This window comes from Synchiropus splendidus, chromosome 8 (genome assembly GCF_027744825.2).
Source record: "Synchiropus splendidus isolate RoL2022-P1 chromosome 8, RoL_Sspl_1.0, whole genome shotgun sequence".
Classification (NCBI taxonomy): Eukaryota; Metazoa; Chordata; class Actinopteri; order Syngnathiformes; family Callionymidae; genus Synchiropus; species Synchiropus splendidus.
In genome coordinates this window covers 21,420,001-21,624,268 of record NC_071341.1, presented here as the reverse complement: position 1 = coordinate 21,624,268, position 204,268 = coordinate 21,420,001, and the positions used below count along the sequence as shown (strand labels likewise).

The following is a 204,268-nucleotide window of genomic DNA, read 5'->3' as shown; positions in this document are numbered from 1 at the left end:
TTGGGGAGCGGCGAGACCCTGCCCACTTGGGTGAGGCTGCAGTGTGACTTGTGTAGCACATGGACAGTAAGTACACTCTAATATCTGATTCACTTCTTTTTAAACGCAAAGATGAACACAATTTTGTCATGAAACTACATAAAAAAAACATAAATATGCAATAAAAATTACAAACAAAAATGGCACATTTGTTTTTTCCCTTTCTTTTTCTTTTGACAAACTTATCCACAGTTTTTTAACAATTGTTTTTCTCCTTGAATGACTCCTTGAAATGGACTGCTCACCTTTCCAGTGTGTCCCAACACACATCAGCTCAGCCACAGCAAAGTAAGATAAGCTTCAATATGTTGATGTTTATTTACACAATGAACTTAAAAAAGGTTCACATGTAAAGAAATGTAATTATATACAGTGTCACATTCCTGGTAACTAAAAGGTCAGACTCCAACACCCCATAGTTACCGGTGTTTTGAGTTGACCTTACAATGTCAGACCATTAAACTTACTGCCGCATTTATGCTTTCAACTATGACATTTCTAGGGAAAGATATTTGACTGACAGACCAACTTTATGTATTTGTTATTGTAAGAGTTCCGTTAATGTTGCCCATCTATATATTTATCTATTTCAATATAAATGTATGGTCGGTGGTACATCACTCTCACACTGCTCTTGTCATCTCTTTCATCCCTGGAGTTGCATGTAAAGCTTCTCGAGGCTGAAGATGCTGCTCCTGCTGAGTGTGTGTGTGTGTGTGTGGTGTTACAGAAGCCTCTTGTGTTGTCGCTCCATCATCATGTTGTCCTGGAATGGCAGAACAAATTAAATCCCTGATGCCCCCCTTCTTCTCTTTGTACCCCCCAGTAATCCCTCTGTGGAGCGTTTATGAAGTCTGAACCCCCTCAACCCCCCACTGTTACCCCCAGATCTCCCCCCCCTTCTTCCCTCGTCTCTTCTTCTAGAAGTACTGAATCAAAGGAATGTGTGACTTTGTTTATTTATTTATTTTTAAAGAGAAAATGTTTTCAGCCCAGTCTAGTTTCCTTGATCTCAGTGTGAGGAAAAAAGTAGTATTTTTCAATGCATGAAAAATGACTTGACTAATATTTATATAAAATATTTGTATAAAAATGATTTGAATATTTATATATATTTGGAATTTTCCCTCACACACTGTTAATTGTGTCTCAATTGTTCTCTCAGTATGTATTAAATAAATAAGTACAAAATATTCATAATAAAAACATTATGATTGATAGTGATTACAAAGATTTCATTTTTTATATATTTTTTGATCATGTTTGCTTAATATTATGTTCTTTCCTTTTTCAATGTAATCAGTAATGACACAAATAATACGACATTTATGTATAAGACGAAAATCAGGAGGTGGAATATGAGACTAAATAAAAAAACGTTTTCTTCAGAAATAAACTGTAACATGGTGATTTATTTTACACCAAGGAATGTTGCTTTCACCACATTGATGTATTTTATTTGTGAGAGCATCACGGTGCAGTTCAAGTGAAGAACAAAAAAGACGTGGAGTAACAATGTTTAGTACAAAATGTGGGGTAAAAAAACACGCTCTCCGATTGGCTTTTCTTCCAGTGACATCATAACGTGGCGATGGTCTGTAACAAGGTGTTTTATTCATCAAATAAATTACTAGCAGGTGTAAACATGAAGCTGTCTAGTTGTACTACAGGGTATTCTGAGCGTAAGGTTTTGATGTTGTCGTCCCCGGCAACAGTTTTCATCTTAATTTAAGTAAAATTCAACTTCACCAACTCAACTGGCCGAGGCAGCAACTGTGTTCATTTTATAGCCGTCACTGTTTCACCGCTAAAATCAGTTCGCAGCAACTTTGACATCGGCGCCATCACTCTTCCGCCCCCCACCCCCGCGCCGCTCCGCCAATCCCAGCAGCGTGTTAATCTGGTGCGGCTCTGTCGGTCAGCACTTTGGGCAGCAGACAGACAGATTGGCTGTTAATCCCCTGAGCGCCACAGATGGAGCACAGGAACACAGACCTTGGGGAAGGTGAACACGCCCTCTCACGCCTGCGCGCGCACACGCACGCAGCGATTTGGAAAGATGATTGATAGTCAAGGAACTTTTGCGGTTTCATGCCAACATATTGTTAGCATCGCATCTGCTGTGTCAAGAAATAAAACAAAACTGTGAAGTCAAAACTCAACATAAAAGTTTGACGATCAATGGTGGTTTTTTTTTCATGCATAAAAACAATTTCACAGTTTTACAATGTGTTATTTTTGGTTGTTGTATTGCTGTTAGACTATCCATAAAGTTTTGTTTACAGGTTGATAACCCAATCGGCGTTGGTTATTTGCAGGGATGCTGCGATCGATCGCTCACCAACAATTATCGGCCGTTATCAGTGTGATCGGTGGATGATGATCGCAACCTGTCACTGATCACGTGTGACAGTAGCGCTCTGAAAAAGCCCTGCTGGTAGTGATGCGTCCGCTCCTCCCGACTCGCTGCTCACTCAGCAGTAGCATGTCTGCTGTGGAGCTTCTTTCAATATGTCATATAAAGTTTGCATCCTGCAACACATGCACGGGACAATGCTGCGCAGGGAAGCGCCTCCAAATGAAACACACCATTTAAAGCTCCAGCACCTGGCGGTGCACAGAGAGTTTTCTGGGCTCATGAAAGTGAGACCGCCGGTTCCTCAGCACCAGTTAGCGCAGCTGATGCTTAACAACACCTGGGGTCCGAGCGTGACATTCGGAACGCTAAGAAACAACCATTAATTTCACCAAGCTAGATGAGCAGGTGTCTCGGAAACGACCGGACCCGTCGCCGTTTTGGAGTCAGGTGGAGCATTTGTCAGCCACCTGAATCTGAAACTTCTGAAAACGTCCAGAGTGGAAACTTCCATAAATACAGTGCTCTCTGTCTCGGAGTCCCGCTACAAGCGGCCAGGATGTATTTTTGTCTCAAGAGACTCACCGAACTGTGACGTCTCACATCGAACTTTAAGTTTTTCAGTTGTCCTTTTGACAGAATAGTGGCGGCATTCTGCAAGGTGTTTCTACTGTTGTACATTTCTACTCTGCTTCCTTGAAGAGGTCTTTTAAAACGTGTCTCATCGTTTCGATTGCACATTCATTGTCAGTTCATGTGATCGGCATCAGTGATCGGCAGCAAAAACCCTGATCGCAGCATCCCCAGTTATCGGCGTTTGTGATACATTTGTTAAACCTTATTTGTGCACTTTGAAAGCTTCCACTTCCTCCAGGACTGTAGTGTAGAAGGCGGAAGTGACTTCAAAATAAGATATATTTTTAAGTCATAATCCATGCTGTACAAAAACAAATGAAGCATTGATGTTGATTCACACAGGAATTATGCCAAACACCTCCGGATTGTTAGCATGAGTGTGTATGTGTGTGTGTTACTCATTCAAAACAACAGGATTAACAACTGCTGGTTGATTAGATGTTTGTTTGCGCGTCGATTTAATGGCTGTCGAGAGTTTTGATCACGATCTGGAAAGACTAACTAATATCATAAGTAAATAAACTATAATGATGGGCTTGACATGCGTAATAATTTAAGATTTACATGCGCGGAACACAATTTTTTTTACACTTCAAAACGGGAATCTGCAATTATTTCTGCTGCAAGTAAAGGCCACCCAGCGTCACTGTGTGATGTCGCCACCTAGTGGCGTCACCTGTGGAAAAGCCCTTACATTTGCGCGACTGTCAAATGTACAACTCCAGATTTAGAAGTGAGCGCTACAAAACACGAGTGCGTAAAACTTCAATGGAGGCTGAACGTCCTCCACTGAAGTTATCAAAAGGTTTGAATGTTCAAATAATTCTCCTTTACAAGCCATAAACCCTGAAGATTTAAAACAACAAAATACTGTGCCTTCAAATAGAAATGTTTAACAATAAAATAGCAATGCTATTGTAGTAATTCATAATGAATTTCAATGAATAAAGTACCACATAAATCTGGAGCCATCAGAAATAATGACAGCATCGCTCTAAACGACATGAATCAAGTCTTTGACTTGAGTTTTTAGTGCTGCTATTTTAAGGCCTCTTCAAAGATCCAGTATATTTTTTGGCATGATATTTGCTCCATACTGGAGCTTCTTCAGGGTAAACAGTTTGCTGGTGAAGTGAAGCCTTTATTATTTGCAGAGCGGTTACAATGAACTTGAAGTGACAGAGGAAGAATCATCAGCGAAAGTGAAGCCACGCGGGTGAAAAGTTGCGTCACCCTTCATGAGGCACCTTAAACTCCCAGCAGGTCCTTTGTCACGCTGCAGCCCAGCAGTTGGTTCCCGGCTGCCACACACTGGTCCAAGCTTGGAGCTGCAGACAGCACGTAAACAGAGCGGCCGTTGAAGAACACGACAGGAGCCAAAATAACCGGCGAGGCTCACCGTTCTGAGCCTTCAGCCAAGACACCGCCTTCATGGACAGGAGCTCCCACTCCTCTCTGTCATCAGACTTGAAGCCGTGGAGCCAGATGAGAGCCAACATGGTGGCCCAGACCTGCGGCGTTACCTGTGCAGAGCAACCTTGAATGACTATTTCCATGCACCAGTCAAAGCATTTACACATGGGAACATAAGCAAGTCCGTTTTTACTGTCGGGAGTGAAGAGAAAATATGTGATGAAAGGTAAAAAAGATGAACTACTAAACTACTCTGTAGTGTATCTCAGTCAAAGTTTGCTTTGTGGTTTAAAAGTTGGCGAAAAACTAAATGCAAAACATAATAAATGCCCTCCAAAATGTAAAATAGAGAAAAATCAATTGTTTTTATGAAGCAAGTTCAGGCAAAGAATGCTAAGGATTTGTCTGGAAACTCAAAACTACAATAAAATCATGTAAAAAAAATCGAAACAGTTATTTTTACCATGATATGTTTTGCCATATTGCCACCCATTTCTGGACACATTCGAAACAAATATATTTGTTTCAGAAAATAGCCTGGCAAAATAACAAGCGAGTGTCAGTTTTTCCACAAATGAATAGGGATTTTCTATAGGACTTTAAGCACAAGTTTGGCCTAGGTTCCTTTGGTGGTGAGACCAGGGATTTTTTCAATGAACCAAGGGTGGTGTGGCTTGAAAAAAGGTTGAAAAACGCTGGTGGATCTGATACGTGGTTCATGCTTCTATAGTGCCCCCTGCTGGAGCTCCACAGTGCACACTACTACTCACTTCCTGAGGTTTTGGTTTTTCCACCTCTGACACAGACTTGGAGAACACAGCTGCCAGGTTGGAGTCCAGCTCCCAGCAGCCGGATGCTTTCTGTAGGGTCACCACCTGCAACAGCAGGTCTTTGGGTGGTGGGCTGTCACGGCTGCTTTCTAGGAAAAATAGTTACAATCATTTGAGATGACAGTCAGATGATGATTCAGTGAAATTTAATGGTGGATTATCAATACCTTATAACTGTGTGTAGGTAGCATAGGCATCACTATAGTTACAGTTTTCATCTTAAAACACAACATAGCTTCATAAAACCCTCCAAGTATAAGTTATTTTTTGATAGTGATGGGCCAATGAGGCTTCATGAAACAGTGTCCTTATTTTTAGAGCTCAGTAGGTTGATTTGAAAATAAGGTGAATTTTTATTGAATCCAGAGCTTTTAGAGCAGAGAGCGCCATCTAGTGGTCTCTGAAAATGAGGACACTGTTTCACGAAGCCTCCGCCCATCACTATTCTGCCAGCTGATGCCACAGGCGATGCACTTGGTTGGAATAGCTTGAAGTTGTTAGTGTTGGTGTTTCTCTCAGTAGTGCAGCTTCCAGTGAGTGTAGTACATGGCAGTTATATTCAAAGCAGCTGGCGAGAGAGGTCTGCCAAACCCGTAACAAAGCGCATTACAGTAGTCCAGGCGTGGAGTCATAGAAGCAGGGATGAGTTTTCATGGTCCACCCGAGATAAGACACTTCTTATTTCTGCTAAGTGCTTGAGATGGAAGAAACGCTATGTTAAAACTGAGCTAATTTGCTGTTCACAAGTAACAAATGGATCCATTAAAACACCAAGATTGGTGACAGAGGGTTTTAAAACTGGAGACTCTGTGACCAAGTAGAATCACTGTGTTTTCCCGTTGTTTAAACTGTGCAGTGAGGTCATTAAAACTTGGCTTGATGATTGAATGTTGTGACAAGGGAAAGTACTTATGGGAGTCATTAGCATAAAAGTGGAACCGATGTCCATGTTTCCTGAAAATGTGGCCCAAGGGGAGCAGGTACAAAGAAAACAGTGAGGGTCCCAGACTGGAGCCTTGTGGCACTCCACGGGAAAGTGACGCTGTGCATGAGGTCGGCTTCCCTATAGTTCTGAGAAGCTTCTGTCAGGAAGGCAAGATGGGTTTTACCTCTCATAGACACCCACCCACCCACAGTCACGGTCACAGTTCACATGATGACTTACCTTCCACCAGGTCATCTGCGAAACAAGAAGAGCAAAAACACATTCAGTGAACAATATGGATGTCAGGCATCTTACACTTGGTGAAACTGCGTCGAAAAGGTGCCACTCATTGTCATGGTAACTGTGACTGCTTGTTGAGTGGAAGTTCGGTAGACGGAGGTAATATCCAGCCTCTAGGTGTCGCTGTGTCACTGTGTCTACTCCACCAGCTTTCAGGATTAGAACTACTGGCCTGTGAACCATCGACTGCGGAACAGGCACCCGAGTTGTGAAAATCATCGTTTCATTGAAACGGGAGTTGAATCCAACGAATGTTTTCTACTTTCAGACTCCAGAGAACCATCAGCATCTGAAGGGTTCGAATAAGGATTCCAGCAAGCCCCATTTGGTTACAGTGTTACGTTTGCTGCCTTCTTTCAACAGCCCAGTGCACTGGTCTGCCAGCAGGCCAGCCGTTTTTCAACCCTTTTGCAGTCGTAGCTTGGCACCATATTTGTTTACCGGCGTAATCTTGCGGTTACCCATCTGATGCTGATGATAGGCAGAAACTGCAGATCAGTTCTGCACTTTAAACAATCATTTGCAAAACTAACTCATAGTTTTGTAATCGGAGGAGCATTTTGGCAGGAAGCTCGCTCCTCCTGCTCCCCAGTGCAGTTCGCTGCACGGCACACAGCGCTTGCAAGCAAAATAGTTAAACAGGGATCAGAATTCATTTGTCTGTAGACCTCCGAGACAGGACTGTCTCGAGGCACAAATCTGGGGAAGGTGACAGAAAAATTTGAAGGTCCCAATGAGTGGCCAGTGAACAGGGGCCTCCATCATCCATAAATGCAAGAAGATGGGAAGCACCAGAACTCTTCCTAGAGCTGAGCCATCGGGGGAGAAGGACATTAGTCAGGGAGGTGACTAAGAACCTGATGGTCACTCTGTCAGAGCTCCAGAGGAGAACCTTCCAGGTGGACAACCATCTCAGCAGCAATCCACCAATAAGGCCTGTTTGGTAGAGTGGCCAGACGGAAGCCACTCCTCAGTGAAAGGCACATGGCAGCCCACCTGGAGTTTGCACCTGAAGTACTCTCAGACCATGAGAAAGAAAATTCTCTGGTCTGATGAGACAAAGATTGAAGTCTTTGGCGTGAATGCCAGGCGTCATGTTTTGAGGAAACCAGGCACTGCTTATCAGCAGGCCAATACCATCCCAGCAGTGAAGCATGGTGGTGGCAGCATCGTGCTGTGGAGATGTTTTCAGCAGCAGGAACTGGGAGACTCGGCAATGTACAGAGACATCCTGGATGAAAACCTGCTCCAGAGTGCTCTTGACCTCAGACTGGGGCGACTGATTGAAACCGATGAATGTTTTCTACTTTCAGCCTCCAGAGAACCATCAGAAGGGAATGAGGATTCCAGCGATTCCCATTTGGTTAGCTGTAGAGTTAAGATCTGACGTCAGGATCAGATCCCAGCTACTTTCATGTCACCCATTCTTCAGTGATATGAAAGTCTCTAAAACTCAAATCATTTTATAATAGTTTGTTGGTACACAATTTGTACACATTGTTGATGAGCTGATTAGAATTTACGTTTATTGTTTCCCACAAAGTCCCTAAGTCTGAGCCACCGCATGCAGAAATGGTCTGGGAAAATGCAGTTTCCACACCAGACAGACTAATGTTTCACTCAGTTCAACACCAAAGTATTGCAGTGATGGCAGCCTACCGTTCGGTGCTGAACACATTTTCATCATGCGTGGGGCTGCTGAGAGAAGAAGACATTCCAGGTCAATCATTCGTGAAACAACTAAACACAGAAATGTCGACGGCGCTATGTTTGCTGCCTTATTTCAAAACAGCCTGCTAGCATGTTTTTAGCTAGCATTTGCAAAACTAACTCATAGTTTTGTAATCGGAGGAGCATTTTGGCAGGAAGCTCGCTCCTCCTGCTCCCCAGTGCAGTTCGCTGCACGGCACACAGCGCTTGCAAGCAGAATAGTTAAACAGGGATCAGAATTCACGTGGTGGAGTCATAAAAGCATGGATGAGTATTTCATGGTCTGCCTGAGATAAGACACTTTTTATTTTTGCTAGCAGGCTGAGGTGGAAGAAACTCTACTTTAAAAGTCCCCAAGTCTGAGCCACCGCATGCAGAAAACGTCTGGGAAACTAGTTTCCACACCAGACAGACTAATGTTTCACTCAGTTCAACACCAAAGTATTGCAGTGATGGCAGCCTACCATTCGGTGCTGAACATATGTTGACTTGGGCTGCAGAGAGAAGAAGACATTCCAGGTCAATCATTCGTGAAACAACTAAACACAGAAATGTCGACGGTGTTATATTTGCTGCCCTATTTCAAAACAGCCCACTGCACTGGCCTGCTGCCAGTCATTTCCAAGCTACTATAGCACTATGCTTTTGTCTGTGATATTCACACTGTGAAAACTAAGACAATGGTAAACTAAATTAGGAAGTTATGAGATTTTGGCACAGAATGGTTCCATTAAGACTGCTGAAAATGACATTTCTATTCGTTATCGCTCTCTGAACAGGAGCCTTCTACTTCTTGTAAACTCTCAAGTGTGGTTCTCTCCGGGCAGCAGCCAGGGTCTGTGGCAGAACTGCAGGAGACTACACTCGTGTCAGTTAGCTGAGTGCAAAGCCCTGGTTCTCTTCTATTGGATGGTGTTTGAATTCTTGCCAATGGACTTAAAACGTACACGTCAATTTTCCAAACACGTCAGCAGCAACCTGAGCGTTTTGAATCGGACTTAAGGTCTGATTTCCTGTTCTGATCCCCATCCTGATTTCATGAATCCTCCATTGACAGTGATCCCAGTTGGTGTGTTGAAAGCAAAATCTTCTGACCCGTCGTTTAACAGAAGCGTCAATGCAGAACACAGCAAGGCCTGAGTATAGTTCCCATTATTTGGATCAGATTTGATCAGATCTTTGGCCTCCACGTCTCTTAGCAAGTCAAACTGCACAGAGGTATTGTTATGTTACTGGCCTACCTCTTGGTTTTAATCTCAGTTTTTGAAGAAAACCAAAGCCGAAACTTTTGCTTCTTGTTGGCGCACCGCCTGCAGAGAGAACAAGATAACTTTGTCTTGGTCATGCACTGTACTTCAAACAGACCCAGACACTGCTGAGACCATTGCACTGCAGAGAGTTATGATGCGTCACCTGCTATACATGAATCCTGAGGCCTGGAAGTAACAGGTAATGAAAGCAACTGCCAAACTCACTCGTAAAAAAATCCCACTTTGAAACCAAATCCAGTAAGTGACGTCTTCAAGGTTGTGATGGAGAAAAAGGAAAAGTCTCGATAGATTTGTCACTTACCAAGTTGTACGAAGTTCTTGGAGCACATGTCTGCAGCTGAAAACAACATTTTATGATAATTGAGTTAAATTCAAAAACAAGTGTTGCAATCTAGGGATGGGTGATATGGACAAAATTAATGAAATTGAGCCGTCGGTCTGCTGTATCTCATGTCTCTGAACACTTGACTTGAACTGTGGACCAGTCTGGACACATTTCCTAGATGCTATTGAAGAAATATTAGAAATCATGTGAAGAAATGATCATTTAGTCATATTCTATTCTCCAAATCATTATACAAACTGTGAGTCCTTTGTCTTGTGGGATGAAAAACAAACAATTCTCTCTCCTAAAATGGTTGTTTTTCATTGCCTTATTGAAGAGTTCACTAATACTTTAGAATTTGTTGATTGTCCCTAACTGATGGTGCCGCCGCCATTACCGGAGCTCTGCTCCGTCCAATATCCAATATGTCCAATATGTTGATGTGAACCAAGGCAGGCGAGGGCGTCAGAGAACCTATCCTATGAGGACCACTCCATCTCATCAAATAAACAGGTGTCCAGAGACTCAGAGTTGAATAAGGATTCCAGCGATCCCCATTTGGTTAGCTGTAGAGTTACGATGGATCAGGATCAGATCCCAGCTGCTTTCATGTCACCCATTCTTCAGCGATATGAAAGTCTCTAAAACTCAAATCGTTTTATAATAGTTTGTTTGTACACAATTTGTACACATTGTTGATGAGCTGATTAGAATTTACGTTTATTGTTTCCCACGAAGTCCCTAAGTCTGAGCCACCGCGTCCAGAAAACGTCTGGGAAACTGCAGTTTCCACACCAGACACTCAGTTCAACACCAAAGTATTGCAGTGATGGGAGCCTACCTTTCGGTATCGAACACATCAAGGCTTGGGCTGCAGAGAGAAGAAGACATTCCAGGTCAATCATTCGTGAAACAACAAAACACAGAAATGTCAACGGTGTTATGTTTGCTGCCTTATTTCAAAACAGCCTGCTAGCATGTTTTTAGCTAGCAGGGCGTCTGGGTGTTCGGAGGACGCCCTCAACTGCAATGAGGACCACTGTATCTCATCAAATAAACAGGGATCCAGAGACTCCGAGTCGACCAGTGCACCACACTCTCCACAACTGTCACACGCCGTGGAGCTGGAGCCGTCACGGTCTCGTCACGTGCATGTGCGCAAGTCCACGTGTTTATCGAATTTATGGTGAGATGCAGAGTTGTCATCGTGGAGATTGTGTTTGGTGGTATATTGTGTACGATAAGTGATCGCCCGTCCCTGTAGCATACCATTTCATTTTTCAATGAAAAAAAAATCTCTTTGACTGACCTACTTCCATCAACCATGTCTCAGTTTATATTACATTTGTCACTTACCATATTGGCCGGAGTCCATGGAGCACGTCTCTGCGGCTGAAAACAACATTTTATGATAATTGAGTTAAATTCAAAAGCAAGTGTTGCAATCTAGGGATGGGTGATATGTCACCCATTCTTCAGCGATATGAAAGTCTCTAAAACTGAAATCATTTTATAATAGTTGTTGTACACAATTTCTACACATTGTTGATGAGCTGATTAGAATTTACGTTTATTGTTTCCCACAAAGTCCCTAAGTCTGAGCCACCGCATGCAGAAATGGTCTGGGAAACTAGTTTCCACACCAGACAGACTAATGTTTCACTCAGTTCAACACCAAAGTATTGCAGTGATGGCAGCCTACCGCTCAGTGCTGAACACATTTTCATCATGCGTGGGGCTGCTGAGAGAAGAAGACATTCCAGGTCAATCATTCGTGAAACAACTAAACACAGAAATGTCGACGGCGCTATGTTTGCTGCCTTATTTCAAAACAGCCTGCTAGCATGTTTTTAGCTAGCATTTGCAAAACTAACTCATAGTTTTGTAATCGGAGGAGCATTTTGGCAGGAAGCTCGCTCCTCCTGCTCCCCAGTGCAGTTCGCTGCACGGCACACAGCGCTTGCAACAGAATAGTTAAACAGGGATCAGAATTCATGTGGTGGAGTCATAAAAGCATGGATGAGTTTTTCATGGTCTGCCTGAGATAAGACACTTTTTATTTTTGCTAGCAGGCTGAGGTGGAAGAAACTCTACTTTAAAAGTCCCCAAGTCTGAGCCACCGCGTCCAGAAAAGGTCTGGGAAACTAGTTTCCACACCAGACAGACTAATGTTTCACTCAGTTCAACACCAAAGTATTGCAGTGATGGCAGCCTACCGCTCCGTGCCGAACATATGTTGACTTGGGCTGCAGAGAGAAGAAGACATTCCAGGTCAATCATTCGTGAAACAATTAAACACAGAAATGTCGACGGTGTTGTGTTTGCTGCCTTATTTCAAAATTGCCTGCTAGCATGTTTTTAGCTAGCAGGGCGTCTGGGTGTTCGGAGGACGCCCTGAACTGCAAAACATAAAAAAATGGATGTGAAGTTTTTCTCAGCAGGACGTAGCCCAATCATTAGTGCCTGTGTAACGTCCTACTTGTACTCGGTATTTTCGCCAAACATGATGTAAATTTGCCGTTTTTCAACCATTTTGCAGTCGTAGCTTGGCCATTTGTTTACCGGCGTAATCTTGCGGTTACCCATCTGATGCTGATGACAGGCAGAAACTGCGCATCAGTTCTGCACTTTAAACAATCATTTGCAAAACTAACTCATAGTTTTGTAATCGGAGGAGCATTTTGGCAGGAAGCTCGCTCCTCCTGCTCCCCAGTGCAGTTCGCTGCACGGCACACAGCGCTTGCAAGCAAAATAGTTAAACAGGGATCAGAATTCATGTGGTGGAGTCATAAAAGCATGGATGAGTATTTCATGGTCTGCCTGAGATAAGACACTTTTTATTTTTGCTAGCAGGCTGAGGTGGAAGAAACTCTACTTTAAAAGTCCCCAAGTCTGAGCCACCGCATCCAGAAAAGGTCTGGGAAACTAGTTTCCACACCAGACAGACTAATGTTTCACTCAGTTCAACACCAAAGTATTGCAGCGATGGCAGCCTACCGATCAGTGCCGAACATATGTCGACTTGGGCTGCAGAGAGAAGAAGACATTCCAGGTCAATCATTCGTGAAACAACTAAACACAGAAATGTCGACGGCGCTATGTTTGCTGCCTTATTTCAAAACAGCCTGCTAGCATCTGGGTGTTTGAATGACCTACTTCCATCAACCATGTCCCTGCAACCAACGACTTGATCAAGCCGGAAGACTGTGTATAACAACAGTTCAGTGGAAGGACTCCTCTCTACTTACCTGCCATCAGAACATTCCGTTGCAACAGAGGGCCCTTGACAGCTTCATTGCTGCTTTTGTTGACAGCAATGAATGAGGTGAAGGAGCTGCTCACTCCTGACTGGACGCTGAGATCCACCACCTCTGGTTTCACTTCATCCTGCTTCCTGCTTTCCTGCGTCTCCAGAGAGCGGATGAGAGTGCGAGCAGCCAATCTGTGGACTGTCAGTCTGCAGCGGTGAAGAAGGCATCGCATCAGCCCCGCCCCCCTGCTGGAGAAGAGAGCGACGTCATGGACTCACCCTGTGTCCCCTGTGGGCGCCAGACTGAAGCGGAGCTGGTTCTGGGATGGCTGACCTGCGAGGGAGTACTTCACTGTCACGCCTCCCTCGGCTTCTGTGGTCTGAGGACACAAAGAGAATTCAAAATAGGAGGAGACATTGTTTAACCAACAATCTGTTTGGCAGGAGAGGGATCCAACATGGGAGACGTGAACCTAAGTTGTGCAACACTGACAAGTTAACAGCTCTCTGATGCTCCGGACTTACCTCCCCCGACAGTTGAGCGTAAATAATTGACCTCTGACCCTGGAAGAGCGTTGTGATGGGGGGAGACAATGTGGTGACGGACGGCATGTCCCATGTGACTGAGATGTCCACCACCGCAGGCTGCAGGGAGAATCTCAGCGACTGCATCACCTGAGGGGTGAACAAGAGACTGGTCTTATGACGGTCGGGATTGGGTGATGAAGTTTCCCACCTTTGGCTGCATCCGCTCGGCTCCAGTGATGAACTGAGCGTGGCCTCCTCCTTCTTTAGCCAGCCCGTTGATGAGAGCGGTGCTGGCTCCTTCCCCGATCCCGAAAGAGAAACACCTGCAACCAGATATTCTGGGAATCTTTTCTGGCCTCCTTCATAAATATATCATTCAAACCGTCATGGACAAGGTATTATTGACATCACTCATTGACTGTTGAGCTGAGAACACATGACACTTCTACAATATTAATAAACCTCATTCAATTTGCCTTCTCTCTGCAGTTCTCACGTTCTCCACGAGATGGGACACCTGAGACACAGTGGCCACACATACCACAGAACCAAAGCCAGTAATCAGAGTAAAGTTACTTGTAACTTGTTGCCATTGGCGGGAAGTGAAATATTAACATTTGTTTCTGAAACTGCGTCTTTGAGCATGGCGTCATGTGCCGGACACGCGGGCAGCTTACGTGTCAAGCTGCCGGCAACACGGCAGTAAGTGACGGAGTGAGAGAGATAATAATTGGCCATTCCCTACATGCCTATTATAAAGATGTCAATATATCACTTTGTTTCATACTTGTACCTTTTGGTGTGTGTGACTTTTTCTCCAATGGGTTAGAGTGTGTCAAAATAAAACATTCATTCATATAATATAATTCATATAATTCATTCATATAAAAAGATTGTGCTGACAAAAAGGAAAAACGATCAAATGTGACATAAAAATCTTGTTTAGGCAATGAGAGCTGTCATCAGCTGCTAAATGTAACTTGACAAGTACCTTGTAATCTGTCTTAGTTACTTAGTTACAAGTAATCTGTAATGTAACTAAGTTTTTGAGGGAGTAACCAGTAGTCGGATTACTTTTTCAAAGTAACTGTGACAACACTGTAAATGATGGATGAGATCTCAGGGTTTCTTGGCTTGGACTGCTGCCCCTGCGACCCAGCTGCAGATATTTTCATGCTGACCAGATGGATATCTCATATCGGGTGTTGTGTTGCGAAGCTGCTGTGTCACCTGTGAGAGCCAGCATTGCTCTTCACCAGATCAATGACTGCTTTGGTGTTTGACACTCCACCGTCTGTGAAGACAAATAGCTGGGAGGAGAGTTGGCACAGTATTAGTTGTGATGATTACTGTCAGAGCTGCAGTTTAAAATAGCTTCAGTGGCAGGAAAAGGTGTGGTGAGAGAGATGAACTGCTAACTCATGAGGAATCTACACAAACAGGTGAAGCAGCTTTTCTGGGAGAACTACTGTACATTCTTAGTTTTCTTTTTTTCTTTGACATCAACAAATCAATAAAGACCGTATGAGTGAGTTCTTACTTGTCTGGGATGTTTGGGGATGCAGCTCTGCTTGTAAATGCTTTTGAGAGGTTCCAAAATCTCAGTTCCTCCAAGGTCAGCGCCCATTTTGCCCACTTTCTTCAAGGCCTCATCCATGGTCTTCTGGCTGTATTCCACACTCTTGCTGTTGTCAAAATAAAACACTGTTATGCAGGACTTGTTCAGAGTAACCGGGCTGAGTCACTTACGGGAAAACGTGTTCGAATGCCGTGCCAAAACTGTAGATGTTGAAGTAGCAGCCCATCGGCAAACTCTTCAGCAGAAACACCAGAGTGTCCTGTGAGGACAGAGTCATCAGTGTCAGAGCAGTCAAAGGTCAGAAACTCGCTAATAATTTGGTGAAATACATTACAAATTATTTTGTAGACGTAGCCTGTTTAACATTGTTGTAATCACCAGTGCCATTTTTAAATCCTTGACCTTGACATTTTATAGTCAGTAAGTTTGGGTGAAGTGAGCCTATTGTCGAGGGTCTCCCCACATACTGGCGTTGTGTCGGACTGTTGAAGGTTCACCCACAGCGTCTGGGGTGGGTTTAACATGAGAGTTGGAGGATTTCATTGTCAGGGACTGCGGCGTGTCTTCAAAGGTTTGGCAGCCAAAGAATGCATGCGTCATGAGTTATGACAAATCTTTCAGGCTGCCTTGTAAAAATGAAAACATCTGACTGAAGTGTGAATTTTGGAGCATCTAAAACATCCTCATTGGGATCCGTGTTTGTTGTCGGCTGTGGTGACCGCTGTAATGGTTTACAGGGAATCTTGACATACATTCAGTGAACGGACACTGTCCCGTCTTGATATTGAAGTCACGATACACATAGTTGAAAGCGCTGGATATCAAAGAACTTCTACGAATATTCTTTCCCAAACCGATTGCTGAAGCTCAAAAATCGGTCTGTTGTGAGACGGAGGCCAGCAGAGTCTGAGACTGCTGGAGGAGCAGTGTGTGTTGAATTAAGATTCTCGTGTCACAAAATTCTTGAGTCTCAAAAATAAACACGGAAATAGACTGCCTTCACCTGACCAGCCTCTGAAACCTGTTGTGCAACAGTCTTGTTCCTCTCTCTTCTGAGCACACACACACCTCTTTCTCCATCATTTCCCAACATACACGGACAATGATGAGCGACTTCAGCATAAAGAAAAATCAAAACACACAGAAGTTGCCAACATTAGCCAGCTCCAACAGTTCACTTCGCTCATCTATTGGCTTTACATTCCATTGTCACTACTAGATGGACCTTGATCTTACGCATGAGACACGGACGATCAATGAGCAGTCTCCTGCACACATTCCATTCCAGGCTGCAACAACTACTCGATAAAGTCGACTCAAATCGACTCTTAAATTTGTCGCCGACGGTTCCATGAGTTGACTAGTCGTGATGACATCACTCTCTGCGCAGTAGACTGCGACCGCAGGACCATTGTGGGACCACTTCATTAGAAGATCAAAGGACACACACCTTTCACTCCACATTTTGAGCAATGAGAACTGAAATATAACAAAGCAATATTTGAAACCACAATCCACAATCCACATATATCCCTTTCTTTTTTCATCAACCTGTACGAATCGTTAAGTTAGTCGGTGACTAGTCAACAACCAAAACAGCTAGTTGGGTAGTTGCAGCCCAAATACAAAATACAAAAGAATATATATATATATATATATATATATATATATATATATGTGTGTGTGTGTGTGTTATATAAATAAAGAAAATACAATTATATAACTATATATACATATACACTAATATATATATACAGGGGAGTTGTGGTTTTCTTTTGTATTTTTCAACAAACAACAAACAACTTCACAGGACAAATGCACCTCTGCTGCTTCTACAAACCACAGTGTAGTTACAGATGACATGAAACTCCACTCAGACCAAGACGTCTCTTTTCTTTCTTTTTTTTGTTAGATTAAGCGCATATGATCCTCGCCAGTGTTTAGTGTGATTGGTTTCATCAAAGGAAGCAGTCAACATACCCGAGCACTTTGGATGCGCATCTCAGTCTTGCTGCTGCTCACGCAACGACCCATACTTCCTGATCGATCCAGAAGAAAGACAAACTCTCCACATGAAGACATGGATGACATCACATCCTTAGGGAACTCTGGGTACAAGCTGACCATCACCACTGGGTCGGCCATCATGGAGCCTGGGAGAGCAGGGAGACGCTGCACCAGCAGAGTGACAGGAACTCAGGCACCTGCTGCCATGTGGCATTGGCCCCTACCAGGTTTGGCAGAGGCTTGTCCGGCCTCCACCACAGCAGACGGCTGGTGAGCGTCTTCGTAATAAATCAGCAGTTCGATGTCCCTGTCGAACTTGTGTCCGTCAGCCAACTTGACCTGCACACACACGCTTCCCCTAAACATCATGAGCATGAGGAGAGAGTGCAGCAGCACGTACGGTGGCCTGCGTCTTGCCAGTGTTCAGGTACTGCAGCGGCTCCAGGGACGAGTTGGACTCCACCCTGGCGACGGGGCGGGAGGAAGACATCCGTGCAGAGAAGGACAGCGTGTAAGAAATCTGGGAGGCTGGCGCAGACATCACCTGGATGGTCTCGCCTTGGCTTTCTGGGAACCACGTGATGGTTAGAGTCCCGTCCAAGGAATGAGGGCAGAATTTGGGTGGGTTCACCTCGAGGTTCGTAGCGGGGGTTGAGCACACCCGGCAGACAAAACCTCAGCCCGTCATCTGCCTGCACTGCCAGCTCAGTGACATACTCCAGCCTGATGGAGGCGCTCTCTCCTGGAGGCAGACTCCCCACACTCAGCGAGAAGATGTCCGGACTTTGCTCGCTCTCCTCCAGCAGGAAGGCCTGCTGACCGGAGCTCAGGGCGTCGTCGTACTCCTCGCGAGCCTGAAGACAACACTCTCGTTTGACCTGGCTTGACCTTGTGACTCTCCTGCCTCAGACCTCACCTGCTCTTTCTCTTTCACCTGGGCTACAATCTCAGTCTGTCCAATCTTGGCGCTGAAGTGACACACGGCCGCATCTCCAGGCAGAGGGAAGACGAAACACGCCTCGACGGGATTTTCTTCCTTGTTCTCGTAGAGCAGGGTGGAGACCACGGTGGCCACATGGTCCTGGACCTCCAGCTCTACTGCGATGCTCTTCAGAGGAACTGACAACCCAACGAAAAGGTTACTGTTGTCCACAAGCGGGCCTTTTCCACATGTTTATTTGGCCCGATCAAGTCACCGCAAAAGCAAACAATTTCCCCCTTTTCCTCAATTTTCTCTTTCTCCATTTCATGTATTTTATTTGATTTAGTAGGATGGTTTGAAATGCAACCAGCACACACATCTGCAATCTGCAAAAGTCAGGAAGATAATATGAGGATATATATTTAGCACATAACTTGATCCGTGTTGATCTTTACCTTTTCATTAGTGACACAGTTACTGAGCCATTTGGTGCACCCTTTCGTAACAAATATCAAAACTACCACAGTGTTTGGCCTTTGACTTGGATCATTGGACTGCTGTCAGATTTATTTTCCCTCAAAATGATGATTTAGTTGAGCAGTATCACTGGATTTCCGTGTAAACACGACACTTACCTGGCTCATTCTTCAGCGTCACGAGTCCACAGCAGTTCACCATTGTGACCGGTGAGTTGGCAGGTGTCAGTTGGATTCTGCATCATGTGCAACACATGCAAACAAGAGTCACACATTCAGATTTTGCAGGCAATATATTCCATTTCAGGCATTGAAATACTGCTAAGATTTCACATCTCTCTATCTCTAGGTGTGGCAGAAAGAAACACATTTTCTCTCACTCTCTATGATGACGTATTTTTTCTAGTCATTTAAGTTCATTAGTACATTTTCTCAAATACAAATATGCCGGAAGTGCTTGTGAAACTGAAAGCATCTGTTCGGACCACAACTATGATAAACCTTTCACAAGTTAAGTCTCTCGTAAAGACATGATTTTGAGAGGCACCGACGAATCTTTTTTTTATCAAATACGCAGCGTTATGTAGCACTTTGATGGCGTCTAATGCAACCCCAAAGACAACGACAGAGCCAGATCAAACAGTTGGAGTAAAAACAACAAAATAATGAATAAAACAGGATGAGTTTACACTTCTCGGTCATGTTAATAAAACAGTTTCGGTTAGGACGGGTTGGGGGGCGGTGTTCCTACCTGAGTCAGCGATGATGCGCGAGACTGTCAGGAAGTCACGCCGCTTATAACCAGACAGAGCCACGCCCACCAGGCGCTCAGCGGAACAAGTTTGGCTCGAAGCATTTCTGCTAGAAAAACTGCTCCTCTTCTACCTGTAGTGAACACATACATACAGTACATCCAGTCATCGTGTATTTTATGTGGAGATTCCTGTGAAGATCAGTATTATTATTAATTCATTATTAGTAATATCTAATATATATATATATTATATGAAATAATAATACTGTGACAAAGATGCGTCACTCAACCACACTCGAGTCCACGTCATCTCACACAACGCAGGAGTATTATTTAAATGATTTTTGTTGTTGCTGTTTATCCCCTTTTTAAACGAAATGACTCAGAAAAACCTCTGTGACATTTCAAAAGAAGCGTAGGTTGTTCAAGCGGTTGAGCCAAACTGGGTCATAGCAAGTTCATTTTCTTCACAAACAGGAAGCGAAAAAAAAAAAAAAAAAAAAAACCATCTGCAACTAAATCAATACATTGTCACTCAGCATAGATTTTCACAAATAATTCCATGCACTCCATTTTACAATACATTTTCCAAAAGTTTTTATGTATAAATTTCATTTTACAGAGTCTCAAACACTAGCTTTAAAGAGTTGAGTGGTGCGATGGGTGGAATTTTTTCCCCCTTTCCACAATGCGCATGCAACAGTCCCTTGTGTATTGACAACCACATTTAGTGTTTTAAAGTTAAAGTGTATTCATCAGTGTGATAATGGCGTGAGAAAACGTAAAAAAAACAAGTTCTACAATAATCTAAATCACAATAATAATGATAATAACAATGATGTAATACTTCTACAACTACTAGTATAAACAACAACAACAACAACAACAACAACAACAACAACAACAACAACAACAACAACAATAACAATAATAATAATATAAAGATTATGTGGGATAATAATATAGAGATTATGTGGGAAAACAAAAACAATTTTCAGGAAACAGACAGAGCAAATCTTCCTAAATGAAATATACAGTATACATGGTGGTGGGCATGGAGCCCCAGGACACTTTGCTCAAGTCTGATCCAGTGTAACCGCCCCTCAAAATATAGAAAATCTTCAATTTGACAGTCAGTGCAGCCAAGTCATTACATTTGTTTCGTTGAACTGAATAAGGCTATTGAATGAACTGTGGTACAAATCTTCTCTGGCACGTCATCTGAAGACCACATGGGCAGGAGTTCAGACCCTCCCTCAGCACTGTCATAAAAAGAGGGGTAACCAGGGAGTAGAGGAAGGATGTTTGAGGTGGTGGGAAGCAGTGGCTGTTGGTTTGCTGAGGAAAAGCAAGAGTGATGGGTGGCTGACAGGGAAAGAAGGGTGGGGGGGGGGTCTTCAGTTGAACCCCCTGGCTGCTAATATATTCACCCCTATTGTGGCGGGTCATTGCACCATGCACTAATGGAGGGAGGAGCTGCGGGGCAGCAGTGACAGGCAAAGTCTTGGAGCATCTCAAGCCAAAAGACTTTCCCTCTCTACCAGACATGGACAAGATTCTGAAGTTGCCGCTGCACTGACGTAACCTTCCTCAAACCTGCGGTCTCCATGGAAACAGGATGAGTCAGGTAAGCATTGTATCCGGTCGAAATGCTTCCATTGCCTCTGGTGGCGCAGAATTACGAGGGCGAAATCCAGTTGGAATAACATTCAACTTTAAATCCCAAATGCATGAGGTCAACTGTCGCGCATTCTGAAACAATCTTCTCCCTCATTTATTGTTTTATTTAATGTTTATAATTGCTCATTCCTGCTTTATATTGTTATTATTTGATGGGCCCATAACTTCCTTCCTAACAAAGGTGAGAACCTTTAACAACCCTTTCCATCTTTTAGATGTTTAAAACTAAGTTCTTGTGCAGGGGCTGTGCTCTTGATACTAGAGACACCCTGGATTGGCTGAGCGCAAAGTGAGGGACCTCTTGTTTATAGGCCACGTCTTTGTTGTAGCCCCTCCCTTGTCATAGCTTTGAGAACAAAACCGGAGTTTTCTGTGTGAATAAGACGACACAGAACAATAGTGGCCTCTGTGGTGACGGAGCTGACTCAAATGCCAGCGTGGGGTTGGGAAGACAGGGAGGGCCACGTGAGCGAGTCACCTAAAACAATAACAGGCTTCGGTCAATATGGTGTTCAGCTCATGAAAAGTTTGATTCTTATATTCTCAGTGACTAGTGATGGGCTGATGAGGCTTCATGAAACAGTGTCCTCATTTTGGAGCCTACTAGATGGAGCTCTCTGCTCTAAACTATTGGGATTTGAACAATCAATAAAACTTCTCCTTATTTTTAAACCAACAGCGCCACCTACTGGGCTCTGAAAATTAGGTCACAGTTCCATGAAGCCTCACTGACCCTTCACTACGAGTGCCCCTCAAGAGGCTGTGGCATCAGGAGGCTTGGAAAGATGCAGTGGTGTTTCCTCTGCAACCTGCTTCTTCTGGCTCTGCCATGCTGGGGTTTCCTGCCCAACTTCTGGTCCCAAGTCTTGACGCTCGCCTGGGACTCACGCACACACCAGTACCTCACAGAGAGAGCCATTCTTAATGTCACCCTGGAGACTCTGAGAGCATCCGGGACACCAGAGAACCAGGCAGGTGAACACACAACCTTTTTTTTTTTTTTTTTTAAACTAAAAACATTGTTGCATGGTTTCCTCAGGCCAGAATGGGTCGGGGTTTCTGGAGAGCGGTTGGGGAGGTGGCCAAGTCCAACGCAGCCATGGACTTTCTGAGTTCCACCAGATCCGATCCGGTCTACCACTTTGACTCTGAACAAGTGGAGAGTGCCACTGTCATGCTGCGGCAGTTTTGGGCTCACACGCTGCTGTCGGTGCGGGCCAACCAGTACGCTCGGGCCCGCTCCAGTCTGGGCCAGCTGTTTCACTCTCTGCAGGTACCAGGCCCAGACAAATGTCCCTCTGCTATCCACACCCTTAAAAATCATGTTGACTTTGACCCCAGGATTTCTACAGCCACAGCAACTGGGTGGAGATGGGCCAGCGCTTTATCTACCTCCACCTGCTGCATCCTGAGGAGGCGGCTGTTCCTCTCGCTGAAAGTGAGAATATGAGCCTCAACATGTCTTCAATGGGATTCAAACTCAGCAAGTTCTGAACCTCATTGTCAGAGTGCTTTGTGTTTAACTGAGGTTTCTCAAGTCTATGTTTAGAAGACCTTTGCGTTCAAATTTCAGGGATTCACGATGGTTGGTTACTCTAGTGTTGAGATCAATCCAGCAACACTAACAGTAGTGCAGGGAATAGGTGCCAAGACCAGGTCAAAACCAGGACTTGGAGAGGGCGAGACCAAATCCAAGATGGAAATCCAAGAATACATTGGATTCTTACCCAAGAATCCAATGTATTCTTGGGTAAGAATACATTGTCCAAGAATGGACAATGTATTCTTACCCAACTTGTCGGCAATAGAGGTTACTGTCCTTGAAAAAAGGGTTGAAAAGTTCTCACATGAATCTGATGAGAGCTTAAAGAACTTACATTGCATCAATGTATTTTGTATTTAGACCGCCCCTTTTGATCTGATCTCTGTGGGGTTCATTCAGACCGTGCTTGTACATTGATAGGTTGCATGGTACTTTGGGATTTTCACCCATTTCATCCAGTATAACGGCTTTGAATACCGAGACCGTGACCTTAGGAATGTGGACGAGCAGTGGGTCTGCTCATTTGGAAGCGCAGTAGTTCTTAATGGGAGGTCAGGCAAGAGGGAAGGTTGAAGAACTGAGTTGACATAACAGGCGTGTCTCGGTGAAGTGAACAGAAAACATTTGCAGCACTGAGGGTCAGAGGTGGATTATCAGGTCCTGGTTCTTTGGAGTCTAGAATCCCCAGAGTTCACGCCTCAGTCACTGTTGTTAGCCCAGAAGGAGCAGCAGAAATAGCCAAGTTTCCTTCCCACTCAAACTCACCAGTTCTGTCACATGGTGGATTGATATTCTGGATGTTCTTTAATGGTATTTTTATGAATTGTGAAATGATGACATGAAATCATGACAGTTAGAAGGTGTTGAGGAGCAACCAAGGTGAGGAGATGATCACATGGATTGGCTGCCATTCTTTCTCTCCACTCTACTGTAGAGCTCCAGTGTGTTGATGCGCTGGTCTGTCCATCAGTCAACGCAGCGCTGCTGTGGTGCGCTGTGCTCCTCTTCCCACACACTCACAGCCAAGAAGCTTCTCACATGCTTCAACAACATCCAGCTGTTTTTAAAGCTGATGCGCCTCTAACTGGACCACACACTTTCACCACAGAACCATGGAGGGAGGGAGGGAGGGATCCTTGTCGGAGCCGCCACCATGCCAAAGACTGTCTGCACCGCAGAGCTAACAGAGCTAACGTGACGTCTTACTTCAAAACTTAATTGATACTTGTGGACTGTCAAAGTTTGCTTTGTGGTTTAAAAACTGGCGAAAAACTAAATGCACAGCAAAATATATGCGCTCCAAAATGTGAAGAGAGAAAGTGTCATTGTTTTTATGAAGCAAGTTCAGGCAGAGAATGCTAAGGATTTGTGTCTGGAAACTACAATACAATCATGCAAAAGAGAAGTGACAAAATCCAAACTGTTATTTAAAGTAAGTAAATAAATAAATAAATCATGATATATTTTGCCATATCGCCCGCCTCTTTCTGGACACATTTGAAACAAATACATTTTCTGCAATTTGTTTCTGCAACTAGCCTAAAAGCTCTGCAAACACGGAGCTGCGGCTGCAACGTACGCACAGTCGTGAGCCTTGAAAGATAAGTAATGTCATGTAAGCAAAAGTGGCTCTCCACAGGGGACACTCCCACTTGTATGGAATGTTTTAGCGCCACCTGCCGGAACAACCTCCACCCAGGTCTGACCAACAGGGAACAAGGCTACCCCCTGCTGACCACGGGCTACTTCAGCTCCTCCCCGCCCAAACCTGAAGGTAGGAGCCAGACTGATGAAATGGTTTGCGCAGTCTTTAAAGGCAGAGTTGCTTTCAGGTAAATGTAGTCACGGAGGGGTCCTGGACGGAAGTCGCACCATGGGAGCCAGAGGCGGCATCAATAAGGACAGCACCGCCCCGCTCTTCTCGCCTCACCACTACCTTCACCAGGTCGCTGCCGGCCTGGCTGAGGAGGCCACGGCGGCGGTGCTGAGGGACCTCCGGGACACAGTTGGGGTTCAACCCTTTCTCAGGTGTGGCTCACCGTGTCAGGCTCTTCCTCAGCTCTGCCCTGGCGCTCAGTCAGGTGACTGCTCTGTCTGTCACTTAGGCTCTTCAGTGTGAAGCAGGTCCCGGCCCTGGTTTTCGTGCTGGACACCACCGGCAGCATGTTCGAAGAGATCACAGCCGCTCGCCTCAGGGCCCATTCCATCATCCAGAGTCGAGCCAGTGGACCTGAGCGACTTGGCACCTTCCTGCTGGTCCCCTTTCATGACCCGGGTGAGTCTTCGATGCCAACTGGAACTGGGCCACAAATGCAGACTTAGAATCCAACCATATCCATCGGCAGAGGTGGGACCAGTGTACGAAACCGAGGACCCCTCACAGTTCATGGAGTACATGGAGAATCTGATGGCACTGGGAGGAGGAGACGAACCAGAGATGTGTCTCTCTGCCATCCAGGTGAGGAGCCTTTCAAAGAAGAGACCCCAGTGTTGAGAACAATTACGATGGCTTTTTTGGTGGGGGCGTTGCAGTTGGCGCTCACTCACAGCCCGCCGTTGTCGGAGATCTTCGTGTTCACAGATGCGTCACCCAAAGACGCTCACTTGTTCGACGTGGTGAAGGCTCTGGCTCTGGACAAGCAGAGCAAGGTGAGACAAACTGCACCACTTGGAACCTTCAGGAACTCAAGTGTCTTCCGTTTTATTTTCCAACAAGGTGACGTTCCTTTTAACGGAAGACCCCAAATACACCACAGAATCCCGAGGGAGGAGGAGGAGGAGGAAGAAGAGAGGCCTTTCCCCAAATCGCTTCGACCTCTATTCCTCTCTGTCCGCTGCTTCAGGAGGACTGACCATCTTCACCAGCAACTCAGACATCCACAGAGTCTCCAGCATCGTGGAGGACAACACAGCTGCTGACAAGGTGCTTCTGCCCTTCAGTCAGAGCAGAGTTCCTTATAAATGACTAGATCAGTTCCAGGCCAATACAAGCTCGATAAAAGTGACCAATGGGAACAGTTTGGAAAATTCACGAGCACATCATGCGCACAAAGCTCAGCGCTTTACTAGAGAGCGAATGAGATGAAGAGAAGCAGCGAAAGCACATTGGTGCTATGACGCTTATGTCATGTCTACAAAGAAACATATTCCTTGTTTATTACTTGATCTTGATCGACACTCATGTCAAAGTTTCCTTTGTGGTTTAAAAGTTGGAGAAAAACTAAATGCACAACAAAATAATTGTGCTCCAAAATGTGAAGAGAGAAAGAGTGCTAGGGATGAAAAAGGTTGAAAAACACTGTTGTAAAGGAACAGTGACAGAATCAAGAAAAGCTCCTGTGATTCCTCAGGTCACTCTCCTTCACGTGGAATCTGAGGAGGATTCAACGTCGCTCCACTCCTTCAGAGTTGACAGCTCAGTAACGGACGTCACCCTGCACATCGCTGGTGTCCTCAGAGAAAGTGTCCTGACTGATCCGTCAGGTAAACACTGCGACGCTCAACTTGTCTTTCGTCACACATTTCACTCTGGCTGTCCTCTCTGATCCAGGCCAGACTCAGTCACTGCTGAGCCCAGGAGGCACCCTGGCTGTCTGTCAGCAGTTTGAAGGTTTGCACCGCATTCATCTGCTTCCTCCCATCCAGCCAGGGCCGTGGAGTCTGAGGGCCAAGTCTGACGGACGCATCACATTCAGCGTGATCGGTAACACCACAGTGAGACGGCGCATGATCAGCACATTCTTGTCACCAAGCTTTGTTCCCTTGCAGCCAACAGCAGTGTGGATTTCTTCTACTACTTCGCCACTGTGACCAATGAGACTCATCCTGGACTAGCAAGGGTGGAGGGCAGCCCTATAGCAGGTGGATGGTGATGGTTGAAAACACCACTGTTTGAATAGTGACCTCATGCTTTTCCCTTAGGTACGTCTGCCTTCCTGGTTCTGTCAGTGACAGGCCTGAATCGGGACACGACCTTCAGTCACGTGACGCTGCTGGGCTCCGAGGAGCAGAGCCTCGAGCAGGTCTTTTTAAACTCCTCGTCCATGGCGTCGCCATCGGTGGAGGAGCTTGTGGGCTGGGTGGAATCTATCCCAAGAGTGCCCTTCAGTGTCCGACTGACCGGGCGTGACGGCCGAGGGAACAGGCTGGAGCGGGTGGCCGCTGAGATGATACACCCCACGCATGTGCAGATACAGGTAGGCATCCTCTGGACTCATGTTTGGTCCCGAGCTCCAGTCCTGAAGAGTACAAACCCGGCAGTTGACTATCAGTCCGACTTCTGATAAGCTCTACTTCTCTTCTGAAGGTATCGTCCGTCCCTCTTTTGGTACCTGGTCACAGTACCACAGTGGACTTTGACATCACGAACCACGGACCGGAACGACTTTTCAGTCTGACCGCGGACGACGACTGCGGATATTTACACACCACAGGTCCTCACAGGTACTTCCCAAACCACAGCAACTTCTGCCTGTCAAAACGGAAGAACAGGGTGCTTTTTGGGGAACCACAGGTGATGCGCAGCACCTGAGCATGACGCCACATGGAGCAATAATGCCATGCTGTGCTCAGCAGTCCATATTGTCTGTGGTTATTAAGCTGAGGGAGGCTCGCCGTGGTATCTAAAGTGGCCCTGATGTGTGTTTGTCCTTCTGCTTCAGTCGTCTCACACATACTCACACTGCAGTCTGGCATCAGATGAGAATGAGAAATGTCTATCCAGTAACAGCCAGAAAAACTTTACAAAATGGCCACCTTGGTCAAAAACAAACAAACAAAAATTTGACCAGGAAATACAGTTTAAAAGAAGATACATTGAAATAACTTAAATTTTCAAAGCAACCCTTTGCAGTAAGATTTTTTAATTGTGTCAACGACGTATTCTGACATTTCATTGTTGTAGCAACTACATTTCTGCTGTTCTGTGAATTACTATTGCTATTATTTCTTCATTTTGCCAATATTACTATGTTTATTTGCTCAATAGCATGATTCATATAATTAGCAAAAGCTAATTAACTGCATAATATATTTTAGTTACCTGAATTCAAATAAATACAAAATTCCAACTCAGCATTTCTACACTTTCATTTTGCTCTGTAAAAAACTGTCAAGAAAAGCACATGTGCTTAATAATATACAAAAAAAAAAGTGACATCAGTTTACTGTTACGGCTATGTAAGTGTCCACTTTAATAGAAAAAAAAAAGATTTGAAATGAAATAATGTGCCAACTTAGTTGTTAACCACCATAGGTATATAGGCATCAATGACATGGTAGAATAAAGAAGGAAACAATGAAGCCGCACTTGAGGAGACTGCAGCATGAGCTACGCTCCAATCTTTCCCTCGACGGCAGCGTTTCTGCATCAACTTTTTGTTTGTTGAAAGCAGCCAAATGACTTGTGGGCTTGTATCGAACCCCAAACTTGGCTGTTCACGACATCAACATGTAGCGCTGGTTCTCTTCACTATAGTCGTGAGCGACAGTATGGATATGTGAAGGACTGAAGGGCCGTGGCTGAGGCAGGACTCCCCTTCACCAAGCGTCACTTCCTGTGTCTGACCACCAGGTTTCCTGTTGGGGAGCGCGAGCAGTTCCACGGCCAGGTGGGGCTCCACACTCCAGCTGGCGCTCGCGCCGGCGCCACCGTCACGCTCACCCTGACAGTTCAAGCTCTCAACTCAGCGGACGGCAACTACGCAGTGGTCTACCTGCCTGTGGTTCCACCGGTGAGCATGAAGGAGCCGTGCACTGGTGTCGGTGGTGCCGGACTGATCTGTCTGTCCCCTCCAGGACCCTGACACCTCCCCTCCCTCCTGCACTGCTGCTCTGCTGGACTCCTCGTGCGCCGCCTCTTGCACCAACTCTACATGGAGTGTATCAGTGGCTCTGTCAGACAGGGGGCGCTCTGGTCTGGCTGCCCTCCAGCTCCAGAGAGGTGACGGGGTGCTCACCCGCTTCAGCGGCCTTGCTCCCACCCGGCAGGAGGGAGGGACTGAGGAACGTGAGGTGCGACTGGAGAGCGGAGACCCCCCCCTGAACCTCTCGCAGTGGGCCTCCTCTCAGCCCCTGTGGCTCACCTACACCTCCAGCTGCTGCTCCCGTCGGGCGGAGCTGCTGGTTTGGGACTCGGCCGGGAACATGAAGCGCTGCCATCTGACATCGGAGCAGCTGAGCGACAGAGGAACTGACGCCAACAGAGCCCGGCCCGTCAGCACCACCAGAGCGCTCTTGTTTATAATACTGTTCTTCTTTGATAAAGATTGAAATTCTTCCTCCTCCTCCTTCTTGGTTTTTGACGTCAGGTGTTGCCATAGCAAGTCCTCCACCTTCTCCTGTGCATCCTCCCGAGCAAAGGGGGGCGGAGTCATGACTGGAGACGCACACAATGTTTACAAAGAAGGGTTTGTCTGAGGGTGTACACACCATCCCCTCTTTTGACACAATAAGTACAAAATATTTGTATTGCAATTATATTGATTTCATAGAAAAGCATAGTGTGGTGTTTTTTTTCTGGAGAGAATGACAACAGGGCTCAAATGCTCAGCACGTGGACCAACAAAGGAAAAGAAACTGATGCTGAGATTGTTGCACTTTTCTAAGAGGTGTGACTGAAAGAATTTGAAGAGCCAACACAGTACACCAGTGTTTTTCAACCTTTTTCGTGCCACTACACCCTTGGCGCCAAAGCGCACTAGTGCTTAAAGTCCTATAGAAAATCCCTATTCATTTTTGAAAAACTGTAGCTACTCGACACTCGGTTGTTATTTTGCCAGAAAGCGATGGGCAATATAGCAAAATATATCATGATCTATTTATTTATTTACTTGCTTTAAATAACTGTTGTGGTGTTATCACTTCTCTTTTTGCATGATTTGATTGTAGTTTTGAGTTTCCAGACACAAATCCTTAGCATTCTTTGCCTGAACTTGCTTCATAAAAACAATGATTCTTTCTCTCTTCACATTTTGGAGCGCGTTTATTTTGTTGTGCATTTTGTTTTTAGCCAACTTTTAAACCACAAAGCAAACTTTGACCATGAGTATCAATAAAGTATTGAAGTGAGACGTCACGTTAGCTCTGTTAGCTCTGCGGTGCAGACAGTCTTTGGCATGGTGGCGGCTCCGACAAGGATACCTCCCTCCCTCCCTCCATGGTTCTGTGGTGAAAGTGTGTGGTCCAGTTAGAGGCGCATCAGCTTTAAAAACAGCTGGAAGTTGTGCAGGCTTCTTGGCTGTGAGCGTGTGGGAAGAGGAGCGCGGCGCACCACAGCAGCGCTGCTTTGACTGAGGGACAGATCAGCGCATCAACACACTGGAGCTCTACAGTAGAGTGGAGAGAAAGAATGGCAGCCAATCCAGGTGATCATCTCCTCACCTTGGTTGCTCCTCAACACCTTCTCATTGTCATGATTTAATGGCATCATATCTCCCATCATTTTCCCACCGTTCACCTGACAGCGGCACCCGGTTGGAAAAACCCGCTGCAGTAGATGATTGACATCTTCCCTCAGGTTAAACTGACCAGGAGACTCAGGAGTTGCTCATTACTCTGCACGCACGGAACTGACTTTGCACTCTGCTTCAATGTGAAGACAAGCCACGGAGAGTCAGGATGTGGAGGAGAATATGTGGCTCTGATGGAGGGAAGGTGGAGGAACGAGGACAGTGGGGCAGCAAAGTGGAGTTTCTCCTGGCGGTGGCAGGAAATGTTGTGGGTCTGGGGAACGTGTGGAGGTTTCCCTACCTCTGCTACAAGAACGGCGGAGGTGAGATGGTTTAAAGATGAATCCCCGAGAGGGAACTCATTCGTGTTCTTCTAGGGGCCTTCTTGGTGCCGTACATGGTGTTCGTGCTGACATGTGGGGTCCCTCTCTTCTTGCTTGAGACCACCATCGGCCAGTACTCTCAGGAGGGAAGTGTGACCTGCTGGAAGAAGCTGTGTCCACTGGCAGAAGGTAGGTTCACAAGGTTTTCATGTCTTCAAGATTAAACAAACCTTCTGTTATCAAATCGCTCAAGCATTAGCTGGAGATTTAAAACCAATATTTAGATAAAGCATGTCACAAGTTTCACAGGAAGTCACTGAACAGCTATTTATTATGGTAAAACATTTGTGTTTGAGAGTTTTTTTTTTCATAGAAGTTGCAAGCATTCTCTCATTATAAGAGATAATAATATTAATAATAATAAAAATTTTTGACTGAACATTTCAACAGTTTTGACTGTAGTTATCAACAGGAAAAAAGAAAACTCACTTTCCAATGATATTGCAATATTCTAAGCAGAACTGTTACTTAAATTGACAAGGACATTAAGTGTCAGAGTCAGAACACGATGGAACGATGGAAGGTTGCTGCCTCCGTTTGTTGGTCAGTTTGACCACTGATGAAAAATGTTCTGCCATGTTTGATGGGAGATATAAGCAGGACTGAAAGAACAAACTCAGAAGGCAGCTGCTGGTTCACTTGCGGTTACCAGCTACTTGGTAACCAGGAGAGGAGTGTCCACCAAAGTTTGGAAATTGAGTTTTTGAAACATTTATCAAAGTTAAACATTAAAATCACACAGACACATTAACATGTCATACAAATACCGTGTGTTATTTGGATGTGAACCACTTGACCTGTGGCACAGACTCATGTTCTCACGCATCTGATCTGTCACTCACTTCCTAACCTACCGACAGAAGCCTCTCTCTTTCTGTCAGTGCCTCTGCATGAACTTCCATCAAGTGTCTTTATCGACCATGTTCCAAAATGATTGTGGGCAGGGATTGGCTACGGTGGTCTGCTGATCCTCCTCTACAGCTGCATGACCTACATCATCATACTGTCCTGGTCCTTGCTCTACCTGATCTTCTCCTTCAGCCCTCAGCTGCCTTGGTCCAGCTGCTTTAATGACTGGAACACAGGTCGGTCTGAGCTACCAGTTTGGGATGTGAATCCTCATGACGCAACATCTGCATAATCTATCACTTACATGCAGTGATGGGCCCAGTGAGGCTTCATGAAACAGTGTCTTTATTTTTTAGAGCTCAGCAGGTGGCGCTGTTGGTTTAAAGATGAGATGAAGTTTCATGGAAATAGTTGGTTACATCCAAAGATTTTAGAGCAGAGAGTGCCATCTAGTGGGCTCTGAGAACGGGGCGCTGTATCATGAAGCCTCATCTGCACATCATATATACCAGGTTTAGTATATACATGTCCATATTGAGTATTGTAGGCAGCTCAACTACTGGAAGTGCTGCGTCGACTTCAACCGTGTAATTCTAATAAAGTCTGTCTTCAGGTCCAGACAAAGTACCAGGTAACAGGTTGATGTTGGGGTCCCTTTGAACCTTTGTTGTTATGTCAGTTTTGATAATAAATTCCAAATGGTGTCACAGTGCTAACAGATATTCCCTCATGTCGTTTCACGCTGCTCGTAAATTCCTTTTCTAAGAACGCAGTTTACAGACCGATAAATATAAGTTGTCTGTCAAACAATTTTGGCCCCGCATGACGGAATCTGACGCCACGCTCTAAGGGCCCTGTATAATAAAGTAGACATCTGGCTCCCTCTAGTGGCTGACAGGCTTCACAACGCCAACATTAAGTGATAGTCCTGTCAAACTTGCTGAGTAGGTCCGCCAGTGCCCTGAAGGAGCTGCTAACGGGCCGGTGTTTCCTATCTTTGAGAAAGAAATCTGATCATTTTCAATCCTGTTAGAGGACTGCGTAGACTTTTCCCCGGGCAATAAGACACTGGACTGGAGAAACAGGACCAACACCACCTCTGCTGCCACTGAATTCTGGGAGTAAGTCACAAACTGTAAATTCAAACTTGGATCACGAGAAGCTTCATGAAATTGTCGTTGAACGTTGCAGGCGGCGGGTGCTGAAGCTCTCAGGGGGTATTGAGGAGGTGGGCCACATCAGGTGGGAGATACTGCTCTGTCTCATGCTGATGTGGGTCATCTGCTACTTTTGCATCTGGAAAGGCGTCAGATCCACAGGAAAGGTATGTTTTCCTGACGTCGCTGGTCTGTAAAGCCACACGTGAGGTGCTAACGTGGAGGTGGCCCAGGTGGTGTACTTCACCGCCACCTTCCCGTACGTGACGCTGGTGGTTCTGCTCATCCGTGGGCTCACACTCCCAGGAGCCAAGCAAGGGGTCTTGTACTATCTCCTTCCTGAGCCCTCCAAGCTCCTGGACGCGCAGGTCTGGATGGAGGCCGTGGCGCAGATCTTCTTCTCCTACAGTGTGGGAGTGGGCTCCCTCATAGTCCTGGGCAGCTACAACCCTCGCCACAACAACTGCTACAAGTACGGGGACCTGGGTGGCGCGAGCTGTGGGCGCGAGCTGTGTTTGACGCGTCGTGCGTGTTTTTCAGGGACTGTTTCTGGCTGTGCCTGCTGAACAGTGGCACCAGCGTGGTGGCTGGATTTGCCGTCTTCTCTGTTCTTGGATTCATGGCACACGAGCAAGGCGTCCCCATCGATGAGGTGGCAGAGTCCGGTAAGAACAGCTAGAGAAACAAGAGGGTGCCAGGGTTGTTTCAGGCAACTTTGGGTGCTGTACTTGAGGGCAAACTGAGTCAAGCTAGTCATATTAGCTGCTGTGAGGGTCCAGTTCCATCAGGTGTGGAAAGTTTGTTGCTAATCCACCACACAAACACCTGCAGCTGAATACGAGTGGCGATAAAACGGCTGCAAAAATGACAAATACCTGTAACCAAGAGTTGCACAAGGACTGTGCCCTGTTGCCGCGAGAAGGTCCAGACTATTTCACCGAACATTTTCAGATTAACCAATAGACCAAAACGCACCAGTGTTCCCCGGGGTCCACCCTCTAACATGAACATGCCTGGTGGTAGAGATGGGTCAATGAGGCTTCATGAAACAGTATGCTGATTTTTAGAGCTCAGTTGGTGGCACAGTTGGTTTAAAAATGAGGTGAAGTTTCATTAAAATGGCTGTTCAAATCAATAGACTTTAGAACATAGATCGGAGGACACTGTTTCATGAAACCTCGCCGGCCCATCACTTCCTGGTGGTATCCTGGCTGGATGGCTGAGCCCCTGTAGTCTCTGACAAGAGATTAAAAAAAGGGCATCATAGGAAGCCCAGTTCTCACTTGTAGCAGGTCAGACAGCCTTTACTTAGTGATGGGCTGGCGAGGCTTCATGAAACAATGTCCTTATTTTCAGAGCCCACTCGACGGCGCTCTCTGCTCAAAAATTTGACCAACCATTACGATGAAACTTCACCTCATTTTTAAACCAACAGTGCCACCTACTGAGCTTTAAAAATAAGGACAATGTTTCACGAAGCCTCACTAGCCCATCACAAAGTTTCATTTAAATTGTTGGTCAAATGCAAAGATTTTAGAGCCGAGAGCGCCACCTTGAGAGCTCTGAAGATGAGGACACTGTTTCATGAGGCCTCATTGGCCCATCACCACCGCACCCCATACCTTCTTCAGCTCTGACAGAACTCCCACAGGAACCTGATGAAGTCCCTTCTTCGGCTTCACAAAACTGCACTGCTCCTCCTATACTATCAAGAGCAAGAGTGTTTTCTTTCTGTTGTGTGGCAGGTCCAGGCCTGGCCTTCATCGCCTACCCTCAGGCGGTGGCCATGATGCCGCTGCCTCAGTTGTGGTCCATCTGTTTCTTCGTCATGCTGATCCTCCTGGGCCTGGACACAGAAGTGAGCCGACACTTCGTCCACAGACGTCCCACAAACACGTCACCGTGTCTGTGTCTTGAGCAGTTTGTTGCCATGGAAGTGGTGATGACTTCCATCATCGACTTGTTTCCCACCGTGATGCGACGGCCGGGTCGGCGGGAACGTTTCCTCTTGCTGTTCTGCCTCACATGCTTCGTCCTCCAGCTCATCATGGTCACAGAGGTCCGTACGGGAGGGGTAAACGATACACATTGTTTCTGTCAGAACAATAAAGCTCTGGCCCACAGGGAGGGATGTACGCATTTCAGCTCTTCGACTACTACGCTTGCAACGGCGCCTGCATCCTCTTCCTCTGTGTGTTTGAGAGCTTGGCCATGGGCTGGATTTTTGGTAGGTTCCAGTCACCTCCACGATAGAATCACAGCACATTTCAAATGGTGCAGTTTAGGTCAGGGGTCCTTGACCTTTTTGATCTCGGGGGGACCGGGGCCCATTAAATTGAACCACGTTTAATCTACTTACTCGTAAACAAACCACAACCTTGTGAAATGACATGAAACCATGTGATCGTCGCAAACATATATATATTTGTCATTGAAAAGTCCAACCCACAGCAGAACCAGGTCAAATATATTAAAGAAAAAAGACAAAAATATACACTTGATGCAAACTATTGAGAAAATTGTACATCATGAATGAAATTCTGAATTAAATAAATATAATAAAAAATGTCAAAATATCATAAAATATAATATTCAATTTTCAAAATAAACTCTAACTAAGATATAAGAAAAGTCAAAATGAAAATATCGCCATAAAATTTTCGAATTAATTTTGAAAGGTGCCTCCATGAACAGTTTTTACTCTTGTGGAGGTGGCATCGCTTTCTTTATCATTTTTCTCATCAAAACTTCTCCATGCTTGGTAACTATCACAGATTTGCAGCAGCCAAATCAATATAATGACTCACTACTGCCACCATATGTGGCAAAGGTATTAAACTGAGCGTCTCGTGGCCCAAAGGTGTCAAACAAAAAACTTTTAGTAGCCCTCTAGGAGGCGCTCGCGGCTCTATGGTTAAGAATGACAGGTTTATGCTGTTGGATTAAAGAATTCAATGTCATTTTTTTAAGACTTTCAAAGCAGGTTCTCTGTCCTGTGACGGCAGGAGCTGATAAGATCTACGGCATCATCCGAGACATGACTGGTGAACGCGCCAATGCCTACTTCAAAATCTGCTGGCTCTATGTCACGCCCGCCGTCTCTCTGGTCAGTTGCTCAGGAGCAGACCATCGTCCACCTCACCCCACACCATCACACGTTTCTGCTCCATGTTCCCCCAGGCATCCTTCATATGTTCTCTGGTGGAGTACCAGCCGCTCACCTTCAACCGCTGGTACGTGTATCCAGACTGGGCCTACGTGATAGGCTGGATTGCGGCGCTCTCCTCCATCCTGCTGGTACCAGGCTGGGCTCTGTACAGACTCGGCACCGGGACCGGACCACTCAAAAAGGTAGGTGCTGCACACGCTTTTGCTTCTGCTCCAAAAAGGAGAATAAGAGAAAATGATTCAATTGTAAGATGAAGCTGGAAAAAAGAGGAGAAGAAAAAGGCCCCTCACTCCCTGTGGTCTGCAGCCCAGCCCTCCCAAGACTTTGCCTCTAGTGGCCCCTGACCGACTGAGTATGAGACATTTTATGTATGATATAGATCAGAGGTGAGCAATAACATTTCCTAAAGGGCCACATTAGAAACTGTAACAGGTGTGAGGGGCCATCATGGAGAGAAAGACAGAGATGACTGCAAAACATAACGGAAAAATATCCAAAATATACACGTAAATAACAAGGACAAAATGAACCTAAGAAGATGAAATGTAAGTAAGGATATTAAGAAGTGTAAATAGGCCATGAAACCTATGGAAATATTGCATTTTATATCCACTTAATTTGAATATAAATCAACTATGGACTAGGTGTTCAAGATAAAAAGCCAATTTATTTCAAAATATATTTTCAGTATAACTTCAATGTATTTTGAGGAACAAGAAAAAAAATCTTGAAGCTAGAACATGCTATATTTACTGCTGAAGTGGTGGCGGTGACTAAAAGAGAGAACAAAAAAGGCACATATTAGTTATGGTTTTAGTCTGATGTCAAATGGGCCACAAAAATACAGGCATTGGGCCGCATATGGCCCCCAGGCCGCACTTTTTCCCGGTCTGATGTGAACTGATGTGAGATGTTTTTATATTAAATATTATTATAGTTTACATTAACATTTATTTGTGCATTGGAATACTACCAGTAATAGTAATAATAATAACAATAATAATAAATAGATTAAATGTACTTTTTTTCTGTGTGGAGTAATGGTTTTGAAAACGGAAAAATGCAACTAAGTAGTAATAGTTGTCAACTGTGAATCAAAATGTTTCCAAATCTGTATGATAACTTAATAAAAAATACATTTTAATTTCATTTATCCATAAAAACCCGCCATATAATTCAGACAATAGGTGACACTGAACAAACTGGTGTCTCGATGAGAAGGCCACGATAACAAAACACTGCCTGATAGAGAGTTTTGGTTTTGTTTTAACATTTGGAATGTGTTTTTGTTTGTCAGCGTCTACATCAGCTGTGCAGGCCAGCGCCTTCTGAGAGCGCCCACTCACTGACCTGCCGGACGGAGGAGGCCCTGATGGATGACGCAGCCTGTTCTCGGGTGACACAGGACTTGTACTGACCACTGCCAGACCAGATTCACATTTAATCCGTCTCATTCTAAATGAGTGTCGCCACCTTTTCTGGCTGATGCTGTCTTCTCACCAAAGCCCAAATTATTTATACCTGTTTTTACGTCAATTCCACTTTGTTTGCGGAAGAGCAATAAACCAATAGAGAGTTGATGGTCTTGTTGAAGTATGCTGGTGTTTAACCCTTCTTAAAGCAAGTATTGAGTCCAGTAGTCTGGAAGATCACGTCAGTGAGCAAAAATATTACGATGCCATAAAGCAGATTTATGCATTTTTTATTAAAACTCCAAACCAAAAATGGTAGAAATCAAGTGGCATTTCATACATGATATTCGTATTATCGTCACCAATGAGCACGCAGACAGGAGAGATCAGAGCTTCAGTGATTCAGGCCACATGACAGGAGGCTCCTCTGTTTCATATGTTGATGTTGCGGCTTGATCCCTGACAACTGCGTTGCAACGTCAGGTGTCTGTCGACTCAGAGGCAGATTTCCAGCTCTGAAATATTCACGCTGGTATGTGGAGACATTCCTCATTACCTAAGGCCACTGTGGATCAACGGCACTGAGAGCCAGCGTCTCCTCGAGGCGATGGAGGCGTCATTTGTCAGACACCTGGAGTAGAGCAGCTGTGTTCGGCACACAGATAGCGAGCGTCTTGTGAGTATGTGCTGGTGGCTTCAGCATGGATGGTTTACAGGTCAGTGCTGAGGAAACTGGACAGAGTTTTGGTTTCCACTTTGGCTTCCGTTTATATGAAGAGCAGGAGCTGCTGATGAAACCTTCCCTGACCTTGGCACAGTGTGAAATAGTGATGGGCCTGTGACGCTTCACGAAACAGTGTCCTTATTTTTAGAGATCAGGAGGTGGCGCTGTTGGTTTCAAAATGAGATGATGTTTCATTGAAATGGTTGCTCAAATCCGAAGATTTTACAGCAGAGAGTGCCATCTAGTGGGCTCTGAAGATGGGGCACTGTTTCATGAAGCCTCACCAGCCCATCTTTAGTATAAACTGTGTGCTCTCACTGGTTTAGCATCAATGAGGCATTTTAAATGAAGACAAGCTTGAATTTTGTGACTAATCTCACCAAGCATTAACTGTGTCGACGCTGCATTCAGTGCCTCCGGGTCACTAAACCGGAATTGACTTACAAACTTCCCAACTTGATTATTTGGGGCAGACAAAAGTGAGGCATCACCAGCCCCGCGGATTTCAAATGTCAGAGCTCTTCAAAACAAGAGCGGCTGTCGTGCACTTCAGTGGCACTTGCTCCGCGACTCGCCCTTCGAATGTTACAAGTCTGTTTTAGCTGGTGGAACTATCAGGACTCATGACAGCCACCTTGGAAGAAGCTGCCTTGAGTTCCTGCTCCTGGACGCGGTTCAACTGAGGCGGCTCACGGTTTCCGTTTGGCTCGAGTATTTCAGAGGCAGGATGCGTGTCACAGTGCGTGGCCGCCTTCAGCTCAGCTTTCCTCGGCTGACTGGTCTGCTCCTGCAGAGGGCTGAGGTCGGGGTAGCAGCCCGATTCCTGCATCATCCTGTGCAGGCTCTCCCAGGCAGGTCTGCCACCAGGGGGCGTGCTGCTGCCGCTGCAGGCGGCCTGGCACAGCAGCTCGGTGTGCTGCCGCAGCAGAGCGATGTCTCGGTCGGTGGCCATGCTCTGGTGCAGCAGCTCTTTGGTCTGCACGGTGATGTCCAGCAGCCCCGACTGACTCAGGATCCCCACGGTGTTGAGGAAGCGACGGTGGCGCGAGCTGCTCTGCGGGACTTTTTCAGGCTGCGCCGGAACATTCTGCTTGGGCCCCGCCACTGGCTCGGTGCAGACCCTCTTGATGAGGTTCTGCGCTTCGCTGACGGCCTTGTCAGGCGGCTGCTTCTTGCAGGGGTGCGGCGCGATGCGAGGGTAAGAGTTCAGTATCGGCAAGTACGTGGCGCTCGCCTTCCTCCCGGCGGCGTTGGCTTTCCGTGTCACAGACTTGTGGCTCTGGAAGGAGGTGGGCATCAAGATGGGCTGCTGCAGGAGGATCAGGTGAGGAGCAGGAAGCGGGTCACTACTGCCACCATGCATCTGCTGGGTTGAGTCAGGCTGCAGGCGACAGGACCGTCAGAATCAAGGGGAAGTAGAACCTGATGAGATCTATCCAGCTACATACTGCTACGATGATGGGGAGGGTCGGCTCAGCCACGCTGGGCTCAGCCTTGTCGCCCTGTGTGGTGAGACAAACACGTCACATCAGGAGCGGCTCAGTCCGGGAATGAGTGAAATATATGAGCGACCTGGTTCACAACAATGTTCTTGATGATGTAGAGGGGCTGGATCGGGGGTCCAGCAGCGGCCACAGCAGGCTTCCCTGAGTCCCGCCCATCTTTTTGGTGGGTCTTTGCTTCCGCTGAAGACTGACTCTTCAAGCTTTGCTGCTCCTCCGAATCTGTCTGCTGCCATTCCGATCCGTTGTCTGATAATATGATAAAGGTTAAGAGAGAGGACTCTCATGCTGAGGTGGGACGGCAGTGCACACAAATGTTTGCCATTCAGAAGTACTTTTCTGAAAGGTACGGAGCCCTGGAAGTGACATGCATGTGTTTATTTGTTTGCATGTCACATGTATGACTTGATTGTTTTTATCCCGAGATAACAGTTATCCCGAGATATCAGTTATCTCAGGATGACTGTTATCTCGGGATCTCTATCAATCTCAAGATTATTTTTATCTCAAGATACAATCGTAAATGTCAGCGCACGCGTAACTGCCTCTCTGCTAAAAGCGCACAGACTTTGCCGTCTGCAATATTCTGACTCGCATTGTAGTGACAGGTGGATGTATACAAAGTGCTTCCATGCATGACTTTATTTTTTTATCCCGAGGTATAATTTTTATCTCGGGATAAAAAAAATAAAGTCATGCATGTCCTTCCAGGGACGCGTAATACGTATTAGCCACACATGGTATTATTCTGAGCATAAAGCACTTTATCAGGGTGTTAAACGCGCACCGACTTGCAGACAGTGACTGACAACGTTGACGAACAGTTACGAAGCCATGGGAGACACTGTGGTTACAGGAGGATGCATACAACACACTTTGCCAGAGAGGCAGTTACGCATGCGCTGACATTTACGATTGTATCTTGAGATAACAATTATCTTGAGATAACAGTTATCTCGGGATAAAAAAAAAATAAAGTCACAGCCAAAAAAATGAACACATGCATGTCACTTCCAGGGCTCCGTAGAAAGGCCTTTACATGTATTTAAAAAAAGTGCCATCCCAATGTTGTCCTGTGGTTTAGGAGCAGGTCAAATCAGCACATGAGCTGCAAAACAAACACTGCTGAGTCAGCGCAGCGGCACATGCTGTTCCCATTACGCTTGTTTATAAGGGCTGCAGCCTGCGTCGACTTGTGCAGCTGGATGGACGCGACAGGAAGCAACTCACCAGAGAAGCCCGAGTCATTCTCTGAGCTGTAGCAGGAGCCTCGTCCGCTGGAGACGTTCGAGTGCTTGGCGTCGCGCATGGCCAGCAGGGTCGAACTGTTGCTCTTGTCTTTGGCACACTTGGTGGACGTGACCTGACTCAGGCACGGCTTTTCCTTCGGCATGCTGGAGCCTGACAGCCACACACACATCATTTCAACCACATATTTACTGCTCCTTCTTCTCCCTGGGTTCTTTCTGCCGCTGTAAAGTTCAACTTTTTAAAGGTTTCATATGAAGTGACCAGACTTTTTAAGGGCAAGAATGAACCTTGACCCGCTGACACTGAGAGAAGAGTCTTGGTGTTGTTGTTACTGGGAGTCTAAAAGCATACGTGCGGTGCGTTCAAGGAACTTCAATACAGTATATTGGTCCAACGCGATGTCAATTCACGGCTCGGTGTGGCGTCATACTATTAGCAAAACCAAATGAGACACACCACATGCTGTTAGACTGACTCTTATGAAAGAATACCACTTGTTTATTTTATTTTAATTCACTATTATCGGCGTGTGTTTCTAACAATGGAGGACATGACAGCTTGGCCGCTCATTTGACTTCAGCGCAAAGTCACTGGTGATGAATGTTTTCCCGTCGTAAACCGTTCAGTGTTTACGTAGAAACACCGTCACGTGAATTAGAGGTCTCAAACTTCCGCAGGATTTTTCCCCAACACAAGTTCATTGGCTGCTTCTCCTTCCAACAAACTACACACTTAAATAACGGCAGAATGTGCTCAAAAGAAAGATCATTTAAATGAACAAAGAACGGGTAAAAAAAAAGTTCGAACTGAACCTAAATCCACTTCCTGTTTGCTTGAACGTTCACACAAAGCTTGGCGTTCACAAAGCACAAACACTATTAGACGTTCGGGCACTTTTTAAAAGACAGATTTAGAGTAAAACGTGCCTGAATATTTGACTGTACACGGCAAGCGTAAACGCATCTTTTCCGCTGGTTCCTTAAACGCCTCAGCGCAGCGCTCGACCCGCCTACATTATGTAACACTGAGTGTCCCGGCTTCGTACACGGTGTCCTCGACACTTGGGGTGAAAACGGTGAAATGTGGAACTATACACCCCGAACTGCGACGATATTACAGACGGGAAAGCGATAAGACATGTCAAACTGTAGTTTTGAGCAATATTACGAGGGAACTCAGGAACAAACTTGTGAATCCAAAGACGTAAATCTATCAAAAAGGCAACTACAATCCGTCGTTAGACATGTATTTAACTCACATTTGTCGACGACAGCTACTTCTCCCTGTCAACGTCGCGAGTGTACGGCAGCGAAACACCGGGAGATTTCAAAATAATATACACAACGCGGACTGAAATACGCTAAAACTTGGTCGTTTCTCTTTATTAACGATGTAAGTAACTTATTTGACATCAGTTAATCTTCACTCACCTCTCGATAAATCCCGCGGTGAGTGAAAAATCACATGGCGACACAGCCCGGCGGCTTGTTGCTGCTACCTTGACCGCTCCATTTGAGGCGGTCCTGAGCTACATCCGCGGCTCCCGACGTCCGAGCAAAGTAGACGCGAGGCGTGGTGGACTGGACAGCGAGGCGGGAGAGGACGCGCGGGTCCGGGTTACCTAGCATGAACTCGGGGCCGCCTGTTGGACCAGACCACCGACCAGACACAATACCAGTTCCTCCGCGAACCCTGCGCTCATTGGTCCGTCAGGCAAATTCGTCGGCCAATCAGAGACGGGTGCACGTGAGGTTAGGTAAGGAACAGCTGAGAGACGAGCTGGAGGTTGACGCCAAACTCGAGTCCGCTCTACCGTGTTTCAGTCAGGTGATGCGCGACACTAACGGGGGTGTATATTCTGACTAGTGCAGCATGTGCTGCGGGGAAAGCATCAGGCTGGGTACAGTTACACCGACTCCATTCATCAACACGGAGGCTTGTTTTGGTCCAGTGCGTGAAAACAAGAACAAAACACCAAAATATAAAACTTTTTTTTGCAGCAGACACTTTATTTTACATTTAAAAGAAATATGAAACATGACAGCCCACAGCTCTTGACAAGACGGACACTAATACAATTGAAATATTTTCTACAGCGGCTGCAAGATTACAGTAAAACAAGACGTCCCACCACATCACTGGGAATGTGCACCTCTTCCTCCTTGACAGGGCTCAAGTTATGCGTTTCGAGTCGCATTCACAAGGTCAGCAGGGCAGAGATGTCATCAAGTCCCGGGTGTCTGCTGACTTGCATGGTGTCGGGGGAGGAGAACTTGTTAAAAGTGGCAGACATCTCCCTGGTCTTGGCTTTGGCTGCAGCGGAGGCCAGGACGTGCATGATCCTGAGCAGGGTGGCCTCGCTTCAACAGACAAGACGCACCTGAGAGGTCAGAAGCCACCACAGTGCTCGTTAATACACACCTGCCGACGTGGATGCTGGAGGCCAGACACCAGGCTGCCTCACCCTCCGGGGTGGGAGGCTCCTGCACCACCTGCCGGGCTAAACACAGCGCCGCGCCGGCCAAGTGCACCGGCAGAACCACCACACACTGGTTCTCCAGCAGAGACAGCTGGAGCAGGTAGCGGGCCATCCACACCACCTGGAGACGTCAGGAACTCCTCAGTTCAGACGCAGCGCCCGTGATCCACGTGTCCTACCTTGGCACTGCAGCGGGCCAGGGACGCCAGGATGTGCAGGAAATGAAGAGGCGAACAGTAGGACAAGTCGAACTTGAGCCCACAGAGGACCTTGCGCTCCATCCTCAGCAGCTGGTGTTTGGTGTAGGTGTGGTCCATCAAGTAGCAGAGTCCAGACACCTGAGCGTGGAGAGGGGAGCGTCAGCCGCAGATGGGTCTCACCCCACTGACCCAACACACCTCAGGAAGAAGGCTTTCCTCCTTCTTTGCAGCGATGAAGAGACACACCATGCCCAGGAGCTGCAGGTTGGCGGTGGACACCTTGACCTGCCGCAGGGCTCGGTTCAGGAGGTGTATGGACAGGTACAAAGTGTCGTCCTGGAAATTCATTATCTCCTGCCAAAAATATATAAAATAAAGAACTTTAATAACGTCCGGCAGGTTGGAAGCGCTCTGTGGCAAATCCCACAATGCATTGCAATCCAACTGTACTGCATCTATTAAGACCACAACATCATAAAAATGTTTGTCTTTTTTCAATCCAAAAGGACAACACAAGCATTACCAATTGATGAAACTGATATAAAAAGGCAACAGCTAAGACGCCAGCTGCTGAAGCAAAGCGGTCGACTCACATGAACCTGCATCAGCCAGTCCACAAGGACCGCCCTGGTGCTGTCTGTGAAATGCCGGGGCAAGTCAGCGTTGGGGAAACAACTTCGCCCTTGAGATTTCTGCCAAAGATATGAAAGAGTTGCGTCTGTGGGTATGTCACATCACCATATATCACGATACTTTCAGTACCACAATGTGCTGGTATTTGAGATCTGCCAACATGGGAGGGATGGGAAAATTACAATATCATGTAAAATATATATATATATATATATATATATATATATGTGCATAAGACAAGTTCAGAAAGGCTTTCAGTTACATTCCAGTTGCCTTAAAACTCATGTTAAATTGTTTGCATTGTATATAACATATACTACAATATTGTATTGTTTTAACTATCACAAATGCAGCAGCATATGGAAGTATTACATGTTGATACAGCAATGCAATATTGCACAATACCAGTGTAGATATTTTCTTACAGCCCGAGGCAGCAGGGTCCTCAGGGCCCCCCCAAGCAAGGAACACAAATAAACTGCAGGTCAGCTTGAGTTGGTCATTTCACCCCTTTCTGTGGTAGAAAAACCTGATCTGCAACAACCCAGGACTCTGAAGAAACGCAGCATTAGAGCCAAAACTTCCACCACTCACTCGTAACACCAACTTTATCCCCATGTTCAAAAGGTGTCTGACAGCTCTGCAGTCACGTCACCAGCAAGTTAAACCTGTGATGGAGTCCACTGTTGCTACACTCACCATCATGTCCAGAAACATCTCCCAGGCGTAGGTGCGATCCAAAATCAGGTCCAGTTTCTGAAGCGTGGTTTCCACCTCGTGCCGCAGCAGGCTGGGCATCAGCGAGAGCAAACTCTCAAACCCCGGCAGAAGCACGGCTTGCTCCACACACCCTTCTGTGACATGGGAAGAAAGGAAAGGAAAAGAATGAGCCGGTCCTGGCGTCACATCCGAGCCCTGCAGAACACTGCACCTTTGGTTCCACCACCCACTGTCAGGCCGTCCTCGTGGAGCCCCATGATTCTTCCATCGGCTGCTCGCCCCGGAAACTTCCGCTCCTGTTGACACATTAATAAAGCTGTGATGAGTTGTTTATAGCTCAACTACAGTAGCCATATGCTAGTGATGGGCCAGTGAGGCTTCATGAAACAGTGACCTTATTTTTAGAGCCAAGTAGGTGGCGCTTAGTTTAAGAAAGGGTTGATATTTCATTAAAACGGTTGTTCAAATCCAAAGATTTTAGTGCCGAGAGCAACATCTAGTGGGCACTGGAAACGACACTGTTTCATGAGGTCTCAACAGGGCATCACTAGCACAGGTGTGTGTGACTCAAGAGCTACCCATTTGTGCTCAGACTCCATTTTGATGAGGCCCATCCTGGACTCCTCCATGTCGACAGGCTGCCATTGATCCAGGGGCCCACAGGTGTTGGCCCAAGCTCTGAAAGGGGCTCGCCGCTCCTCCGCCTGCAGGGGACACACACTCCTCTCCTTCAGGTAAACAAGCCCAATCGAAATAGTTGAACAAGAAATTAGCTCCTATGACTTTACTGTCCGCTTCTATCTGGGACTGGTGCTCCACTAAGCTAGTAAAAAAACAGTTTAAAATAAAGTTGAGGAGCAACAGCACTCGATTAGCATTCGCTCGGCTCCACGTGCAGGCGCCAGGTGAACGCAATCAACGCCATTATGAAGTTCGACATCAACACTACAGTTTTACATCGTCGCTTAAATGGCATTTTTTAAATCAAACATTCACTGTGAAGTCACTGAGCACCGCACTGTGAGTTTTCATGCGGTTTGGCGGCCGTGAGTCTGCAGTAGAAAGGCGGTCACCTTCATGTGTAAGTCCAACAGAGGCTTGGAGTCGCAGACGCCGGTCCTGGCCATGTTCATAGCCGCAGACGGAGCAACCTGCCGGGCCACTGCAGCTACTTATCCACGAGTGGCAGCGGACACCTGAGGCTGAGAGAACCGCCAGGACGCGCGCACCTGCGCCACTATAAATACAGCCGGGAGGGGGCGGGGCTTCCTCCGCCGGTGGTCGCGGGACAGAACATGCGGTGTTTTTCGTCTTCTTTGTTTACGGTTTTGACTCCACGAGACCAAACGCGTTTATATAGAAGATTAGACTGAAGAATTTAGCGACGGAACCTAAATGTTTTTTTGAAAATGAATACATTTTTTGCCTTTAAGTTTAATGTCATTGATATGAAATTATTAAAAGAGTCGGCTCGCAATTCAGTTGTTTCATTTTCGTCATCTAAATACCAGCAGAAACTTTTACATGATCTACCCAGCCAACTGAAATATTATTCTGTTTCCTCCGTTTTGTTTTATGGCCTGTTCTTAGATGAAATGTTCTTTACTTGTCCCACAAGGTCATTTACTTGTAGGCCAAAGTAGCTTGCGTTTCCATACAAAAGCAAAGCACGATTGGCATCAAACAGAATATGGAAGTCAAATCCGACAAGCTCGCATTGGCCATAACTTGATCTCTCATATCAGGAGAAAAAGCACGTATTGAAAAAAGATGTTCAACTCAGACATGGCCTACTTTAATGGCACACGTTTATCAAATGAAAAATAATTTTCACTTTACAATTCATGCTTTTTTTTGTTGCAGTATTTCAACTAATTCTCATAATTGGACAACAATAAAATAGAACTTACTGTTTATAAGTCTAATTTCCCACATTTTCCCGTTTTTTTAATTTTTATTTTTTGAAGGATTCTGTTCACCTTACACTGTATTTCCCCTCATGTGGTCTCTGTCGGACTAAGTAATCATTTATTTAGCCATCATTGCCTCATTGAATACACAATATATTCAGCAATATATTTCTGACCAGTGAAACTGCCGGAAAAAAAAAATCCACACATTGAATTTCAGTAAAAAATGTTTACTGGCACATTCTAGTTGCAAACGTTATAAGCTACCGTATTGTAGCAGGAGTCGCCCGTTACATTGTAAAGTCTTTCAAAATTGGGGGTTGAAACTTCCAAACTGGACAATATTTCCCCTCAACGATTGCTTTTTCATTGCCATTCCAGCCTCAACAGCACAAATAAGGAAAAGAAAAAGAAGAATCGGACACCTAACAGTTGGTGTGACATTCGTTACTGTTGATCACATCTACACGGAAAAGGCAAAGGAACCATTTTAAAGCTGCAAATCAAAGACTACAAAGCTGCAGGCCCCTTCCACAAATGCTTGCATTCTCCATTTTACTTTTTTTTTTGGTATTTACACAATAGTGAGGAGGCACTTCTTGTGCCCATGTTGCTTACAGGAGATTTGGATGAGCGGTGAACAAAGCGTGGTCAGCAGAGAGGTTCATTCAGTGTTATGGCTTCACAACCATTTTTTTTCCAAGTTCAGCAGCAACCCCTAGTGGCCATGGTAGCAATGAAGGCAAATCCACAGTGGAGACCATCTGTGCGGTGGTTCAGGTATTTGGTTCTGCCGTGAGGGGAGCAGAACACTAGGCTAGATTGTGATGACAGTGCCTGAGCAAGTGAGAAAAGGCGATCCAGGAAGGAACTTATTTGACTCAGAACTGTCCCAAAACCCAGGGCGGCCACTCGCTCCATCTCATTTTCTGTGTCGCCCCTGAACACTGAAACGCCACAGTCAGTCACACAAAACATGGCACGATGGACGAGGAAGCTGGCTTCATGATCCACTAGCGTTTACAACTTAAAAGATTTGACTTGCCCAATTTCATGGACAGGTTTTGGTAAAACCAGCGTTCCTCTGGAAGAAATGAAGAAAAGTAAAAGAATCACTTGGAAAACTTTTAATCCATATATTTTATAGCGTATACTTAGACATGACAAGGTTTACAAAAAAAAAAAAAGTAGAAATAGATGGACAAAATTAGAAAACAGAGACAATGGAAAACTTTAGGGAAGCTCCAAATTCAGCGAGCGTGATTTCCAGCAATTAGAAAAATTACATGCTCATGTCAATATGAGCAATTTTTAAATATGCCATTGAGAATGTGTCGATCTTGAAAACAATCTTGAACAAAGAGAACAGGTGGGTTGAAGCTAAAGCCTGCGGGACTCTCCTCTGAAAGCAACATCTATGACACAAAGACTAGACATGGAACAGGGACTCATCGGACGCCAGACCGTTTCAGCCACGCCAGACGCGAACGATGATCCCACATTGGTTTTTTTTTTTTTTCTTTTTTTTTCCTTTTTTAAATATGTGAACATTCAGAGGCTTATTAATAAAAGGTTAAAACGAGATTGGTGCATATCAGCAACTAGGAAGTGAGAATTACTGGACCTAGGAAAGCACACGGTTGTAGTCATTACTCATGAATCGAGTCACTGGCCTCGATGAGAACAGATCTGTGACGGTTAGTCGTTGAAATGTGAACGCGCCAAAGCAAAACGTGATGAAGACTCTTGGAGCTTTTCGAACGCCAGACAGAGGTCAGGGTTCCTAATTTTAACGCAGCAAGCAGGCCACAAGTTTCCCTTTAAGAAGGCCATTGCATGTAGTGTCCTTTCTCGCCAGCTTTGCAGCCACTTTCTAAAAGGATGAATAAAAACAAATGGATGGTTGTGAATAAAAATGCTGTGCATACATTCATTCACACATACACACGCAGACAGTGCAAACACAGAAACAGCAAATTGGCAAACCTCCCGTACCCCCTCCACCCCCGTCTCCCACTGCAGGGGGCGCCATCTCGCACCTGATTTGTAACAGCAAGTTCCAGAAAGAGCACTTCTTAAAATAAAAAAAAGAAAGAAAGAAGTTTTAAGAAATAAAGATGAAATATGGCTTTACATTGAAAACCACAACAATCAACAAAAAGAAAGATTTCCCCCCAAATGGTTGTCTCATCGAGAAGGTGTGGGTGGTCTTGGTGTGTGGGTTTGTCGTGTGCAGCTGGTAAACAGGTGATACTTGCTGGCATAACCTGGTTTGAAAGTGTCAAGGCCTTGCTGTGGTGCCCAGTGTAGTGCAGCAGAGTGCCCAGCAGGGGGACTCAAGCCTGAGAGGATGAACAGAGACAAAGCTGCCAGTCTGTCCACACACGTCTGAGGTCCGTCGTTTCAAAGCCCACGTGTTCACACCTATCTTGATTGCGGATGTGAAAATGAAAGGGTTTTCTGTGCCGGTTTGTGTTCGTCTTCGGATTTCTCTGCAGTGGTGCCTGTGTGTTGGTGTGGGTTTGGGGTCATGTGTTCGCCTGCCTGCTTCGTTCAGCGTCTGTGCAATCATTCCCGTATGCTGGCAGAGTAGGAGAACTGAGGGAAGTGCGTGCGTTGATCGGAGTCTTCAGCATCTAAGCTGTCATCTGTGGAGCACACGGGGTGGAGGGGGAGAGACACCATTAGCACAGACTTATGTGAGAGCCACACAGATATCTGCAGGAGTCCAAACTCACACCTGTAACCAACACTTGAAACACACTTCACTCCAAGTTTAAAGAGGACCAATTCCATTTTAGTCATGACTGCAGAAATACCACTTAAAGTCCAGAATGGTTAAAGACTTCCTGGTCCACTGATCACACTGATGCACAAGACAAGTAGCAGATGGGATGATGATAACAACAGCAACAAACATGGAGGAATCCCTGAACAAAAGCAAACAAAAGCATCTGTTTGCTTTTGTTCAGGGATGTTTTTCACAACACAATGGCCAGGGTTTCCACTACTCTGAATGGACTTGACATTCTTATAAAATTGAAATTCTTATACAAATATTTTCAAGACATGAAAAGAGCTTCAGTTTAAATCAGGTGATATAAAAACTTGAATATTGCCACCATCGTGATTTATTGTGCTACTGTCAAACTGATGCAAAATAAACACTATTTTGTTGTTTAAATGTATGTATGGATCCATCATTTGATTCAGTCATGTACCACATTCATTCACATTGAAAAATGTGGCTTCTTGTGGCAAATATTCTAATCACCAATTCTCTAATTAACTAGATTATTAATTATCAAATCCCACCCCTAATAATTTCACCTGACATTTCTCACAGGCCGATACCTACATGGAAAAAGATAGGAACATCCCAATAGCAAAATGACCGGGACACTAGCTTCAGTGTGCCAGTGGCCTGGACACCTGAGGGGATAGACTAAGGGCGGCTGCAGATGAGTGATATTTATTTACTTCTCATGATTAAAAACAACTTTTTTTTTTTACTGTCACCAGTTCAACAACTGTAAAAAAAAAATCCCCTCCTTTGCTTCCTTGTTTCTCAGTTTCACTTCTTGGCTACATTCCGTCCCATGCTAAAGTTGGAAGCCATGACTATGAATGCGGGAGGACATTCGTGGTGCTATCGCTTTACACAACAGATTTTGTAAATCAAGCTCCCGATTTATAACCCAGTATGACGGGCATATGGATGACAAGCCACCCCACCCAAACACGGCTCGCTCTGCTGCGGCACACATGCTGTGAGGAACTTACACTTATCTGGAGGGGTAATAGTGATGGACTGTGCTGTGAACTCATCATCAAAGTAGCGCGTGTCCGTCTCAGATGTCACCTGGGGCTTGAAGGGTGGAATGAGCTGACAGAGACAGAGAAAGAGAGAGACATTGTTACATCACCTACAACTGCGGTCACAAAGGGCCACACTGTAGCCAATGGGGCTGATGCCTCACCTTCTTTTCCAGAACATCCTGCCAGTTAATGGAGATGAAGAACTTGTGGCTCATCACATCTTTGGCATCGTCAGGTCCACCTCCGAGCCTGGGAGGAAAACATCACCATTAAGCCCTTTGGATGACCCTTTTTTTAGACTAACAAACACTATCATGGCAAAATCTGCACAACACAAATTGATTTTGGTGCCAGCAATTGTGGACACATCTATTTCCTGTATGCTGCTAGCACTGTGAGTGTGTGTGTGGGTGAGATGGCCTGCAGGCAGAACGACACTCTGTGTCTCTGTTCCAGAAAACATCACATCTAGCGCAAAACAACAATCAATTACATCCTTGTTCACGGCCATTACCTTGTGAATTACTTATCAAAAAGCAACAATAACGTGGTTTGCTGATGTCACTGAGCCCCGAGCAAACTTGCCAGAAACACATCAGGGTCTCAGGACGACTTGTTAAAAGACAGAAACGCCAAGTGTCTTCCTATCACGTAAGCAGGACAGACGCCGCTGGTAAAGGCACTTTTTGTTTGTGAACAGTCAAACTGGAACACATGCTCATGGTTTTCTGACACCATTTCCATTTGAAAAACTCGTCTTTACACAATGCTGAACAGTGTTGACCATCTTAATAGTTATTCATTACTTTAGTCTTATTTTACGGTTCTATATTACACAGAACAGGAATTTGAATTTGTTCAGAGTTCCTTTAGCACTTAGTTCACATGTTGATTTCATTTTGAGCCCCATCCAGGGCACATTGTCAACCTGCATCAACTTAATAAAGATGGTATGGCACAGTGATATTGATGCCAAGTCCTTCAAAGTTTTTCAGTTTTATTTTTCAAATTAAATTATAAATATTCACAAGTGTTTTTCTTACTGGATGGGATTGTATTATCTGCACAGGCACAAGACACAGATGGTTTCATCACAAACATATACCGAATGAAAAAGCATCAGAGGAGGAGAACATGTTCACACACCAACACCAAGACCCTTGCCAACTCAGCTGGGATGAGACTTTCAGTCACCAACAGGCGACGGAAACAACTTACTGCTATATTCAAAAGTATTTGGACCTTGCACCCTCTTCATGACACCAGACCATGTCACTCACAAACTCCCAAACATTCTATCATTGGCAGTGTTTTTTTTTAATCATTATATTTTCCTCATCACACGAGTCAAACCAATTTTATATGTATATTTAGTTACGTATATTTAGCTCCTGTCCACGTCATAACGCTCATTCATTTCCCTTTCTTGTCATCATTGTGTAATTTAGAATTTACTGCTAGAAAACCTGTCTTCAATGTTGCCGTTGATGCAACAACGTTCTGTTGGCGTTAGCTTCTGTTTTCTTTCTTCCTTTTTTTCTGCTTCATGTTTTACTATGCACAGTACATTCATTTGCAATGAATGAAAAGTGCACTGTAGTAGAATCAATTGAACGACTGTTGTGAACCGTTATGACCGCCAGCTTGATTTTGCTGCTTACGTATTTTTTTGACCCAGTCTGAGTGAGTCCCTCCTACCTTTGCTTGGGATCCTTTTTTAACAGGCCAGCAAGCAGGGCTTTAGCCTCAGGGGCTAAGTTCTTAGGAAAACGGATCTCCTCCATGAGGATGAGCTCAAAGAGACGCTCGTGGTCCTGGTTGTAAAAAGGCAATCGTCCGCACATCATTTCATACATGACCACACCGAGGCCCCACCAGTCCACCGCTCTGCCGTAGTCGTTGTCTTCTAGTACCTGGAGCCATAAGAGACAAGGACTTTGTCAAAATGAGCAAGAGTAACATTTTCCCCAGAAAATCGTATTCCATTTAGCATGGCACACAAACTCACCACTCTTAAGCAGTAACGTGGCATTACTTTAAAAGTATTCCCTGCTAGATCCATGAATGGTTGACTTTCTCTGATCTAAAATGTCTAGTTGTCACAGCTGTCATTTCTTTAAGGCACAATTCCCCTCAAGTACCTTCAGATGAGTCAGCATGTTTTGTGGAACCAGTTTACAGTTTGCATACATTACTGCTTTAACGGAGCCGAGTTAAACATTTTCCTGAAAGACCAAAAGGCAAACTCACGACTACCATCTTTGACCTCCCTGGTTAAACTAAGGTTGTGAAGAAGGGAAAAAAATGACTAAGTCTTGGTATTCTAGTGATTATTTTCTATGCGTACACTTTGGGACCATTTTTTAATTTACATTTATAATTCGATACACACGAGGAGGGCTCCCGCCCTGGGGATGTGGTGCAGTGTATACCTCAGGTGCCAGGTACTCCGGAGTTCCACAGAAGGTTTTCATGGTGGCACCATCTGTGATCCCCTCTTTACACAGTCCGAAATCTGTAATCTTTATGTGGCCATCTTTGTCTAACATGAGATTCTCCAGCTGTGCACACAGAAACATGCAGTTACTCAACAGCCACGAGCGAAACACACTTGCGGTTTCCATTATGAATCCTACACGTTGTTTTTTACCTTTAAATCCCTGTATACTACATTACGTGAGTGGAGGTACTCCAGTGCCGACACTATTTCTGCACCATAGAAGCGAGCCCGGTCTTCAGTGAACACCCGGTCCCGGGATAAATGGAAAAATAGCTGTGACATAGAAAAAAAAACACTTCATACTTAATATCTGGACTTCTAAAATAATTTGCAAATGGAGAAGGCATGGCACTACACATCGCCAGTAGTTATAATGAGAGACAGAAATGATACAACAGGAATTAACCCGCCATACATAGGAGAAGAGCCAATGTAAGTTGGACTTCCAATGACCATGAAAGCAAACATTTAAAAAAAGGCCAACTCACTTCACCACCATTTGCATATTCCATCACAAAGCATAACCGGTCGTGTGTTTGAAATGCATATTTTAGTGTCTGCAGAGAGAGGAACAGAAGTAAATATGAGCACAATAATTCTAAATAAATTTAGAACCGATTTTTTGTAAACTGAAACCTACTGTCAAAAAGGGATGCCGCGTATTTTGCAGAACTCTGCTCTCCGTAACTGTGTGTGCCACCTCATCCTAGAGAAAAAGAGATAAACATGCACCCATATTGGTAAAGGAATCAACACTGGAACCAATTGGGACACTGCAAAGTGCGGTTGCACTTAAATTAAAGGAAACCAACTTTAGCAATGATGACTTCTTTGCGGAGGATTTTCATGGCGTAATACATCCCAGTAGCCTTCTCTTTGACCAGAATAACTTTCCCAAATGTCCCCTTGCCGAGCAGCTTCAGGTAGTCGAAATCACTCATGGTCTGCAGGGGCGATGATGAAAGACAGCAAATGATTAAAATATATAGTGAACATCCCACAGCAGGCCAAAATTAGTCATTGGAATGTATCACCACTTCACAATCTTTCTGCTCCACTTTCAATCACTAAGCACAATCTTCAGCGTGTAAACCAACTTTCATTTAAGGTGCCTGAAGGCCACGTATGTGGGTAGACATGCGACATGTTTTTGCCGAGTAAGCAAGCACAGTGAATATTGTTTTACAGAGCAAAGGTACTTGTCGGCACAGCGAAGGAGAACATAATATTAAAACCACTGACCACTTTGGAGCGAGACTTGCACACGGCAATCTCCATCTCTTCCGCACCACTGCTGTCACTCGGTGAACCAAATTTGATCTCCATGGGCTCCTCATCCTGCTGCTGACTCTTCAGGCTATTTGCGACGGACTGGATCGATCGCATCCATTCCTCCCTGAAGCAACACAAAACACTGGCTTTATTGAATCGATCCACCATAAAAAAGAAAATGCACTTCACCCTTCTGAAGGACAAGAAAAAGTAAAGTCGAGAATGAAAAAGTTCATAATCTGTCTGAGAGGTCACCATGTATATATATATATATATATATATATATATATATATATATATATGTATATATATATATATAAAGATTATACTGTATATGGTGTTATGAAATTAATTATGTTCAGTTAACGAATTCGAAAGTAAACTACAAGTATTGGATGCCAGGTTTTGAGAATATTGAGGATTATCTGTGGACTTTTCACCCGTGTGCTGATGCGATTTACTTGGTTGCGTTCTGTGATGGATGGTTTGATCGTGTTGGCAAAAAGATGGTTTAATCTGACCTTCAATTGTATTTTAGTAGTAATACATGTGCAGAGACTAAAACACATTTCACCATCACTAAATTTACAGTAACCATTTTCTGTTCAAGACCTATTGATTTTTCTTTTCAACCCCTTTAACCCCTCTCTTATGTAAGAATTATATCCCCTTGACTTGTGTCAACTCAATTTGAGACACGTTTTCCATTATGCAACAGCCAAGAATTACATTTCAATATAATTGTGACATTAATTTAATACAATTTAAGTTAGTAAGGTAATTTTTGGCAAAATAGACAATGATAGAAGAAAACAAACAGATCAAAGGACAAAAAAACTTCAGCAGCAAGTATTATCTGCTTTGGGCATTTCATGCAGAGGACAGTCTATTAGCTTCTCTTGTATTCAGTGTTTAGTTAACACAAAAAAATACCAAACACAACAAGTAGAAGTATAAGTAAAGCACAAATGATAACATTTGAAGAAAATGGGAAAATAGACTCTTGTCCAGAAAAATGTTTTACACCATAGATGGTTATTTTGTACAGTAATGAAAAGACTTGTTACCTTTCTTCATTGCTGTCTACATGAAAGGTGCGCTCAATAACAGAGGTCCACTGCAGGCAACGAATGACAAATGTGTTGGGCCGAGGTCGCTCTGTCTTCATCAGTTGACATTCTATCGAGCAGAAATCCATATTTAAGTTTTTAACACATGAGACACTCAAACAGTGGAAGACAGCAGTAGACTGACCTGCGACAGAGAAGTTGTTGAGAGGCGGAAGGCTGTGATCACTGGCCACTTCAGGCTTTTCTTTGTAGCCAATGAAGGAGCCGTCACTCTTCAGGATGAAGTAGCGAGGCCTCCATGTTTTGATATATTCCCCTATGAGATTAGATTATATGCAATCAATAGTTCAGAAAAAATAATCTGAAAATACAGCTTCATGTAATAAATGTTTTTAAACATGTTGATGGAAGGGTAAAATGCGTTCAGTTCAGTTCCAAAAAAGTGACTCAAGAACACAGGCTTTCCAGTGATTTAGAAGGTAAGAAAAACTTTGTTTGACGCATTTCCCATGGATGTACGACAATCTGCTAAAGGGAGGTCACCATATAGTATTAAACACATTTTAAAGGCTGCCTCATTAAAACATACCTCTCTTATGGAGCCATCCTTCTCTAACAACACTGACGTCATTCATGCTGAGGCAGAAGACAGTGTGGGTCGGAAAAGGGCTGCAAGACGGCACAAACGTTCACACCTCCTGTTTGGCCAGAAGTAAGCCCAAGACTCCGATAAACCCTTGAATGCTGTAAAAAAAATATAGATGTATAGAATGTGAACACTGGTCATAGCCAGCACAGCGACGATCCCACAGATCCAGACTCCATCACTTTCAGTTAACCTCTATTATAACATACAACAGAGCAACGGCGGAGCATGAGAAAAGGTGCTGTCATCAATATCAGAGATAAGAGCAACCGTATATCATAAAGGCATTTCCCAACTTAACGTGTGTGCGGCTTGTTTGCAGGGAGGCCTTCGAGATCAGGGTCAGTGCTGAATCAACAGCTTATGTTAGATAATACGTTTACAAGACGTCCACAGGATTTCAAGGAAAAATTAATGGACTTGAATATTACGGTGACCAAAGTTATCAAAAGATGATAAGCACGCTTGTTTGCGCAGATATTCATAAAACCAAAATAATTTGAGACGCATTTAATGTCCACAGGGATCGAGAAACGCCGAATATAACAGGTTACGTTGCCACCGCTGCAAAGGGTCTTCATAAGGCGAATGTTTTTGAGACTGTCAGTAGCATATATTTTTCAAACAAATCATTAACCCCGTTTTAATTTGGAGGTATCGTACGCACCAAACGTGACTAACGTAAACATCACAAGATGCTAGGCTAACAGATGCAAAGTCAACAAACAATATAATCCAAGAGTTGAAAATTACAAACTCCTGACATCTATTTCAAAGAGAACATTAGGCTAAATCGTTAATGTCGCTTTTTTAAGAGTACAGGTGCGATGTTAAGTCCCTCGGAAAAGTGACATTAACTCGTGAACCCTCGAAGCTAACCAGGCTAGTTTGGAAGCTAAGTGCTAGTTAGCTCGCTGCGGTTGCCCACCTCCCGGCTTTATCTTACCTGGACCTTGGATGAGAAAAGAATCCCAATTGGTAGTGTTTGAATGAGCTCGGAAAAGCACTGGTCAGATATCCCGGCAGTTATCGCGAAAAGCGTGTGTGTATTGAACTCTGTCAATGATCACACAGCTTAGCGGACTCTCACCGGGCTTGTTTTTCTTCTCAAAACAACAGACGCGGCGGCGGCGGCGGCGTGCTCTGCTGCAGTGGATCACCGGAGCATGTGAGAACCAGCGTGAGAACTAGTCCGCCAGGCTCCGTCTCGCTCGGTGAGCTTGTTGACTGTAAATAACACACAAGTTCCGGGCATACAACTCCGTCTTCAGCATTCAGATGCGCACAGCCGTCTGGTGTGTTCTGCGTGCGAGCTCTCTCCGTCCCCCCCCGAGCCAGACTCCACCACCGCCACTCCGCACGCGCACGCACGTAGGCGGATGTGACGTACGGGGCCATCGAGGGTCCACTGCACCTGAACACCCGCGTCAAAGAACATCGAGTACCCTTCCCTCACCCTCGCACACGTGGAACGCACGCCTTCTCCCCCGCAATAAAGTCGCGTAGAAGCACCTTCAGTTCCACTCACCATGCAGACGTTTACGCCAGATTTCCTTTAATCGTGTCACTGTCACCATGGTGAACAAAGTTTATATATATATATATATATATATATATATATATATATATATATATATATATATATATATATATATATATATATATATATATATATATATATATATATATATATATGAGACAGCCTTATTTTATTTCAGAATTTTATTTATTTAACTGAATCGCTGTATTTGTATTACATTTTTTAAAACAACCATATTTTTATTTATTTCACTGTATTGCTGTATTTGTTTTACATTTTTTAATAATGCACCTGGCCTACCTGGTTTGCAGATGTGCTTGACCTTTACTTTTGGATTTCATTTTCTCCAGTGATCCACGGTTCACCAATAAAAAATTGGATTTCAAATCTTCTCTTCTTGCTGTTTTCAATTGATTAGTCATGCACTACGATTTTTTAATACCCTAGAACTCAAATTCTTTATCAGGAGGCCTTTAGCAGATATGACATAAAAATGCGATTCATTCGTTTAATTAATTACAAAATCCTGTAATTTTATTAATTTTTTAAATCAACTGACAGCACTAATATATACATATATACACACATATATACACACACACATATATGTATATATATATATGTATATATATATATCTGTCGCTGCCACATTTTGACACACATAGTGACATATTTGTGACAAAGAAAAGGGCATATGAATTGATACAAATAAACTAAAAGGTGCAGTGTGCAAAAATATTCAGCCCCCTTGAGGCAATGCTATGTGGAACCACCTTTTTGGAAAGTCTTTTGGGGTCCCTCCCAGCTTCCAGACACTGAAACTTTCAGCCATTCTTCATGGCCTCGCAGCTCAAGATCAGCCAGATTACATGGAGAGTGGTGGTTTTCTGATCTAGCCTCAGATTCTGGATTGGATTTAGGTCTGGACTTTGACTGGGTCGTTCTATCACATGAATATGTTACGTTTTAAACCATTCCCTTGTTGCCCTGACTTCATGTTTAGAGTCGTCGTCCTGCTGAAGGAGTGACTCTCCACCCTAGTCTCACGTCTCTTGCGGATTTCTACAGGTTTTCTTCCATGTGCTCCACAGGGATGGCATTTTCAGAGTGTGTATTCGTAGTTTTCCTGCCTCCACACACACAACATTCTGCATTCTTCTTCCACAGGTTTGCTGCATCCCACACATAGCGTCTTGTGTTCGAGGCTTTGGGAAACGGTTTTATAGCCAAACCTTGCTTGAAATTGTTCTTTATCCCAGACCTGCCTGGTGGGTTCCTCAGACTTTCTGATGCTCTTGCTCCCCAATATTCTCTTAACAAGCCACAGAGGCTGTCACGGAACAGCTTCATTTGTACTGAGATTAAATTACACACAGGTGGACTCTATTCAGTCCATAGATCAGCATTCGATCATTCAGCGAGCAGGAGGAAACATCTGAAGGAGATTGGATGCACTCAGAGAAAAGGCGGCTGAAACCTTTGGCACGACACACTTCAATTTTATTTTTCATAATTTTAAAATCATGCATAATGTTCTTTCTACTCCACAATTGAATGTGTTGGCCTTTCACACACATACACACACCTGTTTGTCTTCCTATCTTAGCGAGGACTGTCATTGACATACATTGCTATAATGCTTTCCCCAGCCTCGCACCCTAAACCTAACCATCTAAAACAAATGGCTAAACTTAACCTTTACGCTTAACCAAACTAAAACCAAGTCAAAATAACTGAGCTATTTTATAGTTTTCACCCTCAGAATGAGACTTGATGCAGTGAGGACCAGCAAAAATGCCTTCACTCTGTTGATCAAAAACCTCATACAGGTTCTCACAAGGATAGACGTACAAGAACACACACACAGATATATACAATACAGTACATGTTTCGCACAAAAAAACTCACACTTTCAGTATGTTTACAATATAGCCGACAAACAGCAAGCTTGGAAACTCTTGGCATCCTTAACGGTTTGTTGAGGTCATCTGATGACACTTCACCCCACTGGGCACCTCTTATGTGCGTCACAGTCGCTGGATAAAGCTGAGATCTGGTGACTCGGCTAGTTATGCCGTCGCAGACAGCACACCAGCTGACTGATTCTACCCTTGGGTTGTTCTGTTGTAGGACGAAAACTGCATTCTATCAAGCGCTGTCCACAGGGTATGGCATGTCATTGGAGAATGGAGTGATAGACTCACTTATTCAAAATCTCTTCTACCCTGTACAAATCTCCACCTCTGTTACATGAAGTGTTAAACAAGATTTTTTTTGTAGAGAGCACCATTTAGTGAGCTCTGAAAACGAGGTCACTGTTTCATGAAGCTTCATCAGTCCGCCAGGTCCTACTCCAGCATCTGTTCTTCGTCTCACAAAGTTCTCCTTAAATACTTCCACCCATAACACCATCGTCCAGTCTTCCTTTACCCTGGTTAGAACCCGTTCGTGCTGTTCTCTGAAGGGACTACAACACACCATTACAGGGAATCTACTGTTTCTTGGCAATTTCTTGCCTGGAATAAGCTATATTTCTTAGAATAATATTAAGAAAGTCCACATCTGTTTTGAAGAAGCAATTTTTATTGTATGAAGTATTGAAAATATGAAGTCATGTAACAAGATTTGTTTAAAAACACATCAAAATATGTTATTTACAGGGGATGACAAATGAAGACACTAGTTAGCCACCACATGTATTTATAGAGGGATGTCATAGAGCATTATTCTGCTTTTGTCTCTGCTGCTTTCGTTGAAGGTAGCGTGCGCGTGCATCATTCACTGAGCCTTCATCATTTCGCTTCTCCAACTTCTTCAGGAATTCTTCTGTCGAAACTTCTGTAAAACCAAAACACAACGCCATGAGCAATATGTTTTTTTGCTGTTCATCACACAAATACACAATAAATTCATGGTCAACATTTGGGAGCTGACTGTGGGATTCCAACAACCTGCCGGTCGCTTTGCAGCCTCCCTGCTCTCCCACTTCATCATCTCCTCTTCAGTCACTTCTTCTCTTGCCACGCTGCTCAGCTCGTAGACGTCCACCTCATGTAGTTTAGGCAGCAGGTCCTTCACCCACTCATATCGAATGGGACACACTGTCCTGACGTACACACGTGAGGTCACCAGCACATCGTGAAAAATGATCCAGTTCAGATCGATCTCCTGGTCGAACAGCTGAACAGAAGAAACACGAATAAGCAAGAAAAGAAACGCTACCATTCCAGCAAGTAAAACTCCTGTAATACCGTGGAAGATGGATGGATATGAATCATCGACCCGTGGCCGTCCATTGTGCAGAACACCTTTCCAATAGACCTACATGAGGCCATAAGTGCTGTATTAAAATGAACCCACAAATCAATTGATCACAACTTGCCTTCTTGCGACATTGGTAAAGTATCCAGTGCACAAGCAGCGTCTGAAGAGTTCACTTTTATTGCCATCAAATGTTTCAACGGGAAAATCTTTCTTCTGGAAAATGAACAGAAAGGAATATGTTCGAGACAAGTCAACAAAAGTTTTTTTCTTTTTAACTTATATTTTTAATAAATAAACCTATGAACGGAAATGACTCCTTGCGCTACTCTACCTGCTGCAGGCGGAGGAGAATCTCCCGCAATTGAGTCTCCACACTAAAGGCAGACTTCAGCGCCCTCCAGTGGATCCAATTGTCTCTACACCAAACTGAGGGCCTTTCACTAGGCGCCAATGAAAAAAAACCAAACTGAAATTAACGCAACCGAAAGCGCCAAACTGGCTGTCAGCAATCTTACCTTGATTTACATAATTGATAAACACTAAGAAGTGTAGCGAAGTCGTTTGTGCCACCAGTCTTGGCTGCCAGCGCCCGGTGAATTTCATCGGCCTCCTTCTGCCTGTCAGGGTGACCTGCAAGGAACCGTTCATAGCATACAATCACAACACTGTTGCATTATTATTTCCACTTGTTTATACTGTGGAGGTTGAGCCAATCCTTGTTAACCCACCAGGTCTAATGAAGATGTTCTCTACAGACAACATGGCAGCGACTGGGAGCAGCAGGTCCTCACAGCCGAGAGCTGCAGCTTTGAGCAGAGTCCTGGTGAGGCCTGGCTGAAGTGGGAACTCCACCATCAGCTCCCCGAGGCTCGTCACCTGCCCTCGCCTGCACATGAAGCATTCAGTTAAGACGTTCACCAAAAATGCTGCCAGCAAGCACGAACGAAGAGTCACCGGTCGATGGCATCAAACTGATAGAGCTGCTTCAGTGCTTCCAGGATGAACCTCTCCTCAGGACAGTCCAGATACGGAAACCTTATTTAAAAAAAAAAAATCATGAGCGACAAGAGGACTTTTTAGAAGGAGCAGTAGTGGGGAGCTGCGTACCGAATAACATCATGAACACCAAGGCACTTGAGCGTCAGTATCACTGAAGTCAGACTTGTCCTCTGGATTTCTGGGATGGTGTATTCCGGCATGCACTCCTCCCAGAACTCCTTGTTATAAATCCGAAAACACTTTCCAGCAGAGGTGCGTCCCGCTCTGCCCGCTCTCTGCTGAGCTTCACTCCTTATCAAGGAACAGTTCAATTGGAATCAATTGGAAATATTTGGATTTGCCTCATGAGGAAAGAAGATGCTGACCTTGAAATGGGCACCACCTCCAAGATATCCATGCCCACCCTGGAATTGTGGTTGAGCTGCTTGACAAAGCCGCTGTCGATGATGTACCTGTTTCATGAAACAATATCAGGCTCTCATTCCGTCTCGACTTGATGTGAGTGTTCCTACTTTATTCCATTGATGGTGAGTGACGTGGCAGCAATATTAGTTGCTACGACACACTTCCTTATCCCTGGAGGTGGAGGCTGAAAGATTTGCCTCTGCTGCTCTGCTCAAACATAAAATAAAAGAAGGATGAATCCACGACAATAGTGAACGTATAACATGATAAGGGTGGCGGTGATGTGGTCTCACCAGTAGGCATGGATCCGTAGAGGGGCAAGATGAGCAGACCTTCCACGGTTTCATCATGTACATCATAGCGGTAGTCGATCTTCTCAGCTTTTTCATACAGCAAGTCACACGCACGCTCAATCTCCGACTGACCTGCCAGACAAGGACTGATGAACAGGCCAAGCATCGACAGTGGCTCAGGATATTTGATCGCACCTGTTAGGAAGACGAGGATGTCTCCAGCCACCTCGCTGGTGTGCACATCAAGCGCCACTGATACCACCTTCAAATACGCACAAATATCACTAGAAATTTCTTCACACAGTGCAAACTGACATGCTACCTCTTTCACATAGCCAGTGCTCTCGAGGTCTTTAGGTCCCACCGCTGAACCGAAGGAGCACGTGACTGGAAAGGTCCTCCCCGGTATGGCAAAGACAGGGCAGTCCCCGAGAAACGCTGACAGCTTTTCTGTCTCCAAGGTGGCCGACATCACCACCACCTTCAGCGGGGACGATCGCCCTCGGGCCGCTCTCCCTGCTCCACAGAAGACCTTCTTCATTAAACCCAGGAGGATGTCCTGCAGCCGAAAAAAAAGATACGAGCTGGCATTACACATGCAAGCAGGTCCTTGTCACTGGTAAATGTGTTACACTACTGTATTGTATGTGAACCTCAACTAACTATATTCAACATTTTGGTCAGAAAATTAGACTTATATTCTACAGCGAAGGTGCTGTGATGCGTACAGTGTTTAGGCTTCTCTCATGGACTTCATCCAAAATGATGACACTGTACTGAGATAGACTGGGATCGGCCAGGACTTCTCTGAGCAAGCAGCCATCTGTCATGTATTTCACAGCTGTGTCCTGAGGAGGGGAAGAAACACATCCACATTAGGTTGACTTGAGAAAGCTGCGGGGTGGGTTTCTGCAGGTTTGCATGAGTGGTTGAGGCTCACTTGCGTGGTGCAATCATCGAAGCGCACTTGATAGCCGACCTCTCTACCCAGAGTGTAGTCCATTTCCTGAGCCACCCGCTGGGCCACTGTAATGGCTGCAACCCTGCGGGGCTGAGTGATTCCAATTTTGCCATCTTTGCAAAAACCTCAAGAGAGGAAAAAAGACACAAATGAAAGGAAAACTAATACGTTTGAAAAGACAACACGTGAGGATGATACTAATTGCTATTTATAAATGCGCAAAACACGAAACCGCATTTAAGCATCAGTTGTGCTGTTAGACATGAAAACTGTATCAGAATCGAAATGAACAGAAATATTTTGTTGTTGTTATGATAGGCATATTATTGTGTTTTGTTGCTCAGGATCTGAGGACAGCTGCGGTGGTTGTGTGTCAAAAGGGAAGAGGATGCTGCTGCGTTTTACCTTTGCCCTGACTTACTTGGCATTTGCAAAGAAATCAAACTGAAACTGTATTAATTACATTTTATATACTTTACCTTTTCAAAAGGCCTGCTGTTTTATTTTTATAAATGCAGGCTGTGTTTCATTGCACTTGTTTTCTCGAATCCTCAAAATAAAAATGACATAAAAAAATCGGATTTATTTATTGCATTTCTTTAATTTCTTCAAAGCAATGAAACATAATTCATTAATACTGCAATGAAGTTAAACTTAAGGCGGCATCGTACAACAGAGTAGTCATTCTCTACAGGACGCACTGCAGGGGAAATAAACATTTAATCATGTATTATGTATTTGTTATGCATTTGTAGCCAACTTGGTCATTTTGATAGGAGGCTAATATAGCTACATACAGCATGTGTTGCCTTCATTATAAGGCTTATATAGGCTTATAGTTTTTGGCAGCTCCAGACATACTTGTTTTGTTGGTCCAATATGGCGCTTGCAACATTTTGGGTTGCCGATACCTGTTATAGATTTATTCACTAAACTGCGAAGGAGCCACTCGCTCACCGTCAATTGTGTCTAACAAATGAATAACTAACCAGCACTCACACAAGTACCAAAACAAACCAACAACAAACAAGTCTTGACGGCGTTTTACCTGCTCGGTGCAGATACTGCGGTAGCTGTGTGGTCTTCCCACTGCCAGTCTCTCCGGTGACCAGCAGGAAAGCGTTGTCTCTGACCGCCTGCACCAGGCGGGACTTGTGCTGGGAGATGGGCAACTCTTCTGACTCCGCTCGTTTGGAGCATTTGCGCGCTGATTCTTTCGACATGCTCGCTAAGGAAACTCTACATATACTTTATACACCGGAGGAGCACTGAGTTTATCGATTATGTAACAGGAACCCGCCTGAAAACATTTTGTTTCACGTCCCTCACGTTTAGTGAACGACACAAAGAGCAACTTCCGCAAACTCTCACCAAATGTGTTGGTATTGGTTTGTTCTAATCACGTGACTTTAAATCGCATCGCCTTTTTTTATCCGGCAGGGGGCACCATCTCAATGTTGAAACGTTGCTCCGATATGAAACAAATCATTATTATTGACGTATATTATTCGACGACCAGTACGATAAAGCTAGTATTTTATTTGTATTTGTTTTTTAAACGATTAGACTTCCAACATGTTAATGAGCTAAAATAAATAAATAAATACTACTACTACTACTAATAATAACTATTAGGGTCCACAATGTAAGTAAACTAATTGGGGGAAAAAGTGAGATGGTTCATAGTCAAAACAAAGCAAAGATTTGGCCTAATAATTTTGCAATGTAAATTTTAAATAATAAAATATTCATTTATTACAGTGTTGTCTGTTGTATTTTGTTATTTATTGTATACACACATTTATTTGTCCACAAATCTGAAGACCTCCTTACTAGCTAAATGATCACATTTGATTCCATTTCTGCATAGAGATAAATTGGGGGGTGTTGCCAGGTCCAGATGGCATTCTGGAGCTGTACTAAGCTTCTCCAAGTCCAAAGCAAAATCCCATTTAAATCATGTTTGAAAACACATAGGACATTTTGGATGGAGAACGTTAGGACGCACTGGACTGAAGAAGAAGAGGCAGACAACCATTGACAGGTGATCAAGGTGGGCATGAAGAGGAGCAGTGAGATAGGTGGGGGAGGCTGACTTTCCATGACAGGAAATGCAGAAAGACAAATGAAACGAAGAAAAAAAAAGATTGGGTCATGATGCCTTGTCTCTTCCGGAGAATGAATAATACGAATCGTGACTGTGTTTCATGGTTATTACAAATGCTGCTTGCCACTTTGTTTACATGCTGCTTCTCACATTGACATTTGTCATGTTATCGGATAAATATTGATTCTGCACTGCTCCAGATGATGTATGAGGCGCGCTTGTGATGCCGACAGTTGGAGCTGTCTGATATTTGAGTTTTTTTTTCCTTCTTCAGTAAAAATATTCACCCTTGATTCTTCAAACGCTTCTCTCTGTTAAACCACGTTGTGTTATCTTTTGTTTTCTGATGCTTTCTATAAAACCATTGTGTGTGAAATTATTAATGTTGTGAACAGTAATAAAAAACTGTGTGAACTGAACACAAAATATAAGAATTTATTTCTGTAACAATTATCCATGACGGGTCTGTATTATAATTATTATTATTTTCTTAAAACTCGAATTAATTTAAGATAGTCCAGTGAACCTTTATGCTGGTTTAATTCAAGATATTTGATTGTCACAAATATTGCTTGCTTTCATGACACAAACTATAGCTGTCAGGTGCGTTTTATTGAAACATTATGGAAGAGACATGCAACAGGTGTAAGAAAATAAAAATCGAATCATATATCCTTAATGAAATCCAGAAAACAACATTAAATGTGAGCGAAAAAAAAAAAAAGATAAACAGCAGGCTGTAATATATGACCTGAATATATTGAAACTGTTTGGTTGATGATGACCCAGATCTTTGCTCTCTATGGTCCGCCGCGAGAGAAACCGTTTCGGTTGTAAACAAAGTCGTTTGTATCTAAACAAAGCAGACAACAGTTCAGTCAGCAGAACCATCACATGATGAACTCCTACTATGAGAACTCACTTTTCGGGGGAAGGTTTGGTGTAAGATTGCAGCCTGTAGAAAAAAAAATCAATTATAAAGTTAAAATAGTAGTAATAATAATAAAAAAAGAACTAAATCCACTCACCCTTCATGTGACCTGCCATTGGAGAAGGCGGGGCTGCCAGCTTGTGGCCGGCACGCTGTTGCCCTGTGGGGAGAATCAAAATGTCAGTTGGCTTTGATTCAGTGACATGGACTCTTGAAAGTTACCTGGAGTGGCTTTCATTTCAAACATGGCAGGTTGGTTCAGGTTTAAGTTGCTGACAGAAGCGCCCCAGTTCATGTGGGTGTCGTTGTCTGATGTGAAATAAGAGTTTAAGACATGATGGAACGATCACCATAGAGAAGGAGAACTGAACCCACCGTAGACAAGATTGTTTGCTTGAGGAGGAAAGGTGTGACAGATATGAGTGCACTGTGTTTTTCTTAAAAGCTGTCGTGACATTGTGACTATTACCTCGCTGTTGTCCGCCTGCAGTTTCAGCTGTCGGAGAGAAGAGCAAGAAATCCAATCCACATCATGTGCATTCATTTTATTCATATTATTCCAGACTATCTGGAAGCTGAAGTTGTGGTCAAGACCCCACGACCGGAGCATACAGAGACCAATGAGGAGCGCAAGGCATACAGAGGCAGAACTCTATTGGTCACACAGACACACAAAATATTTGTTTTTACCGCTAAAGACACAGTAGTCATTTTATGCAAAAGAAATTCAAGAAATAAAATGCCTCCATTGGAACGATGATAGTTTCTTTTGTATTCAGTTTGGTCTCGATCTGGACTCAGTCTTTCTGATCTACATAGGGCACATGGCAGCAAATCCATGGCCGCCTTACCAGTGCATTGCATGGTGCGTATAAACCAGACACGTCCAGCTGGACTTTGTATGTTTGGGAGGAAACCAGAGTGGCCAGAGAAAAAAGTAGAGCTATTTTGAGGGACATGAAAAGAAGCCTTTGTAAAGTGAGTTCAAGTAAACAGGCTTGTAGGTTTCAATTGTCGTTTACGGCCAAACCGCACATCAAACTTCTGATGCTTTTGTTGAGGCTGCACGTGTGATAAGAAGCACGGTGGTTTGAATCGTACACGGTCTTCCTCCATATGATCGAATCGCTCAGGAAACATTGCTGTCTGTGGTTTGGAAACTCTGAAGAGCTCATATTGACCAAAAATAAACTTGCAGGTTGAGTTTCCAACTAAAACAGCTCCGTCATTTTCGGTTGAATTACTTTGTTGCTCTTGAAAGTAGCAGAGGTTCACAGCAAGTGAAGACATTAAACCTGCACTACGAGACTGAGGAAATGTTATTTTGAATATAGTTGTATATTTTCTAACATACCTTACATACCTAATCACACTTCCTTTTATCCCAGTAAGTGAGGAGCATCCTTCCATGAGAGGTAACATAACCTACGGTATTTTCTATACGTCTTCTTCATGACTATTTTTCCTCTTCATTCTTTTGAACTAAAGATTCATACTGACCTCCACTTGATGGACCCAAACCATTGTTTATTCTGTATATCTGACTGCTGGTTTTGTTCCCTAAAACAGGAGAAAAAAAACACCATTTAGTTTGATCAGTCATGAGATGAATGTTAAGCTAATGCTGGCACTACTTACAGACGCAGTAGCCGCCGGCACCCAGAAGGATGAGAAGTCCCCCGCTAACAAAGAAGTACACCAGAAACCGCTCATCTTGGCTCAGGCCTGCAACTTGAGCTGTGGGGAAGCAAACGTGACCACAGGTCTGCACCAACCTTTTCAACATTTTCTACTCACGCACCTGTTTGATTGCTGAGCTCCACCAGGAAACACTCTTGTCTGTACACACAGTAGTACTGGCCCAGGTCAGATTCCTGCAGGTTGTCGATGGAGATGGAGAAGTCTCCGGCGAACGACTGAATGTAGTAGGCCTTGACTCGACCGTTTCTGGGATCAGAGAAACGGATCCTGCCTTTACGTGTCAGTCTGACCACTGTATGTGACTCGGTACCGTGTTGCCAGAACACACAGTCGTCGGCATCGCTATTAAAGTGACACGGCAGGTGCACAGAGGAGCCAAGCACCACGTTCAGCGTGTTGTAACGCACTATTTCACATGGCTTCTCCTCGGAAAAGTCACCTGCAAAGGGAAGGGGAAACAACAACTAAATCCTAAATGTGAAATTAAAAATACACAACATAGTTTTGAATCACTGAGGTTTAAAATGGTTGAACTGAGAAAACATGACAGTAGAGAGGCTTCGGGTTGCCACAACTTTTGTTTGCTAAAATGGCATTTCACTGTACTGTAATAAAACACTAATGGACTGTTGACACTAAAACGACATAAATAGTGAATAAACAGTGCATTGTGTCTAAAATAATGGACAGGTTTTACCTAACATTAAAGCACCACCACAGTACTGAGTCCCTTCTGTCAAAACTTCTGATGGAAATTTTACGTTTGAATTTCCAAATAGTCTGCTCAAGAGCAGCGAGGGGATTTTGGCACCGTGTCATTTCACACAGAAACCTTCATTTTATCGTACAATTCAGTTCAGTTTTCCTCACTGTTTTCAGTTGTTTCTTCTGTAAATGTAAATTACTGCTCGCGGGTCAACAAACGGATTAAAAGGCTTAATAAACAGCTACACAACATTGTTAAAGCTCAAACGTGATCCAAGAAAAGTGCCATGTGATGACGTGTGATCAGCAGGTGTGCGACTATAAAAGTAATTTCTAATTTGGTCTGTTGCTGCCCAGAAATAAACCAAATAAGAAACAAAGCAGAAACTACATACGTTGTGACATGGACATAAGCTCCATATCCAGGTTTTCTCTCCAAACACTTACCAATGGTGAAGATGGACAGACAGCAGAGAATGAGGACGGGGCTCCACCATGAAGAGCTCAGCATCTTGATCAGTGCCCTGATCTGTTCTGCAGCCTGTTATAACTTTGCAAGCATCAGCCGACCACAGCTCGAGAGCTAGTGTCTTTATATTTTGGCTTCATGAACTTTCATTCTAAAATGTCTCAGACCGATGGAGGGGTCTGACGTGACTTCAGCCTGTAGACCACTTCCTGTTCTGCTCTTTAAAGTACAGCATTTAGTCTTCATCGAGCAAGTGTGACCCACTTGCTGTCTCTTCTAACAAACACTGAGCACAGAGGTGCAGTGCACATCCACTGTATACCAGCAAGTTCAGATCAATTCCTCTCATTTAAGGTTTTTCACACCCTGAACTTTCACTTTGCAATGTACTCGTTTCCTGTGAGAATAATAGCGTCATTGTGTAAGAAATGCAAATGTGGTGGTGAAAAGGAGCTTCTGTTGGTGACACAGACACAGTGTATCTGCCTTCTACACACTATTCAACTCTGGACCGACTCTGGAAGCCGCTCATCTTGACTCAGGCCTGCAACTTGAGCTGTGGGGAAGCAAACGTGACCACAGGTCTGCACCAACCTTTTCACCATTTTTTACTCACGCACCTGTTTTAATGGTGAGCTCCACCACGAAACACTCTTGTCTGTACACACAGTAGTACTGGCCCAGGTCAGATTCCTGCAGGTTGTCGATGGAGATGGAGTAGTTTCCAGAGAACGACTGAATGTAGTAGGCCTTGACTCGACCGTTTCTGGGATCAGAGAAACGGATCCTGCCTTTACATGTCAGTCTGACCACTGTATGTGACTCGGTACCGTGTTGCCAGAACACACAGTCGTCGGCATCGCTATTAAAGTGACACGGCAGGTGCACAGAGGAGCCAAGCACCACGTTCAGCGTGTTGTGACGCACTATTTCACATGGCTTCTCCTCGGAAGAGTCACCTGCAAAGGGAAGGGGAAACAATGACTAAACTGCTCACTCAGCTGAAGCTCCATATAGCAACTAAGTGCTATCTAATTTTATATTTATTACAACGCTTTTTGCTCTTATTTGTCTTCATCTGACATGAACTTAACTATTTGTGGGATGCATTTTCCAGAGAGGAAATTTCCAGCTTTTCCAGGGATTCTACAGCAGTTGATCAGGATAATGAATGAATCAATTAGCAGATAATACATTATCTATTATACAAGGCAAATGAGGCATTGTTGAAATGTGTACATGAACAATAGTGAATTCTGTTAAAAAAAAAAAAACTGCTTGGCTTGAGTAGAAGCAACACTGCACCAGGTTTCTGATGGAGGACTGAAAGCTTTCATCCATTATTGTTCAGTATTTTTTACAAGTGTCTGACCTTTGGATGAGGCCTGATACTTTATGTAAAGATAAAGAACTTTTCCCACTACATAAACGCTCTTCAATTACAGTAGTCTTACAGAGAAAAGTGATTGCATTATATTATTATTATTATTATCAATAATAATAATAATAATAATAATAATAATAATAATAATAATAATAATAATAATAATAATAATAATAATAATAATAATGTTATTATTATTAACCATGAGTTTTGTCTAAATGTGAAATGAAAAATACACAACATAGTTTTGAATCACTGAGGTTTGAAATGGTTGAACTGAGAAAGTAGCGAAGTAGCAAAGCTCTGGGCTGCCAGAACTTTTGTCTGACAGACAGGTATTAATAAACAGCTACACAACATTGTTAAAGCTCAAACGTGATGCAAGAAAAGTGCAATGTGATGACGTGTGATCAGCAGGTGTGCGACTACAAAAGTAATTTCCAATTTGGTCTGTTGCTGCCCAGAAATAAACCAAATAAGAAACAAAGCAGAAACTATGGACAAAAGCTCCATATCCAGGTTTTCTCTCCAAACACTTACCAATGGTGAAGATGGACAGACAGCAGAAAATGAGGACGGGGCTCAACCATGAAGAGCTCAGCATCTTGATCAGTGCCCTGATCTGTTCTGCAGCCTGTTATAACTTTGCAAGCATCATCCGACCACAGCTCAAGAGCTTCTGTCTATGTTTTGGCTTCATGAACTTTCATTCTAAAATGTCTCAGACCGATGGAGGGGTCTGACGTGACTTCAGCCTGTAGACCACTTCCTGTTCTGCTCTTTAAAGTACAGCATTTAGTCTTCATCGAGCAAGTGTGACCCACTTGCTGTCTCTTCTAACAAACACTGAGCACAGAGGTGCAGTGCACGTCCACTGCATACCAGCAAGTTCAGATCAATTCCTCTCATTTAAGGTTTTTCACACCCTGAACTTTCACTTTGCACTGTATTCATTTCCTGTGACAATAATAGTTTCACCGTGTAAGAAATGCAAATGTGGTGGTGAAAAGGAGCTTCTGTTTGTGACTCAGACACAGTGTATCTGCCTTCTACACACTATTCAACTCTGGACCTCTGGATTCCTCAGAGGAGATGAGAAGCTTGGTCATGGAGTGGAGGCTGGAAGTATCACGTTAAGTTGACCTTCCTGGTCGGGTGTTTCAGGCTTGTTTACCTGGGAGTCAGAGGCAGTCAGATCACAGAGAACAACAAGAATGAAAGCTATTAAGCTGAATCAAGCTGAGCAATACTGCGATGCAAGAAGTTTATTTTTCACTCAAGTCAAGGCTTATTCTGTGTCGACTGGAAGATGTTTACTTACAAGGACGTACTACTTCAGTGAACTCTAAACGTCATAAAGAAATGTCAAAATGAACCTGGGTCTTGAAACGCCAATTTCACTTGATAGTCTTCTGCTCAAACTGCAAATTTGGAATGGTGCGTCTGGTGGAGGTTGGCAGAGGACACTTGATAGCTTGTTCCACTATAAGGCTACTGGAGGAGTTGGCTGAGGCTGAAGTGGAAGATTATAGTATGGGCTGCTCATGGAACCACAAGTGCAACACACATCTAGATCTCATCACCGGCTGTCACCCTGATGATGAGTCACACTGGAGCCTTGAGCACCACTAGACTACCCCCCTCCCCCCAACCTACCTGATAGTAAAGCTAGCTTTAAACCCCAGTCTTTGTATGTACGGTACAATGAAACCTCAAAAAAATAATAATGCTTGTTATTCTTCAAATCACACACATCAAAATACATGATCCTAGAAAAACAACTGGCCAGCTAACGGCGACTATTTGTAGTACGCCTGAAACCACAACTAACAAAACCAGTACGTATGTCATACGGAAAGATTGTGGTTATCTATTACTTATGAACCATTAAATATTCAAGTCATTCATTCATTCATTCAGTTAGATATTCATTACGATAGAATGATTTATTACTTAAATGAGAAATGGTCCAAAATAAGCCACATTGATAATGCAACTGTTGTAAACTGAGACGTGTTTGTGCATTTAAATATTTGTATACTATTTACATGAAAATTTGAGAACTTCTATTTAGAAGTATAGAACTCTATATGGAAATATTTATCTTATTTGACATGTTCATGCTATAAAATGTTATAATTAAGAAGAGTATATAATTAAGAAAAAAAACGCATATACTTTTGAGGCAGTTACATTAATCAATTCCACGTAGAAATTTTTCAAAAGAAAACAATACAAACACGGCAGGAGCAAAATTGAAATAGAAAGGCCCAACATTACAATGAATAAATGAAAAAAAAAAAAAGCAAATAAGAAAAAGGCCGCAATACCGTGTGATCTATTTTAGTGCGTCATTCTTAGAGCTCTCAGATAAAAGTACGCAGTATTATGTCCCCCACGATTCAAATAATACATGTGTTGTATATCATGAAATAGCATGATAATGAAAATAATGAAATGTCTTACACAGTGTCTAATATTTTGTAAAACGCTCACACAGTCGGACCGACTTCTGAATTTAAGTAAAATGCCGTATAGTTTTGGAGTGATCCCTTATTTCTGTTTTCAGTTTTACGACAGTCCCTAACGCGTCACGTGGGTCAACACACGCCACCCTTCTCGTTCACGAAGGCGTGTCTCTACGCAAGTTTGTCAAGTTCATCATCGATTTTGTGAGAAAATACCTTCCCCGGAGGCAAGTGTTTTAGTGGTAAATCATCCGATTCTGCGTTAAAACCCGAAGTTATGTCGCAAGATTGAGCTTTCTGTGACTGTTCGTATTTTGGTTCATTTCTCTGAGGGACTTCTGTGCAGACATTTCCTTCCACGTCTCCACGAACTCCTGCAATCTTCTTCAATCTGGTCCATGCACAAGCGGCGATATTTGTGGCTGCTCTGTGTTGCGCTCGGTGCCATTATAGTTTATCAGTTCACCAGGTAAGACGGCGCTTGACACACACCCATGGAACTCCATGTTTGCTGCGGAGTCTCCGGCTCCATTCCTCATGCTGTGACTGACGACAGGCGTCATTACGAGTCCACAGTTACTCATCAGAAGCGTGGTCAAATTGGCTCAACTGCAGCAGGCTTACATTTGAATAAGTATAGCTTATTACTTCCGGTGTGGTTACGTGTGGACAGACTAAAGTAATGTGTTTTTTTTCTCTATGAAACACATTGGCAATACTACGGCTACCTCTTGGGCTCATAAAGAGTTTCATCATAACTGCTGGTCCTTGAACCTTGAACTGTTATTAGTTATGGGGCTTGAGTTTCCAAGATAATCCTTATGCAGTTATTTAAATGTGGTGCTCCACTTATTTTCCGCCTGCCAGGTAATGCATCTTCCTGCGAGGGAGTTTAACTCAGGGGGATCCTTCCACTGCCTCTGAATCTGTGGTTTATTTATCTTTTTGCTGCTAAATCCATGCTGTTTTTTCCCTGAAGGAAGCCGCCCCAAGCCAGGAGGATGCAGCGCACTGAGGGTCTGAAGGCTGATGCGTCTCAGTTTAGTCTTGAGGGAGAGCCCTTCCGCATCTTGGGGGGCTCCATCCATTACTTCCGTGTCCCCAGGGCGTACTGGGAGGACCGGCTGCTGAAGATGAAGGCCTGTGGACTCAATACCCTCACAACGTATGCTTCCTACTCAGCTCCCCATGTTGAATGAACTGTTCTGAGTGACCTTGAGATAATCTGGGTTTGTAGTTTTGCTCTTTTAGTCATCTTTTTTTCCCCTTTTTTTTCTTGCTTAGTGCTGTAATTCTGATGTTATTTTGGAGCTGGCTTGAATAAAAGTATTGTTTCAGATACGTGCCGTGGAACCTTCATGAGCCGGAGCGAGGAGTGTTCAACTTTGAAGATGAGCTGGACTTGGTGTGAGTGAAACATTGTTGAGTCACGGGTTGAGTCAGTCACTGTAGAATTTCCGATGATATCAATGTAAAGATAATCACCCTTTTAAGGTGGCAGACGAGGTTATATTGCTGCAACATTTTCATGCATTTCAAGCAGAGGATGGCTCACTTCAATGATGAAGTCAAGCAGTGGCGAAACCTGTCAAAGAGAGGGCGGGGCATATTATTTCATATTTAAACTCATCACTATGAGTCATGACAACGGTCTGTCACTGAAGTGAAGGCCAAAATTAAACACATAAGCTGTTGTAAAACAGTTCAGTACATATTGGTACCAACAGATGGCGGTGTTGTTTAAGACTCATATTTATATATAAAACCAATTAGCGTTTGCTTTTGGTCAACAAGCTTTTTTTCTTTCTCTGCTAATATTGAAAATAACGAGCACATTAACAAAAATGAATTATTCATTAATTTTTTAAATTTAATTTTAAGTGCGTTTTTCTTTCAGAGCCTACCTGCAGCTTGCCTCCAGGTTGGGCTTGTGGGTGATTCTCCGACCAGGACCATATATCTGTGCTGAGTGGGATTTAGGAGGACTACCCAGGTTAAGCTTCCCTAACTCCTTTGTCTTTGTGTATTTCCCAGCGTGGGCCATTGCCACTGCAAGTTAGCCTCCTCCACCTTAACCTATCATGATCATTCACTCTTACCTTCATTCACCACATCCAGTCTTCCTGTTCTCCTTTTACCTGGCTCATGTCCACTGTCTCCTTGTCTGATCCACCTCAGTCACTCCAATGAAAACCTATGCTTCCTCTTCTCTGTCGCTTCTTACTCTGCTTCCTGTTACGTTGTCCGTCTGCCTGAACCGTGCACCATGCCAGGTGTCAGAAATGCCCTTCACTCTTGCTGCTAGTCATCTGTCACAGATCACCCCTGCCTGTTGCCTCCACCTACTCCTTTCTTCACTTGAATTGGCCTTTGATCATTTAGATGGTGAGAAATGTTGACCTTTTTTCTGCTTGTTGTTGCTGAGATCAAACAAATGTCCTTACCTAAAGCAAAGTTTATCTTGTCTTTACAGAGATATAATAAATTCTTCATCACGGAACTAAAAATTAAAATCTTTCGTTCTGTTGCTGTAAGAAACAGTCATGCATATTTTAAAATTTGGGTCTGTTTAAGCCATTGAATTTAAAATAAATAATAATTTAATAATTTTTATTCAACCCATGTTAAGTTCCACTTCGTTTTTCCATCAAAATTCATGTGTATTTTCATTCATTTTCTTTGTTAAGTAAAAAATAGCTGGATGAGAGATTTTGAGCGACAGTCTTCACATTATCAGATGAATTTAATTTGTCCCCAGTATTCTCACAAATGCAGTTGATTTGATGTCAACTCAATGCAACTCAATGATTGGCTTGTGTTGTGGCATCTTTATGGTCACATGTTAAGCAATGATGAATGAGTGGTATCTTGAGAGTGAAAGGCTGTGATTATAGACCCAGTGTTTACAGTCATTTATGTGTATTATCAAATCTCAAATGTGCCTAAATATGTCGTCGCCGACTGAAACGACAGGCTTGCGCTGCATATTAAAGAAGTTTTTCACGTGCTGTCTTTTGAGGACATCAAGGCTTCACATCTCCATAAATCAAGATAAGCGTTGAGGGCTTTCGGTGTCGTGTAAATGAGCCAAAAATGATATGAAGATGGAAGTTATTGTGGATTCTTCACATATTGGAGGAAGTGCTAATTAAATCTGGCAGGCGTATCTGCCCGAAACCAGTTGTATAATCCTGTAATCAAAATAGATGTGGACAGATAATGGGTAGAAGTAAGAAGGGGGAGATAGGAGGGAGATATTTTTATAGTAGTTTGCCTGAAGTGACAGCGAGTTTAAGGTGATATGTATTCATTTGATTATCATCTCAGCCATTTCCCGGGGTAGTTGGTGCTGCTGTCTGCCTCGGCATCTTGTGATCGTCATGCTGAAGTTTGTGAAGATACATCTGATACCCTGTAATGGAGCTCCAGTGAGACTGAGGGCTTCATGTCTAACATTTTGTGTCTTTTCAGCTGGTTGTTGCGAGATAAAAACATGAAACTAAGGACCACTTATCCTGGGTTCACCGACGCAGTGGACTCCTACTTTAACCAACTCATCAAAACAGTGGTGCCTTTTCAGGTGGACTTTTTATTTGTCGCTGTTAAAATGAAAATGAATAATCAACCTAGCATATTACATACAACATACATGCAACATACATGAAATTTGAACTCTTGATCGTTCTAGGATTCCTCTCAAATCGATTGTGAATGTGACACTTATTTAAATAATTTAATGCAGTGCTTCTCGATTATTTTCTTTTGCGCCCCCCCAGGAAGAATTAAACGTTTCGCACCCCCCCAACTGTTCGCCGCCTCTGAAAAGAGCATCATTTGTCGAAAAAATGACTATAAGCACACCTCTGCATAACATTGTATCCTTGTAAACATTAAAGAAAAGAAAAAAGAAAGTATGTAGATCAGCTTTGAAAAAGAGTACATTAATTAACATTGTTCTTGTCTGTAACAGAAAAGACTTAAAGTGCATCAATTTGCCTGAAATAAAAAAAGCCGCGAGTGGATGTGCAATTACGCTTTATTCTATTACAGCAAAACATTAAATTAAAGCAACAGGTGATAAATACTGATGAGGCTTCACGAAACTGTGTCCTTGTTTCCAGAGCCCAGCAGGTGGCGCTGGTTTAAAAATGATGTGAGGGTTCATTCAAATAGTTGTTCAAATCCCAAGGTTCTCAGCAGTGAGTGGCATCTGCTGGGCACTGAAAATGAGGACAGTGTTTCATGAAGCCTCATCACTACAGAAGGAATGGTTACCTAATGTAACCACCTTTCTCTGAGGTGTGCTCAGCCCCCTAAGAGGCTTTAATCCAATAACAAAGCCCCCTCAGGGGGTGGAGAAAAGTGAATTATTCAATGAGTGTGGGAAGAAGTAAAATTAGGTAAAAAGCACAGGATGCCTTCTACAGGACAAAGTTTAAAATCTTCTGGAAAATTGAATTTAAATATGGCTATATTTGAGTCATGGCACAGTTGTAAGCTTTATTTTTCAAGCTTTGTCGGGACCAAATTATGAAAGAATATATGTGTTGAATTGTCTGCCCATCATCGCGCTGGCTTAGTCTCCTTCATCGTAGATGTTTTGGTGATGACATCACATTGTATAATGTCAACACAATGGAGCCGAAACGTGAGCGCGGCTTTTACTCTTCAGCGTGGGACTGTCTGTTTTAGCTGTGCAACATTTCAAAAAGGTGCATTTTTGTGTTTGTATGTAAACTCTGGTGAGGCAAAGTGGGTGTGCGTGAGACTATTTTAAAACCCCTCGCCCACATCGATAAGTGTTTACTGACATGAAACCAACCCATTATTCTCATATTTCACCAAATGAGATGTTGGTTCCCACATCATGCTACTGAAAGCAACAAAGCACTGTTCACTTATGCTGTTAATTTCGCATCTTTGCCATCCACTTTTTTTTTTCATCTCAGTGCACCATTGAGCAATTTTTGATTCCCATTTCACAGTGTTTTTGAAATGCAGCTGTATTGAGCGGCGAGCCGGTCAGGAGGAAGTGCACAGCCCTAATGTGTGTGTCATCTATTCACTGGCTTCTGCAGTACTCCAAGGGTGGCCCAATTATCGCTGTTCAAGTGGAGAATGAATATGGAGACTATGCTAAAGATGAGGACTACATGGCTTTCATCAAAGAGGCGAGGAGTTCGTTCACATGTGTGTGCGCAATCACATACACACCGGACTGAAAATGTTTTTTTCTTTTCGCAGGCTTTATTGTCGAGAGGCATCACAGAGCTGCTGCTGACCTCAGATGACAAAGACGGGCTGAAGCCTGGACGAGTTAATGGAGGTATTGTCCAACAAACAAACGCGCTTGTCCATTGTGCCGGTGAGCAGGAGAGTGGGCATCAATGCCAGGCAGCACAATTCGACACCCATTTCCTTTTGTTTTCCAGAGGTTAGGAAGGGCGCAAATGTAGACAAACGTTACATCATCAGATGAGGTGTGAGGAAACTGAGCTTATTTAAGGAGCAGGATTCTCCAGGGTGCACCAGAAAATAATCTCTTCATGGGTTTCGTCTTTTTTTATTGGTGTTTTTGTAATGAAAGTTTCCTGTTCCTGCAGTGATGACTATTGTTGTTTGGGGGATTTGCGTTGCAATTATCAGTACATTGTAGCCCACAGAGCAACATTAACAGAGGAAATCAAGAAATTGCTCTATTAAATCTTAAATGCAGCACAAAACCGCGAGAGAGAGATGATCATCCTCCGACGCAAAGTCCGCATTTTTCAGTAGTTTGAATCAAGAAATTCGTTTCAAATTCAAGTTTAAGCTTCTACAATATGGCACAGGATTTTCTTACTAAATTTGGAACGTCTGATGTACAGTCGATAATTCAGTTTACAGTATCTTGAAAACATGTTTACGCTTAACACATAATATTTGTAGTCATTGTTTTAACAAATATTGCATACAACTTTAAGAAAAGCAGACAAAAAACATCACTTTGCACCTGCTGATTAAGAAACAGGATGTGAATGGTACCAGTTATAGTTATGATGGTTATTGTTATGATTATTTTAGAAGGAAATCTTGGAGTAAAATCAGTGTACACAACTAAAACACATGAAAAGTATCTCCAGGAATTAGAGTTAAAACACATTTAAATGGATCCTCCACTGCTGGGACTTTAATGCATTCATTTAAATGTATTCATTACAAAAAAAATAAACATAAATAACCCTGATTAACCACACATATAATTACCCTATTAATATAGATATTCACCTGCTTGCCAATTGTTTGTTTGTTTAGTTTAACTGGGGATTTGGGTCTCTCTGAACCCTTTTTCTTTCTTTCTTAAGCTTTAGAAACCTTGAATTTTCAGAAACTGGATCTGGGCGACATCAAATATTTGGAAGAACTACATGTGAGTTACTTCATATTATCGTATTTTTCTTGTTCATGTGAGCCTGCATAGATAAAAACAATCTGTTTTCTGACTTGCTTAATCATATAAATACTGACAGCCTTTTGCTCTGTTAACATCAAAGCTTGACGTTTTCCTTCTCTGTGTCGTGCAGCCACAGAAGCCGAAGATGGTGACGGAGTATTGGACGGGCTGGTTTGATCTTTGGGGGGACCTTCACCACGTGTACCCGGCTGAGGGTGAGCAAGCCTAATCCACACCCAGGACTAAAAAGAACTGCAGAACCGCAGTTAGATCAGGTGTTGAAACGGTGATGGCACTTTGCTTAGGCTGATAAATTCTTTGTTGGGAGGGAAAGGTCTTTCTCTGCACCGGGGGTCGATATTACTGCCTCATTTGTGTCGACCACGAGACAGCTTTTGTGCCTGAAGCCAATACAGAGTCTTCCAAGGTAAATCTCCCGTGTCTCGAGGCTTTCAGAGCCCTGCGGATAAATAAGAGTCAAGACAAAAACCTTAGCAGGGATTAAAATAGTTTGTGTCCCCAGGAAACGAGAGTAAGGACAAGAACATTGCCGTGGGGGAAGTGTGAGATAAAGTCTCCATGCTGCAAACCAGTCCCACTCACAGTGAAGCGCAGTAGTGGTGGCTGAGCAGATGGTCACTTCTTCTCTCACCAACCAATCTATGAAAACAGCATCAAAGGATGCACTTACTGTAAACCGTGATTCAGAATGAAAGCAAAAGCATTCCAGTGTATTTGTTATTTGCCGTTGTGTTCTTGACTAGCTTGTTTTTTTGGTTCACATAGCAAGAGAGCCTTCATGAATATGATTTTTTTTTAACCCAGACTGATCCCTGCTGCAGAAAATAGAAGGGAAATTATCTGCATCTGCACAAGTTTTGCATACAGGAGCGAAAAGCTTTTTATGGTGAACAATCCTGCACCAGCATGTCCTTTATCTGGACAGCGTTATGAAAATGGCTTGAGGAAAACGGCCTCTTCTGTCCCAGATCTTCCCCATCTTCTCCCCTAAGGCTTCAGGGAGAGAGCTATATCCTTCAGAGCCCCCTTATTCTGCACATCTATGCTAAGAATGAGCACCAGTGACACCCACTAATGACCCGAAAACACTGCATATTCGACACATATCTCACAAAGAAAGAAAAATGAAAACTCCTAGAGCAGCTGTACAGTTTCACACAAGTGGCCCTGAGGCTGCACTTGCTCTAAAGAGTGGGTCATGAAAATGTAATGATTTCAATCCTAGTCTTACATATTATCAAACACCACACACAAAATATATCATATCAAACTGAGTCTTCTGAGAGACTGCAGAATCAACAGCAGGTTGCAGAGGCCTATTTTGGTGTTCTACTTTTCGTTTTTAGGCGCTTTCCTCACCCGCAGTTAGTTGCACAAAAACTTCTTTGTACGATTCTGCTTTTGTCACTGCGTTTCTATATTCCACAGCCATCCATACTGCAGGTTCCTCTAAGCTCTCTCCCTCGCAGCAGCCTTCACATCCTCACCAAGACTCCTCTGAACAGGAGACATCTGACTTCCCGCTGAAATTGAGCTCACTGAGCAAGTGAAGTTGTGAAAAAACAGACTGTCACCATGTAGTGCGACACTGTGGGGAGTGAACACAGGACTATTCAGAGGAAATTCTTGCCCTTGATAGCTCCGCAGACTGAGATACGTGTGGGGTCGGCCACTACCCTGAAACATGCGTGCTTCATGTCTGTGGCTCACACAGCTAATTTGGGATTCACCAGGCCCCATGTCCTTCACTCTTATCAGTGAAGTCTGATATGCATTTTTAATTACTAGCCAGGAGTTATAACAAGCTTCTTACTGCAGGGAAATTAATGGGTTGAGGCTTTGCCCCGTAACCAGTCCTTGTACGTTTCCTTTGCGTCTAGCCATGCATCAGAATAGAAACTGATTTGAATCGATTTTCCCTGTTGTTGTCAGACATGGTGGAGGTGGTCAAACAAATTCTCAAGCTCGGCATGTCCATCAATCTCTACATGTTCCATGGAGGCACCAACTTTGGGTTCATGAATGGAGCGTACGCTATTGATCTGCCGGCGCCGAAGCCAATGGTCACAAGCTACGGTGAGTGAAACCAGCTGTTTGTTTGTTGACATCCATCTGACGAGACACAAATGATTCCCTGCAAGATCATTTCATGATGACAGTTATTCATTATTGATGCAGGTGCTTGTGAATCAGTTAAGGTTTTGCCGTCTGGCATATCGAAATGATGCCCACTGACACAACTATAATCACAATTTATTTTTCACAGAAAGAGTTGTTAAAAGACATTAAGACATTAAGGTAAATACATTGCAAACTAGCTCGGTCAACCGGGAGGAGCTCGGGGTGGAGCCGCTGCTCCTCCACATCGAGAGGAACCAGTTAAGGTGGCTCGGCCATCTGATCCGGATGCCCCCTGGACGCCTCCCTGGGGAGGTGTTCTGGGCATGTCCTACCGGGAGGAGACCCCGGAGAATACCCAGGACTCGCTGGAGAGATGATGTCTCCACTCTGGCCTGGGAACGCCTCAGGATCCCCCGGGAAGAGCTGGAGGAGGTTTGTGCGGATCGGGAAGTTTGGGCTTCCTTGCTCCAAATGCTGCCTCCTCGACCCGACCCCAGATAAGCGGCAGAAGAAGAAGAAGAAGACATTGCAAACTAAAACTTTACTTACAGTTAACATTAGATTAAGGCAAATTTCAGGTTCAGCAAATCAGCAAATAAAAAACCAAAGCCAAAACAAACAGACACTACGCATGCATTCCATTAGACTAGATATCCTTGACATATGCAATAATCCCATATGGCCATTGTCGTGGTGAAGCAAAAATGATTATCTGTTACATCTTCCACGAAAGAATTCAACCCATTATAACCATTTATTTTCAACTGTTATACCCACATACGATATGGTTAACTCGGTAGCAAACCTCAAATATGCTCAACAGTATGGGATCTGCTCACCCGGTCTGTGAAATGTTGGCAGGGTTTGGAAATATGAGGTGGAAATAAAGCTACCTGGGCTGTATGACGATCCGTATTTTCCGCTACGAGTTGAAATGACCCTTTATTACATAGTAAAATGTGAACGAACCATGCCTATGCATTTCCCGGTCATGCAGTTTTTAACATAAGTCTGCATGAAACGTTTTGTTCTGCCATGATTCGTTCGATGTCAGGAAAATTGCACAGCAAGGCCTCTTTAAAGAATGGTTAAAATGGTTCTTCATCAGGTCCTGAATTGGGAGCATCCTCCTCCTCTGCGACCTCTTGCTTCTGCTGTATTTTGTTTTCATTTACTGTGTGAAAATAATTTAGAAATGTGAAAATTTAAACTAAATTAAAAAAGAAAATCTCAAGGATGCTATAGTTGAGTCGCCGTGATGTTTAGGAGTAAAAATCAAAAATTGTAACTTCCAATGTTGATTTTTATTTTTGTTCTTGTGAATATAATACACCTGAAGTGCCTCACTTATTCCAGATCAGTCTTGGCCAAGGCAGACAGATCTAGAGGAGAAATAAAGGAAAAATAGAAGACGCAGTATATTGTGCAATTCACACTCAAAAGCCTCTGACCTTCACCTGATTACCTTATAAAATACAAAAGGATTCTAAATTAGTGGGGCCTCAGTGGTTTTTATTCCCTCCTTGGGGCACATGGTAACAACCTTGTTTTAGCAGTGTGAAGGTGAGAATTTTAAACCTCGGCAGTAGGGAAAACCACCTCCCACCCCCAGCATTATCCGGTCTTATCGGCCGATTCCTACCTATATCCCTCTGTAGGTCTGTATTCAAAGTGAAACTGCGACAGGAGATGTGTGCTAAGACAGCCTTGGTATTCCGTGCCTCTCTGGTTCCTGAGCCCGCTGCTCTGATCGTACATTATCTTTCAGATTACGATGCTCCATTATCCGAGGCCGGGGATTATACCACCAAATACCATCTTCTGAGGGATTTATTCACCCAGTACCACAGTAAGTGTTATGTGTTGCTGCTTTGCATCTCATGTCCCTTTTCTCTCTCGTGCATGTCCCGTACACCACACTTGGAGTAATTCTCCTTGTCGGACCCTCCTCTGTTGGCTAAAGGGGGATAACACTGCATGTTATTATTACAAAGAGGGATTAGACGTGTGAGCTCTGCACGAGCCGGAGACCTACAGCGACTGCTCTTACTTCATGTTGTGTCATATGTAAGTCCGTCTTTGTCCGAGGGCTTTACTGTGCCACATCACATCTTTCACATCAGTCACATTGACATCACAAATGTGAGCTGAGCTTTGAAAATGAGGACACTGTTTCATGATGCCTCACTGGCCCATCACGAGAGGTTGGGATTCCTCAGTCCAAACTAAGCAAGGCAGACCCACAACCTTCTAGCCACTAGGTTGTAGTGTCATTATTTCTGTTTTTAGTAAGTAATAAATAAAAAACGTAATTTCCGGACTATAGAGCGCACTGCAACATTAGCTGCACCCACTCAATTTAAGAAGGAAAATAGAACTTGTTCATACATAAGCTGCAGGTCCACTGGTGCTGTCTGCGCTGTGGACAGGTCAGTGGTGTATCGGCTTAAAAACGCTTTTCAAAACTAGTTTAAAAATGGGCTCCAGCATCGAGAGTGAGGAAATAGTGGAAACAAGCTGCGTAATATGGTGCGTCTTGATTTATCCATGCTGCTCTCACAATAGACAAAGTGCAGCTCTCCAGCCAGGACCAAGTCAGCGGCCAAAACCCGACTCGCTTGTGTTCACGTCGGACTTTAGAGCCAAACGCACTTTGTCTGGAGACAGCGTTGCACAACTTTTATTCACATTAAAGCCCTCAAAATGCGCAGTTTAAAAAGCCTCTGATTTCATCGCTTTCATCATCTCTCATTTAATCAGATTTCAGCCTGTAAAAATCTATATATTACAGTAGTGGATTCTGGAAATTACGGTCAATATATAATAAATAAATGTTCGCTGAACATTTACAATCATTTCTAAATTCTAACTTGTTTATTTCAAGACTCAATTTCAGTATTAACCACTTCCAAAACCCAAATGACCGAAAATGTCCGCTGCACATGTACAGTTGAAGGACGTGCAGTCCAGTATGGACGGATGCAGTTTTTCTTTCACGTCCAGTTTATGTCCTTATTTATACGTCACTAAAGGCTTGTGAGGTTTACAAGGTTTCGCTAACCCTTAAGCTTCCATTATCCCCAAAGAAGTGTTCCAGCTGATACTACTTGGTGATAAGAGAGTGGAAATGTTTTTGCTATTATTTCCTCGGGGAGTGGGAGTGTCTGTGCCTACAAAAGCTGTCAGAGGGACGGAGCCTCGCCTTTTAATCATTGCCACTTTGCTCATAAAAAACTCAATTTGGACGACTGAAGTGAGGAAGAAATAGTTCCCAAGGATCAGGAGGACTTAAATCCTCGCAGAGTGACACCAGCTTTTAAATACAGAGTTGAACTGAAGAACATGGTCGCCTTTCAGCTCACTACATTCATCACGCTAATAAATCAGAAATATGAGTTCTGCTCTATTTAGACATTGATATTGTTCCCTTCAATTTGAGATTATGGATTTACAAAATCTGAGGAAAAAGTCACACTGTCAAACAGTAGAAAGCGGGTTGTCAAAATGTCTCACAACAAAATCTATTACTGACAACATTTTACCTTTTTTTTTTAATGGAGACAACTTCATAATAGCTTTTTGAGAGGAGGTTGTATTTTAAAAAAATTAAATAAAATTAAAATGCCAAATGAATATGGTCACAGTTTCAAAAACAGAACAAAAACAAACAGAAATGTACATTTTCTAGTGCCATTTTTTGGCTCGTATTGGAAAATTGGTCTCTGTCCAAAGTTGCCTCTCCCAGCTCTCATCAGAGGGATCCAAGATGTCTCAGGTCCAAAAGTGAAAGTCTCCATGTAATCAGGTGTTTACTGATAGGGAGATGAAGATGTCAGACTCACAGTCTGTGCACTGTTTTCAGCCAAGCCTCTGCCAGAGCCGCCAAGTCTTCAGGAGAGGAGAGCGTACCAGCCTGTGGTCATCCAGCAACATCTGTCGCTGTGGGACACTCTGCACTTCACTGACAAGGTGAGAGCGTATCCCTCACTCTGGCAGGAGCGTTGGAGTGAGTCCCTGTGATTGTCTGCACAACACTTTACAGCTCAGAGCGAAGCCAAACATATACAGTGGAAGCAAAAGCACTGGTCCTGTGGCTAGCAAGTGCTTTCAGGCAGCTAGGTCAGTACTTGACACGGTGTTTCCACTGGTCCACATTTTCTTTTTTTTTTTGTTTTGCCACCCATTTAGCATTTTCAAGGTGTTGTTCTAGAGTTGATGATGATGTCACCAGCTGAATGGCACATCTTCATATGAACCAGTTAAATCCATAAAATGATGATGTGGTGGAGTGTACATTTTTGTGTACAAGTGTATTGTAAAAGTAGTACTAGGAGAAACATTTTTGTGTTAGAATTATATACCCATTGTAAAAGTAGTACTAGGAGAAAATCGATCCATTAAAAGCTTAACAGCCACATTATTGATGTTATTTTTTTTTGTTTCTTTTTTTAAAGTACATCATGTTTCTGTGTGAAAAGGGTTACAGTACTATGAATTGTCCCCTTTATGATCTGACCTCAAAACAAGTGCGTCTTATTCGCAGTAGTACTACACCCAACCGACACCGAATCTGACATGGTAACAGTACAGTAAGTCTGGAAGGCAACAATATGGAGTTCTGTAGAGGAGGGTGTCGTTCCAGTTAAAAGCCAACTCATGCTGTGAAAACAATGCCTTGGCTGCCTACCACACTGGTTCTCTGCCTCTGTCCTAATAATTTGTTTCCCTCTGAGAGGACGATTACATTCCTCCTGACCAGACATGAACAATAGCTCTTATAAAGAGTGTTTAGTGGAAGAAAGACGTCTGGGTTGCAGGCTGCATTTGTTTGTGTGGAGGCGGTTTATCACTTCCACGCAGGGAGTGTTTATTATGTTGGAAATAACTGTGCACCTCCCAAAGGTACGGCAGGAAAATGCTGCTGACGGAAAGAGTTGCTCTGCACTTTGATGTATCATTTATTCCAGACTCAGCCTGGTGAATAACTCTTGTCCCTTTCACGTGCAGCCGACCAAGTCGGAGACCCCGGTCAACATGGAGAACCTTCCTGTTAACCACAACAACGGCCAGTCGTACGGCTATACGCTGTACCAGACCCTCATCACCAGTGGAGGACGGCTCCACTCCAGAAACAGTGTCAGAGACAGAGCGCTGGTGAGATCGGCACTCCCTATTTTTAGGCCTGCGAAATTGCACCTTTACACATTGGCTTGATGGAATCTGCGAACTATAAATCACACATTCAATCTGTGTTGTGGTGGAGTTGTGACATTCTCATTGAGCGTTTGATGAATCTGGTATTAGTGTCACTGTTATGTCCTATTCTCCGTCTGTGACTGTAATTGAAGCATATTGGATCTTATTGACTTTGCTCAGATGAGTTTTGGAATTAACAAAACTGCGAAACGTCCCCTCTGAAAATATCATAACAGCAAATATTCAAGAAATAAAATTTAAAAAAATGTTGGAGTCACTTAGCCAGCCAGTGAAAATAGGTTAAAGGACGTTGCGTCCCAAACTAAAAACTGAATGTCATTTCACCAATTTTCCAATGAGCCCCTTAGGAACTAACCGCTTTTAGAGCGCTTTAAAGTCAATAAAACGCCTGTGATGTCATGGGTGTGATGTTACAAGGCTCAATATTTTGGCAGCGTGAGGCTCTTTAACCTGTAAAAATCCATACATTATCCACGTCTCTGTATAAGTGGCAGGGTTCAGACCACGAGGAAGAAGTAGCTGCTTATAGTCTGGAAATTACAGGACATGTTTATATAGCACTAATAATCGCCTGGTATTCTCTTTACCAAACTGTCATGTTTTAATCTACAAACATTCATTGTTTGATGGAAATCACAACATTGGAAAACTATTTACAGTTTTCATAAAAATAAGAGCCGCCAGCAAGTTCAATTTCTTCAGGGTGAAATCTGCTCAGAAAAACTGGCTCTCACTGATTCAGCAGGAAAACTGACTTATTTTTCTCATAATTTTCCAAAGAAAGAAGTGTTAAGCACTTGTGCCTTTGCTCCTGAACCTTTTGTGTAATTAGTTAAACCGAGAAAAACTGTTTCTTTGTTGTTATTCTCTTGCAGGTCTTTGTGGACCGACTCTTTATTGGTGTTTTGGATTATAAAACCCAAGAACTCCCGATCCCTGATGCAAAGGTTGAGTCACTGTGTTTCTATTAACATTTTCAATGTGAGAATATTTGACCGAAAGTTAAAGAAAACATTTCTTTTTAAAACACAAATGAAGGAAGAAAGAGCTCTACGTTTGTTGGTGGAGAACTGGGGAAGGGTGAATTTTGGCGAGACCCTGGATGAGCAGCGCAAAGGTTCAACGCAGAAAAAGTTTTGTTTTGTCCTGAAAAGAATTAATGTGAGCTCCTCGGATTGATTTCTCAGGGCTTGTTGGAGATGTGGAGCTGAATAAGAGGCCACTGAGAGATTTTGTCATTTACAGTTTGGAAATGAAGCCAGACTTTATTCACAGGTGAGTTCTTTCAGAAGTACTGCACTATATGATGCGCAAAAAATACTAATAGGTTTAGCAACAACAACTACACCTGTGCACTAAGAATCTTGTATATATGAAACGCAGTATCCCAATATGGTTAAAAAGAAATACAGTGTATGACAAGTCTTAGTCAGATGTTGTGTGTTAAACTGATGTATTTCTGTTGTATGTATGAGGAATCTCAAAGCATATTACACTCTAGAAATCACGCATCAATTCAGGGCTTCATTTGCATTTCATTTGTGATCCAAAGAACTTTAGAACAGATGAATGTATTTCATGAAAAATTACTACAGCTAACAGAGAACGTTCCAGATTCCCCTCATTGTTTTGTGTTGGTCTGACATGAAGAGCTGCTTTTAAAACAGCCAGGAATTGAACTATTTGACTCATTAATATACAACATACAATCCAATAACTGTTATCAATAAACTATGGTGACTTACCGCCGTCTACTGATTCATTTCCTGAGCGCAGCTTCTTCTTCACCTCTCCTGTGTGTTATAAACAGGCCGTCGTGCTACTGCCACCTAATGTCCGGTTGTGCTCATTGCTCCTCAGAATATTGTAAACTCTATGTGTGGGTCAATAAGAGAGTGGTGTGTGGTGTCCCATCTTGTTTTAATGTCAGGATTAATTCATGAATTCATTCTCAATTTGGATGGATAAAGTCAAAATAAAAAATAAATCGAAGGTGACCAGAGGTGATTTATTTATGACGATTTTAATCTTCCATTTGCAGATAAAAAACAAACATGTTTAAAAGCCTCCATTTCTTTCAGAAGCAGCTCGAGTTTAAGCCATTTTTAATCAGTAGCTGCCGAGCACATGATGTGAAATTAGATAAAGAACTAAATACCAATAAGTGAATCATGATTAAATTTGCTGATGGGAATCTTCGGGAAGATAAATCCGCTTCAGCGCGGGAGCGTCAGAGGCGGCGGTGGTGCCGAGCTACAAGCTATAGATTTCTCTCTTTTAATGCTCTGTAAAACTTTATTGAGGGATAAAACAGGTGTCTCTTTACAGACTGGTGGCGTCTGGACAGTGGAGGCAGCAGCAGCAGCAGCCACCGCCGCCGCCGCCGCCCTCCTACCCCAGCTTCTTCCTGGGGCGGCTGCATGTGGACGAAACCCCTCAAGACACATTCATCAAACTGCCTGTGAGTGGCGCTTCATAAACATGCCACTGGTGACTGATCCTCCTGTAAACAGCACAGTGAAATATATATATATATATATATACTGTGTATAAAGTCTTGTTAAAGAGAGTCCTCTAGTTAAAAGCAGACGTTCATAAGGATTTATTCAAAGATAATGTTTTTGTTTTTTATACCCTTTCATCTGGTGATTTATGATGTGCAGCTGACAGATCGATCCATGACATTTGTGTCCGTTTAACTGAAATTGATTTTACGTTCTCTTATTACAGGGTTGGTCCAAGGGGGTTGTGTTCATAAACGGGAGGAATCTGGGCCGGTACTGGTCCGTCGGACCCCAGCAGACTCTCTACCTCCCGGCACCGTGGCTTCACAGTGGAGACAACCAGGTGAACTTCTTGTTTCAATGACTCGGCGTATGAATATCTAATGTGAATACCTCAGATCATTACTAGTGCTTCAGCATCAGGGTTTTACTTTCATACTGAGAGGCCTACACACAATATGTCAGTGAAAATCTGCCATTTAAGCCGGTTTAATTTAGAAAAAACAAATCCATCTTTTAGTTCATCTTGTCCATCACTTGACTGACCATGTGACGGTAGCTTGCAAAGATGTTTGAGCCAACCAACCAGGATGATGGCTGACTTGAGGAGGTTTTAAGCTGTTTTTTTCACCTCTGGCTCTGGAGTTCTGAAAAAGGCCTGCTCTCCTGCCGCTTCCTGTTTGCTGCTGGTGTCTGGCTGTGTGTAGCTTTGAAGTTGTGGAGAATCTATTGACCCCAGAGTTCAGCCTCCCACACTGCTTTCTGACAGGTCATGGTGCTTGAAGAGCAGGAATCAGATGGGAAGATCCAGTTCACCAGCAGCCCGGACTACGGGTCCACTGTGGCGGTCCAGTGAGGACTGGAGCAGGATTGGAAGCTGACAGAGGTCAAACTTGAGAGAATCCAACTGGAGTCATCAAATGGAGCTTTCCTTGTCAGAAGACTTGAACCTTCGTTCGGCTTCTCCCTCCGGGGACTCCTCCTTCATCTGCTGGTCCTCCACTTCCTTCCTTTCTGCCCTCGTCCTGTCCATCAACCTCTTTTGTTTTGTTCACTCATCTCTCAATATACCTTATAATAACTCCTCAAACCAGTCCCTCCAGCTGTCGATGATTCCAGTTGAGAACAGTGTGTTTCATGAGTCAGTCTCCATGCTGGAGCCCATTTTTGAAACTAGTTTAGAAGTCATCCTCATGCATTTTGAAGCCTTTCTCCAGTGCAGACAGCACCACTGCACCAGCGGCTTATAGACCGCTGCAGCTTATGTATGAACAAGACCTATTTTCCTTCTTACATTTAGTGGGTGGGGCTAATTCACACGGTACAGTTCTAAAATTGTAATTTGCGGTGGTTTGAAAAAAAGTTGAGGTGGAGGAAATGTTTTCTTTTTGCTGTCGAAAAAGAACCACACTACATCACACAATGTAATTTCATATTTTCCTTATCTTAAAATGTAATGATAAATAAAGATATATGCTAGGAAAAACTCTTCAGTCTTATGTGAAATGTTTCACCCGCCATGAATTCAATGTTTATTTAGTGGTTATTAATTTCATTTATCAGAATCATGTTCACGCTTTTAGGTTCTCTATGGCCTTCTCTGTTAAACCATCTCACATTGGAAAAAGTGGGAGTGTCCTGTAGGAGCCACACCCATGATCACCCAGTGGTGGGCCGCAGAACTGCATCCTTAGGGCCGCAAATGGCCCACAGGTGGTGAGTTTACCACCTCTGTTTTGAAGGATTTGACTCTTGGTTGTGACTTTGTGGTGGTGAGTCTGGGCCGCTACTGCCACCTACTGTCTCTTGACTGCCATGATGGAATTGAGAGTTCCAGTTTAAGTCAGTTACTTTCGGTGTCTTTTCTAAGTTGGAATTCTCTCCTGATTTTCCCAGCATCTTCACGCGACGGAAGAATTGCCAGCACTCGCTCCTTCTTCTCAGCTGTTTATTTCACTTGCTAACATCGCTCTCGGAGAACACATCCACTGTGTCAAATAAACACCCAAAGAGTCACATGCAGAGAAAATGTGATTGACATGGCAGATGGCGCTGAAGGGGAGCGTGTGGTTTTTGTGCCTTCGAGCTTCTAGTGGCCTCTCGCGGTATTGCTTGATCCTTCATCGACCTTCAAGGTGAAGCCCTTGGAATAGTTCATCACTTCACTATTGAAGACGTGAAATAAAAAATAGCTTTTTTTTTTTTAAATTTGTGACACTCTTGAATACAGATTTGCTAATATGCTGCTGTTAGACGTTTAGATCTCATTTTGAAATAAATACATAAATAAATACATTTCCCTCTTTTGTCTTAATAAATATTAATACACCCCATTAGGGGAGGAAGTGGCAGAAGGTGAATGAATACAGTGACAAGACAGGATGGAGATGTTGGCGCGAAGATTATATCGTGTTTGTGTAGTTGCTGCGGAGCTGGGTGTCTGGTGGCTTCAGGTTTGAGCCAAATGGAAGGTTCGGCTTCAGCAAGGCGTCTTGTTCATGAGGATGGAGTTAGATAGACTATCAAGACTGGACAGGTCTGGGTCTCGTGATAAGTCGTGATGTGCTGGTGAGGCTTCGTGAAACAGTGTCCCCATTTACAGAGCCCACTAGATGGAATTCTCTACTCTAAAATCTATGGATATGAACAACTATTTCAATGAATCTTCACCTTATCTTTAAACCAACAGCGCCACCTACTGATCCCTGAAAGGAGGGCACACTGTTTCATGAAGCCTCACTGCCCCATCACTAGTGATACGACTTTCCTTTTTGAAGTTTGTTGAAGATTGCACATCTAAAATGAGAAATTCTCGTAGAAGTAGCGATCCAACTGTTGCAGCACATTATGAGAGCGGTCTGATGCGTCGTTCATGGCATGATGGCTTCAAGATGAGCAGTGAGAAAAGCGACGCAGAAGCAAATCCGAACCCTGCAGGCTAAATTGGCCCGACGTTGTGACTGGCGACATTATCAAAACATACTTATTCTTTGTGCTTTTTCTCACCCGCCTGCTTCAATATCTGGTCACGAGCGGCGGTGGCCGCCCGTTTGATGGAGAACAAAACATTTTCCGCCGTGCATTCATGAATTCAATCTATTATTTATCACTCGCACCAGCTGGTGTTTTCGTCTCCAAATTCATATTTCATGCGACGCCTTGATGGCATTTTGTTAGGAAGAGATTTAGTGCAACATTTGGGAGATGTATCTCGCTTCTATCTGCTCGGCTGCACAAAAGTGACCAGCGGCGTCTGGTAGGTATCATACGGATCGCGGCCCGGACGAAAGACAGCCATGCCACGCTCTTATGTTTCGCTGGTGGCCCAGTGCACGTGGCTTCCATGGGCTTTGACAAGTGATGGATGGTGGGATCACAATTTTACACACGTGGAATCCTCCGTCAGTCTCCAGTGAGGAAGTGAAGTGTGGTGACAATGAATGAGTCAGTAGTACTAGCAAGTCAAGTGCTCGTAAAACACCCAGAAACAGTTAAATAAACACTTCATAGTTATCAAAAAGAACATTCCTTTCTTCGCCAAAATCTACAAGTGAGTCCTGGTGGCTGTTTGGTCATCCATGCTGATGACCGAGGCCACGCCCCCCTGTCTCCCTCCGGCTCTTCAGTCTTTGTTCAAGTGAAGCCGTTCAGAGTCTGCTGGCTGTGTTGTGGTTGTGCTGTCTCTCTGCTCCCGTCCACACTGACACGTCTCCGTCATGCTGTGCTTTAATATGATACATTAAGATTGACTCCGTCAGAAGGTCCGACTGAGGCTCACGTCCACGGCGAGCGCTGCTGGCTGCTTCGTCTTCCTCCGTCCAGGGTCCGAGGCAGAGCACCTGCAACAGAGGGGATTAAGAAACGCAGGAGATTCATTGACTTGATCCTGTTTATTTCACCGCTGGCAGCGATTAAAGGCGGCTGTACTTAGCAAGCTCTGCAGGCGACACAGAGGACACGCTCCCGATACAGTGAGCTCATTTTTTAAATCAGCGGTTAAGTGGTATGCTCCACTTACCACAGCGGTGGTCAGATTTCCACGTTGGGGTCTGTGAATCCCTTCTTCCCCTCGTTGACCAGGACAGGCTTCTCCGTTCTCGTGTGCCAAACCAGGATCTGTCGCGACAGACACACTCATGAAACCATGGATGTTCCAAAGCCTCAAGTCACAGTTCTCTAGTTCAGTACTGCCATGTCAAACCCAAGACCCAAGTATCATCACCTGAGGCCAGCTACCTATTCTGTTTGTATAGTGAAGAGTTAGTGAGGCTTCACGAAACAGTGTCATCATCTTCAGAGCCCACTAGATGGCGCTCTCTGCTCTAAAATGTTTGGACCTGAACAACCATTTCAAAGGAACCTCACCCCATTTTTAAACCAACAGAGCTCTAAAAATAAAAACACTGTTTCATGAAGCCTCACTGGCTACCCATTATATACTGCAACAGCTCAAAATCTTACAGCAGCTGATGCAAAGTACAGACCTAGTTTGTGTCTGTGGCTGTGTATTTCAGTTTAGATTCATTTAGGCGACAAACACCATTGCTGGGCCCCAAAGTGACCTTTGTTTTACATCAAGTCTTCTTGTCACAGAGTATTTTTAATCTATAATCCACTTTATTTTAGTTACAGTGATGGGATGATGAAGCTTCATGAAACAGTGTCCCCATTTTCAGAGCCCGCCAGATGGCGCTCTCTGGTGTATTATCTGGATGTAAGAGCCATTTTTAAACCAACAGCGCCACCAACTGAGATCTAAAAATGAGGACACTGTTTCATGAAGCCTCACCTAGTTACATGCCATGTCCTGTAATGGTGATGTTTGTTGTAACTTTCTGTGTCCCTCCCACTGTTTGGTACGGTGATAGCAACAGAAAACCTCAACATGAAACTATTATATCTATCAGTGAAGGGTTAATAAAGTTTCATGAAACACTGCCCTGATTTCCAATGTCTCCAGATGGCACTGTCTGCTGCAAAATGTTTGGACTTGAACAACTAATTCAATGAAACCTCACTTCATTTCTAAACCAAGCGCGCCATCTCGTGGCCTCTGAAATTTGGTGCAGTGTTTCATCCACCCTGCAATACTGTTTCATGATACCTCATCTAGCTATATATCATACAGAGAAGAAGTCAAATAAAGCTTAATTTAAGATGAAAAAATATAATGAAAAACAAAAAATGAACAGCTGTTAAGTTACTCTAGTTTGAAATATTGTACAATCTAGTTAATGCACCAAAACACAAAGTATTGAAGCCTCTTCTCGTACTGTTTCCTCCATCGTGACTTTGTCGTTGCCTGATCTAGCACCTTCCCTTAATGCAGTTCTGTGCGAGAAAAGCTGCGCGAGTGTGAACCCAGATGAAAGAGTGAAGGCGGATCAGACCAGTGCGTTATCTATGGAATCGGCACAAGCCTCTCAGCTCGGCCGAGCGCGGCCCAGTCCTGACCCAAAGATAATAGCCAACATTAAATGACCACCACGCCGTGTCCCGGTGGTTCCTCCGCTGCTCTGCGGTTCCAGACCATTTGCTCCCAAAGTTTGGTCGAAGAATGATGGCGAAGTCGGAGAGAAAATGAGTGTCAAGCTCATTTTCTCTCCTGCCATGTGTCGGATCTCACCTTCCTTTCATCTGAGCCAGCATGAATTATTCACTAGGCGTGTTGGAGCTCCCACTCCCACTTTGCTCAGGTGTTAGAGGGAGGTTAACAGTCACGCTTGCATCTGAAGTGGAGCATTATGAGGAGCAGAGATGTCCATGCACGGCTCCTCATTTCTCCTTCCTCTTCCCATCCTGCTCCACGCCGCCGTCACCGCGCTCATCTGTAATCACGATGACGTCCCGCACCCCTCCCCCACAAACCCGCCCTCTTTTCAATTCCGCTCTCTTGTCCTCCTCTTGAATCCCCTCTTTTCATTTAACCTCCTGAATGGCTCAGGATGAGCAGGAGCGAGGACTGGCTGGAAATATCTTCGCCTCTCATCCTTCTCCCTTCACTCCCTGCCATTCTTTCCCGCGGCCTCTTTTCTCTGGGTTTGAGGCTGAATGTGTGTCTAAGTGTGAGCGTGTTGTGGAGCGAGGATGAAGCCTAGAGAGGGGGTTACTGACGTGACCCTGGGGCTGTGAGGAGGTGGGCTACAGTGAGTGTGATCAGAAAACAAATGAAAGAGGAAGAATATTGTGCTGCTATAGTATAGTATTTTTACTGCATCTCAATGTATACTTGTAACATTAGAGGACTTAGGACTTGAAAAGTTATGGACAGATTTGAACAAACAAAAAAAAAAAGATTTGAAATATGTGAAACGAAAGAGGGAACAAATAATTCAATTTAGGGGTTGAACCAGAGTTTTTTAAGGATTCTTTGACATGCTTCTGCTTAACACATTTAAAGTCACTGTAGCGGCGCCATTATGTGCGATCAAGTGTCGCGGAACAATTTGGAAGCTGGTGATGCCACATGTCACATGAAGACGAAGAAGTGCAATGGAAGAGAAGCTGATTCTATTGGTCCTATCACCGTAAATAAAGGGGTAGAATTCATCCTCTCCCATCTGCCTTTCAAATTGATGGACAGACTTTTTAAAATGAAGAAGCTACTTTGGTGGTGTGAGACAAGTGTCAAGTTGTGTTTGGTGTGAATGTACTTATACAGAAGAACTTTTACGAGACCAGCATGAAACAAAATCAGATTTCTGTACACACAAGGGTCAATGAGGCTTCATGAAACACTGTCCTTATTTCAGAGCTCAGTAGGTGGCGCTGTAGGTTCAAAAACTGAGGTGAATTTTCATTGAATCGGTTGTTCAGATCCATAGATTTTTGAGCAGAGAGCGCCATCTAGTGGGCTCTGAAAATGAGGACACCGTTTCATGAAGCCTCAGCAGCCCATCACTAACACTGAGGTGGCAATATAAACTTTACGTAACCACAGATTTCTCAACCAGTCGACACACAGCTGAGCAGCAGTGTGAAAGCAAGAGCCTTACCTTGGTGCAGTTTGCTGCCTTGGGCTCCAAGTCATTGAGTGTGACCAGTTCGCGGAGCAAGCTGCTCTCCTGGTAACCCCCTTTCACCCCGCGGAGTTTGAAATACGCCTGCGGCTTGAAGAGGATGAGCCTCAGGTTGATGGCGAAGCCGGCCATGTCGATGGCAAAGGGTCGATGCGGGTCGAAGACCGTCTTCCAGCCGTAGACCTTTCCAGCTGCGTTGACCTTGGGAGACTCGTACCTCAGTCCTCCCACGAAGGCTACAGGCCACACCGAAACTTTCCGAGTGGACCTCATCTGGACGGTCGGGAGAGAAACATACGAGTCACGTGAGAAGGTGTTCGTGACAGGTGGGCACTGAACGGGTGAGACAGGCAGGGAACCCAAAAGAGCTCAGGGTTTCAGAAAGGTAAAGGGAGAATTCACTTCACATCAAATGATCCTGCCGCACTTTTCTCCTTTGCAACACAAGTCACGAAAGGCAAGCCTATAACAAGGGAAGCAAAAGAGCCGAGTCATTTAATCAAACTGGCTGCTGCCGGAATAATGATGCCGGAGATCATTCAAAGAGGATCTGGGAAAATAAAGGCCTGTGCATGCATGAGGACGCACAAACAGCCCTTTCAGTTTCGCAAACTCCTCAGGAATATAATAGGATCAGCCAGCGTAGACAGGTCCTTGTCTGAGAAGAACACTCCAGGTGCTGTTGTTTATAAGAGAGTGTTCTCGGCGCTGGAGAGTTCGCTCGGCTAGAAAATGCTCTTTCAGGGAGACAGAATGGGCCATTTCCAAGGCTGCTGCTCATGTGTGGGAGAGTGTTTCAGTGATGAGCAGCACTCAGGGAGCGCAGACCTCTGCCAGGCTGCTCATTTCCACGCATGTTGTGACCTCTATTATCATGATGTTTGCACCCAATATGTAAGTCATGCCTTTTACATTTGCTAAGGCAGCAATGAGCTCAATAGGCCAGCAGGAGGCAGTGACATCATTTTATCGATAGCTCCTCAAAAATGTACACTAAATAAAGGCGAGTTGGTCAGCAACTTCCACTATTATTATTTTTCTTTTAGTTCAAACAAAGACTCTTACAAGGATATCCATTAGTACACTAGCGGAGGAGAGAGCGGAGGTGATGCTAGGTTCTCCTCAGTCTCCAGCAAGCTCGGAACTCTGAGTCCAAATGATGTCACCTTCAGAGAGATGTATTTTTAAGATGAAATCTCACCTGATCAAACATATTAAAAGGAAGTGGAAACTGATCGCACACAACACAGAGGTGGAGATGAACATCACGGTTTTCACCCTGTTATTCAGGGAAATATCCGTACAGAAACATGATACTGACTGAAGTCTGTTGCTCCTGGGACTCAAGTCTGGAGATTGGGCCAAGAACTTTTTTTATCTCCTCAGAAACAATGACCACATGAGTGAGAGCCTCTGTGGTCAGCCAGGTCCATCGCCAGCAGGAGGCAGTTGAAGGTCATGGCAGTGTTCCTCGGCAGCTCTTACATTCTCTGTTACAGCAGGGTTGTGCCATCACAACCTCACACCCAAGGTATGGAGCATATTGATGATAGTCACATGGCATTGCACCCCAGGGTGCAGCAGCTGTCACCTTCCTTGTTGCAAGTCGTGTTGGCACTTCAGTTCAGCCCCGCTGCATATCCTTGCCCTGTAGGCAGCGCTTCACCGTCCAACACGCTAAAATGAAGCAAGCGGCTGGTGCGAGGTTAAGCCATTAGGTGGCGCTATTTAAGGATGACTTCATGTGCTCATAAGCTTCTCACAAAGTCCAAACTTTTCGGCATCGTGAGTCAAGCTCACGGGCACATCAGGGGCTATATACCAGCGTTTTTCAACCGGGGTGCCACGGCACACTAGTGTGCCATGAGAGAGTGTCAGGTGTGTTGTGGGAAAATGATCCAGTTTCACCTCATGTGTCCGGAGATAGAGGTGGGCGATATGATGACATTAAATGGTGAACAATGAGAAGGTGTTGAGGAGCAACCAAGGTGAGGAGATCACATGGATTGGCTGCGATCCAGTGTGTTGATGCGCTGGTCTGTCCATCAGTCAACGCAGCGCTGCTGTGGTGCGCCGCGCTCCTCTTCCCACACGCTCACAGCCAAGAAGCCGCTCACATGCGCAACAACATCCAGCTGTTTTTAAAGCTGATGCGCCTCTAACTGGACCACACACTTTCACCACAGAACCATGGAGGGAGGGAGGGAGGGATCCTTGTCGGAGCCGCCACCATGCCAAAGACTGTCTGCACCGCAGAGCTAACAGAGCTAGCAGTTGTTTAAAGTAAGTAAATAAATAGATAAATCACGATATATATATTTGCCATAATGCCCAAATACAAATACATTTTCTGCAATTTGATTCTGCAAATAGCCTGGCAAAATAACAAGCGAGTGTCAGTAGGTACAGTTTTTCACAAATGAATAGAGAGTTTCTATAGGACTTTAAGCACAAGTGAACTTTGGCCCAGGATCCTTGATGGTGGTGATGAGCCCTTGTTTTTTTCAATGAACCAAGGGTGCCGTGGCTTGAAAAACGGTTTAAAAACACTGCTATATACATCAAGTAGCATCAGAATTGCAGGACCGGTGCGCCTAAGACCAGTGACTCATTTTGAACGTCAGGCGATGCCTCACTGGAGTCATTTCAAACGCCTAATCCATCAACTTGCAATGGCAGTACTTAGTAGTATGTGAGGCTTCATGAGGCTTCATGAAACAGTGTCCCTATTTTTAGAGCTCGGTAGGTGGCGCTGTTGGTTTCAAAATGTTTCATTGAAATGGCTGTTCAAATCCAAAGTTGTTTGCCAAGTGCCATCTAGTGGGCTCTGAAAATGAGGAGACTGTTTTGTGAAGCTTCATCAACACACCTCTACTCAGTAGGCTTTTTGACTAACCAATCCTGATGTAATAAAGTGATAATGTAGTGATCAAGATACAATGCTGAGCGTGAGCACGTTGGCGCCCCCCAATGGTAAAATGCTGAGTCAGGCCCCTTCAACATCACAATACTGTAAATAAGTGTGGCAAAATGAAGGAATGCTGAATGAAACTGTAGCAAATGCCATTAAAGGATGAGCGTAAAATGATGGTGTGGCATCCATCATTTAACCTCATCCTCCTTCCACCCACCTGCTCCCAGCAGGGTCAGATGGTGCTGGAGCCAATCCCGGCCTCACACACAGAACACTCCTGCCATCTTGGAGTCAACACACTCAATGTCCTTTTGTTTTTCCCCCGGACGAATTAAGCGTGAAAATGTAAGTTTAATAGCAAGAGCCGAGACAGTTGAAGCTGCCGAGAAAGTACAGTGTTGTTGTCTGGGTAAATCTGCTGAGGACTGATGCAGCTGCAGGAAGAAAAAGCCAAACAGGTGGTGATTTGAAGCGAAAGTAGATCATGAGCTTGGAACATCCACAGAGCAACACAGAGGAGCTGGAGTCCAAGCGGGGAGGAATCATGGCTCCGTAGATATGATCTGGCAGGATGATTTATTCAGAAGCTTTGGGCTGGATTAGTCATTTTTCAGCACTGGTGAGACCCGTCTTCATACCTGGCAGCGCCTCACCGCACTGCTGCTGGACAGTGAGGTGACCCACTCAGCACTCGGCCCAAGGTTATCTGGACCTGCTCCTGCCCACCTGCCGCTCTCCCTCATAGATATGCATGTAGGGCTCAAATGAAGAGGCACGCCTCCGCAGGCCTGTCGCTTTCCTGTCTCCACACGTGAGAATGAGTGTGAACCCTGCCTCTGTGCCACTGTATAATTCCCTCCACTGGTGATGTGCGGATCGATCCTGAAATATCAACACCTCCGATACCGGATCTTGATTCTCTAAAATCGATTCTCAAACAGAAATATTGATACTTTCGAAACTCATGTATATTGAGGTGATGTATATTCTAGTGGTGGGACTTATATATAAATATTTTTATCACATTTAATCGTTTTAATTTAATTTAAATAAACCGTTTTCTCTCCAGACAACAGGGAACCTTTGTAAGTGCAGAGTTCCTGGTCCAATGATCCCACTGATGCACAAGACACGAAGCAGCTAGGATGAGAACAACAACAACAAACATGGAGGAATCCCTGAACAAAAGCATCTGTTTGATTTGGTTCAGGGATGTTTTTCACTACACAACGTCCTGGGTTTCCACTACTCTGAATGGACTTGAAATTCTTATAACATTATACAAGTATTTTCAAGACATGAAAAGAGCTTTAGTTTCAATAAGGCGATATCAAAACTTGAATATAGCCACCATCGTGATTTATTGTGCTACTGTCAAACTGATGCAAAATAAACACTATTTTGTTGTTTAAATGTATGTATGGATCCATCATTTGATTCAGTCATATACCACATTCATTCCCATTGAAAACTGTGGCTTCTTGTGGCAAATATTCTTCATTGAGATTAATTAATAACAAATTCTCCAATTATTATATTCATTTTTTAAATCAAATCGAAAAGTAACTATTGAGATCCTGTCTAGACACGTGGTTGGTGGGAACTACTTTTCTTCCGCCCGTGCTCCGCGCCAATCACAGTCAAGACTCGATGGCAGTATATTAGTTGTTTGTACTGCCGTTTTGTAGATAGTTGAGCCGAATAAGTATTAAGTATTCAGTGCCTAGTAGTCCCATCATTTGTATTTCAGTGAGAAACCTGGGAATTACTGCCGCTTCTGTACCGGCAGAGAGAGTCTTTTCAGAGACAAGAGAGGTTCTGAGCAAAAAACGGAGCAGACTAAAGGAGGAGACGGAAAATATGCTACTGTTCCTGAACAAAAACCTGTGACTGAGGGCACAATGTTGGATGCTGTGTCTACATCTTCAGTGTTTTCATGTTAACATGTTCATGATGAATGACATTTATAGTGGTTGGTAATAATTAAATGCATGAAAAAATACTGTTTTATTTTTTTCAGTGAAAATGAATTCAATAAATAAACAAGTTACTCATCCTTATATTGAAGGAAGCTATGATTATGTGTAGTCACATACATGTAGGTCTCAGTATCGGTATAGCCGATACCACCCTGAATATTACTTAGTATCGGATCGGAAAGGAAATCGGTGCAATGGAACATCACTACCCTCCGCCACTGTTGGCCAAGCCCGTGCTAATGCAACAAACTTCCTCCTGTCCTTGTTTGCGGCGTTGGTGCCGTGCGAACACTGACGGAGCGAGCGTGTGCACTTAAGACTTCAGAGAAAATCTGCTCCGCCGTCACAACACAAAGGAAGCAGCGTGTGAAACTGCGGAAGCGCAAGCACGGCATGCATCCAGGTGCACGAGTCAGCCTCCGTGATACACGCGTCCAGATGAAACGCAGCTAAACTGTCGAGTGCTTCGTACACCGGGGGATCCTGTCCTAACAATGAGGCCGTTCGCATATTAGCTCGACTTTCATTCACGTGTTCAGACGGTCTGGATTGAAATGCATTTATACAGACCATAATAAGCTGATAGCACCATTTGCATTGCTAATGTCGCCGGTTGTTTATCTCAAATTCAAATGAAGCATCTTTGGAACACATGACGGAGGCGAGCTCTTATCGCCACAGTTTTAATGAGCTCAGTTGTGTGTTTTTCAGTGTGAAGATCGGCTTGGAATTAGCAAAACATTGTAAAGGGAGAGAGCCTTCAATTATTAATGGCACCCTTTACACGGCGCTTTAAGTTTGGGCGATGTATTTTTCATGAGGTTTTTCTCTTTTCGTCAAGCGGTGACCCAAAAAGTTTTGACTCAAAAATTTCGGCCGTTGTCATTGGCGATCGTGGGCGTCCATGTTTGAAGCAACAACAGAAATGTGGCCTGAAAGATGGGGCTGAAGTGACGCTGGAACAGTTACGATGATTCAGGTCGCTGTTGCTTTTGCCTCTGCAGATGGTTTGCAGACGTGATCAGAAGTCTCAAGCGCGTGTGTGTGTGTCAGCTGAGCTAAATTTGTGCTTCTCTCTCCCGGCTCCTGTCAGAAGAAAAAAAGTGTGGGCAAGTGTGGTCAGATGTTAAACACCATAGTCTGACTCATTATTCGATTATTCAAGTGTTAATTAAAGTGTCAGCTGCAATAATGTTTTATTCATCAGTGAAAAATTAATCTTTCTGCACCGCTGATGGAACTTATTTGTTCAAACAAGAGGGACGTTGAGAGACACTGTTCCTCCATGTAAACGCGGCGAGGGGTGAAAATATGTTGCAGTTATCATCACTCCTGAAGAGATGCGCGAGATATTTCAGGATGAGATGATCACAATTTCAATTCTTCAACTGTGCATATATCTATATAAGCTCACTAAGAAGGCAGAGGGTCTGCAGCGGTGCCACCAGCTGCTCTGACTCATCTAAAATGTGAAACATATTTAGAGTTTTTCAACAAGTTCTTTCTTTGCTACATAATTTCATATATCCTGCTTCATATATCTGATGTCTTCTGTATGTATCTACAACGCAGAGAGGAGTAAAAATAAAGAAAAAAACACTGAATCACACGGTGGGTCCAAACTTATTTGCACTTAAATATATAAATATCCGTAATATCGGTATATTATACTGTAATATCCAGACTATAAGCTGCTACTTTTTTCTCGCAGTCTGAACCCTGCGGCTTATAACAACAGCGCAGCTAATATATGGATTTTTACAGGCTGAAATCAGATTAAATCTGAAGCAATGAAACCGATGAAATCCAAGGCGTTTTATTCAGACAAGCGTTCAAAATGTGCTGTTTTCACCAGCGTGTCTGCAGCTGGAGGTCTGGAATCGAAAAGCAGCTGCTGAGACCGGCTGTGGTGTCGGAAGTTGTGAATGAAAGATGTGCGGAGTTCATGATTCAAGGTCAGAACATTGTTGTTTGTTTGAGGAGTCAGTATCGATGATGGAGCAGGTTTTTAAAACTAGTTTTGAAAAGTGTTTTTGACCTTTCTACGGCACAGACAGCACCACTGCACCCGCGGCTTATAGACTGCTGAGGCTTATGCATGAACAAGATAAAGGGCTAGATTTACTGGGTGGGACTCACATTCCGGTGCTGCTTCACCACAGTCACCAGTTTCAAGCACAAATGATGAACGTTCTCACTGAAAAACTGTCAACACAGTGGACTTTCCTTGTGATACAGTGGAATTGAAAAGACGTCTTAAGACTCATCACCACTCTCATCACCACCTTCACCGAAGATGTTTGAAAGCAACATCTGATTCATTTGTTCACACTAAAAGTTTTCCCATCCGCAGCGTGACACTGACCCATCACCCGGCAGCAGGTGATGGAGGGTCTCGGAGGGAGGCTGAGCACTTGGGCTGATTCCCAGAGGAAGGTACTGACAGCACCCGTCAATAACCACCATGCACTTACTGCGGAGGCTGTCCGCGCCACTTACACAAGCCGGGGCTCATGCTGGGGCTGGTGGAGCGTGTCCACTCAGGTAATTCCACTGATGCCAAGACGGATGGCCTGCGCTTTACTGATTTCACGCCAAACCCCTCTGCTCCAGCTGCAGATCCACAGCTTGTTAAGAGGCGGGAAGATGCTGCGAGTAACTGAAAATTTATTGTCCAATTCCAGAAGACAGATCGGCAGCAGGGCATGTGGCTGCAGTGGAACAGTGGACGTCTATGTGGATCTTATATCCCTTCACCAATGATGGCCTTGTTTATTGTCACACACAAACAGCAGCCGGCGCGCGGTGAGTTTGTCTTCTCTGACCACCACAGCCCCTCCCCGTCGTGCTGACCGACATATTCAGCTCTGCTTCAGACAAAGCTTCGCTGACTCTCGCCTCCATCACCGAGCAGCTCCATCTTCTGGATTAGGGTTTTCAGCAGCCGTCAGCACTCGAGGTGGACCGAGCCTTCGCTGCCAGCAGGACCGGCAAAACCTCCCGCATGTGTGTGAGATGAAGTGGAAAATAAAGGTATTTATTCTTCACTATCGACATTTTCTTTGAAAGCCAGTGACAATTTAAACTTGCTTCCCAACTCTCATGAATGGACTCTTTTGTTTGTTAATGTCCCGTCTGAGTGAGGCTTTTGCTTTTCAGGCAGGTTAATCATTCACCCAGCGGTGTCAGCGGGAACGTTGTTTTTCTCCTCAAAAATGTCACAGAATATTTTGGTACTCGCTCTTCCTCGGTCTGGAGCAATGAATAGTTACAGAGCAGTATGTTAAGGTTTGGATTAACACCTCAAGCCAATGTGTTTTACAATATATAGAGATAGATAGAATCGATGAAGCTTCACGAAACAGTGTCCTTATTTTCAGAACCCACTAGATGGCGCTCTAAAATATTTGCATAAAAGCCATTTCAATGAAACCTCACCTCATTTTTAAACCAACAGCGCCACCTACAGAGCTCTAGAAATGAGGACCCTGTTCCATGAAGCCTCATCTGCCCATCACTACTATTCATTCATATCACGCAGATCAAGGTCACACCCAGCAGCACTCACCTCCTCGAACAGCTCCAGGCTGTACGTGTTGTCGTCATCGGCAAAGTACACGATTCCAGTCTGACTGCTGTTGGCGTTGAAGGTCTCCCTCAGCCACCTCAGCGCCAGATTCCTCTGCATGGTCCCCCTGGGGATCCTGGGGTCTCGGGTGTCCCCCCTCAACTTATAGTTCCTTGGCGTCTCCACGTTGAGGTGGGTGTAGTTCAGCCCTGTCTCCCGCAGGAGCCGCGTCACCAAAGGAGTCCTCCTCTGCGAGTCCTCCACCAGGATCCAGTGCAGGTTTGGCACATGCAGGAAGGTGTTGGCCAGTCGCGTCAGCTCCGCCTTCTGCACCGGCCGACTGTACGTGGGAGTGATGATGTGGATGGTGGGCAGCACGTCTGACCACAGCGGTGGTCTGGTGTAGACGTACTCCGTCCTCACCACCTCCACAATGTCTTTGTCCGAGGCGCAGTATTCCTTGGAGTCCTGCCCTTGTCCGCCGGCGTCCTTCTTGCCGTCGATGCCGTCATCTGCAGGTAGACAGCGAGGCATTAGCGCGACCTTGGGCTGCAGAGTGGCCTCAGGTGACTCGAGGTGTACCTGAGAGTCGGTGATGGTGGACAGCAAGTCTCTCTGGCATGATAAAGATCTCTTTTACTAGGTGGTGACAGGCTGCAAAGAGTGAAAGCAGGCACCGTGAGAGGATGACGCAGCTGATGGACAGAGAGACAGCGCCACGATAAGAGCCCAGAGAAGAGCCCTTTACTCTCCCCTCTGGGCTGCCTTTTATGAAGGGCTCTCCCTTCCACATGTCTAGATAACAGGCAGTCGGACATTGAACCAGACACATCTGCAGATAAAATGGGTTGAGCTGTACTAACCTTCAGTTTTGCTATTGAAATGACAAGATGATTTTAATTCAAGGGGTTGAACCGCAGGACGTAAATAAAGATTTCTTTTCGGAATGCTGTCCAAATATTGCAGTTACTTTTTCAGTTCATTTTCCGATTCATCATTCTTATGCTGCCAGTCAAAGACAGCCTCCTCCTTCTCTCCCTCATCATGGCTTCCTTCACTGTGACCTCATTGGTTGTCTTCCGCTCCGTCTTTCATGTGGCTCGGGGGCCACACGTGGCCCTTTTCCTGCATTTATAGGGCCCTCATGAGCTCAGACTGATATCGACATGCTATAAGAGACAGTAAAATATTGCCTTCATATCTTACGTTTACATGTTATTTCCATCGTCACCAAGACAGTCACCACTTCCTGTATTTGATGTATTTCGACAAAGTAGTACATAAAGTAAAACTATCAAAACATTCTAATGTCACGGCATGCTTAGCCTGTTCTCATTTCCCCCTTGCTTTATATGTTTAAAGCAACAAAGATCAAGTTCAACTGTTTCTTCTGCCATGTGTTTTGACTTGACCAAATGTCATTACCCACCCTGAAACAGGGGGGCGCTCTCAAGCCTTTCAAAGAATACTTGCTCAGTAGTGATGGCTTTATGAGGCTTCATGAAACAGGGTCCTCATTTTCAGAGCCCACTAGATGGCGCTCTGTGGTAAACTATTGGGACAATCATTTCAATGAAACTTCATGTCATCTCCAAGCCTAGAGCGCCACCTGCTGAGCTCTGAATATGAGGCTTCATGAAGCCGCTCTCCTACTGCGGGGTTTCTAACTTGGGGGAGGAGGACGGTTTCTCTCATCTTCAATCGGGTTATTTGTGTTATAATTCTCATTTTATCGCAGGAAAATGTTTTCGACTTCCATAAAAGTGAGGTGTCTGAAAATGCAAATGAAGGCAGCCACCATTCAGCCTCTGACAGTTATGGAGGCGGCTGCTGTGGTTCGAGTCTGCGGTGTTGTAGCTCAACTGTGATGGATAGAATATTACAATACAGCCATGATAGTGCATCACCATTGAGCTGCATTCTATGTCAGAACTCTGACGTGAGACAGATCATCATCACCAGTATCTGCAGATAACCAGATGATAAACTGCCACTGACCTGCCAAAACATATCTGAAAATGTGTCTGACTTGGTGTTAAAGCTGCCAAGAGAAACCTTTCAGTCATTTTAAAGGGCCCAAGAGTTCAACTGTTTAAGCTCAATGTGCCATGTAGCAGGTCTCTCTGTTTGCATGTTGAGGAGTTAGTGACAAGGAGGTGGAACTCCTCAACCTGCACCAAGCGCAGGTCATCGCTTCCAGAATCATGTGGTTTGAATAAGAACAAATCTTTTGCTTACTTGAATGTGCTTAAAAAACGGTCACAAATCTTCGCTGTTATTGCTCGCGACTTCCTCTGTTTCCGTACTGCAGAGTATGAGGCTTCATGAAACAGTGTCCTCATTTTCAGAGCCCACTAGATGGCACTCTAAACTCACTGGATTTGAACAGCCATTTCACCGAACCATCACAACAGCGCCACCTACTGAGCCCTAAAAACAAGGACAGTGTTTCATGAAGCCTCGTCAGCCCATCACTAGTTGGTACCACCAGTAACTGAGCATCATGGTGTAATTTATGGTAGTGTAACATTGTTTTTTTGAGATACACAGAATGAAAGCAGCATGTCTTCTATCTCTCAGTGGTGACAGTGCATGAGCCCATTTGGTTTGCTAAAGGTCGGCACTGAACAGTGAGCCGAGCAGGACCAGCCAAACCCAATGAGCTTATTAAATATATTAATTTAAAAAAATCTTTTTTCTATAATTGATGACATTTAAGTATTTGACTCCAGAATAATCAAATTTAAGTTGCTTAAACATCAGTGGAAGAAATGCTCCAGTGATGAGGGAACTTTTTTGCTGCAAAAAAGTGGACAAAGAATGTGTTTTTTTTGAAAACCAAAATTCCTGCACTTCATCGTGGATGTTTCAGTATACAATCTGGTGCACTTGAAAAATGTTCCCAGCGAAGTGAAGTTTACTTAGAAGTCTGTAAGTAATGAAACAAAATCAATCTGTCAAATAAAATGAAATAAAATGAAATAAAATAAAATGAAATAAAGATTGATGTGTTAAACTAAGAGCGTTTGTCAAGTTATTCAAATCGGATTATGGAATGAACAGATGTGTCTAAGTGACTCATTAAAACAGATGGTTCCCACATAACGCTGCTAATGGCTACATAATACTGTCATTCATTTCCATCCAATTGTGCTGAATATGACAGCAGTGGTTATTGATCATAAATGATAATTTGTTCGATCCAGTCCTAGAGCCAGTTCATCGATGAAGCCAGAACCAACTGTTGTGACGTCCTGAGCGAAGGACAGAGAGACCTATTGATAAACTGTCAATCTTGTGTCCGTTTACCCTGAAGCATCGGTGACATTTGGTCTCAGGCCTGAGGAGCACTTCCTCAAGTCTCCTGAGGCATCATTACGGTGCCTGGACAAGTGATGCTGGGCCTGTTAGACTCTGCTCACCTGGACTTGGTTTGCTTATAGTTTGGAGTAGGAACTGAAATTTGAACATTTTGTGTGTGTACTGACATCTAATGATAGTCAACATGAGTTTCGGGGACCACTAGATGGCGCTCTCTGCTCTAAAATCTTGGATTGGAACAGCCATTTCAATAAAACATTTTTAAACCCACAGCGCCACCTAGTGAGCTCTTAAAATAAGGACACTGTTTCATGAAGCCTCACTGACGAAAAGTGCTTTCGTGAAATAAATGTGTGTTTTTTCCTCCCATATCTGTGTATTTGGCCTCAAATATCAGACTGACTGTCCTGTGTGTGGATCAAGTGACAGCAGATGCTGACGCTGCTGTCGTGCTTGTGATGACTCCCCAAGACTCCCTCACACCCCCAGTCTGAGTGACACACTCAGCATTTTCCATTCAACGTTTCCATTCTTCACTCACCTGATTGTCTTGTCCTGTAATGTAACTCTATTTAGTTCAAACTGACTGAAACAGTCCAGGTTTTTACAAAGGTCACATGAGCATTGCAAGAGTGTCCTCTCAGTCAGCCATTATCTAATAAATGACCCATCGATCCAGAACAAGTGGACAACTGAGCTGATGACAGAGGCAGCATGAGTGTTGTGAAATATCCGGAAGAGCTGTGTGAGGTTCAAGGACCCACTTTAGCAGTGAAGTAGTGCCCTGTCCCCATGTGATGCGTCAGTCTATTGCTTTGTACGACCAGATGAGATTGAAATGAACAGTATGCCGCTTCACGCAGGAAGCCGGAGCGATCTTCGCAATCTTTCTCGCAACTTTTATTGTGAAAAATCTAGCGACAAATCCTGGTTTCCATGAGAAGCAGTGTGTTCTGTGGCGCTGCTCCTGCTGCGGCCAGAGAGCGACAACTGAGTCGCACTTGTGCAAAGCCATTATGCAGATGATGACATCACTGAGCAACTTCTAAAAACATCCAGGACAGTCAGTCTCTGTTTAAAATCTATTTGAAAATATAATGTTGAGAGTTTCATTTGCGCATATTGATTTTGGGAAATTTTTAATCATCTTTAGATATTGTTTTCATATATTTATTTCATCTCATGTCATTTCATGTCTTTTCCCAGTTCTCCCAACAGTTTATATCAAGTGAAATTTTTTTCTGTTTCTTTTTCTTTTTTTTCCCCTCAATAGTAAATTTGATAAATCTGACTCAGGCCTTGTTCTGCTGCTGGTTGGATCTTTATGATGATCATTTCTTAAGGCTTCGGTTTGTTTGAGCAGATTAAATATGGTTATAGAATACAAATAAAATGCAGAGTAGCATTACGAATTCAGCTCTGTTAGTTGAATGAGATCAAAAAAGTTATGAGGCCCTGGTCTGGACAACAGCCAGGCTATAGGCTGTTATTGTCAGCAGGGGGCCTGACGTGAATGAGTGTGGCTCTAGGGTCCGGGCCGGGGGTCCGATCCGACACAGACCTCGTGCAGGTAGTACAGTCTTCCACACCAAAAGCATGCTGCGTGCACACGCCTGTGGTACCTACCCTTGCGGATGGCGAGAAGTGGAGCAATTGCACTTTGGTGCCAGACGGTGATGAGCAGAGTCCAGGGGAACACGATCAACACAATGGCAAGAATATCTCTTCTCTTCGGCATCTCCAGGATTGGTTTTTTTGGCTTGGTATTACCTGACAGGGACAAGTCACTTGAATCAGTCAGAGTGACACATGAAAAGTGATTTTCTGAGCGTGAGCTCCCCGAGCCCACAAGTTCACGCGACCCCACGGAATAAACGGAACCTTCCCTGATACCTTGGCACTTCACTGTTTCAGCATTGAAATTGTGAATTTTTGTCTAATCTTGTAGAGAAGCTTCGTTTTATGGCAGCTACACTCTTTCACCAATGGTGGCGCCACAATGAAAACTTCTTAGAGGATGCGGTTCAGCTTTAATGATGCAACACAAGAGGCTGATGTTTGCTGTTCTGGCTTCCGTTGGTTTACTTGTCAGCTTTGGTGGCCAATAAGTGGCTGGACGGACAGACAGACACCTTAACTCAAGGCACATGAGCGCTGCTGAATGAAAGAGGACAGACCTCCCCCTGGCTTTGTGTGTCCTCCTGCGTCGCAGGCTGCTGGCACCCGGCCTTAACTGGTAAAACGCAGGGGTATCTGCTCAATTAAGCGCGTGATAAAAAGAGACGTAATGTTTGCACAGGTGTTTGGAGCGCTGGCGTCGTCGTCACGCTTCAGGAGACAGGCTCGCTCTATTTTCAGCGCTCTGCGGCGGAGGAAGGTGATCCGTGCCTCAGTCATCGCTCTTATCCAAAACCTCATTAGCAGCAAAATTGTGTCTCCAGACCAAACCTTTGTTTTCAGCTCAGCGTTTTACCAAACTGACGGAATGATTAGGATCTGTTGGGGAATGATAGTGTTTTATTCAACATCATATTTCAAGGATGCAGACATGAACAGATGTTTAAGGTCATTTTATTGTATACACTTCAGCCCAAAATGATTCAAAAATAAGGTATTCCTTGTTTTTTTCCAGTTACACATGAGTATTTCACCTGAGATTTGACATAAATAGTATATGTGGGCCAGTCTGGAACCATGACCAGTCACGTCATGTGAGGTAACACTGTGCAAGGTGTTAAATTACGCTTCAACAACAAAGCCAGCATGTCCAAAATTATTCATACCCCAGTGATACGAAGACTCATATCCACAGGATATTCAAACAAACTGTCGTGTCTGAGGAGATTGCATTTTGTTTTTTCACCAGTTTTTAACAGTTAATATTTCAACAGTATATATATATATATATATATATATATATATATATATATATATATATATATAATCTCACCTCAGCTTGCTAGAAAGATCAAGTGGGATGTTGAAAACAATCCAACGACTACTACTAAGGCTGTTCTGAGGGAACTGCATTCGAGTGCTGTGACTCTATCAAGGCAGACAGCTCAAAGTGGCCTCAATGGAAAAAAATAAGAAACTGCTTGTTTTTGACAGGTGTATGAATCATTTTGGGCATATATGTTGAGTAAAATAATTGAGTAAAAAAAAATTAAAAAACATATTGTTACTCTGAAAAAAAAAAAAAAATATATATATATATATATAATTTTACTCAACATAAAGTTACTCTGAAAAAAAAAATGTATATGTACTTTTACACAATATAAGGTTACTCTGAAAAACAAACAAACAAACAAATATATAAAATAGATATAAAAGATAAAATGACATTAAACGTGCACTCATATCTGCACTTAAGACAGCGATGGTATCATCTGTACCTGGAGAGATCACAGTACTCACCCACAGTTATAACTGGATCACTGCACCACTGCTGATGCACAGTTTGGAAGGCCACACTGCATTCTGGACCTGCTCCACGTCACGGCAGCCGACCATCTCTCTCAGCCGCGGCCACTCACGCCGACACCCGGACCTGTGAGATAAGAGGAGTTCAGAGTGATTCATGAGTGACAGATTGTGAGAGATTCTCTCCGTGGTGTCTCTTTTTTCGGTGCAGCATGTTGTCACATTCAAAGGACGACCGTTTCGGTTGAAACGCCTGGGACGGAGTCAAGTTGTGCTGAGAGAGTTTCGGCCATGAGCACCTCTGAGAGAGACGGCGACTGCCATTACTTCATATCAAAGAGGGAGTTTGGAAGGGAGCGACACGTCTGCCAGGATAATGGGATTATCTGGAGCTCAACACTCACTCACCGGCGTCCACATTCATCACGTTACTCTTTTTGCGTCAAATGTATTGACTCTTTTGGGAGGTCCTTCATATTTATGAGTTTCTGATTCACTGCTTTATGGCCTACGATGAGTGAAGCTCAGTCACAACTGAGAGTTGTGCAGAATTTGCTACCAGTAAAAAAACGTTTCTTATTCCAGTACAATATATCCAGGGGAACATTTCCAACGTGAAGAATCATTCTTCACTCGGTGTACGCGGCTTTGACTCTGAACCAGGATGATCGAGGAGAAAGTCAGTTCAGTTCATCAGTTGTGCTACAGAAACAAAGCCCAGCAGAGCGCAGGGAGTCGGCAGACTAGGGACGGGCGATATGGACAATAAAAAATACTGTGATAAATCTTTTCATATCAGCCATAATTATGTATTACATTCATATGTGTATGATAAATACATTTTCATTCTATTCCATGTGTTAGCCACACTACAGTTTCTTCTGAAACTGCTTTTTTTGTGATGAAACTTATTAGTGGAGTTTGTCTCTAACATCATTATTTGTTTATGTTTAGATACAATAGTTAACTAAGTGTTGAAAGGAGAAATTCAATGTCTCTGGTAGAACCCGCTCGTGCCTGCCAGTTTTATTCAGGGTTAAATTAAGCCGTCTGTCTGCTGTCTTGAATGTATCTCATGTCTCTTAACACTTTACTTTGGACCCATCTGGACATAGTTCTAGATGCTATTGAAGAAATATTAGAAATCATGTGAATAAATGATCATTTCACATTCTGTTCTCAAACTCAACAAACTGTCAGTCCTTTGTCTAGTGTGATGAAAAACCTTTCACACAATTGCCTCTTGAAATGGTTGTTCGAAATGAAAGATTTCAATGAGTTTCAGAGAGCGCCATCTAGTGGGCTCTGAAAAAGAGGACACTGTTTCATAAAGCCTCTTCATGACATCATTTAAACAAGGAAAAGCATAAAACGGCTCCTTTCAATACAACTCCATGGAAAGTCTTTCATCTCATCTCACTTTTTTGTTGGTAAAAATGGTCATTAATAAATTAAATGTATTAAAAACAGCTTTCTTTCCATCCACTCAGTGGTGATGCCGTTGACAGTGGGACCTGTCCAAGCTCAACAGGCTGTCAAGGCTTGACATCCTTGTTCAGTGCTGAGAAGCAGGCGAGCCACAGAATCGACCACAGAGTCCACTGTGGCCACACGCAGAGCTTATAAATACAATAAATATCAAGGCTTGTTATGCAGAAACGCTAATCGATATGGGATCAATAGGTTTGTGCCCAGCAGCCACTGGAGTGCTTCACTGTCATGGAGGACGCTCGTGTGCGGTCGAACAGCTGTGGACAAGATAGAGCGCGTCTCTATAATCTCAGCAGCTCAGCCTCTCCAGGTCTGAGGAGCAGCGCTGCTGAGAAAATCCTTTCAGGTGCTCTTCCTTTTGATCATAACCCACTTTATTACTATATTTCAGCTTCAGAGTGTCGGCCGGCCGCTGCCCCATTTCTTCACTCTCCCTATTTCCAAGTCTATCTCAAATCAAAAGTGAGCTAAAATGAACCTTTTTCAGTTTGGAAGGTTTGATCTGGACGTGCAAACTGCATGTGGAGAATCACAGTAACAACACAGCCACTCCAAGTTACAGGGAAAAAGGTGGGGAGCAGCTGAAGCTCAACATCTTGGCTGGGAGGAAAATGGCAGAAGATAAAGGTGAGAACACCTGCTCATGATCGCATTCATCTGCAGAAATAGACTGCTCACATAGTCCCTATCACTCACCTTGAATAAGGCCTCACATTGTCACAGTGCTGGGAAATATAACGTAGCTTGAATTGGCTAGACTGCCCCCTGCTGGCTGGGAGGGACATCACACAGTGAGCGCAGGGTCGATCCCACAAACCGGGCCGGTCACTGTACGATCGCCATTCATGACCGAGGAAAACGTCAGGGGGAGCTCGATTATCGGACCAAGGAGCATGAAGACTGAACGCGTGAGTTCAAAATGTGAGTTTACAGGACTCAGCTCTCACTGTGTGTCTCAAAGCAAATTCACTGAATTTATTCAACTAATCTGCGTCTGAGTTTTCGGCCACTTTCTCTGAGGGAATGTGGAGTCTGTTTGTAATAAGCCACCAAGCTTACTTTATCATGACAGTTAATTTGCTCTATTGTGACAATAAATACTGTTATTTATGATTATTATGCTCTTGTATTGTTTCTATATTTTCAAAAAGAGTTTTCTTTGCTTTGCTGTGTGTTGTTAATGTCAATAAAACTGTCTAAATAACTATAGCTCCAGTAGTATTCATGGCAGATGCTTCCAAAACTGGCATCAAATATATATATTGAGAATAGTCGAACAATATGACACAAAACAAGTGATGTTATAAATCACAACTTTAGGTGCAGATCAGTCATCATCCTTTGGTATTTGAGAGGTGGTTAACCTGCCAGATGAGACCTATTGAAGTACTTTGTGTTAAGTTTGAACAAACAGGATGTCAACGGTTACTCCACTTAACGAATGTGATTTTCAAAAACGAGAGGTGCATATTTCTGGCTGTGATCAGCACAACTGATAACTAACAACTAATAACTAATAACTAACAACTAATAACTCATCATTCACTCATCATTACGAATTTGTTGACGTCATACCTGTTTGGCTAACTTGAAATGCTGTTGACACCAGAGAGAAGTCACATTACCATTTGTTTGCCTGCAGGGAGAGCAGATGCAGTCAACAGCATCTCTTCCTTCCACTGCCTCTAAACAAGCGCAGGAAGTCCGGAGTTCTGCACCTTACAGCTCCGCTCACACGACAGCACTGTGGAAGACCAGAGCATCACTCTTGAATATGAAGAGCAAACCATTATTGAGATGGGCCTGGACACAAGACGAGACCCTCCGCCGCTGCTCCCCCGCACAGAAGCATCTTCCTTGACCTGTCACAGGAGCTGGTACAAGTCTACACTGACACTCTCTTCCCTGTCGGTTCGACTCAGCCACCAAACACAACACACTACATCTGGCGACGAAGACGCTGAAGTAACATGTCCAAACCTGAAGGAGCGTCCGTCACCTTGGAGCTGACTAGTGTAGTGTTACCATGATTTATGACGCACAATCTCTTGCAGTCGGAACTATCAGATCAGCACTGGCCAAGGAACACCCCCCCCTCAGCTTCACACCGACGCCTCAGAGAAGACGTGCAGGCAAGTTTCCAAGTCTCTAATCTAGTCTGTCTGTGACACGTGGGCAGCCGAGGCTCCTATTTCCAAAGGACCCACAGCAATAACATCTATTCTTTGCAGGCCATGATTTTTAATGGACTCTGCAGTCTGCCGGCCACTGGAGCTTTTCGCAGTGAGTCCGGGCATCCATTTTCTCTGGGAATTGAATTAAGTGACCCGGTGACAGGATCCAGGTGTAGAAGCTGAGCTGGACATGGCCAGGCACTGTTATTGATTATTAATAATGTGACCGCTGAGCTCCACTGTAACCTGACATGGTGTGACTTGGTCCTGTACTGTAGCTAGAAAGCTTGAAAACTATATATTCACCATCAATAGACCACTCACTCGGATGTGAATTAGAAGCACATCAGGCTGTCACTCATCATTACGAAGCACTTCCTTCAGCATGGCTGTATTCTTCCCAGGTTTGTGTTCGCAGTAAACAACACTGTATCATGAGCTTATTCAGCGTAAATAAAGATTGAATTTGTTTACTTTAGAATGTGTTTCCTCATCTAAAGTGATGCAGGCATACAACATGGATGTACAACAGTAGGTTTTTACTTCTTCTTAACAAGCAAAAGTAGGCTAGCATCCAAGCTAACGTTAGCATCCTCACACCTCTGACACATCTATCGCCGCAACATAGGCTCCGCCCATTTCTTCTCCATTGGTTCACCAAACCAGGTGAGATGATCAGCGCCGATGCAAGAGGCTGCAGAAACGTTGGAGCTGGCGTTTCCAACACTGGATTTGCAGGAAACAAAACTCAGCATGGAAGCCAATGACACGCTGTCTTTACGCGTGACATCATCAAGTGTTGTCCCAGTTCTGAGGGACGTCAGTCACTTCACTTGGTCATCGGAGGGCGCTTCATAGCGGAGGGCGCTCACAACCAAGTGCTAGTGTTCAGTGCTGGTGTTAGGGGGAGACATGGGACACAGCCTTTGCCACAGTGTCGGTAACTGAACTCGGCTCTGACGTAACACCCAGCTCTACTTCCCAATTCCCAGCTAACTGGAACGCAGCCCATGTAGCTAAAATAAAGCTCTTTGGCCGATGTATGTGAGGAAGTAGGTTCCCGGACCAGCTGTGCTGCCAGTCAGGGTTCAGTATCAGGTCACCTTCTTGCTCAAGTCACATTCACACCAACCCAAGAGCAACTGTCCTTAAAACATAATCCTCTGACAGAGCATCAATGTCGCTAATAATAGCAGCGCAGGGCAGGCTGCGACTGTGACAGCCAGTTCCTTATCGCCTCACCTTTTCAAATCACTGTATGTTTCCCATTCACTCCTGCAAGGACCTGGATGTTTGACACAATCCGTGGTTATTTATGCCGCTGTGAAGAAGAACTCTTCCTGCGGGAGACTGGAATAAGCCATTAGCTTTGCATACTGGCCCTGATTGGAAGTCCACGGCTGCCTCAGCAACAATCATGCAAGATTTAAGAGCACCAACCTTCAGGCTGCATCTCCTCTGCAGATAACTGTGGGGGATTGCCCAGCGCCGGCCGCCCTTAACTTATCCTGTTTAATTTATGCTCTGCCTCACCCAGGGCACGTTTCCAGCGCCGGACCCGGCAGCTCCGTGAAGCCTCTCACAGCTGGCTGAGCAGACTGAGGGAGGACGGCGGCGGCTGCCGCTGAGACCTGTCATGTCAGGTCAGCGCCGCTCGCCTCTCATCGCAGTACAGTCAGGGAGCAAGGTAGAAATGGATTTCTTTATCATCAGACTTATTTATAGTCAGCCATATGTCAGCAGAAATGAGAGAGAAGTGTTTGGTTTGAACTTGCGCGTGACGTAATCCTGAAGCCAAAAGCAGACACTTATTGTGAAACCGATTAGTGCAGCTTCCTCACCAGATTTAGAATAATGCCTGAAAGGATCCATCCAACAAAGAATAATTCTTCTGATGGAGGAGTGTGCTATCGACAGGGAGGGAAAGTCGCTGTAAACTACTTTTTAATGTTGATTCTTTCTCTTTTTAGTCTTGAATTTTAGAGACGAAGGCAAATTTCTTTTTCACGGCAACAACGGTATCATGGTATCACTCACTTCCACTTTGTTCCCTCAAAGGAGAAGTGTGGGGAGAGGGGCAGGAACAACATTGACTGGTATTACTAGTGATGGGCCAGTGAGGCTTCGTGAAACACTGACCGTGTTTGTAGAGCTCAGGAGGTGGCGCTGTTGCTTTAAAAATGAGGTCAAGTTTCATTGAAATGGTTGTTCAAATCCAAAATATTTTAGAGCAGAGCGTGCCATCAAGTGGGCTCTGAAAATGAGGACACTGTTTCATGAAGCCTCATGAACCCTTCACTAGTTGTTACACTAGTTTCAGATAAAGTGAAAAATGACATTCTGCCATCAACACAGGCAACACATGCTCCCAAACAGCGAGTATCTGAACCTGACTTTTTCTATATTTATTATTTCTGAAACACTCACCTTTGTGTTTCTTGTTTTGGAATGAAAACAAATCATTCAAAGAGGACTTCATCCCCACTTTCTTGTATTTCACAGGGCTGAATTGAGTCCCACCTTCCTGATAAATGATTTGCATCTGGTAAAAGTGTATCACTTTAAACAAGATGAAGCACATCCTTCAGATCTTTCTCAGCCATGAGTGATGGCAGTTCTCAAGCAGAACCAGTATTTATCTCATTAAAACAGGTTTTATGATCCCAGGCATTGATTTCAGACACAAGTGGCATGTCTAACACGGCAGACGTGCTGATTATGGCTGGCTACAAGGTCAAAGGTCGGCAGAAGGAGCGGGCAGATTTATTAGCGAATGAACGGCTGTTTCCTTTAGCAGGAGTTTCAGCGTTTGGTCTCTGCGCTGCACCTTCTCAGGCCGTAACTTTCTCTTTAATGAGGGTGTGAGCGCCGATTTCTCCGAGACAAGATTCCCTGGCGTCAAACGTCCACCAATTATCTGCCCTTGTGGAGGCAAAATATATATAATTATGAATCTGATGACGGCTAATTAAGCCTGCGGGACTTAGCGCGGTATAGTGACAGCAGGCTGATAAATAATTGTTCTGAAGGAAAAATGTGGAAAAGGAAGTTCCTTCAACAGAAACATTGGAGGAAACATAATTGCATTGCGCACATTTCCAGGGTCGAAAAATAAGGTCATTGAAGACTGGAAAAATAGACCACATTATTCAAAAAAATATTCAAAATAAATACATTTTTTATTAGTAAAGAAAAGTCCCTCTTGCATATACTGTGTGCCTTTCTATTGTGGATCCAAACGTGTATTTTCCCCTTCATTACTGTAAAAAAATCCCGAGAAAAAGCGAGGAGTGACTGAATGAGAAGTGACATATGGGGACAACAGTGGCCTCGGGTCGGAGAAACAGGCCGTCAGGCAGCAGCGTGGAGCTTCTATAAGCAAAACCGGGTCGCTTTGGTGTCAAGTGTGTTTATCAGCATGTGAAAGAGGATTAAGGATCCACGCAGGAGCTCCGGCAGCCAACACTCAACGGAGGGGCGAAACAACAAATCCACTTCATGTACATCGCTGCTTTCTTGATAGCATCATTAGTTCGCCTGTTGATGTGTGTGATTTGGGTGGGTGACACGTTGTCATCAGCTTTGAACCTGTCGGGGAAGCACAGACCCCAGAGGAAGCTCATTTGTGCTGCAGTTGCGTTTAATAGCTTTGGTAATGAGCGGCTACATCATTATTATTATTTCCCGCGTGACTGCTGGTGGGAAGTCGATTCCTTTTTCCACTGTTTCATGTTCACTGCTGACACGGATGAAGTTGATATAGTTGAATTATGTATAGCGTTCTCTGAGCCGGATTTATTCCGTTCTAGATTGGGCTTCTTCACCGCGTCACCTTGGATTTAGAGCAGCCTGTTTCTTTGGAAGCATATTTTATATATGAATATATATATATTTTAAATCTTGCAACGATTCGCATGGAAAAAGTGTGTTAATTCATTTTTTTTCAGCAGCAATAGTGTCTCTAATGTGGGGGCCACATTATATGCTGTAAGTGTAAGTATCAGACATAAATAAAATAAAATAAAGTAAAACGTTTCTTCAATTTTGTTATTTTTCTTAGATGGTAAAAAGGGGAAATTGTAACATTTTATGGCTGAAACATTTTTTTGATGATGTACAATTTCATTTTATGCACACTTATAAATACCTATCAGTGATATTGGATTATCTTGGGAACAAAACTATGGGATCAACATGTGAACATGACACACAGGCTCTGAATAACAAGGTATTTCAAGCATTACTCCACAAAGTAATGTAATTGAAAATGAAAAAAGAAGAGCAAAAATCGTTTAGAGCTGTTTTACAATTCATTGATGAACTAATTTATCTATCTATTCCAAATGCATGAGATATGAAAAAAGCATAATGAGTGCTCTGACCTCTCTTTGCCAGTCTCTGGTATGACAAGAGAATTAAATGACTTGCATCCAGAGATTATTATAGCATCAGTTTGTTTCCTAATGTTGAGCCTAGGTCACGCCCATCTACTTCCTCCTCATGAGAAGAAAAAAAAAATGAACAGGAGTCACTGGAGAGATGATAGTCATTTTCTGATCAAGCTTGAAATATGCCGTAGATCTCACATGTGATGTCTGTGAATTTGTGAGATACATGCTGAAGCCGTGAGATTGCTGCTTTTCCACCGGAGTCAGAGGTTTCTCTAGGTTTTGTGTGACCGACAATGCTGGTCGCAGGCTCTCGGTCGATAGTCGGTGGAGTGAGAGCCAGCAGGCGGGACAAGCTCTACACGCTCACTGTTTAACCATGTTTGCAAATGTTTGCTAGCTTCTACCTTCAGCATCTGCTTTAGTGCAGTCTGCTATGACATCATAAAAGCTACGTTTGATTTGTCGTCCAAATAAAACGTGTTTTCACGAGCAAATAAAACATAAAATACATGACAAACATAGTTGAAACTCACATAATTTAAACTGAGGTATAGCATGTGAGTCAGACCAGCACAGAACTTTGATTTCCCTTAGACTTTCATTCATTTTCTGTCCGATCTTAGTCTTAGTCTCCCTATATTGTAGTACAAGAGGCAGCAGTGATTTCAACTAGTGTATTGTTGCTACTCATAGCTATATTGTACTTTTATTTGCCAGTTAATTTGGCATAAAATTAATTTCACACAACATGCTTTAAGTGAGAGTTGTTTCTTTCAGGATAAAAGCGCTGACATTTGGGAATTTCCGCATGAATGTCATGGAAGTGATGGTGTTAAGTTCAGGCCTAATGAAGTGAGCAGTTTCCAACACTGTGTGCCGACAAGAGCCCTTTGACATTTCCAGCCAGGCTCCCATCATTTCATCTGCCTCAGAAATCACCGCTGATCACAGCCTGGCCATTAGTATTTGTCCTTCCGCTTCACATAACACTTAATGCCGTGGCGTTTCAAAACACCTGGGGCGGCGCGAGTGACACCCACTCAGGAGTGTTGACACAGCAGCCGTGTGTCTGCTCATGCTACATTAGTGAGGTGTCACTGGCTCCGGAGTCATGACTTTGCTGAGCCACGCGCCGCCCGCACTCGCCTCTACCGCTCTCTCTCTCTCTCTAATAACTGTGGCTGACAGAGGACAGGATCCTCCAGCCAGATTTACATACAATCATTAACAGAGCAGTCGTGACACGTACTTGTCTTACACTCAATAAGCACAGAGGGGTTGTTCCCTGGAGTCAGAGGTTTTATGTTCCGCAGCTCTTTGTAAAGCAATAACAGTCCGTGGGTGTTGCACATTTAGATGCCCCATGTTGACTCCTGTCTACATCTGAACTTAGTTAATAACCTCCGTAATAAAAAAAGCACTTATACATTATGTTACTTTTATGTCTTGTGCGTGTCCCTGTTTATTTCAGTCGAACAGTTATTCGTTTTCAGCTGTCATTTGCTTCGGTTCAAAGTTGTACGCGACAGAAAAGTGGCAAGAGGTGGCAGCAGCTATGGCTCCAGTGGGAGGTGGTGAGGAGAGAGTGCTCACTAGCCGGTGGAAACACCCTTGCCTAGTTTGACTGAGCGTTGGTTTGAGGGTTCACCGCAGCGGAGGAGGCGAGGAAGAGAGCTCCCACCATCTGATCCTGATCTCTGTCATTCAAAAGCACATTCAACCGGTGACCCCTGGGTGGTCAGAAGCCGAGCATGGATGATGGAAAATCGAACTTTGTGGAGAAGACGGAGGCAGGCACCGCTGTTGTTGCTGCTGTTTTGATGGATCTGATGCATGCAGATTACTTTCTACTTGACAAGGTCCTGCTCATCTGAACCGGCACAGTCCCATCTGTGGCTTTGGAGGCCAGTTTCAGTCGGCCACGACGGCATGTAAACAGGGTTCAGTCGGCGTAGGTGTAGGTACCAAATGTGTCCTACCTGCCACGGAGTGATAACGTCACATCCGGCATATATGATATATATATATATATATATATATATATTTCTAAATGTTTTAATGCGCCAGAGGAAATAGAAATAAAGGATTTCAAGGCACTTTCTGCCTCATGCGTAACATTTAAAATACAATGTTTGTCATCGAATCGTACAGAGCTTAGTTTTTCTTTGATATCGCGCAAATAGATTACACAGTAGGCAGTTAAACACAACCAGATACATTTTTGTTCATTTGCCAGGGGGAAATATGCATCTAGGAAGGAGTTTTCACCCCTGCCAAATCGGTCCACACCTACCACTCCACACCAATCACGACATGTTGTTCGGCAGACAGAAGAACGGACATAAACTTCGCAAACGATTCGATGACAAACATCGTATTTTTATGGAAATAAATGCTACGCATGTGGTAGAAAGCACCTGTAAATCCTTTATTTCAAGTTCCTCTGGCTCATTAAAACATAAAAAAAGATACCATATATGCCGGATGTGACCTCATCACTCCGCGGTTTGCTGTTTGTCACGGTAAAACACCTGATTCCTGCCGCAGCCATTAGACGCGATCTTTGGTTTGGTTTACTCTCGCCACCGCAGAGGCCTCCTCTCTCATAACAGCGATCAATGGACCGTCCGCAGAGCGGCGCGAGTCTGGAGCTGCTGCTGTAGGTGCGGGACCGAACCAAGCGACAGCAGTGCGGGGGTGGCTTCAGAGCGGGTAACTGGGCCGGCCCAGCGTCTGCGCTCTATAATGAGACCCCTCGGGGGCAGCCACATAATACGTGGAAATGGCTGCAATTAGGCGCTGCAGCTGTAAAGTCAGGAGGGCTGAACAATAACAGGGTTAGACGCAAGGTTTTGGATGGAGCCGAGCTACAATCAGCAGCCATCAGAGTCATATTCAATCTGACTCTCCCTCGCTTCGAGGAAGCGAGGAAATATCACAAGATTAGTTTTCTCCCCACGATTGTCTCAGCTTATGAGCTAGTTTCACCCCCCCCCCAAAAAAGAAACCTTTAAAATGGGACTGAATGTCGGTGGTGATTTGAACCCAGCCGCTACAGAAGCCCCAGTGGGGGCCAACATTTTCCTCCATTGTGATGAATGCGACCCTGAAGTTTGACCGACCCCTCTGGCTTTTTGACCTTTTCAGCACATTTCTCTTCTGTTAGATTACACGGATTGAAAGGTCAGTAGCTTGGCACAACATTTATCCATCTGCATTGATTTAATGAGGTCAGGAGTGGTAATTTAATAAGAATGAGCCTTAGCATAAAAATAAAAGTCAAGCACTGGCTTGATTTGTATGAGGCCTGTATATTTCCATATTTTTTGCAGTGTAGACTTCAGAGCAAAGTCCAATTTTGATGACAAATATACTGCAATGAAAGACAAGTGACAAATGCTGCTTTTAAAGTCAGAGGTAAATAGAAATGTTTTCATTTGGATTCAGTTTATGGGGGAGGCTATTGATAAGAACAGTAATTTCCGGACTATAAGCCGCTACTTTTTTCTCGCGGTCTGAACCCTGCAGCTTATACAAGGCCATGGCTAATGCATGGATTTTTACAAGCTGAAATCAGAGGCTTTTTATTGACCTTAAAGTGCTGAAAATGTTCTGCTTTCGCTTTTTAGCTCCGCCACCAGAGCCGATCTACTAGAGGACCAGCGACGAGAAGCAGCAGCTGAGACCGGCTGTGGTGTCTGAACTTCAGACACGCAGGCGAAAACAGTGCATTTTCAGCGCTTTAATGTCAATAACAGGTGTGAAGAGTTTGTGATGCAAGTTCAGAACATTGCCCAGTTTGTTTCATGAGTCAGTCTCATGCTGGACCCTGTTTTCAAAACTAGTTTTTAAAACTTGTTTTGAAAACCACTGACCTTTTTACGGCGCAGACAGCACCGGTGGCTTATAGACCTATTTTCTTTCTTAAATTTAGTGAGTGGGTATAACATTCCAGTGCGCTCTATAGTCCGGACATTACGGTACATAAATGCAACATTTATATATATTTACATATATGTATTACTAGCAATCATGTGATTAATTCTACAAAAATAAGAGCAACTCAAATTATAAATGTGTGTGTGAATGTGGAGGCTCGCATACTAACACAGTGCGTAAGGGAATAAACCAACACACTTCCTCCAAATCACAAATACATGCATTAAAACTAGTTACAGTTGGAGTTCTCCCAGTGCTGGATTCAATCTGAATTTTTCATTGCCTCTATTATTCCTACTCAACCTGTATTCAAATTTAAAGTGAGAAAAGTTGCATCCTCTTTGCCCTCTGACACCAATTAGCTCCAACTCGGCAGAGTGAGGTTCCAGAATACTGAAGGTAAACTGAAGCCAGACTCAAGCAGCCGCGGGATTTACGTCTTAGCAAGTGAATAACCCACATTTTCATATGATATGGACGGATTTGGATACATACAGAAAAGAGACCGGGCGTTGTGTGACATCTGTTCCATTAAAGTGATGCAGAAGGAGCAAGTCAAAGGTGCGCCATTAAAGCTGCTGGCCTTTCTGTGAAGGACATTGATAAGTGGTCTGAAAACAAGAGGGAAGGAAAACATTCCAGACAAATATTTTAAAAGGATTCTCTTCATGGAACCCAAAGCTGCAATTACGGCTTGTTGTCTTGACATTTCACTCTCCAGATTTAACAGTGACAATGTAATGGGAGTTTGGTAAGCATCAGCGGCGGCGCCTCATTTTTGAGACACATGAAGATGATCTTCTGAAGTCGTTCAATGCAGGCACCAGAAATAAGGCCGTGCTAAATGTGTTGCCACATCAGAAGAGCCCTCGCTCCATCAATCATGCCACTTCAGTGTGAGCGCCGTTGTTTGTGCCACTGCCGTGTCGGGGGCTTTTTTCATAAAGATATTGTGATGGACTGAATTAATGGCATCCTTTTATCAGCGTGAGATCATCACGCGTCCTTCAGGTGACCGAGAAGAGCCTTCACAGCCGGCTGGTCTTCTCTTCACCCTCCCCTCACTTGGTGTTCACGTTTGCTTCCCAGGTTAGGTCTGATTTATGCGTCTGAAATGATGGAAAGTTTGAAAGCACCTTCAGAATGAATCCTGCAAACATGCAGCCAAGGATAATGACTCCAGACCAATCTTCCCTGGGAAAGTCATGTCCGTCTAATTGGCTCTGTCACTCACACGGATGCTTTGACTGACAGTTCATTCAACTGACAGCTGGTAATTGGAGGGAACGTTTAAGGTTTCCGTGACGTATTGGTATCATGACTCCTCACAATGGATATTGACCCTTTATTACTTTGCTATATGTTAGAGGTTATGAGAGAACCGCGAATACACGGGCGCACAGCGAAACATGAGGGTGACTGGAGCCCAGGCTAGAACGCAGGTATGCAAGGTGTAGAAAAAGTGCTGAGTATGCAGAACACATGCTCGCGCTTCAGATGTCAACATAAGACAAGTTAGCATTCAAGCTACAGAGAGAAACATGGAAGCTGAAAAACTATAGTCAGATGTACAGGAGGCAAAGTAGACTAGCTAAATGTGTTGGATCTAAATCAAACGACCAAGGAATTAAGTTAAAAAGCCAGGTCACAAAAAGAAAAGGTAAAAGTATTAGCAAAAAGCTGAACTGAAAGGCTAAAAGACTAAAGCTACGAGAAAAGCGTGAAAGCTAAACAACTATAGTCAGATATAGCCAAAGTAGAAAAACTAAATGTGTTGGATTAAAATCAAAACAAGTGAGGAATTAAGCTAAAAAGCCAAGTCACAAAAAGCTAAATGCAAAAAAGATAAATGCAAAAGCTACGAGAAAAGCGTGAAAGCTAAACAACTATAGTCAGATATTAGTAAAGTAGAAAAGCTGAATGTGTTGGATTAAAATCAAACAAGTGAGGAATTAAGTTAAAAAGCCAAGTCACAAAAAGCTAAATGGAAAAAAGATAAATGCAAAAGCTACGAGAAAAGCGTGAAAGCTAAATAACTATAGTCAGATATAGGTAAAGTAGAAAAGCTGAATGTGTTGGATTTGAATCAAACAACCAAAGAATTAAGTTAAAAACCCTAGACAAATAAACAAAAAGTCAAAGTACTAGCAAAAAACTGAACTGACAGGATAAACAATGGTGACTTTCAAAGGAGCTGCAAGCTAAATGCTAAAGCTACAGAGAAAAGCGTGAAAGCTAAATAACTATAGTCAGATATAGGTAAAGTAGAAAAGCTGAATGTGATGGATTTGAATCAAACAACCAAAGAATTAAGCTAAAAAGCCAAGTCACAAAAAGAAAAAGTGAGAGTACTAGCAAAAAACAGAATTGAAAGGCCAAACAATGGGGACTTTCAAAGGAGGTACGAGCTAAATGCTCAAGCTAAAGAGAAAAGCGTGAAAGTTAAACAACTAGAGTCAGATATTAGTAAAGTAGAAAAGCTGAATGTGTTGGATTAAAATCAAACAAGTGAGGAATTAAGTTAAAAAGCCAAGTCACAAAAAGACAAAGTGAAAGTACTAGGAAAAAGCTTAACTGAAAGGCTAAACAGAACTGACTTTCAAAGGAGGTACGAGCTAAATGCTCAAGCTACAGAGAAACATGGATGAGAAAGTCAACTATAGACAGATGTAGAATGCAAATGCTCACTGACAAAAACATGATTTAGTCTGAAGCTACATGCGGATGATCACTCACATTTTATAAGTGGGGTTAAGCATCTCTACCATGGCGATTTAAATCACACCCATGTGACCAGATCACCCTGCGGATGAACAGAAAACCTCATTCATTCTGAGCATAAATACCTGCCTAACGACAAATTGTTAATTCAGAAGCTGAAAATCACCACTTTTTAAATTGTTAAATGATGCTTTGTGTGTATTCCCACACAAAAAAAACTGCACTGGAGGGTTGTCATGGCATCTGGGATTAAGCCTGAGCCAATTATGCAGACACTGTAAGTTCATTTGCTTTGAAACCCTGTCGACAAGATCCAAAAAAATGCTGCAATTACTCCCAGTTTGCTGAGGCTTTAGCGTCAGCAGGGAGCTCCAACAACCCCTAATGGCCACATTGTCCAGCAGCAAATGAGAGATCCCAAATATTAGCCAAGAGTCCTGGACGTGCAGAAAGAGCCTGCACTCACAGGCAGGTTGGACTTACTCAAAACTGTCTGGAAGATACAGTCACTTATAACAAGTATTATACTTAGCTATTGGCAACCAATGCATCAACAATTGGTTGTAATGTTCAATGACATGCTACACGCTTCAGCCAAGACAAGTGTGTTCAATCCAACTGACTTTGACAAAACATATTTTTATCTTCAGTCTCAAACACACTCAAACAAATTCATGAGAAACATTCAAATAAAAAACCCCATTCACCTTATTTCTCTCAACACCGGCTTCAAGCCGTCCAATAACACACATATTTGCAGGCGTGTTTCACGCCTTTAAAGGTCCCACATCCGGCTTGTCTTTATGTACAGGGTGAGGACGGTGAAATGAGAGCGCCAGCGTGTGCGGCACATCACAGAAGGATGTGTTTGATTTCAAGTCATTTTCCCGCAGGATGACACAATCCAATTAAAGCAGGATAACTGGAGTCTCTCTGAACATGCTTGAAATTGACTCAACATATGGGGTCTATAGGATATCCACGCATATTTGGGCACCTGCTATTGTACTACCTGAGAAAGCGAACACATTTTCCAGACAAGTTTGTGGCGGATTGATCTGAGATATATCCAGGACGTCGCTGTAGAACATCAACTCCTCCGGGACTGATACCATCTCAGCCGCGCCGCTTGAAATATAGTCGTCCAAATACAGCGTCTCCAGTGGTGCTCAGTGCGGCCTTGTACATACTAAAACAAGCAGCGACTGGCAGCACAGGAGCAGTTGTTTGCACGAGCCAAGTAAAAATAATTTGTTCTAATGACAACTTGTACACACAGAAGGTACATTGTGATTCACACCACACTCGCGCCTTAGCTACCATCCCAAATGTTAAGTGCTCCATATGGAAACATTCAGAAAACATTTCTCAAGATAACAATGGGATTGCAAACAGTTGCGTCATGACAAAATAAAAAATACTTCAATGTCTCTCACAGACACAACAAGCTTGTCTGAGAAACTCTTTCTTCACTCTTTAATGATTTTCCTTTCACTGATACATGGAAGCCAGTAGATAATGCTACTATTGCTCGTGAAAACATGACAGTTTGAATAGAAATATACACATGTCATAACAGGCTACAACTATCACACCATGAGGGGCACTGTGTGGAAGTCGCAGAAATACTGTTACGATATGTAAGGCTTGGTAGGTGATTTCATCGGTTGCATTTTCTGCATTTGAGAGGGGACAATTTTTAAAATGTGTTAGAGGGAGCAACTGGGATTCTGGGAGATATTATACAAAGGGACAAACAAACAAAAATTTTTGATTAAAATGTAAAAATTGGAATCTCATTTTATCACACTAGAGCTGAGTTATGTGCTGAGTATCTGTAAACTCAGTACTTAGAGGAAAAAAACACACAAGAGTGGTCAATAACATATACAATGTGGTGCTTGTAGCGTGACTTTCAACCTCTTCAGTGCATCTCAGTGGTTATTATGAAGAATGTTCTTGACTGTATCTGTTATTTGTTTGGCCAATAAAGCCCAACAAACATTTGTTTATTAGCCACTCTTGCGTTGATGAAATCTTCCTTTAAGTGACCAATAGAAAATATGTATGCCATTGATCGTGGGGTAACTCATTTTAAATGTGATTCATTGAAAATTTTAATCAATCCATTATAGACATTATTATAATATTTCATTTACTAATGTATTATTTTCTCTTTCTCTTTGTGTATATATATATATATATATATATATATATATATACAAAGAGAAAGAGAAAGAGAGAGAGAGTGTGTATATAGATTATATTATATATTATTTAGATTACTCTGATGGGTGGAAAATATGAGGGTAAAATCACAAAAAAAGGTTCTGTGCACTTCATGCAGCAGATAGTTTCCTCTTCAATGGAACCCTGATACTTTTAAATACTACTGTTAAACACTGTTTTTTTTTTTTTTTTGCCTATGCCGTAAAGGACACCGACGTAGCAGAGAAACCATGGTCCAACCCTATATGCCGACATGCCACTGTATAAGAGTCAATCCAGCCCTTGGAAGCGGAGCAGCGTCAGTAAATTGACTCATAATTGGCACAAATGATGTTGTCATTTCAATGACAAAGCCCTAGAAGTGTTTCATCACCTCCCTGTGGAGCTGGTTCTGGTGTGAGATGTTTCTGTCCTTAATCTGAAAGAGGCTCATAACCTGATATTAAATTGAGGAGATGTCGCCTGCAGGATTTCTGCAAAGCTGGTTTGTGTCACCGCTAAACAAAGAGCTTATGAGAAAAAGGGCAGCAGGAAAAATATGTTGGAGGCAGTGAAGCGGCGTGATCAGCCACGTCTCCTCTGCATTTCAAGCAGCAACCGCACCTCAGTGCTCAACTTGTGGGATTTACCTGCCTCTCTGCTCTGCAGCACCTTGATGTTTTCTCCTTCGCTATGTTTCTAAAACAGAAAGGGGGGTGGAGATGTGCTCGGAGTTAATAATACGCCTGAAGATGGGAGGCGGAATAAGATGACCTACTCTCAATCTACAGCAGCCTCCGGTCAGGATGTACACAGCTATTGTAAGCAGACAAAGCAGAGCTGTGAAGATGCTGCGAGGGGCGTCTTTGTCACATCAACTCCCATTTTGAACATCAATTTTCACCAGTTCAACCAACAACTCTGACGCCACATTGGCAACACATCATCACTCCCCATCAATTTACTGTTATAGATGAACTTTTGAGTTCAGTGTTGATGCAGAGGTGGCATTCACTACTTCAGCTAATTCATGGACATGCAACACAGAGGGGTGACTTTGGCAGGTGAGGCTTCATGAAACAGTGTCCTCATTTTCAGCGCCCACAAAATGGAACTTTCTGCTCTAAAGTCTCTGGAGGATTTGAACATCAATTTCAATGAAACCTCACCTTATTTTTAAGCTAACCGCACCACCAACTGAGCTCTAAAAATAAGGACACTGTTTCATGAAGCCTCATCGTCCCATCACTTCTTTTGCCACATTCTGGGATGCACGCATCCACTTGAGAAGAGCCACTATGTGACATCTGAGGAGAAGAAGATAGTGATGGATGACCTATTATCTTGTGTAGTGATGGGTCAATGAGGCTTCATAAAACAGTGTCCTTATTTTCAGAGCTCAGTAGGTGGTGCTGTTGGTTTAAAAATTAGAGTTTTTAAAATTTACGTTTTATTGAAATGGTTGTACAAATCCAAAGATTTCCTGTGGGCTCTGAAATAAGGACACTGATTCATGAAGCCTCATCAGCCCATCACTACTCTCATGACATCGTGTGAAGAAAATAACTTCATCCACTAATTTTTCACTCGTTTTTTTTCTTAAGAGTTTTGTGTGGTGTTAATGATGGATTAGCTTGATTTCTCCACCACAACAGCAAATAAAGTTCAGGTTTTCATATCCCGTCGTCCAATTTGAAAAGGATTATTTATGCTCCGACAAAGATGATGTTCATTGGTGATGGGCAGATGAGGCTTCATGAAACAGCGTCTTTATATTTATAGTTCAGTAGGTGGTGCTGCTGTAAAAATGAGGTGATGTTTCAGGTGAAAAGCGCCATCTAGTGTGCTCTGAAAATGAGGACAGTGTTTCATGAAGCCTCATAAGCCCAACACTAAAGATCATGCATCACGTGCGTGTGTGTGAGAGGTACAAATCAAACATACCTACAACAGCGTACAGTTAAAACCGACACCAGAAGATCTCACACTGGACCCAGTTTTCAAAACTGATCAGACGAAGGAGTCAACAATGTTGCCTTTCTGTTACTGCAGTGTATCTCTCCTACACACCCACAAACCCTTTTGAAATTCTCCATTCCTCCTACTCTCCTTCCCTTTTCTTTACATGAACTTCCTCCCTTTTGTCTGTCCATTCACCGCAGCGCCTCACTCGCTCTGTCTCGCTGACTCCTCTCCTGGGCCAGAATGGGACCCCAGAGATGCAGAGAGGACTTCCTCTCAGTTTAATTCAAGTCAACCTCAGTCACTGGTGCTCTGAGGAGCAGCATGTGTGACAGCTCTGCAGAGACCGAGAGAGCTGCAGGGAAGAGCCACGGCTCATCTGCATACATGTGGGAGAGTGTGTTTAATACCCATCGCTCCTCTCTTTCCTGAGCCCTGAGAGGGTTAGGGTCTTGCTGCTAGTGCTCACGCTCCAAAAATCTATGTGGAGCTCTCGCTATGTTCATTAGTCAGTGCTAATTGAGTGGAAAAGGGGGCGGTAACTTAATGATGACACGGCATATGCCTCTTGATTCAGTGTGTAAATCAAACTTCATAAACACATTATTGATTTGCATGCGGCGCAGACGTAAGAGCAGACAGTTCCTGGCAGATGGAGAGAGAAGATCTGAATCTCACCCTGGAAGGCTCACAGTTCCTCTGCTTATTGCGGATTCTCATAATACCCTCTGTCTCAATGCTATCGATTCAAGCTTCTTCTCCTCTAAGGCACCTTATTTTCTACCTATATACTTCAAGTGGTTCTCTCTGCTTCTAACTTTACTTTTAAAAAAGTGAATTTTGCCTTGAAGGCAATTCTGAAGAAAGACGAGCATCAATTATTCATATCTGAGGTTAACGCTGAAGGAGGCAATACTGTCAGTGTCTAATGATACGTTGGAAAATGTATTAAATCGCCCTATTCGTTCCATATTTATAATTGTGAATGCAAATCTAATGGACTGCAGTTCTCCTGCTTCACCAGAGGGGGAAGTGGCCCTGGAGATCAAAGTAAGACTGCCTTGCAATTCCTTCCTTAACCCTCAACCTCAACCTCAATCCTCCAAAATGCGCGAGGAGCAAGGACTGTCCCAATTCTTAGGAAGTTCTCAGCTTCCTCAATCTGGAGGAGCTCCGTGACCTCCCAGGGTATTGAGGAATACCCAGAATCCTTTGCGTAGTATCACCGATGCCGTCGAAAACAAAGAGACCGAGCTACAAATGTAAGAGCGATGGCATTGTCACTGATCCCGTCGTTGCTTCTTGCTTCTCCACCCTCTTCTTCTTCTACTTCTTCTCATTTCTAAGGAACATAATCTTCCTTAACCCTCGGTTTTGAGGAGTTGAGGGTTAAAGATTGAGGGCTGAGGTTGAGGTTTGAAGTTGAGGTTGAAGTTGTTGGAGGCTTATGTCCCCAAGAATCACCAGTCCCTTGTCCCACCACCGTCAGGTGTTTTTCTTCCTCGCTTTTCATTTGTCTGTCCAGTGCTGTGAAAACACTTGAACCTATTCTTTGCAAGAAAAATGCTTTCACTGACAGGTAACAACTTAGTTAAAGGCAGTTTCAAGAGTGGCCTCCAACAGTCTTTTTTTTCTTTGGGCTTCTCCCTTCTCACCCTTCTCACCCTGTCCTCTGCTTCCTCAAACCTACAAACCTCATGTCATATTCATGACGTACAATTTGATCAATTTTCTCATCAGTTTGCATCAAGTGTTTTTTTTTTTTTTGCTTTTTGTCTCTAGTAAATTTGATGAATATGACTTGCACCTGCTTCTGCTGATGGTTGGACTTCTCAAGGACAAATAAATGATGACATATTTTCATGTCATTTCACAAGGTTTGAATTTAATTATGCGCATCACTGTGCGTGAACGGGCACCGGGTCCATTTATTCTGCAAAAGGTTGACCCCGAGATCAAAAAGCTTTAAGAACCCCTGCTCTAGGTGATGTTTCAAGCGATGTCACAAGCTGCCCGGCATTGTCTACAGTCACAACACACAAAACTGGGAGTAAATTCAGAGAATCTAAAGCCAGACTCTCAAGGAAAGAACTCATCCTTGTCACCATTTCAGGCGCTGACAATACAGAGTCAGTATTTGACCATATTCCTGTCGGAGGAAAGCCACAGTGGAAGGTCACAAATCTTTTTGGTGTGTCCGCATTGAACCGTGACCTGTGTTGCTAGGTTACTTTGATAACTTACACATACAGAGCACTTCTTTTATTAACTGGGGAGTCGTTGCCACCGATATGATGCAAGAGGGAAGTGTTTATTGAGAATTAAGGACTTAATCTTATTAGGGTGTTACAACCCAGTAAGCTCAGCAGACAACAATGCTCACGAATAATAATATTATGAAGCTCTAAGCCCTTAAAAAGCCAAGGATTCTACTGTACACTTGGGTCCCAATCCAATATGCAGCATCTATAAATAGATTCTTCCACTCTTTAATTTCCATCCCACTACCTCTGTAGCCCCACGTTTTCCACCTCGCACCTTCTGATTACCTCCTGAGTTTTTTCATTATCTGCTCTCACACCTCACCAAGCGCCTTTTCTCACGCTGAGATGCACCAGAGCCACATATAGAGACGTCGAGCTGCAACAGTATCTGGTGACGCAGATCGTCCCGGAAGATTCCGCCTCTCTCCAGTGTGGAAAAGAGAAAGCAAAGACCTGATCCGTATTCAGAGGATGAAGTCCAGTTCATCGTTTTATCATGGCAAAGTACAAAAACAAAACTGTTGAGAATTTTCTTTCAAGAGTGGACAGCTACTCCAAGTTACAGTGAAAGAAAGTCAACCGCCAAGTTTTAATGGGACGATAAATGACGTTAAAAGGGTGTTGATCTTCTTCTCTCAGCACTTTCCAGCAGCATCAGCGGGTGCCAGAGCAAGTCAGCATCCCCCTTCTTAACCTTTCTTGAGCATCCTCCATCACGTCCTCCTTCACTGCATCCACAAACCTTGTCGCTTGCCTCCCTCTTCTCCCAATGTCTCTGCTCTCTATCTGAGTGCGGCCTCCTAATCTCTGTTTCCAAACTTGGGCCTTGGATCTTCTCATGATCTCACCTTCTCTAGTCTACTCCCAATGAACACCTCAGCATCCCTTAGTTCAGACCTGGGGCCATATGTGGCCCTTTTCCTGTTTGTGCGGCCCCTCATGAGGTCAGACTAAAACTATGCAATTGTCATTTTTATGGTTTTAACCCGCACTAGTTCAACAGTAAATACAACTCATTCATGACTACATTTTTGTTTCTTAGTTTTGTTTGTCATTTTAGTATTTTCCTCAAAATTTGTTGAAAAAAAATTCAAAACATATTTGGAAATAAACTGCCTTTTTTTATCTTTGATGGTCCATAGTTTTATTATGATTCCTAAAAATGATTTTTTTCATAGGTTTCATGGTGTAATGACACTGTAATATCCTTTCTTCCATTCAACCTTTTATGGTTCATTTCGTTCTTGTTATTTGAGATTTTATTCTGTCATATTTTGTCGTCATAGCAACTTTCTTTTGGCCCCTCACGACAGTCACAGTTTATAATGTGGTCCAGTCTAACTGCCCACCTCTGCCTTAGTTTATATCAGTGAATGACACCATAACATTCTTTGTGTATTTCTGAAGGCTTCAGTAGATTTATGCAGAAGCCCGGTCTAGATAGCTCCGACATGCACAGGTGATCAATATGATCCACCAAGTGAAGCACTTGTTCTTGTGAGTCTAAAATAAAGTGGCTGGATCCTTACGGCAGGTTTTTCAGATGACTCCGACCCTGAAAGAGAATCATGGCGAAGCGCGTGGAGGCATCACCATCATCGTAATTGCGATTGATTTTGCGATCAACTTTTGCCGACAAAAGCAATTCATCACGGACGGCGAGTCCAAAGGCAGTGAATTCACATCATATATCCATTTGAGTTACAGCAGAAAAGAAGGAGGAAAGTCTAGCAGCATGTTTCGCCGCGACTGAGAGAACAATGAGACACTCACCAGCAGTCCTCTCCAGACCCCTCCTCCACCGTGTCGGAGTTGGTGTCGTCTGTTTCTGTCACCACGCCGAGTCTGGAGCTGTCCCTAATTGGTGTCCTCCGGGGAGCTAAATCGTGTGCACCTCAAGGCGGTGGAAAGGAGAAGACGCCGGGTTTGTGGTCACATCCAGACTCCCTGTAGAAAACAGAGCACGAGAGTCGTGAGTAAGAAGGGGCCACCTCCTCGCTGAAACAATGCGAGCCATTGAGGACGGGAATGATCAGGATCTGCCAATAGTGCGACAGTGTCTGTGACAAGACCCGCGTTCACATCTGGGACGCTGCCGTCGCTACTGCTGCTGCTGATCGGACAAACCGGTGGTTATGTCTGAGGGTGCAGGGGCCCAAACACGTCTTCAAAGCCATGCGAGTCAGAGTAGTGTTTGCATGCTCAGCAAGGCTTCCATTTGAGCCGCAGCCTAATAAATATTAACTTGTGTTTTTCTGTGACTCATAACACCAGTGATGGCGATACAAAAGGGGAGGCGTGAAAACCCGGCGCCAGCACTTTCCCAAACAAGTGTCAAGGTTTCAGCTTTACCACAAGAGGGTTGCAAAAATAAGAGTCTGCTTTGCTGTTCTGCCTGGGTGGCATTTTAAAGTCCGTCCTTCTCTGTTTTTGTATCTACAACTCTCCCAAAAACAATGGATATCAGCGGGAAGGTTTTGATGGCGTCCAATTTTTCCACACAATGCAACAACCACCCACGAGGCCCGGACAGCGGAGCGAGGGAAAGTGTGTGTGTAAATGATTAATCGTAACCAGGCACATATCTGAACATCAATTCCAGCAAGCTTTCAGCCCATCAGCTAATAATAGTTGCCGCGCATGTATGCGCGCTCTCTGGGGAGAGGCATTTTAAAATCTCCATTTAGAAGCGATGAGACAAACACACGAGCTGCGTATCTCGACCACAACAATTCCTCTGCACAAATCCCTCAGCCAGCGCTCTCCATTATTGATGGGACTTCCTCTGGCAGCCTCAGCTGCCACAGCGTCGGCTCAGCCGCAGGCAGCCTGTGGTGCGAGAGCGACAACCGGCTGATGCCACGTGAGAACAATGCCGATCTGGCGCTTGACCAGACGCTGTTATTCAGCGTGCGGTTCAATGACATGATCATTAGATTCAGTAGTTATCATGTACAACCCTATAATGCACCAAGCAGATGTGCGACTGAAAGCGCTCTGCCACGCAACCCAACGCCACTGGCCTCAATTGATCTTATCTATATAATCCAGCACCTTTTTAACATCGTAAATATTGAGTTTTGAAAACTGCAGTTCAGCCTGGCTGCAGTTTAAATAAACTTCACCTGGAGGAATTGAACACAAACACAGATATTTTTCTTTTTCGCTCATCCATTGCAAAAAAAACCCCAACAAAATATTGTTGTTGTTTGGTCAGTTTTGATGTACAAACCATCTAAAGTTCGACATTTTCAAGCTCAAAATGTGATTGAATTTCTAGAATAATCTACTTTTATGTGGCTATTGTGGGGTTGACAAAAAACAGGGCTCCAGAAGGGGCACCTTTCTCATGCAGGGAAAAAGGGCTGATGCTTGAGCTCCATTTGTCTGTTCACATGCCCAGCTATATTTACTCATTATTCTCATTTCACTCATAAATAAATCAATATATGATGTACATTAGTGATGGGCTGATGAGGCTTCATGAAACAGTGTCCTCATTTTCAGAGCCCACTCGATGGCGCTCTCTGCTCTAAAGTCTTTGGTTTTGAACAGGTGAGGTTTCAGCATCATATCATTTTTATACCAACAGCGCCATCTACTGAGCTCTAAACACTGTTTCATGAAGCATCATTGGCCCATCACTAGTGTATGTGAAACTTTATTATAGTTACCATGAAAATAAATCTCCCGAGTTGTGTCTGTGGGTGCATCGTTGTTTACACGGTGGAATAAGGCCAAGGTTGGTTTTATAGGAAGCTGGTGGCTCGAGGCTAGAGTGATGTCCTTGACATGCTTGCTCCATATGAGTAGTGCAGTGTGTCTTCCTCTGCAAAGATTCATATTATGTAGGCGTGAGAGACGCCTTATGTCCTCCTGGGGCCACCGTTGTTGGGAGAAGCGCTTGAGATGAAGAATATTTTGTGTTACTAGCAAACATTGTAATAATAATAATAATAATAATAATAATATATATAGTTCAAGTACAAATAGTTTCATGAAGTCAATGGAACAACAGGTGGAGGTAGCGCTCTGGAACTCGCTTTCACAACAGACACAGTAGACAAACAAGAACGTGAGCTCATGCTGTTGCTCCCTCTGCGCCACAGACAGTGAATCTTCAGAAGGATCCAGATGGTAATGAGGAACATAACCATAACGTCAATATTTCCTGAAGACTTTCATGGATCAGTTTTGGAATAATTTTCCAAGAGAGCAGGATGAACGCAGACAAAACAAAAATCTAACTTTACCTTCAAAGTAAAATCTAAAATCTACTCCACTATTCAAGCAGCCACCATTTTGTTTTTTACGTTTTTTTTCCCCTGACTTCCTTGTTTTTGCGTTCAACCACTATGGAACAGACCACAGCTCCAAGACCTCTATTTATCCAAGTCCTCTCACCCAAAACACACTCCTATTCATTTATAGGTGGCTGTGAAGAACAAATGCAGCTTCCCTCTCCTGTAAACTAATGGAGTCATAAGGAGTCATGTACAGGGGAAGAAAAAGGTTCCACACAATGTAGGATTCGTTGCCTCAAGCAAGTGAGATGGAAGTGGCAGAAATCACTATGGCAACTATGTGCAAGAAACTTAACACTAAATGATGGGTTGGTTTCATAAAGTTTTCAGACAGAAAGGCAATATGTTTAATGCATTACATAAACTAGCGGACCCCCGGACATCTTCCATCAGGTCGCTTCACATGACTTCATAAAACAGTGATGGGTCGATGAGGCTTCATGAAACACTGTGTTTATTTTTAGAGCACAATAGGTGGCGCTGTTGTTTTAATAATGAGGTGAGGTTTCATTGAAATGGGTGTTCAAATCCAAAGATTTTTGAGCAGAGAGCGCCATCTAGTGGGCTCTGAAGATGGAGACACTGTTTCATGAAGCTTCATGAGCCCATCACTATAAAACAGCAACCAATCCGGTTGTGAAAACTGGCAATCTGGTGACACGTAGCGTCATCACACTCACAGGAATATTGCTATGTTTTGGCAATTTCTGTTTATGTCATTGAATAACAACTTCTTCAAAACATGGAATTCTGGTTCCAGAAAAGACAAATGTTGACAAAACCATTGGCTCCGTGGCGACTAAGATGTGCAGAAGAAATTCAATAACATAAAAATGAAACATGTATTTGTGTTTAAATGCAGGCAATTCAGTTTGTTGTGAAAAACAAATGAGAGTTAAAAGTTAATTGTACGGAGACACTGAAGGGCAGAAAACACAATCACATTTCCCGAAACAAAATTGGAATTAAAATTATTGGGAGTCACACTTTCATTTTTGTGATTCTGTATCTTGCTCTCTAATCTGCCGTCGTGTAATTCCAGGTCAAATGTTAAAGAACATAAAAAAAAAAACAGTGAGATGAACAAAACAGAATCCATCAGTCTTTAATTTACAGTGCGACTTCACACACAGTGTGATGAATATATTCCCTTTTTCCAAGGGACTGCCTACTGTCTCCACAGCCCAAACACAAAGCCTCTTCTTCCAGCACTGGCTGGTCCGAGCACGTCAAAGAAAATAGCTTATTTTGTCGACGGCTGTCATCTGAAGGGCATGATATGAGAGAGTGGCCTCTTCATTGAATGTATGTCACTCACTAAGCAACTGCCTTGCGTAAGTGGAGCGTGTCAATAATGCACGAGCATGTCCATGCTCTGCTCACGTCTTGGCAAAGTTTACCAGTGACACTTGTCAGCACTTCCCTTCTTATTGCAGCTCTTTATTTTCATACCTGAAAGGCACCGCATGACTCCGAACCAAGCCTGGTAGGAAGATGTGGCCTATTAGCAGTAATTGGAGAAGAGGCAGCGGTAGGGTTTCTCAGTGGCGGCGGTTGGATCGATGCACTGGAAGGTAGAAGCGGGCAGGAAGGCTGACAACATCCCCCCAACAAGGGCCGCGCTATGGAGCACAGCATATTCTCTTCCAAGAACAATCATCACGGACAGGATCCTTCTCAACTCAGAAGCTGTAGATTTAACGTTCCAATCTTTCATTACTGAATAAAGGACTTGTCAAAGGCTTGAAACCAGCTACGACAGGTAACGATCTCCATGGTCACAGGAAGAACATCGTATAAACGCGCAGCGCTTCCTCCTCCGACGGACCGGAGTGAGATGTGGGTGATGTTCGCCGCAGGGATTGGAGGTGGTTTGCATACTTTTGACAAAGGACGGGCGGATTTCAATATCAGTAGCGAGCGAGATCAGTCTTGTTTTGTACTTGTGTCTCTAAACTGTTCACAGTGCTGGGCGCACTGCTGACACCGGTTGTCGTAGCAACGGGCAGCGGGAAGAACTGACATGGACTGGCTCATGTAACTATTCCAAGATTGCTGGGATTGTCTTTTGTTTATCAGAAGCGGGAGATGGGAAGAAAAGTATGCGCCATTGTTCAAGTATTTCTGTTTGAGCGTCAGTTTCATTCACTTGTTCCGAGGCGTTGGGGCCTGTCCCATCTGAGAGGCGGGGGCCACCCAAGCTGTCACAGGACACACGTGGAAGAACAAGCCTTCATGGAGATAAGTGTCTCCTTCAATACTCCACTTTATTGAACTCCCCCTGCACGTATTTCTCTTTCCCTTCACCTCACCATTTCATACTGAAGTATCACGCCATTTCTATTTTGGCCTCCTGTGAAAAATGACTCACGTAATTACTCTTTAGTTCAAGAACATTCTTTGAAGCGGCTAAATTTCCCCCTATTCTTTCTAATTCAAATAGATCTTTGACGTGCCGCAGCAGGTGCTCCAGGTCTCATGGTGGACACGTTGGCATCATCCGACTTCAGGTAGGAGTTTAACAAGAAAACGATCCAACATTTAGGCAGCAACGTGGTTGAAATTTCTGTGAAGCCATTTTAGATGTGTTTGGTGGTTTATTTGTCTTCAGTTGAAATGGATTTGAGGCAGAATGGAATGAGGCTTCATGAAACAGTGTCCTTATCTTTAGAGCTCAGCAGGTGGCGATGTTAGTTTAAAAATGAGGAGAATTTTTCTTAAAATGGTTGTTCAAATCCAACCATTTTACCGCAGACCGGGTGTCATCTCGTGGGCTCTGAAATGAGGATACTGTTTCATGAAGCCTCATGAGCCCATCACTTGGCAGAGTGGATGAGTGGGGAGTTGGAAGGGGCGGGGTTTGAACTGTGCCTGCATGTAATTTGCATATTAGTGTAACGTTCAGTGTTCGACTGCGTTTGGTGAAGCTCAACGCCAATGTTAGCTGGCCCCATTCTAGCCACATACCACTTGCTGCCTCCACTTCACATTTTATCCAGGTCGGCCCCAGGATGACCGAAACTTAACACTTATTTGCAGCAGGAAAGACCAAGTATGAAGGAAGGTTTTGACATCAGAACATCACTGACACCTCACTATAATGGTGCTAACTAACCACACTGCTGTGACTGACTTTGAGGTGTATTGTTTCTACACTTGTCTCATGAATTCTGCATTTCCTTTGATACACATGTTTCACCTGCCTTTGAAGCTGTGTGTTCTGAAGACAATAATAGGGAATTGCCAGCGTAGGTGGATTAAACTCTTCTCCAGTTTTCACCAAGGTTGTGAATAAAATCACCCGGGCGTGTATTTTGAAAGATTAACAGTGAAGAGATCATTTAATTTCCATACCGTATAGCATGGCTGGCTCACACTTATTAGCATAAACACAAGAATGCCTTGTTCACAGGAGGAAACATCCCTGTCGTCCATCAACGGCAGATCCATACCACGTGCGGCGCCGCAAAATAACGACGAATTCTGTCACGATTTTAATTACTCAAGCTTTCACGAACAGCACGCTCCCCCTGCGGCTGAAGAGCGGCGCCCCCCTTTTCTGCAGTCGCCCGCCAGGAACAACTTCAAACGGAGCAAGAGGGCAGGAGGAGGACTTAAAGGAAATCCCCCTCGAATATTACACCTCTGTGCAGAGCCACACGCCGCCATTACTGACACCAGTTCTGATTTAAACTGATACGAGGGAAGAATTCCCTCCTGATCCAGAGCTGCTGAGCAGCACAGAAATAACATCCAAGCAGCAGAGGGAGGGTTGTATAAATAGAGGAACCGCATCCTGGCGATAACTATACCTGCCAATGTCTGTAGTTTTCTAATGTTCATCTGTGACTGAAGTGGAAATCACTGTGCACAGTCTATACACCTGACAGACAGAAGGAGTTTCAAACAAGGAAAACACTGTAACAGACAATACTTTTGGGTAATTTTTAAAGAAATTTTAGCAGATTAAATTCGCCTATTGGGGGACAAAGATATTTAGTTAAAATATATATATATATCAACACTATATTAAGGTGAGTTATTGCACATTCTTTGGCATCTGGAGGTAGCTACATGTGTTGTGATCAAATATATTCTGCACTAATGTATTTTATACTGACTGAACAAACAATTTCAAGACATACTACTATAGTCATATTTTTCAAGATAATATCTCCACTTTTTCTATCAAAACATGGCCAATGTTTTTATTTTTAAATTAGTTTAGCGATCGTTTTCATAGCACAGGTGGGCCGCAGTACTGGGCCAAAATATATACCATATATTTTCTGTGAGGGGCTGGAGTGGCTTCATGAAGCAGTGTCCCCATTTTTATTGCTTTCTAGATGGCGCTCTCAGCTCTAAAATCTTTGGATTTGAACAACCAGTTGAATGAAACCTCGCCTCATTTCAAACCAACGGCACCAGCTACTGAGCCCTAAAAATGCCACTGTTTCATGAAGCCTCATTGACCCATCAGTAATAAAATTTAAAAGTTTCAGTCTAAATTGAGGGTCAAAAATGGTCAACACTTACAGAATTTTCAGTCAAAAACTATGAAATAGTGTGGCATAATATTTGAATTCATGAAAATGTCAACTGTTGAAGTGCAACATGGGACCTTAAATTACGGTGGACATTATGGAATGGGTGGTATGTGAACATTTCTCAGGCAGGAGTTTGGTTGGTCCTACAGAGAAATAGAGAAAAGGAATCGTTATACACTTTCCACTCCTTTATTGTGATATGAAACAGAGTATCGTGCACTCAATAAAAAAGTATTACAATTTAAATTGACACACACCATCTCAGTATTGGTGATAATGCGACGATATAAATGGTATTTTTATGCCAGTCTGATTCCCACCTCAGGTTTCAGCCTCCATTTTATTTTATATCATTCATAAACTACATAAACTGAGTGAGAATCCAGCCTTTACTGTCTGAGTGCTCCAGGTGATGGAACAGTTCTGATGGTTTGAGTACCATTACGCTAACAGCGCACACGCTTCTAAATTGAAGCTCCTTCTATGCGCCTTTTATCTTCCCAGCTGCCGCGGCTGTACTCAGGGTCATTTCCAGCTCCTTGAATTGATCCCGAAATGACAGTTAAGGAAGAGAGGAGGAGACATATTTGCTCCCTGATGGGCAGGTAACTGCTGCTGTGACTCATGTTCAGCTCAGAACATCACTTCGTCTGAGGTGTCAACAAGCGTCGGCAGATGCTGGTTAGAGGTGCTGCGGGGCTGGAATCCAGTCGCCTGCGTGCTGAACGGTCGTGAGCCGCCGTTATATAACTGTAGTAACCATGAGCTGAAAGTGTGGGATTATAAGTCACCTCTGCCACCAGAGTGTCTGCGTGAATAATGACTCAAAGCCCTGGTCATCCAAACACGACCTCTCTCTGTTTAAAGTGATTTAAAGTATCATCTTTTAAGACTCAAAGCTCAAAAAATACATTTGCTGTGATAAAGATTTGACTGGATATTTTTATTAGCGCCAATGGCCGCGCTCACTCCGCGCTAATCTACCAGCCGCTGAATATATTTTCACAGGCCTGACGCCTGATCTGGGGCCAAAGAAATATAAGCTTATTATTAGGAGCATTATGAGCATGTTATGTTTATGTTATTGAATAACTGTTTTTCATTTATTAGATATATAGTTATTTATAAATAAATAACAAAATACTTTTTTTCAATGAAGGAATCATTATAAGGTCTCTTTTTAGATGTTATTTTCTTTTTCCTTTCATTTTTTCACTTTGACTCCTTTAATAAGAAATGCTCAGTTTAACAATTGACAATTGAAAAGTCAGTGAATGATGCTAAGCATTTTTTCGCCCCTCACATTTTACCATTTTACATAATTCTGTTATCAAATTCTCAAAAAGAACTTCCAATTTATATTATTTATATTGTGATTTAAAGAAAATTATATAAACTTATTTAAAGATATTATACATTATGTATTGAATTATTATGCTTTTTTCTGAAGTATTTTTCACTATATATTAGAGATGGGCCAGTGAGGCTTCATGAAACAGTGTCATTTTTAGAGCTTAGTAGGTGGCGCTGTTCATGAAGAATGAAGAGAGGTTTCATTGAAATGTCCATTAAAATCTAAGATTTTAGAGTAGAGAGTGCCACCTACCCAGCTCTGAAAATGAGGACATTGTTTCATGAAGCCTCATATCTTATATTATATTGCCCATCGACCAAAAAACACATGCCATTGTGAAAAATAACAACTACATTCTGTCAGGAGTTCAAAATACTTGATCAAGACCTTGTCATTTTCCAATGAAAACTGAGGCACTTTGAGGCACGTTATTTAAAAATCTGAAGTTTTATTTTAATAAAAAATTGGTAATGTTTACTCATATAAACTAGATATAATAGCTATGGAAAATAACACAGTGAAATACTGCTTCATGACCCAATTCAAAGGGACACAAAAACATTTTTTGTTTTTGTGGAATCAGCGACAATTCCTGCCGTCCCCTTGCTGCACATTTAAACTTTGCGTAGTGATCATATTCAATATTGCATGAAGCCCTCGTGGAATATTTCATTTCTCTCCTCCACTGGGTATTTCATTATTAGAGTTCAACCTTAATAAGGTCGCTTTATTCTGGAAGTCAAAAATCAGGCTGCAAAAAAAGAGAGAAAGTTTCCTTGGTTTTCCTTATCACGTTCTATAAGGTCCAGTGCAGAAGACAGTCTCTTGTCGGCGTAATTACCAGGGATTGTCTATATTGCCGTAAAGGTGGGTGTAAGAGATTGTGAATGCAGCGCGGTGTTAAGAGCAACATGAATGTCAGAGGCGTGTTGCTTCACTGGCGTGTGTGATCGCAGGCCATATTAACAGTTTGCTCACAGCCTGGCCAGACAGCGGCATGGCGACTCCTGCTCCCGCTTTCACCCAGCTGAATCTTAAGAGACGCCAAGGGGACGCTGAGAGATGCAATCACTTACTTCAACACGAGAGAAAAAAAATCAATCCTATCGTCCTACTTTCACTCAAGCGAAGTTTAGAGAAGGAAGACATGGTCGGCATCTCTCACTTGATGAATCCCCGCTGACAGGTCCGATCAGAACGGAGACAAATGACAAGCCATCTGTCCTCATCTGCAACGCTGTCGGCTTTACTCAGCGCTGTTTCAGGAGCGGCTTCACATTTCGTCAGGAGGTTTGACCTCTGGTTACGCGATGCTTCCTCCACAGTCACAACAACACCAGTCAGTCAGTGGGGACGAGCAGCCCGTGCCACTGAAGCGCAGACTCACAGACACTACTGTTGTTCAACCACGGAAGAGAGGGGAGCGGGAACGGGTCAATTCAAAGAATCTGGATGTGAAAAATATCATTTAGGGATGCTCCGATCGACCGGTCCACCGATCATGATCGACCGATGTCAGTGTGATCGGTGAATGCCGAATTGTTAGCCACCTGAATTTGAAACGTTTGAAAAGGAAGCGGAAACTTAGTAGTGTTCTCTGTCCCGCTACAAGTGGCCAGTATGTCAATATTTCACTGACATAGCAAAGTCTCTAGAGCAGTGGTTCTTAACCTTGTTGGAGGCACCCAACCCCACCAGTTTCATATGCTCATTCACCGAACCCTTCTTTAGTAAAAAATAAAATATGATACACTAACTGCAGACTAGACTGAGGGGTGGACCTCTGCGCGGAGGCTCCACCGAACCCCTGAGACCGACTCACCGGACCCCTAGGGTTCGATCGAACCCAAGTTAAGAACCACTGCTCTAGAGACTCACCAAACTGCGACGTCTCACATCGAATTCAAAGTTTTTAAGTTGTTCTTTTGACAGAATAATTGCTGAATTCTGCAAGGTTTTGAAGAGTCTTGAAGAGCTAGATAAAAACATGTCTGAATTAAAAGAATGTACACAGAAGGTCTCATCGTTTTGATGAAAAATTCATTGTCAATCCATGTGACTGGTATCGGTGATCGGAGCGTCCATAATATCATTCTAATTTTGACTATGCAGAAGTTCCACGCATGCGTTTTTTTGATCACAAATGTGAGAAACGTGTATTTAGTTTTAACAGCCATTACTGCTGAACAGGGGCCTTGGAATGGAAATGATGGTGGGCATATTTTTGAAAGTGAAGGGGTGGAATAAAATTACTTCTTTAGACCATTTATTTCCACCCATATGTCCACGCTCATCCTGGCCATGCAAAGTACGCTAACAGACTCAACAAATAAAGCTTCAAACAGTCAATAACTCTGGACTGAGTTTTATGTCTTTTCTCTTTGTTGAAACTTCTTCTTGAAGGTCTGTGTCTTCATCCGTTGTCTTCCAATTTCCTTAATCCTTGTTTTTTTTTTTCCTCCTCAGTCTAGTGGAAACAGATTTTTCCTCCTCAACAAATCAGCAATGATACATTTTTTTTCCCCAGCTAATAATCTCTCATGAAGCTCCACTTGTGTCAAGGTGACTCTGGATGAACCTGGAGGAAACCATTAAAGAGCAGACTCAGGTCACATGCTTGCCAGACATTTGGACCAGACAAATATAACAATAAATGTCTCTCAGGTTTATTTTGGATTTATTATTAGTGATGGGCTGCTGAGGCTTCATGAAACAGTGTCCTCATTTTCTGAGCCCACTCGATGGCGCTCTCTGCTCAAAAATCTATGGATTTGAACAGTGATTTCAATGAAACCTCACCTCATTTTTAAACCAACAGCGCCACCTACTGAGCTCTAAAAGTAAGGGCACTGTTTCATGAAGCCTCACTGGCCCATCACCTTCTATTCTATATTTTGCATTGACAATTGACGCCCTCAGGTTTTCGGTACGCACAACATATTTCTGACTTGTTCCAGTAGCAGCTCACAAGCTCAATGCAGATGGGAGAACCATCAAACACAGCAGATCCTGATCTGTCGCTGTAGCAGCCTCTCCAAATTAATTGCACTGAAACAATGCATCTGCTCAGCGCTCAGACAGAATCGGCTATTACCCTCTGGCCTGTTGGCACCGCGAAGAAAACATCCTCATTCTACGCTTAATTGCAGCTGTTTCATGAGACTGCAGCTGTAATAACAGCAGGAAGAGAAGGCAGGGCTAAATGAGGGGCACTGTTGTGCAAAACTTCTCTTTGGATTCACGTTTTAATTCCAACAACAGAGGCTGCTGAATGCGTCGCCATACGAGAGCACATGTGAGTGATGGGGCTGTCGGGGCTGTGGCTCCCCACCATGCTGGACACTCCCTCAAGGGGGGAAACTTGAGAGAAGGACAGATAGGAAACACTGCTGCAGTGAGTTTGAGAAGTCTAATTCTCCACAGTGTTGCTGGAGAAAAGTGGGTGAGAGAAACTGACATTGGATTGGAGGGCACCGAGGTCTAAAAGCTTACTCTTTTATCTGATCTCAAGGGGGCGACTCGGCCGGACCGACCAGATTGCCGATGTTTCTGCGCCCTCAGCTCTGAGCTGCAACATTTATCAGCTGGAAAACAGCTCAAACTTTAACATTTACTGTTGTATATAAACTCTGAAAAATCCCAACTGAGTGCTGCGACGCCGGGCAGAAATGAGGCAGGGCATTCTTGTGGGATGGATTATGCTATTGCCAACATGATGGCTGTCATCTTTAAGGCACCTAGTTTGCACACATTTTCAGCACTCGCATCACGTATACGTCATCATCTGAAGGGATTTACTGTGAGAATAAGTAGTTCCATCGCAGTTGTCTAGAAGCATGAATGATTTCCCTTCATTTTGAAAAGACTCTGCAAAGCTCTGTATTCATGCACTTTAATCTGCATCCTAGTGATTAAATAAAGCCCAGTTACTGGTTAACTGAGTCGTATGGAACCATCGGTAAAAAGATTTGGGTCAGGAAGTGAAACAATGCTACGCTCCTCACGCCCCTCAGGAGACACTGTAACCTGCGTGGTTTGATGTCATCTGAGAGGAGGATAAATAAAAGATGTATTTAATTGGCCAAAATATGGGCAGCAAAAAAGATATTGAAAATATAGTCTGCGTACAGAGGTAGCTGGCTTTGTTCTGTATAAAAAGGTGGACTTGAAAAAATACACATCAGTAAAGCCATTTGATTTTATTTCATAAATATATGTGATGGGCTGATGGTGCTTCATGAAACAGTGTCCCTATTTTTAGAGCTCTGTAGGTGGCGCTGTTGGTTTATAAACAAAGTGAGGTTTCATTGAAATGGCTGTTAAAATCCAAATATTTTAGAGCAGTGCCATCTAGTGGGCTCTGAGAGGACACTGTTTCATGAAGCCTCATCAGCCCATCACTAATTTCAATGATACCTCACCTCATTTTTAAGCCAACGGCGCCATCTACAGAGCTTTAAAAGTAAGTTTCATGAAGCCTCACTGGCCCATCACGAAGAAATATGTTGAACCTGGGCGTCCTGGGTTTTATATCAGCATCATGTTTCAAAAGTGTCCTTTGTCATTGTAGCTGTTACTAAAAAATGGATCAAAATAACTCTCTCTCACACCATGGTGTCAAATAGTGACTATTTTCAAGTCCAATGTTGAGTCAGCCGTCTGCATTGCATTTGGCGCATCACTCCATTGAAGCACACTTCATGCTCTTCACCATGCTGTTGATGCTAAGTAACCTCTAACTGCTCGGACCCTTCAGCACTGTGCGGGAGGGGCCACACTTGATTCCACTGAAACACACATACGTTGCGGAAGGCTGAGCTCGGCATCAACACTAGACGCCTAAGTCACTGGAAGACAGTCGCGATTTGAGTCATGAGGATGAGTCACTTCTCTCTGTTGGAAAATGTGCAATGCCAATGATGTGATGCAAAGCATCACCGTGGTTGTTATTATCGTGCAACAATGTCACTCAAACATGAAACTGAAGGTAGTTTGTATACAAGCGTGACGTATGTAGCTTAGCAACCACGAACCATCCCTGTGAATAACAGCTCAGAATGAGGCTTCATTTTCAGAGGCCACTAGGTGGCATTCTCAGCTGTAAAATCTTTGAATTTGAGCGAAATTAAACATCATAGTACTATTTCTACTGAATGCCTTCTCCTGAGCTTTGAAAATAAAGACACTGTTTCATGAAGCCTCATCAGCCTGTCAGTGTCGTCATATTCAGAGCCCACTAGATGGCGCTTTGAACAGTCACTTCAATGAAACCGCACTTCATTTTAAACCAACAGCGCCACCTACTGACCTCTAAAAATAAGGACACTGTTTCATGAAGCCTCACCATGAGTGAGTACAAAGGAGAAGAAAATGGGTTGTAAAACAGTATTTATATGCAGATTTTCTATACCCTGAGAATCAAACAGAACTGAGCGAGACTATAGCGCCACCTACAGGGGTAATCCATAATCACAGTTCAAGTCCGGCTCCCTCATCATCTTCCGAGACAACACAGATCCAATCATGGACCGAAATTATTCAGAGCAAACGTCTTCAATCCAATAAACTTGCAGGCGCGGCCGCTCCGAACACAATTAAACAGCGCTGCCTGGGTAAACAAAGCTCGACCATATCCTCTGTGATTATTTACCACCCTGAGCACTCAGCAAGAATCAATAGCACGAGCAAACATCAAACCAGAGTAGATCTGCCGCTCGTCACAGTGGCACTGCTGCGGACTATTGTCCTGGCCTCCATGGATTCCTTTGCATTTGGAGCACCAGCGGTCGGCGCTGGAAAATGAAAGTCAGTCGATGGTGGAAACACCAAGGCAGGGCACGCGCTGTGTTCACGGTGAAGTTTGTGGAGGCCTGTCAGGAGCCGCAGGAATTCATTGTTCTGCATCTGAAGCACAGTTAGTGAGGGAACAGGTCGAGCTGCGTTTTAAATATGTAAAGACTTTTAGCCGGCAGCTCGCCTGAACCTTGTTCTGTGCCTCGTCGGATGAATCATTTAGGCTTCACGGTAACGTAAATGGTTATTGGGATCCGTGTGACAGCAACGCAGCGACCTTCCGGACCAGATCGCACGCACTTCTAAACGTCTTTATGTTGGCATTTCATGTTTAATATTTCATTCCAAAGGTTGACAGCCGGCTCAAATGCATGTCATGTATATTCACTCATTTCAAACTAGAGATACAGTTGTAACTATAGCTTGGCTCCAGTCAGAGTGAAAATAGAAGCCTGTTTAAAAAAAATAAAAATGAAAAAAAGGAAGGGTTAAGTTTTATCATAATGAATAAATAAATAAAACTTCTATCACCCCACTGAGTTTCACAGAAAAGAAGTCACCAGGAAGTGTGATGACACTTTCAAGACAAACAGCTTTTGGATGGGATTTTCACCGGATTAAAGTTGAGATCCAATTTACAGTTTTGATATATTATTCTAGTTTGAAAATTACAATTCAACATTCGTTCGATCTTCTAGAAAACAAATCATCTGCTGCAGTTGCTCTGAACTGCCGTCGTGTGAGGAAAACCGTTTAATAGAAAATGTGATTTTTTAAATTTACATTGTCATTGTTTATTATTTTTGGACTTAGTTATTGTCATGACAATTACTTCTTTATTGAGTTTTTGTATTTGTAGTGTTCCTTACTTTTTTTTTTTTTTTTTTTTAAAGCCTTTTTATACATTTCATATATTTATACATATGTATTTATCATGAGGGTTATAGAAAACAATTAACAATAAAAAGAAAACTAACATTGAAAACTAAAATTAAAAAATTAACTAAAATAAATAAAAATGAAAGCTTTTCATAAAATAACTAAACAAACAAACTAAAATTATAGCGAAACTGTCCTTCGTTTTCATCTTCATTGATTTCATGAAGAAGCATTATGAGACGATTTAAAAATATATTTATTTTGTCTCACCTGGTTTTACCAGGTGCGGCACATCGAGTCCGTGATGTCACTGGTGTTGACAACCTAACCTGGTGCGATGGTTTTAGTTGGGCATCTTTCCAAACGTAATGTGTTTTTTTTCATTGTTGAGTTTTTATTACTGACTATTTTTGCAGCCCATTTCAACCTTCAATCTTGTTCCAGTACCCAATATTGAAGAAAAAAAAAAGAACTGAAACCTATTAGAACTAAACTGAAACAAAGCATTTTTCAAAAACTGATTAAAAACTAATTAAAACTGAATTTGAAAGACACAAATTCAAAACTAAATAAAAACAAAAACGGATGAAAAATCCCAAACTACGATAACCTTGCTAACCATGTGACTCATCTTTAAACAACAATATTTTTCATTTTTTATTTATTTATTTTTTGCAAGTTTAAAACCGGCAAAAAGAAAATGCAGTCAAATACTGAATAAGGTGCTTTTTTTTAATGTTTCTTTTATGAAGTGCTTAAATCTCAGTCGGCCCCTCTGACTGTGTGTCACTCAGCCTGGCAGCTCATGTAATTATAAATATGAAATAGCAACACCTTATTAATAGTTATCTAGCATAACAAAGACGCGCTGGCTTTGAACAAATACTGAGGCATAAATGAAACAACACAGAACGTTTCAGGAAAACAAAACTAGAGCGGATTGCTGCCGTCAACAGGGAGGCAGAGAAACAAACAGGCTGCTTCTTCATCAGCCACAAACAACGTGCCCTTCAATTAACTATGAACAGGAAAGCGATAACGGCCGCTGTCTCCCTCTCGCTCGGTCTCTGTCTCGCTCCAACCCGCCGCTTCTCCACCTAATATTGGAGAACAAGATGCGATAAGACACGTCGACTTCCTTCAAACCTCTTTGAGCCCGGACAGCCAGGGAGCACACGCTACACTTCTCATTCGGTGTGAGCGCGGCTCCAAACTTTCATCATTTCCACAGTCGGTAAACAACCAAACTGCCGTTTCCCGCCGCCGCGTCTCGCTCGCACAGCGTTTTGTTCTGCATGGAAAAATTCGTCAAGTCTGTTGAACGGTGACCTTTATTTTTACGAGCTTTGTGAGGCTCTTATATAAATCTTCAGAATGCTGCATGTGATAAGCTTCAGCGGCCGAATGTGTGAATATGGAAATATTGTCAGAATGACTTCATAAGTCTGAGGGCGCTGTAGGGAGAGCAAGACGGCCGTGCTAAAGGTTTCCTCATTCAAGCACACGACTGATTGACAGGACTATGGATCATGTTTACGACGTGTGAACCTTGCATTTCTACATCTTCTGTACCAGGTATGTGAATTTCAACCCCTGTAAGAGAGTTTTTTTTCTAAAAAGTATCATCATAAATAATGCCTCAGTCCATTTCTAATTTTACAAAGGCCATATATGGCCCAAGGGCCTTCTGTTGGATAAAGGCGTCTCTTTTTTCCCTTCTTTGTTTTTAAGAACGTGATGGCAGATGACAGATGAATAGATTCTGTTTTCTTCTTGTTAACGGCATAAGGAACAGATGGCGACATTCTGGTGGGATTCCGAACAACCACCTGGACCAAGGTGGATCCTGTGGTGCAGAATGAGCTTAACATTTATATGTTAAATACAAAAAAATGTGTAATGGGTAATATCTGTCAAACAGGCAATAATATTGAGTGGGGAAAAAAATGCTCATGATATATAAACAGAAAAGCAGTGGTGGGCTGATGAGGCTTCGTGAAACAGTGTCCTTATTTTTAGACCTCACTTGGGGATGCAGTGGGTTTAAAAATGAGTTACGGTTCCAATGAAATCGTGGTTCAAATCCAAAGATTTCATGGCAGATAGTGCCATCTACTGGACTGTGAAAATAAGGACACTGTTTCATGAAGCCTCATTAGCCTGTCTGCTCCTTCTGACCCCACTAGAAGGCGCTCTCTACTCTGAAATTTTTGGAACTGAACAATCATTTTAATGGAACCTCACATTACTTTTAAACCGTGAGCGCCACCTACTGAGCTTTAATAATGAAGACACTGTTTCATGAAGCCTCATCAGCCCATCACTACACAAACTAGCTTCTCCAGAGATGCAGGTGATTTATTTATTCATAAAGAACTTGTTCCAAATGAAATGTGCTGTGCGGTGTTGTTGTTTTGTCTCCATGCCTTAGCGGCCCCTGCGTCCTCTAACAATATGGTTTGAAGCCTTCACTTGTTCCGGGACTTCAAATGAAATCCCTTCTCCCTGCTGTCTGAGTCCTGGTGCTCCAGAATGCAGACTGTGATTTAGATGCCCACCGTCGCCTTCTGCAGCATCTGTCTCACCGCACGCGTTTTAAGGAGCAATTTGGGGTTTTTATTGAAGCCGGCCCGAAGCACACAGCGCCATTTGTCATGCAATTTCTCGCTCCAGACAGAAGTCTGACAATATCCGAGGCAGCGCTGTTTTAATGGGGGGCCTTCTTTGGGCAGAAGGATACGGAAGAGCTCTCTGTGCTCTGCGACCAGGCTGGGAATCCTCCAAAACTCCGACCCCTCTGAAACCTCAGCGGGGGCTCCGCCGGTCGTTTGTCACCGAGGCCACCAGGCCTGAAGAGCTTGTCTGTTTTTGATGAATGAATCGGGGGCCTCGGTTCTCCGACTGCCATCCATCAGCTTGTTCTGATGTACGGCATAAAAGATGAATAAGTCTTACTTCTTCTGCTCAGGAGGAGACTTGATCCTTCACATTTGTCACACCTCAGTTGTGACACGTTGTTTGGACAGAATTGCAATTTAAGCTGATAAAATCTACGAGGAGAAGCGAGGCGTCGTGGCCATTTCACTTTCACACTTAAACAGGTGGCAGTTCACTGTTCATCACTTAGTTCCCAACTCAACACCTCACTTCCGCGTCAGTTGAAGTAGTAAGACGTCCGCTAACCAACCATGACATTATAACCACTACATTCATATGAGTCAAAGCTGGAGCAGAAGAGTGCGATGTGGTGTCGACCTCTGAAATAACTTAAAATGGAGCATAACTACACAAGTAATGAAAATACTTTAGCGATAAATGCTGCGCAGAAAGAACTGCCAAAGCTACAAGAAGGAAGAGGCTTCCTGTATTTTTGCTTTGGTTTTTAACTTGTAATGGGCTGGTGAGGCTTCACGAAACAGTGCCCCTATTTTCAGTGCCCACTAGAAGCCGCTCTCTGCACAAAAATCTTTGGATTTGAACCATTTCAATGGAACCTCACCTGATTTTTAAAGCAACACCGCCACCTACTGAGCTCCAAAAACAAGGACACTGTTTCATGAAACCTCATTGGCCCATCTCTAGCTTTAACTTGGGGTCGATATTTAATCGCTTCTCATACATTACACTTGGTTTCACATTTCTAAAAGCCCCTTTCACCACAATTGTCAATCGTTTGAGGTTATTTTAAATAATATATCAACAAAGAAGAATTAAATAGTAGCAACATTCTCTATTAAAATGTTCTTTTACTTATGTTTTCGTCTGCTGCTGAAAACCTGCTTTAACTGGGCTAATGGCCTGAGTTTCTTTCATCCTGTTTCCATATTTAACTTTACCATCTGGATACGTGGTGCGAGGCACCGACCGAGCTTTTAAACAGCTAAACTTTCTCTCTTGTGTGGTTCAGTGTGTCCCACTTGTGATGCCATTTCCATGTTCCTGTTGTTTAAAGACAAGATAGCGCTGTTGCGATCTTATTTATGTGGTCTTATTTCTGATACTAAACACATTTTTAAATTTATAAAAAAATATTTTAAACAAGAACAATCTGAACTATATTAGTTTGCTCTCCGAAGAAGTTGTCCAACGTTTCCTTTCAGGAGCCAGACGTTTTCATCTTCTGTGAAAAGCGTTTGAGGGCATCTGACCCGGACACCATGGTGGGATTTATCCTTCAGCAGCTCTTAAGGTGTCAAGTCTCCAATGCAATTGATTTTCTCCGGATATGTCACTCAAATAAAGCCACAGAGGGTTTAACCAAGTCTCTCACAGACCGGCTGAATGAGCTGGAGTGAAGCTCCCTTTCACAAAGGGAGTGGGATGAAATGAATTTCTGTATTCCACGCAAAGGTGCAGATCTATGTTAAAGCCAAGTGGGTGAGAACGAGAAGGGTGCCTTCATGCCCCAGGCACTGAAACTTACCAGCTAGACACAGACACAACCTTTAAACACTTTTTTTCAATGTTCTGATAATGGATACTGAAAAACTATTCATAGAAATCTGAACTGGAGATCTTCTTGTTATTGATAATAATATTTTTATATTAGTAGTAGTAGTACTGTTGTAGTTTATGTTTTATCCGTTTGTTTTGATCTACAAATGTTCCATAGGTCTGTATTCATTTCTAGTACTTCCGGTCACATGAAGGACAGTGGCTAAAAACAAGCAATAACGAAAAAAAATTGACTATTAAATACCACATATCATTGAATCACTTAAATAAACTAACTTTCACAAGTCTATAGTGACAATACGGTGACCTATTTGATTTATACTTGCGTTAAGTTCTGTAACGTCAGTGTTTTCAGCTATGCTAATGTGGCTAATTTATCTCTTAGCAACATCAGGAGTTAGCACAAACTAAACAAAAATGTTGTCGCGATTGTTGGTATAAATGCCCACATTTTTCAAGAATAAACTGCTAACTGGGTCATATATAGATTTTACATATGAGCAAGTCTTCCATTACGCAGATACAGCACTGAGTTTGCTGTACAGCATCAGCAGTGCCACATGTAGAAATGATGTCAATCGATTCCTTATGTCAAGAGGTGACGACAACTCACACGTATTGAGCTAGAAAACACTGTAATGCGGTGGCTACATTCCCGTCTCCTCCGTTCAGTCTGTACTGCAGAGTATCGATATGAGGGAGAGTCGCCAGTATTATGGTCGTAGGTGTGATGTAACAGACCAGCTTGCAGAAGCGAGATCTGAACAAACTCTTCATCCTTTGGTCTCCTCACTCACCATCTGTGCTCACACTCTGCAAGTGCCACATAAGTCAAGACTACAATCGCATGCTGCACAGATTTCTACAGTGCAATTACAATTGAAATAGAAAGAAAAAAAGAAAAAAAAAATCATCACTCCAGATGTGTTTGCAGCTGCAGCGTTCGCAGTCCCACTCACACTTTAAAGCTCCATTTCAACAGAGGAAGGAACAAATGAGGCTTTCACTTCATAGCTGAGGTTTTTGAGCATCACAGCTCGAGTAGCTTATGTCTTGTACCATGGGGAAATGGTTGTCTGTGCGGAAATTTAATTTGGATTAACATGCAATATACAGCATAGTCAGGGCAATCCCTTAAAAAAGGGTGTTCGTATTCAAACTGTTTTGAGTCTAGAGCCCTTCATAATTCACTCTCGCTGTCCAACATGCTCAGCAGTCTCCTCATGAGCCCAGTGCTTTTAAGAAACCGCCATCTTCCCAGTAACACTGAGCAGACCCACGAGCAATGAGAAATATATTTATAATATATATATATATATATATATTTTATTGTTACTTGGAATGTCTGTATTAGATGTAGATTTATTGGACAGTGGGATAAAACCTGAGCAGCACTTTAATTACAACGCGATCTCTCTCTCTTTCAACCGTCCATCGATGTGAGATGACTTCAGAGTGATCTCCACCATATCAGCAGAGGTTCATGTGTTCGGGAGATAAGGTGACTCGCACGTCTCTCTGGCGGTGTGAAAGCGTCTTCCGTTATGACCGTCTCTATCTCCTCCTGCCCACAGGTTTCTCCAGTTCGATTAACAGCGTCTCTTGTCTGTTCCTCCGCTGCCACGGCGGTATCACAGTCAAGGTGAAAGCATGAGAGAAGCACCTGCGCGGCGACCGTGACCTCCCATTCGGCGAAGGGTGTTGTGACTTGACGGAGACGCGGCGCCTTCGGCCAGGAATCTGGGCTGGAGCGGTGAACTTTAGAATGCAGGCTGTGTGGGCGGATGCTCGATTCACACAGACATGAGCACAATTTTCTCACACATACAAGTCACCTGGCGCCTTCTACAAGAACATGATCATGATCAGTGTCCTGCAATTCAGGCCGCTAGTTTTGAAGGATTATAAATAGCATTCATCACTTTTTTTTTTACCCAACGCCAAACCATGCATGATCCTCATTGGATGAAAGAAAAAATCGACCAGTCCTCACTTCTACCTTTGTATCATGTACGTGATGATTTACATGTAAAGTCAATGAGTCCGAAACTGTTGCGATACAATGTGGGATGTTTGGGATGAGAAGGTCACTACTCTACTGTCTCAGGCAACATCTTCAGTTAGTTTAGCTAGTCAACAATTTTCTTGGTTCAAGTTGTAAAACGGGATCATCGGTGACATCACAGCCTAGATTTAAAGGTGACGTATGCAATGAAAATGTATCAATAATAAGAAACAATATGGAACTGAGATTTAATATCCTTCCACAGTAGATCAAAAGGCTTCAATTCTTCACTTCTATACATTGAACACCAAAACCACAGGTCCTGGGTCAGTTGTGATCATAGAAAACACGGTACATTTGTGCATCACAGTACATCTCATACACGCCTGATATAATATCAACATTGGTAAAAAGGTTAAGTGTGGCTGTATTGACGTCCGTCTCTGCTTTAGATAACATGGCGGCTTCATTTAACTGCGGCTGCAAGACTGTGAAGCTACTTTGCTCAAAGCTCATTTATCAGATTTTCAGCTTCACCTCCATCCTACTTAGGCGATAACCGTCCCTGCGTGTTTAAATAGCTTCAACCTTCTTGAATCTAACTTCCACGGCTGACTAAGCCGGCGCCTCTATCGCTTGTGCCCCCTCACTTCCAGTTATAAAATTTTGAGGGAGAAGTGAAACACTGGTGGAGAAGATTTTTGAAATATTTATAAGCAGTGTGGGAGATAGATAAAGTTTTCCCTTTGTGTGGGGCCGAGAGCACATTATTTCAGGCACTACTTTCTCCTGAGGACGGAGAGTGTATGAAAGATTCAACTTTTATTTTGTGCTGTATATAATGCTACAATAATTGTCCAGCTTTTAATCGTATATATATATATATATATATATATATATATATATATATATATATATATATATGAATGAAAGACAAAATAATAAGATTAAAATATCAGAGCAATGCAATTTGCAGGCTTCAGTTACGGGAGGAAACTGGAGATACTAAAAGAAACCCATGCAATTAATCCGTCTCGTATACGGCTTTTCAATTTGGGTGTTTCTTCAACTGAGAGTCATCTAACCACTGCACTCCTGCTGGGAAATTTAAGTGTTTATATTCTCTGGCACAATCGATGCGCTGCAGCTTCTGTAGCAACTTAAGGCTGTCACCATGGTAACAGCATCGCAGACTGGTGTAGTAAAACCTGAAATTTAATTTCAGTGACCCTCACTCCCTCCGAATACAAAAAAAAAAAAAACTTAGGAAAGGATCCAACCCAGGAAGCAAGATGGATGCAAAGGAGAGAGACATCTCTCTTCTTCACATTGCAGCCTCTGAAGACGGATGCGATCTTCCATGATGTCATCTTTTATGAACTCACCAGGCCGGACTTAACAAACGGCAGAGTTTACTGAAAAATGGCGAGACAAGAAGGCATTCACCACACTGGCTGCCCCATGTATATTAGGATTGAAGCGCTGCATGTGAATGAAATGTGAGCAATGCAGCCAGAAATCCATAACCATTATGGAGGCGCGCATGCTTTTCACTCTCACGCCGCGACAACTGGAATTGATTTTTGGCGCTCCCTCGCGTTGTTCGTGCTATGAAAGGCTCGTCCCCTTCTGTTTCAGACCCGCACCCGGCGTTTGAACCGAAAATGGCTGGTGATTATCACCAACAACACGGGTGTTGAACAAGCCCTGACAATGGAAGAGGCTTTTTAATACGACAGAAAGGTATTTTAAATGACCCTTTTGTTGCTTTGGTTTTTTTCTTTTGGTGTCGCTGAGCAAAAATGGTGGGTAAGGAACATGAAATGCTCAATAGTGTGGACTTAAAATTCACCGGCTCAAAAAGAGGGAAAGGAATCTTTAGGCTTTTGTCAAGTACAGTACATGTTTCCAACCATTGATCTGGTTTGAAATTGGTCAGGAAGTAGTTGATATTTTCATGAATGTATACGGAGGTGCTTGATTTATTCGCTGACATGCCGCTTTTTATTCACCGTCTTCTCAAAAATGTCCTCATTTTCTTCAATTTCTCCCTCGGCATTGCTTCATTTTTTTCTTTGCCACTTACTTATGGCTCTGTTTTGTTGCAACGTCTTCATTGTGAGAGGAAATATTATTCACGCGCGGCAGAACGCTCTGGTCTTGATTGCCTGCTTCCTGGGCCAGGTTGATTACGCTGCTGCCAGATGAGCATGAGAGCCATTTGCTCCTGTCAAGCTGGGACTCACAGTCATTTGGTGTGAGTCTCTTTACATTTTGGTAGGTGAACAGACTCACCTATCAAAGGTATTTGTGTGAAAGGGTCGAACATCATGGACCTAAATGACCATCCATCACCTGTTATGTAGAAACCAAAGAGTGGAGCCTGGAGAGCTCACAGTTAGCATCACGTCACAGAGAGTCCTCGGTCTGACCCAAGGCCTCCTCCCAGTTAAACAACATGATACCAAGGAGGTGCTGAAACATCTCCCTGCTGCTGATATAAGTCAGTGATACTCAACTGTTGGGTCAGAACCATGGCTTGTGAGGCTTCTTGAAACAGTGTCCTTATTTTCAGGGCTCAGTCGGTGCAGCTATCTGTCCAAAAGTGATGATAAGTGTCGTGAAATTGGTTGCAGAGAGCGCCATCTAGTGGACCTCAAAATGAGGACACTGCTTCATGAAGCCTCATCAGCCCGTCACAGCAACCTAGAAGACTTTGTCTCACACAAGTTTGTCTTCATCAGACTGGGGCAAAGTCGGATTTCTGTTCTGGTCAAAACCTTGACCTTTTCCAACTGAGAACCACAGTCTCAGACTTAAGATGAAAATTGGATTTATTGCCTCATGAAAACCAGAAGAACCAAATCATCTGACTCCAGTCACATGCTAGACTCTGACATTTCTGACTTTCTTTCTGACAAGACTGACGCCTTGTGAGGGGCTGGCGATGTTTCATGAAACAATATCCTCATTTTCAGAGCGTGTGGTGCCGGTGAAACATTATTCAAAGCCAACAATTATTTAGAAGAGACAGGAAACTATGATAATGAGAGCACTGTTTCATGAAGCGCCATCAAACCATCACTATCAAACGTGACAGGGTTGGTGTTAGGACCCTCGCTCACCCGACGTGCTGCCCATGGCATCAGGATACACCGCAGAAGGCGGAACATTTGCCATGCAATGCAACATGAAGGCCTGACTTTGGCGGCTGAGTCTGGGATGGAACGTCTCTTTCTGCACGTTAGACCCCATTGCAGTGAGAAGGTGTTGAAAATATACACATAAAACACACATTTAATGGAGTAAAAATATGAAAAAAAATCCACCGTGGTATCTTTGTTTTCAGTGACCAAGAGCAACACTCCTTGTTGAAACAGTGACTGTGGAGTGACTTTATGACTCAGTGGAAACATCTAATTCGCAGGCGTCCTGCTTCTCCTCACTGCCCGATTGATTCTGCTGCAGTTGTGACTTCAGGAGTGATGACTCACCTCCCCGTGTCCTCCCGAGCGCAGGCGACGTTTGACACGCTCACCTAGCAATCAATTAGCACTCCCCCTCTCCATGTCCTTCCTCGACGCCACTTTGACTTGCTTTATTTCAAAGATGATGGAAGTAAATCTCGCGTCTGCTTCCACACCACAAGTAAGTAAAGTGAAAGTGCAAATTCTGCCAGTTAGAAAAAGCTCTTCTTCCACGGCGGCGTTTGAGATTTGCGACAACACGCCTCAGACCAGCTCAGCGTCACCCATGTCCTCCAGCTTGTCTTCTTCTTAGCCTGTCATCTTCACAGAGCGTGGAGTTTATAATTGGTTTGCTTCAGACTTTGAGATGGCGGGTTTGTCATTAGCCAACGTAGCAGATGCTGAAGCAGCTTCCGCAGATCTTCCGCCCGTATATGGGCCACTGGTCATCCAGACTAGCGCCGCTAATGAGAAAACGCTACACTGCTTGCTGCGGGAAAAGCAACGGCCTTGTCTGTCATTGGCTGGAGACACCACTGGTTTCCGGCGCTCAGCAAGCTTCTTGTCAGAAGGTATGGGAGGGTTTCAGCCTGACTGAGGTAGGTGGGCGAGACCACGGCGAGCGGAAGAGCCCGGCTCTTTCAGCGAGTTTCTGGATGGCGCGGCTGGCTGTGCCCCTCTGGCGGGATTCCTCTCCACTGAATCGATTCGAGCTCTGTTTATCTCATTAGCTTGTAGCATGTAATCAATCACGCAAGGGCATTTGTTTCGGGCCTTCAACCCACCGCGTCACATCACTCAACAGCTCTGCTCAGCACCAGCGCTGCTCCGTCGACAGTTATCTTTAGCGCCGACGTTACCCCCAGCCACATGTAGCCGACTTGGCAGACGCTCAACTCTTCCTGTTTTAATAATGTTGAGTGGTGGTGTGGTGTCAGCGCGAGACGGAACACAGACAGAAACATTAGCCGACGCTCCTTGATGCTAATGATTCCTAAATCAACTTACTCTGTCTTTGCTGGAGTAATGAGGACAGCGTTTGCTGCGCCACGTGGATCTTCAACGCCTCAGTTCATTAAACCCTAAAAAGGTTGCGGCTGGCGTCAACAGTCACATGTTAGAATCCAAATGTGACAAGAGCGGAAGGGATTCACTTCGATTCATAATTCATGTGGATATTTGGTGAACGATCATATCCTCATGCTGTAATATCATAACAGCATTTTCTCTAGGAACTCCAGTTTCCTCCCAGAGTCCAAAAACAAAGATTATTTTCAAGCATGAGCTTCACTCACTGTCTAGGGTAATATATATATATATATATATATATATATATATATATATATATATTATGGTGATACTCATGTCAGAGTACATCCCAGTGTTGTTTTTCCAGGTTACAGTTTTCATCAAATCAGAATTCAGCTAGCTTGTGTCGTCATGTCCAAGGCCTACAGCAGCAACAGTGCAAGCACAGGTGCCCTCAGAGTGAACCGACACATATAGTTGCTGGATAGTTGCAAGAGCCAATCAAATCATGAGTTGGGGACAGCGAGGCCTTGTACAGTAGCTGGCCTCATGTTGAATGTGACTTGCACGTGTCCTGTGACTGGATACTCGTACTGTCATTTCCTGGCTACTACTTTTTTTTTGCTCTCGGAAGCCTGTGGCTTAAGCAAAACTAGCTTCAGAGCAATGAAACCACGGATGTTTAGTGACATTCTAGCGCATATCACGCTCTTCTCCACCCCTGCATTATGTCTACAGCCGCACCGGCGAGATAACCAGGCAGAGGAAGTTCGCCACTTCCAATGAAGCGGCTACCGCAGGCTTAGCGCTCAGTGAGTGCAAATGTTTGAGATATTTATTTTGCTCACGTTTAACATGGCACAGCTGTGTGATTCTACTCCGACATGTTTATTGTGCCGCTGTCGGTGAACTGTGGCCGTCTTGTTGGAGTCTTCTGATACGAAACTGAGACTCTGCAAAAGAGTGTACAACAAAGCTTCTGCCATGTATAAAGTAGCCTGGTGGTGTGGCACGGCTTCCATGAGACCGCCAGAAAACTGGTCTATTTTTAAAAATCTCACCTGATCAAACGTATTGAAACCATGTGGAAAGAGGTGGTCTTGAACGTGTCGGTTTTCATGTGTTATTCGCTGAAAAATCCCATTAGAAACATCTTATAATGACTGAAGTCTGTTGCTGGCAGAATTCAAGTCGCGGACTCTGGCTGGACATATGAGGAGGTGGACCGCTGCTGTGTGGAGGCAGGTTTACTTGTTTACTTACTTTACTTTTGACCTTTTATTGTCGACGTGGTATATGGTAATGTAGGTCTATTGGTATACAAGGCGCATGCACACACACACACCTGTCATGATTCCCCTCTGTTTCTCTCTCACTTCTTGAATGGCTCCCTTCCGTACGTATGGGGAGACTCGATGTAAAACGCACGGCCCGCCACCGAATTTTTCTCTTTTCAAAGCCGTTTTGATGATGATGATGATTTACTCTTGACACTAATAACTGCACGACTGACTGGATACCTGCTTGTGCTGGTCCATCACTATAGAGACGCTGTTGGTAGGTCATTGACTGACAGCGCTGACTGATCCATCACTGGCAGATCTGTGGTCGTACCTCTGTACGAGACGGTACTGTGTGAGGACACACTTCACACTTCAGCTAACACTTCAGTGTGTTGGTCGCGTTGTCACTTTTCTGATTGAAATGCATTCTGGGAGAGAAGTGTGATTTAAATTGGAGTACAATTTTGTTTCAGTCCCTATGCATTTCACACTTTTCCCTGGAACATTTACTGAGATGCAATACTTAAAATAAACAAAATTAAAATACCAAACAATTTAACATTTTATTGCCATGTAAAGCTCTCTATTGCTGGTCGAACTAACAGAACATGTTTAAGCACGTCCATGAACAAAAGACCAACAGAGAGTGCATCCACCCATCTATTTTTACATCACAGACATCAGCCTCCACATTTTCATCAGCTATATTAAAACTTCATTCCTCCTTATTTTGAGCGCTTTCATTCCGATTGTTTGAAGCGTGAAAATGCTCTTGGATGGAAGCACAGGAGCAGAAGACTGACGCTTGAAGGAAGATGCAAACACACATATTGTACATGTGATATTGCCCTTGTTGTTATAACAACCAGAAGGAGAAGAAGAGGACGAGGTACAGTTGGAAATCTGGAGAGTTTGATGAAGCACAACCCAGTTATTGCTTCAAATCTGCTTCAGTAATTCCACACATAGTTCTCAAGTGACAATGGTGAGAGCCGTCACGTCGGTGCTGTGCAGCTGAAGCCTGGGGGTGGGCTTCACGTTGCAGCCCCTGGGAGCAAAACCACGGCGCTGGTTTGACTTGGAAATGTGGAGCTGCAGCCCTCTTCCATTTGTTACATGTCTACCTAATACAACTCCTGCCCTGTGAAACTGACCGACCGACAGAATCCCACTCTGTCAAGATTCAAACCTGCATCGTGACTAAAATCCACATGAAAAAGGAAACCAATTGTCAACATTCTAATAGCAATTTATCTTATCATCTGGTGACGGATTGCTGCACTAAAGCAACACGGGAAGCTTCAGGAATTATTTAGGTAAATATTCCACCACTCGAATGAGTCTTTTTTTCCCGGTATTTCTTCATGTACACAAGAAGAAACAACCGTAGTTAGAGCCATGCTGAAGTGTGGAGCAAAAGTATGATGGTATTAACTCCCTTCTCCTCCACATAAGATCATCTCACTAACTGATCACCAACACCCACTTGTGTTCCTCATTACAGGAACATTTCGTAACTCAAATGTTCTGACGTTCTCTTGACTTTGCTGGATCCATTTATGCCAGTTAATTTGCCAACAATTCATCCACTAACTGGATCCCCAGAGCCAGAAGAATACAGTCACAACCGAGCAGGAATATAGATTCATGTATGGAATGATTTTTAAAACACACCACCATGGATCCTTCAGCCTCTCTGAGGTGGACTGAGCTGTCAGGAAGGCTGAGGGATTTTCACCAAAGCTTTTCGGATTTTCTTAAGAGGGTAATTGAGAGTGCCGGCTTGTACCTCAATAACAGGATTTTGTTGTTGTTGTTGTTGTTGTTGTCTGTTTGTCTGCGGGTAATTACTGCAGTGAAGTGAAGGATGCTTATCTCACATATGGAATACATACAATGGTGACAAGAAAAGACGCCATCATCGCCAGTCACAGGCACCAGTTTTAACAAATCTACTGTATAAAGATATGCAATATATATTCCAAAGATATGAGATTCTAGCGACGCTTCCATGAAACGTCATTCACATATTTAAATAAACAACCTTTATAATGTTTGTTCCTTCCAGCTAAAAATATGAGTCATCGAAAACATGAAATAATGTTTTTTTAATCAGGGTTATATATATATATATATATATATATATATATATATATATATATATATATATATATATATATATATATATATATATATATATAAGCCACTACTCTGGATATATTTGAAATTCTTATGAAATTGAAATTCTTATACAAATATTTTCAAGATATTAAAAGAGCTTTAGTTTAAATAAGGTGATATAACATTTTTTTTTTCATATATATTATTATGTTTTTAAATGGCGACAATAAAAAAGCTCTCCCAGCCACCATGATGTGTTATCTGGTATCCATTTCTTGCGATTAGTGATGGGTCGATGACATGAAACAGTGTCCTTATTTTTAGAATGGTTTAGGTTTAAAAATGAGGTCAAGTTTTATTGAAATGGCTGCTCAAATCCCAAAATTTTAGACTAGAGATTATGAGGAAACTGATTCATTGTTTCCACTTTGTTTTAATATGTCTTGATCACATGAAATTTACATCTTTAAAAAGAGATTTCTCAAGGCATGTTGGCTCTCCTTTAGGATGAGGCATTGTTTACATGTAGCGGAAACCCTGCTGTGGTTCCTTGATCATCATATTGACCTCTATCGCAGTAGGAAAGTACAGAAAACACAATGACTTCATCTTTTTGTTTGGCCTGAACCAGGTCTGACCTTTCGCGTTGACTGTCACTGTCACTTCGCATCACCTCCGTGTCGAGGAAGCCATCATAAGAGTCGCTACACAGAATTATTATTTCTAGCTTCTGACCCCATCCGGAATGCCATCTTTGATTGTAGCTCGCGGAGTCAAATTGATGTTCTTTTATGTCGTCGCCTTGTGTGAGATTTAGTGATTCAGAGAAAAGGAGACGTGATCGCTGAGGTGACGTGTGCCCCCCTTTTCTTGTCTGTGTGTGGCAGAATGCGCCGTGACAATGGCTGCTGCGGCGCTCGCAGAGCTGCACATATTGTTTTTGCCTGTAGACATTACAGCCAGTGTGTGTCTTTGTGTGGGTCTGAATACACAGACGTGTGACTGCACATGCTTACGCCTGCAGGAGAATCATCTTCTAATCTCCAGCAGGCCAGATGAATGTGAGCACAAGTGATACCACAACCCCAGCTGCCCCACAGATCTTTTTTTCTCATCTGGAGCCAGAGTGGTGCCCTACAGCATGCCAAACACAAACACACTTAATGAGATTACTTTTTAAAAAGATCATTAGGATAGAGATGAATCTCACATAAATAATTCACTATTGCTTATTGAAGCCATTATTTAAAGCTGAGAAGGTTTTTTTTTTCTTATGTTGCAGAAATTGTGCCTCAAAAACTTGTATGCCGCCAAAAAACGTGTAAATTATCATGAATTTATGAATGAACTATGAATTACTGTAAACCTTATAAACTACAGTACACTACAGACAAATCTTGAAATAAAAATAAAAATGACATTTTTTCATAAAATGATAACAAACTGAAACTGTTGTCTGTTTGTAAAACTAAAAAAAAAATATTACAAAATTGTCCTTTGTTTTCATCTTTGTTTATTTCATAAAAAAGCATTTTGAGATGATTTACTTATTTATTTTGCCTGGGCTGGTTTTACAAACGACGTTGGCCAGGTGCGGCACGTCAAGTCCATTACATCACTTGTGTCGACGACCTGACAATGCTGACTAGTGGTAGTAGATAGTCGTAGTTGGGCAAAAGCCTCATCTTACCAAACTTAATGTATCTTTTACGTGGTGTTGTCTGTTGAGTTTTCATTACTGCCTAGTTTTGTGACCTATTTCAATATTCAATCTTGTTCCAGTGCGCAATATTGAAGGAAAAACTAAGCATTTTTCAAAAACTAAAAACCCTCACTGAATTTGAAAGACTAAAATGAAATAAAAAAACAAATAAAAAAGCAAACTATTGAAAAAACTAAAACTTTTTTAACCCTGATGTTGACGCAGTAGTCGGCAGGTTGATGCATGGAATGATAATGTTTCCACTCTCGCAGCATTGCGTGGTGTTTAGTGGGTGGCTGGGGTTCCGACACACAGAAGTAGGTTTGGGTATCACCAGGTCCCTTATGATACTGTTTCAATAGATAATGCTGCTATATATCATTGTATCAGTGTGTTGGCCCAACCCTTATCATAAGCTGTTACTTTAGTTCGCACCCTGAGTGAAGCGCATGAACATGTGAGGTGCTATATAAACCAAGTGACATGAAATCAAACTTAAAAACCTTAAGGAGAACCACCCCATAGCTTGACCCTTATCCCAGCGCCTCTCTTATGTCTAGATGAGCTGCTAACATAAACAGTGTTATTATATTACACAAGATTACAGTATTACAGGCATATTTTTAGCTTTAGAACCGAAGTAGTGTTATGAACTCCATCGTCCCCACGCAGACCATGTGATTTCAGGCCACAAAGTTGGAGTTTACGTCATCCTCAGATGGAAGGGCACGCAGTCCCCTCGGAGTGAGCCCACTTGTGCTGTACTCCAGAGCTCCAGGCATTAGCCCCGGCGCAGACATTTTCAACGCTGCACCTCACTGTAAAGATTAGGGTCAGGGCTATTGTCCCAGGCCCCACTGGCCAGTCTGGACTACTGCGGTGAACCTGAGGGGATTCTAATTCCTCTACATCCCATTAATGGGCTTGAACAATGCCAGTGTTAATGGGCAGCCAGACTGACTCCGTAGAGGTTAATCCACAGCGGTACAACAACACCGCCGCAAGGCCAAGCACACTCACACGCTCTGTCTTGATTTTGCTTCAAAACTTTTTCAGCCCCTGAATTAAAAAAAGGGCACTGGGTGTTTTAAGCCTCTGCCTTAGGGACCTCAAACAATATGTGTACACTTTGTTTATGTATTATTATATTTATTAATAAAAAAAAACATCATCTCATTTATATATATATATATATATATATATATATATATATATATATATATATATATATATATATATATATATATATATATATATATATATATATATTCAACCAAAACGGCGCAGAGGAGAACAAACAAACTGCCCTGCCTTGACTAATGCGTCCTCACCATCCAATGTCGATCGATGTCGGATCAACAAAATCAACTGACACATTCGCAAGAGCAGCCAGTGAATCAATGGGCTCCATTTTTGATTCAGCTTTATGTGCTAACAGGATTAGTCAACTGGTGATAAAATAATGGATGCTGGCCTGCAGACGGTTGCAACAGTGAGAACTGAACATCATTTGCTGTCCACCTCCAACATCAGTTCACGATATCATGCTCTGAGAAGCAGTGGGTCAAGAAATGAAGTTGAGTTCACAATGTTGTTTTTATGTCAGTGATTATAAATGAGGTGAGTACCAAGGAAAACAGAGTCATTTCACCTCTGTGCTCTATCTGGAGCTATGTTCCCATTGAGTTTCTATTGTCCACGTGTGTTGGTTTACACAGCCCAAAGACTATCAAGTTCATGAAGGTAATGGAGATTCAAACTACCTAAAAGAAGTTACCAGTGGATGCTGGTCTACTGTATATGAGCTTGAACAGCTTGGTGATGCAGACCTGACATGCAACTGTGACCAGCTCAGTAACAACACTAGCACTTGGTTGTGAGCGCCCTCCACTATGAAGCGCCCTCCAACGACCAAGTGAAGTGACTGACGTCCCTCAGAACTGGGACGACACTTGATGATGTCACACGTAAAGACGGCGTGTCATTGGCTGCCATGCTTTTTGTTTCCTGCATCTCCAGTGTTGGAGACGTTTTGGAAATGACAGCGCCAACGTTTCTGCAGCCTCTTGCATCGGCGCTGATCATCTCACCTGGTTTGGTGAACCAACGGAGAAGAAATGGGCGGAGCCTATGCTGCGGTGATAGATGTGTCACAGGTGTGAGGATGCTAACGTTAGCCTGGATGCTAGCCCACTGTTGTTTGTTCAGAAGAAGTAAAAACCTACTGTTGAACATCCATGTTGTATTGTTGATGTTGTGGGACACGGCGGAGCATTTGGCTCGCTGACGTGCGACACCAGAGAAAGTCAACAAAGGGAAGAGTGGTCCTGGCTACTAACATGTCCCTGTTGTCCTGTCCAACATTGTTGTGAAATCAAGTCCTTTGGTCTCCTGGACATCTCTCCAAACTTCATATTCCCACTTGGTTTGGTTTTGGGCCTTAATTTAACTGTTCGACAGCCTCAGTCTGAAAATTTCCAAATAAAAATGAAACGTTAAAAACGTCTGCCATGATACTGAAATACATTGTCTTCTATGGACAATAACACTGTGGGTTGGGAGGCAGAAGGAGATCCTGACTGACAAAGAACAAAGGTCCTCTGTGCTTTGTTTGTTCCAGACAAACCCTCCTGCACCTTCAGCCCTGCGAATCAAGAGCTTGTTGGAGAGCAATGGTCTTTTGTCTTTTCACATCTGGGGTCACCACGGCAAGTCTGCCCCCTCCACTTTGGTCCTTACAATGCAAAGCATTAGACCAATGTAACAACAGGGGCATAATTATTTGCCAGGACTCACAACCCCATCACATAGATTTAAATTCAACAAGTTTGAGTCGTTTTGTTGACAGGCCTAAAGCCGGTATAGTGTTCATCTTGCCCTCTTTTCTTTTCTTTCAGCAGCAGAAACAGGACTAAATAGACACGAATAGAAAACATCGCTGGTTTCTTTTGACAGCAAAGATTTACAGCACCAAATTGCTTTCGACTTCAGTTCCATTTACAGGGAAAACAAGTTCATGTATGACATAGAGAGTGACAACAGAGGGCTGTTCTCCTTCCCCACCTGGCAATGGACTCCCTTCTGTCGAGCCATGTAGACTGGGAACAAGTGCATGGTTCATTTGCCTCATGTGTAGCGCAATGTTTTAGTCACGCCAAAGTGTTCACAGGAATGCTCAATGTTTGCACCCAGATGATGTAAACAGTGTTTATTGCTAGTCTGGTGATGATGTAATAGCCCCTTATTCCTACAAGTGATGAGCATTTTTGTTGCACTGGTCATCAATTTTCATGTAATGTTGACTCATGTTTGCATTAGGTGGATGTTAGATTGATGGGATTATGACCAAACATCAGAAGGCTGAGTTTCATTTTCGTCTTGGCTGTTGTTCTGAGATCATTAAATAAAAACTGCAGGATGGAAATCGCAACCTCCTGCGGTTTATAAGAGCCCAACGTTTGCGCAGTTCAGGTTTATAAAATGAAAACAAAAATATCAATATTGAATAACAACGAAGGTAAAGCTGAAAACATGAGGCAGAATTTGGGTCAATAAAGACAAAAGGAGATGGTGTTTGAGCCGATTTTCTTATGAGGGAACGGCTTCGTTCTTGTGTCAAAACAAGAGAATTTACAAAGATTATTTCCCAAGTACAGAGTTGAAAGACTGAAACCATACGGCAGCTCTCTTGAGACAAGAATGTCCACAGGCTTTAAGGCTAAAAAGCAGATTAATATCAACACATTTTCTATATTTCTTCAGAAATATTAAAAGATAAATTAGTAGGGAAGGAAGTCATTTATGAAAATCTGTAAAGTGGATCTGACACTTTTGCCCTCATCGACCCGTGGGTGGTTAAAAAACCAAGAAGTCAGATTGAACTTGTCAGACATGAGACTGCGACTCTCTCGCCTGCTGTCTAAAAGCAGCTCTGAAGATTAACGTTGTAAACTCATCAAGCTGCAGTCGCATCTCTCTCAACACTGAAAACCTCCAGACGAGGCTGCGCTCCCTTTTTTCGTCTGGCGTCTGCCGTGTGATTTGCAGCGAGACTTGGAAAATAATTCCACTCAAGGTGAAGCGTGAAGTTGTTGATATCTACTACAAGCTGTGTGATGTTCTACTGATCAGAACCGAGCTCATGAGCACTTCACACACATCATTTCAGACACTGACACTCACTTGGCCGCAAGTGATTATAAAAAACAGAGTTATTTTCCCGCTCGTCGGCTCTTTCGCTTCCTTTGTCCTGCCTACAGCTGCAACCGCGAGGTGCCGAGTTACCTTCAAAGCACAGCGCACACTGAAACCACATCAAACACTCGCACATTTAGCCCAGCCGAGTGGGGTTGAAAAACCTGCATCTCTCTGCTCACGGTGTAGCCAGACCAGCTCAGCACAAGCCCACACGCTGCCCAGGCCTGGACAGTGTTGCTCTCAGAAGGCGCTCACCCTATCGCGCGCTCAGTTTGTATGAGCAGATACCTGCAAATAACCTGTCTGTACCGACGTTTACGTTCCTTTTAAGGCTGTCGCAGTGCTGCGGAGCGTGATATACACCTGTAAAACTAACTTTTGTAGCATAAATGTTGCAGTAAATGTGTTTTTTAAATCCATCTATCTATCTATCTATCTACTAAACTTTACAGACTGTTTCATAGCATGCAAACATTCAGTCACTGACTTACACTGGCAGAAATGCAACAGCACCATCTCTGCATTTTGTCCCATCAGCACTTCATGAATGGCACGGTCCAGGCACCAACCACGAACGTGCGCTACATGACAAGCCGTCTGGTTGCATCAACAGCGTCTGGATGTTACTTGCTGACGCTTGTTGACGGAGCAGAAACTAAATATAAACCCGGTCAAGGAGTGCACTGCTACAGGGGGCACGCTAACACCCGGGTGAGAAACAGCTGGGAACAAACACTTAGATTCGCAGCAGACAAGTAGGAGCTGCACTGACTGAGGAGGTGTTTGGATTATGAACTTAGCTGTGTACATCAGTGTATCGATAACCTTTTTTTCTTTTTTCTTTTAATATGAAAGGAGCCCTGCTCCTGTTAATGAAACACACTTTGTCTTAACCTTTTCATCTTGAGTAGTGAATGGGCCTTGTTCTTGTAAGGTTTCTGCAGTTTTGATATTACATTAGATTAGATGGCTTTATATTGTTTTACAACAAAAGGCGCGTTCATTTTAAGGTGATGATATGGATATTATTATTTAATTTTGATTTTTAGGACTGATATGAATTACAGATTGTTAGCTTTAACTCAATAATAATAACGTAATAATAATAACAAAACATAATAACAATACAACAACAACAACAACAACAACAACAACAACAATAATAATAATAATAATTTTAAAAATGTGTTTGCCTTTCATTGATAAGCATTTGGCTCCGCCTTCTCCACTGTCTCTGTGGATGCGGAGGATTGGACCAGTCTCACAGCTCGACTTGATGTGTCCTGACATATGAGTAAGGACTGAGAACAAGAGCCGTGAGAGCAGAGACAAACTAGAAACAGACATCATCTTACTGTAGCTGCATTGTTTGTTGAGGATAGAGACAGCCCTTTGATCTGCGTCCATGGAGGAAGACGGCTGTCAGAAATAACACCTGAAGTCCACTGAACTTCGACACCACCTTCTCTTTCCTCGAGCCAGTGCCCCGGGTTTGTTTACCTCTCTGAACAAGTTGTAATTTTCTATCTGAAGGAGGTTCGCGGCTCCCCAGGGTCAAGACTTAAAGTGTGCTGTCAGGTTTTCCTGGAGAGAACTCACAGAGCTTTTTTATATCCCGTCGCCGTCCAACCAGCCAGCGTTGACCTGGAACTCGGCTCTTTGATGTGCCCCATTTGCATACGCAGCGCCTTAATCTGCATACGATCTGAAGTGAACTTTTCCAATGGAAATGGAGTTTGGACGGCAGAGGAAATCTGCACGAGCCCCCAGCCGCTATCTCAGCTCCCAAGCTCTCGTCATCGGGATTAGCGGCGGGTCTTTTCATCAAGCCACCGTGACACTTTTCTCAGAAGCTATCTGCCGCTTGTCAACAAGGCGAGGTTTTCACTTGCAGCACGCTGCTGTCAACTGTGACCCAGGGACAAAGATGGCAATCTCCGCTCCGAGCCTGAGCAGCATTGAAATAGGCTGATGTAGCGGAGGTCCTGTGCCACAGAAGACGCGGCTCTGCTGAGGACTGGGGGCAGACAAAGTGGTAAACATGTGATTTACCTTATTTTGGAGTCTTCCCCAGGGTGCTGCTAATTCCAGTGCATGCGGCGGAGGAGTCCCATTCATTCCAGAAATCCTTCTTTCTGTCCCTGCTGTGTGTGCGTGTGTTGTCTCCCTCTTCTGGGAGAATTCAAATGACCTCCCCCTTGGACTTGCTGATGCCGGCTGACACCTGTCTCGGATGCTGGAGATGCAGCAGGACCCTGGATCCGAGGCGATAGAGGATTCCAGCTGCTGAGGTTTGTTTTTCTCCGCTCTTCTTGTGATCACACCAGAGTGGCAGCTTTGCTTCTCTGGCTCTTGCTCCCTCCCTCCCTCCTGCCTGTCTCCCCTCTTTGTATATCTCAGTCTCCCTCCTTCCGCTTGGTCCTCGCTAGCGCTGGCTGCTCGGTGGTGGCGAGGCTAAGCGTGCGGAGACATCTGTGAATGCGCTTATGCTGGGGGACTAAAGTAGCCTCTTTGCTGAGATTGAGACCACCCCCCTCCTCACTCTCCTCCCTTCTGGAGATGGGCTTTCTAATGGCATGTACCATTAAAGCTGGGAGCAGGGTGGGCGGCTGCACCGAGCAGCGCGCGGGGGATGAAGACCGGAGGAAACACAAAGGGGTTTTTTTCGGAGCGAGGTTGAAGTGGAAGAAGAATCCACAGCAAAGTCTCCTGCAGATGACCCTGCTCCTCACCATTTCTCTGAGGGAACCTGACTTTACTGTCATCAAATAAACAAAGAGACGTAATAGAAAAACTCATCACTGACCACAAAAAGAGGATCATACTATGAGGTGTGCGTGATGAAGAAAATAAAATGTCCATGAAGCAGCTTTTGAGCAAGAGGGTTGAAGGTTCGACTCCTGGCACCGTGGCATCCTCACCTAGTCCATAACGGACCACAGAGTGAATTGCAATGGTGGCACATGCATGCGCCTCTCAATTGACTGGCGAATCTTCTGTGAGGTTCACAGCTCACAGAGTCCTACTTTGCTTGTAAATAACTGTGAAAACGCAGTTTCATTTTTTAAAGGAAAGAAGAAGCTGATCGATCTTGCTGGGTGAAGCGTAAACAGCACTTTACCTTACAGCTTCACCACTGTCGAGATGGCACAGGTAAGTGAACAACTTGTACTTGTACTGACGAATACAGAACAGAAAACCAGGAACATTATTGTCTTTTTTTTCCAGTCAAAATCTCCTACAATTCTGGAATGAGCCACAATGACAGTATAGTCCTGTAAAGAACAAAACAGACAGGAGTCTCTGAGGTCCCATCTCATCGCTCTCCTCTCACTGTTGCCTCTAAATGCATTTTAGATTCCAACTCCATCATAATAGTGATATTTTCAGTTCATATTCACTGGGGTCATGCAGTGGCGCTGCTGTAGTATCGGTCCGTGACAGTCAGAGATGGACCAGACTTCAAAAGTGTTTTCTTATAGGTGATATCAAAGTCACAACAGTGATCCTCTGGGGACCTGCTAACTCGGGCTGTCAATACATCAGTACATCAGGATTTGAATCTCAATTTATCGCACCGAAGCTTGGAGTTAACTGGGAATTTATGGCGAATTAATCCCATATTTTCCATCTGTTCTAAATGTAACTTGGAGGACGATGTTATCAATGCAACAGAGGCCATTCATGCTTTGTTTTCCACAGCAACCCAACATGACAGATACCATCAATAACATGCTTTAGATTCACATCGGAGCCTCTGACAAAGCTCCACATGTGCTACATTACTGGCCAGTGGTGTTGTTGACATTTTCCTTTAAGATACAGATAGAAAATGTGTGCCGGTGATCACGAGTTAACTCACCTCTAGCACGATTAATTGAGCTATTGACAGCTGCTAACACAACACCTTCTCTGTTGTCTGTTGAGACAGAGCAGCTGGGCTTTGGATCAAACGCAGGCCTGACGATCGTATGCTCTCAGTTGTGACATTACTTGTAGCCTATGTAGCTTCTTACGCGCCCATGAGCTCGATCACGAGGGACACAAATGCATTCTGAGAAAGGAGCCCCACCCCGAGACTTAACCCTCGTCCTAACATTTTCTCATCACAGGGACATTTGATTCATTTGAAAGCCTAAAGCAGACCTGGGCAAAGTGTGGCTCCCGGGCCACATGCGGCCCCAAGCCTGTATTTTCGTGGCCCATTTGACGTCAGACTAAAACTATAAATGATATGTTGTATTTTTTCTTAATTTTTTTTTTTTTTGTTTTTTGACTTTTTTTGTTCTTTCTTTTATAGTCACCACCACCACTTTATGTTCTTGTTTTAAGAGTAAAATTTTCTTCTTTTATTGGCCATTTTTGTATTTTTCTTGTTTCTCAAAACACATTGAAGGAATACTGAAGAAATGGCCTTTTTTTGTCTTGAACGTCTCGTCCATAGTTCATTTACATTCAAATTGAGAGCAGATAAAATGAAATATTTGAATCAGTTTCATGACATATTTACACTTCTTAATATCCTTAATCACATTTCATCTTCATTTTGTCCTTGTTACTTAAGTATCCTGTATATTTTGGATGTTTTTCCATCATTTTGTTTTGTAGTCATCACTGTCTTTCTTTTTGGCATGTGGCCCTTTAGGAAACCTAAAGTATGACCCAGGGACATTAAAGTCCACAGGACAATTGTTGATATCTGATGCCCCAGCAGCGACAATGAGTTGACCACGAGCTTCAAAACTTCTTTAATGGTGACAAAGGCCAATACTTTAACTCAATTTGGAGTTTGAGAAGCTATAGGCCGTTCTTTTCCATGGGGTAAGACAACAACGGAAAGGCGTCTCACCATGGGTTGTAATGTAGTTCAGTGCTTAAAACTGTACACTTCACCTCGAAATATTGCATTTTTCATCGTGCATCCATATTGGTCACACTATCCTGCCAGCCTCCGGAGAGATCACCGTGATAAAGACTTTGAACCGTACAGTGTGGAGAAGTGGAGAATATCCTTTTAAGACAAGCGCATCTGTTGTTTTTGGCAGAATTAATTCTGGCAGCGGCACAACTGTGTCACACGTAAAGCTCCCCCTTATGCTCGACCGGCGGCAAACTCACACACTCAAACGGGCAACTGGGTGGAATGAAGAAAATTTCACAAAGGTTGTTTGTTCCGCATAATAGAATCCTGCAGTCTTTAACTCCAGCTGCTCCAGCGATAGGCAGAGAGGGTCGTCTCAGCGCTCAACATCTAATTTCAGGCACCGGCGCTAAATAAAGACTCGGTTCTGTGGAGGTGAGACAGCGTCTGCGCAGAAAAAAAAGGAAAAAAAAGCAGCTCCCCTCTGCCAGCTCGCCTCCCATGAGCTCCACAGGCCAGAGCTGATTCTCTAAAGCAGCTCCGCCAGGACCACTGGAACATCCAGCGTCTGCTTCTGGGACCGATGTCCCGGACATTACATCAGGATAAACAAGCCCTCGGGGATGGGAAGAGAAAAACACATGCATGAAAAGGATCTCACACCATTTTAATTAACCTTGCCAGCTGAAAACATTAAATAATAGAGGAATTTTGGAAGCCAGTAATGAATTCAAAGCGCTAAACAGGAGCCTCTGTATTCATGCGACGATGTGTGTAGCTCGGTAAGCCCGGATAACCCGCAGAAATCCTTCAGATGACTTGACAAGTGCATGCAACATTTCGCTGCAAAGTGCCATTTGGTATTTTGAGCTTTAGTGGGCCTGTCAGCTGGAACTCTGGTGTTTAGATGTGCTGGAAAAAAAAAACACAGGAGTGTGACACAGACGTCTGACAGCACAAATGACTGGAAATGACGGGTGTTCCCACCTGAGAGGACTTGTTTGGCCGCCCACGGAGGATTGAGGGGAGAAAAAAATCATCGGAATTAAGGGGCAACCTTGCTGCATAGGAGGAATTTAAAGTGTGTGGAGCTGAGAGCTGTCTTCATGGTGAATCTATGTGGAGATGATATCCCAGCTTTCTGTCTGCAGGTGTCTCTTTCAGTCCAGTTTTAGGACTTGTGTACTGCAGGCACTACAGGTTTTGCTACACTCGTTCCTCGGGGGTGACAAGATATGTATATATAGCAACAGAATTATGTTAATTCTATCATGAAGCACATGAGGCGGAGACTCTGCAACACGCTTTGTTAGAGGTGGGATGGTCACATGAGGCTAACAGAAGTATGTTTGCTTCTCTGCTTCTGAAGGGCTCAGCAGTCATTTCTCTCATTTCTTTTCATTATGAAGTCCCAATGTGAGGATGGAGGGGCGGCACTTCCATGATGGGATGCAGCTCTGCCATGTACCTCTAGGAGTCTCCAAAGGGGATCAGGGTTGAAGGTTAAGACCACCAGACTCAAGTGAAGAGCAAGACCAGAGCATGTTATACTTTTGAGGGGGTGAGACCAAGTCCAAGAATGAACCCTGACGTTTCTTTATTATCCATTTGTGCAGCTTAGAAATGGATGGATAAAACTCTTGTCCACAATCTCCAGGTTCATTTATAGGCAACAAAGCTTTATTTGGACCAAAAAAGATCTTTTATAATAGCTGTGACCTTGACTGGACCTGACAGAAAGGTCAAGACCAAGTCCCATCGGCTGGTCCAAATATATAGCAATGGGCCAATGAGGCTTCATGAAACAGTGTCCTTATTTTCTGAGCCCACGAGATGGCGCTCTCTGCACTAAAATCAATGAACATCTCATTTTAAACAGCGCCACCTACTGCGCTCTAAAAATAAGGACACTCTTGCACGAAGCCTCATTGAGACTTTTGCTGCTGTTGAACTTTTACGTTGGTGACACTGTTGAGGAGCATCATACTAAGCTCTGTTGGCGATAACATCAAAGTGCTCCAAGTATGCAGCCTTCATCCACAGCCCTAAAATAAGAGGGAACACTCATTAACCTTCGTGTTATTGGGGATGTTCAGCAGTCACCCAGGAGCTTATCCAGTGAAGGTTGCAGGCTGTTATAGTCTTTGAGCTGTTGGCAGGAAGTAGCATTAGAGGAGTTCATTCCTGGTCCAGGGTCAATGAGTCGCTGCGAGAGTCTGCATCTGTCACAGTTCATCATCGAGAGAGAGGGTTGTGCAGGACGCCTTTCATTTTGGCCCTGCTCCTCCTCTGCAACGCCTCCTCCACACACTCTTGTTTCCTCCTTCAAACTAAATGATCAACCTGAGATCGCAGCTACCTTCGATGTATGAGATATGAATGTAAAATCAGACCCCTAAATAAACGTTTAGGTTCAAGTAGTGACCTGGAATATGAGCGACGAAGAGTGACTTTCTTATATAACAACGTAAAATATATAGACTCTCTCTGTATATAGGACAAAACACAGTCTACTGAATCAAGAAGAGGAAGTTCAGGGAAGAAATATTACTGCCTCACAGAAAACGTACCTGGGGAAATGCTAATAAAGTCGCAGAGCAGATCAGAAAAGGCAGAGTTGAACGACTGGTGAGCTGCCAGTCGTGATCCCCGCTTATGGAGCTCCAACTGTCTGAAGAAGTTTCACTCAGAAGCGTTTGTCAAAGACAGAGCCGCCTTTCGTCTCACACTGTTAAACTGGCAAAAAGTTTGTTCTGCAATGTAACACTTCTATTTAATCCCCACATGAATTCATTAATTTACGTGGCAGATAAGCCCGTTAGCTTATTCAATCTTTTCAGCGTCAGTGTCAATAATAGTCAGAAAACATTTGGTGGAAACAAAAGGTTTGGGTTTTTTTTTGTCTTGTGTTTACTTCAGCAGCGAGACTGCAGCACGTTCAATCCCGGCATGAGGCAGCTTTGGGATCCTTTCTTTCTAGGGCTTGAACATATATTCTTTCCGTGCTGCTGCACAAGTCACGCACTCTGGTTTCCTCCCACAGTCCGAAAACAGCCATAAGTTAATTGTTTAGACCTGTTTAGGCCTGAAGACAAGAGGCATCAAACATCCAAGGATTCTCCAAAGAGGATCAGGGTTGAAGGTTAAGACCACCGGACTCGAGTGAAGAGCAAGACCAGGGCATGCTATACCTTTGAGGGGGCGAGACCAAGTCCAAGTCCACCTACAGAACTTCACCAAAATCGAATCCCGTCCATGTTAGCTCATTTCCATCCAACCCTGAAGTGTCTTCATGATCCATTTGTACAGTTTGGAAATGGATGGATGGAAACCCTTCTACACAACCTCCAAGTCCCAAATGGTAGTGATGGGCCATTGAGGCTTCATGAAACAGTGTCCTTATTGTCAGAGCCCACTAGATGGCGCTCTCTGCACTAAAGTCTTTGGACTTGACCATGCTATCAGTGAACACCTAGTGCGAGGCTCATGTAGAGAAAGATAGTGCTAAGGGACTGATGTAACCACACGGTCCCAGTCATTCCATCCTGGAAAAAGAAAGGGTTTGCGTGGGACCTTGTCATCTGAACAGTGAACTTGCCCTGCTCCCACATATGGGTCAGGTGAGCTGGCGAGTCGGCATCAGTGTGCTCGCGCTCGATTGCCTTTGATATATGAATCCTTTGAAACTTGCTCGGATAAAGAGCTATAAATAAACCTGGCTTCATTATTCTTCTTTCAAACAGAACACAGCCATGCACACGCTCACACACACACCACATGTCAACACGCCACACAGTCAAGGCCGCGCCTCCATATATCAAGGACCCTTCAAGTCTTGATGGTCTGATTTATACGTCGCTGTCAGTGCTTCCTCTGGACACGCGTGAAGCCAAGAGCTCTTCGTGTGTGTGTGTATCTTATGCGTGTTTAAAGTGTGCCATGTTTGCCTTAAATCTTTCATGGCCTGCTATCCCAGTCATTTTTCTTTCTCCTTCCAGTTTTTTTTTTTTGCTCAGAGAGCCATCTGCTGCATCTTTTCAAGCCTAATAAGTGGGAAACAGCGAGCCATTGAGTTCAGCAGATGATAAATATGGTCGATGAATACGCACACACTCAGGACAAGGCAACAGATGGAAGTCGCCCCAATTTGGTGGCGGCGCTGGAGCCAGGCCTGGTCGCGCCCCCAGGGGTCTCCCTCTTATCTGAGGTGCCGACAGGCCTGAAATATGAAAGTTGGACATCCACCTGGAGAGTGCTCTGGCCACTCAGCAGTGGGGTGATCCACTGTGTAAACACTGAAATTCAACACTTTTCTGTCAGCTTCGGGTGATACATCCAAGCCCCAGACTCCAAATATGCTCATTACGGAATCATTTACTCAAGTCCGTCCGTCTCTGTTCTCTGAAATATTTGCTGACATTGATCCTTGTTCCTCGCCAAACAGAGACAAGAGGCAGAAAGCATTTAGCGGAGCGCTGCTCCCCCGCTAAGCTAAATGGGCTCCCACTTCATTTCATGCGGCCGCAGTCGTAACACTCTAAATCTTCCACTGTAATTAATTACACGGAACGTTGACAGCACTGACGCAGTTTCCACATGTGAAAAACGCATTTCAGCATTAAATTGGGTTTGTTTCAAAGCTCTCAATTAATGAGATAGTTCTCCTCGAAATGTCATTTTGAAGCCTCATTGATAATCCATGTAACTGCCTTTGAAAAATGTGAAAATCGTACTTTTGATGGGCAACCGTTGCTTACATAAGCACAAAAAATGTTGAGTGTTTTCGGAATAGACAGAAAATAATTGTTGTTTTCTTATAAATGAGAAGAATAGAAATCGATAAAAAACTTTATTTGTCTTCAGGCAACAATCTTTTAGCCGGGTGAAGCTGGAGTCACAATATCAGAATTTACACATGTAAAGTTCTGATATTGGTACGAAAGGCAAAACAATATGCTCAGAAAATCAGAAAAATGAGACATATTCATGGGGGAAAGAAATGCACAATAATAAACAGCTGAAAAATAAGGCTTCTGACGCCACAAACATGAGACACAATATTAGGAGGGACAGACTGTAGTAAAATAAATGATCAATTAGCACCCAAGCTGAAGCTATAGGGAGAAAACAAAACACAACACAATGCAATAAAAACATGCGGTCACTTGCAGGCGCTGCAGTAAATCTCTTACTGTGACACCCAAATTACTGTTATTGATGTGCAGGGATGCTACTTCTACTTTGTGGGAGAAGAAAATGAGGAAGAGATTTTTTTTATTCTTTTAAAAAGGGTCATTTGTACGGTGCAAAACACATTTACAAACTTTTGAAACAAATATACACATTTACAAATAGCGAAACACATTTACATTGTTAAAAATCTTCTTTAGAAAACTCTTTTTTTCCCTGAGTTTGTAAGTGTATTTAAGTGTGAGTTTATGTAAGTTTGTAAAGGTGTTTTCAGAGTGAGTCGTTGTGTTTTCAGTTTGTCAAGGTGTTTCCAATGTATACACATTTTTACAGTATGGAAGGCGACCAAATGATAGATGTGATCCAAAGTGGTGGATCACCATTGGGAGTCGACTAAATCAAAAAAAAAAATAAATCCAGAAAGATGTTCTGTCCGTTTAACAATCTGTACAGACAAATTTATAAACTTGGAAATACACTTACAAACTTGGGGAAAAGAGGAGTTTGCTAAAAAATAGTTTGTAAATTTGTCTGAAACGTTGTAAATGTCTTTAGCTATGACTACATTTGTTCCACTTGTCAGCTACTGTACATCTTTTAAACATGACTAAGTAGATTTAAGTCATAATTGAAAATGAAATGTTAGTGGTTGCATCAATATATTTGAGCTCGGATATGATAAAGCACATGTGTACTGCACTGACAGACAGAGCACAGGGGAGTTTGAAAATCTTTTTCTGCGTTGGCAGAAGGGTAAAAGACTGTAGAGATGTGTAAACCATTTCTAAAATTTCAAACCACCTCACTTCCTCCAGGTTGGTATGAACAACTTAGATTGGTGGGTTTCCATCTGAACGTCTGCCTCTTTCACCAAAAAGTGTCTTGTTTTCCTCTCAACCCAGGTGTCTGGACAAAACTCTGAGATACACGCTGCTGAAATAAATCCATTTGCATGTAGGCGTGCACAGAGTTATGTCCATGTACTTCATTTGAAATGCATGACCAACAAATGACTATTGAACTCCATGTGATCATCCATTTCAGATTTGCCCGAACACATCATGCGAGTTGTCTGAAGCTGTTTAAATTCTCAGCGCGACACATTTACACAGCTGTGTTCCTCATATTTTCCGGGGTAGCCTCGAGGCACAGACTTCACCAGGGAAGAACAGTGGAGACCGGGAGAAGGGTAGTGTCATGGAAGTGTCACACCCCATTATTCTTAGAACTGATGTCACAACAGTGCAAATATGTTTCTTTGGATCCAATAATAGAGACAAGGGGCAGCACAGAGTAATGATAGATGGCTGTGATGCATATGTACTGGCTGTAATGTCTAAATTTACACCTGTGTTTTGGCTGCTTCAAGATGAAGGGCAGAAGGCCTTGTTGTTTGTGATTTATTTTTATTTTTATTTTTATTTTTATTTTTATTTTTATTTTTATTTTTATTTTTATTTTTATTTTTATTTTTATTTTTATTCACGATGTACCACTTTCCTAGTTGGTGGGATGCAACATGTGCCACACATTTCGAACAACAGCATGTTTAGGTGAAACTGAATGTTTTGAATTTTCCCACAGTATTCGTCCAGACGGGTGGGGCTCATGGGTGGGCTGCAAAACTCCTGTCACATTTGCCTCGATATTAAAACACATATGTGTGAAGAAGCGCAGGACATTGAAAAACAAATGATGTCAGAAGGGTGTGTGGATTGGTGATGGCCCCCAGACACCGCCGCTCTGGGAACATTTTTCACTCTCTGTCACAAGCATTACTCGCTGAGTTCATGATTCCACAGGGATTTTAAAGAGCGGTTCTTTGGTTTCAGTTGAGCTCCAATATGCTCATCACTTTTTGGCACAGATGAGTCAAGAGTCATGACGCTGGCTGTGGATAGTATGGAGCAATGACTGTTGAAGATGTTGCTTCCATGACAAAATGATATTTAATAGAGATAAGTATTTTAGCCAAGGGGCGTCAAACTTGTGGCCCGCGGGCCATTTGTGGCCCTCAGGATGCAGTTTTGCGGCCCGCCACTGGGTGCTCAATTTCAGCCTGGCCGTGACATTATTTATTTATTATTATTTATTATTTAACATTATTTCCATTATTAGTTCCGTTATTACAGTGTAAAACCACCAAATCATTCAAATGCTATTGAAAACATGGTCATTATGACCATAACTGATTGTGACAATATGACCAGATGAGATTATAGCAGACCTTTTAGTAGTGATGGGCTGATGAGGCTTCATGAATCAGTGACACATTTTCAGAGCCCAATAGATGGCGCTCTCTGCTCAAAAATCTATGGATTTGAACAACCATTTCAATGAAACGGCATCTCTTTTTTAAACAACAGCGCCACCTACTGAGCTCTAAATATGAGGTCACTGTTTCATAAAGCTTCATTGACCATCATTACCTTTTCAGTAGTGATGCGCTGTTGAGGCTACAGTGTCCTCTTTTTCAGAGCCCACTTGATGGCACTCTCTGCAATAAACTCTTTGGATTTGAACAACCATTTCAATGAAACTTCACCAAATTCTGAAACCAACAGCGCCACCTACTGAGCTCTAAAAATAAGCACACTGTTTCATGAAGCCTCACTGGACCATCACTCATTTTCAGTCTTTTTTGAAGGAGCCTGTTTTATAGATCTTCGAGAGACTCACACCAACATTAAGTGGAATTAACAAGGAGGATTCTTTTAATGCAAATAGCAACATCAAATGAAGCAAAATGACCAATAGTAAGTGACAAAAACCACAAGACCCATCACTGTTCTAGTCGGTGAGGAAACAACACAACAAGACAAAATGGAATTAGTTGCTGAACAAGAGGAAGAAGCAGCGAGTGACCCAAAGTGACTCTCTTACCGTGTGGAACCATCACGATGAGAGGCTGATCAGGTTATTTTGTTAAACTGCAGGAGGAAAAAGTTCAGTATTCAGCTTCCAAATGCATTCATTTTCTGTCATTCTCAGTTTCCACACGCTCTGAACCCTGCAGCTTAAACAATGATGGGGCAAATATAACAAGCTTTACAGGGTAATGAGCTTCCGAGATCTTGAGCTTAGTCACATGAGACCAATGAATTCACAGGCACTTTATTTTGACGCACCTTCAGAACATTGCTGGTTAGTGATGGGCCAGTGAGGCTTCATGAAACAGTTATTACTATATTATTAAACACAAAGTATTATTGCTATTATTACTATATTATAGTTATAATACTTATTTTTAAAGGTCAGTAAGTGGTGGTGTTGGTTTAAAGATGAGGCGAACTTTCAATGAAATGGTTGTTCAAATCCATAGATTTTTGAGCACAGAGCGCACCATCTAGTGGACACTGTTTCATGAAGCCTCATCAGCCCATCACTAATTTCCATCTTCGGTTTCAGTGCTGCAACACTGAAGAGAGTAACCTCGCTTTACAAAAGCAAAGTTACTTTCTTCATATCTCACTCTGCACATTCGACTGCACACGCTTGAGAAAGGCTTTCTTCGATGAATCGACTGGCCTTTAAAACTGTCTCCAGGATGGATAGTGGTGAGCATAGATGCTCTGGCTGTTTTCACAGTTCACATGCTGCTGTGGTGCTGCTGTACCTGTGGAGTTGGTGAGGCTGGTCGGTGAGTCAATTCTGACTCACACTGGGCGACCAGAGATGTGCATCTTGGAAAAGATCACAGTCAATCACATAACTGAGAAATGGAAAGTGGGAGTCGGGTCGACTGCCTGGCCGAGGAGATCATCCTCAAAAAACTTGTTTTGCCTCGATGACATCACAACAGCCAACGCCTGGCGACCCTTCCATTAGGTGGCGCTTACTCAGCAGGCACCATTTGGAGGGTTCTGAAACCAACTCCAATGCAATAAAACAATGCTCAAACGTAAACAATTAGCAACGTATCATCAAAGCGGCTGAGAGAAGCAGCGGCGTCAAAACTCACCCAGCAAAGAGTAACGCAGCACAGCAGCCAATGGCACGCTGTCTTTACGTCAGACATCATCAAGTGTCGTCCCAGTTCTGAGGGACGTCAGTCACTTCACTTGGTCGTCGGAGGGCGCTTCATAGTGGAGGGCGCTCACAACCAAGTGTTAAGTGTTAATGTTAAGTGCTAGTATTAGAGGGAGACATGGGACACAGCCTGTCCTGCACTTGTTCCCTGAGAAACCGCTCAAATATATATATATATATATATATATATATATATATATATATATATACAAAGAGCTTTTGTACATTCGATCAAGGCCATGATATAGCAGAGGGTTTCTGAAGCGTCGGTGGGATTGGTGCTAACAGGCCAAGTCCCTTCCATGAACATCTGTCTGTGGCAGCAGCTCAGAGGCTGAGGGGCGACGGTACTTCCAGTGAATTAGGCTTGGACTCTGTCCAGCGTTTACCAGCAACTCAGACAGACAACCAGATTCAAGGGCAAATCCTTGTACAGCAACTATTCGCCTTTTCAATCTCACAAGTTCTCTGCATTTTTTTTGGGGAAGTTCTTTCATGCAGTAAAATGCCTGTTGTTATGTAGCCACAGCATCATAATTCACTCGGACAGAAACATTTCTCGCGGACAGGGTGTGTGATTAACCTACTTTTTGAAAAGCTTGTTAATTTGTCTTCGGAGGTTTCGTCCACACTTGGTCTAAAAATATCATTCAGCTCACAGCAAAAACTCACAAAAACAAAGAGGATGAAGCCACTGGACTCACAAACAACTTGGTGTTGAGATTTTGGAATCATCATTTTTAGTGAGTTGTTTTTTGATCAGCACGTCACTAGTGATAGACATTTACACGTCATACACACTATTGTTATTAAGACCAGATTTCATTGACCAAAAATCATCAACCGTTGCTGCTGACTGAATGCTGCTTCAGCAGAAGTGACAGTGAAGAACATTCAACTGATGTTTCTAATGAATGTCATACATAATTTCAGTGATTTGTACTGTTAAATATTTACATTAAACATAAAGCGTTATGTTGTGTGTAGAGTTATTAGTACTACAAAACATGAAAAGGAGAGACACAAGCACATGATGCTACCTGTCTCAACTCAGGACCAAGGACAGCGCCAAAAACAGCAGCTGACTCATGAAACTGGCAAAACATGCACATAAAAAACTGTCTTTCAGGTTTAGGTTTAGTCCATGTTAAACTGCAGTGAGTCAGCCATTGAGTGAATTCAATAAAGTTTGATAGATAAATATAAAGAGTAATTTCTTCTTCATGTAAGAGAGCTTGTTTTAGCTGAATATCTATCATTTGCTCGATAGTCCTGCAGCTTCCAGTTCCAGCCTCCTCCTCCACTTGTCCTCGGGTTAAATCTAACCAAAATATGAGCCCAAGTTTGCTTCACAAAAGCCCCTGCGCATGTGAAAGGGGTCAGCGAAACATTTCATTTACAAGCTAACAAGCCTCAGAGAAACGTCTCCTCCGTTCATGCTTCCAGCGCCTCAGTATTTATAAACCAGCCTAATGAGTCCAACCTGTGATTCCACCTCTGACTGTGCGGACGCCTGCACTTGTCTCAGAGTTTGTTTGGACAATTCCACCTCAGTAATGAGGATGCCCGGAAGGAGCGGGAAATCCGATGTTGGCTCTGTATTTGGCCTTTTCATGAAAGCTGCATGAAGTCAAACTCACCTGAAATCGCAAAGTAGCGCCATGGATGCCAGCTGATTATCCTCTGCCCTCCGTTGCTTCTTCTTCTTCTTCTGCCTGACAGCCACAGCAGTTTCCACGCAGCCATTACTGCAGCCCAAGGTTCGCAAATGGATTCTGAATTGCATCTGACGATGAGTGTCTGTTTATAGAAATGAATAAGCATTACCTCCAACGACGTGGCGTTCTTTTCTTTGCTAAAGGTATTTGCAGATAAACACAACCCTCAGTCAGACGCCAGACATCAAAGTTGTCCTTAGCCATCTCCATCAAGGAGTTGAGTTTTTCTCGGCATCTGATCTTGAAAGTTTTCAGGATATTTTTATTAGGGATGATCGAAACTGGGTGGTGTTCTGATCCAAGCAGATTCAAGGATTTAAAGGAATCGTCATCAAACGCCCTCTAGCTGTCGCAAAATACGCAAATGACATTAAATGTTGTTTTGATAACTTGCTCATGCTACAACGCTAAAGTCGCTCATGGTTAGCACCGGTCGAGAGTTCGACTTCCCGCCAACACAACATTCTTAAATCAAGGACGTTGCTTTAGTTTTTTGATGGTAAGCTCTGTTTATATGACATTAAGTGTTGTTTATTTGACTTTGCTTCGGACATTGCTTTGATGACTTGCCAATGCTACAACACTAACGTCGCTCATGGTTAGCACCGGTCGAGAGTTCGACTTCCCGCCAACACAACGTTCTTAAATCAAGGACGTTGCTTTAGTTATTTAATGGTAAGCTCTGTTTTTATGGCGTTATTTGATGCCACTGAGGTTTGCGCTCTCTCTGTGCTATTACAGCAAGCTTTCCCGTTTGACCTCCTGTCAGTGATATTTCTCAAATATTGCATTTCCAACAACGACCTCCAGGTAATCGCTGTCCGGCCATTATGTTGTTACTGCGACAGTGTCACCTTTGCCATGAACTAAATAGGCGTACTTCAGAGCCACTTAATGACTGTATGTTCCGTGTGTAGCGTAATGGAAAATATGAAAAGTAGCAGTGAGTGAGTGAGAGAGACTTTCAAGAATGAAAAAAACATTCACGACATCAACAAGGTCACATGGATGCCCAGGAGGTGCTGTCGTCCTATGGGTAGCCGCTGAGTGCCACGTTATTAACTACAATTAGCAATGGGCTAACATGGAGTTAAGAGCATTTTGAAAAGAAATTGCTATGAAAAAAAGGTTAGTCATTTAGTGACTAGTGACAGTGCAAATGCCACTGGCTCAGTCAGAGCCGCAGTGAGCTGCCATTCGCACCAGGCATGAAAAGGAAGGTCCGTATTTAAGCAGAGCAGCTTGTTGGCCTGGTCGTGAACAGCACTGAGGAAGCTATATGATTGCAGATGTTTATCTGCCTGTTAGCGAAATAACTCAAAGACTGATTTTTTTTTTTTTATGCTTTAATTCCACTTCAGTAAAAAATGAGTGCAATTGTGTAAACAAAGGGACTATTCTCACTCTGCAAGCGCTTCACTCCTACTGTGTGTGTTGTACGAGCACATGGAACGCTACTGTCACCAGTTGTCCCATTGATCTCGATGATATTTTCAATGCTTAAAATAGTATCAGACTAAATATGTTCGCGCTGGAGGTCTGCGCTCGCTCAGTGCTTTATTTGTAAAAAAAAATTCAGATCGGGAACTTAAGTTCTACTGAGTCCCAACTGAACTCGCTGATGATGTTTAGGTCTAGGACGGTTTTTCTTAATCCATCAATGTAAGTTCCTGCAAATAAAATTTTCCATCTTTTGATGACAGACTTCTGCTCCACCATACGGTTTACTAACCGATGAAGCTTCATGAAACAGTGTCCTTTATTTTAGAGTTCAGTAGGTGGCGCTGTTGGTTTAAAAATGAGGTGAGGTTTCATCAAAATGGCTGTTCAAATTCAAAGAGCTTGCCATCTTTGAAAATGAGGACAGTGTTTCATGAAGCCTCACCAGCCCATCACTTTGGCAATTTGGTGCAGGATTTCCATCCATTTGAAGCAAGTAATACACCAGAGGTGATAAGGCATTTCAGCCCAGAATACGCAGACCAAGGTTCATGATCCAGAGCGGCCTCAGATGCAGATCCCAAACCTGTTTCCTCCAGCTTCTATTCTCAGTAGTTCATGGTGTGACTTCAGCCGACCGTGGTGTTTGTGAGACCCAGTAATACCCAACATGCAGTTACCCCATCTCACCAAACGCCGGGCGCGGTATCATCTGTATGCATTGGAAAATGGTCCGAGTCCAAGAAAAATATCATCATCAACAGCTGCCTGTTTGGAAGCGGAGCTGTAAACAGGCAAAAGTGAAGTCGGCAGCACATTTGGTGGATATAGCTGCAGCTCTGCGCGGTGACCTCAGGCCTGCTTTCCATATCTGAATAATACAACACAGATCACTCTTGTTTTGAGAATGCAATGTTTCTGTAGGCTTTATTTTATCAGCACTGCTTCCCTCAGCCTTTCAATGGAATAAATTCGAAGGCAGCATTTTTCTGTCGGCTTTTTTCCTCTCGTGTTAGTGTCATACACAACATTTTATATTCTGTTTTAATCAACCTGTCTTTTTCCGTGAGTATTTAAAAAAATGACTAAATAAATAGTGTCAAGGTGTCACTATTGAATTACGACAATTGTGACGCTACTGTGGATCGTGTTACATCAGAAGTGCCTGTTCATGCAGCAGTGCACTTTCAGATGAATTTATATACCTCATACATCAAATCCCGCCTCTCATCTATCGGTGTCCTTTGATGTTTGATAAAACCTCAGAAGCCCTCTCCACTTACCAGTTAGACTTTGAAGTCCCATCGTGAGGCACTTCCGCAGTAATTGTGAAACACATCAATTCCTTCTTTGTTTTCTCACAGCTGGATAATTACAGAGTGAAGATTCATGTTTATTGCGAAGGGTCAAGGTTAAAGAGTAGTTCAATCCATTGTATTGACATTAAAATCAATTGTTCACTGTTATTCCTGCCTCAGCTTCTAAATAAATGATGCGGCTGACTGTCCGGCTAACATGATCTGTTATTGACTGAAAGATTGAGTTTCACACAGAGGAGTCTGCCTGAAGGATTGTGAATTGTTCAGACCAGAGGATGAGCAAAATAGAGACGATAAAAATGACAAGTAATAATAAGTAATAGTGGTATTTAAAATATGCAAATAAATAAGTCGAGTAGTTTCGGTAGAAATATATATTTGGTTGTATTCTTCAACAAAACCTCCTTTTCTGAACGATCACTGGGAGTCGCAATAGTGAATGAAATGTTACAAGCCTTGTTTCACATTTGGATCTCATTCACGCTCCTCCATCAAGGATGTTTTTCATCTTGTGAGTGTATCATGAAGTTTCATGAAACAGTTTGCTTACCTCAGAGCTCAGCAGTTGGCGCTGTCGATTTAAAAATTAGCTTCAATGAAATGGATTCTCCGATCCACATACCTTAGAGCAGACCACCAACACCATCTAGTGGACGCTGAAAATGAGGACACTGTTTCATGAAGCCTCATCAGTCCATCACTAGTTATGACATCACTTCCCAAATCAGATTCTTAACCATCAAACCAGAGCCCATGGCGCGTCCTAGAGGGCTGCAAGACGCTCAGTTTTAATACATTTGCCACATACGGTGGCAGTAGTGAGTCATTATATTTACTTGACAGCTGCAAATCTGTGATAGTTACCAAGTATGGCGAAGTTTTGAGAAGAAAAAATGATGAAGAAAGAGACGCCACCTCCACAAGAGTAAAAATGAAAGCACCTGTCAAAGCAGTTTTTAAAATTAATATGGCGATACTTTCATTTTGACTTTTCTTATATCTTATTTAGAGCGTATTTTGAAAATGAAATATATTATTTTATTTTGTGATATTTTGACATTGTAAGTAGATTAAACATGATTGACTTGAATGGGCCCTGGTCCCAATTGTTCTGGGAAAGGTGGTCCCCGAGATCAAAAAGGTTAAGAACCCCTGATCTAATAGATGATTAACATATAATATTTTGATCGATTGTTATTGTTATTATTATTTTTTCTCTTCAATTCATTGATCAAAGTGAATGAGTGAAGTGATCTTCTTGTTTCTTTTCTTTCTCTCTCTGTTTCCTCCACCGTTGTCCTTCATGCAGATTCATCTTCAGTAGAAAATCAACGTGTGTTCCTGAAACGCATGTCCAGCGCGCTGTATTGCTCCAGCTGTGATGGACAGACAGATGCATAGCTCTTTCCTCGACGCTCTGTTTTCCCCGGTGGTCCAGACATTCCAATATGTTCCTCCCTGATAAGAAGTCCACTCTCATAACCTTGAAGTGTTACCCATGCTGAAGCCTCTTCTGCATTTAGAAGACACATTTCATCCCGCCACCAATCATTCTGGACATGTATTCCGTGGGAGAGATTACGGAGTGATGTCACCGGGGCGATAAACCGTGACGGGCTGCTACTCGCTGGGAATCTTCTTTGAACTGTGCCATGAACTGACCTGGGCCCAGTGGACGGTGCTGGTCCTGAACAGATTCATGACTTGCAAATCCTGACCCACGTATGTTTAGACGTCGGTAAACAACAAGTAGCTGTGCAGAGGTCGGCATTAAGAGGAAAAAAGTAATAGCAACAAACAAAATGACATGAGTTTGTTGAAAGACAACAAACAGAAATCTATTCAACGTCAAGGAAAAGAGCACACGACTCTTACATCAGCAGCTGTGAAAGCACCACCTGTGTTCAGACCCAGTATTTAATTAAAATCCTTCCTGTTGTGAGTCGCGTTTTTGTATTGTTGAAGCGAAACCTGTCATTCTTTATTGTGTTGGAATGAATAAAAGTGTCCGTCACATCAGTGGATTGAATGCTAGGTTATCTACAGACAATAGCTGGAAGTGCTCTTTGTGGAAGACGTGCGCACTTAATCGTGCAACATTTCAGTCGCGATTCAATTTGGGGGCAGAGAAGCAAAGAAGCTGACGTGTGGGGAGCTGCCGATGGTTTACTATTGGATCTGTTGTACTGATAAGAGAAGAGCTGTACATGCATTCATGTTCCTGTGTGGACCAGTCTTTGACAAGACACTGATCTGATGAGGACATTTGGCTTTGTGAGGACATTTTGGCCGGTCCACATAGAGTCTTGAAGGAGAAGACTGCTTAAAGTTAGACGTTTGTTTTGGATGGTTAAGTTAAGGGTGAGAGGCTGGGGAAAGGGTTATGGCAATGACAGGTCCTCGTAAGGATAGAGATACAGTGCGTGTACATGTGTGTCTGCTTAAGGTTATCTGTTTTTGTGAGGTCCAATTTTGAGGCAAACACAAGGTTAAGCCTCAATTTCAGGATGCATAGTGTAAGTTTGGTTCAGAGTCCTGGTTAAGGTTAGGACTGTGTTTTGGTTAGGTTTAGGGTGAGAGGCTGGGGAAAGGCTTATGGCAATGAGAGGTCCTCATAAGGATAATGATTCAATGCGTGTACGTGTGTGTCTGCTTAAGCTTTTCTGTCCTTGTGAGGTCCAATTTTGAGGAAAACACAAGGTTAAGCCTCAATTTCAGGATGCATAGTGTAAGTTTGGTTCAGAGTCCTGGTTAAGGTTAGGACTGTGTTTCGGTTAGGTTTAGGGTGAGAGGCTGGGGAAAGGGTTATGGCAATGAGAGGTCCTCATAAGTCAGAAAAAGGACATACAATCAATACAAACTAGGACCATTTCTGAATCTAAAAAAAGGTTTTCAAATATTATCAATTTCCACAGTGCAATAGTGAATGAGATAGTAGTGCGAGTTGTGCTAACCACAGCACTAATGGCTACATTAGAAAAAGGCATTAAGATTGTTAAAATACTTTGAATTGAGAATTTTACAGACAAAAATTATTCATGTTTTTGTGCTTACCCTATCAAGAGAATATTGCTTTTTTGTGACACAATGCTCAGCATGATCATATTACTTCAAAGATATGTACTGTTTTAAAACATTGGTTTTCAAATTGGAATACTTCAGTCAAAAGTGTCAATTGTTTTCTAATGTAATTATTTTAGATGAAATATTTGGTTTAGAATTAGCTTTGTAAGAAAAGTCATCGATTTTTTAGGATACTGAAATGTAGCATAATCCTACTTATTTGTCCATTTAATATTGAACTGCCTTTTCGCTGTTCACTCACAACAATTATCAAGGGGACCCTAAGTGAATCATACAATGAACACTGAGAAGTGGACACAGTAACAGTTAAGAACTGGCAGCTGATGATTGCTGTTTCCAGATAATAATCCTGGATGAGATTGATGGAAGATGCTGCGAAGCATCACTCCAAACAGGTGCGTTTGAAGTGACCCTGTCACACTAAATGCTTTTTATCGCAGCCCATTAAGCCAATGAAGTAGAATTTATGAAAGTAGCGAGCTAAGTGCGGGGGCACAGCTCTGTTTACATGCTCGCATTTTCACAGGTCTGTCTGATGCCGCGGATGCAAAGGCGGCGGGAAGCCGTCGAATAAAGCCCTGATTGAATGTGCTTTGTAGTGTGTGTGTGTGTGTGTTTGTGTGCATACATTAAGGAACCTCTGCGGTGCCAAGTCAGCAATGAATTTGTTCTGGAAAACATCTTAATGTGCATCTATGACCAAGTCTTCTTTTATTCATGCTTCACAGATGTTATTTTCCCACCTCAAACACAACACAGGAGAGTCTATGAAGCGCCTGGAGTCAGAAGTCCAGGGCTTCACAACAGAAGTTTAGTGCTTTGTCATTGAGCTTGAAGACCTGCGACAATAAGACTGACCACTTGAAGTGGAACTTAACTATTGGAACTACAACACTGAGTTGCTATTATTTTAATACCCTTTTTTTCCCTGATATTTTCCTTCCTTACACCAGCAGTTAGGTCCCAGCGGACGCTGGTTTCTGCTCGGCTGAATTCCTCCCTCCATCAGTGGCTTGCTTCCGATCCTGGAACAAGCTGCCCACATGCTCCCAGTACTGTTGGCTTTCATGTATTTCCTGGCCTCGTCGACTACTGTATTTCATAATGCGAGAGCTGTTGTCTTCGCGTTGGCTTCTCTTGTTTCTATTGTCGAAGTCTCCTCCGGGCTTTTTACTCTCCGTGTCAATCATGTTTTCATCGCCATTCCTTGTATCTATTGGGAACTAGCTCAGTGTCCACTGTGCTCTGTGCTGGTTTGAAAATGTCTGTGTTCATTTCAAGCAGATATTTCAGTGCAACTGAATGAGAAGACAACGTCTAATGGAGCAGTCATCAAAGACCCATGAAGAGTGTCCAACCAATCCGTCATCATTCTATCAAACATGGTGCCCCATTAAACGCAGACTTCACCACAAAGACCCACAAGTGACTTTGTCCACAGCAGTTAAAATACGGTCCATATTATCCAACCAATAGTTCAAGTTTGTATTCAAGGCATGAAGTGTTATGTGCTAAAAACAACAACAGAAAAGGTGCGTAGTTGCTTTATGACAGAAAGAAAACTTTAGAGATCATCACAACAGTGGTTGAGGTCAGTCGGGGAAGAGCAGCACACGGGATGGTGGGTGAAGAATAGTGATGGGGTCATGAGGCTTCATGAAACAGTGCCCTCATTTCAGAGCCCACTAGATGGCACTGTCTGCGCTAAAATCTTTGGATTTCACCAACCATTTATAAAAAATATCCTCCTTTTTAAAACCAGCAGCACCACCTACTGTATAAAGATAAGGACACTGTTTCATGAAGCCTCATTGACCCATCACTAGTGAAGAAGCTGTGACCAGAAGCCTGGAGCACAGAATTAGGATCAAAATACTTGGATTTGCGCAAAATGATTCCAATTCTTCATCTCTGCTGGCACACTCTTTACTGGTTGCTCTTAACAGGCTTCTAACAACTATGCCCATGTTTTTTCTCCATCAATTTCCCCATGTTAAAATGAGCAAATCTGCTAAAATTCTAGGTCAAAATCAGAAACCCAGAGAGGTGGTGAGCAGCTCCATCGCACTTTAGACACATCAATAGGAAGTAAATATGTCACATGGTGTTGCAGTGTTAACTGGCTTTGTTTTGTGTTTTGTGTAAAAGAGTGGGGCAGAAAGGCTAAATCAGGATGAAGCTACGGTCCTCATAAAGGCTTGAACTGCCGAACCCACTTCAGCCCAGACACAGTGAGGTAGTTAGGCTGTAAAGCATCCACTGGTGAGCTGTTAAAAATAACATGCTGGAAGCAGCTTAAAGACCAACTACCTTTTAGCACTGATGATGGATTACTCTCGTGAAAAATAAAATAATCTCTCAGATTAATATTCTGTTGGCTCCTCATCTTTTTGTTTCATGTTCCAAATGAGACATTATCCGCAGACGCGGCGGCTGGAAAAGTGCTTAAGCACACTGCTCTTCATACTGTTTTCAGCGTCCCTCACGGCTCTGTATGGGGTTTGTCGTCGCTGACTGAAGCTTCCTCTCGCACTTTTAATGGAGTTATTTTGACACATAGATGACTTTTTTTTTATGAAAGTTTCTCTTAAAAGTTGCATTTAAAACAGCAGCAGTGCAGTGATGTCATGGCGTTTCCACTTCAACTGCGTATGGAATAATTCATTAAAATGTATGTCGCACTGAAGCAGTCACGTTGCTTAATTATCATTCTTTCACCTGCAGCGATAACTGATGAGCAAAGGGGGAATTATCAATTCAGAGTTAAAGCCTTTGAAACGAACATTCACAGGGCTTGGAAAGAAAGTTTGGGCGGAAGAGTTCAGACAAGTTAACCCGCTCTTGCTGAGGAGAAGCACGGAGATAAAGGACACCACAGACGTCCCCTTCACAGCTGAACAAGCTGCTGGGTAGTGATGGGCTGATGAGGCTTCATGAAACAGTGTCCTGATTTATAGAGGTCAGTAGGTGGCGCTCTTGGTTTTGAAATGCTGTTCAGATCCAAATATTCCAGACTAAAGTTGACTGTGTCTTGGTTTTGAAAGTGGCACAGGAGAGGTCCAGGGTAGTGATGGGACTATGAGGCTTCATGAAACAGTGTCCTTATTTTAGGAGCTCAATTGGTGTCGCTGTTGGTTTAAATCGGAGGTGAAGTTTCATTGAAGTGGCTGTTCAAATCCTAAGATTCCAGACTAAAGCTGACTGTGTCTTGGATGGAGAGGTTGAGGGTAGTGATGGGCCGATGAAGCTTCATGAAACAGTGACCTTATTTTAGAGCTCAGTTGGTGGTGTTGTTGGTTTTAAGAAAAGGAGAAAGGCAACAGTAGCTGGATGGAAGACCAGGAGTTATTCTTGTTTTTTCTCTCTTCTGTTTAGGTGTCTGCACTTCACCATAAGCAGCCCTGCGTGAATAGTTCATGAACATTACTTCTCGAGCGGCTGTTATTAAACAATTGACTTTGCTAGATGGGAGTGCACTAGTTGGCAGGGATGGATTGAGCTGCGCTGTGCTCGGTTGAACCACCTCAAGACCTTGATGCATTTCAGCACCAGCCAGGGAGAGTCGTAACACATGCCTTGAACTTGTACGCACCTTCTGAAACACCCTTCTGGCGGCAGGCTGTTTTTTCATCCCAGCTGAAAAAGGCGCCAAGAGTTGTGATTTATAAAGGGATGAAAAGAAGTGTAAAAGGGACGAGGTCTATTTGCCTCTCAGCTCGTTCTCTGACTTTGGTGGTGAAGCGCAGTTTTGCTATTGAACCAGAAACTATTCTGCCTATGGGATGTTTTCATTGACCCTCATTTCTCCTTTGGTTTCTGCTGAATATCTGCCCAGCAGTGCGTGTCTTCACAGTATTCTGACTGTCATTTCCCCTCTGCGGAAGCAATTTCCCATGCAGGCGCGTGGAGGACAAGCAGTTAAACCTCACAGGACCCCATTTACCACACAGTCTTTGGGACTGTACACTTCACTACAGCGTATGGCTACGTGAAACACAGTCACATGAATAATGGTGGTGGTAATACACAGAGAGAGGAGCAACATATTTATACATACTTCACTGTGGTACAATGGATTACATCCATCTTCAATAAATACCAAACATTTTAAAACTAAATAAAAGAAAAAGAAAGACTGGAAGAAAGAGGGAATCAAAATGAGGATTAAAAGGTAGAAAAAATAATTGGTAAACAAAAGAACTTAAGGTACCACTAGGGTAATTCTCGACAAGATTTAAATTGTGGGTAAATCCACAAAATAAATGTATGAATAAAACTAGTTGTGGTCTATTTCTAACGGCTGTGCATTAACAGCAAAGCAATACTGAAGTTAAAAATTTAAGCTAAAGGCGGAAGAACCATGAAAGGTTTTAATAGGTTTTTTATCTTGTGTCTTCCATGTTTTAAGAGTTACTGTATCTATGGTGTGAGCAAGAAGAAAGGCCACCTTAACATGAAACGTGAAAGACAGGTGTGATCCCTCAGGTGGCTGCACTTCACCAACCATTTTTGTAGTTCTTAGTCGTGCTTATTGACCATGCAGCATAAGTGTAGCGGCCATTTTGAAAACTTGCTACCGTTGATGTGAAGCCTCTATGTTAGTAAGAGAGTTTGCCACAGCAAGTCTCCTTTCAGCATCACTAAACAACACTTCTACTCACCCGAAAGAAGCCGACGTGTACCTCTTTGGTCCGTCAGCCAGTTTCCCAGAGCAGACCTCAGACTCCTCTTTCACTCTCCTCTGCCTCCAAAGAGGTCACTGAGCGCTGCCCTCTTCTCTCCTCGAGAAACATCGCTCACTGCCCCGACGTTCATTAACCTAATGAGTTCAGCCTCCGATGTCAGTCACACTTATCAGCTGAACTGCCCTCCAAAAGAGTTGCCCTTCCAGATTTGATCTGCATCTCAGACTGAATCAATAGACGGCAAGAATAATTATTCACCTTCAAAGGGAAATTCTGCGATAAACAGGACTTTCTTGCCACAACATTTCATCCATCACCATCAAAGAGCAGAGCTGGCAATCGATTACGTAAGAGTGGCTCTCTTTTAGGTCACTGAAACATCTAGCACCGTCATTTATTACAATAAAAGCCCAGCGGTGCCTTCAGGGACAAGCGCTCTGACGTCCATACAGCAGCGAGCATCTTCCCTGTGTCTGACACTGATGTGCGACATCAGCCACCTCTATACTGAGACAGCGCTGTGAGATTTTGTTTTGTTTTGTGCGAGATCCAAAACTGTTGCCAAGTGTTTGGATTCTGATCCACTTATCGGTCTCATATGTCTTTGTCGAGACACCATGAACTAAATCAATGAAGGTCACACAGGGCCAGTCGCCTCATAAGACTCAATAAATGTGTCAGGGAAATATGCGATGTGAGGGTGACGGGGTTATGCACGAACGTCAGTCCGCTCATTAGCATACGTTAGCATGCGTTGGCGACATCCTTAGAAGACGAAGGGAGCGTGTCACTGGATGCTCCGATGTGACCTGGTGAGGACCAATCCAGTCCATCTCAGTGAAACATACTTACTGGACATGGTTGCCACACAACCTCTCTCCCATGGCATAATATGCATATCCCGACACCGCGGGCGGCGCGGACGGAGGTTGGGGGTGTAAGCCATAGGATGGCACTCCTATCATTCTACATGGAATAACGTCTCAATAGTTATTTAATAGTGATGGGCCAATGAGGCTTCATGAAACAGTGCCCTTATTTTGGGAGCTCAGCAGGTGGCACTGTTGGTTTGAAAATGAGCTGATCAAATCTTAAGATTTTAGGGCAGAGAGTGCCACCTAGTGGGCTCTGAAAATGAGGACGGTGCTTCATGAGGCCTCTAGAGCCCATCACGACTATTTAAAGCCCCTCAGACAGCCATGTGTTCCAGTCAGAGCAAGGAGGCGAGCCACATCAGGGCTTATAAGTAGCGACTGACATCCAGCGTAACTGAGTGAAGGGTGCTTCCGAACACCTCCCTGTGCCTCGCACTGCCACACCCCTGCATGCGACATGCGATCAGGCAGTGATCACTCGTGATGGGCTGGTGAGGCTTCATGAAACAGTGTCCTCATTCTCAGAGCCCACTAGGTGGCTCTCGCCACACTAAAATATTTAGATATTAACAACCATTTCTATGAAACTGCATCCCAACAGTGCCACCTACTGAGCGCTAAAAATAAGGACACTGTTTCATGAAGCTTCATTGGCCCATTACTCGTGATCAGCTCGTTCTAGGTGCCAGCACGCCCCTTCTGGAGCTTCAACTTATGCCAGTGCATGCCAGCATCATGTGACCAGGGAAACCTTTATACTAAAAACTATAACTAGAAACTATGACTCAGTGTCGGGGATTCGACAAGGGCTTTTGCACTGTATACATTTTGAAAAGGAGGATGTCATAGTTCCGCCTCTCCATTACTTTAAAGTACTTGTACTGAAAAGTGTGTTTCAACACAGTTGTTCCACTCCATCCCACTAGTTCCAGTTCATCCCAGTTCTTCTTTTTTTTTGCCAATACTGGTCATTTTTATTGACTTCATGTGGATACAAAACAGAGCTTTTAAAACCAGCAAGGAGGAAAATCATTTGCGCTGTCATATCTACACACTGTAAAAGGTTTATATTCATGCAGTCATTCTCCTCCATCCGCCATCATCAGTTACAAAGATGACCTTCAACATTTCCTGCACATTTTATAAGGAACCTTACACGAACCTGAATGAAATGCTAAGTTGAGCCTGTGGATCAGTCTTCTATAATAGTTTGATGTTTAATTGAATCCTTTTATTCACTGGCACGCATGTCACCAATCTAGTTTGAGTGGAGAGAATGTTGGCGGGTCACTGGAGATGATTCATTTCACCCCTGTTGTTTTTGCTGTTGTCGTCCTCGGGTGAGACACGAACTCAGAACCCCCCTGCTGACAGAGTGGCACAATAGAACACTCTCTTCAACTCATCAATTTCTCCTCCCCTTTATGTGTTTAAGCCCAGAAAACACGGTCTTTGTGTCTGCCCGGTTTTCGTCAGTGGCTTTGGGGGCTGTGGAGCCACATCAATTTGTTTATGATCCATCAGGAGCGGAAGAGGGCTGATGTGGGTCCCCTCTGATGGGAGTCTGCCTGCACAGATAAGATAACCACCAGAGACATGCTGCCTGCCAGCCCATTGCCTCCTTTCCCCAAATCCAGTTGATCATATCTGGGTCAGAATAGTTGTCTAATTGGAGGCTGAAGTGGTTTTCTTGTGCGGGCACCACAGGCTGGGATCCGCCACAATGGGCGTACTTTTCAAAGACAAAATGACTGCGATCCCACTAGATCCTCACAGGGCTTTTATATCCCCGTTGATGGCGACGTATCTCCTGCTCATCTCCACCATAATTTCCTCCTGAAATTAGGTTTAGGCACTTGGTATTCAGCAGAGGATGTTTATCAGATTATATGAGCCGGTGCAGGCTCATTTGCATGTTTCTAAAGGAGCTAGCATCGTGACTTCAGAGGCAGCGAAGACGTGCGGCTTTCTCTTACGGCTTCCCATTAAAAGACAGAGCAAGTCCAAGATGTTTTATTTCTTCCCAACAGATATGCCCACGCTGTGAAAGAGATTTGGACCAAATAGCCACAAAGACATCAAGATAGCGCAAACAGATCTCAGGAGCACTTTCTCTCCGCCGGCTGATTTGTATTCCGTGACAAGAGGACAATTGAAATAAGCTCCATGGCTTGGCTCCGTCTCTGCAGGGATGACGGCTTTACAGCAGCGGCACAATAACAGATATGATTGTCAAACATAGCCTTGGTCATCTTTACTACCTGAGTGCCATGCTTTAAAAACATGTATTGCACCTTCACTAACGCTGCTCATTTAGGCCGAGTTCCACCAGCGCCTTTCTTTAATCGGACAGTTTCTTTTAAGTAGTTTTCAGGGTTAAAATCTAATCTGTGTCCTCATTGCTTTCTCTGGCTGGAATGTGTTGTCAGTCCAAAACCATGTTCACTGCAAAGAGCTGCAAAGACCGTGATGAGCCCATAAGTGTATAATAAGTTATTTTAATGTGCATCATATTTTACTGCATTATCTGATTGTTGATATCCATTTATATATGTTTATATATGTTGAAACAGTATTGCAATATATCGTAATGCATTGCTTCAGCACACCAGTATCGAGATGCGTATTGTATCGACGCCCACACAGTGTTGATAGATAGATAGATAGATAGATAGATAGATCGATAGATAGATAGACAGACAGACTGACAGACAGATAGATAGACAGACAGATAGATAGATAGATAGATAGATAGATAGATAGATAGATAGATAGATAGATAGATAGGTGGACAGACAGACAGACAGACAGACAGACAGACAGACAGACAGACAGACAGATAGATAGATAGATAGATAGATAGATAGATAGATAGATAGATAGATAGATAGATAGATAGATAGATAGATAGATAGATAGATAGATAGATAGATAGATAGATAGATGGATAGATAGATTTGTGTTTTTATTTCTATTTTCAGATTCTCATCTGTTGCTCTCCCGGTTCGGTGACGCTTTCTGTTACACTTGTTTTTCGCTCGTATACATCTCCCAGTTCAGTGATGCTTTCTGTTTGGACTCTTTGATTTTTTTTTTTTCCTTTGTATCATTGTCAAAATTTAATATGGTTCATGCTCCTCCACTTGTCTCCTTGTGAGTCTCCCATCGAGGCATTTGGATACCGCTCCGCTCGGCTCCTCACAAATAGAAAGACGGATAAAAAAAAGAAATTCCAAAAATGCATTTTTAAAGAAATGTTTATATCATACTCCTAATATGAATGGATCAATTTTCCTGTCTCACGTGAAATACATGTTGCACTTCTTACATCTGTAGTATGTACGTATTTGTAGTAAGTATTTGTTGAAGTGTCTTCCCTCCTCTGTTTCCCATCCTGTTTTTATGCTCAGATGTCCTGTCTCACATGAGCTGTTACCTCCCTGACATCTGTACTGCCATTGTTTGGCTGAGTTGCATCCAGGGATTTATTTCTTCCTCGCACAGCAGAATAAGAGATTATCACTTGTTATTGAAATTCTCCACCCACTTAAGAAGCTGTTTTCCCGGTTAAGATAACTGACAAAAAAAAGAGCAACAACAACACTCTTTGCTTTTATTAAATGGTAGAATAGTGAACACAATAATCCACGTGTTCATAGCTAGATTATGAGTCAGTGAAGTCCTGTATGTACTGTATATTAGTTGATCATAAAGAAGCCCTGGTAGCTGTTTGTGTTTGTGCACAGCACCTTCTTACTCGTGTGTTTCATGCTGTTCTGCGACACTTCCCCTCCTCCATGAAAAGGTAGTGAGCGCCGTGCATTTTCTGGCCGAGTGGACAGATGGTGGATTTCTTCTGTGGGGCATAATCTCCCAGCAAAGCTGAGATAAAACATGTTTAATACTGTAAAATCCTGAGGTTTTATTCCTGCTCGGGTGACACCACACATATGGCTGTAACATCTGGGGGGAGGGGCGGACTGCAGCTGGCCGGACCCTTGCGCTGCTGGTGAAGTCAATTCAGTGTTTAGAAGAGCGCCGTGGAGTGAATGAAGGCGTCGAGATACAAGTGAAAATAGAACCGGAGAGTTTCCTAAATCCACCTGTAGTGGCGCCTACAGTGAGGCAGCACAGTCGGGTGAAAAGAGTGGCCCAGACCAGGACCCCCTCCACTGTCTCTAGGGACCTGCAACCACTCAGGCCAAGATTTTGCCCCAGTCTGGAGCAGGACACACAATATCAACTTGCACTTTAGCACAAAGCCTCCGTGGTAAGCATCAAACTGGTGGTCCAGGTTTGGCCCCTGGCCCTTGACTTGGACACATGTGAAGTCCAAGAGAGAGATCATGCACTGACAACAGTTGCATTACACATAAACAAGTTCCCCAACACTACATGAGTGGGAGAAGCCTCAAAACTACTTTCTCTCTGAAGGGCTGTTCTTATTCTACCACTAGTAGTACGACTGCCCCAGGAAACATCGGGAATACAAGTCCACTTGCTGTCACCTGCACTTGATGTTGCATGAGGTGCGCCACCACTTATTGACATCATTGCCCAACAAAAAAACTTCAGCAAGTCATGAAGCAAAAGATGCTGCTAGGAGAGGGTAGAATTTGGACTGAGGAGTAGAGAGTAATACAGGTTCAAATACTTGGCTGTAAGAAAAGATTGATACCCTCAAATATCGCAATACTTGATTGCGCAATATTGTATGGAGATTTTTGCTGAAATATCGCAATACTTCATGGTGTGATACTGTCTTGATATTTTAAGTCGGCAATATCAATATTTCATACATAGACACTGGGATATGCTGCGCCTCTTGTGATGTGTTTGACACTAACATTTTCTCATTATTTTGTTGATGAAGGGAGCTGTTCATTTCTCTGCTGGACTGCGGAATTTAACTGATGCCATAACAATAAACTTGTTTTCAAATCCATCATATTGTACTGCATTGTTTGATTTTTCAATATCCGTTTATATACATCAATATACAATTACAATATACTGTTGAAACAGTATCGCATTATATTGTAATGCATCGTATCGCCACTCCTGTATCGGGATACGTATCGTATCGTAAGACAACTGGCAATACTCAGCCTTATCAAACACAGTTTTGAGATTCATAAACCCACCTTGAAGTAGATGCCCACTCAATGTACATGGAGGGATGGATAGATAGATAGATAGATAGATAGATAGATAGATAGATAGATAGATAGATAGATAGATAGATAGATAGATAGATAGATAGATAGATAGATGGATAGACGGATAGATAGATAGACAGGTAGATGGATAGACAGATAGATGATAGATAGATAGACAGACAGACAGACAGACAGACAGACAGACAGACAGACAGACAGATAGATAGATAGATAGATAGATAGATAGATAGATAGATAGATAGATAGATAGATAGATAGATAGATAAATAGATAGATAAATAGATAGATCTACACATTACTGTCCTCGCTCGAGGCAGTGTGGTGAAGTGTTATCTTATCTTCTGTCATCTCTTATCTTTATCAGGTGCAAATCTGTTGCACTTTTTTGACTTGTAAAGGAGGAACATTTCATTTTGTGCTACTGCAAGAAAAATCATTCTCGCCAAGCTTCGTGGGAACAGTGAAGATGGATCCAATTTGTTGTCCCTGTTCGTGGTGGGAAACAGGATTTAGTGGCTGCTACGAGCGACACAGAGGAGAATACAAACCAGTGGAGGGAGCAGGAGATGGGCGGCGGAGATACACAAGTGTCAAGTGCACTGACATGAGACAGAGCGATTCCAGCTGGAGAAGGAAACGTTCTGAAATGAAAGTCGAGACCGTGACAGTTCCTCAAGCAGCGAGACACTCGTCGTAACACACACACACATTCAAAGATAAGCCTCCCCTTCAGCGAAAGAAGGAACACGTGTTTTCAGACGAACAATCAAACTACAGTATAATGACAAATAAAGTCAAATATAATAATGTTTTTACAGGAGAAAGGACTGTAAACATTTGTGTGCCCTTGACAATCACCAGCCAAAATAGTGGTTCTAGTTTTGTTTGTCTGTGCGAAGCTGACATTTACAGAAGCATTTAGTTCCACTTCCGAGCGAGAAACTTCCACTGAAAAACATCCTGAGTGAATCACGTTCTGACTTTGTCCTTCACTGTTTACAGTGCTGTGCATAGCTAATCACTGGATCCGGCTCACTGCCGCTGAGCACATTTTTACAGTTGGTTTGTCATCGCTTATTGCCAAATTCAGATTAATCACCACATTTAAAAGCTATTTATTACCCAGGATACGGGCCATGGTCGTCCTCTCAAGCAAGAGGGGCAATGTTGTTGGAAGTGATGCAAAACAAAACTCAAAAGTGCGACAAGTATCATGAGACCAACAAAGTCGAACCAGCCTTTCTTTTGAAACTTGCTGTCATCTTTACGTCGGAGTTTGATGGTCGTGCACGTGTTATTATTATGTAGTAGTTTGTAATAACAAAATCATGTAATAATAAAATGCAATTTTGATCAGGGATATTTATTCCGAAGTGTTTCAGTCAGAAAGAATGTACAGGAACACTCACTTTTCAACAAGGCAAACGCAACCCTGTTTAATAAATTCATATCTTTATGGTTCTTTTACGGTTCATCTCTGACACAGACTTTTACGTGACTGTGACAAACGCTGGCTCTGAAGCGTTCATAAACATTTCATCACAATAAAGTGATGTTCAATGTTTTCCAGTTGGGAAAAAAATCCTTTATTCATCCGGCTGTTGACGAATGTCATCATAGAGGCAATAAAGCTGAGAACTAGTCAAAGATTCAAATGAAGATGAGGCATCAAATACGTTTTTATTGTTCTGCTTTCTTTTACCACTGAACAGTACATAGTACTACCTATAATAATAACAATAATATTCATCACTTGTGATGGGCTGATGAAGCTTCATGACAAGATCATTTTCAGAGACAACTAGATGGTGTTCTGCACGAAAATATTTGGATTTGAACAGCCATTTTAAAGAAACTCACCTCATTTTTAAACCGACAACGCCACTGACTGAGCTCACTGTTTCATGAAGCCTCACTAGCCCATCTACTGTAAAAGACTGAGCTTCGTACATGTCTCTCAGAGAGAAAGCATCCACCCACTTGAGGAGAAACATTTTTCTTGATACAGATTTTAATCATGATACATATCGTATTGTAAGACAACTGCCAGTTCACAGCCTCAAATGAAGTAGATGCCCACTAAATGTACATGGACGGATGGATAGACATGTCGACAGATCGATAGATAGATAAACAAACAGGGATGGATGGATGGATGGACGG

General features: G+C 43.3%; 10 protein-coding genes across 28 annotated transcripts; 3 read left to right on the top strand and 7 right to left on the bottom strand.

The window, feature by feature from the left end:
* Window positions 1-950: 950 nt before the first annotated feature.
* Window positions 951-19,396, bottom strand: LOC128764240 (von Willebrand factor A domain-containing protein 5A-like). 12 transcript variants are annotated; one of them, XM_053873830.1, is made up of 27 exons: window positions 19,319-19,396; window positions 18,727-18,803; window positions 18,086-18,288; window positions 17,801-18,023; window positions 17,570-17,736; window positions 17,394-17,508; window positions 17,143-17,315; window positions 15,333-15,421; window positions 15,124-15,268; window positions 14,814-14,893; window positions 13,792-13,906; window positions 13,581-13,730; window positions 13,335-13,435; window positions 13,054-13,262; window positions 12,803-12,832; window positions 12,022-12,051; window positions 11,508-11,546; window positions 11,162-11,197; window positions 10,647-10,676; window positions 9,782-9,817; window positions 9,451-9,519; window positions 8,674-8,703; window positions 8,159-8,197; window positions 6,440-6,454; window positions 5,215-5,363; window positions 4,431-4,554; window positions 951-4,359 (listed from the first exon to the last, which is right to left on the bottom strand). In XM_053873830.1, exons 2-27 carry the CDS (start codon window positions 18,767-18,769, stop codon window positions 4,280-4,282), a joined length of 2,520 nt encoding a protein of 839 aa, XP_053729805.1. In that variant the 5' UTR covers window positions 18,770-18,803; window positions 19,319-19,396; the 3' UTR covers window positions 951-4,279. The 12 variants fall into 12 exon arrangements, with proteins under 12 accessions (XP_053729805.1, XP_053729807.1, XP_053729806.1 ...); XM_053873832.1 differs by having other exon boundaries at window positions 8,159-8,194; XM_053873831.1 differs by having other exon boundaries at window positions 11,508-11,543.
* A 1,459-nt stretch (window positions 19,397-20,855) lies between these two features.
* Window positions 20,856-28,814, top strand: vwa7 (von Willebrand factor A domain containing 7). Its single transcript, XM_053872255.1, has 17 exons — window positions 20,856-20,948; window positions 21,681-21,972; window positions 22,041-22,274; window positions 22,343-22,439; window positions 24,184-24,318; window positions 24,377-24,572; window positions 24,650-24,819; window positions 24,890-25,002; window positions 25,077-25,193; window positions 25,261-25,467; window positions 25,895-26,027; window positions 26,095-26,247; window positions 26,313-26,405; window positions 26,466-26,740; window positions 26,851-26,987; window positions 28,117-28,276; window positions 28,341-28,814. The coding sequence occupies exons 2-17, from the start codon at window positions 21,787-21,789 to the stop codon at window positions 28,812-28,814; spliced, it is 2,880 nt and encodes a 959-aa protein (XP_053728230.1). The 5' UTR covers window positions 20,856-20,948; window positions 21,681-21,786.
* Window positions 28,815-30,374: 1,560 nt separating this feature from the next.
* On the top strand, window positions 30,375-36,967 carry LOC128763471 (sodium- and chloride-dependent GABA transporter 2-like). Its single transcript, XM_053872254.1, has 12 exons — window positions 30,375-30,504; window positions 31,320-31,460; window positions 32,258-32,345; window positions 32,416-32,548; window positions 32,615-32,853; window positions 32,922-33,046; window positions 34,127-34,239; window positions 34,303-34,440; window positions 34,506-34,608; window positions 35,387-35,487; window positions 35,562-35,732; window positions 36,848-36,967. Exons 1-12 carry the CDS (start codon window positions 30,390-30,392, stop codon window positions 36,965-36,967), a joined length of 1,587 nt encoding a protein of 528 aa, XP_053728229.1. The 5' UTR covers window positions 30,375-30,389.
* A 1,229-nt stretch (window positions 36,968-38,196) lies between these two features.
* On the bottom strand, window positions 38,197-42,115 carry si:ch211-132b12.7 (uncharacterized protein LOC564531 homolog). Its single transcript, XM_053873843.1, has 5 exons — window positions 41,870-42,115; window positions 40,419-40,589; window positions 39,259-39,437; window positions 39,135-39,188; window positions 38,197-39,067 (listed from the first exon to the last, which is right to left on the bottom strand). Exons 2-5 carry the CDS (start codon window positions 40,579-40,581, stop codon window positions 38,285-38,287), a joined length of 1,179 nt encoding a protein of 392 aa, XP_053729818.1. The 5' UTR covers window positions 40,582-40,589; window positions 41,870-42,115; the 3' UTR covers window positions 38,197-38,284.
* A 380-nt stretch (window positions 42,116-42,495) lies between these two features.
* ccnp (cyclin P) lies at window positions 42,496-45,678 on the bottom strand. The gene is made up of 9 exons (XM_053873413.1): window positions 45,545-45,678; window positions 45,050-45,175; window positions 44,683-44,767; window positions 44,451-44,605; window positions 43,712-43,810; window positions 43,317-43,472; window positions 43,098-43,256; window positions 42,861-43,039; window positions 42,496-42,799 (listed from the first exon to the last, which is right to left on the bottom strand). Exons 1-9 carry the CDS (start codon window positions 45,602-45,604, stop codon window positions 42,637-42,639), a joined length of 1,182 nt encoding a protein of 393 aa, XP_053729388.1. The 5' UTR covers window positions 45,605-45,678; the 3' UTR covers window positions 42,496-42,636.
* A 1,815-nt stretch (window positions 45,679-47,493) lies between these two features.
* Window positions 47,494-57,059, bottom strand: akt2 (v-akt murine thymoma viral oncogene homolog 2). 2 transcript variants are annotated; one of them, XM_053872837.1, is made up of 14 exons: window positions 56,635-57,059; window positions 55,632-55,786; window positions 55,227-55,358; window positions 55,040-55,151; window positions 53,943-54,096; window positions 53,513-53,644; window positions 53,341-53,406; window positions 53,189-53,257; window positions 52,851-52,973; window positions 52,633-52,761; window positions 51,899-52,113; window positions 50,362-50,449; window positions 50,165-50,267; window positions 47,494-49,029 (listed from the first exon to the last, which is right to left on the bottom strand). In XM_053872837.1, exons 2-14 carry the CDS (start codon window positions 55,675-55,677, stop codon window positions 48,950-48,952), a joined length of 1,449 nt encoding a protein of 482 aa, XP_053728812.1. In that variant the 5' UTR covers window positions 55,678-55,786; window positions 56,635-57,059; the 3' UTR covers window positions 47,494-48,949. The 2 variants fall into 2 exon arrangements, with proteins under 2 accessions (XP_053728812.1, XP_053728813.1); XM_053872838.1 differs by having other exon boundaries at window positions 56,779-57,059.
* A 2,764-nt stretch (window positions 57,060-59,823) lies between these two features.
* dhx40 (DEAH (Asp-Glu-Ala-His) box polypeptide 40) lies at window positions 59,824-64,513 on the bottom strand. Its single transcript, XM_053873869.1, has 17 exons — window positions 64,199-64,513; window positions 63,130-63,275; window positions 62,918-63,037; window positions 62,512-62,748; window positions 62,385-62,451; window positions 62,190-62,321; window positions 62,004-62,103; window positions 61,857-61,943; window positions 61,600-61,782; window positions 61,447-61,527; window positions 61,221-61,378; window positions 61,008-61,122; window positions 60,824-60,932; window positions 60,611-60,705; window positions 60,480-60,549; window positions 60,180-60,408; window positions 59,824-60,066 (listed from the first exon to the last, which is right to left on the bottom strand). Exons 1-17 carry the CDS (start codon window positions 64,371-64,373, stop codon window positions 59,942-59,944), a joined length of 2,229 nt encoding a protein of 742 aa, XP_053729844.1. The 5' UTR covers window positions 64,374-64,513; the 3' UTR covers window positions 59,824-59,941.
* Window positions 64,514-65,863: 1,350 nt separating this feature from the next.
* Window positions 65,864-71,110, bottom strand: LOC128764257 (uncharacterized). 3 transcript variants are annotated; one of them, XM_053873874.1, is made up of 11 exons: window positions 70,988-71,110; window positions 69,684-70,022; window positions 67,990-68,328; window positions 67,827-67,925; window positions 67,689-67,748; window positions 66,658-66,684; window positions 66,564-66,581; window positions 66,411-66,497; window positions 66,286-66,348; window positions 66,180-66,212; window positions 65,864-66,110 (listed from the first exon to the last, which is right to left on the bottom strand). In XM_053873874.1, the coding sequence occupies exons 1-11, from the start codon at window positions 71,049-71,051 to the stop codon at window positions 66,058-66,060; spliced, it is 1,182 nt and encodes a 393-aa protein (XP_053729849.1). In that variant the 5' UTR covers window positions 71,052-71,110; the 3' UTR covers window positions 65,864-66,057. The 3 variants fall into 3 exon arrangements, with proteins under 3 accessions (XP_053729849.1, XP_053729851.1, XP_053729850.1); XM_053873876.1 differs by lacking the exon at window positions 70,988-71,110 and adding an exon at window positions 69,042-69,619 and having other exon boundaries at window positions 69,684-69,783; XM_053873875.1 differs by lacking the exon at window positions 70,988-71,110 and having other exon boundaries at window positions 69,042-69,834.
* A 1,935-nt stretch (window positions 71,111-73,045) lies between these two features.
* LOC128764256 (beta-galactosidase-1-like protein 2) lies at window positions 73,046-91,292 on the top strand. Of its 4 annotated transcripts, none has more exons than XM_053873872.1 (20): window positions 73,046-73,157; window positions 73,262-73,384; window positions 73,895-74,080; window positions 74,254-74,322; window positions 74,813-74,908; window positions 76,387-76,495; window positions 77,994-78,086; window positions 78,160-78,241; window positions 79,260-79,324; window positions 79,479-79,563; window positions 81,302-81,445; window positions 83,259-83,339; window positions 85,353-85,459; window positions 86,498-86,644; window positions 87,583-87,654; window positions 87,746-87,824; window positions 87,895-87,982; window positions 89,036-89,168; window positions 89,438-89,554; window positions 89,981-91,292. In XM_053873872.1, exons 2-20 carry the CDS (start codon window positions 73,314-73,316, stop codon window positions 90,065-90,067), a joined length of 1,911 nt encoding a protein of 636 aa, XP_053729847.1. In that variant the 5' UTR covers window positions 73,046-73,157; window positions 73,262-73,313; the 3' UTR covers window positions 90,068-91,292. The 4 variants fall into 4 exon arrangements, with proteins under 4 accessions (XP_053729847.1, XP_053729846.1, XP_053729848.1 ...); XM_053873871.1 differs by having other exon boundaries at window positions 73,048-73,142; XM_053873873.1 differs by having other exon boundaries at window positions 73,082-73,384; window positions 73,895-73,932; window positions 74,021-74,080.
* Window positions 90,743-172,093, bottom strand: b3gat1a (beta-1,3-glucuronyltransferase 1 (glucuronosyltransferase P) a). 2 transcript variants are annotated; one of them, XM_053873877.1, is made up of 9 exons: window positions 171,777-172,093; window positions 134,362-134,535; window positions 111,433-111,565; window positions 109,639-109,782; window positions 105,274-105,345; window positions 104,692-105,203; window positions 96,207-96,503; window positions 93,230-93,327; window positions 90,743-93,050 (listed from the first exon to the last, which is right to left on the bottom strand). In XM_053873877.1, the coding sequence occupies exons 4-8, from the start codon at window positions 109,748-109,750 to the stop codon at window positions 93,241-93,243; spliced, it is 1,080 nt and encodes a 359-aa protein (XP_053729852.1). In that variant the 5' UTR covers window positions 109,751-109,782; window positions 111,433-111,565; window positions 134,362-134,535; window positions 171,777-172,093; the 3' UTR covers window positions 90,743-93,050; window positions 93,230-93,240. The 2 variants fall into 2 exon arrangements, with proteins under 2 accessions (XP_053729852.1, XP_053729853.1); XM_053873878.1 differs by lacking the exon at window positions 105,274-105,345.
* Between the last annotated feature and the right edge of the window lie 32,175 nt (window positions 172,094-204,268).

Bases quoted from the DNA above. Each gene is read 5' to 3' on its own strand.
- vwa7 (XM_053872255.1), top strand. From the start codon at position 21,787: ATGCAGTGGTGTTTCCTCTGCAACCTGCTTCTTCTGGCTCTGCCATGC. The intron at 24,573-24,649 runs GTGTGGCTCACC...TCTGTCACTTAG, and splicing joins GGGGTTCAACCCTTTCTCAG to GCTCTTCAGTGTGAAGCAGG. The intron at 26,988-28,116 runs GTACTTCCCAAA...TCTGACCACCAG, and splicing joins CACACCACAGGTCCTCACAG to GTTTCCTGTTGGGGAGCGCG.
- si:ch211-132b12.7 (XM_053873843.1), bottom strand. From the start codon at position 40,581: ATGCCGAAGGAAAAGCCGTGCCTGAGTCAGGTCACGTCCACCAAGTGT. The intron at 39,438-40,418 runs GTGAGTTGCTTC...TCATATTATCAG, and splicing joins GAATGACTCGGGCTTCTCTG to ACAACGGATCGGAATGGCAG. The intron at 39,189-39,258 runs GTCGCTCATATA...CTCACCACACAG, and splicing joins AGAACATTGTTGTGAACCAG to GGCGACAAGGCTGAGCCCAG.
- akt2 (XM_053872837.1), bottom strand. From the start codon at position 55,677: ATGAATGACGTCAGTGTTGTTAGAGAAGGATGGCTCCATAAGAGAG. The intron at 53,407-53,512 runs GTTGGTTTCCTT...CTTTTTCTCTAG, and splicing joins AAGAAGTCATCATTGCTAAA to GATGAGGTGGCACACACAGT. The intron at 50,450-51,898 runs GTAGGAGGGACT...TTTTCCTCCCAG, and splicing joins AAAAAGGATCCCAAGCAAAG to GCTCGGAGGTGGACCTGACG.
- LOC128764256 (XM_053873872.1), top strand. From the start codon at position 73,314: ATGCACAAGCGGCGATATTTGTGGCTGCTCTGTGTTGCGCTCGGTGCC. The intron at 83,340-85,352 runs GTAAGTGTTATG...CACTGTTTTCAG, and splicing joins TTTATTCACCCAGTACCACA to CCAAGCCTCTGCCAGAGCCG. The intron at 87,825-87,894 runs GTTCAACGCAGA...TTGATTTCTCAG, and splicing joins CCTGGATGAGCAGCGCAAAG to GGCTTGTTGGAGATGTGGAG.
- ccnp (XM_053873413.1), bottom strand. From the start codon at position 45,604: ATGAACATGGCCAGGACCGGCGTCTGCGACTCCAAGCCTCTGTTGGAC. The intron at 43,811-44,450 runs GTGAGTGTAGCA...TATCTTTGGCAG, and splicing joins AGATGTTTCTGGACATGATG to AAATCTCAAGGGCGAAGTTG. The intron at 43,473-43,711 runs GTGAGTCGACCG...TATTTTTGGCAG, and splicing joins ACTGGCTGATGCAGGTTCAT to GAGATAATGAATTTCCAGGA.
- LOC128764257 (XM_053873874.1), bottom strand. From the start codon at position 71,051: ATGCTGAGCTCTTCATGGTTGAGCCCCGTCCTCATTTTCTGCTGTCTG. The intron at 70,023-70,987 runs GTAAGTGTTTGG...TTCCCTTTGCAG, and splicing joins TCTGTCCATCTTCACCATTG to GTGACTCTTCCGAGGAGAAG. The intron at 66,349-66,410 runs GTAACTTTCAAG...TTCTCCCCACAG, and splicing joins TGAAATGAAAGCCACTCCAG to GGCAACAGCGTGCCGGCCAC.
- b3gat1a (XM_053873877.1), bottom strand. From the start codon at position 109,750: ATGCCGAAGAGAAGAGATATTCTTGCCATTGTGTTGATCGTGTTCCCC. The intron at 105,346-109,638 runs GTAGGTACCACA...CACTCTTTGCAG, and splicing joins ACTTCTCGCCATCCGCAAGG to CCTGTCACCACCTAGTAAAA. The intron at 93,328-96,206 runs GTAAGGCTCTTG...CTGTCGCGACAG, and splicing joins AGGCAGCAAACTGCACCAAG to ATCCTGGTTTGGCACACGAG.
- dhx40 (XM_053873869.1), bottom strand. From the start codon at position 64,373: ATGTCGAAAGAATCAGCGCGCAAATGCTCCAAACGAGCGGAGTCAGAA. The intron at 63,276-64,198 runs GTAAAACGCCGT...TCCTCTCTTGAG, and splicing joins GCAGTATCTGCACCGAGCAG to GTTTTTGCAAAGATGGCAAA. The intron at 61,944-62,003 runs GTAGGAACACTC...TTCATGAAACAG, and splicing joins CTCACCATCAATGGAATAAA to GTACATCATCGACAGCGGCT.
- LOC128763471 (XM_053872254.1), top strand. From the start codon at position 30,390: ATGGTGTTCGTGCTGACATGTGGGGTCCCTCTCTTCTTGCTTGAGACC. The intron at 32,854-32,921 runs GTACGGGGACCT...CGTGTTTTTCAG, and splicing joins CGCCACAACAACTGCTACAA to GGACTGTTTCTGGCTGTGCC. The intron at 35,488-35,561 runs GTCAGTTGCTCA...ATGTTCCCCCAG, and splicing joins TCACGCCCGCCGTCTCTCTG to GCATCCTTCATATGTTCTCT.
- LOC128764240 (XM_053873830.1), bottom strand. From the start codon at position 18,769: ATGGTGAACTGCTGTGGACTCGTGACGCTGAAGAATGAGCCAG. The intron at 13,731-13,791 runs GTGGGAAACTTC...TTCACCCCTCAG, and splicing joins CCGAGCGGATGCAGCCAAAG to GTGATGCAGTCGCTGAGATT. The intron at 13,263-13,334 runs GTGAGTCCATGA...TCACCGCTGCAG, and splicing joins GCGCCCACAGGGGACACAGG to ACTGACAGTCCACAGATTGG.